General features: G+C 43.6%; 2 protein-coding genes across 6 annotated transcripts; one reads left to right on the top strand and one right to left on the bottom strand.

The window, feature by feature from the left end:
• Window positions 1-27,361: 27,361 nt before the first annotated feature.
• LOC140202284 (FERM domain-containing protein 6-like) lies at window positions 27,362-208,824 on the bottom strand. Of its 4 annotated transcripts, none has more exons than XM_072267178.1 (14): window positions 208,778-208,824; window positions 91,250-91,457; window positions 76,430-76,520; window positions 72,261-72,340; window positions 69,465-69,541; window positions 63,411-63,597; window positions 61,984-62,139; window positions 52,742-52,807; window positions 52,125-52,193; window positions 50,774-50,948; window positions 48,141-48,473; window positions 32,456-32,575; window positions 29,839-29,918; window positions 27,362-28,595 (listed from the first exon to the last, which is right to left on the bottom strand). In XM_072267178.1, the coding sequence occupies exons 2-14, from the start codon at window positions 91,343-91,345 to the stop codon at window positions 28,314-28,316; spliced, it is 1,812 nt and encodes a 603-aa protein (XP_072123279.1). In that variant the 5' UTR covers window positions 91,346-91,457; window positions 208,778-208,824; the 3' UTR covers window positions 27,362-28,313. The 4 variants fall into 4 exon arrangements, with proteins under 4 accessions (XP_072123279.1, XP_072123280.1, XP_072123277.1 ...); XM_072267179.1 differs by lacking the exon at window positions 208,778-208,824 and adding an exon at window positions 150,670-150,792 and having other exon boundaries at window positions 32,471-32,575; XM_072267176.1 differs by lacking the exon at window positions 208,778-208,824 and adding an exon at window positions 150,670-150,791.
• Window positions 208,825-211,295: 2,471 nt separating this feature from the next.
• coa6 (cytochrome c oxidase assembly factor 6) lies at window positions 211,296-233,039 on the top strand. Of its 2 annotated transcripts, XM_072267182.1 has the most exons (4): window positions 211,296-211,518; window positions 215,345-215,521; window positions 230,246-230,390; window positions 231,480-233,039. In XM_072267182.1, the coding sequence occupies exons 3-4, from the start codon at window positions 230,247-230,249 to the stop codon at window positions 231,573-231,575; spliced, it is 240 nt and encodes a 79-aa protein (XP_072123283.1). In that variant the 5' UTR covers window positions 211,296-211,518; window positions 215,345-215,521; window position 230,246; the 3' UTR covers window positions 231,576-233,039. The 2 variants fall into 2 exon arrangements, with proteins under 2 accessions (XP_072123283.1, XP_072123282.1); XM_072267181.1 differs by lacking the exon at window positions 215,345-215,521 and having other exon boundaries at window positions 211,334-211,518.
• The last annotated feature ends 7,206 nt before the right edge of the window (window positions 233,040-240,245 follow it).

Genomic DNA, 240,245 nt, shown 5'->3' on the forward strand with positions numbered 1-240,245 from the left:
CCAATGGACACTTTGGAAAAAATCTTAGACTTAGATCTTTCTCAGAAAGGTGTAATAGCAATTGTATATAATATAATTATGAATTTATGTCCTGATGCCTCTAATAAAATTAAAGCTGACTGGGAAAGAGAACTTGAGATTAATATACCGACTGAAAAATGGGAAAAAATTCTTCAGTTGGTGAATTCATCCTCTGTATGTGCTAAGCATAGGTTGATACAGTTTAAAGTAGTTCACAGGGCTCATATGTCCAAAGATAAACTATTTCGTTATTACTCATATTAATCCAATATGTGACAGATGCCAGTCTGAGATTGCTTCTCTAACTCACATGTTTTGGTCATGTCCCTTGTTGGAGAAATATTGGAAAGATATTTTTGATATTATTTCAACGGTCCTAAATATAGACTTACAACCTCATCCAATTACTGCTATCTTTGGACTACCAATGATAGACTCAAATAATTTAACCTCTTCATCACGAGGGATGATTGCATTTCTTACTTTAATAGCTAGAAGGTCCATTTTGTTGAATTGGAAAGAGATCAACCCTCCTACAGTATTTCATTGGTTTTCACAAACTATGGTGTGTCTGAATCTGGAGAAAATTAGAAGTGCAGTTTATGACCCTTCTATTAAGTTTGAAAAAATTTGGAGGCCATTTATTCAGCATTTTTATTTGATGTAATTTGATCATTTCCAAACTTGTTTTATTTCTCTGTACTGTTGTTGGAGGGGAATGGAATCGTCGACGCTGAGGTTTTCTTTTTTTCCATTTTTAAGTTGTTAGTTTTGCCCAAGTCTTTTAGTTTAGTTTAGTTGTTTTTTTTTTCTTTTGGGATGGGTTTTTTTTTCTCTTTTTCTTTCTTTTTTCTTTTTTTTTTGCTTTATATTATCCGTGATCAGTTCTACATGTATGGGAGTTTTGGTAATTTCCACTATTTGGTTTTGCAATTACTCTTTTTTTAAATGTAACAATACATCTCATATTATCTGTATTATTGCTATGTTTTGTTTCTATATTTTGAAATTAATAAAAAGATTGAAAAAGAAAGGATTTTGCTTTAAGGAGGGATCGAGATTTGGGTGCTGGGGGGTGGTGGTGTATCAAACATGGGATAGGGTGCAGGGTGGGCCAGGTAGGCAAATCTTATTAGTAGTAGAAACAAGAGATGAATGGGAAAATTGTGGTAATTATTATTTATGATAAATAACCTCTGAAAAATAAGCAACACACATAAAAGTTGCTGGTGAACTCAGCAGGCCAGGCAGCATCTCTAGGAAGAGGTACAGTTGACATTTTGGGCCGAGACCCTTTGTCAGGACTAACTGAAGGAAGAGCTAGTAAGAGATTTGAAAGTGGGAGGGGGAGGGATGGAGCCAAGAGCTGGACAGTTGATTGGCAAAAGAGATATGAGAGGATCATGGGACAGGAGGCCCAGAGAGAAAGAAAAGGGGGAGGGGGGGAAAAAACAGAGGATGGGGAAAGGGTATAGAGAGGGGGTCAGAGGGAGAAAAAGGAGAGAGAGAAAAAGAATGTGTGTGTATATAAATAACGGATGGGGTACGAGGGGGAGGTGGGGCATTAGCGGAAGTTTGAGAAGTCAGTGTTCATCCCATCAGGTTGGAGGCTACCCAGACGGAATATAAGGTGTTGTTCCTCCAACCTGAGTGTGGCTTCATCTTTACAGTAGAGGAGCCGTGGATAGACATGTCAGAATGAGAATGGGATGTGGAATTCAAATGTGTGGCCACTGGAAGATCCTGCTTTCTCTGGCGGACAGAGTGTAGGTGTTCAGCGAAACGAGCTCCCAGTCTGCGTCAGGTCTCGCCAATATATTGAAGGCCACATCGGGAGCACCGGACGCAGTATATCACACCAGCCGACTCACAGGTGAAGTGTTGCCTCACCTGGAAGGACTGTCTGGGGCCCTGAATGGTAGTGAGGGAGGAAGTGTAAGGGCATGTGTAGCACTTGTTCCGCTTACAAGGATAAGTGCCGGGGGAGATCAGTGGGGAGGGATGGGGGGGGGGGAAACGAATGGACAAGGGAGTCGCGTAGGGAGCAATCTCTGCAGAAAGCGGGGGCGGGGGGGTTTAGTGGTGGGATCCCATTGGAGGTGGCGGAAGTTACAGGGAATTATATGTTGGACCCGGAGGCTGGTGGGGTGGTAGGTAAGGACAGGGGGAACCCTATTCCTAGTGGGGTGGCGGGAGGATGGAGTGAGAGCAGATGTGCGTGAAATGGGGGAGATGCATTTGAGAGCAGAGTTGATGGTGGAGGAAGGGAAGCCCCTTTCTTTAAAAAAAAGGGAGACATCTCCCTCATTCTGGAGTGAAAAGCCTCATCCTGAGACCAGATGCGGCAGAGACGGAGGAATTGCGAGAAGGGGATGGCATTTTTGCAAGAGACGGGGTGAGAAGAGGAATAGTCCAGATAGCTGTGAGAGTCAGTAGGCTTATCGTAGACATCAGTAGATAAGCTGTCTCCAGAGATAGAGACAGAAAGATATAGAAAGGGGAGGGAGGTGTCGGAAATGGACCAGGTAAACTTGAGGGCAGGGTGAAAGTTGGAGGCAAAGTTAATGAAGTCAATGAGGGATAAATTAACCTCTGAGGTGTTGGGGGTCAATGGACTCAAACTAATTTGGTGTGACTTTAATGCACATGGTACACTGGGATAGCAGTAGAACAAATGCTAATGGTTTAGTGGTGAAGATTTTTTTTTGGATAGTCATGTTTGGTGTTCCAATGATGGTAGGGGAGCTAGATTTGACATTCAGCAAAATTCAGTACCTGCTATTGATCCCACGTTGGTATCTAATGCTTTTGCAGGTATGACAGAGTGGGATATTTAAGAGAAAATTTGTTAGGGAGTGACCATTTCTTGGATATGGTGGGCATGGAACTGTATAGGACTGTGAGCTCTTCTGTTTCTAGATGGAAGTTTAGGCATCCAGAATGACTCTAATTTGAGAAGTTGGGAAATCCCAGTAGGCCAAGTGTCAGGTATTATTTGAAAGATTTGAGGTGTGAGGTGGAACAACGTCCTCCTGGTCTTGTGTTCTGGGGAGAAAAGAACTATTAGAGATTTAGAAAAGGAGGAATTTTTGGCTGAAGCTTTTCTTAAAAGCACACAGTTCTGAAAAATCTGAAAAAACTAACTAAAATAGGAAGGCATTTCTTGGCAAACACGAGGAAATCTGCAGATGCTGGAAATTCAGGTCTCGTCCCGAAATGTCAACTGTGCTTCTTCCTATGGATGCTGTCTGGTCTGCTACGTTCCACCAGCATTTTGTGTGTGTTGCTTGAAGGCATTTCTTGTCTGTAATCCTGGGGTTATTGAGGATAGGCAATGCTTGATGTGGAGTTTTCATTATGTGAACTCAAACAAGTATTTTCTGGGATTGAACATACTTCACCAGGAAAAGTGGGGGGGGGCTTTGTTATTGTACAATATGTTTTCCCACATGTTGGATAACAAGCTTCAATCAGTTATAGATTTGTTCAAAGTTAGACTGCTGGACTTTTTATAATCTTTTTAATAATTATTATTGAAAATCAACAAAAAATACATTAAAGCAGTCAAAACAACATATCAATAAATACAATAAGAGTTAAACTATCAAATAATTGAATAACCAAGCTAAACAGTATACCAATAATAATAAGAAAAAACAAAATGTTAAAACTTTTTTTTTGGAAAAAGAAGGAGAAAAGAACCCCTACTAACTAAAACAAAAAAAAAACCCTACTAACCGAAAAAAAACGAGAAAAAAACCGTTGGGAGCACAACCCCGGAGCTATACACCATACAAGCTTCCATAAAGGAAAAACATCAATCCACCAACCAAATCCAATTACACAAGAATAAGAAGGGGACCATCTTAATTAACTCAAATCAAATGATAGTAGCGGGCAAAAGAACCCCACCTTTTCTCAAAGTCAAATCAAGGTTAAAAGTTCAACTTCTAATTTTCTCCAAACTAAGACATAACATCACCTGAGAGAACCATTGTATCAAAGTGGGAGCAGAGGCATCTTTCCATTTCAATAAAATAGCCCTTCTGGCCAATAATGTGACAAATGCAATTACATGTTGGTCTGATATAGAAATACCGTGAATATATTGAGGAATTATACCGAACAAAACGGCCAATTTATTAGGTTGTAAATTAATTTTTAAAGCTTTAGAAATTATAGAGAAAATAGATTTCCAAAACTGTTTCAATATATAACACGACCAAAGCATATGTGTTAATGTAGCCATCTCAGTTTTACATCTATCACACTGACTATCAACATTAGGAAATATTTTAGACAGTCTCTCCTTTGTCAAATAGTAACAATATACAATTTTAAATTGAATTAGAGAGTGACTCGCACAAACCAAAGAAGAGTTAACCAACTTCAAAATTTGCTACCAATCCTCTGTTGTCATGTTAAGCTCTCTTTGCCAATCTTGCTTAATCTTAAGTAAAGGATAATTATACTGTTGTAATAGCAAATTATAAATTTTCCCAATAAAACCTTTCACTAAAAGATTCATTTTTAAAATAATGTTTAACAGGTCAGAATCTTGTATATATGGAAAATTACTTAAATATTCTTGTAAGAAACGTCTGACCTGAAGATATTGCAAGAAATGTGAGTGCAAGAATATTTAGTTACTAATTTCTCAAAAGACATCAATCGACCTTCTTGAAACAGATCCATGAAGGAATAAACTCCTTTATTCCTCCAAAGAAAAAAGGTAGGATCACTAAGTGAAGGTTTAAATAAATAGTTTTGGTAAGTTAAACTAAGAAAGTTAAATTTTTTAAGATTAAAAAATTACAAAACTGGTACCAAATTCGTAATGACTGTTTAATCATAGGATATAAATTTAAAATAGAAATTTTGGCTAGTTGTACAGGTAAAGAGGCTCCTAATAACGAAGTTAAGTAAAATTGTTCCACAGCTTTCAGTTCCAAATCAACCAACCCAAGGTGGTTGTTCATTTTTATCAGTCCAATATAACCAAGAACAAACATAACATATATTAACCGCCCAATAATACATTCATAAATTAGGCAGAGTAAGACCTCCATCCTTTTCTGATTTTTGTAAATGATATTTTCCAATTCTTGGTCTCTTATTATTCCAAATAAAAGATGAAATAATAGAATCAACCTGATCAAAAAACTTCTTGGTTAAAAAATAGGAATATGTTGAAATACATATAAAAATTTTGGTAAAATCATCATTTTAACTGCATGAATTCGGCCAGCTAACGAAAGTATTGCATCTACAAAATATTTACTTCATAAAATCCACTAAGGGAACCAAATTAGCTCTATAAAGGTCTGCATAATTTTTAGTGATGATAATACCTAAATATTTGAACGAGTCCGTAACTTTAAAGGGAATGTCATCATATATAGAAGCAGAATCATTTAAAGGAAAGAATTCACTTTTATTAAGGTTTAATTTATATTCTGAAAACTTTCCAAATTCAGTTAATAATTTCAATAAACTAGGAATGGATTCTTCAGGATTCGAAACATAAACTAAAAGATCATCAGCATAAAGGGAGATCTTATGCAGATCTCCTTTTTTTTGACCTTCACGGGGTACGAGACAAGGATGTCCATTAAGTCCCCTGTTATTGAATTTGATGTTGGAACCTTTGGCTATTGCACTTCTTGAAGCTAAAGATATTCAAGGAATTTCCATAAATGGGACACCTTCCATCAGCATTGAAGTCAGCAGTGGTAATTCCAGTCCTGAAACCAAGCAAAGAACAGACAGATTCTGCTAGTTATGGGCCAATTTCTTTGACCTCAGATAAACATATGGAGAAGATGATGACTGATAGGTTAGTGATTTATTTGGAAAGTAGAACATTACTTTCACCATGGTTTTTATAAAGGTAGGGTGTTGCTGGACTCTATTGTGTCTGGAATCTGATATTAGAGAGGCACGGGTTAATAAGGACATTGTTATGGCAGTAGTCTCTGTTATTGAGAAGGAGGAACTGTTGATAAAACTGGGAAGTCTTGAGATTGGTGGACAAATATATAATTGGTTGAAGATTTTTGATTTTAGAGAACCGTATTGGTCAGGGTGGGTAAAGAGTATTTTACAGTTTATACTATAGATAATGGTAGTCCTCAAGGGAGTGTTTGTAGTTCTGTCCTGTTCAGTGTAATGAAAAAGGATATTTTTTCTACAGTTGATCCTGACATTTAAGTTCTTGTATGCTGATGATGGGGCTGTATGAAAAAGGGGTAGGAATCTAAATTTTATAGTTAGTAAGGTTCAGGTTATTGTACGAAGAAGTGGAGAAATGGGGTGAGCAGTGGGGATTTAAGTTTCTAGCAACAAAGGCTCAGTGTTTTTTTTGTAAAGGATCAATAGGCCCATTGTAGACTATATGGATAGACTTTGGAACAGATGTCCTTTATGTGCTTTGGAGTTTGATGGGATATGACTGGTGTGGTTAATAGGGTATCTATGATTTCTTTGTATGTGCATTAGAGCAGTGGTAGATTATGGCTGTATTGCATATGGGTCAGCTGCCTCCTCACTTTTGAAATTGATGTTATTCAAGCCCAGGCTTTATATCTGTGTTGATAGAACATAGAACTTAGAGTAGTACAGCACAGTACAGGCCCGTCGGCCCACATTGTTGTGCCGACCCTCAAACCCTGCCTCCCATATAAGCCCCCACCTTAAATTCCTCCATATACCTGTCTAGTAGTCTCTTAAACTTCACTAGTGTATCTGCCTCCACCACTGACTCAGGCAGTGCATTCCACGTACCAACCACTCTCTGAGTAAAAAACCTTCCTCTAATATCCCCTTTCAACTTCCCACCCCTTACCTTAAAGCCATGTCCTCTTGTATTGAGCAGTGGTGCCCTGGGGAAGAGGCACTGGCTATCCACTCTATCTATTCCTCTTATTATCTTGTACACCTCTATCATGTCTCCTCTCATCCTCCTTCTCTCCAAAGAGAAAGCCCTAGCTCCCTTAATCTTTGATCATAATACATACTCTCTAAACCAGGCAGCATCCTGGTAAATCTCCTCTGTACCCTTTCCAATGCTTCCACATCCTTCCTATAGTGAGGTGACCAGTACTGGACACAATACTCCAAGTACTTGATGTGCTATTAGGTCTTCTGCTTCTGCTCTGCAGGTGGAAATGGGTGAGATGCCATTATATTTGAGAAGATTGCAGATGACTGTGAATTATTAGATATACCTCTGTGATCATGAAGATGACCAAACAACTAGGAATACGTTAAAAGATTGTTGGGAACATCAAGATCAGAAGATTAAGTTTTGGGCGGAAAGAAGATCAGAGAACATGGCTCTGTCTAATATGACCTATACTTTTGTGTCTAGTGCCTAGTGGGGCTTTATCCATTACTTCTCCCTGGCCATTTCATTTACCTAAGGTAGATTTGACTCTTTGGGAGAGGCTGTCAGAACATGCCAGGTGTGTATCTGCAAAGATAGTGGCAAGTCTGTACATGCATTATCAATATTATGAATGGTTCTAGTGTTTACAGATGCCTGTAAAGACCCAGTGCTTCATAACACTGGTGCAGCAGTCTATGTCCCAGAATATCAGGTGGCAATTCATCATTGTGGCATTCCCTTGAGGTCGAGGATGATGGTCTTCGTTCTGTTGATCAAGTGGCCCAAAGAGCGAAGACGCTTGTGCGTGTATTTGTTTAACGTGTACTTGATGTTGCAGTCCAAGAAGCACACGATACTTCACACATCAACCAACTGATTCCAATGGCACGGAAACCACGACGATTGGAGCTGATGGATTTGTTGCAGCCTTCATCCACCTTCACAGCAGTTGAGTTCAAAATAACTTCATCTGCCTGTTCCACCATTGACGTCTTGGTTGGATCGTTCTTTGTCAGGGACCTCGCCCTCGACCTTACCACCATGGGTGACCCTATCAGGAGCATAGCTCCAGACGGCACCGCTCTTGGGATCTCAGGACCACACAAGCTTCTCCACCACAGCAAGGTGACAATCCACGGAGAAGTAGTGGCAATTAGAAAAAGGCTATCTAATAACCTTTCAGTTTATACTATTGAAATAGTGGCAACCCTTTTTCATTGCAGTGGATAGAGGATGTACAGCCTATGTTTTCTGTTCTGATTCTTTCTCTGTATTTTGTAGTCTCAGGTTTGTGTGTCCAATAGTTGTCCAGATGATTTGTTGGAAGTTAGACAAACATTATGGCTGCAGTATTTAGGAGTGTATGCCTGCTTTTTGTGGATCCCAGCTCATGCAGGGGTGGAAGGAAATGAGGTAGTTGATAGGCTGGCTAAATAATCTGTGAAGGTCAGTGGTGTTGATATCGATATTCCACTTAATGTTCTGTCAATCGACAGGTTCTGTGGGGTACACAATTGAAGGGGAGGCATTCAGAAAATTCAGAATAAGGTTACCGTACTTTGGAGGAGAGGAGGGCCCAGAAGGGAGGAAGTTATAATTACTCTACTTAGACTTGGCCGTACTGGTTTAAATGCCACATTGTTTAGACTCTGTAAACATACTGCCGGTGAATTTAGAGACAGAGACAGTCTCACGTGTTATTGGAATATAGTGCTTATGAGAGAGAAAGCAGACCCTGGGAAACAATATTGTTACTTTGGATAGTTTGGGGTATGGGCAAGAAGCATCAGTAAGTATTTAAATTCTTGAAGCTTGTTGGGCTGTTTAGTACAATTTAAGTCAATAGCATTTGGTAATTAATATTATCCTTATTATTAGTATTATTTCTTCTTGGGGGTGATGGTAGTAGGTGAGAGGATCACTGTGCTGAATCTTCCTCACACTCCAGTTCAGCAGGTGGCAGTAATGTACCTTCTTATTTATTCTACCAACCTCCAATAAAAAGCATCAGAAAAAGATTGGATGAGCCTTCGGCTGGGAAAGCTTTACGTATTTAGTTAGATAATGGCTAGAATCACGATTTCTCTTTAAGTGTCATTGTTTACAAAGATGCAGAGTGTTTAGTCCTTGCATTGTTATTAACATTATAACTGCTTAATAAATTTCACTGTTGGCACTGACCACCCTTGTTGTTTGCCCTCAATCTGCCCTTGTTATCTGCACCATCAAAGTTGAATTTTAATCCAAAATAACAGAATATTGATAACATTAGATACCTTGGAAAATAGGAAACCTGTCTCACTTCTGGAAAGCCTGGAAAATGCCATTAGTCTCAAATGTATTCTGGATCAATGGGGGCAGTGTTTACTGAAAGTTACTGCGAATCATGTCAAGCAGGCCGGAGTGTAAATCCAGAATATATTTGAGACTAATGGCGTAAAATGCCTTGATTTAATTGGATAGATATATGGACAGGAAAGGAATGGAGGATTATGGGCTGAGTGCAGGTCGGTGGGACTATGTGAGAGTAAGAGTTTGGCTCGGACTAGAAGGGCTGAGATGGCCTGTTTCTGTGCTGTAATTGTTATATGGTTAACCTAGACATTTATGTTCAAGGAAACTATGTGTGGTTAGAAACACAGAAACATAGAAAATAGGTGCAGGAGTAGGCCATTCGGCCCTTCGAGCCTGCACCGCCATTCAGTATGATCATGGCTGATCATCCAACTCAGAATCCTGTACCTGCCTTCTCTCCATACCCCCTGATTCCTTTAGCCACAAGGGCTATATCTAACTCCCTCTTAAATATAGCCAATGAACTGGCCTCAACTGTTTCCTGTGGCAGAGAATTCCACAAATTCACCACTCTCTGTGTGAAGAAGTTTTTCCTAATCTTGGTCCTAAAAGGCTTCCCCTTTATCCTCAAACTGTGACCCCTCATTCTGGATTTCCCCAACATCGGGAACAATCTTCCTGCATCTAGCCTGTCCAATCCCTTTAGAATTTTATACGTTTCAATAAGATCCCCCCTCAATCTTCTGAATTCCAGAGAGTACAAGCCTAGTCGATCCAGTCTTTCATCATATGAAAGTCCTGTCATCCCAAGAATCAATCTGGTGAACCTTCTTTGTACTCCCTCTATGGCAAGGATGTCTTTCCTCCGATTAGGGGACCAAAACTGCACACAATACTCCAGGTGTGGTCTCACCAAGGCCTTGTACAACTGCAGTAATACCTCCCTGCTCCTGTACTCAAATCCTCTTGCTATGAATGCCAGCATACCATTCGCCTTTTTCACTGCCTGCTGTACCTGCATGCCCACTTTCAATGACTGGTGTACAATGACACCCAGGTCTCGTTGCACCTCCCCTTTTCCTAATCGGCCACCATTCAGATAATAATCTGTTTTCCTGTTCTTGCCACCAAAGTGGATAACATCACATTTATCCACATTAAATTGCATCTGCCATGAATTTGCCCACTCACCTAACCTACCCAAGTCAACCTACATCCTCTTAGCATCCTCCTCACAGCTAACACTGCCGCCCAGCTTCGTGTGATCCGCAAACTTGGAGATGCTGCATTTAATTCCCTCAAAGTCATTAATATATATTGTAAACAGCTGGGGTCCCAGCACTGAGCCTTGCGGTACCCCACTAGTCACCGCCTGCCATTCTGAAAAGGTCCCGTTTATTCCCACTCTTTGCTTCCTGTCTGCTAACCAATTCTTTATCCACATCAGTACCATACCCCCAATACCGTGTGCTTTAAGTTTGCACACTAATCTCCTGTGTGGGACCTTGTCAAAAGCCTTTTGAAAATCCAAATATACCACATCCACTGGTTCTCCCCTATCCACTCTACTAGTTACATCCTCAAAAAATTCTGTGAGATTCGTCAGACATGATTTTCCTTTCACAAATCCACGCTGATTTTGTCCGATGATTTCACCACTTTCCAAATGCACTGTTGTCACATCTTTGATAACTGACTCTAGCATTTTCCCCACATCCAATGTCAGGCTTACCGGTCTATAATTCTCCGGTTTCTCTCTCCCTCCTTTTTTAAAAAGCGGGGTTACATTAGCCACCCTCCAATCCTCAGGAACTAATCCAGAATCTAAAGAGTTTTGAAAAATTATCACTAATGCATCCACTACTTCTTGGGCCACTTCCTTAAGCACTCTGGAATGCAGACCATCTGGCCCTGGGGATTTATCTGCCTTTAATCCCTTCAATTTACCTAACACCACTTCCCTACTAACATGTATTTCCCTCAGTTCCTCCATCTAACTAGACCCTCGGTCCCCTACTATTTCCGGAAGATTATTTATGTCCTCCTCAGTGAAGACAGAAGCAAAGTAGTTATTCAATTGGTCTGTCATATCCTTGCTCCCCATGATCAATTCACCTTTTTCTGACTATAAGGGACCTACATTTGTCTTAACCAATCTTTTTCTTTTCACATATCTATAAAAGCTTTTACAGTCAGTTTTTATGCTCCCTGCCAGCTTTCTCTCATAATCTTTTTTCCCTTTCCTAATTAAGCCCTTTGTCCTCCTCTGCTGGACTCTGAGCTTCTCCCAGTCCTCAGGTGTGCCGCTTTTTCTGGCTAATTTGTATGTTTCTTCTTTGGAATTGATACTATCCCTAATTTCCCTTGTCAGCCACGGGTGCACTACCTTCCTTGATTTATTCTTTTGCCAAACTGGGATGAACAATTGTAGTTCATCCATGTGATCTTTAAACGCTTCCCATTGCATATCCACTATCAACCCTTTAAGTATCATTTGCCAGTCTACCTGAGCTAATTCACATCTCATACCTTCAAAGTTACCCTGCTTTAAATTCAGAACCTTTGTTACTGAATTAACTATATCACTCTCCATCTTAATGAAGAATTCCACCATATTATGGTCACTCTTACCCAAGGGGCCTCGCACGACAAGATTGCTAACTAACCCTTCCTCATTGTTCAATACCCAGTCTAGAATGGCCTGCTCTCTAGTTGGTTCCTCGACATGTTGGTTCAGAAAACCATCCTGCATACATTCCAAGAAATCCTCTTCTGCAGCACCCTTACCAATTTGGTTCACCCAATCTATATGTAGATTGAAGTCACCCATTATGATTTCTGTTCCTTTATTGCACGCATTTCTAATTTCCTGTTTAATGCCATCCCCAACCTCACTACTATTGTTAGGTGGCCTGTACACAACTCCCACCAGCGTTTTCTGCCCCTTAGTGTTATGCAGCTCTACCCATATCGATTCCACATCCTCCCGGCTAATGTCCTTCCTTTCTATTGCATTAATCTCCTCTCTAACCAGCAATGCCACCCCACCTACTTTTCTTTCATGTCTATTCCTCCTGAGTATTGAATATCCCTGAATGTTGAGCTCCCATACTTGGTCACCCTGGAGCCATGTCTCTGTGATCCCAACTATATCATATTCATTAATAAATATCTGCACAGTCAATTCATCCACCTTGTTACGAATGCACCTTGCATTGACACACAAAGCCTTCAGGCTTGCTTTTACAACACTCTTAGCCCTTATACAATCATGTTGAAAAGTGGCCCTTTTTGATTTTTGCCCTGGGTTTGCCGGCATTTTCACCTTACTACTTTTTGCTTCTACCCTCTTTTTACACCCCTCCGGCTCTCTGCACTTGTTCCCATCCCCCTGCCACATTAGTTTAAATCCTCCTGAACAACAGTAGCAAACGCTCCCCCTAGGACTTTGGTTCCAGTCCAGTCCAGGTGCAGACCGTCCTGCTTGTACCAGTCCCACCTCCTCCAGAACTGGTTCCAATGCCCCAGAAATTTGAATCCCTCACCCTTGCACCATTTTTCAAGCCACTTATTCATCTGAAATATCCTCCTATTTCTATTCTGACTAGCACATGGCACTGGTAGTAATCCTGAGATTATTACCTTTGTGGTCCTACTTTTTAGTTTATCTCCTAACTCCCTAAATTCACCTTGTAGGAGCTCATCCCGTTTTTTTCCTATATCGTTGGTACCTGTGTGCACCACGACCACTGGCTGTTCACCCTCCCACTCCAGAATGTCCTGCAGCCACTCAGAGACATCCTTGACCCTTGCACCAGAGAGGCAACATACCCTCCTGGAGTCTCGTTTGTGGCCACAGAAACGCCTATCTATTCCCCTTACAATCGAATCCCCTGCCACTATAGCTCTCCCACACCTTTTCCTTCCCTCCTGTGCTGCAGAGCCACCCATGGTGCCATGAACGGCTGCTGCTGCCTTCCCCAGATGAGACATCTCCCCCAACAGTATCCAAAACAGTATTTCTGTTTAGGAGGGAGATGACCTCAGGGGACTCCTGCACTACCTGCCTACTGCTACGCTGTTTAGTGGCCACCCATTCCCTTTCTGCCTGTGTAGCCTTTACCTGCGGTGTGGCCAACTCACTGAACATGCTATTCACGACTTTCTCAGCATCGCGGATGCTCTAGTATGAATCCAGTCACAGCTCCAGCTGTTCAATGCAGTCTGTCAGAAGCTGCAGCTAGACACATTTCCTGCACACATAGTCATCAGGGACCCTGGAAGTATCCCTGATTTCCCACATGCTGCAGGAGGAACAAACCACGGGGCCGATCTCAGCTGTCATGACCTACCCAATACACTATAGCCTCGCTGCCTTCCTTGCTTCAAATAAAATACCGCTGCAGACCGTTCTCCTTTTAAAGGAACTTACCCGGCCTTACCTCACTTGGAGTGAAGGTCGTCCTCAGCCTCTGCTCGCCGAAGCCTCTCGAAACAAAGCCTTCCTACTCTGTCTCCTTCTACTCTGTCTGTCTGTATCTCGTTTTACGGCGGTTGGCATCCAGCTTAATGGTGCATTACCCCCACCCTCTGCTCCGGAATGTGCACTAGGCATACATTCTAAATCCCTTCACCCAATCTCGCGCGCGCACACGCACGCACATATATACAAACCTACACTTCACCCTCCCATCTTTGACCATCCTAGTGTCCTATTCCTGTTTATTCGTCATAGTCTATAAAAAAAACCCCTGTACCCCTTAAAAACACTAAAAATACCCGGACTTGTGCTCTCTCACCCATGCCCAGCAACCCTTTTAATGTGAATTCCTGCATCCCCAACTCCCTTAATTTATTTCTCATCATCTCTCTCTGTATCCCATACTTCCTGCAACACAAAACTACATGTTCTACTGACTCCTCTTCCTGACATTCCTCACACAATCCTGTCTGGTGTTTCCCTATCATTTTCAATGTTTTGTTTAATGCACAATGCCCCAGCCTTAACCTAGTCCACACAATTTCCTCTCGTCTGTTTCCATTACCTACCCTAGTAACTGCAACACTCTTTTGTATTTGATATAAATGCCTCCCTTTCCCCTCCCTGTCCCATCTTTCTTGCCACATTCGGTTGACTTTTTCCCAGATTACACACTACTTAACCTCTGCTTTACTGATACTAATGTGCATTTCCACATTTTCTTTCTTTAACACCCTCTTTGCCAACTCATCCACCCTCTCATTCCCCTTCACCCCTACATGTGCTGGAACCCATAGAAATTTTACCTAACCTCCCTGATTTGCAATTCTTGTAGGACTTCATAAAGTACATCTTGCCGACTGTTTGTGTGAAAAGACCTTAAACTTGCTAGAACTGAGGATGAATCTGAACATATCAATGCTTTGGCTTGTCTGGCTTTCTGCACCCATTGCAACGCAACCAACACTGCCAGCATGTCCACTGTAAACACCCCTAACTTATTAGATGTTCTTCTACTGATACCAATTTCTTTTGCTGGTATTACCACCCCAAACCCTGTCACTCCTGTTTCAGGTTCCTTCGCACCATCCGTATAAATGTGAGTATAATCACTATACTTTTCCATCACATGACAGTTAAATGCATTTACTAAATCTGTTTTATATCTTTCTTTCCTTTTTGCCTCTAACAAATGCCAGTCTATGTCAGGCCATACAAGCTTCCATGGAGCTACAACCGGATAAACTACTGAAGGACTTATCCTCAGATCAAACACTCCACATTCTTTCGCGATATCATTCCCTACCCGACTAAAGGTATCCCTCTGAAACCTCCCATTTTCCCAGCACTCCTGCAACACTCCTTTAGTAGGGTGAGAATCATTGTGCCCCTGCAAGTTAGCCCAGTAGTTTGCCATCAGTTGCATCCTTCTTAGTTCCAAAGGCATTATTCCCATTTCTACCTGTAGGGCTGACACTGGTGACATTTTAAAAGCCCCACTGCACACTCTCAAGGCCTGAGCCTGAATCACATCCAGTTTCCTTATAAGAGACCTAGCTGCTGATCCATATACTATATTTCCATAATCCAATACAGATCTTACTAAAGCCACATACATTCTCTTCAAAGCTGAACAACTTGCTCCCCATTCCCTACCAGTCAAACATCTCATCACATTTATTACTTTTTTACATTTCTCCTCAACTTTCCTGATATGGTCTGCCGATGTTAATCGTGAATCAAATATAACTCCCAGAAATTTAAATGATGCAACCCTTTCCAATTCAACCCCATACATCCTTAACTTCTTCCCTACCTCAACCCTTTTCCTGGTAAAAAATACAGTTTGAGTTTTATCTACTGAAAATCTACATCCCCAATCATAACCCCACTCCACCACTTCATCAATTGCTTCTTGTAGTTTCCTGATTATATGGTCCATGTTCCTGCCTCTTTTCCACAAGGCCCCATCATCCGCAAACAGTGACCTACCTATATCCACTGGTACCTTTGTGAAGACATCATTGATCATAATGATGAGAAGTAACGGGCTAATCACACTACCTTGAGGTGTGCCATTTTCCACTATGTACTGTTTTGATAATTCTGATCCAATCCAAACTTGAATTTTTCTACCAAACAAAAAATCTTTAATCCAATTAAAAACTCTCCCACCAACCCCCATCTTGTGCAGTTTAATTAATAATCCTTCCTTCCACATCATATCATAGGCTTTTTCAATGTCAAAGAACACTGCCACTACTGACTCTCTATTTGCCTGGGCCTTCCTTATTTCAGTCTCTAACATAATCACTGAGTCCATGGAATTCCTTCCCTTTCTAAAACCACTCTGATAACTTGCCACCATTCCCCTTTTCTCAAGCTCATATGGTAACCTTTCTGTTATCATCCTTTCCATTATCTTACATATACTTGATGTTAATGCAATTGGTCTGTAGCTAGTGGGTTTTGACAGATCCTTGCCAGGCTTCCTTATTGGAATTACTACTGCTTCTTTCCATGTACTTGGTAATCTTCCCCCCTTCCATACTCTGTTATAAAAATGCAGCAACTTCAAGAGCGCTCCTTCTCCCAGATTTTTTAGCATCACAGAGCATATCAGATCTTTCCCTGGGGAGGTTGGTCTCGATCTCTTTATTGCTCTCACCATTTCTGCTAATGTAAATGGATCATCAATTATATCATCTGTTCCTTCCCTCCTGCTTAACACACCTGGGTGTTGGCTCATTATTCTTTCCCTTCTTCTTCACCCTTCTTCAGACAAATTTTCTGAACTGTGTATCAGTATAAGTGACTTGGCCATGACCTCAGCCTTATCCCTACTGGAGACTGCAGTTTCCTCCTCAGATATCATTACTGGATATTCCCATTCCCTTCTATCTCCTCCATCCTCTTAATCATTCCCCATATCTCTCCCACAGGTGTTGTTCTTCCTACCTTGTCGCAAAAACTCCTCCAACTTGCCCTTTTAGCTTGACGTATAGTTCTTCTCACCACTGCCTGTGCTTTCTTATATTGAACCAAATGCTGCATATTATGGGTTCTTTTAACTAGCCTGAATGCTCTATTTCTGTTTTTAACAGCCTGACAACATTCCTCTGTCCACCATGGTACCAGTTTTCTATTCATCCTATTTTTACTCCTAGGTATAGATCCTTCTGCTGCCATGATAATTGCTGAAGTCACCTGACTGTTTAATTCATCTACATTTCCAGAAATATCAATCTTTGTCAACCCTTCTTCACTCAACTTCTGGAACTTACCCCAATCAGCTTTTTCAAACACCCACTTTGGGGTTCCGCCACCTGGTCTTACTTCAACTCTTTCACCCACTGAACACAAAACTGGGTAGTGATCACTGCCTACTGTTGAAGCAGTCCAAACTCCCCAGTTACTAATGCCAGCCAAGGTATTAGACACTAACGTAATATCTAACACTGACTCAGTTCCTGTTGTTATATCTATCCTTGTGCCGCTACCATTATTCATACACACCAAATCCCTTTCTTCCATCAAATCTTCAATTACCTTCCCATTTGGATCTGTAATCTGATCCCCCCATATTATGCTATGAGCATTGAAATCTGCACACCACACTACTTTATGTCTGTTTTGTCCTTGTATCTTTAATAGGCTGTCCAAATCCAACCTTTTACATGGATTGTAGTAGTTAATTATAACCACTCCCTCCCTTCTCTCCCACACTTCCACCACTATGTATTCCTGATCATCTCCTTTTTCCAGTACCCTATATGGTATACCTTGCTTGATTAACATAGCACAACCCCCTCCTCCCCCTAGATTTCTATCTTTCCTTATCATTGTATACCCATATACCACAAAGTCTAAAGTTGGTTTCAACCAAGTTTCCTGAATACACACTACATCCAGTTTTACAACCATTTCTTTAATAAAGTGCTTGAATTCCTGGCTATTGGCCAGTAAACTCCTTGCATTCCATTGTAAAAGAATCACCATAATTAGTATTAACCAACACATGACACTTCCTGGCTTGACTGATTACTGAGGTTCTCCCTCACTTCCTCCCATGTCAGTCCTACTAACCCTAAATGGTTTACTGCTGCTTTTACCACCAGCTGAATTTTGTCACTTTTTGACTTTACCTCAGCCATACTATTAATCACTCCTGCAATGAATGTTACTAGAGCCTTTTTGTCTACATAAATCCTGTCATTTGTTCTTTGTTGCATCTCTCGTATCCCTATTGTTCCCTGTTCATTAGGAGCATTATTCTGTTCTCTTGACATTCTTACAGCTTCTGCATAAGTGATCTTTCTTTTCACTCTTATTTCTTGAATTTTAGTCTCCCGTCTGACAACCTCACACCCATTATATGCCACGTTATGAGCTCCTCCACAATTGCAGCATTTTGGTTGAACTCCTGTTCCGCACTTTCCATATTCATGATCACCCCCACATCTAGCACATCTCCTCTGCCTTTTACAGTTTTTAGCCACGTGTCCAAACCTTTGACAATTATAGCACCTCAGTGGCTTTGGCACATACACCCTTACTGGGTAACTCATGAAACCCAGGAACACTTTCCTTGGCACTCTTTCTTCTTCAAATTCAATCAATACTGATTCACTTTCCCTTTTCACTCCCTCCTTTGTTGTTTTCAGTCTTTGAACATTCATTACTTCCCCTCCTTTGATATTCCTCTTTATCTCCTCCATATTTATACTCATTGGTATCCCTGTGATCACTCCTTTACAACCACTATTTTGTGCTCCCACCCTCCCAGTGTATTCCACCTTGCATTTTCCTATCTCTTTTAGCTTGAGTGCTTTCTCAAGTTGTTCCTCATTCGCATATCTTACCAATAAGTTGCCATCATTAAGGACTTTTGCAAATACTATTTCCCCTATCTTATTTGTCAGAGTTGTTGTTAGCACAAACGGATTAATTTTCTTCATATGTCCCTGACATTTCTTATTCTTTTATTCCCTTTGTCTTGGTTTTTATTCATCCGACCCCTCACTACCTCCTCATTCCCTTTATTTCTCCCTTCACAATAATCCACCTCTCCCCAGCTGCCTACCTCTGGTCCCAAGTCTCTATCCCTCTCCTTCTCCACTTTCTCTCCCTCAACCCCACCTCTTATCTTGTCCGCCATTACCGGACCCACACGACCCCCTCCCAGCAATTTCTGTTCCTACCCCACTCTCTTTCCCTCAACAGGTTCCAAACCACATTCACGCATCAAGCAAAACACAGCCAGCCCCTCTTCTCAAGTCCTGGCCCACGCACCCTAACGGGCTCCCAGCGGCCTGGGGAAAGTCAAATATTCTCCTTCTACTCCGTCAAACTGCTCTCTTTTAAATACTCCCGCTGACTCATGAACTGACTTGCACGCGCTTGCGCAGTCCTGTCAATCAATCGCTGAGAAAAATGGTTGTTTACTGCCTGCAAACTGGACTGCTATGCTAAATCTACAGTATCTAGTGCAGTTGGAAAACTGTGTGAAGTCTGCTACTTGTTCTGAATTTGCTCTTCTGAGTACCGCACTATCACAACGTAATTGTACTGGGATAAAAATGAAGCAGTGCAATTAACAAATTGGCACAGCTAAAATATGGTGAGGAACTTCGTTTAAAGTTTTTTTTTAAATTTTGATAACCATCCTCTGAATGCAGAAGGGTACCTTTTAGATCACATAAACAGATCCAAAAATATCAGATTTATTGATAGATTTCCCAAGATTCTTCAGAATTTTCATCAAAATTTCCAATCTCTTGACCTGTTTTCAATAGCAATTTCTAAGGAGTTCAGAAAAACACAAACAATGTTCTAGTCACAAACTCCAGTTAGTATCATTCATAACACAGCAGTAGGCAGGTTCTGAATTTTATAACAAATAAATAATGTGGGAAGATTTGGAAAAAGCCATACAGAAAATTTAGCAAAGTTAAATTAAAGTTTACATACAGAAATTGGATGTGGTGGGGAGGAGCGGTAGACCATAAGATTATGAAGGAAATAGTAGAGGAAACTGAGGATTCTGAAGGAAACTCCATGAGGAATAGGTACTAATATAGGTCAACAAACTAGAATGAAGACAGGTAGGACAGTGCAATAAAGGAATTTAAGAAGCAGAGAGGGAATGCAATTTAGCAAGGAGAGCATTGGGCAATTGACAGAGTAATGATGATTTGATGGAGACGGACGTGAGAGTACGGAGGAACATCTGGAAACTTCTGAAATGCCAGCTTTGCTGCCGCTGCTACTGTGTGGTAACCGGAATCTCCGGAGCAGAAGGCCCCGAAAGCCTCGGCTTTGCTTGTTTCAGTGGCCGGGGCGAGGTCGAAGGTGCTCGGCAGAGGATGGCGCTCCGGAGGCTGTATCAGAGGGGCTGGTCGGAGGCTCGAAGTGTTTGGACGGATGGACTCAGTGTCGGCTGCTTCCAAGGCATCGGCAAGTTGACGGTGCCTGGAGGTTTATGGCAGGGAGTTTCTCCCTTTTGCCGCCTGCTATCGGGGACTTGGGAGTCGATTGACTGGGGGACTTTTGAGTCTTTTTTTTACCATGCCCATGGTTTGTTCTTCATCAAATCATGGCATTGCTTTGCACTGCTGTAACTATATGTTATAATTATGTGGTTCTGTCAGTGTTAGTCTTTGGTTTGTCCTGTTTTCTGTGGTATCACTCCGGAGAAACATTGTATCATTTCTTAATGCATGTATGCATTTCTAAATGACTATAAACAAGGACTGAGTGTTCTCATAATCTAATAATGGTAAGAGCTGAAATAAATAACATTCTGATATTGACTAACCAATGATCTGAAACAGTTTTCTGCACTTATTGATGAGGGAGATGAAGATTACCAACAGATCAAAACGTACAAAGCTGTTAGCTAAATACTGGCAAATAGATTCCCACTTATTGGGCAACACACATCAAAGTTGCTGGTGAACGCAGCAGGCCAGGCAGCATCTGTAGGAAGAGGTACAGTCGACGTTTCAGGCCGAGACTCTTCGCCAGGACTAACTGAAGGAAGAGTGAGTACGGGATTTGAAAGTTGGAGGGGGAGGGGGAGATCCAAAATGATAGGAGAAGACAGGAGGGGGAGGGATGGAGCCAAGAGCTGGACAGGTGATAGGCAAAAGGGAATACGAGAGGATCATAGGACAGGAGGTCCGGGAAGGAAGACAAGTGGGGGGGTGACCCAGAGGATGGGTAAGAGGTATATTCAGAGGGACAGAGGGAGAAAAAGGAGAGTGAGAGAAAGAATGTGTGTATATAAATAAATAACAGATGGGGTACGAGGGGGAGGTGGGACATTAGTGGAAGTTAGAGAAGTCGATGTTCATGCCATCAGGTTGGAGGCTACCCAGACGGAACATAAGGTGTTGTTCCTCCAACCTGAGTGTGGCTTCATCTTTGCAGTAGAGGAGGCCGTGGATAGACATGTCAGAATGGGAATGGGATGTGGAATTAAAATGTGTGGCCACTGGGAGATCCTGCTTTCGCTGGCGGACAGAGCGTAGATGTTCAGCAAAGCGGTCTCCCAGTCTGCGTCGGGTCTCGCCAATATATAAAACTTTTGTTGGGTTTGTGGAACAATCTATGTTCCGTGCCTATTCTGGTATCTGTCCCCCACTTTTCCTTCGCTATATCGACGACTGCATTGGCACTGCTTCCTGCACGCATGCAGAATTCGTTGACTTTATTAACTTTGCCTCCAACTTTCACCCTGCCCTCAAGTTTACCTGGTCCATTTCCGACACCTCCCTCCCCTTTCTAGACCTTTCTGTCTCTGTCTCTGGAGACAGCTTATCCACTGATGTCTACTATAAGCCTACTGACTCTCACAGCTATCTGGACTATTCCTCTTCTCACCCAGTCTCTTGCAAAAACGCCATCCCCTTCTCGCAATTCCTCCGTCTCTGCCGCATCTGCTCTCAGGATGAGGCTTTTCACTCTAGGACGAGGGAGATGTCTTCCTTTTTAAAGAAAGGAGCTTCCCTTCCTCCACTATCAACTCTGCTCTTAAACGCATCTCCCCCATTTCACGTGCATCTGCTCTCACTCCATCCTCCCGCCACCCCACTAGGAATAGGGTTCCCCTGGTCCTCACCTACCACCCCACCAGCCTCCGGGTCCAACATATTATTCTCCGTAACTTCCGCCACCTCCAACGGGATCCCACCACTAAGCACATATTTCCCTCCCCCCCCCCCTGCATTCCGCAGGGATCGCTCCCTACGCAACCCCCTTGTCCATTCGTCCCCCCATCCCTCCCTCCTGGCACTTATCCGTGTAAGCGGAACAAGTGCTACACATACCCTTACACTTCCTCCCTTACCACCATCCAGGGCCCCAAACAGTCCTTCCAGGTGAGGTGACACTTCACCTGTGAGTCGACTGGGGTGATATACTGCGTCCAGTGCTCCCGATGTGGCCTTTTATATATTGGCGAGACCCGACGCAGACTGGGAGACCGCTTTGCTGAACATATACGCTCTGTCCGCCAGAGAAAGCAGGATCTCCCAGTGGCCACACATTTTAATTCCACATCCCATTCCCATTCTGATATGATTATCCATGGCCTCCTCTGCTGTGAAGATGAAGCCACACTCAGGTTGGAGGAACAACACCTTATATTCCATCTGGGTAGCCTCCAACCTGATGGCATGAACATCGACTTCCCTAACTTCCGCTAAGGCCCCACCTCCCCCTCGTACCCCATCTGTTACTTATTTTTATGCACACATTCTTTCTCTCACTCTCCTTTTTCTCCCTCTGTCCCTCTGAATATACCTCTTGCCCATCCTCTGGGTCCCCCCCCCGCCTTGTCTTTCTTCCCGGACCTCCTGTCCCATGACCCTCTCGTATCCCCTTTTGCCTATCACCTGTCCAGCTCTTGGCTCCATCCCTCCCCCTCCTGTCTTCTCCTATCATTTTGGATCTCCCCCTCCCCCTCCAACTTTCAAATCCCTTACTCACTCTTCCTTCAGTTAGTCCCGATGAAGGGTCTCGGCCTGAAACATCGACTGCACCTCTTCTTACAGATGCTGCCTGGCCTGCTGCGTTCACCAGCAATTTTGATGTGTGTTGCTTGAATTTCCAGCATCTGCAGAATTCCTGTTGTTCCCACTTGTTGGGAATCACCATTGCTTAGTTAGTGTACAGAAACTGAAAGAACACCTACAAAGTAACAAAACAGCTGAAGAATTGTGTAGATATTTATCTGCCCAATCTGGAAAAAATACAGCAAGAAATTTTAAGTTTGATGTTTTATTTTATCTGCATAATAAAGGTCCTTTCATGGAAAGGGTGTCAGTGAACATAAAATATTTTAGACTTAAAACTAGATCCTTAATGTATACAAATAACAGTTCAACTATTCTATATTACAAATATTTAACCCCCCCCAGCAAATATAATAGGGGTTTAGACAAACATAATCTATTTCTTCAACATCTAAATAAACATTATAACTTGCATAATTACCGGTGCTTATTTATAATACTGTAATAAAGTTCTAAACAATATAACATGATTGTTCTTCAGCATTTTAAAGCAATCCTCGAGAAAGTGTACATACAGTTTTTCCAAATCTACAAACTAGGTAAAAAGTATTATTATTATGTCTTATAAGAACATATTACAGGTTTGAAAGAAATATAAATAACTCATTATACAACAGCTTGCACATTCAGCTCCTCAGTTCACAACATACTAGCACAGCCAATGTGTGTGTGTTTGATTAAGTGAACAAGAAAGTACATGAAGAAGGAAAAGAAAGCAAGTCTGCATGGCAATTGAGAAAGGGAAGGGAGTTTAGGAGAAAATATTTGGCTTATAGGGAAAAAAATGTAAATAATATTAACATTGTTAACCTGGTTGATTTATCCTAGCTGCTCATGTACTGTCAGGTTGCAGGCAACATATGTCAGGATGTAGGCATTCAGTTACAGAGTACCGCAAAGGACCCAATGTTGGCGCGTGGCCAAGTGGTTAAGGCGTTGGTCTAGTGATCTGAAGGTCACTAGTTCAAGCCTCAGCTGAGGCAATGTGTTGTGTCTTTAAGCAAGGCACTTAACCACACATTGCTCTGCAACGACACTGGTGCCAAGCTGTATGAGTCCAGTGCCCTTCCCTTGGACAACATTGGTGGCGTGGAGAGGGGAGACTTGCAGCATGGGCAACTGCCAGTCTTCCATACAACCTTGCCCAGGCCTCAGTCAACATTGAAATCGATGGACAGCCAAAGAAGGCGACTTCAAAGGAAGTCACAGAGAGAAAACAGTGAATATTAACTAAAATGCGACCTGGACTGAATGTTTATCATTTACAAAGCACTCAAACCATCGTGAATAGGGAAGATAAGGTCCAATTCTTACATAGGAGGGGCATTAGAATGTAATGCAAATTACTTGGAGAGAGCTTAACTAACAACTAGGTAAACATGTAAAAGGACAAAGTACAGAAGAATATGGAGGAAGGACAAAGACACAGACTAGATGCTCAGTTCCATTTCAGAAGGATGAATAATCATCACTTTAAAGTTTTTTTTAAACAAGCACATTACAAAGTAATAAATATAATAAGGACAGGAAATAATTCTGCCTCTCTTCATCTCAGTATCTGAACTCTCAACTTCAAATCATCCATTTATACTATATTGTAAACACGAGGAAATCTGCAGATGCTGGAAATTCAAGCAACACACACAAAATGCTTGTGGATCACAGCAGGCCAGATGGCATCCATAGGAAGCACAGTCGATGTTTCGGGCCAAGACCCTTCGTCAGGAGTAACTGAAAGGACTAACTCTTTTTTCTCTCTCTGTCCCTCTCACAATAACTCTTTGCCTGCTCTCCATCTTCTTCTGGTGCTCCCCTCCCCCTTTCTTTCTCCCTAGGCCTCCCATCCCACGATCCTCTCCCTTCTCCAGCCTTGTATCCCTTTTGCCAATCAAGCTTCATCCCTCCCCCTCCTGTCTTCTCCTATCATTTTGGATCTCCCCTTTCCCCCTTCCACTATCAAATCTCTTACTATCTCTTCTTTCAGTTAGTCCTGACAAAGGGTCTCGGCCCAAAACGTTGACTGTGCTTCTTCCTATGGATGCTGTCTGGCCTGCTGCGTCCATCAGCATTTTGTGTGTGTTGCTGTACTATATTGTGGTTATTTGGTCTATATTGCTAACTTTTCATTACTTTTCAGTAGACTGCATTGCAATATTAGCATTACTGTCATATATTCTCTTACTCTGAAGAACTTTTAAGGCAGTTAGGCACACATCAGCATCAAGGCTGCTCTGAAAAGCATGGCAATGCAATTCCTCATATTAAGTCTTACTTTCTTTTGTTCAGGAAATTCTTTTTCATACTCAAGCTGTGTATATTTTTAGGAAGGCAGCATTCATGGCCCATTCGTAGCTGACCTTGAGAAGCTGATAATAAAACTTGAAGGACTGCAGTCTGTGATGAAGCTACTGTCAAGAGTGATATTAGGTTAGGCGCTGCTGGGCACGAATAGGCAATATATGTTGAGGTTTATGGCTTGGTAGAGAACTTGGAGGTATTGGTGGTTCTGTGTACCTGCTGTACATGTCCCAAGTTGTTTTTAAGGAATTGCTACCCTGATTCCCATTGATGCAACAATCCAATAATTTCTGTTTTTATGTCAGTCTTTTGGAATTCAACTCTTCTATCCAAGTTGAGACCAAGGTTTTAATGAAATCAAAACCAAGTGGCATTAAAACTATATAAACTAAGATGTGCCACATGGGTTATTTGGCTAAACGGAGAATTAATTCCACTCTCAGTAGTGGATATTGAAGTTTTTTTCTTCTGCCCTGGACCGATTCATTGTCTGAGAAGTGAGGAAGAGAGGGATGGATGGGTGGAATGTGATGCTTTACAAGCTTTTTTACGTCAGCCTAAGAATGGATCTGCCACATTTTTATGTAAGCAAGGCTGAATGGTCAATTTTCTACTTTGTATGTGCACCCAAGTGTTGTAACTGTACTATATGTAGCTATTTGTGCAGCTGATTCTGTGGCATAGAGCTTCAGCTCTGAAATTGTGATATTACAAAATGTTTGTTGCACCAATGCACTGAGTACTTTATCGATTTCAAGTAGTTATTGAATGGCATGAATAATAGTTCATGCAATGTTCTTGAAGAATCTGGATTGGATCATTCCATCTACTCTGCCCTTGTATAGCTAAAGATGGGAGCAAACAGTTCAGCCTCATCTTTTACACTCATGCTATCATGGAGTTTTCTCCTTAGTTCAGCAGCTTTCTTGTGTCAACACTGCAAGACAACAGTTTTGATTCAATCTGTTGGCTCTTGGATTGCTTAAATGTGCTCATATGCATGCCAACCTCCATTGTAGTTTCACTGAAACAGCTCCCATTTTCAGATATGTTTGATGCTATTTCTCATGTCTCCATGAGAAAACAGACATTAGTTTGACATTGATACTTGAATGAGGTATATGGTTCATCCAGGCTACAGGATGTGGTGAAGTACAATTTTGTTCTTTCTGATGGATTACAGTGACTCGTGGTTCCCCAGCTTGCAGCCACTAGAGAAATCAACAAGACCATGGCATTTCTTTCCATGAGGATTCTGTGATGGTCCATCACCTGCAACGTTGTCAAAGGCATATACTTTGATAATGTAGATCTGTGAAGATTATATCAGTGGGTTTATATCTTTCTCTTCAATTTGCCCTCTGCCCCATTTCAGTGATTGCAACCTAGTCAGTAGTATTGCTGTAAAGTCACTCTAAGTAGTGGATATTGAAGCTTTTCCTTGCTGCTTTGGACTGATTCATTGTCTGAGGGGTGAGAGAGGGGTGATAATTCATACAATTTGACTTTTTACATTACAATATTACTGAAAAGTTTGTTTCAAATGAATACCTGCAGAATATACCAGCACAATCTGGCTCAGTTTATCACAAACTATATCACAACTCTATCACTAGATCAGTGGAAACAGAAAAAGTAACATCAAGAGATAGGCAGGAATATGAAGCTGCAATGGATTCTTTCCTGAGTGACACACCAAAAATGTTGGAGGAGGTTAGGCAGCATCTATGAAGAGGAATAAACTGTCGACATTTTGGACTGGACTGAGATTCTTTCCCTCCATTTTAAGAATGATGATTTTTGTAGTTTCAATACAATTTTACTTGAAACTATTTCAGGGGTGGCCAACCTTTTACATTCCATGCGTCAATTTTTTCATTCACGAGCTCAGATGCGCCATATAACTCTTGTAACCCCATTCAATTCTTGTAAAAATATGTTAATATAAAACTCGTGTGTAAAAAAATCGCATCTGAACTCGAGCGTGAAAAAATTGACGCATGGAATGTAAAAGGGTGGCCACCCCTGACTATTTAGTCATTGAGGTGGATACTTGGTCTGCCACCTCTGGAGTCAGATTTAGTTATCACATGTACGTTGAAACATACAGTGAAATGCATTCAACAGGAATTCTGCAGATGCTGGAAATTCAAGCAACACACATCAAAGTTGCTGGTGAGCGCAGCAGGCCAGGCAGCATCTGTAGGAAGAGGTGCAGTCGACGTTTCAGGCCGAGACCGTCTCGGCCTGAAACGTCGACTGCACCTCTTCCTACAGATGCTGCCTGGCCTGCTGCGTTCACCAGCAACTTTGATGTGTGTTCAGTGAAATGCATTGTTTGTGTTGACAACCAATACAGCCTAGAGATGTGCTGTGGTCAATCTGCAAGCGTTTTCACACATTCCTTGTTACGCAATATTACCACAGTATTACCCATCATGACTGGACTTCTATTGTCCTTTCTAACTCAGTTGTTCATCATTCTGCAGTAATGCAAAAGTAATAACTGGGATGTGGAGTAATTATTGTCATTTGAAGCATCAGTCCTTTTACCACCAGTTAAAGATTTCTGTAAAATCAGTATAATCATTCATTGGTACCTACTAGCACACTATTTAAATTCCTCTTTAAAGCTGAGAAGAATGTAAAAATAAAACAGTCAATAATTTTCTGAAAAAAATATTCTATCCTTGCTGAATAGTTTGTTAAAAGTTAACTTTCAGGTTAGCTTACTCCTGAAATACAATTTGGTCTTATAGCTGAAGGATTGACGAATGAAGGTGATCTGTCAGGATGGCACGCAAACAAAAGTTTTTCACTGTATCTCAGTGAAACTAATTCTACTTCCATTCTATATAATTCACAGCTTCCCAATTCAACAGTATTGGAATACCTCACAAATTTGCTGCACTATCTGCATTTTTCTTATTTGGGCAAATTGCTTGCAGAAGTCGTCATCAACAAAAATGTGTTCGTTGCTGAAATATGAATTAAGTATAAAATTCATTACAGCATTACCACAGCAAGTTCCAAAATAAGTGCTGCTGGTTCTGACAGCGAGTCTTCAGCTAGGATGATGAGGTATAAAATAATCCATTAAGGTATTTGCAATAATTACTTTCAGGATCAAGTTTTTGGATGTTCACTCAGTGTGGGCTCTTACTGGAGGATATTTTGTGTTCCTTCTTTAACACTCAAAGTAGATCAGTCCAAGTTTTGCTGGTGAACATATCCACTGTATTTATACAGTCTTTAATTATACCAAAAATTCTCTTAGTTGTTCATCTCCAAGAAGATCCAAGGACAGACAGTTCATTGAACGTTTACTATAGAAAGTGGACTTGGTCTTACAATCTGCTGTGGAATAAGTATAACAAAATTGGCTATCCTTGTCCTCATAGATATAGCCAAAAGTGTAGCTCTGAGAGTTGTCTGAAGACAAAGTAGAGCACAAAGGTGGTTGTCGTTGGTACAAGCGTACATCATCTAAACTCTGACTGTGCCGATCAGTTGAGTTTCTTGGCTTAGAACGCGAGGTCTGTAAAGGTGAAGATATATTTATTCATTCAGTGTAGTTATTTGAAGTTCTAAAAACCAGCTCTACCCTGGGATGTACCCGTACTTTTTTTTTTGTTTAATAACCCTGTTATTATCAGAGGAAAACTGGTATCACAAACACATTATAAAAAATAAAGCAAAAAGATGGGTTCACCTTGTATAATTACAAGACACCCAAACTGTTGGTTTGTTAATCAACATTGTAAATGCTTGTGCCAAACAATCAAATTAGTGAGACACAATTTCTCCCACACAACGTCATCCTATTCCTTCTCGGTTTCTGACTTTCCAAATGTACCTAAAAATATTTTTGTCCTGAAGCGAAACTGGAATATACTTATTTACAAATCACTCACTCTCAGTCTGGATATTCAACAGACTCTTTCTAGCAGAAATCATCCACAAAGCAAATTCTATATCAAGGCTGCAGTGGCTGATAATAATTCTCCAATGCACTTCTAGAGCTTGGTGTGGGAGTCATACTGAAAGTGCTCAATGATATCTATTCCTGTTCTAAGATCATCTGCCATTAAGGTCTACTGAGGCACTCAGTTGTACTGGAATATCTACTGGGTATTGAATCACTTTCCTTCAATGGCTTACTTTGCAGCACCAACCCTTCTCTTCAGTTTTGCTCAAAACTCCACAAATCTCAGGCCCTGATCTGCCATGGCTACTCTGAACCACTAATTCTGCTGGATTCTAACCCCACAGGTTGATTCTGTCAGTCTAAGTCACTAATCAATTTGGCTACAGGTACACATCTGTTGTGCACATGTGGCATACCCATAGGAACATTACCCACCACGTAATTCAGTACGTTGAGTCTGCTCCACCATTTTCTTTCCCTTTGTCAAGCCCATTGTTCTGTTCTCCCAGTAACCTTTGGCACCCTTAGAACCTACAAACCTCTGCTTTAAAAATACCCAATGACTTGACATCTGTGGCAATGAGTTCTACAGATTCACCACCCTCTGGCTAAAGAAATACTCCTCATCTCTGTTCTAAAGGGAAGTGCTATTCTGAGGCTATGCACTCTGGTCCTAGACTCTCCCATTAGGGTAACCAGAATTTCTAGGCAAAGCGTTTGAATGAACAGACTCTCCTAATAAAACAGTAGATGAGCTCTCATAAATTTAGTACATGTTGAACTACTCATAGAATGTAAAATGCAGAGAATTGGACAACAGTTTCTCAACCAGCTGTTAAAGCCCATTCCATACCTGTGAGAGTGTGTTGACACTTTGCCCTTGAAGTTTTACTGAAAGATCGCATAAACTCTCAATGAGTTCAGTACTAATACCTATAAAATTAAACAGACTGTCAATTCATGGGTAAAATAGCATCAGAATCTATTATTTTCTAGTAGATTATCAGTTCATAATGGTACTATTTAGTATTGTTTTAGGCTCTGTTAGAAACATTTCCCGATACTGTAACTGGACAAGATTTCGGCCAGGAGACACACGAGACTGCAGATGCTGGAATTTGGAGCAACACACAAAACACTGGAGGAAATCAGCAGGTCAGGCAGTATCTATGGAGGGAAATGTACAGTCCACAATTTTAGATTAAGATGCTTCATTTGTCCAGATGAAAGATTTCAACTGTCCGTTTCCCTACATGGATGCTGTCTGACCTACTGAGTTTCACCAGCATTTTAAGATTTTGACCAGTATTGTTAAGGCCACTTTCGTGGTTATCATTGTTAGCATGCAGTCCAATTTTGTTACGAAAGTGACATGCAGAATTCCTGTTGTTTGACAGGATATTTACTGTTTTGGGGTTTCCATCATCCTTAAGTTGAAAAATAATATTAGCATCCTCAGCAATAGGCATTCTCTGTAGAATTCTGTAAGATCTTTCAAGGAAAAGATTACCTGATGAAGGCTGAATAATTCAGAATGTACCAGATCAGGAGCAACAAACAATCTGCTGTAAGGACTGGAAAAAGTAGTGGATATGACCCAGTCCATCACAGGTAAAGCTCTCTCTTCCATTGAGCAGAGAGTACTGTCACAGGAAAGCAGCATTCATCATCAAGGACCCCCACCACGCAGGTCATGCTCTCTACGCACTGCTGCAATCATGAAGGTGGTAATGGAGCCGAAGAACCCGCACCACCAGGCTCAGGAACAGATATCATCAGGCTCCTGAACCAGAGGGGACAACTTCACTCGCTCCATCACTGAACTGTTCCCTCAACCTATGGACTCATTTTCAAGGACTCATCTCGTGATCTGAATATTTATTGCTTATTTATTTTCCCTTTTGTACAAACGCACAGTTTGTTGTCTTTTTCAGTTTGTTCGTTTGTCCTGTTGGATGCTATCTTTCATTGATTCTATTGTGTTTCTTGGATTTACTGTGTATGCCTGCAAGAAAACAAATCTTTGATCCCTGATTCAACCCTGGCTTAATCATGGGGCAATTTACAATGACCTACCAACTAGTATGTCTTTTGACTGTGGGAAGAAACCGGAGCACCCAGAGGAAACCCACGGGGTCACAGGGAGAATGTATAAACTCCTTACAGGCAGTGGCAGGAAATGAGCCTGGGTCACCTCTACTGTAAAGTGTTGTCTTAACACTGCGCTACCATGCTGCCCTGATTCTAATTCTTGCATTGCTTTTCAAACCCCCTACATCCTCACACTCTTTGCTAGGTGTGTATTCTCCTCCAGTTCTGCAACCTTCGTGTGTTATCTGAGCTTTCCCAATTCCGCCTTCTGGAGGTTCCCCAGTCTCCTTCACTTCACCATAGATACATATGCCTTCAGTACTAAGGTTGTAACAAATTTAAGTGGACAATTTAAAAGTCTCCTTACGTTTAACTACTTACTTTAACTTTGTCCTTAAATCTTGTCTGTTTTGTTACTGCCTGAATATATATTTGACAGTGGTGTATAAGATGATGAGGGGCACTGACAGAGTGGACACCCAGAGAAGAAATAGCTAAAACAAGAAAGGGGCATAATTGTAATGTTTGGAGGAAACATAATCTGTAATAATTGGAGGAAAGTACAAAGGGGGATGTCAGAGGCAAGATTTTTTTTTAAACACAGACAATGCAGGGTGCATGGAACATGCTGCCAGGTGTGGTGGTACAGGCATATATGTTGCAGACATTTAAGAGATTCTTAGAAAGGCACATGGATGAAAGAAAAATGGAGGGCTATGTGGGAGGGAAGGTTAGATTGATGTTGGAGTAGGCTAAAAGGTCAGCACGACATTGTGTACTGAAGGGCCTGTACAGCACTGTACTGTTCTATGTTCCAGTAAAAATTTTAAAGTTATGTCACATGTACAACATACAGTGAAATGTGTTTGCTTCAACGATAAACATAGTCTGAAGATGCTTTGACATGCTTCCCACATAGCATGCCCACAACTTAAAAATCCTACCCTATACACCTTTGGTACTGGGACAAAACCAGAGCATCTGGAGGAAACCCATGCAGTCATGCGAAGCTACTTGTATGGTTTCACGTGAAGTATTATTTGATAAGTATTTATTTGTGTAAATTGCCTTCTAATGTTTATGATGCTAAAAGCAACGTAAATGCATAAAACGCAAACAACAGGAATTCTGCAGATGCTGGAAATTCAAGCAACACACATCAAAGTTGCTGGTGAACGCAGGGTCTCGGCCTGAAACGTCGACTGTGCCTCTTCCTAGAGATGCTGCCTGGCCTGCTGCGTTCACCAGCAACTTTGATGTGTAAATGCATAAACCTTAGTTATCATCATTCACAAATTCCATTCATTTAAGGTATGGATCTTGACACCTGCCTCCCTCCATATCCAAGTGAAAGTCACTATATAATAAATAGTCATTACCAGTTTCTGACTCGCCTTGTTGGTAATCCCTTTCTTCAAGGGGGTTGTCAACAGATTCACCTTCAATCAAACTGTTTGAATGTGGTATCCTTTGTGAATTATTGATAGGTACCTCCTCTTCTGTTACAGGAAATAGAAGTACTTTATTATTGAAGAATCTTGATTTAAACATGATACAATTTTATAAAACTGCATACCACTTCATCAGTGTCCCTGCATATTGATTTAGAAAGTAAAAATTGTATTCATAAGGGCATTGGTCCAATTTAAACATGTTGTTCTCTATCTATTATACACAATGTACAATTATTTCAGTATACAAGCTATCCCTAGTGAATGAACAAACCATGAGACCATAAGATATACGAGCACATTTAGGCCATTTGGTCCATCGAGTCTGCTCCACCATTTCATCATGGCTGATCCAATTTTCCTCTCCACCCCAATCTCCTACCTTCTCCCCGTATCCCTTCATGTCCTGACCAATCAAGAATATATCAATCTCTGCCTTAAATATACATAAAGACGTGGCCTCCATAGCTGCCTATGGCAAAGAATTCCACAGATTCACCACCCTCTGGATAAGGAAATTCCTCCTCTCCATTCTAGTAGGATGCCCCTCTATTCTGAGGCTGTGTCCTCTGGTCTTAGATTCTCCCACCATAGGAAACATCCTCTCTACATCCATTCTATCAAAGCCTTTCACCATTCAATAATTTTCAATAAGGTCACCTCTCATTCTTCTGAATTCCAATGAATACAGGACCAGAGCTATAAAACGCTTTTCACATGTCAAGCCCATTCAATCCTGGAATCATTTTTCTGAACCTCCTTTGAACCCTCTCCAGTTTCAGCATATCCTTTCTTAGATATGGGGCCCCAGAACTGCTCACAATACTCCAACTGCTTTCTACAGTCTCAACATTACATCCTTGCTTTTATATTTTAGTCCTCTTGAAATAAATGTTAACATCACATTTGCCTTCCTCACCACAGACTTAACCTGCAAATTAACCTTCAGGGAATTCTGCACAAGGACTCCCAAGTCCCTTTGCACATCTGTTTTACATATTTTCTCTCCATTTAGAAAATAGTCAACCCTTTCATTTCTTCTTCCAAAGAGCATGACCATACATTTCCCAACACCGTATTCCACCTGCCATTTCTTTGCCCATTCTCGTAATGTGGCTAAGTCCTTCTGTAGCCTCTCTATTTCCTCAAAACTAGCTGCCCCTCAACCTACCTTCATAATTATCTGCAAACTTTGCAACAAAGCTATCAATTCCATCATCCAAATAATTGACATATAATGTAAAAACATCAGTCCCAGCACAGCCACCTGCGGAGCACCACTAATCACCGACAGCCAGCCAGAAAAGGCTCCCTTTATTTTAACTCTTTGCCTCCTGCCAACCAGCCACTGCTTTATCCATGCTTGAATCTTTCCTGTAATACCATGGATTCATAGCTTGTTCAGCAGCCTCATGTGTGGCACCTTGTCAAAGGCCTTCTGAAAATCCAAATACACAACATCAACCAATTCTCCTTTGACTATCCTGCTTGTTGTTTCTTCAAAGAATTCCAACAGATTTGTCAGGCAAGATTTCCTCCTGAGGAAACCAAGCTGACCATGACCTTTTTTATCGCGTGCCTCCAAGTATCCTGAGACATCATCCCTAATTATCAACATCTCCCCAACCAATGAAGTCAGACTAGTTGGCCTGTACCATCCTTTCTTCTGTCTCTTTTCATTTTTAGACATCTTTTAAGCTGATTTTTTTTAAAGTTGGAAAATACACAAACGCACAATTAGTAATCATACTTGCATGGTACCGAAATTAGTGGCATCAAAAGCAACTAAGACTTATAAGAAAGAGCAATTACTAAAGGTAGAGAGTGAGAAAACGAGTTCTGTAATTCATAGGAAGCAATGGACGTACATGCACTCAGTGGCCACTTCATTATGTACACCTTGTTATTGCAAATATCTAATCAGCTAATCATGCTCAATGCATAAAAGTATGCAGACGTCGTTAAGAGGTTCATTTGTTGTTCAGACCAAACATCAGAATGGGGGAAAATGTTACCTAAGTGATCTTGAACATGGAATGATTGTTGGTGTCAGACGGGGTGCTTTGAGTATCTCAGAAATGGCTGATCTGGGGCTTTCACACACAGCAGTCTCTAGAGTTTACGGTGATTGGTGCGTAAAACAAAAGCATCCAGTGAACAGGAGTTCTGTGGATGAAAATGCCTTGCTAACAAGAGAGGTCAGATGAATCACAGAATCATTGAAATCTACAGCACATTACAAGCCCTACGGTCCACAATGTTCTGCCGACCATGTAACCTACTCTAGAAACTGACTAAAATTACCCTACCGTACAGCCCTCTATTTTTCTAAGCTCCATGTACCTATCTAAGAGTCTCTAAAAAGAACCTACTGTATCCGCCTCTACCACCGTCACTGGCAGTGCATTCCACACACCCACCACTCTCTGTGTGAAAAAATTTCCTCTGACATCCCCTTCTACCTACTTCCAAGCACCTTAAAACTTTGACCCCTCATATTAGCCATTTCAGCCCTGGCTATCCACACAATCAATGCCTCTCATCATCTTATACACCTCCCATCCTCCATTGCTCCAAGGTTCACTCAACCTATTTTCATAAGACATGCTCTCCAGTCCAGGGAACGTCCTTCTAAATCTCCTCTGCACTCTCTCCATAGTATCCACATCATTCCTGTAGTGAGGTGACTAAGGTCTTGTAGAGCTTTAACATTACCTCATAGCTCTTGAACTCAGTCTCATGGTTGACAGGCTGGTCAAGGACTACATCTGCAGCTTGCTACCACCCAAAATGGACCCCCTACAATTCGCTTACTGACACAACCGATTGACAGATGACACAATAGCCACAGCTTTACACATCTGAATAAGAAGAATGCTTATGTGAGAATGCTGTTCTTGGACTACAGTTGAGCATTCAACAACATAATTCCCGCCAGGCTCGACAAGAAGCTCAGAGACCTCAGCCTTCACCCCGCCTTGTGTAGCTGGATCCTGGACTTCCTGTCAGATCGCTGGCAGGTGCTAAGAGTGGGCCCCCTCACCTCTGCCCTTCTGACCCTCAACACAGGTGCCCCTAAGGGCTGTGTCCTATGCCCCCTCCTTTACTGTCTGTATACCCGTGACTGTGTCGCCACCCATAGCTCCAATCTGCTAATTAAATTTGCTGACGACACTACACTGATTAACCTAATCTCAAAAAATAATGAGGCCGCCTACAGAGAAGTCATCATTCTGACACAGTGGTGTCAAGAAAACAACTTTTCCTCAATGTTGCAAAAACAAAGGAGCTGATTGTGGACTACAGGAGGAATGGAAACAGGCTAACCCCTATTGACATCAATGGATCTGGGGTTGAGAGGGTGAACAGCTTAAAGTTCCTCCGCATAAACATCACGGAGGATCTTATGCGATCTGTACATACTAGCTGTGTGGTGAAAAAGGCACAACAGTGCTTCTTTCACCTCAGACGGTTGAAGAAGTTCGGGATGGGCCCCCAAATCCTAAGAACTTTCTACAGGGGCACAATTGAGAGCATCCTGACTGGCTGCATCACTGCCTGGTATGGGAACTGTACTTCCCTCAATTGCAGGACTCTGCAGAGTGTGGTGCGGACAGCCCAGCGCATCTGTAGATGTGAACTTCCCACTATTCAGGACATTTACAAAGACAGGTGTGTAAAAAAGGCCAAAGGATCATTGGGGACCTGAGTCACCCCATCCACAAACTGTTCCAGCTGCTACCATCCAGGAAACGGTATTGCAGCATAAAAGCCAGGACCAACAGGGCAGCTTCTTCCACCAGGCCATCAGACTGATTAATTCATGCTGACACAACTGTTTTTCTATGTTATATTGTCATACATACTATTTATTATAAATTACTATAAATTGCACCTTTAGATGGAGACATAACATAAAGATTTTTACTCATGTATATGAAGGATGTAAGTAATAAAGTCAATTCAATTTAAAAAAACTCCACCTGTCACTTCTCAGCCCAGTTCTGCATTCTACCGATGTCCCACTGTAATCTCTGACAACTCTCTAGACTATCCACAACACCCTCAACTTTTGTATCATCAGCAAACTTACTAACCCACCCTCTACTTCCTCATCCAGGTCATTTATAAAAATCACAAAGAGTGTCCCAGAACAGATCCTTGTGGAACACCACTGGTCATGGTCCTCCATGCAGAATACCAATACTATCTACAACCTTCCTTTGCCTTCTGTGGGCAAGCCAAATCTGCACTTACAAAGCAATGTCTCCTTGGATCCCATGCCTCATTACTTTCAAAATAAGCCTTGCATGGGGAAACTTATCAAATGCCTTACTGAAACCCTCTTGCTCTAAAGAGATGCCAGTCTACATTAGGAAAGTTAAAATCACCTATCACAACAACCCTATTATTATTGCACCATTCCAGAATCTGCCTCACTATCTGCTCCTTGATGTCTCTGTTACTATTGTGGGGAGGGGGGTCTATAATAACACCCAGTAGAGTTATTGCCCCCTTCCTGTTACTGATTTCCACCTACACTGACTCAGTAGACAATCCCTCCATGACTTCATCCATTTCTGCCACCATGATACTATCCCTGATTAGAAATGACTCTCCCCCACCTCTTTTGCCTCCCTCCCTGTCCCTTTCGAAACATCTAAAGCTCCACACATTCAGCAGCCATTCTTGCTCCTGAGACATCCAACTCTCTGTTATGGCCACAATGTCATAGTTCCATATATTGATCCATGCTCTAAGTTCATGCATTTAAATAGACACATCTCCATACTCCATGCATTTAAATAGACACATCTCAAACCATCTGGCTGAGTGCATCTTTGCTCTACCATCTGCTTGTCCTTCTTCACAAACTCACTACAAACTGTCTCTACTTGTATGCCAACCATCCCATCCTCTGCCTCTTCACTTTGGTTCCCAATCCTATCAAAATCTAGTTTAAACCCTCCCCAGTAGTATTAGCAAACCTCCCTCCCAGGAAATTGGTTCCCTTCCAGTTCAGGTGCAACCCGTCCCACTTGTACAGGGCACCCCCTTCCCAGAAAAAGTTCCAAAGAACTTAAAACCCTGCCCCATCTCCTCATCCACTCATTCGTCTGTGTTACCTTCCAGCTTTGACCTTCCCTAGTTCTTTGCACCGGGAGTAATCTGGAGATTACTATCTTGGAGGTCCTGTTCCTCAGCTTCCTTTCCAACTCCCTAAACTTACTGCGCAGGATCTCTACCCCCCCCCCCCACTGCTTATGTCATTAGTATCTATATGTGCCACAACCTCTGGCTGCTCACCTTCCCTTCTAGAATATTCCGCAACTGCTTAGAGACATTCGGGACCCTAGCACCCAGGACTCTTTTGCTGCTGCAGAATCTCCAATCTGTCCCCCTAACTCTCGAGTTTTCTATGACTATTGTTCCACTTGACTTCACCGACCACAGTCTGGTTGCTGCTGCCTTGCCCAGATAGGTCATTCCTTCAGCAGTATCCAAACGGGTATACCTGTTGCTGAGGGGAATGGCTATAGGGGGACCCTGCATTGACTTCTTTCTCCCTTTACCTCTCTGTGTTCATCCATCTATTTCCCAAATTCTGCACTCTGGATGTAACCACCTGCTCAAAAGTCATCTATCAAAAGCTCTGCCTCCCAGATGACCCTAAGTTCATCCAACTCCAACTCCAGCTCCTTAGTGTAGACTTTCAGGAGCTGGAGCTGGCTGCGCTTCCCGCAGGTGTAGTCATCAGGGAGACCATCAGGTTCCATGAATTCCCACATCCTACAGGAGGAGCATTCCACTGCCATATCTGCCATCCTGCCTGCATGGTACAATGGGCAACCAAGACCAAATCTTCTAACCTGTGTCTTTGGCCTCAGCCCCTTGAGTCAAAGCCTGACGCTCCCACTCTCACTGCTGGCCCACTCCCACTCCCATCCCGCTTGTCCCCACTTTACTTTTATTTACTTCGAAGTGCTCTGTTCCCGTTGCTGACTGGGCATCTGGAATGTCTGAACACCCGCAAAGTTCTCTTTTTATTCAAGCTTCACCAACCGATGAGTAACCTCCTCAAAATCCTCAGTTCCCATCGCTGATTGGGCCTCCGGAATGCCCAAATGCCCATGAAGCTCTCCTTTTATTCAAGCTCCAAGGTCAGATGAGAATGGCCAGATTGGTTCAAGCTGACAGGAAGACAACAGTAACTTAAATAACCATGCATTTCAATAGTGGTGTGCAGAAGAACATCTCAAATTGAAGTGGATAGGCTACAGCAGAACATCACACCAGGTTCTACTCCTGTACCTAATAAAGCAGCCACATTGTATTTTTGAACTTAATAATATCAGGAGCACTCATTTGTATCTACAAGAATCCGTAAGTCAGGCGATCATAACATGGGGCCAGCTTGTATTTGAAAACCTGATGGGATCACAAGCAATCAATGGTCTAGTTTGGACAACAGATTATCTTTGCATCTTTATGATGCTGATTGGCTAAAACATATCTGATTCTCACTCTATGGACATTAGACCACAAGACCATTTGACCAATCAAATCTGCTCTGTCATTCCGATTTATTATACCTCTGAACCTCATTCTCCTGCCTTCTCTTCATAACCTTTGACACCATGACAAATCAAGAACTTTAAATATAATGTGCTTTAAATATACACAATGACATGGACTCCATACTGTACGTGGCAACAAATTCCAGAGATTCACCATCTTTTATCTAAAGAATCTCCTCATCTCTGTTTTAAATGGACATCTCTGTATTTTGAGGCTGTGCCTTCTGGTCCAACATTCACCCACTATGGGAAACATCCTCTCCACATTCACATTCTAGGCCTTTCAAAAATCATTAGGTTTCAATGAGATTTCCCCCCAACCCCACCTCATTCTTCTAAGCTCCAGTGAGTACAGGCCCACAACATCAAATGTTCTTCATACACTAACACTTTCATTCCCGGGATCATTTTTATGAACCTCCTCTGGACCCTCTCCAACGCCAGCACACCTTTCTTAAACAAGGGGCCTAAAACTACTCACGATACTCCATGTGTGATCTGACCAATGCCTTATAAAACCTTAGCAATATGCCCTTGCTGGTTCTGGTTCACACTGCAATAAAAGGGTGCTATGGTAGCCAAGCAGTTAGCGCAACGGCTCAGGGTTTCAGAGTTCAATTCCGGCATCCGCTGCAAGGAAGTTCGTGTTCTTCCTGTGTCCATGTGGTTTTCCTTCAGGTGCTCCAACTTCCTCCCCAAAGTTCAAAGAGCTTAACATCAAAGATTATACTCTGTATTGACAGGACAGGCAGGAAGGAAGGCATAGGCGGTGGTGTGGCTCCATTGGTAAGAGATGTAAATACATCTTTAGAAAGAGGTGATATATGGTCAGAGAATGTTTAATCTTTGTGGGTGGAGTTAAGAAACTGCAGGGTAAAAAAAATCATGGGAATCATATATTAGTAGCCAAGATGTGGCATTGAGATTGCAAAGGGAGTTGGAAAAGGCATGTCATAAGAGTAATGTCACAATTGTGATGAGGAACTTCAATATGCAATGGGATTGGGAAAATCAGGTTGTCAGATCACGCGAGAGCGAATTGTTGAATGTGTACGAGACAGCTTTTTAGATCAACTTATGCTTAAGCCTACAAGGGGAAAGGCCATCTTAGATTGGGTGCTGTACAATAAACCAGATCTTATTAGGGAGCTTAACATAAAGGAACCCTTAGGAGGCAGTGATCATAATAAGATTGAATTCATACTGTAAGAGGGAGAAGCTTAAGTCACATGTATCAGTATCACAGTGAAAGGTACCCCTTACCCATCCTCTGGGCTTCCCCCCTCCCACTTTCTTTCTCCCTAGGCCTCCTGTCTCATGATCCTCTCATATCCCTTTTGCCAATCAACTTTCCAGCTCTTGGCTCCATCCCTCCCTCTCCTGTCTTCTCCTATCATTTTGGATCTCCCCTCCCCCTCCCACTTTCAAATCTCTTACTAGCTCTCCTTTCAGTTAGTCCTGACGAAGGGTCTCAGCCTGAAACGTCGACTGTACCTCTTCCTAGAGATGCTGCCTGGCCTGCTGCGTTCACCAGCAACTTTTATGAAGTTTCTGGGAACTGTTCAAAAGGCGCAGGATAGATATGTACCACAGAAGTTCTCAAATGGCAGGGGTAGGCAACTGTGGCAGACAAGGGAAATTAAGGACTCCATAAAAGCCAAGGAGAGGGCATATAAGGTAGCAAAAGTGAGTGGACAGTTGAATGATTGGGAAGCTTTTAAAATCCAACAAAAGGCAACTAAAAAAGCTATAAGAAGGGAAAAGATGAAATATGAGGGCAAAATAGCCAATAATATAAAGCAGGATACTAAAAGTTTTTCAGTTATATAAAGAGTAAAAGGGAGTTGAGAGTTGATATTGGACCACTGGAAAATGATGTTGGTGAGGTAGTAATGTGAGAAATGGCAGATGAATTTAATGAATACAGGTGTCCCCCGCTTTTCGAACGTTCGCTTTACGAAATCTCACTGTTACGAAAGACCTACATTAGTACCCTATTTTCGCTTTCAGAAGGTGTTTTCAGTGTTATGAAAAAAAAATTCAGCGCGCGATAAAAAATCATAGCGCGATAAAAAGCAGTGCGCCCCAAGCAGCCTGCTCTCCCCCGGATTTGCTTTAACACGTGCCTGTGAGCAGCTGTATGCAAGATGAGTTCTATGGTATTGGAAAAGCCTGAAAGAGCTCGTAAGGGTGTTACACTTATGGTAAAACTAGACATAATTAAGCGTTTCGATCGTGGTGAACGAAGTAAGGACAACGTGAGTTTGGCTTGTGGAAGCTAACGAACATGATGTTGAAGAGGTTTTGGCATCCCATCACCAAGAACTGACAGATGAAGAGCTGATGCAATTGGAAGAAAAAAGGATAACAATCGAAACCGAATGAGTAATGATAAAGTACGACTTTAATTTTGAAAGGGTACTTCGGTTTAGGGGATATTTGCAGGATGGTTTGAGTCCTTATTAAAGAACTGTGTGATAGAAAAATGCGCGAGGCTCAGCAGTCAAGCAAGCCTTCCACATCAGCCACAGCAGACGACGAACCTCGACCTTCGACATCGTGGCGGGCAGAGATAGGAGAAGATGAGCTGCCTGCTCTAATGGAAACAGGCGACGAGATGACACCCCAGTGTCCCACCACTCCAACCCCCAGGCCACGGACAGATACCAATTCATGGAGAATGCAAAGGTAGCCGGGAGGCACACAGCACATCTTTAAGAAAAAAGCCGAAATAAACATGCTAATTAATTGTTGGCCCAGATCAGAGACGACGCAATCGGAAATCAGCACTGATCTGGGCTGACAATTACGGGCGGCACCTAATTAATTAGCATGTTTGTTTCAGCTTTTTTCTTAAAGATGTGCTGTGTACCTCCCGGCTACTGCTGGACCCCTGAGTTCTTCATGGCAATGTATCGCTCAGCGGCCTGGAGGGTGGGGGGCCACTGCACCACCCCAGTCTGCGATGATTCAGTCTAACACACCATCATCAGTGTGCTCGCTGTCTTCCCGATTCCCGTGATACTACACCGTACATACATTATTTCTACTTTATATAGGCTGTGTATTTTTACGTGTTATTTGGTATGATTTGGCAGCTTCATAGCTTAAAAATTACTGGAGAGCGCTTGCGCCGGGTTTTTGCCAACAGCACTTGCCTGAGATTTTCTGCCGACGGCGTCTGCGTGAGATTTTTGCTACGGAGACCTGTGCCGGCAATGATTGTGGAAAAGTATTTCTACTTTATATAGGCTGTGTATTTATCATATCATTCCTGCTTTTACTATATGTTACTGTTATTTTAGGTTTTATGTGTTATTTGGCATGATTTGGTAGGTTATTTTTGGGTCTGCGAACGTTCACAAAATTTTCCCATATAAATAAATGGTAATTGCTTCTTCGCTTTACGACATTTCGGCTTATGAACCGTTTCATAGGAACGCTCTACCTTCAGATGGTGGGGGAAACCTGTACTTTGAATCAGTCTTCACTATGGAAGACAGTAGCAATGTGCCAGAGGTCTGTGAGTGTCAGGGAGCAGGAGTTTTGCTATTACAAAGGGAAAAGTGCTAGGGAAACTCAAAGGTCTTAAGGTGGATAAGTCACCTGGACCAGATGGACTACATCCCAGGGTCCTGAGAGAGCTTGCTGAATTGATTTTTCAAGAATCACTTGATTCTGGCATGGTTCCGGAGGACTGGAAGATTGGAAATGTCACTTCGCTCTTTAAAGAAATGAAGAAGGCAAAAGGAAGGAAATTATAGGCCAGTTAGCCTAACCTCAGTGGTTGGGAGAGTGTTGGAGTCTATTATTAAGGATGAGGTTTCAGGGTACTCGGAGACAAATGATAAAATAAGTCAAAGTCAGCATGGTTTCTGTAACAGGAAGTCAAACCTGACAAATCTGTTAGAGTTCTTTGAAGAAGTAACAAGCAGGGTAGACAAAGGAGATGTCATCGATGTCATTTACTTGGATTTTCAGAAGACATTTGATAAGGTGCCGCACATAAGGCTACTTAACAAGATAAAATCCGATGTTGTTACAGGAAAGATACTGGCATGGATGGAGAAATGGCTGACAGGCAGGAGATAGCAAGTGGGAATAAAGGGGGCTTTTTCTGGTTGGCTGCCAGTGACTAGTGGTGTTCCTCAGGGGTCAGTATTGGAACCTCTACTTTTCACATTGTTTGCCAATGATTTGGATAATGGAATTAATGGTTTTGTAGCAACATTTGCAGATGATATAAAGATAGGTAAGTAGTGCTGAGGAAGCAATGCAATTGCAGCAGGACCTAGACAAATTGAAAGAATGGGCAAAAAAGTGGCAGATGAAATTCAGAGTTGGGAAATGTATGACAATGCACTTTGGTAAAGGAAACAATAGTGCGGATCATTATCTAAATGGAGAGAAGGTTCAAACACCAGAGGTGCAGAGGGACGAAGGAGTCCTTGTGCAAGACTCCCAGAGGTTAATTTGCAGATTGAGTCAATAGTAAAGAAAGCAAATGCAATGTTGGCATTTATTTCAAGGGGAATAGAATATAAAATCAAGGCGATAATGCTGAGGCTTTATAAGACACTACTCAGGCCGCACTTGGAGTATTGTCAACAGTTTTGGGTCCCATATCTCAGAAAAGAAGTATTGTTATTGGAGGAGATTGATGAGGATGATTCTGGGAATGAAGGGGTTAACATATGAAGAGCGGTTGACAGCTTTGGGTTTGTACTCACTGGAATTTAGAAGAACGTGGGGTGCTCTCATTGAAACCTGACAATGTTAAAAGACTAGATAAGGTGGATGTGGAGAGGACGTTTCGTATGGTGGGGGTATCCAGAACTAGAGGGCACAGCTTCAAAATTGAGGAATGACCTTTTAGATAGAGGTAAGCAGGATTTTTTAATACTTTTTCTTAGCAAGAGTAATGAATCTGTGGAATGCTCTGCCACAGACTGCGGACTAGGCCAAATCTGTGAGTATATTTAAAGCAGAAGTTGACAGTTTCCTGTTTGATCAGGGCATCAAATGTTATGGTGAGGAAGTAGGTGTATGGGGTTGAGTGGCATCTCGGATTAGCCATGATGGACTGCCGGCGCAGACTTGATGGGCTGAATGGCCTAATTCTGCGCCAATGCCTTATGGTCTTTTGGTCTAATGATGTACCGGTTAGTAGGTTAACTGCAGATTGTCCTGTGATTAGGTTAGTGGTTAAATTGGTGGGTTGCTGGGCAGTGCAATTTGAAGGACCAGAAGGGCCTCTTCCACGCTGTATCTCTAAATAAAAATGAAAGTAATAGTCTTATTTATTCAGAATTCTAAAATCTGAACATCAGGCAAGAGTTAATTTCATAAAAGTGCATTTTTATCTCTGTTTCAAAGGGACATTTCAAAAAAATGTTTAACATAAATATCCAGCATCTCTCAATGTATCTCATCATAGTTCTTGCACCTAATTTGTCAATCTGCACTGCACTTCCTCTGCAACAGTAACATTATATTCTGCATTCTGTTATTGTCTTCCACTAGTACTACTGTACCTCTACGTTATTCTCCATAGACTGATCTATCTGGATGACACTGCATCTCAGTTCCAGTGATAATTACTTTTTACACCAATTGGTATGATGATGTTTAAGTGATTAGGATAATGATTCTAATTTACCAATATACAGCCATACAATGCTACAGCATAAAACATAAGAACATAAGAAACAGGAGCAGAAGTAGGCCATCCGACCCGTCGAGCCTGCTCCACCATTTGCTAAGATCATGGACTCATCTCCACCTACCTGCCTCTCCCCCATAACCGTTAATTCCCCTACTATGCAAAAATCTGTCCAACCTTGTCTTAAACATAGAAAATAGGTGCAGGAGTAGGCCATTCGGCCCTTCGAGCCTGCACCGCCATTTATTATGATCATGGTTGATCATCCAACTCAGAACCCCGCACCAGCCTTCCCTTCATACCCCCTGACCCCCGTAGCCACAAGGGCCATATCTAACTCCCTCTTAAATATAGCCAATGAACTGGCCTCAACTGTTTCCTGTGGCAGAGAATTCCACAGATTCACCACTCTCTGTGTGAAGAAGTTTTTCCTAATCTCAGTACTAAAAGGCTTCCCCTTTATCCTCAAACTGTGACCCCTCTTAAATATATTGGGCAGAGAATTCCATAGATTCACCACTTCTTGGGAAAAGCAGTTCCTCCACACCGCCATCCTAAATTTACTCCTCAGAATCTTGAGGCCATGCCCCCCAGTTCTAGTCTCACCTACCAGTGGAAACAACTTTCCTGCTTCTATCTTATCTATCCCTTTCATAATCTTATATATTTCTATAAGATCTCCTATCATCCTTCTGAATTCCAGCAAGTATGGTCCCTACGACTCAATTTCTCCTCATAGTCTAACGCTCTCATCTCTGGAATCAACCTGGTGAACCTCCTCTGCACTGCCTCCAAAGCCAGTATATCCTTCCTCAACAAAAACAAGAGAAAATCTGAGCAACACACACAAAATGCTGGAGGAACTCAGCAGGCCAGGCAGCATCTATGGAAAAGAAAACAGTCCACATTTTTAGGCCAAAACCCTTCAGCAGGACTGAAATCCTTCCACAACAAGGAGACCAGAACTGCACGCAGTACCCCAGGTGCGGCCTCACCAGTACCCTGTATTGTTGCAGCATGACCTCTCTGCTCTTAAATTCAATCCCTCTAGCAATGAAGGCCAACATTCCATTTGCATTCTTGATAGCCTGCTGTACCTGCAAACCAACCTTTTATGATTCATGCACAAGCACTCCAAGACCCTCTGCCCAGCAGCATGCTGCAGTCTTTTACCATTTAAATAATAATCTGATCTTTCATTTTTCCTTCCAAAGTGGATCACCTCACAATTATCAACATTGTACTCCATTTGCCAAACCCTTGCCCACTCACTTAACCCATCTATATCTCTCTGCAGACTCTCTGTATTCTCTGCACAATCTGCTTTTCCAGTCAAATTTAGTAACATCAGCAAACTTAGATACACTACCCTCAGTCCCCTCTTCCAGATCGTTATTGTTTATCGTGAACAGTTGCAGGCCCAGCACTGACCCCTGCGGGTACACCGCTCACCACTGATTGCCAACCCATGTATCCCAACTCTCTGCTTTCTATTAGTTAACCAATCCTCTACCATGCTAATATATCACCCCAACAATCTAAGTAAATAACGTCCATCCGTTCCCCTCTATCCTCTGAGCTCATTATATCCTCAAAGAACTCCAGTAAGTTTGTCAAACAGGACCTGCCTTTGCTGAATCCATGCTGCATCTGCTAGATGGATCCACTTATTTCCAGATACCTTGCTATTTCTTCTTTAATGGCAGCTTCAAGCATTTTCCCAACTACAGATGTTAAACTAACTGGCCTATAGTTACCTGCCTTTTGCCTACATCTGTTTTTGAACAGTGCGTGACATTCGCTGTGTTACAATCTGTCGGGACCTGCTCAGAGTCCAGAAAATTTTGGTAAATTATCACCAAAGCCTCTCCTCTAACTTCTGCCATTTCTTTCAGTATCCTGGGATGTATTCCATCAGGACCAGGGGACTTGTCTATCTTCAGGCCCACAAGTTTGCTCAGCACTACCTCTTTAGTAATGGCTATTGTATCAAGGATGCCTCCCATTGCATCTGTAACATCTCTTTGGCATATTAGATGTGTCCTCCATGGTGAAGACTGACAAAAAATAGTCGTTCAAAGCCTCTTGCCATTTCCTCATTACCCAATATCAATTCTCCCTTCTCGTCCTCCAAGGAACCTATGTTCACTTTAGCCACCATTTTCCACTTCATATAATTATAAAAACTTTTAATATCTCTTTTTCTATTTTCTGCTAGTTTATTTTCATAATCTAGCTTCCCTATTTATTGCTCGCTTAGTGGTTCTTCGTTGCTTTTTAAAGTTTTCCCAATCTTCCAGTTTCCACTACTCTTGTATGCATGAGCTTTTAGTTTGATACCTTCCTTTATTTCCTTAGTTATCTCTGGTGGGCTCCTCCCACCCTTACTGTCCTTGCTTTTAACTGCTTTGGTTCAGCACCGTGAAAAATCTCTTTGAAAGTCTTCCACTGTTCCTCAACCGTCCCACCGTCCCACCATATAGCCTGTGTTCCCAGTCTACCCGATCCAACTCCTCCCTCATACCGTTGTAGTCTCCCTTGTTTAGGCATAATACACTGGTTTTAGATTGAACTATTGCACCCTCTATTTGTATGAGAAACTCAATCATACTATGACCACTCTTTCCAAGAGCATCCCTCACTACAAGATCACTAATTTTACCTGTCTTATTCAACAGGACCAGATCTAAGAAACCATGTTCCTTTATAGATTCAGTAACATGCTGTTCAAGAAAGCGATCACCTATGCATGCCATGAAGTCCTCCTCAAGACTGCCTTGACCAACTTGATTCACCTAATCTATGTGCAAGTTATAGTCCACCACAATAATTGCTGTTCCATTCTTACATGTCTCATATATTTCTCGGTTTGTTGCTTGTGCCACTGTAATTTATTATTCAGTGGCCAATAAACAACTCCCACCAGTGATCCCCCCCCCCTTACTATTCCTAATCTCAACCCAGATAGATTCAAAATTCTGCTCCTTAGATCTTATATAGTCTCACTATCGCCCTGATCTCATCCTTAATTAAGAGTGCTACCCCACCTCCCTTACCTTCCTGCCTATCCTTCTGTATTATCTGATGTCATTGGATATTTAATTCCCAATTCTCTCCACCCTGCAACTACGTTTCTGTAATAGCCACTAAATCATACCCCTTTATACTGATTTGTGCCACAAGTTCACTAACCTTGTTTTAAATACTACGGGCATTCAAATAAAGTGCCCTTACGCTCATTGTGCTTTTAAAATCTAATAATCTTTGTTTCTTTTGTACTTGACTTTTCTGCACTTCACCCTTACTTTTCTCTTTTTTAACTTATGCTTTTACTCTATCCACACTTTGCTGAACTTCTCACCAATGTCCTTACCATTATTCTCTGTTCGATATTTGTTGTTGCTCCCAATTCCTGATGTATGGGAGCTTCCACAGCTCATCATAGAACTACACGATTGAGCCGTACTGTGCACAGCTTCACTGGACAATGGCTCATCCACTGCCATTTCTTCAGACATTCTGTATCTTGAATCTGCCTCAATTCCAGAGGTGTGTGAACTGCTGTGGCTGACCGTTGACTGACGAGAGGGACATTTGTTCCTTCCGCTTCCCTGGCTGCTCCCACTGCCATGGGAATGTGCATCTAGTCGTTCGAGATCCATCTCAAAGGTATCACTGATATATGATTCCCTGTAGCGCTTTTTATCTGTAGAGTGAAGAATTGCCTTTCATATTAATGCACAAACTGTATTTCCCCAAAAGAAATACACAATAAATTAGTTAGGTTATTCACTGTCGCAGATGATTAAAAGAGTAAATTGACAAACTTTGGAGCTGATATGTCTAATACTGAACTGATCACTGAACACAACATAAGAACTCACTTTCAATAACCCTACAACTCATATTCTCAGTATTACTTACTTATTATTAATATGATTTTGCATTTTCACAGTTTATCTTCTTTTGCACATTGGTTGCTTGTCAGTTTTTCACTGATTTTATCGTATTTCTTTGTTCTGCAGTGAATGCCTGCCAGAAAAATGAATCTCAAGGTTTTCATATGATGACATATACTACTTTGATAATAAATTTACTTTGAACTTTCATTCCATGCTTTGTAAGTGGGATTACTAAATGAAATAATGGGTTCTTTATTGCTCATTGACAGTTTATTTCTCTCCATTGATCACAGGTTCCCAACCTGGTGACCAAGGACCCCTCGGTTAATGGTAGGGGTCCACGACATAAAAAAACGTTGAGAACCTCTGCCATAAATGCTGCCTGGCCTGCTGAGTTCTTCCAGCACTTTGTGTGTGTTTTGTACTACTCAAGCTTTTGAAGTACAGTACTAGTTTCTTATGAAAACAAAATAAATACACTATTATTGGCATTTGTATATTGGCTAGTTCATTGGAGATTGAAGAATTGTGTGAATTGGAAGTATTACAATCATGTTACAATCAGAGAAATATACATAGCAATCGACACAAAATGGTGGAGGAATTCAGCAAGTCAGGCAGCATCAATGGAGGGGAATAAATAGTCAATGTTTCAGGTGAGACCCTTCAACAAGGCCAGAAAGGAAGATGGCAGAAGCCGGAAAAAGAAGGTGGGGGGGGGGGGGAAGAGGGGAAGGAGATCAAAAGTTCAAAGTAAATATATTATCAAAGTACATATATGTCACCATATACAACCTAAAGATTCATTTTCTTGCGGGCATAATCAAAAATTCCATAATAGAATAATAACAATAGAATCAATGAAACGTTGGCTGAAACAAGAAATGATTAACAGCAGTTTACAGTATATTCCTATCACGAGAAAGCAGCAGGAGCTCAGTCAATTAGGAACACTCAATGTGGCACCATGTCACAATGATGTAAAACCCAGGATTTCCAGTAATGTACAACTGATGGTTTTTGTTTTGAGTTTATAATGAAGAGGCTGGCACTTTTTCATTCAGGTTCCCATTTTCAGTCCAAATCCCTGAGACAAATCCAGTCTTACAAAGAACCATTTTGGTTGGACCTTTCTGTGGCTCTCTGCTTTTATTGCTGCATGCTGACCAGTCTGTCCTTGAAGCTGGCACTGTCCTTTGGATCTATGCCACGCAGGAAAACTGAATAGCGCAGAATTGGTGGCTGAGTGGCGGAGTTACTAGAGATGCTACCTCACAGCACCAGTGAGGTGGGTTCAGTCTTGACCTCTGGTGCTTTAAGTGCGGAGTTTTCATGTTCTCCCTGTGATTGCATGGGTTTCCTCCCACAGCTCGTGTTAGTCGATTAACTGGCCATTGTAAATCACCCTACAGTATATGCATAAAAAGATAATAGCTAATGTGGGTTGGAGTAGAACATGGAAACATAGAACACTACATCATACTACAGAGCCTTCTGTCCACAATGTTATGCTGAACTTCTATCCAATTCTAAGATCACTCTAACCCATCCCTCCTACACAGCCCGCAATTTTTCTACAATCTATGTGCCTATCAGAAAGTTACTTAAATGTCCCTAACAAATCTACCACCACCCGACACCCTAATCTCAGTGACCCTCTAACAGTCTCATCTATACTTCCCTCCAGTAACCTTAGAATGATAAACTCAACAGATAGTACAGATGCTGGAAATCCAGAGCAATACACACAAATGCTGGAGAAACTCAATAGGTCAGGCAGCATCTATGGAAAAGAATAAATAATTGGCTTGAAACGCAGCTGTTTATTCCTCTCCAATAGGTGCTGTCTGACCCGCCCAGTACCTCTGGCATTTTCTGTGTGTTCACCTTAAAATTATGCCCCCTGTATTAGCCATTTTTGCCCTCGGAAAAAGATTCAGGATATCCACTCTATCTATGCCTCATTTCATCTTGTACACCTCTATAAGTCACCTCTCACATTTAAATGTTAAAAATTAACCTTTTTAAGTGAGAAGCGCTCACTGCATTGTGAATCTTAATTTTGTGCTTCTCCACACACCTAATTCATCTGTTGTGTTCTCACCTTCTGTTTCTTCCATTTTCCGGATCTGTCTGAGCACAGGCTGAATGTTCATATAGAGCCGGTGACTATTGCTGAGGAGCTGCAGGAGATGCTTGGATCGGAACGGACAGCCTGTGTAATAGATCAACTTCCGAGCCGAGGGCAAACCATCCGGCTGGATCTCAAATTTCTTTCCCTGGAACAAAAAAGGTATCCAAGTGTTAACTCGTGTGCAAAGTCCTCTGAGATCCTGTTTTGTCTCTTTTAGTTACACCTATTTAATTTCACGTAGGGCAGCAGGGTAGTGTAGTGCTATTAAGAGTTAAACTAACCACTATAATTTTACGGTGAACACACACTGACACCTTGGTGCAAGCCTCAGGGTTTGATGGATTTTGATGGCCAGTAGTAATATTCACTTCTTGTTTAATACCTTACTGGTAGCCTTGGGCTTTCGTGGAAATTTCTTCCTTAGCAACTGGTTTGATCAAACCAACAGCAACCGCCTGTCTCATGTCACCAACAGCAAAACGACCAAGAGCTGGATATTCGGAAAAGCTCTCGACACACCTGGGCTTTGTTGGCATCTTGTGAACAATGGAGGATCCGGGTTCAATTATTGTCGCTGTCTGTAAGGTTGTTTCTACGTTCTCTCCATGATTGCTTTGGTTTCCTTTGGGCGCTCTGGTTTCATTCCACGTTCCAAAGACGAACAAGTTAGTAAGCGTTCGTAAGTTGTGGACATGCTATGTTGGCTATCACTCCACCTCTGCCCCTGGCTATCACTCCCTCTCTGGTCATCATTCTGCCCGTATCTCAAATGGATTCAGTCAGAAAACAGCTTTTATCTGTTAGAAAATGGTGGAAGGGGTGCCACAATAGAGTAGTGGTTTGTGCAATGCTACTACAGCTCAGGGCATCGGAGGTCAGAGTTCAATTCCGGCATCCTCTGTAAGCAAGTTTGTACGTTCCCTCCCATGTGCCTGTGGGTTTCCGCCCACAGTCCAAAGACAATAGTCGGTTAATTAGTTATTGTAAATAGTCCTGTGATTAGTAGGGTTAAATCGGTGGGTTACTGGGTGGTGCGGCTCGAAGGGCTTGTTCCACACTGTACCTCTAAATTAAATAAATTAATGAAGTACACTACAGAATAACAAAACCATTTAAATAAGGGAGGAAAACATTGCAAATTTATAGTATACTCTTACCACAAAGGAAAAAGATTCTGGTATTTCTATTTTGCAAAGTGAAACACTTTGGAGTTATATCAAAAGAAACAGCACAATGCAGGGTATTCGCTCGAGAGCTATCTCCCTGTTTAAACCAGACTTGCAAGATTCCAGCACTGGTAGTACTGCATTCCTACACCTACCAGAAAAGTTAGCTTGCCAATATTTGACCAGGGAAAGTCGTACAACAAATGTCGGACATTGTGAATCTCCTGTAAACACAGTACAAAGATGAAGTATATAATAATAAGTAAATATTATGTCGCAACCACACCTACATTTATGATTTCTTTAACTTCTGGTAATTTCCCCCAGCCTACTACTATTCTGCACTCTGGCCTCTTACTTCTCCCCATCAACTGCCTATCACCTCCCACTGATGCCCCTCCTCCTGCCCTTTCTCCCATGACGTTCCTCCTTCTTCAGCCCCTTTACCTTTTCCACCTAACACCTCCCAGCTTCTGACTTCACCACCCCACCTGACTTCACCTATCTAGCTCGTCCTCCTTCCGCTCCCCCAACTTCTTATTCCTTATTTTGGCTTCTTCTCCTTTCCTTCCTAGTGCTGATAAAGAGTTTTGAAGCCCAAAACATGGACTCTTTATTCCTTTCCAGAGGAATGAACAGTCCTTTTCAGAGCCTGCCCTGCTGGGTTCCTCCAGCATTTTCTATGTGTTACTCAAAATTTATAAAATTGATTATAAGATGATTTCTAGAAGCAGTTGCATACTCAATATTAATCAACCCCATAAAATTTTACCTGATAGATATGCATGCCTTTCAAAGTGAGTCCAAGCACAACTGAGGGATGCTCTTCCTTTTTGTCCTGTAATACAATAAATTGTCAGCCTAAACCAATGCAAAATGATATCTATCGTTTAAAGTAGTAAAACTGATTCATTGGCAAAATAATAAAACCGGCTACTATTCTCTGTAATTCTACTTGCCATGCTACAGGAAAGATGCAGAGACTTTAGAGAGGGTGCAGAGCAGCTCTACCAGGATGCTGCCTGGATTGGAGCGGATTAGTAATAAGGAGTGTTTGGACAAATTTGGATTGCTTTCTCTGTCAGAGTCCATATGTAAAATTATCAGAGGCATAAATAATGTAGATAGGGCTTTTCCCCTAATGTACACAGAACATAGAATAATACAGCACAGAACAGGCCCTTCGGCCCACAATGTTGTGCCGACCCTCAAACCCTGTCTCCCATATAACCCCCCACCTTAAATTCCTCCATATACCTGTCTAGTAGTGTCTTAAATTTCACTAGTGTATCTGCCTCCACCACTGACTCAGGCAGTGCATTCCATGCACCAACCACTCTCTGAGTAAAAAAACCAGAGGCTCAGCAATCTCTTCTCTCGCCTCGTGGAGCAGCCTGGGGAATATTCCGTCAGGCCCTGTGGACTTATCTGTTCTAATGTATTTTAACAACTCCAACACCTCCTCTCCCTTAATATCAACATGCTCCAGAACATCAACCTCACTCATATTGTCCTCACCGTCATCAAGTTCCCTCTCATTGGTGAATACTGAAGAGAAGTATTCATTGAGGACCTCGCTCACTTCCACAGCCTCCAGGCACATCTTCCCACCTTTATCTCTAATCGGTCCTACCTTCACTCCTGTCATCTTTTTGTTCTTCACATAATTGAAGAATGCCTTGGGGTTTTCCTTTACCCTACTCTCCAAGGCCTTCTCATGCCCCCTTCTTGCTCTTCTCAGCCCCTTCTTAAGTTCCTTTCTTGCTACGCTATATTCCTCAATAGACCCATCTGATCCTTGCTTCCTAAACCTCATGTATGCTGCCTTCTTCCATCTGACTAGATTTTCCACCTCACTTGTCACCCATGGTTCCTTCACCCTACCATTCTTTATCTTCCTCGCCGGGACAAATTTATCCCTAACGTCATGCAAGAGATCCCTAAACATCGACACATGTCCATAGCACATTTCCCTGCAAAAACATCATCCCAATTCACACCCGCCAGCTCTAGCCTTATAGCCTCATAATTTGCCCTTCCCCAATTAAAAATTTTCCTGTCCTCTCTGATCTTATCCTTTTCCATGATAATGCTAAAGGCCAGGGAGCGGTGGTCACTGTCCCCCAGATGCTCACCCACTGAGAGATCTGTGACCTGATCCGGTTTGTTACCTAATACTAGATCTAGTATGGTATTCCCCCAGTCGGCCTGTCAACATACTGTGACAGGAATCTGTCCTGGACACACTTAACAAACTCTGCCCCATCTAAACCCTTGGAACTAATCAGGTGTCAATCAATATTAGGGAAGTTAAAGTCACCCATGATAACAACCCTGTTATTTTCGCACCTTTCCCAAAATCTGCTCCTCAGTATCTCTGCTGCTACCAGGGGGCCTATAGAATACCCCCAATAGAGTAACTGCTCCCTTCCTGTTCCTGACTTCTACCCATACTGACTCAAAAGAGGATTCTGCTACATTACCCCCCCCCCTTTCTGTAGCTGTAATAGTATCCCCGACCAGTAATGTCACCCCTCCTCCCCATTTTCCCCCCTCTGTATCCCTTTTAAGGCACTGAAATCCGGGAATATTGAGAATCCATTCCTGCCCTGGTGTCAGCCAAGTCTCTGTAATGGCCACTACATCAAAGTTCCATGTATGTATCCAAGCTCTCAGTTCATCACCTTTGTTCCTTATGCTTCTTGCATTGAAGTACATGCACTTTAGCCTTTCTACCTTACTACCTTTACACCCTTTCTCTTTCCTCAAAGCCTCTCTATATGTTAGATCTGGCTTTACTCCGTGCACTTCTTTCACTGCTCTATCACTCCGGGTCCCAACCCCCTTGCAAATTAGTTTAAACCCTCCCGAACCATGCTAGCAAACCTACCTGCAAGGATATTGCTCCCCCTCGAGCTTAGGTGCAACCCATCCAATCTGTACAGGTCCCACCTTCCCCAGAAAAGATCCCAATGATCCAAAAATCTAAAACCCTGCTCCCTGCACCAACTCCTCAGCCATGCATTCAACTGCCATCTCCTCCAATTCTTACCAACACTATCACGTAGCACTGGCAGCAATCCTGAGAAAGCCACCTTGAGGTCCTGTTCTTCAGCCTTCTGCCTAGTTCCTGAAACTCACACTTCAGGACCTCATCCCTCTTCCTGCCTATATCGTTGGTGCCAACATGTATCACGACTTCAGGTTGCTTTCCCTTTCATACCTGGATGTCGTAGATAGAGCTTTTCCCCTAGGATAGTAATGTCAGATACTAAGGGGCATACAGTAGGTTTAAAGTGAGAGGCCAAAGTTTAAGGGAGGCTTTCAGGAAATGTTTCTAACCACCGAGAATGGTACGTTGCTGGAATGTGTTGCCAGAGTGGTAGAAGTAGACGCAATGGCAATATTTCAGAGTTATCTAGACAGGCACAGGAACAGGCAGGGAATGGGGAGATATGGACCACGTGCAGGCAAATAGAGTTAGTTTGGATTGACATGACAGTCAGCGAGACATGGTGGGCTGAATGGTAAAATGACTCCAAGCAACCTTGAATCTTTTCCTGTGCTGTACTATTCTAACTCTCAACATAAATTTATGCATCACATCAGGAAATTGTTGCGAATCATATACCCGTAGGGAAAATAAAATAATTCCATGACACACAAGTTTTTGTAATATGTCATCATTCTCAAACCTACAGAAATTAATTTGATAGAAATTCTGTTTACATTGTGTAGAAGGTATGGTAAACCAACTTTGTTTTTGCCTTGGGAAAGACTCTTAGCTGCACCCAAGTGTGCACACGTTACTGTTGATATTGAAATATTGGGATTTATCTATCTATCTAACTATGTACTTACTCACTCATTTACAGATAAAGCATAGAATAGGGGAATGAGTCACACCACCCATCAAGCCACTTAGGCTAATCACAGGACAATTTACAATGACAAATTAACTGGTCCGTCTTTGGACTGTGAGGGGAAACCACAGCATCCAGAGGAAACCTATGCGGTCACGGGGAGAACGTAAAAATTCCTTACAATCAGTGCCAGAAATGAACTCTGAATGCTTATGCCCCATGCTGTCATACTGTAATGAGCACTTCATTACCGTGGTGTCCCTGTGCTGAATAATATATGGTATAGGTGGTTCTGTAATGCATAATCATTTTCCCAATAAACCTCATGAAAGTCACGATAAATCAGAACATTCTGCAGTTGCCTTTGAAGCACACAGTTCAATGGGTTTTTCACAATCTCAATTGTGCTGTAACCAGTGGGGCTTATGTAATGCAAGTAATGTTTCTTAATCCATCAATCACATTATAACCAACTCACATTGTTGAAACACGTGTTAGAGCAGAACACCAGTCCAACCAGCCACATGCCCATCCAGATCTGTCATAACCTTTATGGTGTATAGTTGTTTCCAATTGAATCCCAAATAATGAATGCCAATAATGAGCCAAAATGATTTAAAAAAAGACAATTCTGGAAAGGCATCTATAGAAAGAGAAACAATGTAGATCTTTCACTTGAACTACTGCTGAATTGTGAAGGATTTTCTGTTGTGACTTGGGGTTTCATCCAGTTTTTACTAATAGAACACAGAACAGGACAGGCATTTTGACCTACAATATGTCAAATTTCAAACCTACTCTAAGATCAGCCTACCCTTCCCTGCCCCAGAGTCTTCTATTTTTCTTTCATTTATTTTCAACCATTACTTAACCTTCCTCAGTTCTTTTCTTTAGCCATCAGGCTATTTTTAAACTTGAATTTTTTTTCAAGCTCAGTTCCACCAATCCCAGACCTATGTACCTAAACATTCCAACCAGTGTGCAGAGACATATATACCAGACCTATATACCTATACATATCCACCTGTGTGCATAGACATATATACTGGACCTATATACCTAAACATTCCCACCAGTGTGTATAGACCACAAGACCATAAGAACACAAGACAAAGGAGCAGAAGTCGGCCATTCGGCCCATCGAGTCTGCTCTGCCATTTTATCATGAGCTGATTCATTCTCCCATTTAGTCCCACTCCCCCGCCTTCTCACCATAACCTTTGATGCCCTGGCTACTCAGATACCTATCAATCTCTGCCTTAAATACACCCAATGACTTGGCCTCCACTGCCACACGTGGCAACAGATTCCATAGATTCACCACCCTCTGGCTAAAAAAATTTCTTCGCATCTCTGTTCTGAATGGGCGCCCTTCAATCCTTAAGTCATGCCCTCTCGTACTAGACTCCCCCATCATGGGAAACAACTTTGCCACACCCACTCTGTCCATGCCTTTCAACATTCGAAATGTTTCTATGAGGTCCCCCCTCAATTCTTCTAAACTCCAAGGAATACAGTCCAAGAGCGGACAAACGTTCCTCATATGTTAGCCCTCTCATTCCCGGAATCATTCTCGTGAATCTTCTCTGTAGCCTCTCCAAGGTCAGCACATCCTTTCTTAAATAAGGAGACCAAAACTGCCCACACTACTCCAAGTGAGGTCTCACCAGCGCCTTATAGAGCCTCAACATCACATCCTTGCTCCTATACTCTATTCCTCTAGAAATGAATGCCAACATTGCATTCGCCTTCTTCACTACCAACTCAACCTGGAGGTTAACCTTAAGGGTATCCTGTACGAGGACTCCTAAGTCCCGTTGCATCTCAGAACTTTGAATTCTTTCCCCATTTAAATAATAGTCTGCCTGTTTATTTCTTCTGCCAAAGTGCATAACCATACACTTTCCAACATTATATTTCATTTGCCACTTCTTTGCCCATTCTTCCAATCTGTCCAAGTCTCTTTGCAGACTCTCCGTTTCCTCAGCAGTACCGGCCCCTCCACCTATCTTCGTATCGTCAGCAAACTTAGCCACAAAGCCATCTATTCCATAATCCAAATCGTTGATGTACAATGTAAAAAGAAGCGGCCCCAACACGGACCCCTGTGGAATACCACTGGTAACCGGCAGCCAACCAGAATGGGATCCCTTTATTCCCACTCTCTGTTTCCTGCCAATCAGCCAACGCTCTATCCACGTATGTAACTTTCCTGTAATTCCATGGGCTCTTATCTTGTTAAGTAGCCTCATGTGTGGCACCTTGTCAAAGGCCTTCTGAAAATCCAAACATAGAACATCCACTGCATCTCCCTTGTCTAGCCTACTTGTAATTTCCTCAAACAATTGTAATAGGTTTGTCAGGCAGGATTTTCCTTTAAGGAAACCATGCTGAGTTCTGCCTATCTTGTCATATGCCTCCAGGTACTCCGTAATCTCATCCTCGACAATCGACTCCAAAGACTTCCCAACCACCGATGTCAGGCTAACAGGTCTATAATTTCCTTTTTGCTTCCTTGCCCCCTTCTTAAATAGCAGAGTGACATTTGCAATCTTCCAGTCTTCCGGAACCATGCCAAAATCTATCGACTTTTGAAAGATCATTGCTAATGCCTCCGCAATCTCCACAGCTACTTCCTTCAGAACACGAGGGTGCATTCCATCTGGTCCAGGAGATTTATCAACCTTTAGCCTATTCAGCTTCCTGAGTACTTTCTCTGTCGTAATTGTGACTGCGCACACTTCTCTTCCCTGCCACCCTTGAGTGTCCGGTATACTGCTGATGTCTTCCTCAGTGAAGACTGATGCAAAATACTTGTTCAGATGCTCCGCCATCTCCTTATCTCCCATTACAATTTCTCCAGCATCATTTTCTATCGGTCCTATATCTACCCTCACCTGTCTTTTACTCATTATATATTTGAAAAAGCTTTTAGCATCCTATTTGATATTACTTGCTAGTTTCCTTTCATAGTTCATCTTTTCCCTCTTAATGACCTTCTTAGTTTCCTTTTGTAAGCTTTTAAAAACTTCCCAATCCTCTGTCTTCCCATTAATTTTTGCTTCCTTGTATGCCCTCTCCTTTGCTTTAACTTTGGCTTTGACTTCTCTCGTCAGCCACGGTTGCATCCTTTTTCCATTCAAAAATTCCTTCTTTTTTGGAATATACCTGTCTTGCACATTCCTCACTTCTCGCATAAACTCCAGCCACTGCTGCTCTGCCGTTCTTCCCGCTAGTGTCCCTTTCCAGTCAACTTTGGCCAGTTTCTCTCTCATGCCACTGTAATTTCCTTTACTCCACTGAAATACTGACACATCGGATTTCGGCTTCTCTTTTTTTCAAATTTCACAGTGAACTCAATCATGTTATGATCACTGTCTCCTAAGGGTTCCTTCACCTCAATCTCTCTAATCACCTCCGGTTCATTACACAATCCAGTACAGCCGATCCCCTAGTGGGCTCAACAACAAGCTGTTCTAAAAAGCCATCTCGCAGAAATTGTACAAATTCTCTCTCTTGAGATCCAGTGCCGACCTGATTTTCCCAATTCACTCGCATGTTAATATCCCCCATAATTATTATAATACTGCCCTTCTGACAAGCCTTTTCTATTTCCTGTTGTAATTTGTAGTCCACATCACTGCAGTTGTTTGGAGACCTGTATATAACTGCCATCAGGGTCCTTCCACCCCTGCGATTTTTTAGCTCAACCGATAAATATTCTGCACCTTCCGATCCTGTGTCACTTCTTTCTACTGATTTGATATAGTTTCTTGCCAATAAAGCCACACCAGCCCCTCTGCCTACCTGCCTGTCCTTCCGATACACCGTGTATTCTTGGACGTTCGGCTCCCAGAGACATGCATCCTTCAGCCACATCTTAGTGCTGGCCACAATATCATACCTGCCAATCTGTAGCTGTACGACAAGATCATCCACCTTATTCCTTATGATGCATGCATTTAAGTATAACACCTTTAGACCAGTATTTGGTACTTATTGCTTTGATTGCACTGCAACTCATCCCAATGGCTGCAAATTTGCCCCATCACCTGCCTGTCTTTCCTAACATCTTTACTGCTCACTATCTTAGATTTATTTCCATTTTCCCCTTCCTCTGCTCTATCATTTGGGTTCCCATCCCCCTGCCAAATTAGTTTAAACCCTCCCTAACAGCTCTATTAAACCTTCCCGCCAGGATATTGGTCCCCTTCGGGTTCAGGTGTAACCTGTCCTTTTTGAACAGGTCATACTTCCCCCAAAAGAGATCCCAATGATCCAAGAATCTGAAGCCTTGCCCCCTGCACCAGTCTCTCAGCCTGATCCTACTATTCTTTCCCTCGCTAGCACATGGCACAGGTAGCAATCCTGAGATTACTACCCTGGAGGACCTGCTTCTAAGCTTCCTTCCTAACTTCTGGAAATCTCTCTTCAGGACTTCCTCCCTTCTCCTACCTATGTCACTGGTACCAACGTGTACCAAGACAACTGGCTGCTCGCCCTCTCCCTTCAGAATATTCTGGACCCGATCTGAGACATCCCGTACCCTGGCACCTGGGAGGCAACACACCATGTGGGTATCTCGATCAGGCTCAGAATCTCCTGTCTGTTCCCCTGACTATGGAATCCCCTATGACTACTGCATTCCTCTTCTTCCTCCTTCCCTCCTGCACAACTGCGCCAGGCTCAGTGCCAGAGACCCAGTCACTATGGGCGTCCCCTGTCAGGTCATCCCCCTCAACAGCAAGATAGTTGTTGCTGAGGGGGACAGCCACAGGGGTGCTCTCCATTATCTGGGCACTTTCCTTCCCTCTCCTGACAAGTCACCCAGTTTTCTGACCCCTGTAGCCTAGGGATAACTACCTCCCTGTAGTTATCACCTCTTCACTTTTTCTAATAAGCAGCAGGTCACCAAGCTGCAGCTCCAGATCCCTAACACGGTCTCTGAGAAGCTGCATCTCGGTGCACCTGGCGCAGATGTGGCCATCAGGGAGGCTGGAGGTCTCCCAGGATTCCCACATCTGACACCCTGAACAAAGCACTAACCCTGCAGGCATGCTATCTAATTCTACAGGAATGAAACAGGAAAATTAAGTCTACTCACCCACTTAAGTCGCCAAACAGATGAACTTTTTAAACTGTTAGCTCGTACCGTTAGCTGTGTGAGCCCTGCTGTTCCTGTCTGTCCGGGCTGATTCGCCAAGGGGGAAAGAAAGAGTTGGTGCCTCGTTCTCGCCTCTTCCCGTTACTGCCGAAGCCCATTGAAGCCAAAGCCCTACACTCTGCTACCACTCACTCCGCTGCCCACTGTATAGGGTGGTCTCCTTTTTAAACTCTCCGCGCTGTCCTGTCTACGTCACGCGCCTACGCAGTCTCATCCTTGCACTCAAAGAAGTTTAAAAAAAAACTGCCTTCCTTCAGAATTCAGCTCCCACGCCGCTCTTCTTGTCCCGATCCAAAAGACAGCCATATACATGAGTAGTGGCCACTTTATTAGAGATACCTGTACACCCGCTTGTTAATGCAAATATCTAATCAGCCAATCACATGGCAACAACGCAATGCATAAAAACATGAAGACATGATCAAGGGGTTCAGTTGTTGTTCAAACCAAACATCAGAATAGAGAAGAAATGTGATCTATGTGACTTTGATCATGGAATGATTGTTGGTGCTAAACAAAGTGGTTGAACTATCTCAGAAACTGCTTATTTCCTGGGATTTTCACGTACAACAGTCTCTAAAATTTGTAGGGAATGGTGCGGTAAACAAAAAGGACATCCAGTGAGTGGCTGTTCTGTGGGTGTTAACTGAGAATAATGAGACAGGTCAGAGCAGAACAGCCAGACTGGTTCAAGCTGACAGGAAAGCAACAGTAACTCAATAACCACCTTGAAGTAGATGGGCTACAGCAGCAGAAGACCATGAACATACACTCAGTGGACACTTTATAGGTACAGGAGGTAGTGATTAAACTGGCCACTGAGTGTATACTGCGTTAACTGCTAGCTGAGAAAAATAAAACATTTTCTTTAAAGCTTTGGTACAGATACTTTATATTTTATTGTAATGTATTTTAATAGTAACCATTTCTCCTCCCAGTTCAACAGTTTATTAAGACAGAATGAAATTTTAAAAAATGTTTCCTTACTTTCTGAAGCCGGTAGTAATGAACAGGCACATCCTCTAAAAGACAAGCCTCTTTAATAAACCTTAGCATCGCCTCCTTCGAAGTCAGTCCACGCTGCTCTCTATGCATTTTTGGAACATGCTTCAAGATATACTCACAGCCCCTTTTTCTAATTACCTATGTACAAGAAAGCAAATATTATTACAATACTTTATTTAAAGCTCTGAACACTACAATTAATGTGGACAATAATAAAATAGAACATGCTAGAAATAATCACAGGTCAGGCAACATCTGTAGGGAAAGACACAGAATTAAGGTTTTGGATTAGTGGCTCCTCATCAGCACTGGTAAAAGTGACAGACAAGAGAGGTTAAAGTTATTGGAAAACAAGCAGCTGCAGCAGCTTGCTTTTGAGTTTTCATACATTGTACACCCATCGTAGCGTAGCGAGTACCAACTGGGTTTCCTCTCACATTCACAAAGGACATATGGGTTAGGGTAAGTGAGTTGTGGGCATGCTATGTTGGCATCAGAAGCATGCGGGCTGCCCCCAGCACGTTCTCAGACTGTGTTGGTCATTGATGTATTTCACTGTATGTTTTGCTATATGCCAATAAAGCTAATCTTTTCTCCTTTGTTTACACTACTGAAAATATATGAAATAAAATAGAACAATGAATGCTGTTTGCTTCACTTTAAATAAGTTATTTAATTGTTTATTTGCACAAGTTTCAAAACACAAAACCTGTAATGGATACACTTTTGCACATTGGTTGTTTGTCCTTGTCCACATTGGATATTTGTTAGTATCGTGTATAATTTTCATAAATTCTATTGCATTTCTTTATTTTCCCTCAGTAACTCACATCCATAAAGATTATGGAGAGAAGTTATGTGTGAGCACTCTACACACATACCACCATAAGACATAGCAGCAGAATTAGGCTATTCAGCCCATCAAGTCTGCTCTGCTATTCTATCACGGCTGATTTATTATACCTTTCAACCCCATTTTCAGTAGCATAGTCGTTAGTACAAGGCTTTACAGTACCAGTAACATAGGTTCAATTTCCACCAGGGTCTGTAAGGAGTTGGTACTTTCTACTTGTGACCATGTAGGTTTCTTCCAAGTGCTCAGGTTGCCTCATGTAATCCAAAGACAGACCGGTTGGTAGGTTAATTGGTCATTGTAAATTCTCCCATGATTAGGCTAGGGCTAAATTGGGGTTTGCCGGATGGCGCAGCTTGAGGGCCTATCCTATTCTGTGCTGTATCTCAATAAATAAATCGGTTCTCTGCCTTCTCCCCATAACCTTGATGTCCTTACTAATCAAGAACTTATCAATCTCTACTTTAAATATACCCATTGACTCGTAGATGCGATGAATATTTGCACTGATAATCATCAAACACCGAAAATAATCAACCAGATGAACTATTCTTACCCATTCAGGGAAATTACACCGAGGTTCAAAGTAGCTCCCAGTGTGCACATTCTTTTTGTAATTTCCCAAGTCAGCCTGCAATGCATACGCCGTAAGCAAAAAATAGGCTTCTTCTCTGCTTGTGCAGCTAGAGTTCAAGACTTGCTCTTTGAGTTGGCAATAATAGAAGTGCCTTGCCTTCTTGTCACTGTAGGAACATGGAACATCTTACCATGGTTAGTTAACAAAGTAAATAATTGCTGATAAGCTAATATTGGTAGTGGTTATCTGCAGGTTAAGAAGGTTTTAAATAGCAAAGATAAAAATTAGCTTTATTCGTCCCATATACAGCAAAACATATAGTAAAAACTATCTTTTGTGGCAAATCAAATCAGCTAGGGTTGTGCTAGCCAGCCTGTAAGTGTTGTCACACTTCCGGCACCACCATAGCTTGCCCACGGCACACTAACCCTAACCACGTCTTTGGAATGTGGGAGGAAACTGGAGCACTTGGACCAAACCCACATGGTCATGGGGTGAATGTACAAATTCCTTCCAGACTGAACCTTAATTGGTTACCTCTGGTGGGTGGAGACCAATTAGACAAACTTTTCTGGTCCAGTACAATCCTCAACCTTCCTGCAAGATACTCTTTCTGGATATCAGATGACCAATGAACGTGACCGTGGCACGGCCAACAATTAATATTATTTTTTAATGGAGGATAAAGCATTTAGACCACAAGACCTTAAGATGTAGGAGCAGAATTAGGTCATTTGGCCCTTCAAATCTGCTTTGCCATTTCATCATGGCTGATCCATTTCGCTCTAAACCCCAATCTCCTGTCTTCTCCCCATAACCCTTCATGCCTGACTAATCAAGAACTTAACAACCTTTGCCTTGAATATTCCCAATGACTTGGTCTCCATAGCCGCCTGGAACAATAAATTCCATAGATTCACCACTCTCTGGCTAAACAAATTCCTCCTCATCTCGATTCAAAAGGATGTCCCTCTATTCTGAGGCTGTGTCCCCTGGTCTTAGACTCCCCCCCTCCGTAAGGGAACATCCTCTGCCCATCCACTCTATTAAGGTCTTTCAACATTTGATAGGTTTCAATGAGGTCATCCATCCTTCTGAATTCCAGCGAGTTAAGGCCAGAGCCATCAAACACTCCTCATATGACAAGTCCTTCAATCCTGGAATCATTCTCCTTTGAACTCTCTCCAAAGTCAGCACATCCTTTCTCAGATAAAGGGCCCAAAACTGCTCACAATACTCCAAGTGAGGCCTCACCAGTGCTTTATAATTACTTCCTTGCTTTTATATCCTAGTCCTCTTGAAATAAATGCTAACTGCATTTGCTGCCTTCATCACTGACTTAACCTGCATATTAACCTTTAGTGAATCTTGCACAAGGACCCCAAAGCCCCTTTGCATCTCAGAGTTTTTAATTTTCTCTCCATTTAGAAAAGTCTACATTTTTATTTCTCCTACCAAAGTGCGTGACCATACACTTCCCGACAATGTATTCTATCTGCCACTTCTTTGCCCAATCTCCTAATCTGTCTAAGTTCTTCTTTAGCCTCCCTGCTTCCTCAACACTACCTGCCCCTCCACCTAATCTTTGTATCGTTCTGCAAACTTGGCCACAAAGCCATCAATTCTATCATCCAAATCATTGACTATATTGTAAAAAGAAGCGGTCCCAAAACGGACCATTGTGGAACACCACTATTCACCACCAGCCAACCAGAAAGGGCACCCTTTTTTCCCACTCTTTGCCTCCTGCCAATCAGCCAATGTGCTATTCACACACGTATCTTTTCTGCTCTAACTTCTTAAACAGCCTCATGTGTGGCACCTTGTTAGACGCCTTTTGAAAATCCAAGTACACAACATCCACCAAATCTCCTTTGTCTATCCTGCTTGTTATTTCCTCAAAGAATCTCAACAGATTTGTCAGGCAGGATTTTCCCTTAAAGAAATCATGCTGACTATGGTCTAAACACATGTGCCCCCATGCACCCCAAAGCCACATCTTAACAATCAGCTTCAACATCTTCCCAACTACTGAGGTCAGACTAACTTGGGGGACCGCTATGTTCAGCACATCCACACCACCTGCCACAAGCGGGACTTCCCAGTGGCCAAACATTTTAATTCCAATTCCAATTCCCGTGTGCCAAGATAAGGTCACCCTCAGAGTGGAGGAGAAACACCTTATATTCAGTCTAGATAGCCTCTAACCTAATGGTATGAAACTCAATTTCTCCTTCCAGTAAACAAATTCCCCTCATCCCCTTTATTTCCCCTCTGACATTTTACCTTTTCTCATCTGCCTATTACTTTAACCAGAGTCCCTTTCTCCTATTGTCCACTCTCCCCTCCTATCGGATTCCTTCTTCTCCAGCCCTTGACTTTTCCCACCCACCTGGCTTTACCTATCACCTTCCAGCTAGCCTCTTTTCCCTCCACCAACCTTTTATTCTAGCAGCTTCCCCCTTCCTTCTCAGTCCTGAAGAAGGGTTTCGGCCTGAAATGTTGACTGTTTATTCATTTCAATAGATGCTGCCTGACCTGCTGAGTTCCTCCAGCATTTTGTGTGTGTTGCAACTGGCCTATCACCTTCCAGCTAGCCTCTTTTCCCTCCACCAACCTTTTATTCTAGTATCTTCCCCCTTCCTTCTCAGTCCTGAAGAAGGGTTTCGGCCTGAAATGTTGACTGTTTATTCATTTCAATAGATGCTGCCTAACCTGCTGAGTTCCTCCAGCATTTTGTGTGTGTTGCAACTGGCCTATAATTTCTGTGCTTGTGCCTCTCTCCCTTCTTGAAAAGAGAAGTGACATTTGCAAATTTCCAGTCGTCCAGAACCATGTCAAAATCAACTGTTTCTTCAAAAATCATCAATAATTCCTCCACAATCTCTTCAGCCACCTCTTTCAGAGCCCTAGAGTATATACCGTCTGATCCAGGTGACTGATCTACCTTCAGACCTTTCAGTTCCCCAAACACCTTCTCTCTAGTAATGGCAACTTCACACACTTCTGGCCTCTGACACTCTCAAACTTCTGGCATACTGCTAGTGTCTTCCACAGTGAAGACTGATGAAAAATACTTACTCAGTTCACGTACCATTTCCTTGTCCTCCATTACTACCTCTCCAGCATTTTCCTGCGATTTGATATCCATTTCGTCTCTCCTTCACACTTTACCTATCTGAAGAAACCTTTGGTATCCTCTTTGATATTATTGGCTAGCTTACCTTCATATTCCATCTTTTCCCTCTATGACTTTTTAGTTGCCTTCTGTTGGCTTTTGAAAGCTTCCCAATCCTCTCATTTTCCACTAATTTTTATTCTATTATATGCCCTCTCTTTGGTTTTTATGTTGGATTTGACTTCTCTTGTCAGCCATAGTTGCATCATCCTGCTTTTATAATATTTCATCTTCTTTGTGATATATCTATCCTGCACTTTCTGAATTGCTCCCAGAAATTCCAGCCATCACCCCTCTGCCATCATTCCGGCTGGTGTTCCTTTTCAATCAATTCTGGCCAGCTCCTCTCTCATACCTCTGTAATATCCTTTACTCCACTGTAATACTGATGCATCTGACTTTAGCTTCTCCTTCTCAAATTGGATGTGAATTTTATAATATTATGATCACTGGCCCACTGCGGGTTCTTTTACCTTAAGCTCTCTAATCAATTCTTGTTTATTGCACAACACCCAATCCCCTAATAGCTGATCCCCTAATGGGCTCAACCATAAACTGCTCTAAAAAGCCACCTCGCAGGCTTTCGAGAAATTCCCCCTCCTGGAATCCAACTCCAATCTGATTTTCCCAATCTACTTGCATATTGAAATACCTCATGATTATTGTAACATTGCCCCTTTGGCATGCATTTTCTATCTCCTGTTGTAATTTGTAGGCCACATCTTTACTACTCTTTGGGGGTCTGCATACAACTCTCATCAGGGTCTCTTTACTCTTGCAGTTCCTGAGCTCTGTCCACAGTGATTCAACACCTTCCGACCCTATCTCACCTCCTTCTCATGATTTGATTTCATTTCATTTTTTACCAACAGAGTAACACCACCCCCTCTGCCTTCCTGTCTGTCCTTTCAATACAATGTGTACCCTTGGATGTTAAGCTCCCAGCTATAATCTTCTTTCAGCCCAAAATGTCATACATGCCAATCTGTAACTGTGCTATGAATTCATTTACCTTATTCCATTTATAAGAAGCAGAGAGGAAAGTCACTTGGGGATGTATGAGTCAAAGAGGAAAGGGGACAGATGTGTTCTAAGATTTGGAAAGGTGAAGAAATTTGCTTCAAATCAGCCAGTCAAGAACTTTAATCACAAGAATCCCCACCACAATTGTACTTCTGTATATACAGCCACACTTATCAATTACTTGTACACTGTAACACACAAAATGCTGGAGCAATTCAGCAGGTCACGCAGAATCTATGGAAATGAATGAACAGTCGACGTTTCAGACCAAGACCCTTCATCAGGACACTGTTTTATAGGATTGCTTTGACTTTTTTTTATGTTAATTATGTTTTTATGCTGTATTGAATCTTGAGTAACAGTCATTTCATTCTCTTTTGCACTCATACTGTTGAATGACAATAAAAATCTTGAATCTTGAGTTGCCACAGGCACCAGCAGCTGAGCAATACACAACAGGAAGGAACCTTAAGAGCATCTTCACATCAACCAGCAGTCAGGGGTAAAATCGGAAACATGCTGAATCTACAACACCATTGTCCAACTCACAAGTACAACATTGTCTGAAAATTGGGAACATTCAGTGACCCCTAGAATCATTTCTAGCACATCTGGTGCTTCCTTCTTTAACATAACTTTGTTAAATTATCAAAATAAACTTTATTCATGATAAAAATATTTACAAGTATAAATCATTCAATCTCTTACATTCCGACATCAGTACGATTCGATTGCATTCCTTAAAACCAATAGGACCGTTGCCACTCGTGGCCCCCTCGGATGGTACAATAACTGAGGTGTTTCCTCACCCAACTCTGCCCCTCCCTTTACAGCTGTAACACTCTAACACCATCTGATATGGAGGGTCACTGCACAGTACCAGAAAAAAACTTAAGGAAGTTGCAAACTCAGCACCAAGGACATCTTCAAAAGGCGAGAACCCAAAAAGGCAGCATCCGTCATTAAGGACTCCCATCACCTAGGACACGGCCTCTTCTCATTGCTACCATCAGGGAGGAGGTACAGGAGCCTGAAGACACCCGTTTAACGTTTCAGCAACAGTTTCTTTCTCTCCACCATTATATTTCCGAATGAACAATTAACCCATGTACAGCACATCACCTTTTTTCCTGTTTTGCTCTCTTTTTGCACTACTAATTTTATATATACTTATTTGTTGGTTATGTGCTGTGTCATATGACGTGAGCAATTGTGGACCATAATTGTTCTTAGCAAATATTTCTACAGAAGCAGTTTGCCTTGTCTTCTTCTGGGCAGTGTGTTTACAAGTGACTCCAGCCATTATCAATACTCTTCATGGATTGTCTGCCTGGCATCAGTGGTCACATAACCAGGACTTGTGATCTGCACCAGCTGTTCATACGACCATCCCCCACCTGCCCCCGTGGCTTCACCTGACTCTGACTCGGGGGATAAACAGGTGCTACACCCTGCCCAGTGGTGACCTGCAGACCAGTGGAGGGAAGGGATGCTTTACACCTCCTATGGTAGAGATGTATCACCACATTTCCACCCTGCTACCCTTTATATATACTGTAAATATAAATTATATAATTTTATTTTTATTGTAATTTACAGGTTTTTATCAGGTATTGCAATGACCTGCTGTCACAAAACAACAAAGTTCACGACATACGCCAGTTCCGAACCCTAAGATGTGATCCTTCCCCACCAAGCCATTTGGTCCCAAACCCTGCTTTGCTTGCGACAGGGACCTGCCCCAAATTTTCAGAGTTTTACTTTCATAAAACACTTAATTTGTTCTACCTTTTGATTTATATTTCCAAATCTGTTAAATAGGAAGTCAATACCTTATTACTTTTCCATTTTCTACATAGTACTGCACTCTTAAACAAACGACAAATGGAGAGCCAACCTTTTCATCGTTCTGTGGAAAAGATAGAAGGAAGTGAGATTACTGGAATTTAAAATATGCCAAAATTAAAGTCTTCTTGCATTCTAACCCTCCAGAATGGGGCTAAAGAACCATTCTACAAAATGGTGGGTTGGAAAGATATATTCAAGAGTGAACTATTCAACAAAACCATTGCTTCCTGGCTTGATTTAAGAACTGGTGGGGGAATGCTACAATGAGTGCTGCCAGAATGAAGCATCATCCAGGACTCTAATCATTCAGGCCATGTTCTCTTCTCGCTGCTGCCTTAGGACCCATACCACCAGGTTTAAGAATCAGAAACAGTTATTACCCTTTGACAATCAGGCTCCTGAACCACAGGGGATAAGTTCACTCATCTCAACACTAAACCGATTCCACAACCAATGGCCTCACTTTCAAGGACTTTACAAACTCATGTTCTCAATATTATTTATTATTATTATTATTTGTTTTATTTGTATCTGCAGATTTCTTTTTGCACATTGGTTACCTGTCCATCTTTGTGTATAGATTTTCATTGATTCTATAGTATTTCTTTGTTCTACTGTCAATGCTGGCAAGAAAATGAATTCAGGGTGATATATGGTGACATATATGTATCTTGATGATCTAATAAATTTACTTTGAACTTTCAAAAACAATTTAACAAAACCAGAAAGCTTCTTAACTTGATTTGAAATAATCCAAATTTAAATAATTCATGCCACAAACACATTTTAAACACTTTGCTGGCTTGTATTGATTTTCAGCCTACTGGTCTCTATGCTGTAGTCAAAAAACGATGCATCTGAACAACTTCTTTGCTGCTGGGCTCAGGAGTGGACAACAAACACGATGAGCCAGTCCCTTGTCTTTACTCTGAGGATGACTGAGAAATGTGCTGCAATTTTTCAGCTGATTGTGCCGCTGACCTTGAATGACCCTTTTTTCACAATCAAGGGATGAGAGTCTGGAATGAGCTGTCAGATACAATGCAGGTGGAGGCAGATACAATGCAGGCAAATTTTATGAAGTTTGGGTGAGTACTTGGATGGGAGGGGTACGAAGGGTTATGGTCCAGGTGCAGGTCAATGGGACTGGGCAGAATAACAGTTTAGCACAGAATAGATGGGCCGAAGGGCCTGGTTCTGTGCTGAGGTGCTCTATGACTCTATGAAATGGAACTAGTATAGATAGGCATGAATAAGTTAGGCTGAAAGGACACACTTCTGTGCTGTACAATTCTATCATTCTATGAAATGGTAATCCCAGGGAAATAGCCTGATTTTACTTTTAACTTACTTGATAGTTCTAATTTCTTTTTCTAGTAAATTCATTATTTCTCAGAGTTTTCATTAATATTTTGAACAATTTTAAGTGACGGATGATCAGAAGGTGAAAAACTGCTCAGAGGTCTTTGATGGTTGAGCAGCCTGACCCAAGGACCTCAGCACCTACCACATGGGGACCAATTAATTTCCTCAGCCAGAGGCCAGTGAATCTGTGGAATTCATTGCCACAAACTGCAGTGGCAACCAAGTCATTGGGTGTATTTAAAGCGGAGGTTGATAGGTTCTTGATTAATCAGGGCGTCAAAGGTTATGGGGAGAAGGTAGGAGAATGAGATTGAGAGGGATAGTAAATCACCCATGATGGAATGGCAGAGCAGATTGATGGGTAGAGTGGCCTCATCCTGCTTCTCTGACTTGTGGTCTTATGAACTATTTGACTTTCCCAGCTCTGCTCTGCGGGACAAGTGTAACATCTGGGGTTACAGTTCACCTCGCCATGTAAGGCCATGAAAAGTGCAATCTTTGTGCTATGAGTGGCGAGATTCAGTCAGAATGGGAGGATCACTGTGTACATGATCAAAGGTGTTGTCAAAGTGAAGAATGCACTCAGTAGCCACTTTATTATTACCTCGTGCACCTCGTAAAGAAGCCACTGAATGCATGTTTATGGTCTTTTGCTGCTGTAGCCCATCCACTTCAAGATTTGAGATGCTCTTCTACACATCACTGTTACAACGGTGGTTGTTTAAGTTACTGTTGCCTTCCTGTCACCTTGAACCAATCTGGTCATTCTTCTCTGACCTCTCTCATTACAAGCTGCTTTTGCGCACAGAACTGTCACCCGCTGCATGTGTTTTGTTTTTCACATCATTCTCTGTGAACTCTGGGGCAGAGGTTCTTAACTTGGGGTCCATGGATCCCTCGGAGGTCCGTGATAGACTCCAAGAGGTCCATGAACTTGGATGGGAAAAAATTACATCTTTAATTTCACTAACCTCAAACTGAAATTTAGCATTTCCTTCACTGATGACCTTAGGCAACAAACCACAGTAGTATTAGCAGTCCCTGTGACTTTGTTACTTCTGTAATCCTATGAATTTCATTTTCTATATTTAAATATATTATTCTGAGAAGGGTCCATAGTCTTCACCAGGCAGCCAAGGGAGTCCGTGGCATCGAAAAGGTTAAGAACCCCTGACCTAGAGGTACATAATGAAGTGGATGGAGCATAGGTGCTCGGCGAAGCGGTCTCCCAGCCTATGTCGGGACTCACCAATACACACACACACACACACACACACAGAGTCACAGTCACATGCAAAGACATATTTGTAGATCTGTTATTTTATAAGATGAACAATGAAGGATTGTACACCAGGACACCTAAAATGTTTGAAAATTTGTTGCTAAGGATGTATCAGAAAGTCAGTAAGACTTACTTTGCTTGTTTCTTTCTTCCATTCCTTGGGAAAATATTTGTTTAGCTTCTGCTCCAAGTCCATGAAAATGTGTTCATTGTCTAAAAAACATGGATATAGTGTTTAGTTATTCACTTTTAGAGTAGTTTACTTTAGATTATTTGTAACAAAATCAATGGAAAATATGACCTGCACGTCACTCTGAGTTATGTGGTTTCAGATAGTACTGTGTCTGTGCTGTCAGAGCATGCCCTCAGCTCATTGCTACCGTCAGGAAGGAGGTACAGGAACCTGAAGGCACACACTCAGTACTGATTCAGGAACAGCTTCTTCCCCTCTGCCATCCGATTTCTGAATGGACATTGAACCCATGAAAACTATCTCACTACTTTTTTATATCTTTTTGCACTGTTGATTTAATTTAACTACTTAATACATATATATTTACTTACTGTAATTCACAGATTTTTGTTCTCTCTATTATTTTGTGTGGAATGCTCTGCCACAGACAGCTAAGGATCCATGGGTATATTTAAAGTGAAAGATGATAGTTTCCTGATTGGTCAAAACATCAAAGGTTATGGCAAAAAGGCAGGTGCATGGGGTTGAGTGGGATCTGGGATAGGCCATGGTGGAATGGTGGAGCAGACTCAATGGGCTGAATGGCCTAAAAATGCTCATAGGTCTTATGTATTGTATTGTACTGCTGCCTCAGAGTTAACAAATTTCCCAACATATGCCCATGATATTAAACCCAATTCTGATTCTGATTGTAAAGAATGCCATTTAGTTCTGCTTCTCTGCTCTTCCCACAGAGCCTACAAGTTATTTTTACTCAATTATCTCACTAATTTTCTTTTGAAAATCCTGACTGACTGTTTCTGTGACCCTTACACACGATGATTCCCAGATTATAACCTCTCTGTGTATTAAACAATTTTTACTCACGTCGTCTGTTTCCTTTACCTAGCACTTTTGAATTATGACCCTGTTCTTGAGTCAAGTGGTAACTATTCATCCTTACGGAGACTTTACTTTCCTAAACTTCCTTTTACTAGACTAAAAGCATAGCAGTTAGCGCAACTCTACCATAGCAGCTGTAAGATTGGAGTTTGATGCCCACCACTGTCTGTAAGGACTTTGTACGTTTCTCTCCACGACTGACTGAGTCTCCGTTCTACCCACGTCTCGAAGACATTCAGGTTAGGGTTAGTGAGTTGTGGCCATGTTATGTTGGAGTTGGACGAGTGGTGACACTTGGGGGCACAACGCTGGCACAAATGGTACATACAGTATACACGTGACAAACTTTAAACTTTAACCTTTACACTACACGCATAACTTTGCTGATGACATGGGGGCTTCATCGCATGACCCTACAATATGAGGTGGAACCATCAATATTTTAATGAAGGCGTTCAATTTGAACAACATATTTCATTGGCAAATATCAACAAACCAATAAACTACAAACTAATCAGAATGTTGATGCACAAAGAACCATTCTTTTCATTTCTTTGCATTCTGAATTCCTCTGAGATCTGGAAGTTTAACCACTATTTCTTACTATCCCTGTGAAAAGATGTGGGGAGACATTTTCTTGAACCACTGCAGTCTTTGCGGTCAATGTACTCACACAGTTCTGTTGTCAAGGAAGTTCCTGAATTTCAACCTAGCAACTATGAAGTGTTGTAACTGGGTGACCATCAGATCTTATTCAGTATCATTAAAAGTGTACTTAGGCAGCCATCCGGGTAATGCTAGAACAGTTGTCTGTGCCTTTAAGGGAGATGGTGATGTCATTACGCACGCGCGGGATAGTGGGGAAACCATTTTGCTTTCTGCTGAAGACGTGGTAAGGTGTTGGAAGTGGATCCCTCCCAGAGTGTGCTGGGCATGGTGAGGAAAGGTGAGCATTAATTGACAATATCCATGTGAATTCATTTAGGCTTGTTGGCGGATCGAGAATATCGGTAATTTGACGTGCTTTACATGTGGATGCTTTAGATTTCCACGAGTGAAGAAATCAACGCCGAGTAGTATGGCTTATACCAAGTTCCTCACCATCCAAGTAGGTGAGTCCCCCTGTAATTTAACTACCAGGCAATACCTTGTAAAAGTTGTGCCAAAGTCTACCTTTTGTCTAACTTTATTGAATTGGGACTGATTGTGCATGTAACCGCGTAGCGTGAATGTTTAGTCTCTATTCGGAAGTTCAGCACGTGTGTACGTCTTAGATGAGATGTATTCGCTTACATTTTTCGCTGTTATGTATAAGATGCAGGGTGGGTGGGATTCTCATGTTGTTTGTATTGCGTTCCTTCAGGATTGCCACTACCATATTTGTACCGTATTAGTTCTGGTGTTTTTAAACTGCAAACGCAATTCTGTCCATACACAAGGGTGTGGATCGAAAGTTAAACTGAGATTGTAACGGCAAGAACTGGTTGTAAATTCGTTCGTTTGGTTTCGCGACCCTCTTCTGGCACTTAAACATCTAAAGAAATTAAAACCTGAAAAAGTCTTTGTTATCCTGAGTGTGTACTTTTTCCCCAGGCTACATATATTTCCAAACCAAGATAAAGATTAAAGAGATTTAGTTTTAATTTGTCACATGTGCATTGAAACACAGTGAAATGCATCGCTCTGTTAAATCAGCTGGGGTTATGCTGGGCAGCCAGCAAGTGTCGCTACACTTCCAGTGCCAACGCAGCATGCCCACAACTCACCGACACTAACCATACATTTTTCAGTGTCAACACAGCATGTCCACAACTCACCAACACTAACCATACATTTTCCAGTGCCAACACAGCATGCCCACAACTCACCAACACTAACCATACATTTTGGAATGTGGGAGGACACTGGAGCACCTGGAGGAAACCCATGTGGTCACAGGAGAACATACAAACTCCTTACATTGAACCCCAATTGGTGAAAGCTGGTTCTGCAAAGCAATTGCGCCGACAAGATAGTAGTATTTCTGTACATTTGCCCTTTCACAGAAGCCATTGGTTTGGAAGGTGCTATTGAAATAACCCAGGTGAGTAAGTGCAGTGCATTTGGAGATGCATCCAGATTTGCACTGAAGGGAAAGCATGTTTCGGGCCATGCAGAGGGTACCAAACAGCAGGCTATTTTACCCTGGATAGTGTCAATTTACACTGGTCCAGGCAAATGGACAGCATTCTTACATAGTTCTGGAGTTGTGCCTTGTCATTGGTGGAAAGGTTTGGCATGTCAACGAGCGAATCACTTACCATAGGATTCTTACCTGCTCTTCTATCCCTAGTCTGTACATGTGGCTGGCTCATTAATCTGTTAGATAATAGTAACCCAGAGACGGTGACAGTGTTGTTTGTCCAGCAGAATTTTAAAAATTTCATTGCTAATGGAACCATAATGCACAGAAGACCATAAAGCCATAAATCAGATGAATTAGGCCATTTGGTCCAATGAGTCTGCTCCGCCATTCCATCGTGGTTGATCTATTATCCCTCTCAACCCCATTCTCCAGCCCTCTCCCCATAGCCTTTGATGCCCTGACTAATCAAGAACCTATCAAACTCTACCTTAAATATATCCAATGACTCTACAGCTGTAGCAACAGATTCCACAGATTCACCACCCTCTGGCTAAAGAAATTTCTCCTCTTAACTGAAAATAAAATGAAAAAAACATTCTACCTTAAGATAAGATGAATCCCAATTCTATTCATCTACTTGAACACTTCATTTACCTTCTTGCTTAAGATTATTGTAGAGGTCAAAGGTTGCATAGCAGATAGCATAATGCTTAACAGCACCAACAATCAGGATTCAATTCCCGCCCCGTCTGGAGGAAGTTTGTTCATTCTCCCCATGTCCGCACGGGTTTCCAAAGGTTAGTGATGTGGTAGGCAAGGGTGTATGGGTTAGTGGTGGGCAAGCTATGTTGGTGCCGGAAAGGTGACGATGCTTGTGAGCTGCCCCCCTCACATCCTTCGACTGTGTTGGTCATTGAGGTAAATGACACATCTTTCAATGTACATGTGACAAAGCTAATCTTTAATCTTCAAAATGAAGTTTCACACACATGCATCTCTACAAAGTTATTTAAGATAAAGTGTTTGACAAGAACCATCAGTTAGCCACACCTTTCACTGGAAGTCTTCTCACAAAGGAAAGGCTAACACTATTGCAACTTACTCTGTACCACACTCAGTCCCAAGAAGTGACCATCTCGGATCTTTAGTATGTCACAAACTTGACTGTAGAGTTGCTGAACTGTATCTTTTATCTGTAAATAAAGAAACAAGTCAGAAAAAGGAAGGCACAACACAATATTCAGCAGTTCAAGGGGTAAGCAGTTTCCAGTTCCTGGGTGTTAACATCTCTGGCACGACAGCAGTTATATTTCATCAGGAGTTTAAGGAGATTACTACAGATGTGCCACAGAGAGCATTCTAACTGGTAGTATCACCATCTGGTATGGGGGGGGGAGGGGGCACGACACAGGATCAGAAAAGACTGCAAAAGGTTGTAAACTCAACCAGCTATATCACAGGTACTAACATCTCCAGCATTCAGAACACTTTCAAAAGGCAATGCCTTAAAAAGGAGGCATCATCATTAATGACCCAATCACCCAAATCACCCAGGAGATGCCCTCTGCTCATTACTACCATCAGGGAGGAGGTACAGGAGCCTGAAGGCACACACTCAACCTTACAGGAACGGGTTCTTTCCCTCTGAATGGACAATGAACCCATGAACACTTCCTCACTATATTTCCTGGAAGAGGTACAGTCGACGTTTCAGGCCGGGACCCTTCGTCAGGACTAACTGAAGGAAGAGTTAGTAAGAGATTTGAAAGTGGGAGGGGGAGGGGGAGATCCAAAATGATAGGAGAAGACAGGAGGGGGAGGGATGGAGCCAAGAGCTGGACAGGTGATTGGCAAAAGGGATACGAGAGGATCATGGACAGGAGGTCTGGGAAGACAAGGGGGGGGGGGGGAACCCAGAGGATGGGCAAGGGGTATAGTCAGAGGGACAGAGGGAGAAAAAGGAGAGTGAGAGAAAGAATGTGTGTATAAAAATAAATAACAGATGGGGTACGAGGGGGAGGTGGGACATTAGCGGAAGTTAGAGAAGTTGATGTTCATGCCATCAGGTTGGAGGCTACCCAGGCAGAACATAAGGTGTTGTTCCTCCAACCTGAGTGTGGCTTCACCTTTACAGTAGAGGAGGCCGTGGATAGACATGTCAGAATGGGAATGGGATGTGGAATTAAAATGTGTGGCCACTGGGAGATCCTGCTTTCTCTGGCGGACAGAGCGTAGATGTTCAGCAAAGCGGTCTCCCAGTCTGCGTCGGGTCTCGCCAATATATAGAAGGCCACATCGGGAGCACCGGACGCAGTATATCACCCCAGCCGACTCACAGGTGAAGTGCTGCCTCACCTGGAAGGACTGTCTTGGGCCCTGAATGGTGGTAAGGGAGTAAGTGTAAGGGCATGTGTAGCACTTGTTCCGCTTACACGGATAAGTGCCAGGAGGGAGATCAGTGGGGAGGGATGGGGGGTATGAATGGACAAGGGAGTCGCGTAGGGAGCGATTCCTGCGGAAAGCAGAGAGAGGGCGGGGGAGGGAAAGATGTGCTTAGTGGTGGGATCCCGTTGGAGGTGGCGGAAGTTACGGAGAATAATATGTTGGACCCGGAGGCTGGTGGGGTGGTAGGTGAGGACCAGGGGAACCCTATTCCTAGTGGGGTGGCGGGAGGATGGAGTTAGAGCAGATGTACGTGAAATGGGGGAGATGCGTTTGAGAGCAGAGTTGATAGTGGAGGAAGGGAAGCCCCTTTCTTTAAAAAAGGAGGACATCTCCCTTGTCCTAGAATGAAAAGCCTCGTCCTGAGAGCAGATGCGGCGGAGACGGAGGAATTGCGAGAAGGGGATGGCGTTTTTGCAAGAGACAGGGTGAGAAGAGGAATAGTCCAGATAGCTGTGAGAGTCAGTAGGATAAGCTGTCTCCAGAGACAGAGACAGAAAGATCTAGAAAGGGGAGGGAGGTGTCGGAAATGGAGCAGGTAAACTTGAGGGCAGGGTGAAAGTTGAGGCAAAGTTAATAAAGTCAACGAGCTCAGCATGCGTGCAGGAAGCAGCGCCAATGCAGTCGTCGATGTAGCGAAGAAAAAGTTGGGGACAGATACCAGAATAGGCACGGAACATAGATTGTTCCACAAAGCCGACAAAAAGGCAGGCATAGCTAGGACCCATACGGGTGCCCATAGCTACACCTTTGGTTTGGAGGAAGTGGGAGGAGCCAAAGGAGAAATTATTAAGAGTAAGGACTAATTCTGCTAGACGGAGCAGACTGGTGGTAGAGGGGAACTGATTAGGTCTGGAATCCAAAAAGAAGCGGAGAGCTTTGAGACCTTCCTGATGGGGGATGGAAGTATATAGGGGCTGGACATCCATGGTGAAAATAAAGCGGTGGGGGTCAGGGAACTTAAAATCATCGAAAAGTTTAAGAGCGTGAGAAGTGTCACGAACATAGGTAGGAAGGGATTGAACAAGGGGGGATAAAAAACCGTGTCGAGGTATGCAGAAATGAGTTCGGTGGGGCAGGAGCAAGCTGAGACAATAGGTCTGCCAGAACAGGCAGGTTTGTGGATCTTGGGGAGGAGGTAGAAACGGGAAGTGCGAGGTGTGGGAACTATAAGGTTGGTAGCAGTGGATGGGAGATCCCCTGAGCGGATAAAGTCGGTGATGGTGTAGGAGACAATGGCCCGGTGCTCCTTAGTGGGTATCTGCGAGTTGTCGCTGTGCCTCGGCAAGGTAGAGGTCAGTATGCCAGACTACAACAGCACCCCCCTTATCGGCGGGTTTAATAGTAAGGTTAGGATTAGTGCAGAGGGAATGGAGAGCAGAGCGTTCCGAAGGAGTGAGGTTGGAATGGGAACAAGGTGCGGTGAAGTCGAGACAGTTGACGTCCCGTTGGCAGTTTAGCGATAAAGAGATCCAGAGCAGGCAGAAGACCAGAGCGGGGTGTCCATGAAGAAGAGGAGGGTTGAAGACGGGAGAAGGGGTCATCGGTGGGGGTAGAAGAGTCCTTGCCGAAGAAGTAGGCTTGGAGACAGAGACGGCGGAAGAGGAGTTCCGCATGGTGGTGAACACGGAACTCGCTGAGGTGTGGGCGAAGGGGGACAAAGGTGAGGCCCTTACTGTTGGAGCGTTCTGCCTCCAACAGTTGAAGGTCAGAGGGGATGGTAAAGACCCGGCACGGACGAGAGCTGGGATCAGAGGGGGGAGGGAGGAGGCTGGGGGTGTCAATGGAGAGGGGAGGGTTGGGGAGAGAGGAAGGTGGAGCCTCTGAGGACCCAAGAGCTGACAATGGGATCTGAAGGAGACGGGATTGCAGAGTTTTGGTGGGGTAAGGGGAGACCTCCTCTTATTTAACCCTTGATCGTGACCCCACTAAGGAGCACCAGGCCATTGTCTCCCACACCATCACCGACTTTATCCGCTCAGGGGATCTCCCATCCACTGCTACCAACCTTATAGTTCCCACACCTCACACTTCCCGTTTCTACCTCCTACCCAAGATCCACAAACCTGCCTGTTCTGGCAGACCTATTGTCTCAGCTTGCTCCTGCCCCACCGAACTCGTTTCTGCATACCTCGACACTGTTTGATCCCCCCCTTGTTCAATCCCTTCCTACCTATGTTCGTGACACTTCTCACGCTCTTAAACTTTTTGATGATTTTAAGTTCCCTGGCCCCCACCGCTTTATTTTCACCATGGATGTCCAGTCCCTCTATACTTCCATCCCCCATCAGGAAGGTCTCAAAGCTCTCCGCTTCTTTTTGGATTCCAGACCTAATCAGTTCCCTTCTACCACCACTCTGCTCCGTCTAGCAGAATTAGTCCTTACTCTTAATAATTTCTCCTTTGGCTCCTCCCACTTCCTCCAAACTAAAGGTGTAGCTATGGGCACCCATATGGGTCCTAGCTATGCCTGCCTTTTTGTTGGCTTTGTGGAACAATCTATGTTCCGTGCCTATTCTGGTATCTGTCCCCCACTTTTCCTTCACTACATCGACGACTGCATTGGCGCTGCTTCCTGCACGCATGCAGAACTCGTTGACTTTATTAACTTTGCCTCCAACTTTCACCCTGCCCTCAAGTTTACCTGCTCCACTTCCGACACCTCCCTCCCCTTTCTAGATCTTTCTGTCTCTGTCTCTGCAGATAGCTTATCCACTGATGTCTACTATAAGCCTACTGACTCTCACAGCTATCTGGACTATTCCTCTTCTCACCCTGTCTCTTGCAAAAACGCCATCCCCTTCTCACAATTCCTCTGTCTCCGCCGCATCTGCTCTCAGGATGAGGCTTTTCATTCTAGGACAAGGGAGATGTCCTCTTTTTTTAAAGAAAGGGGCTTCCCTTCCTCCACTATCAACTCTGCTCTCAAACGCATCTCTCCCATTTCACGTACATCTGCTCTCACTCCATCCTCCCGCCACCCCACTAGGAATAGGGTTCCCCTGGTCCTCACCTACCACCCCACCAGCCTCCAGGTTCAACATATTATTCTCCGTAACTTCCACCACCTCCAACGGGATCCCACCACTAAGCACATCTTTCCCTCCCCCGCCCTCTCTCTGCTTTCCGCAGGGATCGCTCCCTACGCGACTCCCTTGTCCATTCATCCCCCCCATCCCTCCCCACTGATCTCCCTCCTGGCACTTATCCTTGTAAGCGGAACAAGTGCTACACATGCCCTCACACTTCCTCCCTTACCACCATTCAGGGCCCCAATCAGTCCTTCCAGGTGAGGCGACACTTCACCTGTGAGTCAGCTGGGGTGATATACTGCGTCCGGTGCTCCCGATGTGGCCTTCTATATATTGGCGAGACCCGACGCAGACTGGGAGACGGCTTTGCTGAACACCTACGCTCTCTCTGCCAGAGAAAGCGGGATCTCCCAGTGGCCACACATTTTAATTTCACTTCCCATTCCCATTGTGACATGTCTATCCACGGCCTCCTCTACTGTAAAGGTGAAGCCACACTCAGGTTGGAGGAATAACACCTTATATTCCGTCTGGGTAGCCTCCAACCTGATGGCATGAACATCGACTTCTCTAACTTCCGCTAATGTCCCACCTCCCCATCGTACCCCATCTGTTATTTATTTTTATACACACATTCTTTCTCTCACTCTCCTTTTTCTCCCTCTGTCCCTCTGACTATACCCCTTGCCCATCCTCTGGGTTCCCCCCCCGTCTTTCTTCCCAGACCTCCTGTCCTATGATCCTCTCGTATCGCTTTTGCCAATCACCTGTCCAGCTCTTGGCTCCATCCCTCCCCCTCCTGTCTTCTCCTATCATTTTGGATCTCCCCCTCTCCCTCCCACTTTCAAATCTCTTACTAAGTCTTCCTTCAGTTAGTCCTGACGAAGGGTCTCGGCCTGAAACGTCGACTGTACATCTTCCTAGAGATGCTGCCTGGCCTGCTGCATTCACCAGCAACTTTTATGTGTGTTGCTTGAATTTCCAGCATCTGCAGAATTCCTGTTGTTCACTATATTTCCTTCTCTCTTTTGGACTTGTGACAACAAACCAAGTTATCAGAAGACTGATGCTGATGAGAGAGATAAGTGAGACAATGGAGAAACATTCAAAATGCTAATAAGAGAGAAGAGAGAGATTAAGGAGAAAGAAACACATTTCAGAATATTGACAGACCGGTTGCTTTGAACCTGAACTGTTTGAAGTTTGATGGACAGGCGATACCCCAGCAGGAGGATAAAAAGATAAGGCACCACACACCACGAGATCACGAGATAACGAGACCCTGGAAGAGCAGTGTGCCCCCACAACTTGGTGAGAGTTTGGAGGTCTGATCGCGGGAACCGACCATAGACGCACAGGGTGAAAAGGTACGATCGACGGGAACCTGGTGTGTGTGTCCGCCCTTGCCTGGGTGCCGGGTTCACCACGGAAGAACGGTTGTATCTGGAACAGAGGGGTCACAGTCAGTGACCACAGAAGACATTAAAAGGGTTCGCCCGAAAGCTAACTGCAAAGAACATCAAAGGTCTGTCTGAATCAGATTTGCATATTATCTCTCTTTCTCTCTCTCCAACGGCACAACAGTGATTGCTGTGAACTGTACTAAACTGAACTGAACTCTGCGTCACTTGAGACTGATCATTTTACCCCTAGACTGTGATAGAGCTTGATTGATTCCTATTACCCTAGTTCTGTGTACATGTCTGTTTTATCATTGCTAACCTGTTGCATTTATATCTGTACGATTAGAGTACTGTGTTACTTACTTCTTTAATAAAACTTTATTAGTTTCTGTTAACCAGACTCCAACTAAGTGGTCCATTTCTGCTGGTTTGGCAACCCAGTTACGGGGTACGTAACACACTACATATTTATTTTTTAACATTTAGATTTATAGATTTTATTATCATGTATTCCAGTGTACTGCTGCCACAAAACAAATTTCACAACATGGTTGGAAGGTTCTTGGATGGCTATGGGCCAGGTGCAGGTCGATGGGAATAGGCAGTTTAAATGCTTTGGCATGGGCTAGATGGGCCGAAGGGCCTGTTTCCGTACTGTACTTCTCCATGAGGTGGTATTAAACCGGATTCTGTGTCCAAACAAGTGTCCTAGACTGCCTGCTTCACATTTAAAGTAATTATAATAGAAAATGCACAGAGCGACTGAGAAAGCCTCAGTTGATAGGTTCTTGATTAGTCAGGGCATCAAAGGTTATGGGGAGAAAGCAGGAAAATGGGGTTGAGAGAAATAAGTCAGACTGGATCGAATGGCAGATCAGACTTGATGGGCCAAATGGCCTAATTCTGCTCCCATGTCTTATTATCTTGATTAGTAAGGGCATCAAATGTTATGAGGAGACGTAAGGAGAATGGAGTTGACAAGGATAATAAATCAGCCATGGTCGAACGATGGTGCGGACTCAATGGGCAAAATGGCCTATTCTGATCCATATGGCCTTATTTTGTGAGTGTTGCTCAAAATTTTCAGCATCTGCAGCATCTCTTGTGTTTGTGTTAAATATTGAAATTTCATGGATACCATAAATGTACCTGAAGATTGTTAAATATAGAGTAACATTATTTGATTACAAATGAACTGAAGTCATAAGAGATATACCGTACAGTACAGAAACTGGTCCTACATCCAAACTTGTCCATGCCAACCAAGGTGCCTACCTGAGCTCGTCCCATTTGCCTGCATTGGCCTATATCCCTCTAAAGCAGGGGTCCCCAACCCGGGGTCCACAGACCCTTTGCTTAATAGTATTGGTCCGTGGCATAAAAAAGCTTGGGAACCCCTAATTTAAAGCTTCCATATCTACAAGCTGTCCAAATGTCTTTTAAACATAATTATACCCAACTACATCACTTCCTCTGGCAGCCTTACACCTACCGCCCTCTCAGTTTTACACTTGCCCACGCTAAGAATCCACCTTATTTATAACTCTCATGATTTTATAAACTCTGTTAATCTCCTTTGTTCCATAGAAAATAGTCCCAGCCTATTCAGTCTCTCCTGATAACTCAAGCCCTCCAGTCCCAGCAACATCCTTGTGAATGTTTTCAGCACCTTGTCTAGGTTAATCTTTGTTCCACCTTATTTACCACCCTGTCTACCTGCGTCACCATTTTCAAGTAAAAATGTGCTTGTACTCCAATATCTCTCTGTTCCACGACATTCCCCAGGGCCCTGTGATTTACTGTGTAAGTTTTTGCCCTGGTTTAACTTTCCAAACAGTGTAAAGGAAGAAGTGCAGCAGGGGCGGGAGCAATGGGGAGATTTTGATAAGAAGGATACACCAGCAGACTCTTCCCCTCTGCTGTCTTTGTCTCTACTATTAATCATTAACGAGAAAATCTGAATCACTGCACGGGGAAATGTTTAAATCATGCTATTAAAGTTAAAACTGGAATGGAATTACTGATGGATTTGAAACCAGTGAATGAATTGCTAGTCAAGAATTAATGATAAGTAATGAATTTGGTAATTTTTACATTGAAATTTGGTGCAGTGAATTTGGGTGATAAAACAAAACTGTATTGTTTAGCTCAAAGACGAGAAGATCTGCAATGCTGGAAATTCAAGCAACACACACAAAATGCTGGAGGAACTCAGCAGGGCAGGCAGCATCTACAGAAAAGAGTACAGTCGACGTTTTGGGCCGAGATCCTTCATCAGGACTGAGAAAAAAGTGTGTGCATTGTTTGGCTGCCCCTTGTCTGTTAACCTCAGATCCAGTAATTAAGGAGCAGAATGGTATTGAATCAATCAATTTATTTCTATTTTGCCTGAGGGAAGGAGACAGTGAGACATAACACCAGCCTTCCATTGAGGTTTATGACAGTGAGGTGGGAATTTGCCCCATCATGCCTGGAATGGTCAAAGCCACAGCTTATTTGGTTTCCCCTTCCCAGCTCGGTCCAGGGACCCGCAGCTTACAGCTTGCCAACCCCTCTTCCCAGTACTTCTTAAATGTGGTGAAGTCTTCTGCCTCAACAACCCTTCCAGGCAACAAATTGTAACTTCCATCTAACCTTTCCAATTAATGTAAATCTTTGGACCTTCTTGTAGTGGGTGGTAGAGTTTCAATCCCCAACTGTCTGTAGGGTTTTGTATGTTCTCCCTGTGACTGTATGGGTCTCTCTGGGTGATCTGGTTTCCTCCCACATTCCAGGGATGCAAGGTTAATAAACGTGGGCATGCTATGTTGATGCTGGAGGCACGGTAACAGTAGTGGGCTGCCCCCAGCATATCCTTGATCTGTGCTGGTCATCAATGCAAACAACGCATTTCACTGTACATATCAATGTCTCATATACATGTGGAAAATAAAGCTAATCTCTAATCCATTGCTCAAGGTTTACCCTGTCTAGACCCCTATAATCAAGTCTTTACTCTGCATCAGTGAAGATTGCTATTTCTTGCACTTTAAACTACTTCTAATCTTTACATTCCAGTCAAAATTATATTCAAGTTCAAATTTATCATCATCTGACTACATATATACAACCCTGCAGTTTGCTTACCAGACACACACTGGAGTCGAGGACACCATTATCTTCCTGCTTCAATGGGCGTACACCCATCTGGATGAGCCAGGCAGCACTGTGAGAATCACGTTCTTTGATTTCTCCAGTGCCCTTAACACCATATAACCTGCTTTACTAGGGAGTAAGCTCACGGAGATGCAGGAGATGCTCCTCTAGCGTCCTGGATTACAGACTACCTGTCCAAACAGCCACAGTACGTGAGGTTGCAGAGCTGTGTATCAGATACTGTGGTCAGCAGCACAGGGGCACCTCAGGGGACTTCCTGTTCACCGTCTACACTTCAGACTTCAGGTGCAACTTGGAGCCCTGCCACCTGCAGAAGATTTTGGGTGATTCAGCCATTGTGGGCTGCATAAGCCGGGGTCAAGAAGCTGAGTACAGAAGAGTGGTGGACAACTTTGTTGAGTGGTGTGGACTGAATCACCTACAACTCAACATCACTAAGACAAGGGAGTTGGTGGTGGACTTCAGGAAGGTGAAAGCACCCTGCATTCCCATCTCCATCAAGGGAATGGATGTGGAAGTTGTCTGGGACTACAAATACCTGGGAACTCACCCGGACAATAAACTGAACTGGACTGAAAATCCAGGGGCTCTGTACAAGAAGGGACAGAGCCAATGGTACTTTCTGAGGAGGCTTCGGTCATTCAATGTCTGTGGTACTATGCCGCAGATGTTCTACAACTAAGTGGTGGCTAGCATACTACTCTACGCTGCAGTCTGCTGGGATAGCAGGGTGAAAGCAGCTGATGCCAAGAAGATCGATAAGCTCATCAGGAAGGCTGGTTCTGTACTGGTAGTGGAACTGGATTTCCTGGTGGTTGTGTTTGAGAGGAGGATGCTGCAGATCTTTGGGCACAAAGCTCAGAAAAAGCAACGCAACGGACTTTTAACATCATAAACCAGTGAGTTATTTGTTATGCCTCCCCTCTCGCTGTGAAACAGGGACATCTCTTTCTCCTTATTAGGGAGAGAGAGAGAGAGAGAGAGAGAGAGAGGGAGAGGGAGAGAGAGAGATCCTGTGATATGTCGAATGCCGGGTGAACAATGTAGTCTTTGGGGCAACTTCAAGTCTGTGTCTTTACTGTTGCTTTGCTCATACTTGAGTGCTCGATGGTGGGTGCCGATGCTTTTTTTTTGCCGGTGGAGGGAGGGGGGATTGTTGTTTGCTGCTGCTTACGGAGGGAGGGGAGCTGGGGGACACTTTGGGGTTCTCATATTTAACTGTCATAGAACATAGAACAGTACAGCACAGTACAGGCCCTTCGGCCCACGATGTTGTGCCGACCCTTAAACCTTGCCTCCCATATAACTCATTCATCCTTTGAGGGCACTCCTCTGATTTTCGTGGATGGTTGCAAAGAAAAAGCTTTTCAGAATGTATATGTTTCTCTGACATTAAATGTACCTTTGAAACCTTTGAAGCCACGGAGCATTATGGACAATCCCTCCCACCCTCTCCATGACACAATGGACAAACAGAGGAGCACCTTTAGTAACAGGCTGATTCCACTGAGGTGCACCACTGAATGTCACAGGAGATCTTTTCTCCCTGTGGCTATACCACTCTACAACTACTCCTCCCTAAGGATATAAGTACTGTACATGGTTTCATTGCACATCTGTATTTTGCACTATTACTTTTAATCCTCTAATCCTCTGGAACCATACCAGAATCAAGTGATTCTTGAAAGATTATGACCAATGTATCTGTTAATTTTGAGGAACCTCTCTCAGGACTCTGGGATGTAGTCCATCTGGCCCAGGTGACTTATCCACCTTAAGACCTTTGAGTTTACCTAGCACTTTTTCCTTTGTAATAGCAATGATACTCACTCCTGCTCCCTGACACTCACAGACCTCAGGCACACTGCTAGTGTCTTCCACAGTGAAGATTGATGCAAAGCACTTATTAAGTTCATCTGCCAGCATCATTTTCCAGTGGTCCAATATCAACCCTCAGCTCCCGTTTACTCTTTATATAACAGAAAAAACTTTTGATATCCTGCTTTATATTATCGGCTAGTTTGCCCTCATATTTCATCTTTTCCCTTCTTATAGCTTTTGTTGGATTTTAAAAGCTTCCCACTCATCCAACTTCCAATTCCCTTCTGCTGCCTTATATGCCATTTCCTTGGCTTTTCGGGTAGATGGAGCTCGTCAGCCTGGGAAGACAGTCTATCTAAGAGAGGGAAAACTCTGATTTCAAACCTCCGCTGCCTTGTGGCCAGACCCACTCATGGCAAAGGCTTCGGGAGTAAACCCTGAGGACAAATCCGGAGCTGGAGTCCCTAAGGCAGTCCGACGTTGCCTTCGACCTCGTTCTGGCAACTCCTGTGATGACACTGGTGCCAAGCTGTTATCGGCCCTTGCCCTTCCCTTGGACAACATCGGTCTCGTGGAGAAGGGAGACTTGCAGCATTGGCAACTGCTGGTCTTCCATACAACCTTGCCCAGGCCTGCGCCCTGGAAACTTCCAGAAGCAAATCCATGATCTCGCCAGACAAACGGATGCCACCATGGGTTAATGGTAAAAAGTGAAACGTTTTCGGGGAACATGAGAAAGAATTTCTTCACTCAGCGTGTAGAACGAATGGCCAGCAGAAGTGGTGGATGTGGGTTTGATTTCAATGTTTAAGAGAATTTTTCATAGGTACATTGATGAGAAGGGTATGGAAGGCTATGGTCCCGATGGGATTAAACAGAATAATAGTTTGGCACAGATTAGATGGGCTGAAGAGCCTGTTTCTATGCTCTAGAGCTCTATGACTCTGTATGGATAAGCTTAGTTAGCCAATTAACTTTGCCACTTGCAAAGGTTGACTATTACATAATAAATTTGTATCAGACTAAAAACAAAACAAACATGATTCAGAGTGGCTTGTACAGCCTCTCAAGCCTGCTCTATCTTTTAGGAAGATCATAAGTGAACCTTAATGTCAACTGCTTTTTTTTCTGGAATACTTTGGTGCAAAGACTTGACAGTCTTGAATACCTGCAGACACCGAGCATCGATATTGTCCAAACATTCACAATCCTTTAAGAAGTTGCTTCCCGGCTCAACCCAAAACTGTGAATCCCTTATCCTGAAAATACCACTCTTAGTTGTAGGGTAAATGACGTCTCTGAGTTACGTAGTCAATGCTTCTGAGAAGTTAGTGCTGTTCATTGAGAGAACACCTGATAGTATATCTCCTCTCCTAACAATATCACCAAGGATCCCATCCACCCTGCTCATGTTTGTCCCACTCCCATCGGGGAAGAGGCTACGTAGCAGTGATACCAGGACCACCAGACTCAAAAGCAGTTACTTCCTGCAAGCCGTGAGGCTGATTAATACCTCCTCCCGTTAACCCACCCCAACACACTCCCCACCACCACAACTTTATCATTTCCTGTCAGTCACCTTAAGTACAGACATTCCTGTGCCTAGGGTCACTTTGTGTACATTCAGTCAGTCTATGTAATTGAGTTGATAATTATTATGTTTATTGTGTCGGTGTTCTTTATGCTCATTATACTTTTATGTTGCATTGGAGCTGGACTAACAATCATTTTCTTGTGTACTGGAGACTGACAAAAAAGGGCAGACTAGTGGTTAGCACAACGCTTTACTGTAGAGCAACCCAGGTTCAATTCCTGCCACTGCCTGTAAGGAGTTTGTACATTCTTCCCGTGATTGTGTGGGTTTTCTCTGGGTGCTCTGGTTTCCTCCCACAGTCCAAAGTCGTGCTGGTCATTGTAAATTGTCCTGTGATTCGGCTAGTGTTAAATTGGGGCGGGAGTGGGGGTTACTAGGCAGTCTGACTTGAAGGGCCAGATTCAACACTATCTCAATAAATAAAATAATAACATATTTTAAAAAGCAGTTCAGATCTCGATCTTGATCTAAGAATGATCCTTCAGCCCTAGGAATCCTCAGAGCACACCAGGCAAGGGAAGTATGTAGTGTTAACTGTATTCCAGCTGAGACCTTCTCCTGTTCCCAGCTGTTTTGCAAATGCAAGACTTCCATTGTCCTGTTCCCCAGCCCTTTCGCAAATCAGGAGAATTTACTAGTTGCCTTTCAATTCCTTGTGTGTTTTGTTTACAAGAATCCCCAAATCTCTCCGAGCATGTAATAACTTGCTTAATCCGTAAATTTTTTGCCTGCCCATTGTTCTCTGTCACCTTCTCCTTTCGGTTTGATACTGATACGTATATATCATGCATCAGATGGTGTGAGCTCCCACAATAATTTCAAAGAGCTCTTTACTTATTTAGAACATGAAACATTACAGCACAGTATAGGCCTTTCAGCCCACAATATTGTGCTGATCTTAAAAGTAACTCTAGTATCAATCTAACCCTTTCCTCCTACATATCCTTCCTTTTTTTTCAATCATCCATGTGCCTGGCTAAGAGATTCTTACATGCCCCTAATGTATCTGCCTTTACCAGCACCCCTCCACACACCCACCACTCTCTGTGTATCAGAATCGGGTTTAATATCACTGATGTATATTGTGAAATTTGTTGTTTGGGTGGCAACAGTACATTGCAACCCATATAAATTACAATAAGAAATAGATACATAAATTAAATTCAATAATAAGTGCAAAAATAATACAAAAAAGAAGAGAAAGTGAAGTAGTGTACATGGGTTCACAGGCACAGAGGAAAAGAACACACCTCTGACATGCATACCCTCGAAACCTCCCTTCAATTAGCTTAAAATTATGCCCCCTTGTATCAGCCATTTCCGCTCTGGGAAACAGTCGCTGGCTGTGTTTGTTTGTTTATTTATTTATTTATTTAGTTCTTTATCTGTACCACATCATTGTCGCTCTAGGTCCAATTCCCCTGCAAATGTCTGTCAGTCTATGTCTCAGAATCTTAGAGTCAAACAGCACAAAAAAGGCCCTTCGGCTGGCAAAGGTAAGGTGGCTTCTGAGCTAGTTCCATTCACCTGAATTTGGCTTATAAATCTTGCAACCTTTCCTATCAAACATCTTTTCAGTGATGGAAACAGGCCCTTGGGCCTATCACAAACATTGAACATAGGTTTCCAAACCATCTATCTATGCAAGTGTCTCTACTGTGCCCACCTTAACTACTTGGCAGCTCATTCCAAGTATGCACCTCCCTGCAAAAACACCAGTGGTCAGGGTCCAATTGCAGCCATTGCCTGCAAGGAGTGTGTATGTTCTCCCTGTGACTGCATGGCTTTCCTCTGGATAAGATAAAACTTTATTTATCCCAAAGTAAATTATTTTTGCAAGATTGCTTAGTCACAATTATATACTTCAACATTCAAAATGTAAGCATTGAGGTACAAAAACTACAAAATGTGTCTGGCAGCTGACTGTACTGACTGGAATTTAGAAAAATGTGGGGGGATCTCATTGAAACCTACCGAATGTTGAAAGGGCTAGGTAGGGTGGATGTGGAGAGGATGCTTCCTGTGGTGGGGGTATCCAGAACTAGAGGGCACAGCCTCAAAATTGAGGGTGACCTTTTAGAACAGAGGTAAGGAGGAATTCTTTTAGCCAGAGAATAGTGAATCTGTGGATTGCTCTGCCACAGACTGTGGTGGAGGCCAAGTCGATGTGTATATTTAAGGTGGAAGTTGATCGTTTCCTGATCGGTCAGGGCATCAAAGGATATGGTGAGAAGGCAGGTGAATGGGGTCGAGTGAGATCCGTGATCAGCCACGATGGATTGGCAAAGCAGACTCGATGGGCTGAATGGCCTAATTCTGCCCATGTCTTTGGTCTTGTGACCTCTAGCTCTGGTCTCTATGTGATTAATCAATTTATTGTGATGTGTGCCATTTCAAAATCTCAGAAGATGACAATGACAGAAAATGTCCATTTGCATAAAGCTCTTTGTGGCCACAGAGAAATTCCTACTTACCCCAACCAGGATTTCAAGTTGTTCATTGTTTGGCAGAAGCACGGAAACGATACGTTGGTCTGGCATCATTTTATTCCCCAACGGTTGCCTGCTCATCACAGGCCTCTGAGAAGTCTTTGGTTGAATTAATCTCTATCTGGTTCTATGTTGTCCTCCACAAGTTCTCCTTACCGAATGTCAAACTGCATCCAGCCTGCACTTATCTAGCCTGTCAAATAACACATTTCAGTGTTAATTAATGTAAACAAAACAGCCTGTGGACATGTGGGACCAAAGTCAATTAAAGAATCCTGACCATAGATGACGCGCATCTTGTAAGTGTTACACACAGATCTATGACCTCCAGAAAATGAAGGGATGTGGGCATCTTTAACAGAGTCCTGGGAACAATATCGGCAGAAATCTTATCCAAAGTACAGCATTGTAGAAGGCCAAATACAGTCAATGCAGACAATTCAAGTCAAGTCACTTTTTATTGTTATTTTGACCATTACTGCTGGTACAGTACACAGTAAAAATGAGACAACGTTTCTCAGGACCATGGTGCTACATGAACAATACAAAAACTACACTGAACTACGTAAAAAACAACACAAAACTACACTAGACTACAGACCTACCCAGGACTGCATAAAGTGCACAAAACAGTGCAGGCATTACAATAAATAATAAACAAGACAATAGGCACAGTAGAGGTTGGTGTCAGTCCAGGCTCTGGGTATTGAGGAGTCTGATGGCTTGGGGGAAGAAACTGTTACATAGTCTGGTTATCATGTAGATAATATTGCTGCCAATTTTGAAGAAACTGCAAGCCACCATGTAATACTAAACAGTGAGATGTGTATGGTTCCAGTGGCTCCTGAGTTAATGCTCTGTAAATTGTTTTGTTTCGTCTCAGCTACAGAACGAAGTTCATGACAGATATTACTCTGCTAATCAGGTATAGATATGTGCAGCTTGTGCTCCAATTTGTAGCAAATAATCCCAATTGCACTTTAGTCAAACACACCATTCAGTAACTCTCAGAGTGATGGAGCGACAATATGCTGAGTTCCAACAGCAGATTGTTTGCTCTCCGGATTCTGGTACCTACAGCCTCTCAAGCCTTCACAAGGCCTGAGCACCCTTTAGCACCTTTATTTCTTTATTTAGCACTTCTTTAGCACCCTTGGTATGTTCCTATCTTTGCAGAAGTCAAACTCTGTTTCACCCAGTATCTACTGCCCTCTGCCCTCTGCCCATGGTGCTGCCTCCTGCTATGGGCTTGGTCTTTCTGGCACTTTATCATTTACCTTCACTGCAGTTTTTCAGTAGTTTTTACACTTTATCCTGCATTGTTATTATTTTACCTTATTCTACTCAATGACTTGTACCTGATAAAGTGGCCTCTGAGTGTATGTTCATGGTCTTCTGCTGCTGTAGCCCACCTACTTCAAGATTCAATGTGTCGCTCTTCTGCACATGACTGTTGTAATGTGTGGTTATTTGAGTTACTGTCACCTCCCGGTCAGCTTGAACCAGTGTGGCCATTCTACTCTGACCTCTCTCATTAACAAGGTATACCACTCACTGTATGTTTTGTTTTTTGCTCCATTCTCTATAAGCTCTGAAGACTGTTGTGTATGAAAATCCCAGGAGATCAGCTATTTCTGAGATACTCAAACCACCCCATCTGGCACCAACAATCATTCCATGGACAAAGTCACTGCGATCATATTTCTTCCTCATTCTGAAGTTTGCTCTGAAGAACAACTCAACCTCTTGACCATGTCTGCCTGCTTTTATGCATTGAATTGCTACCACGTGATTGTCTGATTAGACATTTGCACTAACAAGCAGGTGTATAGATGTACCTAATAAAGTGGCTACTGTGTGTAGCTCATTGCACTATGCAATGATTTGATCAGTATAAACCATATGGAAGACAAGCTTCTTGCTGTATCCTGGTGCATGTGACAATAATAAACCATTACTAATTCCAATTCTTTATTGCCAGTGAACATTAAGAGATGAAATACTTGAGGAAGGACCCAGAATAAGACTGGAGAAATACAGAGAGTTTGTAAATGCAGGCAAAGCAATGTCAGAAAGTTATGGAAACACAATGCAAAAAAATTTTTTAATTTTGAGATTTTCAAAGCATACTAATTTATGTTGTTATCAGACAAAGGAGATTACATTTCGTAATCCACTCTTACTTTTCCTGTCATCATGCCATCCAGCCCTTGTACTACATGTCAACTACATAACAAGTCCTAACTTAAGATTTGCATTCACAGGCCAAATTCCATTCTTGCTGTTCCTGCAGCCTCCTCCAGTGCTGAAGTCCCAAGGGTCCCGTGTCCCCCCCAGTCCAGACCCTGCCACTGACCCACTCTCAGCACAGCATGGAAACAAACCCTTCCTGTCCATGTCATACCAGGTGCCCCCTGAACTAGTCCCATTTACCTGTGCTTGGCCTTATGTGTACTTATCAACATTACACCTCAGTTTTTTTACACGGACCAACCACTGCTCTGAGTAAGAAATTTTTTTACGTGGCCTAAAGCTTAATGGCACTATAATCATTTTTCTTTTGGAGTACGCACATCAAGTGAACACAAACTACAACTTACAACACAAGTAAATGATGCCAGGTAGTTAAAACAACTGACCAGCACAACTGCAAAAGTAAAATGATTGGCTTGGATGGCGTCAGTGGTTTATTAGCAATGGACTTCCACTTGGTGTTTATTGTTACAATTTGCAACAGTGTTGTAACTTGAAATACTGACAATATAAATATGTTGAAGCTCTAAAATGTTGTGGTACATGTATCATTTAGAAAATGTATGGATTATATTCATTAACACATAATTAATTACAGGGTATTTCACAATTATATTATACTTTATTGTCGCCAAACAATTGATACTAGAACATACAATCATCAAAGTGATATTTGATTCTGCGCTTCGCGCTCTCTGGAGTACAAATCAATAGTAAATATTAAAAATTAAATTATAAATTAGAAAAGGGAAAGTAAGGTAGTGCAAAAAAACCCGAGAGACAGGTCCGGATATTTAGAGGGTATGGCCCAGATCCAGGTCAGGATCCGTTCAGCAGTCTTATCACAGTTGGAAAGAAGCTGTTCCCAAATCTGGCTGTATGAGTCTTCAAGCTCCTGAGCCTTCTCCCGGAGGGAAGAGGGATGAAAAGTGTGTTGGTTGGGTGGGTCGTGTCCTTGATTATCCTGGCAGCACTGCTCCGACAGCGTGCGGTGTAAAGTGAGTCCAAGGACGGAAGATTGGTTTGTGTGATGTGCTGCGCTGTGTTCATGATCTTCCGCAGCTTCTTCTGGTCTTGGACAGGACAACTTCCATACCAGGTTGTGATGCACCTAAAAGAATGCTTTCTACGGTTTCTGAAAATCATTTCAGAAGTATATTAACAGAATATAAAAGAAAATTTCAGCTGTATGGCAGCAAAGGCTATGTGCATGTGCATGGGAGCATTTCAGTTATTGCGCGGCCATGCATCCATACAGCTTAGAGGGAACAGTGTTACTAATCGAAATGTCTTTTAGATGTTGTTCCTGTACCTGCCTGAACTACTTTCTCTAGCTTGCTTCATATATACATCAGCCTCTGCATGAAGATATCATCTCTCAGGTCCCTTTTTAAACTTACCCCTCTCACCCTTATCTATGCCCTCTAGTTTCTTGGTGAAAAAGACTGTGCATTCACTCCACCTTTGTACCTGGAATTTCCTCCCTAAATCTCTCCATTTCCCTACCCATTTCTCTGCATTTTGCAATGCTCCTTAAACCCCACCTCTTCTGATCAGGTTTCTGACCGTCTCTCCCAGTATCTCCTTATAGGATCTGTTACTATATAATACCTGTTTTTTATTTCAAAATTAAACTTTATTCATGGCAAAAGAAAAGAGAGTGCACCACTTTTGCATTCAGTAGTGCTACAGTAGTAGTTATGCAATATGAACAAAATCACAGGAAGCAGTCGTTCTACAAAAGCTAAAACAATGCTTTTTTCTGCAGAATGCATTACCTTCAAGCACACAAGCAGTTGCACAAACTTCCCCAATTTACTTTCTAACTCTTGTGACAATTCATGTGAGCAGTGTTTTTTTACAGTATGAGTCCTAATACATATTTTAAAAGTTAATTCATAAAGGCAACCCAGTAATCAGCACACTCAGTTACAATAAGATGTTGCCCATTTAATGACCACATCCCTTGGCCCAACTGCAGACATCCCACCCTGCAAAAACTCATTTCAGGGAGGTAGCACCATCAAGTTGCGGGAGACGCCCAGAATTTCCGGGAGAGGTGGGATGTCTCCAATAGAGTAGCTCCTTAGCAGCTAGCCAGCTAGTTTAAATAACGTTAGCTATGCTAATGAACGAATGACACTTGTTGAATGAACTCACCTCAGCATGTCTTTTACAGTCTTAACCCATCGTGGGCAATAGAAAAGTCACTGTTGCAAACAGTGTAGCGAGCAACACTGTCATTATTTTTGACCCCTATTAGGCAGGGGTACACTTTAGGGTAGTCTGGGGTGACGTACGTTTTATATTTTCTTTTTTTGGAATACTCTCCCATGACGCGCGCGCGCTCTCTCTCTCTCTCTCTCTATCTCGCGGTCTCGCTCGCGCGCTCTCTCGTGGTCACTCTTGCGCTCGCTCTCTCTCACGCTCTCGTGCACGCGCTCTCTCTTGCACTCGCGCGCTCTCTCACTCTCTCTCACACTCTCTCTTTCAAAAAAATTGATTTTCGGGATATTGTATATAATTTGCGGGCATCAGGGAGCCACTATTAATATGCGGGAGACTCCTGGAACTTCTGGGAGAGGTGGGATGTCTGCAACTGGTCTATACCAACCACAGCTTTCTCCTTGCTCATTCCAGTTGCCCATGTTCAGTCAATAACACTTCAAGGCCTTCCCCTCCATGTACCTAACCAAATATCTCTTAAACACTGCAACTGTGCCTGCCTCAACCACTTCCTCCATCAGCTCATTCCATGTACTCACTAGCTTCTGCGTACAGTATTTGTCCCTCGGTTATCTTAAATCTCATCTCTCTTACCTTGTACCTGTACTCTCCAGTTTTGGACTCCCCAACTCTAGGTAAAAGACTATGTCCAACTTATCCATTCGTCTCATGATTTTATAAACTTCCATAAGAGGTCACCCCTCATTCTCCTACACTCCAAGGAATAAAAATCTAGTTTGGCCAACTCCTCCCTAAACTTGGGCTCTCTAGTCCAGACAGCATCCTCATAAATCTCTTATTCACCGTCTCCAGTCTGACAATGCCTTTCCTATAACAGGGTGACTAAAACTGTACACAATACTCCAAGTGGAGCCTCACCAAAGCTTATATAACTGCAACATAATGTCCCTATATCTAAACTCGATGCTCACTCTCATATGGGCATTCTTTTTGTTCTACCCATTTCCCTTCCTAATCCTCTAGCACTTAAACCAGACTTAAACCAGACTTGTTTCTGATGAAGGGACACAGACTTTTAGGAAGAGGCTGGGAGTACACACACAAGTCCTCAATGAGGGGCCAGTAGTGAGCAATTTAAAGGTCATGGAGGGGCCAGTAGTGAGCAATTTAAAGGTCACTGAGGGGCCAGTAGTAAGCAATTTAAAGGTCACTGAGGGGCCAGTAGTAAGCAATTTAAAGGTCACTGAGGGGCCAGTAGTGAGCAATTTAAAGGCATCAGTATCTTGGAGGATCTATCCTGTGCCCAACACAGGCCCAAGATTCTACTTCGCTAGGAGCTTTGGTATGTCACTGAAGACTCTTGCAAATTTCTATGCATTTGTGGTGGAGAGCATTCTGACTGGTATGGAGACTCCAATGCAAATACTAAGGCTGCAGAGGGTTACAGATTCAACCAGTCTATCACAGACACAACCCTCACCACTACTGAAGACATTTTCAAGAAGGTACCATCCTCTTTAAGGACTCTTACAATCCAGAACATGCCCTCTTCTCACTCCTACCATCAGGGAAATGGTATGGGAGCATAAAGAACCACACTCAACAATTCAGAAACAGCTTCATCCCCTCCACTGTCAGACTTGTGAAGAGTCCATAAACACCCCCTTGTTAGTTCACTCTTATTACACTATTTATATATTCTATTACACTATTTATATATTCTTGTTATTTATAGTAGTTTTATGTCTTTGCACTGTACTGGTGCCACAAAACAATAAATTTCAAATTTCATGTAATCTAGTCAGAGGTAATAATACACACAAGAGAGTCTACAGATGCTGGAAATCCAGAACAACACACACAAAACGCTGGAGGAACTCAGCGGGCCAGGCAGCATCTAACAGAAATCAATGTTTCAGGCTGAGACCCTTCATCAGTACTGGAAAGAAAGGGGGAGGGAAAAGAAGACAAGCTAGAAGGAGATAGGTGAAGACAGGTGGGTGGGAAAAGGGGAGGGCTGGAGAAGAAGGAATCCGCTAGGAGAGGAGAGTGGACCGGGGAGAAAGGGAAGAAGGAAGGGCACCAAGTGGAGGTGATAGGAGAAGAGGTATGAGGCCAGAGTGGGGAATAGAAGAGGAGGGAAGGGGTGGGGGGTGGGGGGTAATTGAAAACAATATTACCAGAAGGGGAAATTGATGCTCATGCCATCAGATTGAAGGCTACACAGACAGAACACGAGGTGTTGCTGCTCCTTCACCTGAGAGTGGCTTCATCATGGCAAAAGAGGAGGCCATGGACTGACATGTCGGAATGCGAATCAGGAGGGGAATTAAAATGGTTGGCCATGGGAAATTCCACTTTTGCTAGATGGAGAGGAAGTGCCTGATCTCCTGGGATTGTCACACACATCTGGTTTAACATCACATGGCAGCAATACATAATAATAAAACACATGAATTACAGCAAATATATATAAAAAAGTTAAATTAGATAAGTAGTGCAAAAAAGCAGTGAGGCAGAGTTAATATGTTCAATGTCCATTCACAAATCTGACAGTAGAGGGGAAGAAGTGCCTACAATGGAGCTGACTGAGTTCACAAATTTCTACAGTTTACAGCAATCCTGTGTAGCACCCCCCCCCCCGAAACTAGTTGGTGATGCAGTGATGCAGTCAGTTAGAATGCTCTCCACAGTACATCTGTAGAAACTTACAACTGTCTTTGGTGACTTACCAAATCTCCTCAAACTCCTGATGAAGTATCGCCACTGTTGTGCCTTCTTTGTAATTTATCAGTATGTTGGGCCCAGGATGGATCCTCAGAGATACTGACACCCAGGAACTTGAAATTCCTCTCTCCACTTCTATTCCCTCAATGAGGCCTGTTGTGTGTTCCCTTGTCTTACCCTTCCTGGAGTCCACGATCAGTTCCTTGGTCTTACTGATGTTGAGTGCAAGGTTGTTGCTATGACACCACTCCACCAGCTGATCTGTCTCGCTCCTGTACGTCCTCTTGTCACCATCTGAAATTCTGCCAATGACAGTTCTGCCACGCAGTCATGGCTGTAGAGAGAGTAGAGCAGTGGACTAAGCACACATCCCTGTGGCGTGCCAGTGTTGACTGTCAGTGAGGAGGAGATGTAGCTTCCAATCCACACAGATTGTGGTCTTCCGATGAGGAAGTACAGGATCCAATTGCAGAAGAAGGTACAGAAGCCCAGGTTTTGGTGTTTTTCAATCAGACCTTTCAGACAGCATCCTGACATAAGTATTGTCCAAGTAATCCAAAGCCAATGAGATCACATCTGCTGCAGACCTATTGTGGCCATAGGCAAATTGCTGTGGGTCCAGGTCCTTGCTCAGGCAGGAGACGATTCTAGCCATAACCAACCTCTTCATCACTGTACATGTGAGTGCTATTGGACAATAGTTGTTAAGGCAGCTCACCCTGCTCTTAATGGGCACTGGTATAATTGTTGCCCTTTTGAAGCAGCTGGGAAATTCAGATTCCAAGACAGAGATCACAGGGTCACCAGGTGCTGCAGGGATCCTAGCTGTGGTTTTATTCTCCCTTTCAAAGCGAGCATAAAAGGTGTTAGGCTCATCTGGGAGTGAAGCATCACTGACAGTCATGATGTTGGGTTTTGCTTTGTAAGCAGTAAAGGCCTGAAAACCCTACCTGCTAGATATGACGTACATCTGATTCCGCCTCCCACTCCGTTCAGAAATGTTCCTTTGCTCTTGAGGTAGCCCTCCATAGTTCATACCTGGCCTTCTTGTATGGTCCTGGATCACCAGTCCCGAATGCCACAGATCTAACCCTCAGCAGACGTCAAACCTCCTGGTTTATCCACAGCTTTGGGTATGTACAGTAAGTTCTGGTAGGGACATACTCATCCACACAAGTTTAAAGAAGTCAGTGACAGCTGTGGTGTATTCATTCATACTCGAAGATGAATCCCTGAATACAGTCCAGTCCACTGACTCAAAGCAGTCATGTGCCTCCCTTCCTGGTCCTCACTACTGGTGCTGCAGTCTTCAGTCTCTGCAGATACTCAGGGAGTAGAAGTACAGCCAGGTGATCAGACTTTCTGAAGTGAGGGTGTGGGATAGCACAGTAGGCACTCTTGATGGCGGTGTAGCAGTGGTCCAATGTGTTGTTTCCTCTGGTAGTACAAGTGATATGTTGGTAGTAATTATTTAGAGACTTTTTCACACTAGCCTGGTTTAAATCCCCCCAAAATGATGGGGAAGACCTCAAGTGCACTGTTTCATGCCTGTTGATTACATCGTTCAGTTTGCCTGTTTTACACTGAGGTACACTGCTACTGTACATGGCTGAAAACTCCTGTGTCAAATAAAATGGATGACACTTGACCATGAGGTGTTCCAAGTTGGGTGAGCAGTACCGCTCCGTTTGTATACCACAGGGAGTTTATCATAAAGCATAGTCCACCTCCTCTGCCTTGGAAATATTCAGCAATCCTATCTTGGTGGTGAATTCTGAAGCCAACAAGCTGTGTCGCTGCATCTGGAATGGTGGGAGATAGTCAAGTCTCCATAAAACAAAAAACACAACAGGTCCTAAAGTCTCTCTGATACAGCCATCTTGCTCCGTAATTTTCGATTTTGTTTACTGGAGAATGTATGTTTGCCAGTAGTGGGAGTCAGAACCCTCATCTCCTTAACGAAATTTTAAACCAGCGCGACATCCTTTCTTCCACTGTCTTAAATGGGAACTGCATTTGCAACCAGAGACTGCCATTCAAGCAGCTTAAAACGATGTTACTTATTATATAGTCCACGGCTATAGCTGTGGATTTCAGCTGTAGCGGTATAAAACAGGAGGATTTGATGATTTCCATCTGAGCTGCTCACACGAGTTGCCTTTTCAATGGCGCCCTGCACTGTAAGTCTCTCGAGCTTACAGTGAATGGTGTGAAAAACAAAAACATCCAGTGAACAGCAGTTCTGTGGGCAAAAATGCTTTGTTAATGAGAAAGGTCAGAGGAGATGGCCAGACTGGTTCAAACTGACAGGAAAGTGACAGTAACTCAAATAACCACGCGTTACCCTGAAGTGGATGGGCTGGATGGAATACAGCAGCAGACGATCACACTGGGCTCTACTCTTATACCAAATAAAGTGATCACCGAGTGTCTTCCTCCCAATAAAATCTGACATTTCATGTACAAACTCCACAGAAAACGTGTCTGGTTGAAAAGTCAGACAGGTTCTCTCCTTACAGAACAACTCTGGATTCAGTTTCCAGTCAGCTGCTTGCTTCAAAGTTGTTTTGTTGTGTGAGCAATTAAATTTAATAGGGTTTTTAAAGAACCGGAAGAAGCCAGCATGTGTAAACACTACATCTATCATTTCTTCAGAGTTTACAGTCACACCTGCCCAACTACTCACTGTGACCAACATCACACCATGTTAGATAAAAGAGTTGTTGTAGGAAAGGACAGAGATATCAGAGTCAGATTTAAAATCAGTGACACTGAAATTTGTTGATGTTTTCTGGCAGCAGTACAGTGCCATCATAAAAATGTAATATTCATTACAATAAGATATATGTATAAAATCTTTGGAGCATTGAAGGTTGAGGGGGGACTTGATAGAGGTATTTAAAATTATGAGGGGGATTGATAGAGTTGACGTGGATAGGCTTTTTCCATTGACAGTGGGAGAGATTCAAACAAGAGGACATGAGTTGAGAGTTAAAGGGCAAAAGTTTAGGGGTAACATGAGGGGGAACTTCTTTACTCAGAGAGTGGTAGCTGTGTGGAATGAGCTTCCAGCAGAAGTGGTTGAGGCAGGTTCGATGTTGTCGTTTAAAGTTAAATTGGACAGCTATATGGACAGGAAAGGAATGGAGGGTTATGGGCTGAGTGCAGGTCGGTGGGACTAGGTGAGAGTAAGAGTTCGGCACGGACTAGAAGGGCCAAGATGGCCTGTTTCTGTGCTGTAATTGTTATATGGTTATAAAAACATTAAATGAGGAAGTGAAAAAGAGAGTAAATATACTGGGGTAGTGTTCATGGGTTCATTGTCCGTTCAGAAATCTGATGAGGGAGGAGAAGAAGCTGTTCCCAAACCTATGAGTAAATTCTTCAGGCTCCTGTACCTCCTTTCTAATGACAACATGTCCTGGGTAATGGGGGCCCTTAATGACGGATACCATCTTTTTGAGGCATCACCATAATGAATCACCTGATTAAGAAACAACAGGAATATTTCCCAATCACCAAATGGCCAAATGCATGGTCTTCAGAACCAAAAGGATTTATAGCTGAAGATGATCTGGACTCGCTATGTTTGTTCTGCTTAATAGGGTAACGGTGCTGTAGATAGTGCAATTGTGTGACCTTCAGTGCTGTGTTGAGTATATATGGAGGGGGGGGTGCGGTTGCTGGGGTGGAGCAGGTCAGGGAGCTGATAGGGCCAAGTGCAGCGTATCATTAAGTAAATAAAATCATAATGAGACAGAACGTGAAGTAGAGTCCAACGTACCATACTAGGGAACTATTTAATTGTCTTATAACAGTGAATAACTTTCTGCTGCCTTATTCCATATTTTGCCTGCAAACAGCAGATCAGTAAGGGTTATTCAGGTCTGAGAATAGATATTAAAGTGCCCTGATCAGGTTCCACTTGGTTTCTGATTAGTGACCAGAAGCAAAAGTTCAACAATGTCTCTGCTCTCTGGCCCAGAAACTGCAGCTAGTTGTTGAAACCCCCCACACCACCCCTCCCCAACCACCTATTCCAGGTTTTCAGTAATTAACCTCATCTGCAGTGAAGAATGTCAGGAATGCTGGTAGACATCTCAAGATCCAAAGAATAGCTATTAAAGGCTCATGTAATAAACAGTGGTGCCTACTTCAAAAAACCTTTTGTTTACCTTGATCACAAAACCAAATTAAGTCAGTGAACCTTAACTCAAAGGCTGCATTCATTAAGATAGCAGAGAGAACATTAAACTGCGGCGATCATTACTCCCAAATTACAGCATATTAACCAATTTATCATGATTTCACTGATCCAAGACACAGGAATTCACTGTAACCAAGTCCCATTTGGTGTCTACCAGATGTTTGAGAGTTTCATCCCTGTTTTCAGAGACAATTAATTATTTGGTGCGGAGGCCCCCAAACTACTGGCTTCAAGAGTATAAATAAAGCAGTTCTGTTAGTGCCAGTGAAGTTTAATAATCTTCTTGCACTTGTTACATACTGTATGCTTAAAGCTGTCTCTGTAGTTTTGTGTGTGTACAACACGCATCAAAAGTGTGAAGAACTCAGGTTAGGCAGCATGTATGATACTTTAAAAATTAAGTTACATTTTAAAAAGTTCAGTCACCTACACTCTGAGTAAAACAATAGTTTGACACATCTCTTTTAAACTGTCATTTGACATTTCTGCCTTGGGAGAAACATTCTGACTGTCTACCCCATCCATACCTCTCATAATCTTATAAATTTCTATCTGGTTGCCCATGATTTTACTATGCTCCAAAGTGAAACCAAGTTTACCTAATCTTTCCTAAGAATCTATGCCCTCTAATCCAGGCAGCTTTCTCTTCTGTCCCTTTCCAAAGCGCCCATCCACACCACGCACCCCCAGTAAGAGGCAACCAGAACTGCAAGTGCATTGAGGTAGGACTACGTAACGCCTCAGAGAATAAGGTGCTACATCTACAGAGAAAGCGCAGTAGAGAAAATAAGTTCAAGGTCAGTTTAATTTGTCACAAAAATAGGAAGATACAGTGAAATGGGTTGTTTGTGTTAATGATTAACACAATCTGAGAATGTCCACAGCGCAGCTCGCCAGTGTCGCCAGCGTTCCAGTAACAATATAGCGTGCCCACAACTTACTAACTCACAGCATGCCCACAACCTAATAACTCGAACTCACACCGTGCTCACAACTTACTAACTCCCAGTGTGCCCACAACTGACTAACTCACAGCGTGCCCACAACTGACTAACTCACAGCGTGCCCACAACTGACTAACTCACACCGTGCCCACAACTGACTAACTCACACCGTGCCCACAACTTACTAACTCACACCGTGCCCACAACTAACTCACACCGTACCCACAACTAACTCAGTGTGCCCACAACTTACTAACTCACACCGTGCTCACAACTTACTAACTCCCAGTGTGCCCACAACTTACTAACTCACAGAGTGCCCACAACTGACTAACTCCCAGTGTGCCCACAACTGACTAACTCACACCGTGCCCACAACTGACTAACTCACACCGTGCCCACAACTAACTCACACCGTACCCACAACTAACTCACACCGTACCCACAACTAACTCACACCGTGCTCACAACTTACTAACTCCCAGTTTGCCCACAACTTACTAACTCACAGCGTGCTCACAACTTACTAACTCACACCGTGCCCACAACTTACTAACTCACAGCGTGCCCACAACTGACTAACTCACACCGCACCCACAACTAACTCACACCGTGCTCACAACTTACTAACTCCCAGTGTGCCCACAACTGACTAACTCACAGCGTGCCCACAACTGACTAACTCACACCGTGCCCACAACTTACTAACTCACAGCGTGCCCACAACTGACTAACTCACACCGCACCCACAACTAACTCACAGCGTGCCCACAACTGACTAACTCACACCGTGCCCACAACTAACTCACACCGTACCCACAACTAACTCAGTGTGCCCACAACTTACTAACTCACACCGTGCTCACAACTTACTAACTCCCAGTGTGCCCACAACTTACTAACTCACAGAGTGCCCACAACTGACTAACTCTACCTCACACCGTGCCCACAACTGACTAACTCTACCTCACACCGTGCCCACAACTGACTAACTCTAACTCACAGCGTGTCCACAACTAACTCTACCTCACACCGTGCCCACAACTGACTAACTCTACCTCACACCGTGCCCACAACTGACTAACTCTACCTCACACCGTGCCCACAACTGACTAACTCTAACTCACAGCGTGTCCACAACTGACTAACTCTACCTCACACCGTGCCCACAACTGACTAACTCTAACTCACAGCGTGTCCACAACTGACTAACTCTACCTCACACCGTGCCCACAACTGACTAACTCTAACTCACACTGTGCCAACAACTTACTAACTCGAATTCACACCGTGCCCACAACTTACTAACTCGAATTCACACCGTGCCCACAACTTACTAACTCGAATTCACACCGTCCACAGAACTTACCAACTCTATAACTCACACCGTGCTCACAACTTATAACTTGAACTCACAGTGTACCCACAACTGACAAAATCAAACTCACACCGTGCCCACAATTCACTAACTCGAACTCACAGCGTGCCCACAACTGACTAACCATAATTCACAGTGTATCCACAACTGACTAACTCTAACTCACACAGTGACCACAACTTACAAACTCACAGCATGCCCACAACTTACTAACTCACAGTGTGCCCACAACTTACTAACTCACAGCAAGCCCACAACTGACTAACTCTAACTCACACTGTGCCCAAAACTGACTAACTCACACAGTGCCCGCAACTTACTAACTCACAACATACCCACAGCTGACGAACTCTAAATCACACCGTGCCCACAACTGACTAACTCACACGATGCCCACAACTTACTAACTCAGTGTGCCCACAACTTACTAATTCTAACTCACAGCATGCTCACAGCTGACTAACTCTAACTCACCTCGTGCCCACAACTTACTAACTCGAACTCAGTGTGCCCACAACTAACTCTAACTCACACCGTGCCCACAACTTACTAACTCACAGTGTGCCCACAACTTACTAACTCACACAGTGCCCGCAACTTACTAACTCACAGCATACCCACAGCTGACTAACTCTAAATCACACCGTGCCCACAACTGACTAACTCACACGATGCCCACAACTTACTAACTCACAGTGTGCCCACAACTTACTAACTCTAACTCACAGCATGCTCACAGCTGACTAACTCTAACTCACCTCGTGCCCACAACTTACTAACTCGAACTCAGTGTGCCCACAACTAACTCTAACTCACACCGTGCCCACAACTTACTAACTCAGTGTGCCCACAATTTACTAACTCACAGTGTGTCCACAACTTGCTAACTCTAACTCACAGCATGCCCACAGCTGACTAACTCTAACTCACACCGTGCCCACAACTTACTCAGTGTGCCCACAACTTACTCACACCATGCCCGCAACTTACTAACTCACAGCGTGCCCACAACTTACTAACACTAACTCACAGCATGCCCACAGCTGACTAACTCTAACTCACACCGTGCCCACAACTGACTAACTCACACCGTGCCCACAACTGACTAACTCACACTGTGCCCACAACTGACTAACTCACAGCGTGCCCACAACTAACTCACACCGTGCCCACAACTTACTAACTCCCAGTGTGCCCACAACTTACTAACTCACAGCGTGCCCACAACTGACTAACTCACACTGTGCCCACAACTAACTCACACCGTACCCACAACTAACTCACAGCGTGCCCACAACTTACTAACTCACACCGTGCTCACAACTTACTAACTCCCAGTGTGCCCACAACTTACTAACTCACAGCGTGCCCACAACTGACTAACTCCCAGTGTGCCCACAACTGACTAACTCACAGTGCCCACAACTGACTAACTCACACCGTGCCCACAACTGACTCACACCGTACCCACAACTAACTCACAGCGTGCCCACAACTTACTAACTCACACTGTGCTCACAACTTACTAACTCACAGTATGCCCACAACTTAATAACTCGAACTCACAGCGTGCCAACTGACTAACTCTAACTCACACCATGCCCACCACTTGTAACTTGAGCTCACAGCATAGCCACAACTGACTAACTCAAACTCACACCGTGCACACAATTCACTAACGAACTCACAGCGGGCCCACAACTGACTATCTCGAACTCACACGATGCCCACAACTGACTAATTCGAACTCACAGCGTGCCCACTACTAACTCAAACTCACACCGTGTTGACAACTGACCAACTCGAACTCACACCGTGCCAACAACTGACTATCTCGAACTCACACTGTGCCCACAACTAACTCGAACTCACACTGTGCCCACAACTTACTAACTCACAGTGTGCCCACAACTTACTAACTCACAGCGTGCCCACAACTAACTCGAACTCACACCGTGTCCACAACTGACTAGCTCGAACTCACAACGTACCCGCAACTGACTAACTCGAACTCACAGCGTACCCACAACTTACTAACTCGAACTCACAGCGTACCCACAACTGACTAACTCGAACTCACACCATGCCCACAACTTCTAACTCACAGCGTGCCCACAACTTACTAACTCTAACTCACACCGTGTCCACAACTAACTCGCACTCACAGCATGCCCACAACTAACTCGAACTAACAACGTACCCGCAACTGACTAACTCGAACTCACAGCATGCCCATAACTTACTAACTCACAGCGTGCCCATAACTTACTAACTCACAGTGTGCCCACAACTTACTAACTCACGGCGTGCCCACAACTTACTAACTCACGGCGTGCCCACAACTGACTAACTCGAACTCATAACGTACCCGCAACTGACTAACTCGAACTCACAGTGTACCCACAGTGTGCCCATAACTTACGAACTCAGTGTACCTACAACTTACTCACAGTGTGCCCACAACTTACTAACTCACAGCGTGCCCACAACTTACTAACTTACAGCGTGCCCACAACTAACTCGAACTCACACCGTGTCCACAACTGACTAACTCGAACCCACAGCGTGCCCACAACTGACTAACTCACAGCGTGCCCACAACTTACTAACTTACAGCGTGCCCACAACTAACTCGAACTCACACCGTGTCCACAACTGACTAACTCGAACCCACAGCGTGCCCACAACTGACTAACTCACAGTGTGCCCACAACTTACTAACTTACAGCGTGCCCACAACTAACTCGAACTCACACCGTGTCCACAACTGACTAACTCGAACTCACAACGTACCCGCAACTGACTAACTCGAACTCACAGCGTGCCCACAACTTCCTAACTCACAGCGTGCCCACAACTTCTAACTCATAGTGTGCCCACAATTTACTAACTCTAACTCACACCGTGTCCACAACTAACTCGAACTCACAACGTACCCGCAACTGACTAACTTGAACTCACAGCATGCCCATAACTTACTAACTCACAGCCTGCCCACAACTTACTGACTCACAGCGTGCCCACAACTTACTCACACCATGCCCACAACTGACTAACTCGAACTCACACCGTACCCACAGCTGACTAACTCGAACTCACAAGGTACCCGCCACTGACTAACTCGAACTCACAGCATGCCCATAACTTACTAACCCACAGCGTGCCCACAACTGACTAACTCGAACTCACAACGTACCCGCAACTGACTAACTCGAACTCACAGCGTACCCACAACTGACTAACTCGAACTCACAGCGTACTCACAACTGACTAACTCCAACTCACACTGTGCCCACAACTGGCTAACTCTATAAATCACAACATACCCGCAACTGACTAACTCGAACTCACAGCATGCCCATAACTGACTAACTCAAAATCACAGTGTGCCCACAACTGACTAACTCAAACTCACACCGTGCCCACAATTCACTAACTCGAACTCACAACATGCACTCAACATACTAATTCTAATTCACAGCGTGCCCACAACCTACTTACTCGAACTCACATCGTACCCACAACTAACTCGAACTCACAGCGTGTCCACTACTGACTAACACAAACTCACACCATGTCGACAACTGACTAACTCAAAATCACAGCGTGCCTACAACTGACTAACTCAAACTCACACCGTGCCCACATTTCAGTAACTCAAACTCACAGCGTGCCCACAACATACTAATTCTAATTCACAGCGTGCCCACAACTGTCTAACTCGAACTCACTCCATGTCCACAACTGACTAACTCTAACTCACACCGTGCCCACAACTGACTAACTCGAACTCACACCGTACCCACAACTGACTAACTCGAACTAACACTGTGCCCACAACTGACTAACTCGAACTCACATTCTGCCCACAACTGACTAACTCTAACTCACATTCTGCCCACAACTGAGTAACTCTAGCTCACAGCGTGCCCACAACTTACTAACTATAACTCGGTGTGCCCACAACTTACTAACTCACAGCGTGCCCACAACTGACTAACTCTAACTCACACCGTGCCCACAAATGACTAACTCACACCATGCCCACAACTTACTAACTCAGTGTGCCCACAACTGACTAACTCACACTGTGCCCACAACTGACTAACTCACACCTTGTCCACAACTTACTATCTCACAGCGTGCCCACAACTGACTAACTCACACTGTGCCCACAACTGACTAACTCACAGCGTGCCCACAACTGACTAACTTGAACTAACACCGTGCCCACAACTGACTAACTCTAACTCACATTCTGCCCACAACTGAGTAACTCTAGCTCACAGCGTGCCCAAAACTTACTAACTATAACTCACAGCGTGCCCACAACTTACTAACTCACAGCGTGCCCACAACTTACTAACTCACAGCGTGCCCATAACTGACTAACTCTAACTCACACCGTGCCCACAACTAACTCACACCGTGCCCACAACTGACTAACTCACACCGTGCCCACAACTTACTCACACCGTGCCCACAACTTACTATCTCACAGCGTGCCCACAACTTACTCACTATAACTCAGTGTGCCCACAACTTACTAACTCACAGCGTGCCCACAACTGACTAACTCTAACTCACACCGTGCACACAAATGACTAACTCACACCATGCCCACAATTACTCACAGTGTGCCCACAACTGACTAACTCACACCTTGCCCACAGCTTACTATCTCACAGCGTGCCCACAACTGACTAATTCACACCGTGCCCACAACTGACTAACTCACAGCGTGCCCACAACCGACTAACTTGAACTAACACCGTGCCCACAACTGACTAACTCTAACTCACATTCTGCCCACAACTGACTAACTCTAACTCACATCGTGCCCACAACTGACGAACTCACACCGTGCCCACAACTTTCTAACTCAGTGTGCCCACAACTTACTAACTCACAGCGTGCCCAAAACTGACTAACTCTAACTCACACCGTGCCCACATCTTACTAACTCGAACTCACAGCATGCCTATGACTAATTCAAAATCACAGCGTGCCCACAACAGACTAACTCAAACTCACACCGTGCCCATATTTCACTAACTCGAACTCACAGCATCCCCACAACATACTAATTCTAATTCACAGCGTGCCCACAACTGACTAACTCTAACTCAGTGTGCCCACAACTTACTAACTATAACTCACAGCGTGCCCACAGCTTACTAACACACAGCGTGCCCACAACTGACTTTACTCTAACTCATACCATGCCCACAACTGACTTTACTCTAACTCAGTGTGCCCACAACTGACTAAATCTAATTCACACCGTGCCCACAATTTATTGACTCGAACTCACAGTGTGCCCACTACTGACTAACTCTAACTCACACTGTGCCCACAACTTACTAACTCCCAGCATTCCTACAACTGACTAACTCTAACTCACAGCGTGCCCACAACTGACCAACTCTAACTCACACCGTGCCTACAACTTACTAACTCGAACTCACAGCTTGCCCACAACTGACTAACTCTAACTCACAGCGTACCCACAACTGACTAACTCGAACTCACAGCGTACTCACAACTGACTAACTCCAACTCACACTGTGCCCACAACTGGCTAACTCTATAAATCACAACATACCCGCAACTGACTAACTCGAACTCACAGCATGCCCATAACTGACTAACTCAAAATCACAGTGTGCCCACAACTGACTAACTCAAACTCACACCGTGCCCACAATTCACTAACTCGAACTCACAACATGCACTCAACATACTAATTCTAATTCACAGCGTGCCCACAACCTACTTACTCGAACTCACATCGTACCCACAACTAACTCGAACTCACAGCGTGTCCACTACTGACTAACACAAACTCACACCATGTCGACAACTGACTAACTCAAAATCACAGCGTGCCTACAACTGACTAACTCAAACTCACACCGTGCCCACATTTCAGTAACTCAAACTCACAGCGTGCCCACAACATACTAATTCTAATTCACAGCGTGCCCACAACTGTCTAACTCGAACTCACTCCATGTCCACAACTGACTAACTCTAACTCACACCGTGCCCACAACTGACTAACTCGAACTCACACCGTACCCACAACTGACTAACTCGAACTAACACTGTGCCCACAACTGACTAACTCTAACTCACATTCTGCCCACAACTGAGTAACTCTAGCTCACAGCGTGCCCACAACTTACTAACTATAACTCAGTGTGCCCACAACTTACTAACTCACAGCGTGCCCACAACTGACTAACTCACACCATGCCCACAACTTACTAACTCAGTGTGCCCACAACTGACTAACTCACACTGTGCCCACAACTGACTAACTCACACCTTGTCCACAACTTACTATCTCACAGCGTGCCCACAACTGACTAACTCACAGCGTGCCCACAACTGACTAACTCACAGCGTGCCCACAACTGACTAACTCACAGCGTGCCCACAACTGACTAACTTGAACTAACACCGTGCCCACAACTGACTAACTCTAACTCACATTCTGCCCACAACTGAGTAACTCTAGCTCACAGCGTGCCCAAAACTTACTAACTATAACTCACAGCGTGCCCACAACTTACTAACTCACAGCGTGCCCATAACTGACTAACTCTAACTCACACCGTGCCCACAACTGACTAACTCACACTGTGCCCACAACTGACTAACTCACACCGTGCCCACAACTGACTAACTCACACCGTGCCCACAACTTACTATCTCACAGCGTGCCCACAACTGACTAACTCACACCATGCCCACAACTTACTCAGTGTGCCCACAACTGACTAACTCACACCTTGCCCACAACTTACTATCTCACAGCGTGCCCACAACTGACTAACTCACAGCGTGCCCACAACTGACTAACTCACAGCGTGCCCACAACCGACTAACTTGAACTAACACCGTGCCCACAACTGACTAACTCTAACTCACATTCTGCCCACAACTGAGTAACTCTAGCTCACAGCGTGCCCAAAACTTACTAACTATAACTCACAGCGTGCCCACAACTTACTAACTCACAGCGTGCCCATAACTGACTAACTCTAACTCACACCGTGCCCACAACTGACTAATTCACACTGTGCCCACAACTGACTAACTCACACCGTGCCCACAACTTACTCACACCGTGCCCACAACTTACTATCTCACAGCGTGCCCACAACTGACTAACTCACATCGTGCCCACAACTGACTAACTCACAGCGTGCCCACAACTGACTAACTCTAACTCACATCGTGCCCACAACTGACGAACTCACACCGTGCCCACAACTTTCTAACTCACAGTGTGCCCACAACTTTCTAACTCAGTGTGCCCACAACTTACTAACTCACAGCGTGCCCAAAACTGACTAACTCTAACTCACACCGTGCCCACATCTTACTAACTCGAACTCACAGCATGCCTATGACTAATTCAAAATCACAGCGTGCCCACAACAGACTAACTCAAACTCACACCGTGCCCATATTTCACTAACTCGAACTCACAGCATCCCCACAACATATTAATTCTAATTCACAGCGTGCCCACAACTGACTAACTCTAACTCACAGTGTGCCCACAACTTACTAACTATAACTCACAGCGTGCCCACAGCTTACTAACACACAGCGTGCCCACAACTGACTTTACTCTAACTCACAGTATGCCCACAACTGACTAAATCTAATTCACACCGTGCCCACAATTTATTGACTCGAACTCACAGTGTGCCCACTACTGACTAACTCTAACTCACACTGTGCCCACAACTTACTAACTCCCAGCATTCCTACAACTGACTAACTCTAACTCACAGCGTGCCCACAACTGACCAACTCTAACTCACACTGCCCACAACTGACTATCTCACACAGTGACCACAAGTTACTCACACCGTGCCCACAACTAACTCACAGCGTGCCCACAACTTGCTAACTCTATCTCACAGCATGCCCACAACAGACTAACTCTAACTCACACCGTGCCCACAACTTACTAACTTACAGCGTGCCCACAACTTACTAACTCTAACTCACATGCCCACAGCTGACTAACTCTAACTCACATCGTCCCCACAACTTACTAACTCACAGCGTGCCCACAACTTATTAACTGTAACTCACAACATGCCCACAGCTGACTAACTCTAACTCACACCGTGCCCACAACTTATTAACTCGAACTCACAGCTTGCCCACAACTGACTAACTCTAACTCACACCATGCCCACAACTTACTAACTCGAACTCACAGTGTGCCCACAACTGACTAACTCTAACTCACACTGTGACTGCAACTTACTAACTCACAGCATGCCCAAAACTTACCAACTCACAGTGCGCCACAACTGACTAACTCTAACTCACACCGTGCCCGCAACTTACTAACTCACAACATGCCCACAGCTGACTAAATCTAACTCACATCGTGCCCACAACTTACTAACTCGAACTCACAGTGTGCCCACAACTGACTAACTCTAACTCACACCGTGGCCACAACTGACTAACTCTAGCTCACACTGTGCCCACAACTTACTAACTCCCACCATGTCCACAACTGACTTTACTCTAACTCACAGCGTGCCCACAGCTGACTAACTCTAACTCACACCGTGCCCACAAGTTACTGACAGTATGCCCACAACTGACTAACTCACACCATGCCCAGAACTTACACACACTGTGCCCACAACTTACTAACTCACAGCGTATCCACAACTGACTAACTCACACCGTGCCCACAACTGACTTTACTCTAACTCACACCGTGCCCACAAGTTACTGACAGTATGCCCACAACTGACTAACTCACACCATGCCCAGAACTTACACACACTGTGCCCACAACTTACTAACTCACAGCGTATCCACAACTGACTAACTCACACCGTGCCCACAACTGACTAACTCATACTGTGCCCACAACTTACTAACAGCGTGCCCACAACTTCCTAACTCAGTGTGCCCACAACTGACTAACTCACACCGTGCCCACAACTGACTAACTCATACTGTGCCCACAACTTACTAACAGCGTGCCCACAACTTCCTAACTCAGTGTGCCCACAACTGACTAACTCACACCGTGCCCACAACTGACTAACTCATACTGTGCCCACAACTTACTAACAGCGTGCCCACAGCTTCCTAACTCAGTGTGCCCACAACTGACTAACTCACACCGTGCCCACAACTTACTAACTCACAGCATGCCCACAACTTACTAACTCTAACTCAGTGCCCACAACTTACTAACTCTAACTCAGTGTGCCCACAACTGACTAACTCACACAGTGCCCACAAGTTACTCACACCGTGCCCACAACTAACTCACAGCGTGCCCACAACTTGCTAACTCTATCTCACAGCATGCCCACAACTGACTAACTCTAACTCACAGCCTGCCCACAGCTTACTCACAGCGTGCCCACAACTGACCAATTCTAACTCACACCGTGCCTACAACTTACTAACTCGAACTCACAGCTTGCCCACAACTGACTAACTCTAACTCACACTGTCCCCACAACTTACTAACTCCCAGCGTGCCCACAACTGACTAACTCTAACTCACAGCGTGCCCACAACTTACTAACTATAACTCACAGCGTGCCCACAGCTTACTAACTCACAGCATGCCCACAACTGACCGACTCTTAACTCACACCGTGCCCACAACTTACTAACTCCCAGCGTGCCCACAACTGACTAACTCTAACTCACACTATGCCCACAACTTACTAACTCGAACTCACAGTGTGCCCACAACTGACTAACTCTAACTCACACTGTGCCCACAACTTACTAACTCCCAGCGTGCCCACAACTGACTAACTCTAACTCACAGCGTGCCCACAACTGACTTTACTCTAACTCACATCGTGCCCACAACTGACTAACTCACACCGTGCCCACAACTTACTAACTCACACTGTGCCCACAACTTACTAACTCACACTGTGCCCACAACTGACTAACTCTAACTCACACTCTGCCCACAAATTACTAACTCGAACTCAGTGTGCCAACAACTGACTAACTCTAACTCACACTATGCCCACAACTTACTAACTCGAACTCACAGTGTGCCCACAACTGACTAACTCTAACTCACACCATGACCACAACTTACTAACTCAAACTCACAGCGTGCCCACAACTGACTAACTCGAACTCATAACGTACCCGCAACTGACTAACTCGAACTCACAGCATGCCCATAACTTACTAACCCACAGCGTGCCCATAACTTACTAACTCAGTGTGCCCACAGCTTACTAACTCACAGCGTGCCCACAACTAACTCACAGCGTGCCCACAACTTACTAACCCACAGCGTGCCCATAACTTACTAACTCAGTGTGCCCACAACTTACTAACTCACAGCGTGCCCACAACTTACTAACTCACAGCGTGCCCACAACTAACTCGAACTCACACCGTGTCCACAACTGACTAACTTGATCTCACAACGTACCGGCAACTGACTAACTCGAACTCACAGCGTGCCCATAACTTACTAACTCACAGCGTACCCACAACTGACTAACTCTAACTCACACCGTGCCCACAACTGACTAACTCAGAGCGTGCCCACAACTTACTAACTCACACCGTGCCCACAACTAACTCGAACTCACACCGTGTCCACAACTGACTATCTCTATAACTCACACCGTGCACACAACTTATAACTTGAACTCACACCGTACCTACAACTGACTAACTCTAACTCACACCATGCCCACAAGTTACTAACTCACAGCGTTCCCACAACTTACTAACTCACACCGTCCCCACAACTTACTAACTCACAGCATGCCCACAACTTACTAACTCTAACTCACACCATGCCCACAACTGACTAACTCACACCATGCCCACAACTTACTAACTCACAGCGTGCTCACAACTTACTAACTCAAACTCACAGCGTACCCACAGTTGACTAACTCGAACTCATAACGTACCCGCAACTGACTAACTCGAACTCACAGTGTGCCCATAACTTACTAACCCACAGCGTGCCCACAACTTACTAACTCACAGCGTGGCCACAACTGACTAACTCGAACTCACACCGTGCCCACAACTAACTTGAACTCACAACGTACCCGCAACTGACTAACTCGAATTCACAGCATGCCCATAACTTACTAACTCACAGCGTGCCCATAACTTACTAACTCACAGCGTGCCCACAACTTACTAACTCAGTGAGCCAACAACTTACTAACTCAGTGAGCCAACAACTTACTAACTCACAGTGTGCCCACAACTTACTAACTCACAGCGTGCCCACAACTAACTCGAACTCACACCATGTCCACAACTGACTAACTCAAACTCACAACGTACCCGCAACTGACTAACTCGAACTCACAGCGTACCCACAACTTACTAACTCGAACTCACAGCATACCCACAACTGACTAACTCTAACTCACACCATGCCCACAACTGACTAACTCACAGCGTGCCCACAACTTACTAACTCACAGCGTGCCCACAACTAACTCTAACTCACACCGTGTCCACAACTGACTAACTCGAACTCACAGCGTACCCACAACTTACTAACTCGAACTCACAGCGTACCCACAACTGACTAACTCTAACTCACACCATGCCCACAACTGACTAACTCACAGCGTGTTCACAACTAACTCACAGCGTGCCCACAACTAACTCGAACTCACATCGTGTCCACAACTAACTCGAACTCACAGCGTACCCACAACTTACTAACTCAAACTCACAGCGTGCCTACAATTGACTAACTCGAACTCATAACGTACCCGCAACTGACTAACTCGAACTCACAGCGTGCCCATAACTTACTAACCCACAGCGTGCCCACAACTTACTAACTCACACTGTGCCCACAACTGACTAACTCGAACTCACACCGTGTCCACAACTAACTCGAACTCACAACGTACCCGCAACTGACTAACTCGAATTCACAGCATGCCCATAACTTACTAACTCACAGCATGCCCATAACTTACTCACAGCGTGCCCAACTTACTAACTCACAGTGTGCCCACAACTTACTAACTCACAGCATGCCCATAACTTACTCACAGCATGCCCATAACTTACTAACTCACAGCGTATCCATAACTTACTAACTCACAGTGTGCCCACAACTTACTAACTATAACTCAGTGTGCCCACAACTGACTAACTCTAACTTCACACCGTGCCCACAAATGACTAACTCACACCATGCCCACAACTTACTCACACTGTGCCCACAACTAACTCACACCGTGCCCACAACTGACTAACTCACACCGTGCCCACAACTTACTCACTGCGTGCCCACAACTTACTCACTGCGTGCCCACAACTTACTCTAACTCACACTGTGCCCACAACTTACCAACTCACAGTGTGCCCACAACTGACTAACTCTAACTCACACCATGCCCACAACTTACTAACTCACAGCGTGTCCACAATTGACGAACTCTAACTCACACCGTGCCCACAACTGATGAACTCACACCATGCCCACAACTTACTCACACTGTGCCCACAACTTACTCACACTCTGCCCACAACTAACTCACACTGTGCCCACAACTTACTAACTCACTGCATGCCCACAACTTACTAACTCTAACTCACACCGTGCCCACAACTAACTCGAACTCACAGCGTGCCCACAACTAACTCGAACTCACAACGTACCCGCAACTGACTAACTTGAACTCACAGCATGCCCACAACTTACTAACTCACAGCGTGCCCACAACTTACTAACTCACACCGTGCCCACAACTGACTAACTCGAACTCACACCGTACCCACAACTGACTAACCCGAACTCACAAGGTACCCGCCACTGACTAACTCGAACTCACAGCATGCCCATAACTTACTAACTCACAGCGTATCCATAACTTACTAACTCAGTGTGCCCACAACTTACTAACTACAGCATGCCCACAACTTACTAACTCACAGCGTGCCCACAACTGACTAACTCGAACTCACAACGTACCCGCAACTGACTAACTCGAACTCACAGCATGCCCATAACTGACTAACTCAAAATCACAGCGTGCCCACAACTGACTAACTCAAACTCACACCGTGCCCACAATTCACTAACTCGAACTCACAACATGCACACAACATACTAATTCTAATTCACAGCGTGCCCACAACCTACTTACTCGAAGTCACATCGTACCCACAACTGACTAACTCGAACTCACAGCGTGTCCACTACTGATTAACACAAACTCACACCATGTCGACAACTGACTAACACAAAATCACAGCGTGCCTACAACTGACTAACTCAAACTCACACCGTGCCCACATTTCAGTAACTCAAACTCACAGCGTGCCCACAACATACTAATTCTAATTCAGAGCGTGCCCACAACTGTCTAACTCGAACTCACTCCATGTCCACAACTGACTAACTCTAACTCACACCGTGCCCACAACTGACTAACTCGAACTCACACCGTACCCACAACTGACTAACTCGAACTAACACTGTGCCCACAACTGACTAACTCTAACTCACATTCTGCCCACAACTGAGTAACTCTAGCTCACAGCGTGCCCACAACTTACTAACTATAACTCACAGCGTGCCCACAACTTACTAACTCACAGCGTGCCCACAACTGACTAACTCTAACTCACATTCTGCCCACAACTGACTAACTCTAACTCACATTCTGCCCACAACTGAGTAACTCTAGCTCACAGCGTGCCCACAACTTACTAACTATAACTCACAGCGTGCCCACAACTTACTAACTCACAGCGTGCCCACAACTGACTAACTCTAACTCACACCGTGCCCACAAATGACTAACTCACACCGTGCCCACAACTGACTAACTCAGTGTGCCCACAACTGACTAACTCACAGTGTGCCCACAACTGACTAACTCACACCGTGCCCACAACTTACTCACACCGTGCCCACAACTTACTATCTCACAGCGTGCCCAGAACTGACTAACTCACTCTGTGCTCACAACTGACTAACTCACAGCGTGCTCACAACTGACTAACTCACAGCGTGCTCACAACTGACTAACTCACACCGTGCCCACAACTGACTAACTCGAACTAACACTGTGCCCACAACTGACTAACTCTAACTCACATTCTGCCCACAACTGAGTAACTCTAGCTCACAGCGTGCCCACATCTTACTAACTATAACTCACAGCGTGCCCACAACTTACTAACTCACAGCGTGCCCACAACTGACTAACTCTAACTCACATTCTGCCCACAACTGACTAACTCTAACTCACATTCTGCCCACAACTGAGTAACTCTAGCTCACAGCGTGCCCACAACTTACTAACTATAACTCACAGCGTGCCCACAAATGACTAACTCACACCGTGCCCACAACTGACTAACTCACAGTGTGCCCACAACTGACTAACTCACACCGTGCCCACAACTTACTCACACCGTGCCCACAACTTACTATCTCACAGCGTGCCCAGAACTGACTAACTCACACCGTGCCCACAACTGACTAACTCACAGCGTGCTCACAACTGACTAACTCACAGCGTGCTCACAACTGACTAACTCACACCGTGCCCACAACTGACGAACTCACACCGTGCTCACAACTTACTAACTCAGTGTGCCCACAACTTACTAAATCACAGCGTGCCCAAAACTGACTAACTCTAACTCACACCGTGCCCACATCTTACTAACTCGAACTCACAGCATGCCCATGACTAATTCAAAATCACAGCGTGCCCACAACTGCCTAACTCGAACTCAGTGTGCCCACAACTAACTCTAACTCACACCGTGCCCACAACTCACTAACATGAATTCACTCCATGTCCACAACTGACTAACTCTAACTCACAGCGTACCCACAACTGACTAACTCGAACTAACACCGTGCCCACAACTGACTAACTCACACTGTGCCCACAACTGACTAACTCACTGCGTGCCCACAACTTACTAACTCACTGCGTGCCCACAACTTACTAACTCTAACTCACACCGTGCCCACAACTTAACAACTCAGTGTGCCCACAACTTAACAACTCACAGTGTGCCCACAACTTACTAACTCTAACTCACACCGTGCCCACAACTTACCAACTCAGTGTGCCCACAACTGACTAACTCTAACTCACACCATGCCCACAACTTACTAACTCACAGCGTGTCCACAATTGACGAACTCTAACTCACACCGTGCCCACAACTGATGAACTCACACCATGCCCACAACTTACTCACACTGTGCCCACAACTTACTCACACTGTGCCCACAACTAACTCACACTGTGCCCACAACTTACTAACTCACTGCGTGCCCACAACTTACTAACTCTAACTCACACCGTGCCCACAACTTAACAACTCAGTGTGCCCACAACTTACTAACTCCAACTCACACCGTGTCCACAACTTACCAACTCACAGCATGCCCATAACTGACTAATTCAAAATCACAGCGTGCCCACAACAGACTAACTCAAACTCACACCGTGCCCACATTTCACTAACTCGAACTCACAGCGTCCCAACAACATACTAATTCTAATTCACCGCGTGCCCACAATCTACTTACTCGAACTCACAACGTATCCGCAACTGACTAACTCGAACTCACACCATGTCCACAACTGACTAATTCGAACTCACAGCGTGCCTACAACTGACTAACTCGAACTCACAACGTACCCACAAATAACTAACTTGAACTCACAATGTACCCACAACTGACTAACTCGAACTCACACTGTGCCCATAACTTACTAACTCGAACTCACAGCATGCCCATAACTGACTAACTCAAAGTCACATCGTGCCACAACTGACTAACCCTATAACTCACACCGTGCCCACAACTTACTAACTCTATAATTCACACCGTGCCCACAACTTACTAACTCTATAATTCACACCGTGCACACAACTTACTAACTCTATAATTCACACCGTGCCCACAACTGACTAACCCTATAACTCACACCGTGCCCACAACTTACTAACTCTATAACTCACACCGTGCACACAACTTACTAACTCTATAATTCACACCGTGCCCACAACTGACTATCTCTATAATTCACACCGTGCCCACAACTTACTAACTCTATAACTCACACCGTGCACACAACTTATAACTTGAACTCCCACCGTTTCCACAACTGACTAACTCAAACTCACAGCATGCCCATAACTGACGAACTCGAACTAACACCGTGCCCACAACTAACTCTAACTCACATTCTGCCCACAACTGAGTAACTCTAACTCACAGCGTGCCCACAACTTACTAACTATAACTCAGTGTGCCCACAACTGACTAACTCTAACTCACACCGTGCCCACAAATGACTAACTCACACCATGCCCACAACTTACTCACACTGTGCCCACAACTAACTCACACCGTGCCCACAACTGACTAACTCACACCGTGCCCACAACTTACTCACTGCGTGCCCACAACTTACTCACAGCGTGCCCACAACTTACTCACTGCGTGCCCACAACTTACTCTAACTCACACTGTGCCCACAACTTACCAACTCACAGTGTGCCCACAACTGACTAACTCTAACTCACACCATGCCCACAACTTACTAACTCACAGTGTGCCCACAACTCACTAACTCTAACTCACACCATGCCCACAACTTACTAACTCACAGCGTGTCCACAATTGACGAACTCTAACTCACACCGTGCCCACAACTGATGAACTCACACCATGCCCACAACTTACTCACACTGTGCCCACAACTTACTCACACTGTGCCCACAACTAACTCACACTGTGCCCACAACTTACTAACTCACTGCGTGCCCACAACTTACTAACTCTAACTCACACCGTGCCCACAACTTAACAACTCAGTGTGCCCACAACTTACTAACTCCAACTCACACCGTGTCCACAACTTACCAACTCACAGCATGCCCATAACTGACTAATTCAAAATCACAGCGTGCCCACAACAGACTAACTCAAACTCACACCGTGCCCACATTTCACTAACTCGAACTCACAGCGTCCCAACAACATACTAATTCTAATTCACCGCGTGCCCACAACCTACTTACTCGAACTCACAACGTATCCGCAACTGACTAACTCGAACTCACACCATGTCCACAACTGACTAATTCGAACTCACAGCGTGCCTACAACTGACTAACTCGAACTCACAACGTACCCACAAATAACTAACTTGAACTCACAATGTACCCACAACTGACTAACTCGAACTCACACTGTGCCCATAACTTACTAACTCGAACTCACAGCATGCCCATAACTGACTAACTCAAAGTCACATCGTGCCACAACTGACTAACCCTATAACTCACACCGTGCCCACAACTTACTAACTCTATAATTCACACCGTGCACACAACTTACTCACACCATGCCCACAACTTACTAACTCTATAATTCACACCGTGCACACAACTTATAACTTGAACTCCCACCGTTTCCACAACTGACTAACTCAAACTCACAGCATGCCCATAACTGACAAACTCGAACTAACACCGTGCCCACAACTAACTCTAACTCACATTCTGCCCACAACTGAGTAACTCTAACTCACAGCGTGCCCACAACTTACTAACTATAACTCAGTGTGCCCACAACTGACTAACTCTAACTCACACCATGCCCACAACTTACTCACACTGTGCCCACAACTAACTCACACCGTGCCCACAACTGACTAACTCACACCGTGCCCACAACTTACTCACAGCGTGCCCACAACTTACTCTAACTCACACTGTGCCCACAACTTACCAACTCAGTGTGCCCACAACTGACTAACTCTATCTCACACCATGCCCACAACTTACTGAGTGTGCCCACAACTTACTCACACCGTGCCCACAACTGACTAACTCTATAATTCACACCGTGCACACAACTTATAACTTGAACTCCCACCGTTTCCACAACTGACTAACTCAAACTCACACCATGCCCACAACTTACTAACTCACAGTGTGCCCACAACTGACTAACTCTAACTCACACCATGCCCACAACTTACTAACTCACAGCGTGTCCACAATTGACGAACTCTAACTCACACCGTGCCCACAACTGATGAACTCACACCATGCCCACAACTTACTCACACTGTGCCCACAACTTACTCACACTGTGCCCACAACTAACTCACACTGTGCCCACAACTTACTAACTCACTGCGTGCCCACAACTTACTAACTCTAACTCACACCGTGCCCACAACTTAACAACTCAGTGTGCCCACAACTTACTAACTCCAACTCACACCGTGTCCACAACTTACCAACTCACAGCATGCCCATAACTGACTAATTCAAAATCACAGCGTGCCCACAACAGACTAACTCAAACTCACACCGTGCCCACATTTCACTAACTCGAACTCACAGCGTCCCAACAACATACTAATTCGAACTCACAGCGTGCCTACAACTGACTAACTCGAACTCACAACGTACCCACAAATAACTAACTTGAACTCACAATGTACCCACAACTGACTAACTCGAACTCACACTGTGCCCATAACTTACTAACTCGAACTCACAGCATGCCCATAACTGACTAACTCAAAGTCACATCGTGCCACAACTGACTAACCCTATAACTCACACCGTGCCCACAACTTACTAACTCTATAATTCACACCGTGCACACAACTTACTCACACCGTGCCCACAACTTACTAACTCTATAATTCACACCGTGCCCACAACTTACTAACTCTATAATTCACACCGTGCCCACAACTTACTAACTCTATAATTCACACCGTGCACACAACTTACTCACACCATGCCCACAACTTACTAACTCTATAATTCACACCGTGCCCACAACTTACTAACTCTATAATTCACACCGTGCACACAACTTATAACTTGAACTCCCACCGTTTCCACAACTGACTAACTCAAACTCACAGCATGCCCATAACTGACAAACTCGAACTAACACCGTGCCCACAACTAACTCTAACTCACATTCTGCCCACAACTGAGTAACTCTAACTCACAGCGTGCCCACAACTTACTAACTATAACTCAGTGTGCCCACAACTGACTAACTCTAACTCACACCGTGCCCACAAATGACTAACTCACACCATGCCCACAACTTACTCACACTGTGCCCACAACTAACTCACACCGTGCCCACAACTGACTAACTCACACCGTGCCCACAACTTACTCTAACTCACACTGTGCCCACAACTTACCAACTCAGTGTGCCCACAACTGACTAACTCTATCTCACACCATGCCCACAACTTACTGAGTGTGCCCACAACTTACTCACACCGTGCCCACAACTTACTAACTCTATAATTCACACCGTGCACACAACTTATAACTTGAACTCCCACCGTTTCCACAACTGACTAACTCAAACTCACAGCATGCCCATAACTGACAAACTCGAACTCACAGCATGCCCATAACTGACGAACTCAAAAGCACACCATGCCCACAACTGACTAACTCAAACTCACACAGTGCCCACAACTCACTAACTCGAACTCACACCCTGCCCACAACTTACTAACTCGAACTCACATGGTGCCCACAACTTACTAACTCAAACTCACACCGTGTCCACAACTGACTAACTCTATAACTCACACCATGCCCATAACTTACTAACTCTGTAACTCACACCGTGCTCACAACTTATAAATTGAACTCACAGCGTACCCACAACTGACTAACTCGAACTCACACTGTGCCCATAACTTACTAACTCGAACTCACAGCATGCCCATAACTAACTCAAAATCACAGCGTGCCCACAACTAACTCAAACTCACACCGTGCCCACATTTCAGTAACTCAAACTCACAGCGTGCCCACAACATACTAATTCTAATTCACAGCGTGCCCACAACTTACCAACTATAACTCACAGGATGCCCACAACTGACTAACTCTAACTCACACCGTGCCCACAACTTACTAACTCACAACGTGCCTACAACTTACTAACTTCCAGCGTGCCCACAACTTACTAACTCTAACTCACAGCATGCCCACAGCTGACTAACTCTAACTCACACCATGCCCACAACTTACTAACTCACAGTGTGCCCACAACTGACTGACTATAACTCACATGGTGCCCACAACTTACTAACTCGAACTCACTCCGTGCCCACAACTTACCAGGTCTATAACTCACAGCCTTTTGTGGCAACACCTTTTTAAGATGTCTTTGGTGGTGGAGAGGCTTGGACCCATGATGGAGCTGACTGAGATTACAACTTTCCGTAGCTTTTTCCGATCCTGTGCACACCTACCTGCCACCCCCCCCCCACCACCGTATCAGACGGTGATGCAACCAGTGAGAATGTTCTCCACAGTGCACCTACAGATTCCATCTTCTTCATTCCCTCATGATTTCCACCTTTCACTTCTCAGCGTCTTACATCATTTCTACTCTCCCCTCCTCCCTCACCTGCCTATCAACTCCATTCCTGAATCCATCTATCAACTGCCAGCTCTTGCTCCACCCTTCCCCACCATTTTATACAGGCTATTTTTTTTCCAATCCTGATGAAAGGTCTCAACTCAAAACACTGTCTATTCCCCTCCAAAATGCTGCCTGACACGCTGAGTTCCTCTAGCTTCTTTACGTTTGTTTCAGATTTATTATCAGACTTACACACAGTGGCCACTTTCTGAGGTGCAGGAGTAGAAGCCAGTGAGGTCTTAGCCCAACCACTTTGAGGTTTGACATTTTGTGTATTCAGAGATGCTCTTCTACACATCGCTGTTGTAATGTGTGGTTATTTGAGTTACTGTCAGCTTGAACCAGTCTGGCCATTCTCCCCTGACCTCTCTCATTAACAAGATGTTTTTGCCCACAGAACTGCCACTCACTGGATTTTTTTTCTGTCTCTCTGCACCATACCTTACATGAAAATCCCACAAAATCAGCAGTTTTTGAGTTACTCAAACCAGCCTGTCTGGCACCAACAATTGTTCCACAATCAATTACTTAGATCACATTTGTTCCCCTTTCTGATGTTCGGTCTGAACAACAACTGAACCTCTTGACCATGTCTGCATGCTTCTATGCATTGAGTTGCTGCCACACCAGTGGCTGATATGATACTTACATTAACGAAGTGGCCACCGAGTGTATGGTGTGAAATTTCATCTGCCCTGCTCTGCTGGGGGAGAAGCTGACAGCAATGCAGGTGGATGCTTTCCTGGTGTCATGGATTCTTGATTACCTGACTGGCAGACCACAGTGCATGTGCTTGCAACACTGTGTGTCCGACAGAGTGATCAGCAGCACTGGGGCTCCACAGGGGACTGTCTGATCTCCCTTTCTCTTCACCATTTGCACCTCAGACTTCAACTACTGCACAGAGTCTTGTCATCTTCAGAAGTTTTCTGATGACTCTGCCATGCTTGGATGCATCAGCAAGGGAGATGAGGCTGAGTACAGGCCTACGGTAGGAAACTTTGTCACATGGTGTGAGTAGAATTATCTGCAGCTTAATGTGAAAAAGACTAAGGAGCTGGTAGTAGATCTGAGAAGAGCTAAGGTACCGGTGACCCCTGTTTCCATCCAGGGGGTCAGTGTGGACATGGTGGATGATTACAAATACCTGGGGATACGAATTGACAATAAACTGGACTGGTCAAAGAACACTGAGGCTGTCTACAAGAAGGGTCAGAGCCGTCTCTATTTCCTGAGGAGACTGAAGTCCTTTAACGTCTGCCAGACGATGCTGAGGATGTTCTACGAGTCAGTGATCTAACCAGTGCGATCATGTTTGCTGTTGTGTGCTGGGGCAGCAGGCTGAGGGTAGCAGACACCAACAGAATCAACAAACTCATTCGTAAGGCCAGTGATGTTGTGGGGATGGAACTTGACTCTCTCATGGTGGTGTCGGAAAAGAGGACGCTGTCCAAGTTGCATGCCATCTTGGACAATGTCTCCCATCCACTACATAATGGACTGGTTGGGCACAGGAGTACATTCAGCCAGAGACTCATTCCACCGAGATGCAGCACAGAGCGTCATAGGAAGTCATTCCTGCCTGTGGCCATCAAACTTTACAACTCCTCCCTTGGAGGGTCAAACACCCTGAGCCAATAGGCTGGTCCTGGACTTATTTCCTGGCATAATTTACATATTACTATTTAATTATTTATGGTTTATTACTATTTAATTATTTATGGTGCAACTGTAACAAAAACCAATTTCCCCCAGGATCAATAAAGTATGACTATGACTATGACTAAATTTGGTTTTTTTTGCAGCAGTATAGTTTTCGAACTGGCTTCACACCATAATGCAAACCTCACTGGAAGTATCTAACACACCAGCACTTGACTAAGGCCATAAATATTTCTGTAAACGCAATATCCTCGTGGAAATTGAGGTCTTGCCCAGAATACAGTAGTTTCTATCTTTTACAGCCCATTATTTTGCCAGATTCATATGAAATCATCTTTGCTACTTTGCAATTAGTCCAACTTCAGCACAGAAACTTGAAACATTTGCACACCAAGCATGTGGAATGGAAGGCAGCAAAGGGCTACATGTAGCGAGGTGAGATTAGCAATAAATACATTTAAAGTGACCAGCCACTCAAATCTTTTACAAAACAAGGCTTGCGTCTTGCACCCTGTAACATTCTCTGCATCACACTCTTGTGCCCTAGGCCTTGTTCTGGAAGACCATAAGTCACAGGGCCAGAATTAGGCCATTTGGCCCATTCTGTCATGACTGATTTATTTACTCTCTCAGCCCAATTCTCCTGCCTTTTCCCCCCTCACCTTTGACACTCCTATCAATCAAGGTACTGTTTGCCACACTGCCATCAGGTATCTACAGTGGCATGCAAAAGTTTGGGCACCCCTGGTCAAAATTTCTGTTACTGTGAATAGCTAAGTGAGTAAAAGATGAACTGATTTCCAAAAGGCATAAAGTTAAAGATGACACATTTCGTTAATATTTTAAGCAAGATTTTTTTTTATTTCCTTCTTTTACAGTTTCAAAATAACAAAAAAGGAAAAGGGCCTGAAGCAAAAGTTTGGGCACCCTGCATGGTCAGTACTTAGTATCACCCCCTTTGGCAAGTATCACAGCTTGTAAACGCTTTCTGTAGCCAGCTAAGAGCCTTTCAATTCTTGTTTTGGGGATTTTTGCCCATTCTTCCTTGCAAAAGGCTTCTAGTTCTGCGAGATTCTTGGGCCATCTTGCATGCACTGCTGTTTTGAGGTCTATCCACAGATTCTCGATGATGTTTATGTCAGGGGACTGTGAGGGCCATGGCAAAACCTTCAGCTTGCGCCTCTTGAGGTAGTCCATTGTGGATTTTGAGGTGTGTTTAGGATCATTATCCTGTTATAGAAGCCATTCTCTTTTCATCTTCAGTTTTTTTACAAACAGTGTGATGTTTGCTTCCAGAATTTGCTGGTATTTAATTGAATTCACTCTTCCCTCTACCAGTGAAGTGTTCCCCATGCCACTGACTGCAACACAAGCCCAAAGCTTGATCGATCCACCCCTGTGCTTAACAGTTGGAGAGGTGTTCTTTTCATGAAATTCTGCACCCTTTTTTCTCCAAACATAGCTTTGTTCATTGCAGCCAAAAAGTTCTATTTTAACTTCATCAGTCCACAGGACTTATTTCCAAAATGCATCAGGCTTGTTTAGATGTTCCTTTGCAAACTTCTGACGCAGAATTTTGTGGTGAGGATGCAGGAAAGGTTTTCTTCTGATGACTCTTCCATGAAGGTCATACTTGTGCAGTAGAACAGTGCACCACCACTCCAGAGTCTGCTAAGTCTTCCTGAAGGTCTTTTGTAGTCAAACGGGGGTTTTGATTTGCCCTTCTAGCAATCCTACGAGTAGTTCTCTCGGAAAGTTGTCTTGGTCTTCCAGACCTCAACTTGACTTCCACTGTTCCTGTTAACTGCCATTTCCTTAATTATGTAACGAACTAAGGAAACGGCTACCTGAAAACGCTTTGCTATCTTCTTATATCCTTCTCCTGCTTTGTGAGCGTCATTTATTTTAACCTGCAGAGAGCTAGGCAACTGCTTAGAGGAGCCCATGGCTGCTGATTGTTAGAACAAGGTTTGAGGAGTCAGGGTATTTATAAAGCTTTGAAATTTGCATCACCTGGCCTTTCCTAACAATGACTGTGAACAAGCCATAGCTCTAACAAGCTAATTAAAGTTTGAGAACTTGGTAAAAGTTATCTGAGAGCTCAAATCTCTTGGGATGCCCAAACAAAAATAATACACTAATCTTGCTTAAAATGTTGAAAAGAATATTTCATCTTTAACTTTATGACTTTTGGAGATCAGTTCACATCCTACTCATTTAATTATTCACGGTAACAGAAATTTTGACCAGGGGTGCCCAAGCTTTTGTATGACACTGTATCAACCTCTATTTTGAATATTCTCACTGACTTGGCCTCTACAGCCACCTGTGGCAATGAATTCCGGAATCACCATCTTCTGGCTCAAGAAATTGCCCCCCAACTCTGCTCTAGAGGATTCTGAGGCTGTGTCCTCTGGTCCTAGACTCTAGCATGTTTCCTGAAGGAAAAACCCTCTCCCCACCAACTCCACTGAGGACTTTCAATATTCAAAAAGTTTCAATGAGAACCCCATCCCCCACCCCCAGCCTCAGTGAGTACAGGCCCAGAGCCATCGAATACTCCTCATGTGTTAACCCTTTCATTCCTGGGTTCATTGTAAAACTATTCTGGACACTCCAATTTCAGCACATACTTTCTTAAATATGGGTCCCAAAATCTTTTTCTTGGCAACATTAGAGGAGATAAACTTGAAATATTCAAATGACCAAAACATGGTTTTGCATAGAAGTTGTAACTGAAACTGGTATTCCCCACTCTCCCCCAACCAGGTTGTGCTATTTAACTTCCAGAGGTCCAAATTCCAGGTTTTGCTTATCATTAACCTTTTCTTTTTATTCCCCTTTCCTTAATCCACCTAAATCCTGTGATGTTGCTCTAATCTTTGCCGCAGTGGTTGCTTCCCAAAATGCATTCCACAGTCTTGTAATCCTTTGATTTGCCTTCTTTCAGCCAGCTCTCCAAACCTTTTCTTGAATGTTGACATAGTCTCTGCCTTGGGCAATAGTTTACACACCTTACTCTTAAAACCCATGCATTTAAACCCTGCATCTCCCAAGCCAAATCATCGACCCCCACTAACCACTGTAAACAGCTGATGCAAACATGAGGTTCAGTTGAACAAGCAATTGGTTAATTTGCAAGTTACAACAGCAGGAAAGGAATGCACTGTGTAATGGCTTGAACTGTCTGAACAGTATGCAAGACAAGCTTTTCACTGTATCTCAGTACACGTGACAATAGTAAACCACCACCAATACCAGGAATTTTTTTGTGAGACTGTTTCCATTTAATCTTTTAAGATTAAGGTTAGCTTTAATTGCCACATGTACATTGGAACATGGTGAAATGCATCATTTGCATCGAAAGACACTGCCCACAAGATCAGCACACTTCCATGCCAAAATGGCGTGCCCGCTATGTACTAACCCCAACCCTTGCGTTTTTGGAATGTGGGAGGAAATCGGAGCACCCGGAGAAATTCCACGTGGTCACCGGGACAACCTACAAGTTCCTTACAGACAGTGGTGGGAACCAAACCTCTTACAGATAGTGCGATAACACTAACTGCTCCATCTCTTCCTCAGAGTGACAACCACGTGAAGGTGTTGGGGATCTGGTTCGAAGGGGCTGAGGCGTGCAACAAGAGCTGGCAGGAGCGGACTGCCAAGGTGAAACAGAAACTGGGACTGTCGGGAGGGCGCTCCCTGTCGATAACGGGCAAGAACCTGGTCATCAGGTGTGAGGTGCTCTCAGGGCTGCTGTACTTGGCGCAGGTCTGGCCCGTCCCCCGCTCCTACAGCTCGGAAATCACCCGGGCTGTCTTCAGATTCATCTGGGGATCCAAGATGGAGCGGGTGAGACGGACCATCATGCACAACTCCCTGGACAACGGGGGCAAGAACGTCCCCAATGTCGCCCTCACCCTGATGGCCAGCTTCGTATGTGGCTGCATCAGGTTGTGTGTAGAACCCAGGTATGTGGGCACCAAGTACCACTATGTGCCCAGGTTCTACTTGTCGCCCTGGCTACGAAGGATGGGTCTGGCCCCACTCCCGCGCAACGCCCCAGTCAGCTGGTCGTTGCCGGTATACCTGTCCTACGTAGCAAAGTTCTTCCAGGAGAACGCCTTTGACCACAGGGCCATCAGGCAGTGGTCGGCACATAGTGTCTTGCAGGCACTGCAGGAGAAGGACGTGATGGACACAGTGGGGTGGTTCCCTGAGCAGACTGTCCAGTTCATCTGGCAAAATGCCTCATTGCCAGATCTCACCAACAGGCACCAAGACCTCGCCTGGCTGGCGGTGAGAGGGGCCCTCCCAGTCAGAGCCCTCCTGTACGCCCGTAACGTTGTCTCCGCACCCCACTGCCCACAGGAGAACTGCAGTGAGGAGGAGTCTGTGACCCACCTCTTTGCACACTGCCAGTTCGCAGAGAGGGTGTGGAGGAGGATGGATGGGCTAGTGTCACGTTTTATCCCCAGCAGCTGCGTAACAGAGGACTCTCTGTTCTACGGGCTGTTCCCGGGGACGCACACGGAGACCAACATCCGGTGCTGCTGGCAGATCATCAACTCGGTGAAAGACGCTCTTTGGTCGGCCCGAAACTTGATGATCTACCAGCACATGGAGATGTCCGTGGGAGAATGCTGCCGACTGGCACATTCTCGGCTGCAGGAGTACGTGCTGAGGGACGCGCTGAAACTCGGTGCAGCCACCGCAAGGGCCCGGTGGGGAAGGACCACAGTATAGGTTTCTCCACCTGTGGGAGTGGGAGGGGTCGGTGGGCAGGGAGTATACCCCTCACCAATGATATGCTAAGCTGAACTACTGGAGTGCCACGTGGGTGGCTACAAATACGGATATCTACTGACTATAATGGAAACGTATGTAAAGGATGAAAAGTGATTGAATGGTTTATTGTATATATTTATTTTTGAATAAAGTACATTTTGAAATTAAAAAAAACTCATCTCAATCCACTGAAAAATATTTCAGCTTTCTCCAACTCCAGGAGAGTTCCAGAGAACCCAGACCACAGAATTCGATTTTAAATTGTGATATCTCTCACTGGCTCATTCCATTAAACAAACTAAAACTGCAGAAATCTATTCTGGATCATTTATCCAAAACCAATCATATGGCTCTAAACTGGTCTCAGCACAATTATCCCTGACTACCAGAAAGGCCTAATCAAAAATCTTTCGATTATCACAGACCCTGTTTGACTTTTCATTTCCTGCTGGATAGTATTTTACTATAGAGTAAATTTAAATGAAAAGGAATCCAAGTAACATATTCCCAAGGACTCTACATAATAAATCCATGCTGGAACATACTATCTTTTATAAAGAAAGAGTAACTGAAATTTGTAAACTTCTCTAAGCAAACCTTCTGGACAAACCAAACTTTTTTAAAATAGTCTCATATGGACCACTTTAAAAAAATATACATACTCTATCTTCAGTTTTCAGTTTTTTTTCCTTGTTCTGTACAAGTGTTGTGTCATTTTGTATTTTTTAGAATTGATTTTAAAGGGTTGTGTCATTTTGTATTTTTTAGAATTGATTTTAAAGTTCTCCTAATTGTTTTTAAAGCTCTCAATGGTATGGGACCAGAGAACGTGACAGAATCATTTTTGTTTTATAATCCTGTTCCAGCTCTCAGGTCTTTTTCCACTGGTCTCTTTCATTTAAACAATTTCCCTCAAAAGGTAACTGGCAGGCCAGCTTTTTTGAACTACGCTCCTAAACTGTGGAACTCAACACCTAAAACTCTAAGAGAGACAGACTCGTTGACACTTGTAAACACCAACTCCATACCTATTATTGAATCTTGCTTTTAACTAAAATCTTTTTGTCCTTTATTTGCACAGTCCCTTGTAAAGCACTTTCAACTATGTTGCCGATATGAAAAGTGCTGAATGAATAAGTTATTATTATTATCTTTGCAACACATCTAGACTGGGTAATGGGGAAGCAGACCACCTCAGCACTTTAGAGGCCAAGTTGTCACATTTTCACTGCCGGTTTCAAATGAGCCGAAGAACAGGTGGTCTTGATCAGGAGGCCTACTCTTAGCTGATGGCTACTTTTAATTAAACAGAGGTTAACTAGTTCAACTGGAGAAAGAGTTTGCTACTGACCCACTGAGGTCAAAGATGCCGGCAACCCCCAGGATGTGCCAAGCTAACAGATTGCAGCAAAGCAATTATAAAGATTAGCTTTATTTGTCACAAGTACATCAAAATATAAAATGAAATGTTTCTTTTGTGTCAAATCCATTCAGTGAGGATTGCGCTGGGCAGCCTGAAAATGTTGCCATCCTTCCAGCCCCAACTCACAACTCACTAACCTTAACTATATGTCTTTGGAATATGGGAGGAAACCAGAGCACCATACGGTCACCGGGAGAGGCATCAGCGGCAGCAGAAGGCAGGCAGAGCACCATCAAACGTAGCGAGTTCTTTCTTCTTGCGTGGGAGTTTCCCTTATTTTTTTAAACCACAAAACAGAGATGGGTCTAGCAGAGTGGCCATTGTCGGAGTGGGTGCTAGAGTCAGAGTGGGAACTTAGAGGCTTTGACTTGGGAGGCTTCAACAAGAAGAGGCTGAGTCCAAAGAAACCGGTAAGAAGGGTAGGATCACACATAAAAAGTGCTGGTGAACACAGCAGGCCAGGCAGCATCTATAGGAAGCGGTTTTGGCCCGAAACATCAACTGTAGAGATCCTGCGCAGTAAGTTTAGGGAGTTGGAAAGGAAGCTGAAGAACAGGACCTCCAAGGTAGTAATCTCCAGATTACTCCCGGTGCAAAGAACTAGGGAAGTTCAGAGCCGGAAGGTAGCACAGACGAATGAGTGGATGAGGAGATGGTGCAGGGGGCAGGGTTTTAAGTTCTTTGGAACCTTTTCTGGGGAAGGGGTGACCTGTAGAAGTGGGACGAGTTGCACCTGAACTGGAAGGGAACCAATTTCCTGGGAGGGAGGTTCGCTAATACTATTGGGGAGGGTTTAAACTAGATTTTCATAGGATTGGGAACCGAAGTGCAGTGGCAGAGGATGGGGAGGTTGGTGCACTATTAGGGAGGAACGGGAACATAAATTGGGAGCAGATGTTCTCAGGGAAACACATGGCAGAAATGTGGCAAATGTTCAGGGAACATTGGCATGGCATTCTGCATAGTTAAGTTCTACTGAGGCACGGAAAGGATGGTAGGGTAACTGAACCATGGTGTACAAAGGATGTAGAAGATCTAGTTAAGAGAAAAAGAAAAGCTTACGAAAGGTCCAAGAAACACTCAGAAACTTCTATAGATGTACTGTGGAAATCATTCTGACAGGCTGCATCACTGTCTGCTATGGGGGGAGGGGGCTACTGCACAGGACTGACAGAAGCTGCAGAGGATTGTAAAATCTAATTAACTCTATCTTGGGTACTAGCCTACAAAGCACCCAGGACATCTTTAGGGAGCAGTGTTTCAGGAAGGCAGCGTCCATTATTAAGGACGTCCAACAGCCAGGGCATGCCCTTTTCTCACTGTTACCATCAGGTAGGAGGTACAGAAGCCTGAAGGCACACACTCAGTGATTCAGGAACAGCTTCTTCCCCTCTGCCATCCGATTCCTAAGTGGACATTGAAGCTTTGGACACTACCTCACTTCTGTTTTTGCACGATTTTAAATCTATTCAACATACACACGCTGTTTAATGATTTACTTATTTTTTCCTCTTCTTCTATATTATGTATTACATTGAACTGCTGCTAAGTTAACAAATTTCACGACACATGCCAGTGATAATAAACCTGATTTTGATTCTGATTCTGACTAGGTTCTGTTACAGCTCTAGAAAATTACAAGTTTGCCAGGAAGGAGCTTAAGAATGAAATTAGGTGAGTTGGAAGGGGCCATGAGAATGCCTTGGCGAGCAGGATAAAGGAAAACTCCAAGGTATTCTATAAGTATGCGAACAGCAAGAGGATAAGCCATGTGAGAATAGGACCGATCAGGTGCGATAGTGGAAAAGTGTGCATAGAGCTGGAGGAAGTAGCAGAGGTACTTTAATGAATACTTTGCTTCAGTATTCACCAGTGAAAAAGACCTTGGCAATTGTGGGGATGACTTACAGCGGACTGAAACACTTGAGTGTATCGACAGTAGGATAGAGGATGTGCTGAAGCTATTATAAGCAGAAAGTTAGATAAGTCTCCGGGACCAGATGAGATATACCCCAGGCTACTGTGGAAAGTGAGGGAGAGATTGCTGAGCCTCTGGCGATGATCTTTGCATCATCAATGGGAGAGGTTCCAGAGGATTGGTGGGTTGCAGATGTTGTTTCCTTATTCAAGAAAGGGAGTAGAGATAACCCAGGAAATTATAGACCAGTGAATCTTAATTCAGTGGTTGGTAAGTTGATAGAGAAGATCCTGAGAGGCAGGATTTATGAACATTTGGAGAGACAAAATCTTATTAGGGATAGTCAGCATGGCTTTGTCAAGGGCAGGTTGTGGCTTAAGAGCCTGACTGAATTTTTTGAGGCTATGACTAAACACTTTGATTAAGGTAGAGTTGTAGGTGTAGCGTATATGGATTTTAGCAAGGCATTTGATAAGATACCCCATACAAGCTTTATTAAGAAAGTAAGGAGGCATGGGATCCAAGGGGACCTGGTTTTGTGGATCCAGAATTGGCCTACCCACAGAAGGCAAAGAGTGATCATATTCTGCATGGACGTCAGTGACCAGTGGTGTGCCCCAGGGATCTGTTCTGGGACCCGTTCTCTTCGTGATTTTTATAAATGACCTGGATAAGGAAGTGGAAGAATGGGTTAGTAAATTTGCTGATGACACAAAGATTGGAGGTGTCGTTGTTAGTGTGGAGGGCTGTCAGAGGTTACAGTGGGACATTGATAGGATGCAAAACTGGGCTGAGAAGTGGCAGATGGAGTTCAACCCAGATAAGTGTGAGGTGGTTCATTTTGGTAGGTCAAATATGATGGCAGAATAATGGTAAGACATTTGGCAGTGTGGAGGATCAGAGGGATCTTGGGGTCCGAGTCCATAGGACACGCAAAGCTGCTGTGCAGATTGACCCTGTGGTTAAGAAGGCATATGGTGCATTGACCTTCATCAACCGTGGGATTGAGTTTAAGAGCCGAGAGGTAATGTTGCAGCTACATACGACCCTGGTCAGACCCCACTTGGAGTACTGTGTTCAGTTCTAGTCACCTCAATACAGGAAGGATGTGGATGCTATAGAGAGAGTGTAAAGGAGATTTACAAGGATGTTGCCTGGATTGGAGAGCATGTCTTATGAGAATAGGTTGAGTGAACTTGGCCTTTTCTCCTTGGAGCAATGGAGAATGAGAGGTGACCTGATAGAGGTGTACAAGATGATGGCAGGCTGATCATGTGGATAGTCAGAGACTTTTTCCAGGGCTGAAATGGCTAACACGAGGGGGCTTAGTTTTAAAGTACTTGGAAGTAAGTACAAAGGGGATGTCAGAGGTAAGTTTTTCACACAGAGAGTGGTGGGTGTGGGAAAGCACTGCCAGTGATGGTGGTAGAGGCGGATACAATAGGGTCTTTTAAGAGCCTCTTAGATAGGTAAATGGAACTTAGGAAAATAGAGGGCGATGCGGTAGGGAAATTCCAAGCAGTTTCTAGAGTAGGTTACATGGTCGGCACAACATTGTGGGCTGAAGGGTCTGTAATGTGCTGTAGATTTCTATGTTCTACGTACCAACTCCTTAGAGACAATGGAAGAAATCAAACCCCAATCTATCAGCTGGCACTGTAAGGTGTTGCATTGACTGCTTTGCTAGTGGGGGCCAACCAATATAATTGCCTTCCATGTCCCTAGATAAGGAAATTGCAAGAGTTCAAACTTCCAAAAGATCCTCAGTGACTCATTCTACCCATAAGAGAAGAGGTGCATTGTGATGCAGTGAAGAGTGGACAGCTGGTAATAACATGGCCTGGTGAGAGAAGAGGAGCATTGCAGTCCGGTGAAGAGTGGGCAGCTGGTAATAACATGTCCTGGTAAGGAAAGAGAACACTGCGGTGTGGTGAAGAGTGGACAGCTGGTAATAACATGTCTTGGTGACAGATGAGGAGCATTGCGGTGTGGTGACGAGTGGAAGACCGGTGCTGCCGGCGTGGGCTTTGCATGTTGTCACTGGGACTGTGCAGGTTTCCTCTAAATGTTTCCATTTCCTCTCCCATCCCAACCTGCAGATTGGTTGGTTAATTGGGCTGTAAACTGCCCCTCGAATAGGTGGGACACAGAGGGTGGATGGTGGGTGAGTTGATGGGATTGTGGGGAGAACAGGTTACAGGGAACATTACTGGGGCAAATATCATTGCTCTATGAGTCAGCATAAGACCGGTGGAGCAAATGACCTTCAATGTTGTGAGAAAGGAAGGCCATAAGCATAGAAACAGGCTATTTGTCCCATCTGTTCTGTGCCAAACTTTTTCTGCCTAGTCCCACCTATCGCACCTGGACCATATCCATGTACTATCTCTAAACCTCTGCTAGATAGTTGTTATCCAGTTGCATCTACCAGCACTAACTACTGGTCAGTAATGGCTCTTAAGATAAAGACCACAGTTTTGCCCTGGGATCAGGAAAGGGGCAAATCCATGTTTTAGATTCTGAGTAACACACACAGAATGCTAGAGAATCTCAGCAGGTCAGGCAACATCTGTGGAAAGGGATAAAGAGTCAACATTTCAGGTTGACAGGAATACAGGGTGTCAGCACAAAACATTGACTCTTTCTTCCTCTCCATAGATGCTGCCTGGCCTGCTGAGTACCTCCAGCATTTTGTGTGTGTTGCTCTGGATTTCAGCATTTGCAATCTGTTGATTATGATTCGGTTCTGAGAAATGACAGCAGAGAAGACAGTCTGGAAAAGCAGGAAGACAAGAGAAGCTCAGAAGATTGTGATCGTACCAAGATGATGAACTGATCGGCATGCAAACAAAGCTTTTCACTGTAATTCAGTGCACATGACAATAATAAACCAATTTACCGATTTGCATTTATTATCTCCCGCTGCACATGGGCAATGCTGGATGCCTGTGACAGAGTTATGAGGCCGAGAGATAATGTAGGTTCAAAGGGCAAGATACAAGATTAGCTTACAGATGGGCAACTCACAAGCCATAAGACTATATTACTGAATTACAGAAACATCACATGTTGTGCATCGAATTAAAAACAGTATTTGAGAAATACAAGACAGTCTGTGCAACAATTATACAGATTGGAACCTCAGAGACAATATATCCTGTGAAAGGTGAAATAGTTTAAAGTATGAATACTGAAATGTAATCATATATAAACGGCAGATGCTGGAATCTGCAGCAACAATCTACCGGAGGAAATCAGTACCTTGAGCATCATCCGTGGGCAGAACAGAATCATTGACGTTTCTGGTCAAAATCAATCAGGACTGATACAGGCTTCAGGCCCAAAACACTCACAATTCCCACCCCCACCTCCAATAGATGCTGGATTTCACCAGCACATTGTACATTACTGTCATACAATGTCTCCTTACTGCAAAAACAGATTCCAGGGAGTACACATTCGACAATATTTGCAAGTCCTGGAAGTAAACCGTCCATTTATGGACATTTCCAGGATATAAACATTGCTGGCAATGTTGAAATTTATTGCCCATCCCCAACTTCACTTTAGCTAGAGGCTGTTAGATGTTCAACACTTAGACCTAACACATTCCAAGAGTCTTGCAAGGGTGGGATTGACAGATGGCCTTCCGTGAGGACTCTGGCAAACTAGCTGGGTTAAACAACTACATGATAGTTTAATGCAAACTGAAACTAATTACATTTTTTAAAACACACAGACATATAAGATATATAACCATATAACCATTTTTTAAAACACACAGATATATAACCATATAACAATTACAGTACAGAAACAGGCCATCTCGGCCCTTCTAGTCCATGCCAAACGCTTACTCTCACCTAGTCCCACCGACCTGCACTCAGCCCATAACCCTCCATTCCTTTCCGGTCCATATAGCTACCCAATTTAACTTTAAATGACATCATCGAACCTGCCTCAACCACTTCTGCCGGAAGCTCATTCCACACAGCTACCACTCTCTGAGTAAAGTTCCCCCTCATGTTACCCCTAAGCTTTTGCTCTTTAACTCTCAACTCATGTCCTCTTGTCTGAATCTCCCCTACTCTCAATGGAAAAGGCCTATCCACGTCAACTCTATCTATCCCCCTCATAATTTTAAATACCTCTATCAAGTCCCCCCTCAACCTTCTACGCTCCAAAGAATAAAGACCCAACTTGTTCAACCTTTCTCTGTAACTTAGGAGATGAAACCCAGGTAACATTCTAGTAAATCTTCTCTGTACTCTCTCTATTTTGTTGACATCTTTCCTATAATTCGGTGACCAGAACTGTACACGATACTCCAAATTTGGCCTTACCAATGCCTTGTACAATTTCAACATTACATCCAAACTCCTATACTCAATGCTCTGATTTATAAATTCCAGCATACCAAAAGCTTTCTTCACCACCCTAGCCACATGAGATTCCACCTTCAGGAAACTATGCACCATTATTCCTAGATCCCTCTGTTCTACCATTGTTCTTCAATGCCCTACCATTTACCATGTATGTCCTATTAACCACAGAAACTACAGAACAGAAACAGGCCTTTTGGCCCTTCTTGGCTGTGCCGAACCATTTTCTGCCTAGTCCCACTGACCTGCACATGGACCATATCCCTCCATACACCTCCCATCCATGTATCTGTCCAATTTATTCTTAAATGTTAAAAAAGAACCCGCATTTACCACCTCGTCTGGCAGCTCATTCCATACTCCCACCACTCTCTGTGTGAAGAAGCCCCCACTAATGTTCCCTTTAAACTTTTCCCCCCTCACCCTTAACCCATGTCCTCTGGTTTTTTTCCTCCCCTTGCCTCAGTGGAAAAAGCCTGCTTGCATTCACTCTATCTATACCCATCATAATTTTATATACCTGTATCAAATCTCCCCTCATTCTTCTACGCTCCAGGGAATAAAGTGCTAACATATTCAACCTTTCTCTGTAACTGAGTTTCTCAAGTCCCGGCAACATCCTTGTAAACCTTCTCTGCACTCTTTCAACCTTATTTATATCCTTCCTGTAATTTGGTGACCAAAACTGAACACAATACTCCAGATTCGGCCTCACCAATGCTTTATACAACCTCATCATAACATTCCAGCTCTAATACTCAATACTTTGATTAATAAAGGCCAATGTACCAAAAGCTCTCTTTACGACCCTATCTACCTGTGACGCCACTTTTAGGGAATTTTGTATCTGTATTCCCAGATCCCTCTGTTCCACTGCACTCCTCAGTGCCTTACCATTAACCCTGTATGTTCTACCTTGGTTTGTCCTTCCAACGTGCAATACCTCACACTTGTCTGTATTAAACTCCATCTGCCATTTTTCAGCCCATTTTTCTAGCTGGTCCAAGTCCCTCTGCAGGCTCTGAAAACCTTCCTCACTGTCTACTACACCTCCAATCTTTGTATCATCAGCAAATTTGCTGATCCAATTTACCACATTATCATCCAGATCATTGATGTAGATGACAAATAACAATGGACCCAGCACTGATCCCTGTGGCACACTACTAGTCACTAGCCTCCACTCGGAGAAGCAATTCTCTACTACCACTCTTTGGCTTCTACCATTGAGCCAATGTCTAATCCAATTTACCACCTCTCCATGTATACCTAGCGACTAAATTTTCCTAATTAACCTCCCATGCGGGATCTTGTCAAAGGCCTTACTGAAGTCCATGTAGACAATATCCACTGCCTTCCCTTCATCCACTTTCCTGGTAACCTCCTCGAAAAACTCCAATAGATTGGTCAAACATGACCTACCACGCACAAAGACATGTTGACTCTCTCTAATAAGTCCCAGTCTATCCAAATGCTTGTAGATTCTGTCTCTTACGACTCCCTCCAATAACTTACCTACTACCGACGTTAAACTTCCTGGCCTATAATTTCCCAGATTACTTTTTGATCCTTTTTTAAACAACGGAACAACATGAGCCACTCTCCAATCCTCCGGTACCTCACCTGTAGACAGCGACATTTTAAATATTTCTGCCAGGGCCCCCGCAATTTCAAGACTAGTCTCCTTCAAGGTCCGAGGGAACACCCTGTCAGGTTCCGGGGATTTATTCACTTTAATTTTCCTCAAGACAGCAAGCACCTCCTCCTTTTCAATCTGTACAGTTTCCATGATCTCACTACTTGTTTCCCTTAATTCCATAGACTTCATGCCAGTTTCCTTAGTAAATACAGACGCAAAAAACCTATTTAAGATCTCCCCCATTTCCTTTGGTTCCGCACATAGCCGACCACACTGATCTTCAAGAGGGCCAATTTTATCCCTTACAATCCTTTTGCTCTTAATATACCTGTAAAAGCTCTTTGGATTATCCTTCACTTTGACTGCCAAGGCAACCTCATGTCTTCTTTTAGCCCTCCTGATTTCTTTCTTAAGTATTTTCTTGCACTTCTTATACTCCTCAAGCACCTTATTTACTCCCTGCTTCCTATACATGATATACAACTCCCTCTTCTTCTTTATCAGAGTTGCAATATCCCTTGAGAACCAAGGTTCCTTATTCCTATTCACTTTGCCTTTAATCCTGACAGGAACATACAAATTCTGCACTCTCAAAACTTCTCCTTTGAGGGGTGCCCACCTACCGATCACACCTTTGCCAGAGAACAACCTGTCCCAATCCACGCTTTTTAGATCCTTTCTCATTTCTTCAAATTTGACCTTCTTCCAGTTCAGAACCTCAACCCTAGGACCAGATCTATCCTTGTCCATGATCAAGTTGAAACTAATGGTGTTATGATCACTGGAACCAAGGTGCTCCCCTACACAGACTTCTGTCACTTGTCCTAACTAGTTTCCTAACAGGAGATCCAATATTGCATCCCCTCTAGTTGGTCCCTCTATATATTGATTTAGAAAACTTTCCTGAACACATTTTACAAACTCGAAACCATCTAGACCCCTAACAGTATGGGAGTCCCAATCAATATATGGAAAATTAAAATCCCCTACCACCACAACTTTATGTTTCCTGCAGTTACCTGCTATCTCTCTGCAGATTTGCTCTTCCAATTCTCGCTTACTATTGGGTGGTCTATAATACAACCCCACTAATGTGGCCATACCTTTCCTGTTTCTCAGCTCCACCCATAAGGACTCAGTAGACAAGCCCTCTAATCTGTCCTGCCCGAGCACTGCTGTAACATTTTTTCCCTGACAAGCAATGCTACTCCCCCACCTTTCATTCCTCTGCCTCGATCATATCTGAAACATTGGAACCCTGGAATATTAAGCTGCCAGTCCTGCCCCTCCTGTAGCCAAGTTTCACTAATTGCTATAACGTCATAATTCCACGTGTCAATCCATGCCCTCAACTCATCCTCCTTCCCCACAATACTCCTAGCATTGAAATATATACACCTCAGAAGATTTTTACCACCACTCACAACCTTCCTATTAGCGGATTTGCTTGAACTTTTAACATCATTTATTTTCACCCCAGCCACACTGTCAGCTCTGGCACTCTGGTTCCCATCCCCCTGCAAATCTAGTTTAAAGCCTCCCCAATAGCACTAATAAACCTCCCTGAAAGGATATTGGTCCCCCTGTAGTTCAAGTGTAACCCGTCTCTCTTGTACAGGTCCCACCTGCCCCAGAAGAGGTCCCAATTATCCTGAAATCTGAAACCCTGCCCCCTACACCAGTTCCTCAGCCACTTGTTCATCCTTCAGAGCATCCTATTCCTACCCTCACTGGCACGTAACACAGGTAGCAATCCTGAGATTACCACCCTCGAGGTCCTGCTTTTCAACTTCCTACCAAGCTCTCTATACTCACTCTCCAGGACCTCCTCACTCTTGATGCTCTTAATTAGTCCTACCAAAATGTAGCACCTCACATTTATCAGCATTAAACCCCATCTGCCATCTTTCAGCCCACTCCTCTAACTGGCCTAAGTCTCTCTGCAAGTTTTGAAAACCTACTTCATTTTCCACAACTCCACCTATCCTAGTATCATCTGCAGACTTACTAATCCAATTTACCACCCCATCATCCAGATCATTATTGTATATGACAAACAACATTGGATACAGTACAGATCCCTGAGGCACACCAGTAGTCAGCGGCCTCCAATCTGACAAACAGTTATCCACCACTACTCTCTGGCGTCTCTGATCCAGCCACTGCTAAATCCATTTTACTACTTCAATATTAATACCTAACGATTGAACCTTCCTAACTAACCTTCCATGTCAAAGGCCTTACTGAAGTCCATATAGACAACATCCACTGCTTTACCCTCGTCAACTTTCCTAGTAGCCTCTTCAAAAAATTCAATAAGGTTTGTCAGACATGACTTTCCACTCACAAATCCATGTTGACTGTTCCTAATCAGACCCAGTCTAGCCAAATAATTATATATACCATCTCTAAGAATACTTTCCATCAATTTATCCACCACTGACATCAAATTCACGGGCTGATAATAGCTAGGTTTACTCTTAGAACCCTTTTTAAACAATGGAACAACATGAGCAATACGCCAATCCTCCAGCACCATCCCTGTTTCTAATGACATTTGAAATATTTCTGTCAGAGCCTCTGCTATTTCCACACTAACTTCCCTCAAGGTCCTAGGGAATATCCTGTCAGGACCCGGAGACTTATCGACTTTTATATTCCTTAAAAGCGCCAGTACTTGCTCTTCTTTAATGATCATAGTTTCCATAACTTCCCTATCTGTTTCCCTTACCTTACACAATTCAATATCCTTCTCCTCAGTGAATACCGAAGAAAAGAAATTGTTCAAAATCTCCCCCATCTCTTTTGGCTCCACACATAGCTGTCCACTCCGATTCTCTAAGGGACCTATTTTATCCCTCACTATCCTTTTGCTATTTATATAACTGTAGAAACCCTTTGGATTTATATTCACCTTAGTTGCTAAAGCAACCTCGTATCTTCTTTTAGCTTTTCTAATTGCTCTCTTAAGATTCTTTTTACATTCTTTATATTCCTCGAGCACCTCATTTACTCCATGCTGCCTATACTTATTGTAGATATCTCTCTTTTTCCGAACCAAGTTTCCAATATCCCTTGAAAACCATGGCTCTCTCAAACTTTTAACCTTTCCTTTCAACCTAACAGGAACATAAAGATCCTGTACCCTCAAAATTTCACCTTTAAATGACCTTCATTTCTCTATTACATCCTTCCCATAAAACAAACTGTCCCAATCCACTCCTTCTAAATCCTTTCGCATCTCCTTAAGCCTTTCTCCAATCAAAAATCTCAACCCTGGGTCCAGACCTATCCTTCTCCATAATTATGTTGAAACTAATGGCATTGTGATCAGTGGACCAGATCTAATGAATTTCTGAATTTAAATTCCTCCGGTGCAATATGGGATTTGAACTTGCACCTCTAGATCCACACTCCAAAACTCTAGCTGTTCATAACACAATCCTGTGAAAAGTATTAAAACTACTCCAATTCAAAAACAAATTCATTGGAACACTACGTTTCCACCAAACAGACATGTTGATGTAACTGTTTCTTTAGAACAGGGGCTCCCAACCCTTTTTTATGCCATGGACCAATGCCATTAAGCAAGGGGTCTGAACACCTCAGGTTGGGAACCCCTGATTTAGAACATCGTTTTCTCTCGCACATTGCTTGAGTCTGTTATCTACATTTATGGAGGACTCTCCTGGTGTACATATTCTGAGATCATTTGGTATATACTCATTTCTTTCAAATTTCCAAAGGAATTCCTGTTTCAATTGGGTGGCAAAGTGGTGTAGTGGTTAGCATTATGCTAATACAAAGCCAGCTACAGGATGAGGGATCGATTCCCACCGCTGTCTGTCCGTACGCAGGTTCTTCCCGTGACAGTCCCAAGACCTACAGGTTAGCGTTAGTGAGTTGTGGGTATGTTTAACAAGCCCAGTGACACTCAGCACAATCCTCGATGAGTTGATTTGATCCTAACGATGAATTTCACTGTATGTTTTTACGTACATGTGACAAATAAAGCTAATTTTTAACCTTTCTTTTAAACTCCTAACACAGATTCTCTTCCAATAAGTTATTTGTCCGACGGCAAAGTATACACATACAAACATGGGTTCCACGGTGGCATAGCAGTTAGCACGATGCCTTTACAGCTTGAAGCGTTGGAGTTTGGAGTTCAATTTCAATGTAACTGTAAGGAGTTTGTACACCCTCCTTGCGGAACGTGTGGCTTTCGTCCGGTTTCCTCCCACAGTCTGGACATACAGGTTAATCGGTGAACTGGCCGTTGTAAAATGTTCTGTGATTAGGCTCGGGTTCATGGGGGGGGGGGTGCTCAAGAGCTGGAATGGCCTATTTCCTGCTGTATCTCAGTTCATCTTGCACCCCCCCCCCCCAAAAGCAGCTGTGAGTGAACACAAAGTATGAGTGCACAGCTTCGACCAAAGGAAGGTCCTGGAAAGATAACATATGCACTGATTAGCTGAAGCGTGTTGACCGAGACGGAGACCAGCATCATGTCATTCAAACACCAGAAGAATGTGAGTGAGCAGCTGGCCCCACTGACATCTGCACTCAAGGTCTGTTAGAATGTCTGCGTCTCCAAACCTTGAAAGGGAAACCAGAAACATTTTGGATAAATAAATGCTGCTGGTGCTGGGCTGGGAGGTGGAGCAGCTGCAGAATAAAACACATGTCATCCTCCTGTTTTTCTACGTGAACCTTATGCCCAGCAATTTGTTTACTTCATGCAATCATTTCCTTCAGAATTTCACATGTCCATCCTCAAAAACTATCTAAATAAGATCACTGCTAACGGATGTTACCTGGGGCTCACACATGTTCATGATGAGCATGACATATAGACAGTAACAACTCTGAGGGCAGCTGGTGTGTTTCGGACCTGTTCAGACGGCAGGTTGTGTGTTTTGGACCTGTTCAGAGGGTGCAGTCTTTTTGATTCCACTTCTGAGTTATTCCTTGAATTTAAATTCCTTATTTGTGATGTTGGATTTGAATGTCGCTCTAAATCATCCTCATTGCAAGAAGACCATATGACATAGAAGAAGAATTAGACTGTTTAGTCCATCAAGTCTGCTCAGCCATTCTATCATAGCTGATTTATTATCCCTCTCAAACCCACTCACCTGCCTTCTCCCCGTAACCTTGAGGGTGAAAGGTGAAATATTTAGGGGGAACATTTGATGACCTGACTAATCAAGAACCTATCAACCTCTGCTTTAAATTCACACAATTAGGTTACTTAGGTTTAGTTTATTGTACGATACCAGGAGAGCAAGACAGAAGCAGGAATAGCGAACAGGATAAGGACTCAGGACTGGACTAGGCTGGGACCAAGGGTCTGGGTTTGGACTCGGAATCGGCTCCCAGAACTGGAGGAGACATGAAGAGGCTAGGGTATGGACTCCGAGCCCAAGACTGGGCAAGGACCCAGTATCTGGGTCTTGCCTCGAGCTCGGACCCCAGAACCAGGCATGGACATGACATGGGCTAGGGAGAGGAGGAACATGGGAACACAGAGCCTCGGGACAGCAGGTACATGGAACCATGGACACATACACAGAACACAGAGTCGGGACCCCTCCTTGGGTACAGGACATAGGGCCAGGACTAGCACACAGAACAGAGAGCCGGGACCCCTTCTTGGGTACAGGACATAGGGCCGGGACTTGCACACAGAACAGAGAGCCGGGACCCCGCCTTGGGTACAGTACATAGGGCCGGGACTCATGACCCTCCGCAGGGCAACGGCAAGACGGCCTGACTTACCCCACAGAGGCGAGGACAAGACACAACAAGACATGCCCCCCCACGGGGCAACGGCAAGATGGCCTGACTTACCCCATGGAGGCAAGGACAAGACAAGACAAGACAAGACACGACTCCCTGCAGGGCAATGGCAAGATGGCCTGATTTACCCCACCGAGGCGAGGACAAGACACGACAAGACATGACCCCCCGCGGGGCAACGGCAAGACGGCCTGGCTTACCCCACGGAGGCAAGGACAAGACAAGACACGACTCCCTGCGGGGCAATGGCAAGATGGCCTGGCTTACCCCACGGAGGCGAGGACAGGACAAGACATGACTTCCCGCGGGGCAATGGCAAGACGGCCTGACTTACCCCACGGAGGCAAGGACAAGACAAGACAAGACAAGACACAACTCCCCGCGGGGCAACAGCAAGACGGCCTGACTTACCCCACGGAGGCAAGGACAAGACAAGACAAGACAGGACTCCCTGCGGGGCAATGGCAAGACGGCCTGGCTTACCCCACGGAGGCGAGGACAGGACAAGACATGACTCCCCGCAGGGCAACGGCAAGACGGCCTGACTTACCCCATGGAGGCGAGGACAAGACAAGACCAACACGAATGAACACCAGACAGTACCTATCTAGCTCTGGTGATGGAACTAGACCGAAGTGCAGGCAGGGGCTGCAGACGAGGGCTAGAGGCAAGAGGGGCAGAGAAGGGATTCAGACAGGGGGGTAGGACAGGAATCACAGACCGCCAGGGCCAGGACTTGACTCAGAACTGGGAAGCCACCAGGGCTAGAACTTGATGTGGTACTTGAATGCCGCCAGGACCAGGACTTGGACGTGGTACTTGAACGCCGCCGGAGCCAGGACTTGATATGGTACTTGAACGCCGCCAAGGCCAGGACTTGACATGGTACTTGAGTGCCGCCAGGGCCAGGACATGGACGTGGTACTTGGATGCCGCCAGGGCCAGGACATGGACGTGGTACTTGGATGCCGCCAGAGCCAGGACGTGGACATGGTACTTGGATGCCGCCGGGTAGTGTCGAGCTCTCGACTTGGCCCGGGAACAGTAGACAGCGGCTCTTGATTCTCTCCAGCGGGTTAACTGACTGACCCACCTCGGTAAGGAAACTTTGCAGGCTCGCTTTGGCGAGGTAACTTGACAAGGTTGCTCCAGTGAGGAAAGGCGAATTACCGGCACTCGCTTCGGCAGAGACTAGGCTTGCTCCGGCCAGATGACATTGGCACGCCGTGACTTTGCAGACGCTCCCGCACTGAATGGCTGAAAGCCGGAGACTATAAACTACCGGTTCAGCCAAGTGTTAATTGCCTCTAATCACCAAAGTGGAGGGACATGGGAAAACAGGGAATCAACAGTCCGGATCGTAACATAAACAAGCTAAATTTAAAGGGACCCCGATCCAGACCATGACAATAGTAATGAATTCCACAAATTGACCACCATCTGCCTAAAGAAATTCCACCTTATCTCCGTTCTAATGGGATGTCCTTGTATTCTGAGGCTGTTCCCTCAGGTCCTAGAATCCCCCATTATAGGAAAAGTCCTCTACAAGTCCACTCTATCTAGGCTTTTCAATATTCTATAGGTTTCAATGAGACCCTTCCTCATTCTCCAGTGATTCAAACACAAACCCTTTAATTGTCAGCATCATTTCTCTGGACCCTCCCCATTGCCAGCACATCAGTTTTGGACCCTTATCTTAGATAAAGGGTTCAAAATTGCTTACACTGCTTGGAAATTAAAAGAATGTTGACTTTATACAATCATATACAATCAGATGTTGACCTGTTTCTGGAAAAAAAGAGATACGAAAAGAAAAGTAGCCAGGCATTTAACACAGAGGAGCATGAGCCTGTCTATCCTCAAAGGTTTCCAAATCTAGAATCCTCTCCCTCTGAGTAAAGCAAGAACAGTCATGAACTGAACATGAGAGTAAAGGCTCCTACTAGGAAAGTTTTACACGGCCTGAAAACTGCACAACACTTTTACGGTTTTTGGTAATACTATCATACTCTTGATTTTATTTATGCATTGAATGGTATAAAGAAATAGAGTACAACAAAGAAAATCTTTCACCTTTCCTAAACGTTTTCTCATCTGTCTTTATTCCAGCTGTGCAGTAACAAAGGCTATGTGCGCGAGGGTATATACTCCCGCGCAGTAGTTTAGGGGGAAGAGTGGAATTTGGAATTGGTTTATTATTGTTGCATGTACCGAGGTATAATGAAAAGATGGTCTTGTACACAGTTTATGCAGCTTAGATACACCGTGCATTGAGGTAATAACAATGTGGTAAAACCCGATAGACTGCTCATTCCAGCGGAATTCACGCAGTTCACAGCCTTAACCGAGTTTCTGGCTAACTAACGCCAGCACTGCAGGCAACCGTGTCAACAACCCGCGTCAGCGAGCGGAGCAAGCCACTGGAGAATGCGTCGAGCCTCCGCCGCCCGGACCCTGCCCCGCGCGGCACCATGTCCGCCCTTAGGCTAGCGGCAAAATTAACCCTCGCACTGCCAAAGTCTCGTTCATTATCCTTTACCACAACTGTAGAGTTACGACCAAACACATTTCTGCTTCAGACAATAAATTTTACCAAAGCTGAACGCAATAGTTTAGTCTTCAGTTCCAATAACTTTAAGCGTGTGGCTCCTTGCACAGGGAATGGATCACGGTTTTCTCTGTCGGGACACTGCACTCTGCGAACATTCCAATGTAGTAACTTATTCAGTGTTTGTTTAATCCACAAACAAATATATAATTTTACCTCGTTAGAGGAAGTGTTAAGCGTTCCACAGCGTGGAATTCCGTTTGCATTTTTATTGACAGGAATAAGATTACAAAATAACAAAAAATGTTGCAAAGATTACGCCGGGAATAACGAACAGTGACTGCAGACAATATGCGCCAGTAATCAAGTCCTCGTCTCATGAAGCCCCCTTTTTCTGAAACACTCAATAAATTAATTTTAAGTCTGACATAATCGCAAATTAAATCCACCATCTTTCGCCCCTGATGGGCGCTATAGTCTGAACCCGGACAAGTAAAGTAATAGGCAGTCAACCAAAACTTTGGGAATCGCAATCGCTGTCTCTCAACATACAATGTTCGGAAATCCCGAAGTCAAGATGCACCAAGTGTCCTAGAGTAACATTTGCGATATTTACAGCCAGTCTCACTAAGATTTAAGTCTGTATAATCACACAAATAAAAAACACAACAGATTCAGAACATAATTTCCTCGCCTTACAGTAACAATTATCAGTTCCACCAACACAACACCAAAAAATAATGAAAAATCAGTACAAATGAAAAAAAGCAAAGGTAAAATCGAATTAATTGCAAAACCCACCGCGTTAGCTGGGTGCACTGGCGGCAAGGGGAATCAATCTCTTTACTGCGTTAACGCTGACTTTAGCTGTGAATACAGCCTGCGAAAGTTCTGACATTCACAACGCCCACCACTCCCGATCCACTCTCAAACACGGGAAACAGTGTTCACTTGCCCTTTGGATCTTAAACCCTGACGGACTCTCATTCTCCTCAATAAAATACGTCATGCCCGGTAGAATAAGGTTTTTACCTTTTCCACAGGCGATACCGCTGACAACCGACCATCCACTGTTTATGAGGGCAGCGAGAGGCTTTGACCACGCCTCGCCCAAATGCGCTCAGTGGAAGTGCACAAATATCTCTGCGTAAATGTCAGTGTAATCTGACTCACGCGGGAGCGATTCCTGCTACTAATCCTTGGCTGCCCTGCAGAAATGGTTGCCGGTCTGCCGCCACCGGCAAGAGGCTGGGAACTTCCTGGCAGAAGCTGCGCGTTACGACAGGTGATTCCAAGCTGCAGTGTGGCAAAATCCCAGTTATTCCGTGTGACGAACGCCTCCGTTGACCCTCGCTGGCTCAACCAGAGCACATGCAGCAGCGGGGAGCGCGCGTGCCCGCGGCGGCAGAACACCCACTGCTGGATCGTGTGCGCGCACATCGCAGAAAAATGCCCGCAAGGCGACACAAGAGATTCAGAAGGTGCTGGAAATCGTGACTCCCGTTGCAAGGTCTCGGCCCGAAATATCTACTTGTTCTTTGCAGCCTGACCCGCTGAATCCTCCAGCAAGCCCGCAAGGGACATAGCTTCAGGATTCGAGGGAGTAGATTCAGGATGGAGATGAGGAGGAACTGCTTTTCCCAGAGAGTGGTGAATCTGTGGAATTCCCTACCCAATGAAGCAGTGGAGGCCACCTCGGTGAATATATTTAAGACAAGGTTGATAATTTTTTGCATAGTAGGGGAATTAAGGGTTATGGGGAAAAGGCAGTTAGGTGGAGATGAGTCCATGGTCAGATCAGCTATGATCTTATTGAATGGCAGAGCAGGATCGATGGGCCGGATGGCCTACTCCTGCTCCTATTTCTTAGTTCTTATGCTAGCAGTGTTTTCTTTAATCAGGACTGGAAAGGAAGGGGGCAGAAGCCAGAATAAGAAGGTGGGGGAATGGAAGGAGTGACAAGCTGACAGGTGAGGGGAAAGGTAGGTGGGGGAGGGGGAATGAAACAAGAAACTGGGAGGTGATAGGCGGAAGAGGCTGAAGAGGAAGGAATCTGAAAGGAGCCCATGGTTGAGCTGGAGGGCAGCAGCACTCTCAGACGGGAAACAGTGAGATGGGATCTCACTGAACTCCCATCAAAGGGAAGTTTTAAACTTGAAGACTGGTGTGGGACCCTAACCCTAACCCTAACCCTAATGCGAAGACTTAGCAGTAGAGCATAAGAAAGTCTGCAGGTGTAGGAAATCCAAAGTAATAATAGGAATCCGTTAGTCTCGTGAGACCATGGATTTGTGCCTTGCAAGGTTTCCAGAGCGCAGGCCTGGGCAAGGGTTGTATGGAAGACCGGCAGTTGCCCATGCTGCAAGTCTCCCCTCTCCACGCCACCGATGTTGTCCAAGGGAAGAGCACTAGGGCCGATGCAGCTTGGCACCAGTGTCGTCGCAGAGCAATGTGTGGTTAAGTATCTTGCTCAACGTCACAACACGCTGCCTCAGCCAAGGCTCGAACTAGTGACCTTCAGATCACTAGACTGACGCCTTAAACACTTGGCCATGCACCAACACAATCCAAAGTAACACACACATAAAATGCAGGAGGAACTCAGCAGGTCAAGCAGCATCCATAGAGATGAAAGATAGTCGAGCAGATTTCATCCGAATCCCTGTTGAGCCAGGTGTGAGGATAGGAAATTCAGAGGAGGCAGTATTAGAGTAAGTGGAGTGGAAGGAGTAAGATGATCACAGAGATCAGAAAGAGCAATGTAGACTTCAGCAAAGACAAGTCGAGGGAACACATACCAGTCCTCATCGAGGGATCAGAAGTGGAAAGGGTGAGCGCTTCAAGTTCCTGGGTGTCAACATGTCTGAGGATCTATTTTGAGCCCAACACAGTTATGAAAAAGGTACAACAGTGGTTATATTTCATTAGGAGGTTGAGGACACTTGGTATGTCACCAAAAACACTCAAAAATTTCTACAGATCATTCTATCTGGTTGCATCACTGTCTGGTATTGTGGGGGGGGGGGGAAGGCCACTGCACAGGATCGTAAAAGAAGAAGAAACATGAAAACTCATCTGGCTCCATCATAGGTGCCCCCCCCCCCCCATCATCAAGGATACCTTCCAAAGGTGATGCTCAAAAAGGTGGCACTTATCATTAAGGACCTCCCCCCCCCAATCACCCAGGACATCAAGGAGGAGGGACAAGAGCCTTAAGGCACACTTTCAACATTTCAGGAATGACTCCTTCCCCTCCGCCATCAGAATTATGAATGGACAATGAACCCATGACACTGTCTCACTATTTTTCCCTCTCTTTTTGCACTACTTATTTAATTTATTTGGATACACTTCTTACGGTCACTTATAGTTTAGTACTGTATATCACAACAGACTGCTGCCACAAAACAACACATTTCATGATATATGCTGATGATATTAAACTGGTTTCTGACTCTGATTCTGAGGATTTTCAACAATTTCTATTTGTTGCTGAATGCTGACTTAGGCAACATTTTACTTCTGGGATTTTGAAAATATTGGCATGACTGAGTTCAATATTTAGGGTCCAGCCTGATACTTAGAAACTTAGAAAAACTACGGCACAATACAGGCCCTTCAGCTCACAATACTGTGCCAAACATGTACTTACTTTAGAGATTACCTTGGGTTACCGATAAACCTCTATTTTTCTAAGCTTCATGTACCTATCCAGGAGTCTTTTAAAAGACCCTATCATATCAGCCTCCATCACCATCGCCAGCAGCCCATTTCACGCACTCACCACTCTGTGTAAAAAACTTACCCCTGACGTCTCCTCTGTACCTACTCCCAAGCACCTTAAAACTATGCCCTCTCGTGTTAGCCATTCCAGCCCTGGGAAAAAGCCTCTGACTATCCACATGATCAATGCCTCTTATCATCTTATACACCTCTATCAGGTCACCTCTCATCCTCCATCGCTCCAAGGAGAAAAGGCTGAGTTCACTCAGCCTATTCTCATAAGCCATGCTCCCTATTCCAGGCAACATCCTTGTAAATCTCTTCTGCATCCTTTCTATAGTTTCCACATCCTTCCAGATCTGAGCACAGTACTCCAAGTGGGGTCTGACCAGGGTCCTATATAGCTGCAACATTATCTCTTGGCTCTTAAACTCAATCCCACGGTTGATGAAGGCCAATGCACTGTACGCCTTCTTAAGCACAGAGTCAACCTGTGCAGCAGCTTTGAGTGTCCTATGGACTCGGACCCCAAGATCCCTCTGATCTTCCACGCTGCCAAACGTCTTACCATTAATACTATATTCTGGCATAATATTTGACCTACCAAAATGAACCACTTCAGGATTATCTGTTGAGCTCCATCTGCCAACTCTCAGCCCAGTTTTGCATTCTATCGATGTCCCACTGTAACCTCTGACAACCCTCCACACTATCCACAACAACTCCAACCTTTGTGTCATCAGCAAATTTACTAACCCATCCTTCCACTTCCTCATCCAGGTCATTTATAAAAATCACAAAGAGAAGGGTCAGAACAGATCCTTGAGGCACACCACTGGTTACCGACCTCCATGCAGAATATGACCCCCCTACAACCACTCTTTGCCTCCTGTGAGCAAGCCATTTCTGGATCCACAAAGCAAGGTCCCCTTGGATCCCATGCCTCCTTACTTTCTCAATAAGCCTTGCATGGGGTACCTTATCAAATGCCTTGCTGAAATCCATATACACTACATATCCATGCACACTATATATGACTGCTCTACATTCATCAATGTGGTTAGTCACATCCTCAAAAAATTCAATCAGGCTCATAAGGCATGACCTGTTTTTGACAAAGCCATGCTGACTATTCCTAATCATATTGTGCCTCTCCAAATGTTCATAAATCCTGCTCTCAGGATCTTTTCCATCAACTTAACAACCACTGATGTAAGACTCACTGGTCTATAATTTCCTGGGCTATCTCTACTCCCTTTCTTGAATAAGGGAACAACATCTGCAACCCTCCAGTCCTCTGGAACTTCCCCCGTCCCCATTGATGATGCAAAGGTCATTGCCAGAGGCTCAGCAATCTCCCCCCTCACCTTCCACAGTAGCCTGGGGTACATTTCGTCCAACCCTGGAGACTTATCCAACTTGATGTTTTCCAAAAGCCCCAGCACATCCTCTTTGTTAATGTCTATATGCTCAAGCTTTTCAATCTGCTGCAAGTCATCCCTACAATCGCAAAGATCCTTCTCTGTAGTGAATACTGAAGCAAAGTATTCATTAAGTACCTCAGCTATCTCCTCTGGTTCCATACACACTTTTCCACTGTCACACCTGAATGGTCCTATTCTCTGACGTCTTATCCTCTTGCTCTTCACATATTTGTAGATTGCTTTGGGGTTTTCCTTAATCCTGCTCTCAAAGGCCTTCTCACGGTCCCTTCTGGCTCTCCTAATTCCATTCTTAAACTCCTTCCTGCTAGCCTTATAATCTTCTAGAACGCTATCATTACCTAGTTTCTTTAACCTTTCATAAGTTTTTCTTTTCTTCTTGACTAGATTTACATTTTAAATCTTTTTTATAAATTATCATTGAAGAACAACAAAAAATACATTAAAGTATCAAGTCAACATGTCAATATGTACAATGAGGAATTAAATTATCAAATAACTGATTAACAAAACTAAGAAATATATCAATAATAATAAGAAAAAATAAAGTGTTAAAACTACTTTTTTGGAAAAAAAGAAAGAAGGAAAAAAGAACCCCTACTAACTAAAACAAAAACAAATGCTGCTAGCAAAAAAAAACCCATTGGGAGCACAACCCCGGAGCTATACACCATACAAGCTTCCATAAAAGAAAAACATCAATCAGCCAACTCAAATCCATGTAAACAAGTGTCAGAAGGAAAACATTTTAATTAACTCAAATCAGATGATAGTAGCGGGCAAAAGAACCCCACCTTTTCTCAAAGGCAAATCGAGGATCAAAAGTTTGACTTCTGATTTTCTCCAAAATAAGTGGGAGCAGAGGCATCTTTCCATTTCAATAAAATAGCCCTTCTGGCCAATAATGTAACAAATGCAATTCCGTGTGGTCTGATATAGAAATACCATGAATAAATTGAGGGATTATACCAAACAAAACTGTCAATTTATTAGGTTGTAAATCAATTTTTAAAGCTTTAGAAATTGTGGAGAAAATAGATTTCCAATACAGAACACGACCAAAACGTATGTGTCAATATAGCTGTCTCAGTTTTAGATCTATCACACTGACTATCAACATTAGGAAATATTTTAGACAGTGTCTCCTTTGTCAAATAGTAACGATGTACAATTTTAAATTGAATTAAAGAGTGACTAGCACAAATCGAAGAAGAGTTAACCAACTTCAAAATTTGTAACCAATCCTCTGTTATCAAGGTCATGTTAAGCGCTCTTTCCCAATCTTGCTTAATCTTAAGTGAAGGATAATTGTACTGTTGTAATAGTAAATTATAAATTTTCCCAATAAAACCTTTCACTAAAGGATTCATTTTTAAAATGACGTCTAACAGGTCAGAGTCCTGTATATATGGAAAATTACTTAAATATTCTTGTAAGAAATGTCTGACCTGAAGATATTGCAAGAAATGTGAGTACAAGAGAGAGTATTTAGTTACTAATTTCTCAAAAGACATCAAACAGCCTTCTTGGAACAGATCCATGAAGGAATAGACTCCTTTATTCTTCCAAAGAAAAATAGTAGGATCACTTAATGAAGGTTTAGATAAATAATTTTGATAAATTAAACTAAGAACCATAGAACCATAGAAACTACAGCACAGAAACGGACCTTTTGGCCCTTCTTGGCTGTGCCGAACCATTTTCTGCCTAGTCCCACTGACCTACACACGGACCATATCCCTCCATACACCTCCCATCCATGTATCTGTCCAATTTATTCTTAAATGTTAAAAAAGAACCCGTATTTACTACCTCGTCTGGCAGCTCATTCCATACTCCCACCACTTTCTGTGTGAAGAAGCCTCCCCTAATGTTCCCTTTAAACTTTTCCCCCCTCACCCTAAACCCATGTCCTCTGGTTTTTTTCTCCCCTTGCCTCAGTGTAAAAAGCCTGCTTGCATTCACTCTATCTATACCCATCATAATTTTATATACCTCTATCAAATCTCCCCTCATTCTTCTACGCTCCAGGAAATAAAGTCCTAACCTATTCAACCTTTCTCTGTAACTGAGTTTCTCAAGTCCCGGCAACATCCTTGTAAACCTTCTCTGCACTCTTTCAACCTTATTTATATCCTTCCTGTAATTTGGTGACCACAACTGAACACAGTACTCCAGATTCGGCTTAACCAATGCCTTATACAACCTCATTATAACATTCCAGCTCTTATACTCAATACTTTGATTAATAAAGGCCAATGTACCAAAAGCTCTCTTTACGACCCTATCTACCTGTGACGCCACTTTTAGGGAATTTTGTATCTGTATTCCCAGATCCCTCTGTTCCACTGCACTCCTCAGTGCCTTACCTTTAACCCTGTATGTTCTACCTTGGTTTGTCCTTCCAACGTGCAATACCTCACACTTGTCTGTATTAAACTCCATCTGCCATTTTTCAGCCCATTTTTTTAGCTGGTCCAAGTCCCTCTGCAGGCTCTGAAAACCTTCCTCACTGTCTACTACACCTCCAATCTCTATATCATCAGCAAATTTGCTGATCCAATTTACCACATTATCAACCAGATCATTGATATAGATGACAAATAACAATGGACCCAGCACTAGTCAGAGGCCTCAACTCGGAGAAGCAATTCTCTACTACCACCCTTTGGCTTCTTCCATTGAGCCAATGTCTAATCCAATTTACCACCTCTCCATGTATACCTAGTGACTGAATTTTCCTAACTAACCTCCCATGCGGGACCTTGTCAAAGGCCTTACTGAAGTCCATGTAGACAATATCCACTGCCTTCCCTTCATCCACTTTCCTGGTAACCCCCTCGAAAAACTCCAATAGATTGGTCAAACATGACCTGCCACGCACAAAGCCATGTTGACTCTCCCTAATAAGTCCCTGTCTATCCAAATGCTTGTAGATTCTGTCTCTTAGTACTCCCTCCAATAACTTACCTATTACCGACATTAAACTTACTGGCCTATAATGTCCCGGATTACTTTTCGATCCTTTTTTAAACAACGGAACAACATGAGCCACTCTCCAATCCTCCAGCACCTCACCTGTAAACAACGAAATTTTAAATATTTCTGCCAGGGCCCCTGCAATTTCAACACTAGTCTCCTTCAAGGTCCGAGGGAACACCCTGTCAGGTCCCGGGGATTTTTCAACTTTAATTTTCCTCAAGACAGCAAGGACCTCCTACTTTTCGATCTGTACAGTTTCCATGATCTCACTATTTGTTTCCCTTAATTCCATAGACTTCATGCCAGTTTCCTTAGTAAATACAGTCGCAAAAAACCTATTTAAGATCTCCCCCATTTCCTTTGGTTCCGCACATAGCCGACCACTCCGATCTTTAAATAGGTTAAATATTAAGAAGGTTAAATATTCTGAGATTAAAAAAATTACGAAACTGGTACCAAATTCATAATGACTGCTTAATCATAGGATATAAATTCAGATTAGAAATTTTGGCCAGTTGTACAGGTAAAGAAGCTCCTAATAATGAAGTTAAGTAAAATTGCTTCACAGCTTTCAATTCCAAATCAACCCAAGATGGCCTAGATGGACTAGATTTACAACAGCCTTTGTACACCACAGTTCCTGTACCCTACTATCCTTTCCCTGTTTTATTGGAAGGTGCTTATGCAGAACGCCACACAAATATCCCCTGAACATTTGCCACATTTCTGCCGTACATTTCCCTGAGAATATCTGTCCCAATTTTTGCTTCCAAGTTCCTGCCTGATAGCTTCATATTTCCCCTTACTCCAATTAAACGCTTTCCAAACTTGTCTGTTCCTATCCCTCTCCAATGCTATGGTAAAGGAGATAGAATTGTGATCATTATCTCCAAAATGCTCTCCCACTGAGAGACCTGACACCTGACCAGGTTCATTTCCCAATACCAAATCAAGTGCAGCCTCTCCTCTTGTAGGCTTATCTACATATTGTATCAGGAAACCTTCCTGAACTCACCTAACAAACTCCACCCCATCTAAACCCCTTGCTCTAGGGAGATGCAAATCAATATTTGGGAAATTAAAGTCTCCCACCATAACAACCCTGTTATTATTACACCTTCCCTATCTGCTCCTGGATGTCCCTGTTACTATTGGGAGGTCTATAAAAAACACCCAGTAGAGTTATTGACCCCTTCCTGTTTCTAACTTCCACCCACAGAGACTCAGTAGACAATCCCTCCATGACTTCCTCCTTTACTGCAGCCGTAACACTATCTCTGATCAACAGTACCACGCCCCCATCTTTTTTGCCTCCCTCCCTGTCCTTTCTGAAACATCTAAAGCCTGGCACTCAAAATCACCATTCCTGCCCCTAAGCCATCCAAGTCTCTGTAATGGCCACCACATCATAGCTTCAAGTATTGATCCACGCTGTAAGTTCACCTGCTTTGTTCATGATGCTTCTCGCGTTAAAATAGACTCATCTCAAACCATCTGTCTGAGCGCATCCCTTCTCAATCACCTGCCTATCCTCCCTCTCGCACTGTCTCCAAGCTTTCTCTATTTGTGAGCCAACCTCCCTTTCCTCCATCTCTTCATTTCAGTTCCCACCCCCCAGCAATTCAGTTTAAACTCTTCCCATAGCCTTTGCAAACCTCCCTGCCAGGATATTGGTCCCCTGGGATTCAAGTGCAACCCATCCATTTAATGATATTTGGGGGGTGGGGGGGTTCAGAACCAAGCCCAAACAGAAAACACGCTTGGCTGATGAAGGCATCTTAAAGACCAATACTGTTCTAAATGTGAGCACACAAGGGTCATCACTATGACTGTCAGAAAATGATAATAAAATATAAACTGGAAATGTGAAACAGAAACACTCAACGTGTCACGCAGCCTCTGTGGAAAGAGACCAGATTTACGGGACACGAGAGTTAGCAGGTGCAGCTAGCAAAGTTGCTGCTCCAGTCCTGACCTCGGTCTCTGTCTATATGGTGTTTTCAGGGGCCCCATATTCCAGCAATATGGAGGCTGGCAAGTTAATTTGCTGCTGTAAACTGTGTGGTAGAGCAGATGAGGAGGAGGGGAGAATAAAATAGACTAGTGTCATTGTCATTGAATTACCCAGCATGGAAAGCAAGCCCTTCAGCCCAGTAGTCAGAGTCATAGAAGGCTACAGGTCCTTCAGCCCATGTAGTCTGTGCCAGCCTGGTTTTCTGCCTAATGCCCTCTAGGTGCTCCCAGACCATAGCCTTCCACACCTTTCTCATCCACGTACCTATCCAAACTTCTTTTCAATGTTACAACTGAACCCACATCTACCACTTCCTCTGGCAGCACATTCCACACTTGCACCACCCTCTGAGTGAAGAATTTTCCCCCTTAGATCCCTTCCTAAACCCATGACTTCCTCTCGTCTTGCCTAACCTGAGAGGAAAAAGCATTTTCCCTATCTATATGCCTCATAATTTTGTATACCTCTATAAGATCTCTCCTCGTTCTCCTGTGCTTCAAGGAATATAATCCTAACCTATTCAACCCTTCCCTGTAACTCAGAGGCAATGTTGACTAAATTTCCTGAGTTAGTCCAATTTTCCTGTGTTTGTCCCATATCACTCTAAACATTTCCCATCCATGGACAGGAAATGTCTTCTAAATGTCATAATTGTACTCTTCTCAACTATTTCCTTTGGCAGCTCACTCCATGTATCGGCCACCCTCAATGAAAAAAGGGTGGTAGATATGTGTTTCTTTTAAGGATTTGTCCTCTCACTTTAAACCTATGTTCTCTAGTTTTGGACTCCCCTACTTTGGGATAAAGGGGTTGTGGCTATTCACAGTTACCTGTGCTCCTCATGATTTTATAGGTGTAAATGGGAGCTTGAAGTCTGTGCAGGTATGGTGAGTGTCAGGCCTGCTCTTGCCAACACCACCCAGATCCACCCAGATGATTTATTTGCTGCTCATTCCAGACTCATCACCTGCAGCCTCAGTTCTCATACACAGTCCTTGTTCACTCAGCCAGTTGCTCCTAGCCTTCACGCTCTCTCTCTGTTTTGGACCCTCATGGCTTATTATTATTATTATTATTATTATTATAGTTATTGTTCACTGCTAAATCATCTCTGCTGCACTCCTTTTGCATTTCCTGACAGTGGGCACCTGAATCATGAAGGCCAGCACATCATACACATTCTGAACGTGTGTAAGCTTGTGTAGAGGCTTTAAGGGATTAATGGACTTGACCCAAAGATCCCGTTGGTTTCAAAACACTGCTAAGATTCCTGCCATTAGCCTTAGACACCACCATCAGGTTTGAAAGTTTGTTTTGATTTCACCATGTGGATGTCATTAGCACGTCCAATATTTTTACCTAAATGCCCCTTGAATTTAAGGATCAAGGATCAACTGTATTTGCCATATACAGTACAGGTGTGAGGAATTTGCTGTGGTGTGTTGGTCAGGGTGTGACATGGAATGAAAAACAACAACGTTCAACAATTATAAAGAATTATACATATATTGGCATTCACCTCTCACTTCAGCAGTCTAGGGTACTTACCTGCTTCAAGCAGACTTCAATTATACTGGTGCCTATTAAGGACTTGGTAACCTGCCTGAAAGACTATCGTCCAGTAGCACTTACATCCACAGTGATGATGTGTTTTGAGAGGTTGGTGATGAAACATATCAACTCCAGCCTGAGGAGCAATTTGGATCCACTTCAATTTACTGTGCTTGCCAGAACAATGACTCCACAGCAGTTGCCATCTCACTGGCTGTTCATTCAACCCTGAAACATCTGGACAGTGAAGATACCATCTCATTGGCTGTTCATTCATCCCTGAGACATCTGTACAGTGAAGATGCCATCTCATTGGCTGCTCATTCAACCCTGAAACATCTGGACAGTGAAGATGCCATCTCATTGGCTGTTCATTCAACCTTGGAACGTCTGGACATCAGGATACTCATCATCGACTGCAGCTCTGTATTCAACACCATCATCCCCTCAAAATAATCAATAAGTTTCAAGACCTTGCCCTCAATACCTCTTTGTGCAATTGAATCCTCTATTTCCTCACAAGCAAATCGGATTGGTAGCAACATCTCATCCACAATCTCCATCAGTCAGGTACACCTCAAGGCTGTGTACTTAGCCCCCTGCTCTATTCACATTATGTCTATGACTGCAAGGCTAAGCACAGCTCCAATGTCATATTTAAGTTGGGTGTGGTCTTTCATTGATTCTATCATGTTTCTTAGATCGACTGAGCATGCACACAAGAAAATAAATCTTAGTGTTGAATATGGTGCCATTTATGTACATTGGTAATAAACTTACTTTGTACTTGATATAAAAATCAAATAAAGTTGGAGGATAAAGGGTGGCTATGTAATAAAATGTGCATAAATAAATAATAGCCAGCATATATTTAGCATTATAAAAGTAGTCTAAAGTGAAGTGATGATGGTCCTCCAGGCCATTCCAATCAGCAACTGAGCATCGACTCCATTTTTGTCAGACTAGAGTCACATTCCAGCCAGATGGTGTAACAATTACCAGAGAATACCAATTAGATCTGTGTATTTTCTTGAGATGTTGTAATCAGAAAGTTACACCTGAAATTATGTTCAATTATGCACACTTTTGCTGGGTTTATACTTACAGGGGTGATGCCAATAGGCTCAATAAACTGATTAGAATGGCTGGCTCTGTTATAAGAGTCAAACTGGACACACTGGAGGCTGCAGTAGAACAAAGTACCCTATAGAAAATCCTTGCCATTCTGGACAATGTTTCTCACCCTCTGCATGCCACCTTGGCTGAACAGAGGAGCACTTTTAGTAATAGACCAAGACAACTGCACTGCTCCAAAGAGTGCTATATGAGGTCATTCTTACCCTCAGCCATCAGACTCTATAATGAGTCAACCTATAACCGGGGAAGTGATGACCGCCTCCTGTTAGACTGTTTGAGGTAACTTGTTTTATTCTTTCTGTGTCCCTTCTAATAATTATATCTGTGCACTTGTAATGCTACTGTGACACTGATTTCTTCTGGGATCAATATCTATCTATCTACATTTTCTATCAATCATATTTAAAAGACTTATTTCTGCAATTGCAGACCATAGGACATAGGGGCAGAATTAGGCAATTCATCCCATCAAGTCTGCTCCACCATTCTATCATGGCTGATTTTATTATCCCTCTCAATCCCATACTCCTGCCTTCTCTCCATAATATTTGACACCCGTACTAATCAAGAAGTTATCAACCGCTCCTTTAAATATACCCAATAACCTGGTCTCCACAGCTGTTTGTGGCAATGAATTCCACAGATTCACCACCCGCTGGCTAAAGGAATTCCTCCTTATCTCTGTCCTAATGGACATCCCTCCGTTCTGAGGCTGTGCCCCTTCGTCCTAGACACCCTCACTATAGGAAACATCCACTTCATGTCTACTCTCTCTGGGCATTTCAATATTTAAAAGGTTTTAGTGACATCCCCCCCCCCCACCATTATTCTAAAATCCAACAAGTACAAGCTCTTAGCCATCAAACACTCCTCATATGTTAATCTTTTCATGCCCATGGTTATTCTTGTGAACATCCCTGAACCCTCTCCAATGCCAGCACAAGCTGTCTTAGAAAAGGGTCCCAAATCTACCACAATACTGCCTGTGCAGGCTGACCAATCCTTACAAAGCCTTAGTGACAAAACAAGATATTCTGAACGCTCAGAGGGTCAGAGCATATCTGGAAAGACAAAGGGCTTCTATCTCTACAGATGCTATCTGACGTGTTGTGTGTTTTGGCTTTTATTTTAGGCTTTTGTCTTTTTTCTGTGAAATTGGGTTGGGCATGCAGTAAGAATGTTGGGTAATCCTGTCAGTCACCTCTACATAGTGTAATGGCATTCCAAGACTCCACTGCATTTCACTGCATTTATGGTCAATGTTAGAGAGCTGTAATCTCAGAAATAATGTGACAGTCATAGTAAGGTACCAGATGATATCAAATGGCATGCAGGAAGCACATTGAACTGATTGTGATGGTGACCGATAGACTGATGGTGATCTAGCTGAGTGTAGTATGGACTGGTCATAGTAAGGTACCAGGTGATATCAAATGGCACGCAGGAAGCACATTGAACTCATTGCCACCTCAATCATTATAATGAATAATGATTCAGCTATAACCACACTTGGTCTAATTATGCAAGGGAATGAGTTGTTATTTTTTGATAGGTTCACGTAGTTTTATGGTACTGAAACAGATCAAGTTCACCTCCTGATAGATCAGCTGAGCATTTTTATAGGCATTTTATAGGCAGTTGGACCTTTAAACCTATTTCCCAGTGCAGTCTAATCAGGGCTAATTTGCACTTTAACTCACTGTTGAAAGGAAGACACGCTGCTACCAGAAGCGCACTCTAAAATCAGTACAAGCTGATAATCATCAAAGATGTGCAGGTGACTAGAAGGAAATTACAACTGACAATTTGACATTTAGTGTCCTGACCCATAACTTACTTTTTATGTAACTTTGCCTTACCCACTGTCTTACTATAATGTGTATTTATGCAGTGCCACTGTTTGACAAAAGATTAAAATGCTTTGCTCAACACCATTGGAATGCCGGCATGCACCATGACTAATCGTTGTGTCACAGTTCATTTTGAAATCCAGCGTAGACTTATTGGTTAACTATTAACCCTTTCAATGGCATAAATCTATATCTGGGCTTGACTGACGTACATTCTAAATAAGGGCAGATCAAAGAGTGGATAGTGAAGAAAGCCAATGGAAACCAAGAAGCACTTGTAGTTCCAGTTACCCTGCTGGTTGCTTAGCAACTGGACCATCAAAGGAGTTTGCTTGTTTGAACGGGTTGTCTGCACATCATTCATTGTGCTCAGTTGTGGTATCTTCAGGCTAACTTGAACAGTCCTTCCAGACAAGGTAGTCCTTCACATGTCAATGCACTGGTGTCATTTTTTATATCTGGTAATCCCATTGTGACCTCCTTTACATCAGTGATGCCCGAGGGTCGATTTGTCGAGCACCTTTGCTCTGTCTGCTGTAACCAGGATGAACCAGTGGTTAATCATTTTAATTCCACACCTACATGTGTCCACAGCCTCCTCTTTCTCTCAAAGAGGCAACACACAGATTAAAGATACAGAATCTCATATTCCACCTTGGTAATCTCCAGTCTGACAGCAGAAGCTTCTTGTAACCACTCAGCACTGTCTCCACTTTTTAATTCATGATCCAACATCAGTGAACTTGAGACCAGGTTTCCGGAGGCTTTGCTCATTATAGCCGGGGACTTTAACCAGGCCAACCTCAGAAAGGTGCTGTCAAAGTTATACCAACATGTCTTCTGCCCCACTAGACGCCCGAATATACTCGACCACTGCTACACAGCAGTCAAGGATGCCTACCATTCCGTCCCACGACCTCACTTCGGAAAATCAATCCATCAGGCTGTACTCCTCCTCCCAGCTTACAAACAGAAACTGAAGCGGGAGGTCACGGTGTCAAAAGTAGTGTCGCGTTGGACGGAGGAAACAAATGAGGTCCTCTGTGACTGCTTTGAATCAGTGGACTGGTTAGTATTCAAGGACTCGGCAGCTAACCACGATAAGTATGCCTCAGCTGTCACGGACTTTATTTGGAAATGCACGGAGGACTGTGTGTCTCGCAAGACGATCCGGGTATTCCCTAACCGGAAACCTTGGATGAATTATGAGGTCAAGTCCCTTTTAAAGGCTAGAGCTGTGGCTTTTAGGTCCGCGGATACCAGTCGCTACACGGAATCCAGGCGTGAGCTCCAGAAAGCCATTAAGTGCGCCAAGAGGCAATATCGAGCCAAGTTGGAAGCCCAGGCTAACCAAAGGGATGCCAGTAGACTATGGCAGGGTCTAAATGAGATCACTGGGCACAAAGAAAAGGCTGGGAATATCAATAACTGTGGTGCTTCTCTTCCTGACGAATTTAACGTATTCTACGCAAGATTCGAACAGAAGAGGAGCATCCTGCTCCCTCTGGATGAACCGGACCTGGTGGCATCAAGATTCATCATCACAGAGGAGGACGTTAGAAGGGCCTTCCTGAAGATAAATCCAAGGAAGGCAACAGGCCCAGGTGGCGTCCCAGGACGGGTTCTCCGGGCCTGTGCAAGCGAGCTAGCTGGAGTGTTTGCTGACATCTTCAACTGCTCCTTGCTTCAGTCTAAGATCCCCTCGTGTTTTAAGAAGGCAATGATAATCCCAATGCCGAAGAAGAGCAAGGTGGTATGCCTGAATGACTATCGACCTGTGGCTCTGACATCAATTGCTATGAAGTGCTTCGAGCGATTGGTTATGGACACATCAACCACAGCCTACCGGTCAACCTCAACGCTTTGCAATTCACCTACCGGAGTAACAAGTCAACGGCAGATACCATCTCTCTGGCCCTACATTCCTCCTTAGAACACCTGGAGAACAAAGACACATACGTAAGGCTCCTTTTCATTGACTACAGCTCTGCCTTTAATACCATCATTCCAAATAAACTGATTCCTTAGCTCTGGAACCTGGGCCTTAGCACTCAGATCTGCAGCTGAATCTTCAACTTCCTCGCAGACAGGACCCAGGCTGTAAAAATAGGGGACAAGCTCTCCTCTACAATCACTCTGAGCACCGGTGCCCCACAAGGCTGTGTACTCAGCCCCCTGCCGTACTCATTGTACACCCATGATTGTGTAGCCAAGTTTCCATCAAACTCAATATATAAGTTTGCTGATGACACAACAATTGTAGGCCGTATCTCGGGTAATGATGAGTTTGAGTACAGAGAGCAAATTAAGAACCTGGTGGCATGGTGCGAAGACAATAATCTATCCCTGAACGTCAGCAAGACAAAGGAATTGGCTATTGACTTCAGAAGGAGTAGTGGACCGCATGACCCAATTTACATTGGTGGTGCGCAAGTGGAACAGATCAAAAGCTTTAAGTTCCTCGGGGTCAATATCACAAATGACCTGACTTGGTCCAACCAAGCAGAGTTCACTGCCAAGAAGGCCCACCAGTGCCTTTACTTCCTGAGAAAATGAAAGAAATTTGGCCTGTCCCCTAAAATCCTCACTAATTTTTATAGATGCACAGTAGAAAGCATTCTTCTAGGGTGCATCACAACCTGGTATGGAAGTTGTCCTGTCCAAGACCGGAAGAAGCTGCAGAAGATCATGAACACGGCGCAGCAGATCACACAAACCAATCTTCCATCCGTGGACTCACTTTACACCGCACGCTGTCGGAGCAGTGCTGCCAGAATAATCAAGGACACGACCCACCCAGCCAACACACTTTTCGTCCCTCTTCCCTCCGGGAGAAGGTTCAGGAGCTTGAAGACTCATACAGCCAGATTTGGGAACAGCTTCTTTCCAACTGTGATAAGACTGCTGAACAGATCCTGACCCGGATCTGGGCCGTACCCTCCAAATATCTGGACCTGCCTCTCGGTTTTTTTTGCACTACCTTACTTCCCATTTTTCTATTTTGTATTTATGATTTATAATTTAAATTTTTAATACTTACTAATTTTAACTATTTTTAATATCTTTAATATTTGTAATCCAGGGAGTGTTAAGCGCAGAATCAAATATCACTGTGATGATTTTACATTCTAGTACCAATTGTTTGGCGACAATAAAGTATAAAGTACTGGCTCCAATCGCCCCTCCTTGCCTTCTCCATCTTCCCATCACCCATACATTCTTCCCTCCTCACCTCTTCCTCTTTATTCCGTGATCCACTGACTTCTCCTATCAGATTCCATCTTCTTCAGGTCTTAGTCACCTCCACCTCTCCACAAGTACCTTTCAGCTTCTTACATCATTCTCATCACTCACTGCTCTCTCACTGGTTTATCATCCCTCTTCATCCAGATCTACCTATCTCCTGCCAGATCTTGTTGCACCCCTTTCCTTCACTAGCTTAGACCATCTCATCTCTTTCTTTCATGTGCCGATGAAAGGTCTCAACCTGAAATGTTAACTGTCCATATGCCCCTAAAGATGGCGCCTGACTGCTTGACTCATTTGTGCATTGAGCAAGAGAGAGAGGTTGCTACAAGAGGACCACTTTAATCCTTGCAGTGGGAAGTGCCTAATCAACAACTCTTTGAGGTATCCTTTACAATTGTCCTAGCCTACCACTGTTGCCTCACAATCATCAGCTGTCGGTGTGAGAGAGCATTGTATGTCCAGTAGCTTGTGTGAGACTCTATGCATGGTCGACAGACCGGACACAAGTTGTATGTGATTTAAGAGCAAGTTTAACTATTTAAAAGTTGGGGAATTTATTTGTATATTTCATGACTTTGACCATTGTAAATTGCCTCCAGTGTAGGTGGATGGGAGGGGAACTAAAGAAGTTCCATGAGCAGTGTGAGAGAAAGGATTACAGGGAAAGTAAGGACTGACAGGATTGCTGAGAGCCAGCGTAGATTTAAAAGCCTAAGCAGCTTTCTATGTCATGAGGGATATGAAATGTCTTGAGAAGGGGGCTATGCAACAGCATCAGGATACACTTCTTTCATTCATAAAGAAAATGGATCTGTAGTGTGCTGGTGGCTGGCAGAGAGCTCTTCATTTACTCAGAGACCGCACTAGGTGGGAGATTACAATCTTCCTCATTCATCTCTGTTTACTTTTTGTATGATATTGCTTGGTTTAACAAATAATGCTCATGTTCTCAATATACTATTATTTATTTACTTATTTCATTATTATTATTATTTGTTTTTGCACATTGGTTGTTTGTCCTTTGGGTGTAGATTTTCACTGATAATATTCTATTACTTTGTTCTACTGTGACTGTGCGTAAGGAAGTGAATCTCAGGGTACAATATTCTGACTGTTGAGTATGCGCCATGTCTTGTGGCGCAGGTCAGATCAGATGGCAACCTTGCTGATTCTTCAGCATTTTGTCTATTTTGATGAGGCCAAGTTGCTAACTTGACACTCAACCCAGCACGGATGGAAAGTGGGCAAGGAGCTGGCTGGATTCAAACTGGGTCATCTCGCCTCCAAGTACAGTGCAGATGCCACTACTCCACTGGCCAGCTGACATATATGTATTTTGATAATAAATTTACTTTGAACTTCGAAATGATGGATACACCTCTGTGTATGAGCTCCTGGGGTCCATGGACCTCTTGGTTAATGGTAGTGGTTGGGAACTCCTCGCTAGATGATGTGCAGCATTTCACAAAACAGCTCTATTTCAAGTTTTTCTCTCCAGGTTTCTTCCTTTCCTTTCCTGAGGCCACAGACTGATTCTTGAGTTACCAGTCTGGAGGTACCAGTTACCTCTGGGTTACATATTCAAGTCAAGTTAACCTCACCTGTGAGCTTCCCCCAGCAGACCAACTTCATTTATTCAGGTACAATTGTTCAAAACAGAACTATCCCAGCATGCCATGACATTCCTCCTACTCCATTGGGCCAGAGATACAAATGCCTGACTGCTTGTACCACCAGGATCAAGGGCAGCTTCCATCTCCCGTTATTTATTGATATGCAGCATAGTGTAGGCTCTTCCGGACCTTCAAGCCACACGGCCCAGCAATCCCCCAATTTAATCTCGGACAATTTACACCGACCTGTTAACCTACCAACCGGTACATCTTTGCACCATGGAAGGAAACTGGAGCACCCGGAGGAAACCCAGGCAGTCATAATGAGAACGTACAAACTCCTTAGAGGCAGCAGAGGGAAATGAACCCAGGTCACCTGTACTGTAGAGTTGTGCTAGCCACTACATACCATGCAGCTTTTTAGAAGTCTTTTCCTCATATGATAAAATGGACCCTTACCTTAAATTCCACCCCAGTATGACATTGCACTTCATTGTCTACCTGCATGGCACTTCCTCTGTAGCTGTACACTTTGTTCTGCATTGTGTTATTGTCTTATCCTCAATGCAGAATGTAATGAATTGATCCTTATCAATAGCCTGCAAGACACGCTTTCCATTGTACCTCAATGACAATAATAAATCAATTCCAATTTCAATATTTGCACTATGTCATCAGCTTGAAACAGTTTCTTCTTCCATAGATGCTGCCTGACCTGTTGAGTTTTTCTGTTTTTTATTATAGGAACTGTGCCCAACAACATGAGCGTCAATAACTAGAAGGCAGAGATTCAAACAGGATCAACAAAAGGTTAACACAAAGAAAGACTGACAAGCAACAAATGTGCAAAGGAAGACACTATAAATACATACATACATAAATAAATAAATAAATAATATTCATTGCAGAGTCTATGAAAATGAGTCCATAGATTGTGGAATCAGTTCAGAGTTGAGGTGAGTGAGGTTATTCACGCTTGTTCAAGAGTTTGATAGTTAAGGGAACTGTTCCTGACCCTGATGGGGAGATAAGACAAATTATTGTTGTTTTCTACAAGATACTATAATCAGAAATGCACTGTTTTAAAGAATGATGGAGCAGATTCAATATTAACTCAGCAAAAGTCATTAGCGTCACCAAGTCATTGAAAAACTACAACACAGAAACAGGCCCTTCAGCTCATCCAGTATGTGCTGAACCATTTAAACTACCTACCACCATTGACCTGCACTTGGACCATAACCCTCCATACCCCTACCATCCATGTACCTATCCAAACCTCTCCTCAAGCTCACATGCACCACTTGTGCTGGCAGCTCAATCCACACTCTCATGACCCTCTGAGTGAAGAAGATACCTTTCACATCCCCCTTACACTTCTCACCTTTTACCCTCAACCCATGACCCCTAGTTGTAGTCCTAGCCAACCTCAGTGGAAAATTAATCAGATTAATTCTTGAAGGAAAAGAATTGAAAGTTAATAGGAAAGAGGATAGAGTGTTACTAATTGGATGGCCCTTTCGGGCAAAGTGGCTATCTTCTGAACTATGCGATGCTCATGTCAGATGATACAATCCAAAACAGAAGCTGGATTTTCTTCCACTATGAGACCATTCCAATATCCCAGGTGTGTCCTACTGAGCAATAAATATTACATAAAATAATCCTGACGAAGGGTTCTGACCCGAAATGTCGACCAATCTTTTCCGCGGATGCTGCCCGACCTGCTGAGTTCCTCCAGCGTGTTGTGAGTGAGCAATAAATATTATTGTACTAGTTGTAATGCATCACCATTTTCACTTTATGAGGTAGGAGGGAAAGTCAGACCATGAGAGGCCTGTGTCGGGCATTTTTATGCCTTACAAGGTGCAGATTGGAAGTCTCTATGGGGCGCCACTCCTCGCACAGACACTAGAGCAATGTGTGGTTAAGTGCCTTGCTCAAGGACACAAACAAACAGCTGAGGCTCAAACTAGCGACCTTCAAATCACTAGATGAATGCCTTAACTACTTGGCCACCTGCCCTTATGAGGTAAGGGCATTTAAATTGCACTTTAATACTTCACTCTCACAAGTATGTGATAGTTACTGCAGTTCCAGCATGTAACATTACAGTTATACAGTTCCAGCATGTAACGTCACGGTTATACATTTCCAGATTGTAACAATACCATTTTACAGTTCTAGCATGTAACATTACAGTTATATAGTTCCAACATCTACTGTTACCATTATGCAGTTCCAGCATCTACTGTTACCATTATACAGTTCCAGCATGTAACCATGAGACCATAAGACAGAGGAGCAGAATTAGACCATTTGGCCCATCAGGTTTGTTCCGCCATTCAATCATGGCTGATCTTTTTCTCCCCTCCTCAGCTGCACTCCTCAGCTTTCTCCCTGTAATCTTTGATGCAGTGTCCAGTCAAGAACCTATCAAGCTCTGCCTTAAATACACCCAATGACATGACCTCCACTGCTGCCTGTGGTAACAAACTCCACAAATTCACCAGCCTCTGGCTAAAGAAATTTCTCCACATCTCTATTTAAATGGACACTCCTCTATCCTGAGGCTGGGCTTTCTTGTCCTAGAATCCCCCACCATGGGAAACATTCTTTCCACATCTACTCTGTCTAGGCCTTTCAACATTTTCGAAAGGTTTCAGTGAGATCCCTCTCATCCTTCTGAATTCCAGTAAATACAGACCCAAAGCCATCAAACATTCCTCACATGACAACCCTTTCATTCCTGGAATCATACTTGCGAACCTCCTCTGAGACTTCTCCAATGCTAGCACATCTTTTCTTAGATGAGCCCAAAACTGTTCTCAATACTCAGGGTGAGGCCTTACCAGTGCCTTATGAGGCCTCAGCATCACATCCCTGCTCTTCTATTCTAAACCTCTTGAAATGAAAGCTAACATTGCATTTGCCTTCCTCACCACCGACTCTACCTGCAAGTTAACCTTTACAGTATTCTGCACAAGGGCTCCTAAGTCCCTTTGCATCTCAGAATTTTGGATTTTCTCCCTGTTTAGAAAATAGTCTGCACACTTATCTCTACTACCAAAGTGCATGACCATGCATTTTCCAACATTGTGTTTCATTTGCCACTCTCTTGCCCATTCTCCTAATCTGTCTAGGCCCTTCTGCATCCTACCTGTTTCCTCAATACTACCTGCCCCTCCACCAGTTCTTCATACCATCTGCAAACTTGGCAACAGAGCCATCTATTCCATCATCTAAATCATTGCTATAAAGCATAAAAAGAAGTAGTCCCAACACCAACACTTGCGGAACAATGCTAGTAACACACATCAAAGTTGCTGGTGAACGCAGCAGGCCAGGCAGCATCTGTAGGAAGAGGTGCAGTTGACGTTTCAGGCCGAGACCCTTCGTCAGGACTAACTGAAGGAAGAGTGAGTAAGGGATTTGAAAGTTGGAGGGGGAGGGGGAGATCCAAAATGATAGGAGGATACAGGAGGGGGAGGGATGGAGCCAAGAGCTGGACTGGTGATTGGCAAAAGGGGATACGAGAGGATCATGGGACAGGAGGTCCGGGAAGAAAGACAAGGGGGGGGGGACCCAGAGGATGGGCAAGAGGTATATTCAGAGGGACAGAGGGAGAAAAAGAAGAGTGAGAGAAAGAATGTGTGCATAAAAATAAGTAACAGATGGGGTACGAGGGGGAGGTGGGGCCTAGCAGAAGTTAGAGAAGTCGATGTTCATGCCATCAGGTTGGAGGCTACCCAGATGGAATATAAGGTGTTGTTCCTCCAACCTGAGTGTGGCTTCATCTTTACAGTAGAGGAGGCCGTGGATAGGCATGTCAGAATGGGAATGGGATGTGGAATTAAAATGTGTGGCCACCGGGAGATCCTGCTTTCTCTGGCGGACAGAGCGTAGATGTTCAGCAAAGCGGTCTCCCAGTCTGCGTCGGGTCTCGCCAATATATAAAAGGCCACATCGGGAGCACCGGACGTAGTATATCACCCCAGTCGACTCACAGGTGAAGTGTTGCCTCACCACTAGTCACTGGCAGGCAAACAGAAAAGGATCCCTTTATTTCTACCTGTAGCCCCCTACCAATCAGCCAATGGTCTAACTATGCCAGTAACTTTCCTGTAATACCATGGGCTCTTAACTTGGTAAGAGGCCTCATGTGCGGCACCTTGTCCGAGACCTTCTAAAAATCCAAGTATGTAACATCCACTGCATCCCCTTTAATCTCCTCAAAGAATTCCAACAGGTTCCTCAGGCAAAATTTTCCCTGAAGAAAACCATGCTGACTTTGTCCTATCTTGTCCTGTGTCACCATGTATTCCATCACCTCATCCTTAACAATTGACACCAACATCTTCCCAACCACTGAGGTCAGGCTAATTTCCTTTCTGCTTCATTCCTCCTTTCTTGAACAGTGGAGTGACATTTGCAATTTTCCAGTCCTCTGGCACCATGCCAGGGACCAATGATTTTTGAAAGATCATTTCTAATGCCTCCAAAATCTCTATCGCTACCACTTTCAGAACCCTAGAGTGCAGTTCATCTGGCCCAGGTTACTTATGTACCCTTAGGTCTTTCAGCTTTTTGAGCACCTTCTCCCTTGTAATAGTAACTGTACTCACTTCTTTTCCCTCACACCCTTCAACATCTGACACATTGCTAGTATCTTCCACAGTGAAGACAGATCCAAAATACTCATTTCGTTTATCTGCCATCTTCTTGCCCCCCCGTTATTATTTATCTCGCCTCATTTTCCAGCAGTCCTATATCTACTCTCATCTCTCTTTTATATTTTTTTACATACTTGAAAAAGCTTTTACTATCTATTTTGATATTGTTTGCTAGCTTGCTTTCATATTTTTTTCCTGCTAATGATTCTTTTAGTTTTTAAAAGCTTCCCAATCCTCTATCTTCCCAGTAATTTTTGCTTTGTGTGCCCTTTCTTTTGTCTTTACAATAGCTTCGACTTCCCTTGTCAGCCATGGTTGTACTATTTTGCCATTTGAGAATTTCTTTGTTTTTGGAATATATCTATCCTGCACCTTCCTCTTTTTTCCTAGAAGCTCACACCATAGCTGCTCTGCTGTCATCTCTGCCAGCATCTCCCGCCAACTCCTCTCTTACCACTGTAATTTCCTTTACTCCACTGAAATATTGCTACATCAGACTTTACTTTCCCCCTATCAAATTTCAAGTTGAACACAATCATACTGTGATCACTGGCTCCTAAGAGTTCTTCTACCTTAAGCTCCCTAATCGCCTCTGGTTCATTGCATAACACCCAATCCAGTATAACTGATCGCCTAGTAGGCTCAATGACAAACTGCTCTAAAAAGCCATCTCATAGGCATTCAACAAACTCACTCTCTTGAGATCCATTACCAACCTGATTTTCCCAATCGACCTGTATGTTGAAATCTCCCATGACTATCATAACATCGCCCTTTTGACTTGCTCTTTCTATTTCCTGTTGTAATTTGTGGTCCACATCCCAGCTACTGTTTGGAGGCTGGTATATAACTTCCATCAGGGTCCTTTTACCTTCGCAGTTTCTTAACTCAATCCACAAGGACTCAACATCCTCTGATCCTGCGTCACATATTTCTATTGATTTGATGTCATTCTTTACCAGTAGAGCCACGCCATCCCCTCTCCCGATCTTCCCATCCCTACGATAACCTTGGACATTCAGCTCCCAACTACAACCATCCTTCAGTGTCCTATCCTGAGTCTCTTCACTCTGGTTCCCACCCACCTGACAAATTAGTATAAACCCTCCCCAATAGCTCTAACAAACTTGCCCACGAGAATATTGGTGCAGCCCATCACTTTTGAACGGGTCATACCATGCATTTCTAAATGACAATAAATGAGGACTGATTGTCCTCATAATCTAATCTAATACCTCCCCAGGAGAGATCCCAATGATCCAAGAACTTGAAGATCTGCCCCCTGCACCAGCTTCTTAGCCACACATTAATTACCATATCATCCTGTTTCTACCCTCACTGGCACATGGCACAGGCAGCAATCCAGAAATTACTACTCGGGAGGTCCTGCTTCTCAGCTTTCTGCCCAGCTCTCTAAATTCTCTCTTCAGGACCTCTTTGCTTTTCCTTCCTATGCTATTGGTACCAATATGTACCAAGACATCTGACTGCTCTCCCTCCCACTCCAAAATGCTGTGGACATGATCTGAGCCCTAACCCTGGCACCTGGGAGACAACATACCATCCAAGTGTCCTGTTCACATCCAAAAGAATCTCCTGTCTGTTCCCCTGACAATTGAGTCCCCTATCGCTACTGCTCCTTTCTTCTCCCTCTTTACCTTCTGCACCTCGGACCCACGCTCAGTGCCAGTCTCTGTGGCGTTCCACTGGGAAGACATCCCCCACAAAAGTGTCCAAAATAGTATACTTATTTTTGAGGGGAATGGTCACAGGGGTGCTCTGTGTTAACTGCCTATTCACATTTCCATTCCTCCTGACAGTCTCCCAGTACTTGCCTCCTGCAGCTTCGGGGTGACTACTTCCCTGTAACTCTGATCTGTGATCTCCTCACTCTCCCGTACAAGCCGAAGGTCCTCCAGCTGCTGGTCCAGATCCCTAATACGGTCTTCAAGGAGCTGACGCCGGACGATTTTCACGCAGTTTCCTGGGAGACTCCGGGTCTCCCTGGACTCTACATCCACATGAAGAACACACAACAGCCATTTACTACACTAGGTACAGTAAGAGAAATAAAAAGGGGATGTTAACAGAAACTTACCTAGAGCCAATGCGTCTTTCGAGCCAAAGCCTGAAACTCCTACTCTCACCACAGACCTACTCCCAACACTGGTACCCCGCTTGTGCCATCTGACCTTTTAAACAAATGTCGCCGACCTGCAAGAAAACTTGTCACTGTGCCTGCTCCTGCTGCTGGTTGACCGTTGGAATGTGATCGAATGCCCATGATGGACTCCTAAGCAATGACCCTCATATCTCAGTAAAGTACAGATGGGCCTCATATCACAGTAAAGCTTTCATAAGTCGAGGGATAGAGTTTAAGAGTCGCAAGGTAATGATGCAGCTCTATAAAACTCTGGTTAGGCCACACTTGGAGTACCAGCAACTTTTATGTGTGTTACTTGGGAGTACTGTGTCCAGTTCTAGTCTCCTCACTATAGGAAGGATGTGGAAGCATTGGGAAGGGTACAGAGGAGATTTACCAGGATGCTGCCTGGTTTAGAGAGCATGCATTATGATCAGAGATTAAGGGAGCTAGGGCTTTACTCTTTGGAGAGAAGAAGGATGAGAGGAGACACGATAGAGGTATACAAGATATTAAGAGAAATAGATAGAGTGGACAGCCAGCACTTCTTCCCCAAGGCACCACTGCTCAATACAAGAGGACATAGCTTTAAGGTAAGGGGTGGGAAGTTCAAGGGGGATATTAGAGGAAGGTTTTTCACTCAGAGAGTGGTTAGTGCGTGGAATGCACTGCCTGTGTCAGTGGTGGAGGTAGATACACTAGTGAAATTTAACAGACTACTAAACAGCTATATGGAGGTACTTAAGGTGGGGGGTTATATGGGAGGCAGGGTTTAAGGGTCAGCACAACATTGTGGGCTGAAGGGCCTGTACTGTATTGTATTATTCTATGTTCTATTTTCTAAAGAACAGATTACTCTCATATCACAGTAAATACAGATGGGCCTCATATCACAGTAAGTACAGATGGGCCTCATATCACAGTAAAGTACAGGTGGGCCTCATATCACAGTAAATACAGATGAACCTCATATCACAGTAAATACTGAGGGGCCTCATATCACAGTAAATACAGATGGGGCTCATATCTAAAAAATGTACAAATCTTTACCCTGACCAATTTCTCAGATCAGTACCCAAAGATCTATGATACAGAATACAAATTCTTTCTCGTGAAAATGAGGTAATAATTTTTACTTCCTTTTCATTTTTTGATGTGTGCATGAATGAAGGCAGTTCACATTATGAGACAAATTTTTGGAGAATGCATCCCCCAGAACAGTGTGGACTCCTGTAGTTTCTTCTAAATATGTTCAGATCCTGACAACAGCTTTTCCAGTCTTTCAGGTAAAATACCCTCAAAAGCCGAAGACTTTAAATTTAGAGTGGTTCTTGTCTATAGCATGTGTAAAGCAACAACTTTGAAAATCCTTTAAAGTTGCTAAGAAAAGAGTGACAAGTCCTAAATTTAACTTTGCAGAAGGCTGGAAACTACTACCAATATACCAGACTGTCTCACAAACAAGAGAAAATCTGCAGATGCTGGAATTCTCAGCAACACACAAAATACTGGAGGAACTCTGCAGGTCAGGCAGCATCTGTGGAAAGGAAGTACAGTCGACGTTTCAGACCGAAACCCTTCAGCTGTCTCAAGAGAGATCGGCATTGTGAAAGTATCCAGATATTGTGTACAACTCAATGTGTACTTTTACAGAACTGCAGTATTTGGTATTTTGTATGTGACTGTTCAATTATTTAACTTGCCCAAACAACAGCCTTCAATATTTAATGATACTTTACTATCTATAGTCGTGTGAATAAATTGGGTCGGTAGATGGTAGAAGAGACCAGCTAGGATCTAACTGAATGGTGAAAGAGACGCCAAAGGTTTGAGTGACATATTCTGGTCCCTGCCTTAACTTAGTGAGTAGATATCAGTTGGCCTCTGTTGTTCGGGGATGACCATGGATGTTGTGCCCGAGCTGTCTAATGAGATCATTACACAAACCAGTATTCAACCTGGGCAGTACAATATGGAGAGCAAGCTGTTGTCCATGCAGCAGGCCCCCCTCTCCATGCACCTAATAAATCTAAAGCCTGATACATTTTGACACCAGTGGCATCATGGGAGCTGCCAGTCAGCATTGAACTCAGCTTAGGGACTCCAGCTCTGGATTTTTCCCTCAGGGTTTACTCCCGAAGCCTTCCCCATGAGTGGGTATAGCCACAAGGCAGCGGAGGTTTGAGATCAGAGTTTTCCTTCTACTAGATGAGATGCCAATCCCGGATGACAAACCCATCTCCCTGAAGTGACTGGTTAAGGCACCAGTAACCCGCCTTTGCCACTTCTCCTGTCAGTAAAAACAGTTGCACTGGGGTTAGTAGCTGAGCCGCACGAGAAGTTCAGAAGCTGTCAGAGGCTACTTGAGCACTGACCATTGGAAATGTTTACTAGGTAGTGGCAGTTATCCCCAACTCCCTCCCCCACCCAGTAATGATAATCTAAAGGAGCAGGTGAGTACCTGATTTAGCAATTAATTCAAAATGGTGCCGTTTACTATCAGAGAATGTGATCATTATCCAACCTGAAATACTTGTCTTTGCAGATATCCATGAAAAAATAGAGCTCCAAAAGAATAAACAACAGAAAACGTTGGAACCCCAAAGCCCCCTCTCCCCCTCCCCCACACAAGCATCAACACATCAGCCTCCCCCTGCCCCTGCCCCTGCCCGTTTCAGCGCCCACCACCCACCACCCACCACCCACCAAGCAACAGCAAAGCACTCGGAGAGAGACCATGATCTGCAGTCAATTAAAAACTATTGTTTACCCAACAGTTCAACATGCCACAGTTTCTCTCTCTCTCTCACTAACAAGGGACAGAGAGACATCGAACATTTTCACAGCAAAAGGGAGACTGACAGTCGCTGTTTTGATATTACAGTCTGCTGTGTTGCTTTTCATTCCAAGATTTGGCAGCAACTCTCCCCACCATCAAAAGAAAGAGGGAGTTCAATTGCTCGACTACAGAGACCTCAGCCCGTATATCCACTGCGACGAAATCCTGATATTCCATCTCCTGCGACGCCTCAGTTGGCAACACCAGCCTGGAATTGGTCGTCCACAGGGCCACAGCCTGCACTCTGGCATCTTCCATGGTGCCTGGAGAACGTTGGAAAACGGCCGGTCGGTCAGTGAGATCCAAGAATGGGAACTCATCGCCCAGAAAAAAACGCAGTTTTAATGACACTCAGATTGAGAGATTTGAGTAGTGCATCAGATCAACATTTACTATTTGTTCATAAGGGTTTGAACTGTGGATCAGCTTCCAATGTCATCCTTGCATCTCACAAAATGCTGGAGGAACTAGCAGGTCAAGCAGCGTAAATAGAGGGGGATAAAAAGTCATTGTTTCAGGCTGTGACCCTTCATCTGGACTGGAAAGGAAGGAGGGAAGGAGTACAAGTTGGCAAGTAACAGGTGAAACTAGGTGAGTGGGAAGGAGGGGACAAAGTAAGAAAGTGGAAGGTGATAGGTGGAAGACATAAAGGGCTGAAGAAGAAAGAATCTGATAGGAGAGGACCATGGGAGAAAGGGAAAGAGTAGGGGAGCCAAAAGGGGTGATGGGAATGTGAGGAGAAAGGAAGTAGCAAGATGGGACCCAGAATGGGGAATGTAAGGAGAAAAGGGGGAGCCATTACAGGAAGTTGGAGAAATCGATGTTCTTGCCATCAGGTTGGAGGCTACCCAGATGGAATAGGAAGTGTTGCTCCTTCACCTGAAGATAGCCTCATCACGGCAGTAGAGGAGCAACATGTCAGAATGGGGATGACGAAGGTGGCAGAGAAACCCTGCCTGCAGTGGCAGACAGGGACCAGCTGTTCAGCTGCATTGAAGGCCAATAACAAGAGGAAAGTGTCGATGCCCATACTCCAAACCTGACTGGACTGTCCCCAGCCTGCAGCAAAGGCACCAGGACCCGGTGACACAAGGGACTGCAGATGTCGAAATTTGGAACAACACACAAGTAGTCCAGGTGAAGGGGTTTGAAATGTCCTTTTGCTTTCATAGGTGAATCGTAGCCTGCTGATTTCCTCCATCGCTCACCAGCAGTGTTGTGCTTTCATACATGTATCGAACAACAATAACTTCAATATACCATTTCAATAGTTCAGTAAACATGAGGCAATTACCCATTGTGTAATCAAACTCGTCAGACTTTCCAACGTTGCCAGGCATTCTGCTTTTATTTATTATTAATGTCTGGTACTCACTCTTTATGAACCCTGAATTCATTCTTTTTTGGCCTTTTTTAAAAAAAAGTCTTGATCATGTCTTTCCTACCGAAGACCATCTGTGCAAGTGCTGGGCTGTTTTACCATTCCACTTACAGTGGAATGTCTCGCTGTGTTTTAACAGGTCGATAGCTGTCTCGGGTTCATTTTGAAAATAACTGGTCGCCAATGTTATATTTTTCAACTTCAAAATGTTAAATTAACTTAAAGGAAGACGTGCAGATCCAAAATGCAGGTAGAACTTTGCCTTTTGCTTACAGTGATGTATGTACGTACCATGTGGTAGCGTGACAATATAGGCAATTAACATACTTCTACATATAACCCATAATTAGTTATTTAAACACGAATGCTTAATCTGTATATTTATATATACACAGACACAAAAGATTACTCAATATTATCAAAATGTTAAATACACAACAAGGATTCAGGTCACTAAAGAATTAATTTATAACTTCATGTGATATGATCCTGCTGCTCCAGTTCTCAGACAGTCCAATCAACTGGAAATTAAAGACTCAGAGCCATCTTACAAATACCCAGCATTTCATGGTAGCCAAGTTATCATTCCTTCCTTGAGTACAGCAGAATGTAAAAATAGCTCGCATCTCAACAAAACAAATAGCCATTAAATCAAATAGGGCAACTGAAGTAGTTCCAGTGACATTGCTCATTAAACAGGAACTTCAGTCCGTCAGGGATTTATTTTGTGTGTAAAGTACATATTTTGTGTCATGATTAGACATGCTTTAAAATCCAAATTAGAGTTATTATCACTGACAGATGATGTGAAATTTGTTTCTTTTTTGCAGTGGAATGGTAGTATAGATACTTTTGAAATATTACAAATGACAAAAAATAAATAAATATTTCAAAATGTGGAATAATGAAGTGGGTTCACGGACCACTCAGAAATCTGATAGAGGAGGTGAAGAAGCTGTTCCTACATTGTTGATTGTGAGTCTTCAGGCTCCGGTAACTTTTCTCTGATGGTAGTAATGAGAAGAGGGCATGTCCTGGATGCTGAGGGTCTTTAATGATGGATGCTGCCTTCTTGCGGTATCACCCATTGATGCTGTCCACAATGATGGAGATAGTTAATGCTGGCAGAGTCTATTACCCTGTAAAGCCTCTTGCAATCCTGTACATTGCAGTCTCCATACTAGGTGGTGATGTAGAAATTTGCAAGAATATTTGGTGACAGACCAAATATCCAAAATCTTCCAACAATGTAGAAGTGCTACGTACCTTCTTCATGAATGCATTGATGTGTTATACCAAGGACAGATCCTCTGAGATGTTGATGCCCAGGAACTTGAAGCTGCTCATCCTTTCCATTGTTGACCCCCTGAGTGAGCACAGGCGTGTGTTCTGCTGGCTTCCCCTTTTTAATTCCACAATCAATTGGACTTAATGTTATAGCAAGGTTGTTGCAACACCACTCAACCGACCAATCAATCTCATTCCTGTAAGGCTCCTCATTGTCACCTGAGATACTACCAACACAGTGATGTCATTTGTGAATTTATAAATGGCATTTGAGCTGTGCCGAGCCACATAGTTGTGAGTGTAGAGAGAGTAGAGCAGTGGGCTAAGCAAGTCTTCCTTGAGTTGCATCTGTGTCAATAGTCCATGAAGAAGAGATGTTATAATTGATCCGCAAAGACTAGTTAAATGAGTATATGGATAAAGATCCTTATTTCAGACTTAATTCCAATGGACTGTGTTCATGAATGTTTCTCATAGTGTAGAAAACGGAGAAGTACCTTAATATTTATCGTATTCAAAGACAAAGTCAAAGAAAATTTATGATCAATATATGATATATGCCAACATATACTACATTGAGTTTCATTTCCTAGCGAGCATTTACAGGGAGATAAAGAAATGCAATAGAATTGTTGTGAAATTATACAGAAACACTGACAAACAGCCAATGTGCAAGAGACAAATATTGCAAATAAAGAGAAAAAAATAATACTGAGAATAACCTGGAATACTGCCACAAGCAAGCAACATCATTCACCATCCAGACCATGCTCTCTTCTCACTGCTGCCATCAGGTAGAAGGTACAAGAGCCTCAGGTCCCACACCACTGAGTTCAGGAGCAGTTATTACCCCTCAACCATCAGGCGCCTAAACCAGTGGGGATAACTTCACTCTGAACTGTTTCCATAACCTATGGACTCCTTAACAGCATGGTGTGAGGGGATCCAGGAGTGCCCCTATTAACTATTTGGAGAGAGACATTTATCATTGATGGTTTGTTTGGAAAGGAGAGAGAGACAGAGTTATTTACCACCGATATGTTGCTTTTGGAAAAGGGAGCGAGAGAGACGAAGATTAACAGTTGGACTGTCACTTTAAGGCATTGGAAGTAACTTTGGATTTTTACTGAGTTTGGAGTTGGAGACAGCACCGAGCAGCTCGTAAGTTGCTATGGTGACCAAAAGCAGTGTTATTTAATGGACACTCGATGTTATGATTTTCAGCACATAATTGATATTTCTTCAAGGACTTGTTGCCTGCTTGTGCACTCCTTTACAGACAAAGGAGGGAGGGACTCTTTGAATGACAGGTGATGCTCAGCCTGATGAATAAATGGGAGGTCAGATGATACAGACCTCAGACACATGATCTGGACACTGAATGAGCATTGCTGTGCCCGCAGAGAAAGTGGGTTTTGGAGAATCGATCAGGCGGATTGATCCAAGTTGCTATTTCAGTTTGAGGAGAAGGGGTTGACTGGTGGGGAGTTATCTATGTGTCCACCCTCGCCTGGGTGATAGTTCCACCACAGAAGACCCCCTGGTCCCCCTGGTTAAAGTCACAGTGGGTGACTTGTAAAAGATTTCGGAGGACGAGAAGATCGACGGCATCAGCTCACCTGAAGACTCAACTCACTCTCTCTCTCTCCATCACTACTCAACTCAATACCACGAACTGAACTGAACTGAACTGAACTTTACTCAACATCGTAAGACTGTATCTTTTTACCCCTAGACTTAAAGAAGCTTGGTTTTTTCATACATATATATTACACTTACTTTTATATATAATCATTGCTAACCTGTTTGATTTATTTACATTTATATTACTGTGTTGCGTAGTTACTAATAAATATTAGTAGTTTATAGCAATACGAGACTCCAAAGTGTTTTCTATTTCTGCTGATTCTTTATCCCTGTCACAGGGTACGTGACAATGGAAAATTACATATAAAAACAGTGCATCTCGCTAGTTTAAATGAATAATTAAGCTCAGTGCAGCGTATTGTGTTCAATAGTGAGGGAGGGTGCAGAGCAAACTAGTTTGGCAGCATGCAGGATATTCAACTGAACTTTATTGATAACCCTGCCTGTACAGTATGTGAGTGGCTAACCAAGTGGCATAGGATTAACCCATTAATTACCACAACCCTGAAGTCAAATTCCTTACCGAGTACAGGAGTACTTGTGTGTCAGATGCTGTTGGTTTGACTGCAGTTTGACGCACCAACCATAAACCTTCCCTCAGAACTCAGCACGCAAAAAGGCTCACAGATTATTGCCTTGTCTCTGCAAACATATCTGCTTCCTTAAAAGGAAGACTCTACAATGGGTAGACAAAATTTCCTAACGCATCACCAGCACCAACCTACCCATCTACCCGCCATACAGAAAGGTGCCAGAAAAGGGCCAGTAACATCATGAAGGATCCCACCCATCCTACTCATAGACTGTTTGTTTCATTTCCCATCAGCCACTTTCTGTACAGACATTGCATCTAGCATCACTTTATGGACATAAAATCAACCTAAGTACTGTATATAAGTTATCGGGGAATATGGGGTGTCCAGGAAGGGGTAGCACCTCTGGAAAAGAGCTTGCCATTTCCATTCTGGGGCAGATCACTCACCTTTGGTCCCCACTGGACACTCAGCTCTCACCTGTAGTTCCAAGAAGCTGTTTGCATGCGACAGTGGCCACATCCCGGTACACCGCTTTGACAGGCGGGCTAAACCAGGTGAGGGTAGCCAGCGGCCTGAGCTAGGGACATACCTGTCCCAGCATGCAAAGTCAGCCCTGGTGGACAGGTCGGATGAAACCTACACAGTGGCCAGGAAGACGGTTCTGCAACTCTCCATGGAGAGCAAAGGGCATAACAAAATCCAAGAGAAGTCATGGTCAACCTCTGCAACCAAGGAAGATCCCAGTTTGTGACGCTTGTTTGAACCACTGGACCTGGACTCCTGAAGTCGAGAGAGTGGAACTGCCTGATGTAATGCCTTTTCCACTTTAAAAACACTCCTGTCATTGTTGGACACAATGGACAACCACCCATATTTGCAATCTTAAGTATTTATATTTATTGTGCTTTTTATTATTATCGTGTTCTTTATCTTTTTAATGCAGCATAGGATCCAGAGTAACAATTATTTTGTTCTCCATTACACTCCAGTAGTGTAAATCACATTAAACAATCCTGAGTCTTGGAACATTTACACAGTGAGGTGACACACTGAGAGAGTAAAGATCACAGACAGTACAAGCAAAGCAAACACAAGAATGGTGGCACGAATGGAGAAAGAGGGTGACCCGGTAGGCTCATCCAGGAAGTCAGGAGGCATGGGATCCAGGGAAGCTTAGCTACTGTTCTTGGATTCAGAATTGGCTTGCCCATAAAAGGCAGAAGGTGGGTGTAGATGGAGTGAACTCTACCTGGACCTTGGTGACCAGGGGGCTCCGCAGGGATCTGTTCTGCTTTTTTTTTAGGAGATGATAACAGGCCCTTCCGGACCAACGAGCCCGCACTACCCAGTTACGCCTATGTAACCCATTAACCTGCTAACCCGAATGCCTTTGGGACATGGGAGGAAACCAGAGCACCCAGAAGAAACCCATTCTGTCAGGGGAAGAACGTACAGACAGCAGTAGAGACCCATGTCACTGGTGCTGTAATAACATTATGCTAACCTGCTCTTTGTGATTGTCATCAATGACTTTGATGAGGAAGTGGAGGGAGGGTTCATAAGATGACATGAAGGTTGCTGGTGTTGTGGGTAATGTAGAAGGTTACAACAGGATATTGATGGGATGCAGAACTGGGCTGAGAAGTGGCCCAGAGATAAAAGAGTTCAATCTGGAAAGGTGTGACGTGATTCACTTTAGAAGGTTGAACTTGAAGGCAGAGTGCAGAATTCATGGCAGGATTCTTAACAGTGTGGAGGAACAGAGAGATCTTGGGGTCCACATCCATAGATCCCTCAAAGTTGCCAAGTATGTGGATAGGGTTTTTAATAAGGTGAATGGTGTGTTGGACTTCATTAGTTGGGGGGGTTCATTTCAAGAACCTTGAGGTAATGTGTAGCTCTATAAAACTCTGGTTATACCACACTTGGAGTATTGTGTTCAGTACTGGTCACCTCATTATAGGAAGAGTGTAGAAGCTTTAGAGAGAGTGCAGAGGAGATGCAGCATGGATTAGAGAGGATAGGTTAAGTGATCTAGAGCTTTACTCTTTGGAGAGAGGAGGATAAGAGGTGACTTGTTAGAAATATACAAAATGATATGACAGAGTGGACAGCCAGGGACTTTTTCCCAGGGTGGAAATGGTGAATACAAGGGAACATAACATTATGGTGTTTGGAGGAAAATGTAGAGGTAGTTTTTTTTACACCGAGTGGTAGGCGCTGGATAGCACTGCCGGGGGTGATGGTGGAGGCAGATACATTAGGGCCTTTTAAGATAGGCAAATGAATGATAGAAAAATTAGGAGAACGTGTGATGGAAGCATTAGATTGATCTTAGAACAGCACGACGACAACCTTGATATTATTACACCTTTACAGAATCTGTCTCCCTATCTGCTCCACAATGTCCCTGTTACTATTGGCTGGTCTATAAAAAACACCCAGTAGAGTTATTGACCCCTTCCTGTTCCTAACTTCCACCCACAGAGACTCCGTAGATAATCCCTCCATGACTTCCTCCTTTTCTGCAGCCGTTACACTATCTCTAATCTACAGTACTATGCCCCCACCTCTTTTGCCTCCCTCCCTGCCCTTTCTGAAACATCTATAGCCTGGCACTCGAAGTAACCATTCCTGCCCTTGAGTCAACCAAGTCTCTGTAAAGGCCACAATATCATAGCTCCAAGTACTGATCCACACTCTAAGCTCATCCACTTTGTTCATGATACTCCCTGCATTAAAACAGACACATCTCAAACCTTCCGTCTGAGCGTGTCCCCCCTCTATCACCTGCCTATCCTCCCTCTCGCCCTGTCTGCAAGCTTTCTCTATTTGTGAGCCAACTGCCCCTTTCTCAGTCTCTTCAGTTCAATTCCCAACCCCCAGCAGTTCTAGTTTAAACTCTCCCCATTAGCCTTAGCAAACCTCCCCGCCAGGATATTCATCCCCCTGGGATTCAAATGCAACCCGTCCTTTTTGTACAGGTCACACCAAAAGATGCCCCAATGATCCAGAAATCTGAATCCCTGCCCCCCGCTCCAATCCCTCAGCCACGCATTTATCTTCCACCTCACTCTATTCCTATACTCACTGTCACTTGGCACAGGCAGATTTGCTGAGTATGCCTGCAGAAAAAGAATCTCAGGATTGTCTGTGGTGACATGTATGTACTCTGATAATAAACTTTACTTTGAACTTTGAGAATACAAAGTCTCCATTTAGAATAGAGATGAGAAGGAGTTTTGTTAGCTAGAGGATGGTGAATCTCTCGAATTCATTGCCTAAGATGGCTGTGGAGGCCAAGACATCGGGTACTTGATGAGAGAATGGAGAGTGACCACACTGGTTCAAACTGACAGAAAGCTCAAATAACCACATGGTACAACAGGGGTGTTCAGAGGAGCATCTCTGAGCACACAACACATCGAACCTTGATGTGGATGGGCTACAGCAGCACAAGACCACAAACATACACTCAGTGGCCATTTTGTTGGGTAAAGGAGGTACCTAATAAAGCGGAGATTGATAGGTTCTTGATTAGTAAGGGCATCATGGGTTATGGGGAGAAGGCAGGAGAATGGAATGGTGTTCAGAGGGGTAATAAATGATGGATCAAAAGGTCTAATTCTGTTCCTATGTGATATGGTCTTGTGGTCTAAAAAGCAATGGCTTGAATGATTATGGCATAATCAGTTATTGAAATATGTTCTTCACAGGACTGCAATGGTTTGAAGATTGACACCAAGGGCAAGTAGAGAAATTCTTGAACCAGTACATTCACACTGGGAGCTGTCAGAAGAGCTCACTCACCTGATGCATTTATCGATAAAGAACTCATAGCATTAATGGAGGGTGATAGGGCAGAGGGAGACTTGCTTGACAATGATAATAAGGGTGATACATTTAAAAAAAGATTAGAGAATTAAATCAACAACAACAGCAACTCACACAAAATACCGAAGGAATTCATCAAGTCAGCATCTATGGAGGGGAATAGATAGCTGATAGTTCGTTCATCATAATTTGAAAGGAAGGGGGAAGAATCCGGAGCAAGAAAGGTGGGGATAGAAGAGTAGTACAAGCTGCCAAGCTTAAAGCAACTTACATCTTACTGAATGGCAAGGGTTTATTCCTGCTTAAACTCTTTGAAAGAGTGTTTAAGATCCTGAGAAATATTTCTCCTCTGAGGGTGCTCTGCCATTTGATAAGATCATGGCTGCTCTGACTGTAGGCCTCAGTCCTTGCCAGGTCTCTAACACTGTCTCTGACTTGAAAATACGTACTGAGTGAGGAATGGGCCTTGTTTTGCTGTTGTTGTGTTCTGTGTTGTTCTGCCGAGCATTGTGAGCCTGCTCTGTTGGTGCCAGAATGTGTGGCAATAATTGTGGACTACTCCAGCACATTGCTGGGTGTCTTGGTTGCAAATGACACATTTCACCATATTTCAATGCGCACATGTTAAATAAACTTGAATCTTAATTCTGAAGTATTAAAACACCCAAGGGTTGAGAATTTCAAAGTTTTGCAATCTTCTGAAAGATTTTCTTCATTTGAGTCTTAGCTACCCAATGCTTTACACTGTGACTATACACCTTGTTCTAGACTGCCCACCAAAGGGAACATACAGTATCTCCATTGTCAAGCCACCTCAGAATCTTCAGTGTATCAATAAGATCAAATTTATGATTATACCCATGGTATAAATGTTAGGAAATTCAATTTGTAGCAGCAAGAGTACAGAATCTCATGTTACCTTGGTAAAGTCAGTTCTGGTACTTCACACATCCCCAACTCCAGATCAGCAAGGAATCATGCTCTTCAGATCAAGTCTGTACTGACCATCAACTGCCAGTTTACATCAATCCCATTTTATTCTTACCACATTCCCTTCATCTCCTCCTAGGGACAACTTACCGGCCAGAAAACTGGAATACCCAGAGAACATGCACAGAGTCACAGGGGGAAGATACAAACTCCACACTGACTACACCAGAAACCACAATTGCACCTGAGTCATCGGAGACTCAAAACGTCTACAGTTTATTCCCATCCATAGAAGCTCCTTGATTTGAGTGAGCTGCTCAACAATTCCAACATCTGCAGAATCCCTTGTGGCTCTGCTGAATACATTCCTAAGCTGAACAGGAAGAGGACGAGACCATTTCACCCTGGAGACAACTGCAGCATGGTGTTTGATCAGGCTGATGCCTTTGCACACTTCAGCAATGCTCCAGGTATACTTGGTACCCCACCTCACTCATTCTGTGACCTGTGAATGACATGAAGCTTCCCCATATTCACTTACGAAAGTGGAAGCACTGAAACTGCATGCTACTGTGTGATTTGTGTAAAAGAAGCTTATAAGTAAACAGGATGCGTCATTAATAGAAACATGTCCATCCATCATTACTGACCCACATCACCCAGGTCATTGCATTACTGCCAGATACAGGAGCTCAACATCTTCATCCCCTCCACCACAGATTTCTCAACAGCCATGAACCTTTGTGTACACATGCAGTAAATATCTATTTCTGTAATTTATAGATTTTTAATGTCTTGTACAGTACTGCTGCTGCAAAACAACAAATTTCACAACATTTGCCAGTGATATTAAACCTGATTAAACCTGATTCTGATTTAGATTCTGAACTTGTGGAAACATATTACATACAGAAGCTGAGAAAGGAGCTAATTCCAAGTTATTAAAGCACATCAAGAGAATACAGATAATTTAACAATCTCTAACCTCATAGCTACAGATCTTCAGTAAAATACTAGTTCAGATAGTTCAGAATACTGTGAATCTTGTTTCAGTGGTGAGCAAGTTGTTGGAGAAGATCCTGAGAGGCAGAATTTATGAGCATTTGGAGAGACATAATCTGATTAGGGCTTTGTCAAGGGCAGGCTATGCCTTACAAACCTGATTGAATTCTTTGAGGATGTAACAAAACACATTGAAGGTAGAGCAGTGGATATAGTGCATATGGATTTCAGCAAAGCATTTGATAAGGTTCCCTGTGTGAGGCTCATTCAGAAAGTAAGGAGGCAAGGGATCCAAGGGGACCTTGCTTTGTAGACCCAGAATTGGCTTGCCAACAGAAGGCAAAGAGTGGTTGTAGCTGGTTTGTATTCTGCACAGAGGTCGGTGACCAGTGGTGTGCCTCAAGGATCTGTTCTGGGACCCCTACTCTTCGTGATTTTTATAAATGACCTGGATGAAGAAGTAGAAGGGTGGGTTAGTAAATTTGCTGGTGACACAAAGGTTGAGGGTGTTGTGGATAGTGTGAAGGGCTGTCAGAGGTTACATTGGTAGGATGCAAAACTGGACTGAGAAGTGGGAGATGGAGTTCAACCCAGATAAGTGTGAAGTGGTTCATTTCAGTAGGTCAAATATGATGGCAGAATATAGTATTAATGGTAAGACTCTTGACAGTGTGGAGGATCAGCGAGATCTTGGGGTTGTTACATACCCCGTAACTAGGTTGCCAAACCAGCAGAAATGGATCACTCAGTTGGAGTCTGGATTACTACAACTAAGAAAGTTTTATTAAAGAAACAAGCAACACAGTAATCGAAAGGATAATAAATGCAACAGTTCAGCAATGATAAACACACATGTGCACAGAATTAAGATAACAGCATCAATCAAGCTCTATCGTTGTCTAGGGGTAAAGGACCAAATTTCAAAGTGACATAAAAGTTCAGTCCAATTTAGTTCAGTTCACAGTAATCGTTGCCATGGTGATGGACAACGTGGGGGGAGGGAGAGAGAGAACGACTGATCATTCAGAAACGGCTTCCACTCACAGACCGGCGATATTTGCTCACAAGCAGCTTTCGGGCAGGTCCTTGGTGATGTCACCTGAGGTCACCGACTGTGACCCCTCCTCCAGATGCGGTCGATCCTCTGCAGTGAACCCGGCACCCAAGCGAGGGTGGACACACACCGGGTTCCCGCTGATCGTACCTTTCCACCCTGTGCGTTTAAGGTCCGGTACATCCCACCGACTCGTGAGAGGCGCACCGCTTCCAGGGTCTCGTTACCTCGGGTGTCATGTGTGTCCTGCCTTAGCGAACCTGTCCCTTTTTATCCCCCTGCTGGGGCATCGCCTGTCCATCACTTCAAACAGTTCAGGGTTCAAAGGGGGAGCCGCTCCAGACAGCTCTCTCTCCCGTCCCTTCATTACACATCTCCAGACGCTGCTCCATTGTTCCTTATCTCTCCTTCCCCTGAGGACAGGTGGCAGACCAACTGCTGATCTCACAGGACAGCTAACATCTATGTGTATTCTCGTTACAGGGTCCATGTCCACAGGACATTCAAAGCTGCTTGACAGGTTGACAGTGTTTTTAAGAAGGCATATGATGTGTTGGCATTCGTCAACCGGGGGATTGAGTTTAAGAGCTGAGAGGTAATGTTACAGCTGTATAGGACCCTGGTCAGACCCCACCTGGAGTACTGTACTTAGTTCTGGTCGCCTCACTACAGGAAGGATGTGGAAACTATAGAAAGGGTGCAGAGGAGGTTTACAAGGATGTTCCCTGAATTGGGGAGCATGCCTTATGAAAATAGGTTGAGTGAACTTGGCCTTTTCTCCTTGGAGCAACGGAGGATGAGAAGTGACCCGATAGAGATGTATAAGATGATGAGAGGCGTTGATCGTGTGGATAATCAGAGGCCTTTTCCCAGGGCTGAAATAGCTAGCAAGAGGAGGCATAGTTTTAAGGTGCTTGGAAGTAGGTACAAGTGGGATATCAGAGGTAAGTTTTTCACACAGAGAATGGTGGGTGTATGGAATGCTCTGTCGGCAGCAGTGGGGAAAGCAGATATAACTTTTAAGAGACTCTTAGATAGGTACATGGAGCTTAGAAAAATAGAGGGTTATGCGCTAGGAAAGTTCTAGACAGTCTCTGGTGTAGGTTACATGGTCATCACAACATTATGGGCCAAAGGGTCTGTAATGTACTGTAGATTTCTAGAAGTCAAGTGTTTCCTTTTCCTGGAATAGTAACTGAGGTTCCAGTTAACAACACGTTAGTCCCATGTTGAGTCAGTGTGGTCGCAGTGGGACTGGGAAATGATTCATGACAAGCACACCATTGTGCAGTGAACAAAGCCAATCTCAGGGAAATTGCCTACATAATGAAACAAGATACGGCTACAACTCCCAGTTAAAACAAGAGAATAGTTTCTTAAAGATAATAAAATGAAGATATTTACTTAAATAATTTGCCATAATACTATTACTCACTCATCATCACTCTAATTGGCCACAACTATTTGCAACCTTGAATAAAAGATTAGATTAAAAAATATCAGTGGAAGTAAGGACAAGTATTGAAATTCAGGAGCAGAGAGAACTGGGCTGGTTAGGGAAAGATGGGTGGGAAATCTCTGTAACACTTTGAGTGTACTAAGCACTGTTGTAATGCAGAGAGCCATACTGCAAACCAGCCAAGACGGCTATTTACTTATTTAGTGATACAATGTGGAGTAGGTTCTACCAGTCCTTTAAGCTGTGATGTCCCAGTAACCCCCAACAAACAAGCCTTTGGACTGTGGGAGGAAACCTGATCACCAAGGGAAAACCAATACATTGCACTGGGAGAATGTACAGAGACTCCTTACAGAGGATGCAGGAATTGAACTCTGAACTCCAACAACCTGAGCTGTAATAACGTGGTGCTACTTGTTTGCCTAGTGGTAATTATATCATTTGTTTGAGGGAAGTATTGATGGGAAAGACCTTTACTGATATTCTTCAAAATAGACATCATCTAAGAAGGACATAATAGTGAAAAGAAGTTTGGCACAATTCCATTGAGCATCACCAGAATTTAATGATGCACCGTAGAAAGCATCCTATCTGTATTCATAACAGCTTGATATGACAACTGCTCTGCCTGAGACTGTGAGAAACTAACCGCAGCGAGTTGTGGACATAGCTCAGCATGTCACAGAGACAAGTTTCCCATGCATGGATTCAGACAACGTCTTGCTGCCTCAGAAAAGCAGCCAGCATAATCAAAGACCCCATCCAGCCTAGATGTTTTCTCATCTCCACTCTGTCATTGGGCAGAAGATACAAAGGCTGAAAGTACCTACCACCGGTCTGAAGGACAGCTTCGATCCTGCTGCTATCAAAGTTCTGGACAGATGGATCCTTGACTACTCTCACTTATGGCCTTGCACCTTTTCCCCTAAAGCGCCTCCACTGCACTTCTCCTCTAACTGTAATACTTTATTTTGCATTTGCTTTTCCCCTCTACTACCTCATGAAATGACCTGTGTGAATGGTATGCAAAATAAAGTAGCACTGTATCTCAGTATGTGTATCAATAATGACCAATTTATCAACAGGGTTAGGTACAGGACCAGTATCCAGAAGACAAGTCCACTGATTGGGGAATATTAGCTCAAGTTCAATCACAGTGACTAGGTCATTTAAATTGAATAAATTAAATAAAGAATTTAAAGTCTTATATTGGTAATGGCACACAAAACTGCCAAATTCTTATTGAAACCAAGCAGGTTCTCTAACATTCTTCATGGAAAGGAAACAAAATTGTCTTTCACATGACTCCAGACCCATTGAAATGAACACTGCACGACATTCTGGAGAAACTCAGCAGGACAGGCAGCATCTGTGAAGGGAATAGACAGTCAATACTTTGGGTCAAGTCTGAGAAATAGAAAGTGGAAGAGAGGGTTGGAGCTCAAGATCTTAAGTTTGGATCCTCATTCAACACCATTGGGTCAATACTGAAGATTGAAGCTCAAAGGTCAATCGGAAGTCCAGAAGCCAAGGGCCAGTGGCCAAAGCCTGGATCTGTGAATCTCAGTAACTCTGCTGAGCAATTCACAGACTCAATGTCTGCGAATCTCTGAGAAACCACTGGGGAAGTCAAAGACCCAACTTCTGTGAACCTACAAGTCCATTGGTGGCTGGAGGCTGAAGACGGCTTGTCCTGGGGTTAGACGTCTGTGTATGTTTGTGGGTAAGAGGGAGAAATGGGGCTGGTTTTGTTGCTGTTGCTTTGTCGCTTGGTATGTTCTGTTTTATTGTGTTCTGTGTTGTTCTGTGAGGTGTGGTGGGCACACTGTGCTGGCACTGGACTGCCCCCAGTACATTCTTCGGTGTGTTGGTTGTTAACACAAATGGTTGTTATCCCTGGGTCTGTTTCCATGTCCATGTGATCAATAAATCTGAATAAGCTAGCAAAGCATAAGCAGGTCCAGGCAAGAAGGGGTACGTGATAGGCAGCTGGAGGAGGGGTACATGATAGGCAGATGGAAGAGGGAAAAGCAGGAATAATGACATAAACTGGAAGGTGAAAGATGGAAGTGACAAAAGTCTGAAGATGAAGGAATCTAATAAGAGAGAAAGGAGGTAAATGGAATCAAGTGATAGGGGTGTGGTCGGTAGATAGAAATAGAAATGAGGTTCACTCTTCATTGCCCTCAGTTTGCTTAAAGGCAGCCACAAAGCAAGAAACCCAAAAGAACCCGATTAAAGAAAAATAAGGACCAACACCCGATGTGCAGAGAAAGAGAAAAAAACACAAATCATGAAAGCAATAAAAGCGAGCAACAACATTTCGAACCAAAATGAGTATTTAGATCCAAACCTTGGAGCAGCCCAGAATAGGCCCAAAGCCTCGCTATCCGTCCATCATATTAATGGGCATGGATCACGGCAGTCAGGGCAGTCTTCATAGCCTTAGTGCCACGGAGAGAGGAGGGAACATGGTGGGAGAGTAAGCGATATCTATCTGGACTGGCGCTTATATTATCTAAATAGCATATCATACCTTGCACTAGGACTCGGTCCCAGCACTGCGAAACGCACCAGGCCTAGACTTTGCCTAGTTATATTGCAGCTTTATAAAACTCTAGCTCGGCTGCATCTGGACTTTAGCATTCATGTTTGTCCCATGAGACGAAGGATGTGGAGACTTTGAAGAAGCTGCAGAATAAGTTTACCAGTAATTCTGATGAAGGGTTTCAGCTTGAAATGTCAAATGCTGCCTGGATTAGACAGCTTGTGCTACAAGAAGAGGTCGGACAAACTTGGGTTGTAGAGTCATCGAGTACTACAGCACAGAAACATGCCCTTCAGCCCATCTATTCCATACCAGCCTGGTCTTTTGTCTACTTCTGACCACATGCACGTAGACCATGGGCCTCCCTTAGTCTCATGAGACCATGGATTTGTGCCTTGGAAGGTTTCCAGGGCACAGGTCTGGGCAAGGTTGTATGGAAGACAGGCAGTTGCCCATGCTGCAAGTCTCCCCTCTCCATGCCACCGATGTTGCCCAAGGGAAGGGCACTAGGGCCGATACAGCTTGGCACCGGTGTCATCGCAAAGCAATGTGTGGTTAAATGCCTTGCTCAAGGACACAACACGCTGCCTCAGCTGAGGCTCGAACTAGCAGCCTTCAGATCACTAGACCAACGCCTTAACCACTTGGCCACATGCCAGCACCATAGCCCTCCATACCCTGCCAACCACGTACCTTTCCAAACTGCTCTTAAATGTTGCAGTTGACCTTGCCTCTACTACTTCCACTAGCAGGCCACTCCACACTCACACCACTGCCCTCCTTTCCCATCAGAACAGCGTTCTCCCTGGAACAGCAGAGACTGAGGGGACATCTGGCAGAGGTCTATAAGATGATTAGAGTTAACATCCAGTATCTTCGTCCTGGGGTTGAAATGTCTAATACTAGAGGAATGCATTGAAGGTAAAAAGGTGTAAATATACTAATTTTACACAGAGTGAGCAGGGTACTTGATTAGTGTAGCCAAGGGTGATGGTGGAGGGCAGATACAATAGAGGCATTGCTAACAGGACTGCTCGGTCAATGCCCACCGCTGCGGGTGCTAGCATTGCATGTTGCGCGAAGTTAAAAACAAACGTTGTTTATTTGTCTTAATCACAATCTTTCGCAGAAACCCTTGTGACCTCTCGTTGAGATCTTCTGCACCAGGCATTTTGCCAAAGGTTACCTTGTTTTAGTAATAGAGTGTGGAATAGTCCCTGCTGGCCCTTCGAAGCACACCTGACAAACACGATTAACCCTGACCTAATGATGGGACAATCTATAATGACCAATGAACCTAGCTGACATATCTTTGGACTGTAGGAGGGAACCACAGGACCCATAGAAAACCCATGCATTGCACGGGGACCGGGGGGATGTAGGGAGACCCCCTACAGAACTGTGCCAGAAGTTCTGAATGCCCGAGAGGCACTGCGCTATCCTGACACCCAAAGGTCAGCACCGCATTGTGGGCTGGAGAGACTGTACTGCTCTGTGAATCCCGAGCACACGCTGTCACAGAAAGTCGTGCAAACTCAATAACAACAGGATTGAACCCAAACAAAAGGAATTCTGCAGATGCTGGAAATTCAAGCAACACACATCAAAGTTGCTGGTGAACGCAGCAGGCCAGGCAGCATCTCTAGGAAGAGGTACAGTCGACGTTTCAGGCCGAGACCTTTCGGTCAGGACGAAGGGTCTCGGCCTGAAACGTCGACTGTACCTCTTCCTAGAGATGCTGCCTGGCTTGCTGCGTTCACCAGCAACAATAACAACAGGATTGAACCCAAGTCAGGCAGCAGTTCCACCAGCTGAGCCACTGTACTGCTCATTTTGGAGCACGGTAACAGAAGTCTCCTTGCACTGAAACGCTCTGGAAAGTGTTATTGTTGAGAAGCAGCACATTCCAATTATGCAGAAAGTGAATTGCAAATATTCTTATGGTATTTGACAGGTGAGTCATAGATATTGCGATTGAGGCATGGCTAATTATGCAACAAACCGGCTCGACTTCCTCCTTTAATACAATGTTTGCAGATTATCTTAGTAGAATGTGCACATTTGCAGCCTCCCAACTAGTATTCTGTGACAAAGAACTAGAACTCTGAACTTCAGAACTGGTGCAGCTGGAGCTATTATCACTGAATATGACAGTGAACTAAGAATGATCAAGAAGCCCTGTGATTCCAGAACATTCTCCAGTGAGTTGGCTAACCTTGGCATAACAGTGAGGCTGAGGCAGAGTGAGGTCTAGACTTCCCATCAACCCCAGTGCTGTAATTCCTACTCCTGATGATCTCCAGGAATTCCTTCCATATCATTCATTCTAGGACAAGGGTTATTCTGGAAAAATAAACCTAAAGACAAAGGAGCAGATTCCAGTTTTATCTGCCATTTTATCTTGGCTGATCTATTATCCCTCTCAACCCTGTTCTGCTGCCTTCCAACCATAGCTTTTGACATTGATAGTAATCAAGAATTTATCAATCTCCACTTTTAATCTACCCGATGACTTGACCTCCACACCTGTCTCTGGCAATGGATTCCACAGATTCGGCATTTAATGACTGGATTGTCTCACTGAGGAGTTTCCCAGTGCATGGCTGTGAACATAAACGACGGTGGGTACTTCGAATTGTGCACAGCTCACTGGGCAAGAACCTTTACATTCCCTTTACAAAGGTGGCTACACACATAAAATGCTGGTGAAACTCAGCTGGTCAAGCAGCACCTTTGGAAAGGAATAAATAGCTGACGTTCCAGGCAGAGACCCTTCATCAGGACTGATGGAATCCCAATGAAGGATCTTGGCCTGACACCTCTCCATAGTTGTTGCCTGACCTGCTGAGTTCCTCCAGCATTTTGCCTTTGTTTCTCTGCAGAATCTCCTGTGTACATGGTGGCTTTTGGATATGGTGATATAGACCTGAAATTCATTGGAAGTTAAGAATGAGGCAGAAAACTTGTAGTTTATGGCTGTTTGATTAAGTGTTACAGGAATGAAGAATGAACTAGATATAAAAAGGAAAAAAGTCAAGCAAGCATAGCAAAGCTAAAGTACAAGGAAAATATTAGAAAAATAATAATTCTTCACCCTAATCCAACCTGACTTTGACTCAGCTCTGAATTACATCCCTGAAATCATAGCACCGCGTCTGACTACACGAGCAAACAGAGTGCGAGCTGTTCAAGTCTGCTGACCAGACAAAAATAGATGGGAGGGTGAGATACTGAGACACTGCCACATGAGATGGATAGACTGAGTAGGTAAAGATGTGGCAATCAGAGATTGATGTGGCAAAGGTTGAGGGTATGCACTTCGGCAAGTGGAAGCAATTGGCTGAATTACCTGAAGAGAAAAATATTCCAAACCAGTAAAATAGAGAGGAACTAGGCATTCCTGTGACTGAATTGCAAAAAGTTAGGAGGCAGGTAAGTTGGTAAATTATTGTCACATGCACCATGGTACAGTGAAAAACTTTGTTTTGCATGCTATCCATACAAATTATACCATTATATCAGTATATTGAGGTTGTACAAGGGGAAACGGTAATAGAATGCAGAATAGTGTTACAGTTACAGAGAAAGTGTGGTGCAGGGAGATAATAAAGTGAAAGGCTATAATGAGGTAGAATGTGAGGTGAAGAATCCATCGTATCCGACAATAGTCTCATAACAGCAGGATTGAAGCCCTCCCTCAGCTTGTTGGTGCAAGTACTTAAGAAGGCAAATGATATTTTGGCTATCATTGTGGAAGAGGTTGGAATTTAGAATCAGTGAGAAGTTATGTTACAAGTACTGGATGTTGGTGAGGCCACACCTGAAGTACTGTGTAGTTTTCAAAAGAGGATATTCTTGCATTAAGAGCAATTCAAAGGGATTTACTTAGCTAATTCCTGGGACAACATGGTTGTCCTATCAGGAGTGGCTAACTCTGAGACCACTTCCCTCCTACATAACCCTCCAATTTTCTATCATTTAAGAGTCCTAATGTATCTGGCTCCACCATCACTCCTGGCAGTGCATTCCATACACCCAGCACTCTCTGTGTAAAGACCTTACCTTCAGCATCCCACCCCCAATACTTTCCTCCAAATCCCTTAAAATTATGCCCCCTTGTATGAGCTATTTACACATGGGGAAGTAAAAGTCTCCGGCTATCCACTTTATCTATGCCTCTTATCATCTTGTACATCTCTTTTACATCACCTCTCCTGCTCCATCGCTCCAAAGAGAAAAAGCCCTAGTTTTCTCAACCTAATCTCATAAGACATGCCCTCCTGGCAAATCTCTTCTGCACCTTCTCTAAAGCTTCTGCATCCTTCCTATACTGAGGTGACCAGAACTTGACACAGTACTCCAGGCATGGTCTAATCAGGGTTTTACAGAACTGCAGCATTACCTTGTGGCTCCTGAACTCAGATGCTGCCTAACTTTCTCCAGCATTTTGTGATGGGCGGCACTGTAACATAACGCTTTCAATTCCCATTGTCTGTAAGGAGTTTGTACTCCATGTGACCACGTGAGTTCCCTTCAGGTGCCCTGGTTTTCTCCCACATCCCAAAGACACACAGGTTAGTAAATTGTGGGCATGCTTTGTTGGTACTGGAAGCATGGCGACACTTACGGGTTACCCCCAGAACGTCATGAGACTGTGTTGGTCTTTGATGCAAACAGCGTATTTCACTGTGTGTTTTGATGTATATGTGACAAGTTAGGCTAATCTTTAAGTTCACGTTTAATTATCATTCAGCCATGTATGAATACCTATGAATACAGCCAAACAAAACAGTGTTACTCCAGGGCCAAGGTGCAAAACACAATACCAACAGTCATACACAGCACAAGGCACACATAGCCCATATAAGTTGCACAACAAAATACCAACAGTCATACACAGCTCAAGGCACACATTGCCCATATAAGATAGCGGCAAAATACAGTCACATACAAAAAATATAGTCCCTGAGTCCACAGATGTTGCAGCAGTCTGCAGTCAAACACAACACATCTTGTTTTCTGCCAAGCAAACTCTGGAGGGCGGCACTAACTCCAGCATGGACACTGTGCCACATCGCCTCTGGTAGATCATACCAGCTCCAATGCCTCTCTTCTGGGTGGCTGCGAACAAGCATGTCTGCGGTTTGAGGCCTAGAACCAAGGCCACACGGCTCCCCTGCCTTCTACCCCCGCTAATAAACCAGTGAATTGAACTTGCAGCATTCCACATTAACAACATCCAACAGGGTCTTGTGGTCACAAGAAAAGTGACTAAGACAATCACTCTCTGTTACTGGCTTAAACATTTATTTGCTTCAGATTCCAGCATCAGCAGTTTCTTTAAACAGAAAATAAAGTATTCTGGAAAGACTCAGCAGGTGAGGCAGCACCTGCGGAGAAATAAACAGATAAGGGTGCAGCTGAATGACATTTCATTGGAAAAGAAAATTTGAAAGTTGTATGTTTTAAGTTGCAGAGAAGAGGGCAGAGCGGAGAGAAGAAGGAATGTGTTAAATTGGGCAGTGGCCAGAAGTCTGAATGTGTTGGTGAGGGTAATGGTGCCATAGGGAAGAGGGTGGTGAAAGATGTTAACCACACCTGATGCGCCTGAAGGAGCTGTGAACAGGAGAAAAACAAAAACAAAAGATGCTGAGCTATAAGATACAAAACAGAACACACAACAGTACACAGTACAGATCCTTCGGCCAACATTCTCATGTCAACCCTTTAACCTCAGTCTGAAACATTGACTGTTTATTCTTCTCCATAGGTGCTGCCTGACCTGCTGAGTTCCTCCAATATCTTGTGTTTGTTGCTCTGGATTTCCAGCATCTGCTTGTGTTTATAACCTACTCTAAGATCAATCTAACCCTTCCCTCCCAAGTAGCCTTCCATTTTACTTTAATGTTCAAGAAGCAAAAACCTGCAGATTCTAGAAATCTGAGATAAAATCAGAGAATCCTGGAAATAATCAGTGTCTGACAAATAAACTGATGTTTGAGTTTGTTGGCTTTTGGTTAGATCGGGGTATTTCTGATGTGACTGGGAAAATTGTTGAGTTCATTGGTAGATCCAGGGGACTGTAATGTTCCACATCATTGGATGAGGTGCTGTTCCTTGACCTTACATCGAGGGTAAACTGCTTTGCCAAAGGCAAGGTCAGGGTAGGATGCAGAGGGATGCAGAATTAAAGTTTAGATTGAATGGAAGTGTTCTGCAAAGTTAGCACCCATTCTGGAGCAACACACAAAGCACTGGAGGGACTCAGAAAGTCAGGCAGTATGCATGGGAGACAGGGATAGTCAAGTGACTGTCCCCTTCCACTGTTGCCACCTGACCGTTGAGTTCCTCCAGTGCTTTGCGTGTGGCTTCAGATTTCTAATGCCTGCAGTCCCTTGTGACTTCAGATCACCCGATCTGAAGAATGCGGGGGAATTTCATTGAAACCTACCGAATGTTGAAGGACTAGATAGGGTGGACGTGGAGAGGATGTTTCCTATGGTGGGGGTATCCAGAACTAGAGGGCACTGCCTAAAAGTTTAGAACAGGTAAGGAGGAATTTTTTTAGCCAGAGAGCAGTGAGTCTGTGGAATGATATGCCACTGACTGTGGTGGAGGCCAAGTCGGTGCGTATATTTAAGGTGGAAGTTGATTGTTTCTTTATTGGTCAGGGCATCAAAGGATATGGTGAGAAGGCAAGTATATGGGGTTGAGTGGGATCTGGGATCAGCCATGATAGAAGGGCAGAGCAGACTCGATGGGCTGAATGGCCTAATTCTGCTCCTATGTCTTATGGCCTGCCTGCTTTATTCCCCAATGTAGAGGAGACCACATCATGAGTGTATTGAGTGTAGATTACTGTACATTAAGTAGGAAGCAGTACCCTGTATGGGGGGGGGGGTGGTGGAGGGGATCACTGCTTCTCTTGGAAGGAATATTTAAAACCTATTAGATTTTTTAACTTTTCTCAGTCTGACGAAAGGTCATCAACCGGGAAAGTTAACTCAGCTTCTCCCTCCACAGATACTGTCTGACCCACTGAGTATACCCAACATTCCCTGATTTCATTCCAGGTTACCGTGGGGGTGCCACAGTTGCAGAGCTGTTAGTGCAGCTCAGTGGGCCAAAAGGGCCTGTTTCACATTCTATATCTAATAAACAAATGAATTCCCAACATCTATGCTTTTTAACCATGATGAGATGGACTCATAATCTACCTGATTACGACCTTGCACCTTATTGCCTGCCTGCACTGCACTTTCTCTCTGACTGTGTGACTTTATTCTGCAGTTAATTATTGTTTTACCTTTTACCACCTTAGTGTACTGTCGTAATGAATTGATCTGTATGAACACTATGCAAGACGTTTTTCACTGGGCCTCTGTATACGTGACAATAAGAACCAATTTACCCATTGGGGACAAATTTTATTTATCATATCTAATTGTGACTAAGCTCCTCACACATACAAAGGTGGCAGAGGAATATCAGCTTATCTTTGGTTTTCCTTGTTGATGCTGAACAGAAGGTGAAGTCGCTGAAAGATCGCTCTATGGAGGACGCAATATCTACCACACTGCACACAGTTTTCTCTCACTTGGACAACAAAGACACTTATGCCAGAATCCTGTACATTGACTTCAGTTCAGCATTCAACACCATCATCCCGCAGAGACTAGTGGAAAAACTGTCGTTGCTTGGCCTTAACACTGCCATATGTCGCTGGATTCTGGATTTCTTGACAGAGAGACCACAGTCAGTCCTTGTTGGCAGGAACATCTCTGACTCCATCACACTGAGCACTGGATCCCCACAAGGCTGTGTGCTTAGTCCATAGCTGTTTATACTGCTAACACATGACTGTGCAGCCAGATTCAAGGAGAACCTGATCATTAAATTTGCAGATGATACCACAGTGGTGGGGCTCATCAGCAAAAATGATGAAACAATGTACAGGGAGGAGGTCAAACACCTAGAGAGCTGGTGCAGGGATAACAACTTGATGCTTAATGTCACCAAAACCAAGGAGATGATCGTCGATTTTAGACGGTCTCAGTCCGAGCACACACCCCTCAGCATCAGCGGCTCTACAGTGGAGAGAGTGGAAAACATCAAGTTCCTTGGGGTGCAGATCTCGGATAATCTCACCTGGTCCAGGAACACCACTGGGATTGCGAAATGGGCCCAGCAGAGATTGCACTTTCTGAGGAGGCTTAAACAAACATCACTCCCCACTAACATCTTAACTACATTCTACAGAGGCGTGGTTGAGAGTGTGCTGACCTTTTGCATCACAACCTGATACTCTTTCTGCAGTGCTGTCAACAAAAAAGCCTTGCAGAGGGTGGTTAGGGGAGCAGAGAAGGTTATTGGGAGCTCCCTACCTTCTGTCCAAGACCTCTTTCAGAGTCGATGCCTCCAGAAGACACGGTACATCATTAAAGACCCCTCACACCCTCTCCATGAACTGTTTGTTCTTCTGCCATCAGATAAACATTACAGGAGCATCAAAACTAAAACCACAAGGCTATTAAACAGCTTCCCCCCACGGGCAGTCAGACTGCTAAATAACTGCTCTACCCGACTCTGCTTTGGACACTTATAACTTGATTTTAACTGACACGTGGCTGTTGTGTTTTACTATTTATTGTTATGTTTATTATTTAGTGTTGCGTTTTGTTATGTTATGATTGCACTGCTCCTGGGAAATGCTGTCTCAATCTGCCCAGCAGAGCTGATGTATAGTTAGAATGACAATAAAGTTTTTCGAATCTTGAATCTTCAACAGAACAACTTCAGCAAAGCTTTGCCATTAGTTACTATTTGAAGTTGGCCCAAGGTGGTAATGTGATGCTCCCTTTTCACTGCTGCCATCAGAAAGGAGGTGCAAGAGCCTCGGGTCTCACACCACCAGGTTCAGGAACAGTTCTACCATCAGGCTCCTTGATCAGCAGAGGAGCCTCAGGTCCCAGATTACTAAGTTCAGAACCAGTTATTATCCTTCAACCATCAGATTCCTGAATCAGTGTGGATAACTTCACTCGCCTCAACACTGAACTGGTTCCACAACCCATGAACTCACGTTCAAGGGCTCTACAAGTCTTGTTCTCAGTATTATTTATATTTTTATTTGTGAAATTTGTCTTCTTTTGCACAATGGTTGTTTGTCAGTCTTTATGTATAGTTTTCATAAATTCTAGTGTATTTCTTTATCTTCCTATAAATGCCTGCAAGAAAATGAATCTCAAGATATGGTGACATGTATGTACTTTGATAATAAATTTACTCTGAATTTGACTTTGACATGAAGCTGATATATCTTGGAGCTTGGCTTTGAGCTCATTTCACTGTCATGGAGATATACTAAGCTCCTGAGGAGACCTACAGCTCATGCGACCTGCAGATTGGTCATCTCTGAGGCTGAAGTACTCAGGTGTTTCCAATGAGTGGACAGTCGCAAGGCTGCGGGACCGACGGCCTCTCAGGACGGGTACTCAGAGTGCGTGCGGCACAACTAGCAGGTGTGTTTGCAGACACTCTATGTGTTAACCTCTCCTCTCCCAGTGTAGAGTGCCCTCCTGCTTCAAAACATCCACCATTGTTCCTGTACCTAAAAAGACCAAGGTAACATGCCTGAACAACTGGCGTCCTGTCACACTCACCTCAATAATAAGCAAATGCTTTGAAAGGCTGATCAAGGATTACATCTTCAGCAGCTTGCTGCCACCCAAACTGGACCCCCTACAATTTGCCTATCGACACAACAGATGACGTAATAGCCACTGTTCTACATACCATCCTTACACATCTGGAGAAGAAGGATGCTTACATGAGAATGCTGTTCTTGGACTACAGTTCAGCATTCAACACCATAATTCCCTCCAGGCTCAACAAGAAGCTCAGAGACCTCAGCCTTGACCCTGCCTTGTGTAGCTGGATCCTGAACTTCCTGTCAGATCGCTGGCAGGTGGTAAGAGTGGGCTCCCTCACCTCTGCCCCTCAACACAGGTGCTCCTCAGGGCTGTGTCCTAAGCCCCCTCCTTTACTTTCTGTATACCCATGACTGTGTCACCACCTACAGCTCTAATCTGCTAATTAAATTTGCTGACAATACTACATTGATTGGCCTAATCTCAAATAATAATGAGGCAGCCTACACAGAAGAAGTCATCACCCTGACACAGTGATGTCAAGAAAACAACGTCTCCCTCAATGTCACAAAATTAAAGGAGCTGGTTGTGGATTACAGGAGGAATGGAGACGGGCTAACCCCTATTGACATCAATGGATCTGGGGTTGAGAGGGTGAACAGCTTTAAGTTCCTCAGCATAAACATCACCAAGGATCTCACTTGGTCTGTACAGACCGGCTGTGTGGTGTAAAAGGCACAACACTGCATCTTTCACCTCAGACAGCTGAAGAAGTTTGGTATGGGTCCCCAAATCCTAAGAACTTTCTACAGAGGCACAATTGAGAGCATACTGATTGGCTGCATCACTGCCTGGTATGGGAACTGTACTTCTCTCAATCACAGGACCCTACAGAGAGTGGTGTGGACAGCCCAGTGCATCTGTGGATGTGAACTTCCCACTATTCAAGACATTTACAGAGAGAAGTGTGTAAAAAGGGCCCAAAGGATCATTGGAGGCCCGAGTCACCCCAACCACAACTGTTCCAGCTGCTACCATCCGGGAAGCGGTACCGCAGCATAAAAGCCAGGACCAACAGGCTCCAGGACAGCTTCCACAAGGCCATCAGACTGATTAATTCATGCTGACACAATTGTATTTCTATGTTATATTGACTGTCCCGTTATATATAATATTTATTATAAATTATTGTAAATTGCACATTGTGACGGAGATGTAACAAAGATTTTTACTCCTCATATATATGAAGGAAGTAAGTAATAAAGTCAATTCAATTCAATGCTGCACAGAAACAGCCCTCTGGCCAATGATCAAGTACCCTTTTACACTCAACATATTCTATCACTCACTTACAGACTTGGGGTCATTTACAGCTGACAATTACTGGACATGTCTTTTGAGATTTCCAGCATGTCAACTCGATTTCAACATTCATGAGAAGTTTGGGTAGGTACTTGGTTGGGAGGGGTATGGGCTGGGTGCAGGTCGATGGAACTAGGCAGTTTAAATGGTACAGCATGGACTAGATGGGCTGAAGGGCCTGTTTCCATGCTGTAGTATTCTCTGACAATTTGGGAGGAACTGGGACTATCTGAGGTGTTGGAGGGGGAGCCCACTCAGGAGAACATGCAGACTTTACACAGGCTGCAACTGAAGTCAGGACTAAACCTAAATACCAAATTCCAAAAGGGTTAGAGAGCATGAGTATATGTACACCATTCGGTGAGAGCAGGTTGGGGATGTGATCATACAGGATTTCAATGGTCCCATTTAATATCAGAGACTATATACTCCGCAGTACACAACCTGAAATCCTTACTCTTCACAGACATCCACAAAACAGAAAGAAAGCTCAAAGAATAAATGACAGAGAAAACATAGAATCATGTGTAATGGACTTGGCCCAAAATATCGACTATTTATGGTCTTTCTGTAGCAGCAGTGTTTGGGCTATGGCTAGAGATAATGGGGGCTTTGGAATGTGCGCCGTCCAATGAAGGGAGTGTTTTTTTTTTGTTGTGTATCTGAGAGCGAGGTGATCTGGGTCTTTTGTTCGGCAGAAGATGGGGAGAGAAGATGCCAGAAAGGAGAGGTCGTAAACACTAGAAAGGAGTGAACTTGGAGTGGGGCCGGGAGTCGATGAAGCCTGGGGAAATTGATGGAGGACCAACAGTAGGGAAACTGTGAGCTCCAATGTGCACATTAGTTTCTTTCACTAAAATGGGCCCTTTTCTTTTTGTTTTTCTTTACTAATCCTTTAGTCAAATTAAGAATTATGAAGTTAAATTGTTTAATTGCATATGGTGTCCTGTCTGTTATTTTGTGGTACTGATTTGTAACGGGGGAACAGATCACACAGCATCCACACAAACAAGAGGTTTTGCACCTCAGATTTCACACGTTGGGCTGTCTTCTCTAGACTAACGCTGACGGCCGAACCTCATGGTTACACAAGCAACAGCAAAGCCCCAAAGAAACTATGATCTCAAAAACCACTGTTCACCCAACAGGTGACATCCCACAGGCTCTCTCTCTGTCACTAATGAGGGAGAGGGAGGTATCCCTGTGAGAGTGGAGGCCAACAACTCACTGTTTCAATGTTACAAGTCTGCAGCGTCGGTTTAGAGATTCCCTGGCTCGAGAATCAGCAAAAATCTCTCTCTGGAGTGATCTCTCTCTCCCTCTCTCTCTAGAGAGAGAAAGAGAGAGAGGGAGAGAGAGAGAGAGAGCGATCACTCCAGTGCAGAGTCGTCTGACAGCCCCATCTTTTGTCTCTCTGTTCTGATCTCCTGTGACCCTTCAGTGGACAACACCAGCGAGGAATTGGGACGTTATACAAAATGAGGCACAAGGTCTGATGATGTTTTCTGCAGCGTAAGCTCGGCTACATCAAGGGTAGCCTACTCTGTCCTGGGTGCAAGATGAGAGGAGAGGGTTTATGATCAAGAACAGCCATAGAATGAAGGTGACTGCCAAAAGGAACATGAAGTCGCACTTTTGACACCGGTTGCAAGGGAGATGGAGACAGTACTTCCCTACAGTTTGACTCCATTCTCTTTGCCTTGGGAAAGTAGCCAACATAATCAAAGACCCCAAGAGATCGTTCTCTCCTTCTCCCCCACCATCAGGCAGAAAACACAAGAGATTCTGCAGGTACTGGAAAATCCAGAGAAACACACACAAGATGCTGGAACTACTCAGTAGATCAGACAGCATCTAGGGAAATGAATAAATAGTTGATGTTTTGGGCTGAGACCCTTCTTCAAGACATCAGATCCTTCATTCATTTCCATTGATGCTGCCTGACCTGCTGAGTTCAAAGTTCAAGTATCCAACAGTATGGCCAAACAACCACCGTGCAAAAGACAACGAATTATGCAAATACAAAAACAAAGAAATAATGATAACAAATAAATCAGCGAGTTGTTTGTTGTGTCTCCCCTCTTGCAGTGAAATGCGGATGCCTCTTTTTCCCTTATTAGGGGGAGAGAGAGCCTGTGGCATGTCCGGGTGAACAAGTAGTCTTTGGGGTACTGCAAGTCTGTGTCTTTTTTTTTGCTGTATGCTTGAGTGCTTGGTGGGGGGCACTGATGCTTTTTTTTTGCTGGTGGGGGAGAGGGGATCGCTGCTTTGCTGCTACTTATGCGTGGGAGGGGGAGCTGGTGGGGGGAAGCTTTGGGGTTCTAATATTTAACTGTCATTCATTCTTTGGGGCACTCCTCTGTTTTCATGGATGTTTACAAAGAAAAGGAATTTCAGGATGTATATTGCATACATTTCTCTGACAATTAAATATACCTCTGAACCTATATATAGAGAACATGAGATGAAGAATTCTAGAAAGTGAGTCCATAGGGTATGGGAACAGTTCAATGATGGGGCGAGAGAAGTGAGCCCCTTTGGTTCAAGAACCTGATGGTTGAGGGGTGATACCTGTTCCTGAACCTGGAGTTACTTAAGTATTTTTGTGTGTTTGCTCAAAAAACACAAAAGCTTGAGGATTATATACCATCAGGTTCAAAGACATCTTCTATCCAATTGTTAAAAAGACTCTTGACAGGATCTCCTTTATGGTCAAGACAAACTCTCAGTCTCCCAGTTTACTGAGAGACTGAGTCATGGCACTTTCACCTCATTTATCCACCTGCACAGAACTCAGTAGCTCTGTACTCTCTGTAGCCGCAACACCATATATTCTGCATTCTGTTACTGTTTTCCCTTTTGTTCTGCATTGATGAAGCTGCATACAGAGAGAGGTGGCATGCAAATCTCAACTAGTATCTCAGTACATGCGCCAATGATAAAACCAGTAATTATCAGGATGCTGGCAATCTTCTGTGAAGACTGAAACAAAATATTAGTTTAAAGTCTCTGATTATCTTCATTTGTCCTCACGGAATTATTATCTTTTACTTTCTATTTTTTGCCAATATTCTTAGTTATCACTAATCTCAACAATTGGGGTTCATTACTCCAATTTATCGACTTCAGCTTCGTTCTTTGGCCACAGATGAATCGTCCTCATAATCGTCAATCTTTCGTAACCGAATATATCTTTGTCGAGAATAATCACTAAATGTCTCCTTTATTTATTACCTTTCAATCTGTTTTCGCAGTGTATTTTAACCAGCTTTAATCTCATACAATTTAATTCCGATACCCTTCGTCAGGACTAACTGAAGAAAGAGCTAGTAAGAGATTTAAAAGTGGGAGGGGGAGGGGGAGATCCAAAATGATAGGAGAAGACAGGAGGGGGAGGGATGGAGCCAAGAGCTGGACAGGTGATTGGCAAAAGGAGTATGAGAGGATCATGGGACAGGAGGCCCAGAGAGAAGGAAAAGGAGGAGGGAGGGGAAAGCTTGTTCCCATTCCAACCTTACTCCTTCGGAACGCTCTGCTCTCCGCTCCCTCCGCACTCATCCTAACCTTACTATTAAACCCGCCGATAAGGGGGTTGCTGTTGCAGTCTGGCGCACTGACCTCTACCTTGCCGAGGCACAGCGACAACTCTTATTTATCCCTCGATCGTGACCCCACCAAGGAGCAGCAGGCCATTGTCTCCCACACCATCACCGACTTTATCCGCTCAGGGGATCTCCCATCCACTGCTACCAACCTTATAGTTCCCACACCTCGCACTTCCCGTTTCTACCTCCTACCCAAGATCCACAAACCTGCCTGTCCTGGCAGACCTATTGTCTCAGCTTGCTCCTGCCCCACCGAACTCATTTTTGCATACCTCGACACGGTTTTATCCCCCCTTGTTCAATCCCTTCCTACCTATGTTCGTGACACTTCTCACGCTCTTAAACTTTTTGATGATTTTAAGTTCCCTGGCCCCCACCACTTTATCTTCACCATGGATGTCCAGTCCCTATATACTTCCATACCCCATCAGGAAGGTCTCAAAGCTCTCCGCTTCTTTTTCGATTCCAGACCTAATCAGTTCCCCTCTACCACCACTCTGCTCCATCTAGCGGAATTAGTCCTTACTCTTAATAACTTCTCCTTTGGCTCCTCCCACTTCTTCCAAACTAAAGGTGTAGCTATGGGCACCCGTATGGGTCCGAGCTATGCTGCCTTTTTGTTGGCTTTGTGGAACAATCTATGTTCTAAACTTATTCTGGTATCTGTCCCCCACTTTTCCTTCGCTACATTGACGCCTGCATTGGCGCTGCTTCCTGCAGGCATGCTGAGCTCGTTGACTTTATTAACTTTGCCTCAATTTTCACCCTGCCCTCAAGTTTACCTGCTCCATTTCTGACACCTCCCTCCCCTTTCTAGATCTTTCTGTCTCTATCTATGGAGACAGCTTATCTACTGACGTCTACTATAAGTCTACTGACTCTCACAGCTATCTGGACTATTCTTCTTCTCACCCTGTCTCTTGCAAAAATGCCATCCCCTTCTTGCAATTCCTCTGTCTCTGCCGCATCTGCTCTCAGGATGAGGCTTTTCATTCCAGGATGAGGGAGATGTCCTCCTTTTTTAAAGAAAGGAGCTTACCTTCCTCCACCATCAACTCAAACGCATCTCCCCCATTTCACGCACATCTGCTCTCACTCCATCCTCCCGCCACCCCACTAGGTGTAGGGTTCCCCTGGTCCTCACCTACCACCCCACCAGCCTCCGGGTCCAACATATTATTCTCTGTAACTTCCGCCACCTCCAACGGGATCCCACCACTAAGCACATCTTTCCCTCCCCCCCCCCCCCCCGCTTTCCACAGGGATTGCTCCCTACGCGACTCCCTTGTCCATTCGTCCCCCCCATCCCTCCCCACTGATCTCCCTCCTGGCACTTATCCGTGTAAGCGGAACAAGTGCTACACATGCCCTTACACTGCCTCCCTTACCACCATTCAGGGCCCCAATCAGTCCTTCCAGGTGAGGCGACACTTCACCTGTGAGTCGGCTGGGGTGATATACTGTGTCCGGTGCTCCCGATGTGGCCTTTTATATATTGGCGAGACCCGACGCAGACTGGGAGACCGCTTTGCTGAACACCTACGCTCTGTCCGCCAGAGAAAGCAGGATCTCCCAGTGGCCACACATTTTAATTCCACATCCCATTCCCATTCTGACATGTCTATCCACGGCCTCCTCTACTGTAAAGATGAAGCCACATTCAGGTTGGAGGAACAACACTTTATATTCCGTCTGGGTAGCCTCCAACCTGATGGCATGAACATCGACTTCTCTAACTTCCGCTAAGGCCCCACCTCCCCCTCGTACTCCATCCGTTATTTATTTTTATACACACATTCTTTTTCTCTCTCTCCTTTTTCTCCCTCTGTCCCTCTGACTATACCCCCGCCCATCCTCTGGGTCCCCCCCCCCTTGTCTTTCTTCCCGGACCTCCTGTCCCATGATCCTCTCGTATCCCTTTTGCCAATCACCTGTCCAGCTCTTGGCTCCAACCCTCCCCCTCCTGTCTTCTCCTATCATTTTGGATCTCCCCCTCCCCCTCCAACTTTCAAATCCCTTACTCACACTTCCTTCAGTTAGTCCTGACGAAGGGTCTCAGCCTGAAACGTAGACTGCACCTCTTCCTACAGATGCTGCCTGGCCTGCTGCGTTCACCAGCAACTTTGATGTGTGTTGTTCTCATTAGCTTGGATTTACACGAGCATCCCCATCTGAACTTCCGGTATCGTGATGCCTTTTTCAAAGATGGCGACGCCACACGAGTCTCAATATTAACCGGAACTGCATCGTGAGTCACGTATAATCTTTTCCCATCAGCGCGCTTTGGTCCTCATTGTGAGTTCCAGAGGTTAACACAGATGTCCGCCGCCATTTTGGACCAGTCGGTGACCGAAGGCCGCGGGACCGAAGGTGATGCTCGTGAATACAGAACTGAACTTTGCTTAATTTTGTGTCTAGTTTGGGCCTTGAAATGTTGAAAAATATTCCTGCATCAGTGTTACGAGGAATGTAGAGATTCTCGCTCTCGACCACGCCGGGAGCGCATGTGACACTAGTAAAGCAGCCGTGGAGTTCGGGCTGGGAGTGTTAGGGAGTCACAAAGGTTGGAAAAGGGGAGAAATGCAAGTTGCTTAAAGTGTTTCGGCTTGTTTCTCCTCAAAAGGCGTCCAGTGCTCACATTGGTAGCCTATACTCTATAAGTTAAGCTACGTACACGCAAACTGCTGGAGGAACTCAGCAGGCCAGGCAGCATTTATGGAGAAAAAGCACATTCGATGTTTCGGGCCAAAACCCTTCGGCAGGACTGGAGAAAAAATGCTGAGGAGTAGATTTGAAAGGGGGAGGGGAGAGAGAAACACCAGGCGACAGGTGAAGCTTGGAGGGGGAGGGATGAAGTAAAGAGCCGGGAAGTTAATTGGTGAAAGAGATGCAGGGCTCGAGCAGGGGGAGTCTAATAGGAGAGAACAGAAAGCCATTGAAGAAAGCAATGGGGGGACGAGCACCAGAGGGGGTGATGAGTGGGCAAAGAAATGAGATGAGGGAAAAGGGGATGGAGGATGGCGAAGGAATGGGGGGGGGTGTCATTACCAGAAAATGGAATATGAGGTGTTGTTCCTCCAACCTGAGTGTGGCCTCATTTCTACAGTGGAGGAGACCATGGACTGACATATCAGAATGGGAAATGGAATTAAAATGGGTGGCCACTGGGAGATCCTGCTTTTTCTGAAAGGTACTTGGTGAAGTGGCCTCGCAATCAACGTTGGGTCTCACCGATATACAGGAGGCCACACCGGGAGCAGTGAACACAGTATATGACCCCAACAGACTCACATGTGAAGTGTCACCTCAGCTGGAAGGACTATTTCAAGCCCTGAATGAGGGAGGAGGCATAGGGTCAGGTGTGGCACTTGTTCCACTTTCAAGGATAAGTGCCAGGAGGGAGATCAGTGGGGAGGGATGAATGGACAAGGGAGTTGCGTAGGGTGTGGTCCCTGCAGAAGTAGAAAGTTGGGGGAGGGAAAGATGTGCTTGGTGGTGTGATCCCTTTGGAGATGGCGGAAGTTTTGGAGAATTATGTGCTGGACGCAGAGGCTGGTAAGGTAATAGGTGAGGTCAAGAGGAACCCTATCCCTGGTATGGTGGTGAGAGAATGGGGTGAGAGCAGACATGAGTGAAATGGAAGAGATATGGTTGAGAGCAGTGTTGACAGTGGAGGAAGGGAAGCCCTTTGAAGAAGGAGGACATCGCCTTTGTTCTGGAATGAAAAGCCCCTACATCTGCTCCCTCACTACTATTCAGGTCCCAAACAGTCCTTCCAGGCGAGGCATCTCTTCACCTGCGAGTCTTTTAGGGCCATATACTGTATCTGGTGCTCCTGGTGTGGCCTCCTGTATATCGGTGAGACCTGACGTAGATTGGGAGACCGTTTCACCGAGCACCTATGATGCTTCATCTACCAGAAGAAACAGAATCTCCCAGTGGCCACCCATTTTAATTGTAGTTCACATTCCCATTTTGATATGTCAATCCAAGGGTTCTTCTACTGTCATGATGAGGCCACACTTAGGTTGGAGAAATAACAACTGGGTAGCCTCCAACCTGATGGCATGAACATTGATTTCTGGAACCCCCTTTCATGGTCCCCCCACCCCACTCCATCCCCTTTTCCATCTCTCACCTTACCTCCTTGCCTGCCCATTGCCTCCCATCTGGTGCTCCTCCCCCTTTTCTTTTTCCCACGGCGTTCTGTCCTCTCCTATTAGATTCCCCCTTCTCCAGCCCTGTATCTCTTTCACCAATCAATTTCCCAGCTCTTTACTTCACCCCTCCCCCTCCCAGTCTCACTTATCATCTTGTGTTTCTTCCTCCTTTCTCACCCTCCCCCCATCTTTTAACTCTGACACCTCATCTTTTTTTCTGCAGTCCTGCTGGAAGGTTTTAGCCCGAAACATTGACTGTACTTTTTCCATACATGCTGCCTGGCCTGCTGAATTCCTCCAGCATTTTGTGTGTGTTGCTTGGATTTCCAGCATCTGCAGAGTTTCTCTTGTTTATGATTGGACTTCTCTATAAGTTAAGATTTTTTCTGATTATACCAATTATAAATAAAGCCTGTAATCTCACTAGGGTCAGATTATTACAAACCACACAGTCAGTATTCAGGTTAAGGTTTTTCCAGACTGTAACAAGAAATCTCTATTTTGAGGTTAAGACTAGATCAAAAAAAGGAATTGAAAAACTTGCTATCATCTTCTCCCTTTGTGAGCCTACCATATCTCCATGCTGTTGCCCCATTGCTGAATGGACGGGGCTTGCTCAGTCTCCCTTTGTGGATCCCAGTCCTTCTGCTTCTCCTTCTCAGATGGCCCTTCAGCATCGAGGTTGACTTGTTATTACACTGATATTTTCTTTCTTTGTGAGATCTAAGGTGGCTGTTGAGGCCAGTGCGGGAATGCAGGCTTACCATAGGTTGTGTGGCAGGGGGTGGGCAGCTAGGTAGTTTATGTGAGGTGGTGTGCTCCTTCTGCTATGTATTTCAAGGTTTCTGAGTGGTCCTGATTCAAGGGCTTGCGCTCTTAAACACTATCAAATTTCTTCTCCATTTTGATCAGTCATGGGCTGGAGATTCCCAACAGCCTGGAGATGCTGAAGTTTTAATAAGACATTGGTAAAGCCTAATTTGGAGTATCATTTGCAGTTTTGGTCACCTACCTACAGGGAAGATGTAAGTAAAGTTGCAAGAGTACAGAGAAAATTTACAAGGATGTTGCTAGGACTTGAGGACTTGAGTTGTAAGACTATAAGATATAGAAGCAGAATTAGGCCATTTGGACCATTGAGTTTATTCAGCCATTTCATCACAGCTGATCGATTTTCCCTCTCAGCCCAATCTCCTGCCTTCTCCCCATTTCCCTCCATGCCTTGATAAATCAAGAATCCATCAACCTCCTTAAATATACCCAATGTCTTGGCTTCCACAGCCGCCTGTGACAACAAATCGCCACTCTCTGTCTGAAGAAATTCCGCCTCTTCTCTGTTCTAAAAGGTGCCCCTCTATTCCAAGGCTGTGTCCTCTGGTCTTTCTTTTTTTCTTTTTCAATCTTTTTATTAAATTTCAAAATTGATAAACATAACTATAATAGTAAAGATACAAAGAGATCAGGATTATATTAATAACGGTTAACATGTACAAGCACAGATTCCAAGTGTCAAATATAGTTTAGCCTCCCAATCTCATAGCAACTAACTATGAAAAAGATATTTTATAAAGAGGGAAAAAAAACCCTGAATTAAGGAAAACTAAACTAAAAAAAAGAATGGGCTGTCATATCACAAAGGCTGAAATTATTATTTGTTGTTAACTCTGCTCCTCTATACATTAACAAGAAATGATTACAAAAGATTCAGAAGTGGTCAACTTACATCATATGAAAGTATTGAATAAATGGCCTCCAAGTCTCTTCAAATTTAACTGAACCACTGTACCACTCCTAATTTTTTCGAAGTTTTGGCATGCTATCGTTTGGGAAAACCATTGAAATGTAGTAGGGGGATTGGAATCTTTCCATTTAAGTAAAATGGATCTTCTAGCTATTAATGTAACAAATGCAATTAGACGACAAGCTGACAAGGATAAATGACTAGATTCTATCACTGGTAGTCCAAAAATTGCAGTAATAGGATGTGGTTGTAAATACGCAGAACTACTGAGATAATATCAAAAATATCTTTCCAGTATTTTTTTAGAAGAGGACAAGACTAGAACATCTGTGTCGCGGAAGCCACCTTGGAATTACATCTATCGCAAACAGGATTTATATGGCAGTAAAAACGAGCTAACTTATCCTTGGACATATGAGCCCGATGAACCACCTTAAATTGTATCAAAGCATGTCTGGCACACATTGAAGAGGTATTAACTAGTTGAAGAATTTTCTCCCATTTCTCTGTAGGTAAAGGTACCTGAAGTTCTCCCACTCATTCTTAATTTTATCAGAAGTACCTAAGCGTATTTTCATAATTAAATCATAAATAAAATAAACTCTTCCGATAGGGACTTAAACTTAAGATTTTTTCTGTAACTTCAATCTGATGTGATATGGGAAAGTAAAATAACATTCAGAAAATTTCTAATCTGTAAATATCTGAAAAAGTGTGACCTAGGCAAGTTATATTTATTAGACATCTGTTCAAAAGACATAAAACAATCATCCATAAATAAGTCATGAAAACACATTATTCCGTTTGTTTTCCATAAAAGAAAAGCTTAATCAATTCTAGATGGTTGCAAGAAAAAATTAGATATATAACAGAGCTTGACAGGATAAATGTATTCAGTCCAAAATATTTACGAAATTGAAACCATATTTGTTTTGTATGTTTAATTATTGGATTTATCATTTGTTTATTCAATTTAGTAAGTGCAAAGGGAAGCGCAGCCCCTAAAATAGAAGCCAATGGAAGCCCCCGTACAGTCTCTTGCTCAAGGTTCATCCATCGTGGACACTGAGTTTCATCCAACTCTTGTGTCCAAAACTTTAAATATTGAATATTAATTGCCTAACAATAAAACCTAAGATTCGGCAAAGCCAAGCCACCTTCCTTTTTTGATTTCTGTAAATATTTTTTACCTAACCTAGGATTTCTATTCCGCCATATATATGAATGAATTTTAGAGTCAATAATATCAAAAAAAAATTAGGGATAAAAATTGATACCGCCTGAAATAGATACAGAAATTTAGGTAAGATAATCATCTTAATAGCATTAATTTGACCAATCAAGGATATGGACAATGGGGACCATTTAGTAAACAATTGTTTAACATGATCAATTAAGGGTAAAAAAATTAACTTTGAATAAATCCTTGTGCTTCTTAGTAATTTTAACACCCAAATAAATAACATAATCAGTAACCAATCTAAATGGTGACTGTCTATAAATTGAGACTTGCATATTTAATGGAAAAAGCACACTCTTATTAAGATTCAATTTATTACCAGAAAAACTGCTAAACTGAGCAAGTAGTGTTATTATTGCAGGAATGGATTTCTCTGGATTAGAAATATATAGTAACAAGTCATCTGCATATAGTGATACTTTATGCATCCCATTCCCACGAGTAATGCCAAATATATTGGGTGAATCACAAATAGCGATTGCCAAGGGCTCCAGGGCAATATCAAATAGTAAGGGGCTCAAAGGACAGCCCTGCCTAGTACCTCAGAAAAGCCTAAAGAAAGGGGATCTCTGATTATTAGTGAATACAGAAGCCAAAGGTGTATGATATATCAATTGGATCCAAGATATAAATTTTGGGCTAAAATTAAATTTCTCAAGTGTATTAAATAAATATTCCCATTCAAGTCTATCAAACGCCTTCCCGGTGTCGAGCGAGATAACACATTCTGGAGTCTTAGATAAAGTAGTGTATACAATATTCATTAACCTCCTAACATTAAAATGGGAATAACGATTTTTAATAAATCCTGTCTGATCCTTGGAGAAAATTTGTGGCAATACCTTCTCCAATCTAATTGCTAATATTTTAGAAAGGATTTTAGAATCCACATTCAACAAAGATATGCACATTCAGTAAGATCTTTTTTTTAAGGAACTAAAGAAATAGATGCTTCATAAAAGGATTGTGGTAATTTACCTACAAATAAAGCATCTTTAAAAATTTTACATAACCAGGGAGAAAGTAAATCTGCAAAAGATTAAAAAAATTCAGCTGTATACCCATTCGGACCAGGTGCTTTACCAGAATTTATCGAATAAATTGCTTTCTTTATTTCCTCTTCAGTAATGGGTGCGTCTAGTACTAAACGTTCATCAACTGATACTTTCGGAATATTCAATTTCCTTGAAAGTTAATGCATTATGGTAGAATCATCAGGAAATTCTGATTGGTATAAATTGGTAAAAAATTCTTGAAAAGATTTGTTAATTTCATCATGGTCAACAGTCAAAATACCATCCCGTTTACGAACCCTATTAATCTGACGTTTCACCAAAGCAGCTTTCAATTGGTTAGCCAATAATTTACCCAATTTATCACCACGTATATAAAATTGCCTCTTAGTTTTAAGTAATTGATTTTCAATTGGGGTTGTTAATAACAAACTATGTTGCATCTGAAGCTCAACTCTCTCCAACAGCTTGTTGTTGAGCCCACTAGGGGATCGGCTGTACTGGATTGGGTATTGTGTAATGAACCGGAGGTGATTGGAGAGATTGAGGTGAAAGAACCCTTGGGAGGCAGTGATCATAACATGATTGAGTTCACTGTGAAATTAGAAAAAGAGAAGCCGAAATCTGATGTGTTGGTGTTTCAGTGGAGTAAAGGAAACTACAGTGGCATGAGAGAGGAACTGGCCAAAGTTGACTGGAAAGGGACACTGGCGGGAAAGACGGCAGAGCAGCAGTGGCTGGAGTTTATGCGAGAAATGAGGAAGGTGCAAGACAGGTATATTCCAAAAAAGAAGAAATTTTCGAGTGGAAAAAGGATGCAACCGTGATTGACAAGAGAAGTCAAAGCCAAAGTTAAAGCTAAGGAGAGGGCATACAAGGAAGCAAAAATTAGTGGGAAGAAAGAGGATTGAGAAGTCTTTAAAACCTTACAAAAGGAAACCAAGAAGGTCATTAAGAGAGAAAAGATTAACTATGAAAGGAAACTAGCAAATAATATCAAAGAGGATACTAAAAGCTTTTTCAAATATATAAAGAGTAAAAGACAGGTGAGAGTAGATATAGGACCGATAGAAAATGATACTGGAGAAATTGTAATGGGAGATGAGGAGATGGCAGAGGAACTGAACAAGTATTTTGCATCAGTCTTCACTGAGGAAGACAGCAGGATACCGGACACTCAAGGGTGGCAGGGAAGAGAAGTGTGCGCAGTCACAATTACGACAGAGAAAGTACTTAGGAAGCTGAATAGGCTAAAGGTCGATAAATCTCCTGGACCAGATGGAATGCACCCTCGTGTTCTGAAGGAAGTAGCTGTGGAGATTGCGGAGGCATTAGTGATGATCTTTCAAAAGTCAATAGATTCTGGCATGGTTCCGGAAGACTGGAAGATTGCAAATGTCACTCCGCTATTTAAGAAGGGGGCAAGGAAGCAAAAAGGAAATTATAGACCTGTTAGCTTGACATCGGTGGTTGGGAAGTTGTTGGAGTCGATTGTCAAGGATGAGGTTACAGAGCACCTGGAGGCATATGACAAGATAGGCAGAACTCAGCATGGATTCCTTAAAGGAAAATCCTGCCTGACAAACCTATTACAATTTTTTGAGGAAATTACCAGTAGGCTAGATAAGGGAGATGCAGTAGATGTTGTATATTTGAATTTTCAGAAGGCCTTTGACAAGGTGCCACACATGAGGCTGCTTAACAAGATAAGAGCCCATGGAATTACAGGAAAGTTACATACGTGGATAGAGCGTTGGCTGATTGGCAGGAAACAGAGAGTGGGAATAAAGGGATCCTATTCTGGTTGGCTGCCGGTTACCAGTGGTGTTCCACAGGGGTCCATGTTGGGGCCGCTTCTTTTTACATTGTACATCAACGATTTGGATTATGGAATAGATGGCTTTGTGGCTAAGTTTGCTGACGATACGAAGATAGGTGGAGGGGCCGGTAGTGCTGAGGAAACGGAGATTCTGCAGAGAGACTTGGATAGATTGGAATAATGGGCAGAGAAGTGGCAAATGAAGTACAATGTTGGAAAGTGTATAGTTATGCACTTTGGTAGAAAAAATGAATGGGCAGACTATTATTAAAATGGGGAAAGAATTCAAAGTTCTGAGATGCAATGGGGCTTGGGAGTCCTCGTACAGGATTCCCTTAAAGTTAACCTTCAGGTTGAGTCGGTAGTGAAGAAGGCGAATGCAATGTTGGCATTCATTTCTAGAGGAATAGAGTATAGGAGCAGGGATGTGATGTTGAGGCTCTATAAGGCACTGGTGAGACCTCACTTGGAGTACTGTGGGCAGTTTTGGTCTCCTTATTTAAGAAAGGATGTTCTGACGTTGGAGAGGGTACAGAGAAGATTCACTAGAATGATTCCAGGAATGAGAGGGTTAACATATGAGGAGCGTTTGTCCGCTCTTGGACTGAGATGCGAAGAAATTTTTTTAGCCAGAGGGTGGTGAATCTATGGAATTTGTTGCCACGGGCAGCAGTGGAGGCCAAGTCATTGGGTGTATTTAAGGCAGAGATTGATAGGTATCTGAGTAGCCAGGGCATCAAAGGTTATGGTGAGAAGGCGGGGCAGTGGGACGAAATAGGATAAAATGGATCAGCTCATGATAAAATGGTGGAGCAGACGCGATGGGCCGAATGGCCTACTTCTGCTCCTTTGTCTTATGGTCTTTATAAAGCTCCAAATTGGGAGCAGTAGAATATTTTCTATCAATTTCTTTAATCTTACCAACCAAAGTACATATTTCATTATTAATTTGTTTTTTCAATCCAGCAGAGTATGAAATAATTTTCCTGTGGATATATACTTTACCGGTATCCCATAATATCCTGCTGGAAATTTCTTCCGTTGAGTTAGTTGAAAAGAAAAAAGCAATCTGTTCTTTAATGAAATTAACACAGTTTAAATCCTGAAGCAAAATAGAATTGAATTGCCTTTGTTTAGTCCTAAAGGTACTATCAGTTAATTTAATTGATAATTTCAAAGATGCATGATCGGAAATGGCGATTGCTTCATATTCACAGGCAGTGAACAAACAAAACTAATTGAGAATCAGTAAAGAAGTAATCGATTCTGGAGTAATTATGATATACATGAGAGAAGAAAGAGGACTCTTTTTCATTAGGATGTAAAAACCTCCAAACTTATAAAATTACAGAGTCAACTAAAAAGGAATTAATGAAAATAGCAGATTTGTTTGGAAGTACCTGATTGGGTGCAGACCTATCCATCATAGGATTCAGACAACAATTAAAATCTCCGCCCATTATTAACATATATTCATTTAAATTAGGAAGAGATATAATTAAGTGCTTAAAGAATTCAGGATAGTCAGTATTTGGTGCATAAATATTAACTAAAACTACTTTATGGTTACAAAGTAAACCAGCGATTAATAGAAATCTACCATATGGGTCTGAAATTGTATCATAGTGAACAAATGAAATCGAGGAGTCTATAAAAATAGAAACACTTTTCACCTCAGCCAATGAGTTAGAGTGGAATTGTTGTCCCTTCTAAAACCTAAAAAGGCACTGATTATCTTCCTTCCTCACATGGGTCTCCTGCGCAAAGATAATCTTGAGCATTCAGTCTATGAAAGACTTTAAAAATCTTCTTCCGTTTAATTGGATGATTCAAACCGTTCATATTCCATGAAACAAAATTAATAATGTTATCCATTTTCCTTAAATAAACCATGTATATAAAGGGTTAACCATATTGCATAGGAAACTCACGAATCAGAAAGAGGGAAAAAAGTTTAAAGAGGAACTGGAAGTTACAACAATATAGACATTTTTGTAGTTTCAATTCAGCCCAAAAGAAAAATACTAATCTAAAAGTAGCCCCACCCCTCCACCCACAAAGACCGAAAACCTAGCCAATAGACAGCCAGAGAACTAGCTAAGAACCTCCCTACTCCCGTCTCTCTTGAGGGCAAGTCTCCAAATTTTAAAGTAAGAAAGAAAACCACCCATGGTCAAAACATTATGAAAGGAATGTCAAACACAAGTTAGAGAAAAAACAGTCATTTGCAGACTATTTTAAAAGACAAGGTCTTAAAAAATGACACAATGAATCTTAATAATATTTCAAGAAAAAGGAAATAATCACCAAATCAGAGTCTTAATAATTTTCAAAAGCATACAATTTTAAAAAGTTAAAATGTCCAAATCTGTAAGCTGGTTATTAACTAATAAACCAGATGTACACAGACATAAAGGAACGGTAAATTTAAGACGTCCAAACCCAAGCGCTGATCTTCAAAAAATTAGGCATCTGCTCTCAAACTTAGACCTTCAAGAAATTGTTGTGCTTCATCCACGGTTTTAAACCATTGAAACGAGGCAGAACATTTATCAGGCAGAACAACCCTCAGGTGAGCAGGATATAACAAAGCCGGTCGGAGATTCCTCCGATATAATTCCGACATCTCGTTTTAAAACGCAATCTTTCTTGCATAACCTCAGGACAATAATCTTCAACCAATGAAATTTAAGATTTTGATGTTGAATAATTCCTTTCTGACGATCAACCCGAATTAATTGCTCCTTAGTTTTCACATAGTGAAATCGAAGAATTACATGGTGCAGTTTTAACTCTTTGGGCGGTTTTGGTCTCTGCACCCTATGCGAGCGTTCAAGCACAGGAAGAGAAGAAAAAACCTCTGAGCCAAAGACCTCCATTAAGAATTGAGAAAAAAATTTAGTAAGATCCCCACTCTCGATGACTTCATTGAGTCTGTCACAAATTCTGTCTTCGACTCTCCAAATCAATAATCTTTCCTTTATACTGCTCCAATGTATGAGTGGTCGAAGTTAATTTCTTTTCCAAAGAATTCAGTCTGTGACCTTTGATGTGTGTTGCTTGAATTTCCAGCATCTGCAGAATTCCTGTTGTTCAGTCTGTGATCGCTCTGTTTTCCAGCTTCAGTAAGCTCTGAAATTTGCGCTGCTGCTTTTCATTCTTCTTTTCAAGTGCTGCCAATCTACCTTCGCTCTCCTTTAACCATACTTCCAAGGTAGTAAATCTTTTATCAAATGTTTCATCCAATAAATTCGAGATAGCCCCTAAAGTAAGTTGAGACTTTTTAGGCTGTTCAAAGACATCTTTCCATTTCCATTACCAGATTCCTTGCCTTCGGCTAATGCCTTTCTTCCTCTTTAAGCCATTTCCGTTGATTAAAATTCAGAATTCAAACACATAAAAGTATTATAAACACTGATAAAGATAGTAAAGGGGTGGTAAGTAAATTTACAATATGAACGGAGCAAAGCCCAATGCGACCTACAAGGGAGTCCCTCTGGTCCTAAACTGCCCCAGGAAACATCCTCTTCATATCCACTCTATTAAGCCTTTCAGCATTCAATGTGTTTTAATGAGGTTACCCCTCATTCTTCTAAATTCCAGTGAGTACAAGCCCAGAGCCATCAAGTATCTTCATTTCACAAGCCTTTCAAACATCGAATAATTTTCGTGAACCTCGTTTCAATCTCAGCACATCCTAAGGAGCCCAAAGCTGTTCACGGTATTCCACGTGAGGCCTCACCAGTGCCTCATAAAGCCTCAACATTACATGATTGCTTTTATATTCTAGTCCTCTTGAAATGAATGCTAACATTGCATTTGCTTTCCTCACCACCAACTCAACCTGCAAATTAACCTTCGTGGAATCCCACATGAGGACCCCCAAGTCCCTTTGCACCTCAAGTTTCTGAATTTTCTCTTCATTTAGAAAATAGATTACCCTTTTATTTCTTCTATCAAAATGTATCACCATATACCCACCACTATAATCCAACTCAGGGAAATGTGGCAAATGTTCAGGGGATACATTCCAATGAGACAGGGAAAGAATGGTAGGGTACAGGAACTGTGGTGTACAAAGGCTGTTGTAAATCTAGTCAAGAAGAAAAGAAGAGCTTAGGAAAGGTTCAAAAAACTAGGTAATGATAGAGATCTAGAAGATTATAAGGCTAGCAGGAAGGAGCTTAAGAATGAAATCAGGAGAGCCAGAAGGAGCCATGAGAAGGCCTTGGAGGACAGGATTAAGGAAAACCCCAAGGCATTCTACAAGTACGTGAAGAGCAAAAGGATAAGACGTGAGAGAATAGGACCAATCAATGTGACAGTGGAACAGTGTGTATGGAACCAGAGGAGATAGCAGAGATTTTTAATGAATACTTTGCTTCAATATTCACTATAGAAAAGGATCTTGGCGATTGTAGGGATGACTTACAGTGGACTGAAAAGCTTGAGCATGTAGATACTAAGAAAGAGGATGTGCTGGAGCTTTTAGAAAGCATCAAGTTGGATAAGTCACTGGACCGGACGAGATGTACCCCAGGCTACTGTGGGAGGCGAGGAAGCAGATTGCTGAGCCTCTGGCGATGATCTTTGCATCATCAATGGGGACAGGAGAGGTTCCAGAGGATTGGAGGGTTGTGGATGTTGTTTCATTATACAAGAAAGGGAGTAGTGATAGCCCAGGAAATTATAGACTAGTGAGTGTTACTTCAGTGGTTGGTAAGTTGATGGAGAATATCCTGAGAGGCAGAATTTATGAACATTTGGAGAGGCATAATATGATTAGGAATAGTCAGCATGGTTTTGTGAAAGGCAGGTTGTGCCTTGCAAGCCTGATTGAATTTTTTGAAGATGTGACTAAACACATTGATGAAGGTAGAGCTGTAGATGTATTGTATATGGATATCAGCAAGGTGTTTGACAAAGTACCCCATGAAAGGCTTATTGAGAAAGTAAGGAGGCGTGGGATCCAATGGGACATTGCTTTGTGGATCCAGAACTGGCTTGCCCACAGAAGGCAAAGAGTGATTGTAGACTGGTCATATTCTCCATGGAGGTCAGTGGTGTGCCTCAGGGATCTGTTCTGGGACCCCTACTCTTCATGATTTTTGTAAATGCCCTGGATGAAGAAGTGGAGGGATGGGTTAGTAAATTTGATAACACAATGGTTGGAGGTGTTGTGGATAGTGTGGAGGGCTGTCAGAGGTTACAGCTGGACATTGATAGGATGCAAAACTGGGCTGAGAAGTGGCAGATGGCGTTCAACCCAGATTAGTATGAGGTGGTTCATTTTGGTAGATCAAATATGATGGCAGAATATGGTATTAATGATAAGACTCTTGGCAGTGTGGAGGATCAGAGGGATCTTGGGGGCCGAGAAAGCTGTTACACAGGTTGACCCTGTGGTTAAGAAGGCATACGGTGCATTGACCTTCATCAATCGTGGCCGAGTTTCGTAGCCGAGAGGTAATGTTACAGCTATATAGGGCCCTGGCCAGACCCCACTTGGAGTACTGTGCTCAGTTCTGGTCGCATCACTATAGGAAGGATGTGGAAACAATAGAAAGGGTGCAGAGGAGATTTACAAGGATGTTGCCTGGATTGGGGAGCATGCCTTATGAGAATAGGTTGAGTGAACTCAGCCTTTTTTCCTTGGAGCGACAGATGATTAGAGGTGTATAAGATGATGAGAGGCATTGATTGTGTGGATAGTCAGAGGCTTTTTCCCAGGGCTGAAATGGGAGGGCACAGTTTTAAGGTGCTTGGAAGTAGGTACTGAAGAGATGTCAGGGGTAAGTTTTTTTATGCAGAGAGTGATGAGTGCGTGGAATGGACTGCCGGCGACGGTGGTGGAGGCAGATACCATAGGGTCTTTTAAGAAACTCCTCGACAGATACATGGAGCTCAGAGAAATAGAGGACTATGAATAACCCTAGGTAATTTCTAAGGTAAGGACATGTTTGGCACAGCTTTGTGGGCCGAAGGCCTGTATTATGCTGTAGGTTTTCTATGTTTTCTATGTTTTATCTCCCACTTCTTTGCCCATTCTCCTAATCCATCCAAGAACTTCTCTGGCCACTCTTCTTCAGAACAACCTGTCCCTCCACCTGCCTTCCTATCATCCGTAAACTTGGCCACAAGAGTATCAATTCCATCATCCAAGTCATTGACATATAACGTAAAAAGAAGGGGTCCCAAAACAGACCACTGTGGCACACCATATCACCAGCAGCCAACTAGAAAAGGCTCCCTATAGAAAGATAGAAAACTTACAGCATACTACAGGCCTATAGAAACATAGAAAACCTACAACACCATACAGGCCTTTCGGTCCACAATGCTGTGCCAAACATGTACTTAGTTTAGAAATTACCTAGGGTTACATATAGCCCTCTATTTTTCTAAGCTCCATGTACCTATCCAGGAGTTCCTTAAAAGACCCTATTGTGTCTGCCTCCACCACCGTCGCTGGCAGCCCATTCCACGCACTCACCACTCTGCATAAAAAATCAACTTACCCCTGACATTTCTGTACCTACTTCCAAGCATCTTAAAACTGTGCCCTCTTGTGTTAGCCATTTCAGCACTGACTACCCACATGATCATTGCATCTCATCATCATATACACCTCTATCAGTTCACTTCTCATCCTCCATCACTCCAAGAAGAAAAGGCCGAGTTCACTCAACCTATTCTCATAAGGCATGCTCCCCCATCCAGGCAACATCCTTGTAAATCTCTGCACCCTTCCTATAGTTTCCACATTCTGCAGTGAGGCAACCAGGACTGAGTATAGTACTCCCAAGTGGGGTCTGACTAGGGTCCTATTTAGCTGCAACATTACCTCTTGGCTCCTGAACTCAATCCCATGGTTGAAGAAGGTTGATGTATGCCTTCTTAACCACAGAGTCAACCTGCGCAGCAGCTTTGAGTATCTTATGGACTCGGACTCCAAGATCCCTCTGATCCTCTACACTGCCAAGAGTCTTACCATTAATGCTATATTCTGTCATCATATTTGACCAACCAAAGTGAACTATGGGTTGAACTCCATCTGCCACTTCTTGGTCCAGTTTTGCATCCTTTCAATGTCCCGCTGTAACCTCTGACGGCCCTCCACACTATCCACAGCACCCCCAACCTTTGTGTCATCAGCAAATTTACTAACCCATCCCGCCACTTTGTCATCGAGATCATTTATAAAGATGACGAAGTGAAGGTGTTCCAGAACAGATCCCTGAGACACACCACTGGTCACCGACCTCCATGCAGAAATGACCCATCTACAACCACTCTTTGCCTTCTGTCGGCAAGCCAATTCTGGATCCACAAAACGAGGTCCCCTTGGATCCCATGCCTCCTTACTTTCTCAGTAAGCCTGGCATGGTGTACCTTATCAAATGCCTTGCTGAAATCCATATACACTACATCTACTGCTCTACCTTTATTAATATGTTAAGTTACATCCTCATAAAATTCAATCAGGCTCATAAGGCACGACCTGCCTTTGACAAAGCTATGCTATTTCTAATCATATTATGCTTCTCCAAATGCTCATAAATCCTGCCTCTCTAGATCTTTTCGATCAGCTTTATCAATGACTGATGTAAGACTCACTGGTCTACAATTTCCAAGGCTATCTCCACTCCCTTTATTGAATAAGGGAACAACATCTGCAACCCTCTAGTCCTCCGGAACCTCTCCCGTCCTCATTGATGATGCATAGATCATCGCCTGAGGCTCAGTAATCTCCGCCCTCACCTCCCACAGTAGCCTGGGGTACATCTCGTCCGGTTCCAACTTAAACCAACTTGACACTTCCCAAAAGCTCCAGCGCATCCTCTTTCTTAATAGCTACGTGCTGAAGCTTTTCAGTCCGCTGTAAGTTATCCCTACAATCATAGAAACATAGAAAACCTACAGCACAATACAGGCGCTTCGACCCACAAAGTTGTGCTAAACATGTCCCTACCTTAGAAATTACTAGGCTTACCTATAGCCCTCTATTTTTCTAAGCTCCATGTACCTGTTCAAAAGTCTCTTAAAAGACCCTATCGTATCCGACTCCACCACCATTGCCGGCAGCCCAATCCACGCACTCACCACTCTCTGAGTAAAAAACTTAACCCTGACATCTCCTCTGTACCTACTCCCCAGCACCTTAAACCTGTGACCTCTTGTGGCAACCATTTCAGCCCTGGGAAGAAGCCTCTGACTATCCACACAGCAAGATCGTTTTCCGTAGTGAATACTGAAGCAAAGTATTCATTAAGTTCCTCTGCTATCTCCTTCGGTTCCATACACACTTTTCCACTGTCACACTTGATTGGTCCTATCCTTTCACATCTTATCCTCTTGCTCTTCACATACTTGTAGAATTCCTTGGGGTTTTCCTTAATCCTACCTGCCAAAGCCTTCTCATGGCTCCTTCTGGCTCTCCTAATTTCTTTCTTAATCCTCTTCCTGCTAGGCTTATAATTTTCTAGATCACTATCATTACCTAGTTTTTTGAACCTTTTGTAAGCGCTTCTCTTTTTCTTGGCTAGATTTACAACAGCCTTTATACACCACGGTTCCTGTACCCTACCATCCTTTCCCGTCTCATTGGAACGTACCTATGCAGAACTCCATGCAAGTATCCTCTGAACATTTGCCACATTTCTTCTGTACATTTCCCTGAGAACATCTGTTCCCAATTTATGCTTCCAAGTTCCTGCCTGATAGCCTCATATTTCCCCTTACTCCAATTAAACGTTTCCTTGTCTTCCCTCTCCAATGCTGCGGTAAGGGAGATAGAATTGTGATCACTATCTCCAAAATGCTCTCCCACTGAGAGACCTGACACCTGACCAGGTTAATTTCCCAATACCGGATCAAGTACAGCCTCTGCTCTTGTAGGCTTATCTACATATTGTATCAAGAAACCTTCCTGAACACACCTAACAAACTGCACCCCATCTAAACCCCTCGCTGTAGGGAGATGCCAATCAATATTTGGGAAACTAAAATTATATTCCAACTCTTCGTCTCCTACTAATCAGCCATTGCTTTATCCATGCTAGAATCTTTCCTGTAATACCATGGGCTCTTGTTAAGCAGCCTCATGTGTTGCACCTTGTTAAAGGCCTCAGAAAATCCAGGTACACAACACCACCTATTCTCCTTTGTTAATCCTGCTTGGTATTTTTTCAAAGAATTCTGACAGATTTGTCAGGCAAGATTTACCCTTGCTGGCTACTGCCTATTTTATCATGTGCCTCCAAGTACCCCGAAAGCACATCCTTAACAATCAACTCCAACATCTTCCCAACCACTGAGGTCAGACTAACTGGCCTATAATTTTCCTCCTTTTGCCTCTCTCCCTTGAAGAGTGGAGTGATATGTGCAATTTTTCCAATCCTCCAGAACCATGCATAATCTAGTGATTCTTGAAAGATCATTACTAATGCCTCCACAATCTCCTCAGCCACCTCTTCCAGAACTCAGGGTCCAGAACACCATCTGGTGCAGGTGACTGATCTATCTCTAGACGTTTCAGTGTCCCAAGAACCTTCTCCCTATTAATGGCAATTTCACACACTTCTATCCCCCGACGTTCTTGAGCTGCTGGCATACTGTTAGTGTCTTCCACAGTGAACACTGATGCAAAATTCTTATTCAGTTCATCCACCATTTCCTTGTCCCCCATTACTACCTCTCCAGCATCATTTTCCAGCGGTCCAGTATCCACTCTTACCACTCTTTTACAATTTATATATCTGAAGAAACTTTTGGTATCCTCTTTAATATTATTGGCTAACTTACCTTCGTATTCCATCTTTTCCTTCTTCTCCTGTCTTCATGATATGCAAGTCAGGACAGTATGATATGGAGACTAAACTGTTCCCTATGTAGTGGCTTCTCCTCTCCACACAGTTGTTGAATCCAAAGGAATGGCAGAACTCTATACAATTTGGAATAGGTGGCATCGCAGGAGTTGCCAGTCAGTGTTGAACTCAGAGTAGGGCTGCCTTAGGGACTCCAGCTCCAGATTTTTCCCTCAGGGTTTACTCCCAAATGCTTCTCCATGAATAGGTATAGTTGCAAGGCAGCGAAGGTTTGAGATCAGAGTGTTCCTTCTCCTAGGTGAACTACTAACCATGGCTGGCGAACCTCCTCTGCCCTAAGCGACTAGTTTTAAGGCATTAGTAACCTACCTTCCCTGTCAGTAGATGCAGTTCTGCTGGGCTTAATAGCTAAATCGTACGCGAAGGCCAAGAGATGGACTTGGTTTATTATCACTCATATATGTTGTGATATTTGTTGTTTTGCAGCAGCTGTACAGTGCATAAAAATGACTATGTTACAAAAATAAATAGTGCAAAAGACAACTAGTGAGTTCATGGACTGTTCAGATATCTGATGGCGAAGGGCAAGAACATGGAGTGGGAATCTTCAGCTTCTGTTCCTCCTCCCCAGTGGTAGTAGCAAGAAGCGGGGGAGAATTTCCAGTGATGGATGGTGTCCTCTAATGGGGACATGTGCTTGTGATGGAAGGTTTGAAAACAGTCTTCAATCTTCTCCTCTGTTCGCTCAGTAATGTCATCCTGCGTCGTAGCTTAGAATCGTGAGTCTGTTTCAGGAGTCTGATGAACATGTAAACAGTCGAGAGCAAATGGGGCCAAACTCAGAACTCAGTGGGTCAGGCAAAAAGTATATGTCATTTAATTACCTGATTGATGGTGAGAGAAGATGTGAAAGGGCAGGAGTTACACCTAGATTGAGACCGGGAGGTCCAGAGGCAGCCCATCCTGTGGCTGGAGACCTGTCAGTGTATGTAAGTGGGTTGGGGACGGGGGAGAAAAAAGACTTGTTGTGTTTTGTTGTCTGTGTTGTTCTGCTGAACATTGTGGGCATAGTATATTGGCACTGGAATACGTGGTGACTCTTGTGAGCTGCCCCCAGCACTTCCTTGGATGGTGTTGAGTTGCTAAAGCAAATTCAGATTTCACTTTATGTTTCATGATAAATCTGAATCCTTTGGCCTTGTGCGGTAAACTAACTGGCCTCTGGTTGTGACTCTACAGACTTTTTTTTACTGAGGCAGCCTGTATCAATAAAAACAAATTATGATTTTCCCGGTAGAATGACTGCTCCGACAGCGGAGGAGAGAAAGGTCTGTTGGGGAGCGAGGGACAAGTACTGGCAATGTCTGGATCAGACTGACGAAGATTTTTCAGAGTGTCAGAAATTCAGAACAGTATTTGAAAGCAGCTGCCCACAGCAATGGGTGAGTATTACAACCATGGAGTTTTAAGCAACAAAAATGCCCAGAACAGCTCCACATATTTATACACCTTCACACTACATCAAGACTTTCCTTGAGATTGTGGTGTCTTACTTGAGGGTGATTCTCAAATCAGAACACTGAGATCTGTTTGCAGCTTCAGAGGTGTAAGTTTGAGAAATCTATGATCTTCCAGATCCCTGTATTTAATTACTCTATCAATGGTGAAAGTGATTCCATCTGCTCAGCCCCAAACTTTTGGAGTTCTTCCCTAATTCTACCTCAGACACCTGACCCAAACTTGGCACACTTAGTAAGATTCCATCAGGCTTGGCGGTAAGAGAACATGGGGAACTGGAATTGGACTGAAGGTATTGCAAGCAACAAGAAGATGAACACAAAATTGTGAAGGAACTGAGCAGGTCAGGCAGCATCTATGGAGAGGAATAAACAGATGATATTTTCAGCTGCGACTCTTCATCAGGACTGGAGCAGAATGGGGAAAAAGGTGGGGGGAGGAGGAGGAGGGCAAGCTGGCAGGTGATTGGTGAAACCAAGTGAGGGAAAAGGTGGGTATCTGAGAGAGGGAATGAAGTAAGAAGCTGGGAGGAGATAGGAGAAAGAGGCAAACGGCTGAAGAAGAAGGAATCTTTTGGGAAAGGAGGGTGGACCAGAGGCAGGTGGTGGGCTGGTGTGGAGAAGAGAAGGGGTAAGCAGGAAGCCAGAATTGGGAATGAAAAAACAGGGAATTGGAGAGAGGGGGTGAGGAGAAATAACACAAAGTTGGACAAATCGATATTTATGCCATCGGGTTGGAGGCAACTCAGATGGAATATGAGGTATTACTCCTCCAACTCCAGTGTGGTTTCATCAGGCATATTTACATATATATATTTAAAGCAGCGATTGATAGGTTCCTGATTAGTCTAAGGTGTCAAAGGTTACAGAGAGAAGGCAGGAGAATGAGATTGAAGGAATTGTAGAGTAGAGTCGATGGGTCAAATGGCCTGATTCTGCTTCTATGTCTTATAGTCTCATCTGTTCCTTCATTGCCTTTCGGTGATTTGTAACGGACTGCCTTTTGCTCTCCAGATCAAGTATTTTGACAAAAGAAGAGACTATCTGAAGTACAAGGCAAGAATGCAAAGTGGAGGATATCAACCTCAGGAGGGTGGTGACAAGTTATAATCGCCTGCCCAAAGAGACTGAACTCACTCATCTTTTGGTGGCTGTTGATTGGCTGCCATGGGATCCAAGTCCAGCAGCTGAGTGCAAAAATCTGGACACTTTTGGCATTTGTTTCCATCAGTGGTTGAGAGGTTGGGGTGGGTGGTAGTGACTGGCTATTCTTGGCAATGGCGTCCTCTTTCTGAAATGTTTATGGAGTAATTTTGCTCTCTGTTAAGATTCCCCAGTTGAAAGTGGAGAAGGATGGTTATTTGGTGCAGTTGCTGTTTATGTCAGTGTGCTTTATAGCAAAAGCATTTAGTTTCAGGTGGTGATTGGAGGAATTTTTACCCCCATTACATCACAGGTGTACTGCAATAAATGAAACTGCTGGAGACATTGAAACAGTTGGGTATTGTCTATGAAGCCAGAAGAGGATAACATTCTTGGGTTGATGCCATTTCAGAATTCCAGCTTCTTCTTTACTTTGCTTTTGTAGCTCTGCCTTCCAGAGAGAATGATATTGTGAACATCATTTACTGTCACGTTGTGCTGTTAGCGTACTTGCCATTTGATTTAGTACTGATACCAAATGTGATGTAAGGAAAACTGCAGCCAAAATCAGTACATTGTAAGTTTGCTGAATTTATTCACATCTGAATTCCAGTGACTGAGCTGCAGCCAGCCTGGTATTATTGCTGTCCTTTGTTTTCATCCTTCAAATTTGACCTCCATTTACAAGGATTAGATTTGTGTTTTACAAATTTGTTCACCCCTCCAAATTGAGATTGATGCGCTAAATGGCCTTTTGACTTGTGTTTTTTATTCCCAAAATACTAGTGATATTGTCCTATTGGTATTTAAAAATGTCATACTCAACACAGATTAGTCAGAGAATGTTTTTTATGGTTAATTGTTGAGTGTTATTACCTCTGCTCCCTCTGCTGGTCAACCAGTATAACACAAACTGGGTTTCTCCAGCAGTGCTGGATCATTTGTAGCTGGACTACTTATTTATTTTAAGTCGCTTTGATTTCCTCTTTAACTCAGTATAATGTTGAAAACAATTTTGAATCTGAAGTATCACTCTCGCTGAGTCTCAGCTGCACAAGGTTTCACTTCAATTGAAGCCCTCCATTGGTCGGGGTTGACCATGGATGGTGCATCCCAGCTGTCTATGTGATACACAAGCCAGGACGGTACAATACGGAGAGCAAGCTGTTGCCCATGCTGCAGGCTCCCCCTCTCCACACAGCTGATGAATCCAAATAAATGGCAGAGACTGAAACAGTTTGGCACTAGCAGCGTTACAAGTTGCCAGTCTGCATTGAGCTCAACATAGGACTGCCTTGGGAACTCTGGATTCAGAATTTTTCCCTCAGGGGTTTATTCCCGGAGCCTTCCCCATGAGTGGGTGTAGCTGTAAGGCAGCGGAGGTTTGAGATCGAACAACACACATCAAAGTTGCTGGTGAACGCAGCAGGCCAGGCAGCATCTCTAGGAAGAGGTGCAGTCGATGTTTCAGGCCGAAGGGTCTCGGCCTGAAACGTCGACTGCACCTCTTCCTAGAGATGCTGCCTGGCCTGCTGCGTTCACCAGCAACTTTGATGTGTGTTGCTTGAATTTTCAGTATCTGCAGAATTCCTGTTGTTTGGAGGTTTGAGATCAGAGTTTTCCTTCTAGATGAGCTGCCAACCATGACTGATGAGCCCCACTGCTCGAATGACTGGTTTTAAGGTAACAGTTACACACCTTTGCCTCCTTTCCTGTCAGTAGTAATGATTCCGCTGGGCTTAGTAGCTAAGCCACACATGAAGGCCAGGAACTGGACTTGGTTGTCAGAGGCTATTTGAGATGCACACCATTGGGAGCATTTAATAGATAGTGGGAGCTTGTCCCTGTTACCACCCCCCGGCTATAACAACCTTAAGCCGATCACTTCAAATGGCTGTCTTTAGATAATAAAAGAGTAACTAACTGCTACACACATTTGGAGGAATGCACATTCATAACATTTAAGATGCACACTGGAGGGAACACATCGGCACCAGGACATTTCAGCCCAATTAAGCAGCTGCCCCAAGAAGCCAAAGTTTCTTGGAAATAGTTAAAAGGGAATGAAAAAAGACAAACTCTGTTTAACTATAGGGAACAAATTTGAACACCTCCAAGACTACTACAGTACTAAAAAACTATGTATTAGTTCCTAATAGTTATCAACAGAGGAAATCATCTAGTGTACACTGCCGTGATCTTTTGATTGACTGTAAATGAACAAAATCAGTGCAGGTAATGGACTGCCTTTATTGCCTTTCAGCATGAAGTAGTGTCGTAATGCAGCAATAAATAAGTGGTGTTAGGGCGATGGTTTTTAATTTGGTCCAGTAGTGTAATTTTTTTGGCTAGTGTCAAATTTTTTGTGATATCTTGGCAAGGATCTGAAATTTTTTTTAAAGTCAAAACAATAAAAATGATCAAAAATCACTGCTTTGAATCGGCAGAGCATTAGCCCAAATTGATAATATAACACAGGCACATGCAACTGACACTAAAAAGCATTTGCTCTAAGCACGGTGTAGTGTCTAACGGCCACACAAGTGCACGATTGACGCTAGTTACAAATTGATCGTCAACATTCTCCTATCCCAATTAAGCGACTTAGTGGACCAAATAAACAAAGGGGATCCTGGCTATTTTCTCGATTAGTTTTTGTTCTTTAAGAGTTGTCCCAAATAAGTGGGTGCCCTGATTAACCAAAGGCCCAATTAACTGGAATCTGGTGTACTTAAGTAACTTCCCTCATTGTGCTCCCACAGCAACAGTTCTTGGGGAGAAGCTCATGGTGGAGACAGTTGTGGGACTTGAGAAGGGAAGATTTAATGAATATATTAGTTATTCTGTACTAAAGAGGCAGAAAAGGATGCAAACCAACAATGTTGTATGATATTTCTAAATATTTGCATTATCAGTAGTGTATAAAATAACTCTTTGGAAGGATAGAATCAGTAATTTTTCATGCAAAACTCGAATGCAAGAACCATATGCAAGTACTTTTACACCTTCCAGAAACCCAAATTTAATTTCTACTCTTCCCTTTCATAGAAATCTAAAAGTATCATTGCTCAATTAAAAGGAAATGTATGTGCCTGTTCTGTAATTAAAGACCGTGTCAAAAATGACTATGTTGACTGGTTTCTTTTTTCCATGGGGAAAAAACTTAGAAGAACTTCTTCTCAACTTCAGTCGAAATAGCAGCCAGAGGAAGTCCTGACGAAGGGTCTCGGCCTGAAACGTCGACTGCACCTCTTCCTAGAGATGTTGCCTGGCCTGCTGCGTTCACCAGCAACTTTGATGTGTGTTGGTTGAGGAAATCTTTGTGTGGGGGGGGGGGATCACAAGTGCAAAGGGAATGGCATAACCACCTCTTGGCTTTTAATTTTTTAATTCGTTTACTGACGTACAAAACCCTGAATATCATACTCAAGGTATATAATTGTGAGATTATAGAATGTAGAACTTTATCCCATGACGTGCCAACCTTATTACCTACTCCAAGATCAATGGCATAATAAAGGTCCGAAGAATCATTTATTTGTACTATTTAAGGTTGCTGGATAGATTCTGTTGACTGAATATATGGAAATGTTTCAATCATGATAGAAATAAATGCTGTGTAGTACTCAGTATTGATCTGGAGAGAATATTTGAGTAGTTTCATTGCTGATCTAAGGAGAACTACCAGCCTTGCTGCTGTGTTCCTAAAGTCCTTTAATGTGGTCCAATGTTCCCAAAAATGTGCAAAGCACATCACAATTCACACTTTTAATTGCAACAGTGGCATGTTTTGCATCAAGACTTCGGCTAAATGAGTAATTTTGTTGTTTTTGACTCTCATTAGGTTTGGGAAGTGTCTGTTTCAGTTTGGAGTGAATGGATGATTACATAACCAAATATTTTCTAGCCCAGTATCAAAAGACTCCTAGTTTGGGTTGGCATTGACATTTACACGAAGTATCATACACTCGTAGTTTGAAATCTATGTATTATGGAGATGTAATTTTGTATACCATACACAGATAACATAAGGAACGTAGGGTAAATGCAAGCAGGCTCTATCCACTGAGGTTGGGTGAGACTAGAACTAGAGGTCATGGATTAAGGGGAATATGGGGGGAACTTCTTCAATTAGAGAGTGGTGAGAGTGTGGAAAGAGCTACCACGGAAATGGTGGATGTGGGTTTGATTTCAACATTTAAGAGAAGTGTGGATGAGTACATGGATGGGAGGGCTATGGTCCAGGTGCGAGTTGATTGGACTAGACGGAATAACAGTCTGGATTGGTCTAGATGGGCTAGTCTGTGCTGCAGTGATCTATGACTCTTGCCCTAAAATTTCCTCCTTCTGCTTCCCTCTTCTTAAAGAATGGAATGACATTTGCAATAGAAACATAGAAAACCTACAGCACAATGCAGGCCCTTCGGCCCACAAAGCTGTGCCGAACATGTCCTTACCTTAGAAATGACCATAGCTCTCTATTTTTCTAAGCTCCATGTACCTATCCAGGACTCTCTTAAAAGACCCTATCGTTTCTGCCTCCACTGCTGCCAGCAGCCCATTCCACGCATTCACCACTCTCTGCGTAAAAATAATTACCCTGACATCTCCTCTGTACCTACTTCCAAGCACCTTAAAATTGTGCCCTCTTGTGTTAGCTATCAGCCCTGGGAAAAAGCCTCTGACTACCCACATGATCAATGCCTCTCACCCTCTTGTACACCTCTATCAGGTCTCCTCTCATCCTCCATAGCTCCAAGGAGAAAAGGCCGGGTTCACTCAACCTATTTTCATAAGGCATGCTCCTCAATCCAGGCAACATCCTTGTAAATCTCCTCTGCACCCTTTATATGGTTTCCACATCCTTCCTGTAGTGAGACGACCAGAACTGAGCACAGTACTCCAAACTGGGTCTGACTGGGATCTTATATAGCTGCAACATTACCTCTTGACTCCTAAACTCAATCCCATGATTGATGAAGGCCAATGTACCTTATGCTTTCTTAACCACAGAGTCAACCTGCGCAACAGCTTTGAGTGTCCTATGGACTCGGACCCCAAAATCCCTCTGATCCTCCACACTGCCAAGAGTCTTACCATTAATACTATATTCTGCCATCATATTTGACCTAGCAAAGTGAACCACCTCATACTTATCTGGGTTGAACTCCATCTGTCACTTCTCAGCCCAGTTTTGCATCCTATCAATGTCCCGCTGTAACCTCTGACAGCCCTCCACACTATCCACAACACCTCCATCCTTGGTGTCATCAGCAAATTTACTAACCCATCCTTCCACTTCCTCATTCAGGTGAGTTATAAAAATGACGAAGAGTTGGGGTCCCAGAAAAGATCCCTGAGGCACACCACTGGTGACCAACCTCCATGCAGAATATAACCCACCTACAACCACGCTTTGCCTTCCATGGGCAAGGCAGTTCTGGATCCACAAAGCAATGTCCTCTTGGATCCCATGCCTCCTTACTTTCTCAATAAGCCTTGCATGGGATACCTTGTCAAATGCCTTGCTGAAATCCATATATATTCTACATCTATGGCTCTATCTTCAATGTGTTTAGTCACATTCTCAAAAAATTCATTCAGCCTCATAAGGCACAATCTGCCTTTGACAAAGCCATGCTGACTATTCCCAATCATATTTTGCCTCTCCTGCCTTTTAGGATCTTCTCCATCAATTTACCAACCACTGAAGTAAGACTTACTGGTTTATAATTTCCTGGGCTATCTCTACTCCCTTTCTTGAATAATAGAAGAAGATCCGCAACCCTCCAATCCTCCAGAACCTCACTCGTCTCCATTGATGATTCAAAGATCATCGCCAGAGGCTCAGGAATCTCCCTCGCCTCCCACAGTAGCCTGGGGTACATCTCGTCTGGTCCCGGTGACTTACCCAACTTGATACTTTCCAAAAGCTCCAGCACATCCTCTTTCTTAATATCTACATGCTCAAGCTTTTCAGTCCGCTGTAAGTCATTCCTGCAATCGCCAAGATCCTTTACTGTAGTGAATACTGAAGCAAAGTACTCATTAAGTACCTCTGCTATCTCCTCCGGTTCCATGGAGATTTTTCTTCTGTCACACTTGATTGGTCCTATTCTCTCATGTCTTATCCTCTTGCTCTTCACATACTTGTAGAATGCCTTGGGGTTTTCCTTCATCCTGTCTGCCAAGGCCTTCTCGTGGCCCCTTCTGGCTCTCCAAATTTCATTCTTGAGCTCCTTCCTGCTAGCCTTATATAATCTTCTAGATCTCTATCATCATCTAGTTTTTTGAACCTTCCATAAGCTCTTCTTGACTAGATTTGCAACAGCCTTTGTACACCACGGTGTAATAATAACAGGGTTGTCGTGATGGGAGATTTTAATTTCCCAAATTGGCATGTCCCCAGAGCGAGGGGTTTAGATGGGGTGGAGTTTGTTAGGTGCGTTCAGGAAGGTTTCTTGACACAATATGTAGATAAACCTACAAGAGAAGAGACCGTACTTGATCTGGTATTGGGAAATGAACCTGGTCAGGTATCAGATCTCTCAGTGGGAGAGCATTTTGGAGGTAGCAATCACAATTCTACCTCCTCTACCATAGCATTGGAGAGGGATAGGAACAGACAAGTTAGGGAAGTGTTTAATTGGAGTAAGGGGAAATATGAGGCTATCAGGCAGGAACTTGGAAGCATAAATTGGGAACAGATTTTCTCAGGGAAAAGTATGGAAGAAATGTGGCAAATGTTCAGGGGATATTTGCATGCATAGGTACGTTCCAATGAGACAGGGCCATCCAAGTCTGTGTAATGGCCACATCATAGCTCCAAGTACTGATCCACGCTCTAAGCTCATCTGCTTTGTTCATAATTCTCCTTGCATTAAAATAGACATATCTCAAACCATCAGTCTGATCGCGTTCCTTCTCTATCACCTGCCTATCCTTCCCCCTCGCACTGTCTCCAAGCTTTCTCTATTTGTGAGCCAACTACCTCTTCCTCCATCTCTTCAGTTGGGTTCCCACCCCCCTGCAATCCTAGTTTAAACTCTCCCCAATAGACTTAGCAAACCTCCCCACTAGGATATTGACTCCCCTGGGATTCAAGTGCAACCTGTCCTTTTTGTACAGGTAACTCCTGCCCCAAAAGAGGTCCCAATGATCCAGAAATCTGATTCCCTGCCCTCTGCTCCAATCCCTCAGCCACCCATTCATTCTCCACTTTACTCTATTCCTATACTCACTGTCACGTGGCACAGCCAGTAATCCTGAGATTACTACCTTTGTGTCCTGCTTCTCAACTTCCTTCCTAACTCCCTGTAGTCTGCTTTCAGCACCTCCTCCCTTTTCCTGCCTATGTCGTAGGTACCAATATGTACCACGACCTCTGGCCATTCTCCTTCCCACTTCAGGATATCGTAGATGCAATCAGAAACATCCTGGACCCTGACACCTGGGAGACAGAATATCATCCGTGCTTCTTTCCTGCGTCCACAGAATCGCCTGTCTGATCCCCTAACTGTAGAGTCCCCTATCACTGCTTCCATCCTCCTCCTTTCCCTACCCTTCTGAGCCACAGGGCCAGACTCTGTGCCAGAGGTGCACCCGCTGTTGCTTTTCCCAGGCAGGCCATCCCCCCCCAACAGTACTCAAGCAGGAGTACTTATTGTATAGGAGTACAGCCGCTGGGGTACTGTCTAGCATCTGACTCCTGCCCTTCTCTCTCCCGACTGTTACCCACTTATCTGTCTTACCAGACTACCTGCCTATAGCTCTCATCTATCAATCACCTCCTCACTCTCCTTGACCAGACAAAGGTTATTGAGCTTCATCTCCAGTTCCTTAACCTGGTCCCTAAGGGGCTGCAGCTCGATGCACCTGGCACAGATGTGACCGTCCGGGAGGCTGGGAGTCTTCCGGATTTCCCACGTCTGACACCAAGCATAGAACATCGGACTCACACGTTCTTCCTGTCTGTATTCTCCTCGATCTGTTATCGCCAAAGTCCCGTTGAGCCAAGGCCTTCCTACTCTGTTTCCCTCTACTCCTGTGCCCGCTCTATAAACCTGTCTCCTTTTAAACTCTTCTCGCTGTTCTCACTGGCTGACGTCCATGCGCTTGTACAGTCATGCCCTGATCCAGAATTTACTGATTCTTGAAAGATCAATAACACCTTCACAATCTCTTCAGCCACCTCTTTCAGAATCCTGAGGTGTAGTCCATCTGGTCCAAGTGACTTGTCTACCTTCAGACTTTTCAGCTTCCCCAGCACAGCAACTGCACTTACATCTAGCTACTGATACTGTTCATCTCTGGTATTCTGCTAATGCCTTCCACAGTGGAGACTGTTGCAAGATTCTTATTAAATTGCCATTTCTTTGTCCCCCGTTACTCCTGCTCCAGTGTCATTTTCCAGTGGTTCATTATCCACTCTCGCCTCTCTTACTTTATATCTGAAAAAAGTACGGTATCTCTTTTATGTTACTGTCTACCTTCCCTTCATATTTCATCTTTACTCTCCTTATAGATTTTAAGTTGCCTTCTGTTCAAGAGCTTCCTCATCTTCTAACTTCCCACTACTTTTTGCTGTTATTTACCTCTTACTTTGCTTACAACTTTCATCAGTCCATTTCTGATATC

This window comes from Mobula birostris, chromosome 8 (assembly GCF_030028105.1).
Source record: "Mobula birostris isolate sMobBir1 chromosome 8, sMobBir1.hap1, whole genome shotgun sequence".
Lineage (NCBI taxonomy): Eukaryota > Metazoa > Chordata > Chondrichthyes > Myliobatiformes > Myliobatidae > Mobula > Mobula birostris.

What these genes read in the sequence shown, in the direction of transcription:
- LOC140202284 (XM_072267178.1), bottom strand. Translation starts at nt 91,345, where the DNA reads ATGAGCAGGCAACCGTTGGGGAATAAAATGATGCCAGACCAACGTATC. An exon ending in ATTACTACCGGCTTCAGAAA is followed by an intron (nt 52,808 to 61,983) that starts GTAAGGAAACAT and finishes ATTGTATTACAG; the next exon opens with GACAAAAAGGAAGAGCATCC. An exon ending in AAGGCATGCATATCTATCAG is followed by an intron (nt 52,194 to 52,741) that starts GTAAAATTTTAT and finishes CTGTGTTTACAG; the next exon opens with GAGATTCACAATGTCCGACA.
- coa6 (XM_072267182.1), top strand. Translation starts at nt 230,247, where the DNA reads ATGACTGCTCCGACAGCGGAGGAGAGAAAGGTCTGTTGGGGAGCGAGG. An exon ending in GCAGCTGCCCACAGCAATGG is followed by an intron (nt 230,391 to 231,479) that starts GTGAGTATTACA and finishes TTTGCTCTCCAG; the next exon opens with ATCAAGTATTTTGACAAAAG.